Raw genomic sequence first — 288,358 nt, 5'->3', positions numbered from 1 at the left:
GAGTAAAGAACCTCCAACTCCAAGGCCAAATTCAATCCTCAGGCTGCTTATTTCCAGCTTGGCCTCCTGTTGCTCTGGTCATTGCTGTAGTAAGCCAGAAAATAACATTTTCCTAGGCAGATTGCCCTAGCTGACTCATTTAGAGGGAAGCAGTAGGCTGAAGGATAAAGAGCAGTTCAAGATTTGTGAAGGGTGACTGAGCTAATAACCCAATTAGAATTTCAAAGCCTGAAGCCTAAATTAATTTCGGAAGGCAGCTTATCTTGCTAACATTCACCTTCAGATTCTCAGAATTTATAGTGTCTCTTTGCTTCTGTCTCAATTACATGAGGGTACTTTAAATCAGGGAAGGATTCTGAATGATCTTTGCTAGGGTTGGTGATGCCAGATAACAAAAGCACTCCTCACCATCCAGTGAAGGCATTGATCACCTCATGGAATGTTCTTTATTCCGGATACCTTAACTGAACTCTGGTTTCCTGAGCAGGCCTCTTTAGTGGAGGTAGCTCATTCCCTCACAACCTACCAGCTTCCAAGTCATGGGGAGAGGTAAGTATCCTCCATGTTCCTGTGTTATTCTTCCAGACCTCTGTCCTTCCACTTTCACATTGAAAACCCCACTACTTTGAAATGCCTTCTGGCCAGAAATACTACATTTTCCCCTTGTGCATTCAGAGAATAGGCAGCTGCTTTTCTTCCTTCTACTGCATCCCAAATCCTGCCATCTTTTCTGGATTTCTACTCAGCACTTTGGAAATCCTACCTAAAATTTCCTTAAAGAAAGCAAAGTGATATCTTAAAAACATAAAAGATCATGTCACCCATCTCTTCAAAACTCTTCAATGGCTTCCCATCACTCTTGGGAAAAAGTCTATATTATCCACCATGTGTAGATAACAAGGCCTTGCATGATCTGGCTCCCACATACCTCTAGTCACTCCCCTAGTGTTCTTGGCTTCTCTAACTCTGCTTGGGCCAGGACAGCCTGTGAGTCCCTAAAGTCATCAAGCTCATTCCCTCCACTAGCAAATTTTTTTCTCCAACTTTTGCTTGGATAGCTACCTCTCTTCCTCCTAGTTCACAGCCAAGATGTCCCTTCAGAGGCATTTCTTGACTGCCCTACATAAAAGTAGCCTCCTACTTCTATGTCACCTGGCCACATTCCTTAACATTGTCCTATTTTATTATTCTCACAGCATTTATTATAATAAACAATACTTCTGTTTACTTGTTCATTGTCTCTTCAAACTTGAATGTGCTAAGAAAAAAAAAAGGCTTTTGTCTGTCTTGTTCACTGCTGTTTTCCTAGCACCTACAACAGTGTCCCCCACTTAGCAAGTATGGCAGTCAGTCTCTGGATGGTTCTCAATGATCTCTGCCTCCTTTTTTTCATGTCCTTGTATAATTCCCTTTCTTTGAGTGTGGGCTAGACTCCAGCTTGCTTTTAGCAAACAGAATGCAGCAAAAGTGATGGATGTCACTTTGGAGATTAAATTACAAAAAGACTGTGGCTTCCATCTTGAATATCCTCTTTAATATTTTTGCTCACTCACTCTGGAGGAAGCCGACTGCTTGTTGTGAGTTACCCCATGGAAAGGCCTACATAGCAAGGCACTGATATCCATGGTCAACTACCAAAGAAGCCCTGAGACTTGTCATCAGCTGTGTGTGTGCTTGCGTGGATTGGGAGTGGATCCTCTTTCAGTCAAGCTTTGAAATGTAGCCCTGGCCAATAACTTGACTGCTGCCTTGTGAGACATGCTGAGACAGAGGCAACCAACTGAGCCATACTCAGATTCCAGAACCATAGACACTGTGAGGTAACAAATATTCGTCATGTTAGGCCTCTGTATTTTATTGCACAGAAATAAAGTATTAATATAGCAGATCCTCAAAAATAACCTTTGAATTAAGGAATTATTGGCGACCTTGACATCCTTGTGATCTTCTCGTCATTGGTGACCCTGCTTTTCATCTCATTTCATCCACCTACTCTCTTGGCCACACCCTTATCCTTGTTGTTGGCCAGAATTGCTCCACCTTTAAGATCATACACTAGCACATTTCATCTGTTACCAAACCCTTTGGTCCTTCCAGTTCACTCAGTTATTAAAAAAGTACTCTTAGGATTAATAGCTGGGAAGGGAGAGGATGAAAACAATTGGGAAGAAGTTGGGCTGTAATGCAGGCCCAATGACAACTTTGGCTAAACCTGCAGGGATGCTCTAAAGCTGTAAAAGTCAATCTGAGCTGGGCCAAAATGGCTAGGCCTTTGTACTTCTGTTTCAGTCATTGGATGTGGGCCATTAGGAAAGGTATGTGATTAGGTAAGGCATCTGTCTGTATAAATAAGGCAATTCCTGAAGGGCATGGCAACACATCTGAAGGTAGACTCTGACAGTGTTTCTAGCAACCAGGGAAATGAGTTCTTCACTGCAAAGCAATCAGATGACACACCACAGTATTCACTATATCTTAGTCCATTATCCTCCTTCCTGTATTCATTTATTTCCTTATTCAGCACATATACCATTGTTTGTCACTCCAACTATGCTCAAGTACTCCCAGATCTTTGCTTCATTGCTTTACCTGCCCAGGCAAACCCTCCAACTTTAATTGACTTTAAGTAATCTTATCCATTTCTGCACCTGGGCTACTGAACAGAGAGAAAATCAAATAACTGCACATTGGTGTTTCCATAATTTGTGGCCTAACAACTCAACTGAAACCTCAATGCAGCCTATCAGTGCTAAAGTTTCATTTTCATCATTCACTCACTCAAAACTTCAGCTATATAAAACTTTTTCCACATTCTTCCAAGTGTTCAACTCCTTGTCTCTCCCTTCTATACCCCAAAACATGATCTCACTTCCTGTTCAAGAAGATGATCATTATCAGAGGAGATTTTCTATAACTTCTTTCCAACAAGTCTCTAGGAAGGAAAGATCTTTTAACTCCACTGCCAAATAACTTTCAAATCCATTCACCCCTTACTATTTTCCTTCTTTTTGGTAGTACTGGGGATTGAACCCAGGGGAGCTTTACAACTGAGCTACTCTTCCAACCCTTTTTATTTTTTATTTTGAGACAGGATCTCACTAAGTTGCTGAGGCTTGCCTTGAACTTGCAATCCTCCTGTCTCAGCCTCCTGAGTAGCTCTTATAGGCCTGCATCACCACGTTGGCTACTATTTCCCTATTTCAGTTCACTATGCTCCTATATTTGAATGGCTGAAACTGTCTTCTAACTGATCTCCCTGACTCTAGATTTTTTTCTTTGTTCCCATCATGCTTACTTTCTCTTCACTATCTTTACATGTAAGTTTTTCTTTGTCCAGAATACTTTTCCTTTTCTGCTAATTCCTTCATTGTGGATAATTCCCATCTTCCTGTTCAGCCCTTAGCTTAAAGCACTCCTCCATAAGAACTGATCTTATTCTCCAAATTAGATTATTATCCCATGTTATATGTTTACATAGCATACAATATTTCCTTTTTCATAGCACTCATATATCTTTTATTAATTATCTCTTGTTGCATAACAAATTATCTCCAAACTTAGTGGCTTAACAGAGCAGACATTTACTGTCTCAGTTTCTATGGAGAGAAATGGCTTACCTGGGTCATTCTGACCTAGGATCACTTCAGGTTGTAGACAAACTGTTGGCTGGGACTGTAGTTAACTGAAAACTTTACTGGAGCTGGACAATCTGTTTAGAATATGTCTCACTCACATAGATTTTTGGTAGGAGGTTTCAGTTCCTTGCTATATAGACCTGTCCAAAGGGCTTCTTTTTATATATTTTTAGGTGTTGATGGATTTTTATTTTATTCACTTATTTATATGAGGTGCTAAGGATCAAACCCAGTGCCTCACACATGCTAGGCAATCTCTCTACCTCTGAGCCACAACCCCAGCTCCTCCATAAGGCTTCTTTAGTGTCATAACATAGCAGCAGCTTTTCCCAGTACAAGTGATCCAAGAAAGAAAGCAAGAGGGAAACTGCTGTGTCTTTATGATCAAGTCTCACTAGTCATACATCATTACTTCTGCCACCTTCTTGTTAGAACTGAGTCAATATGTTCAGCCCACACTCAAGTGGGGGAGGATTGCATTCTATCTCTTGAAGGAAAAAGTATCAAATAATTTCTCTCCAACATCTACTACAGTACCTGGAGGTACAAGAAATGTTTCCCGAGTAAAGGAAAAGAATAAATAATGAATTAATAACTCTTATTAGGTTGGGGGAGGAGGAGACACTACATAGCAATGATTTATAAACCACAAATCTCTTAGATCATCCTAATTGACCAGTTTAGCTTTGGAGAGAATAAGGTCCAAGTGGAGAATTGTTATATGACAGGAGCCATCTGAATCTGCAACCAATGCTCAGAAGTTGTCTTATGAGAAACCTGCATGTTGGAAGTGATTCCTGAAGAGCCACAGGGGGTATTGGAATTTCTTTCTTTCTATTGGTCTTTCTTTCTCTTTGTTCCCTGTCTTTCTCTTTTTTCTCATTCTCTCTTTTCCTTCCTTCTTCTTCTTTTTTTTTTTTTTGAATTCCTTAAGGTACAAATAAATGGTAAAGCCAATACTTGTATTTTTATTCTAGAATCTCTCAAATTCTTCTTTCTGAAAGTGACCATACTCTAATTTATTTGATCAAAATGAGGTGGAATGATCAGGACACTAATAAAGAACATTCAGAGGGTTTCACATGCCCTTTATTCTATACCAAATACAGTGTCTACCAGTCACCAGATTTTGCCAACGCTGCCTCCACACCTCTGCCTGAAGGTGGGAATGACCAAGAATCCTAATGATGCCAACTGTACCCTCTAGTATTTCGAGTTGGTGATGGTGGTGGCAGTGATTTCTGCAACAGGCCAGTTCAGAGGTATGCTTTTGGATATCATTCTTGGCTTCTTTGCTTCCAGTGTTGTTCTTCATCCCTTCCAATTATTCTATAAGCTGTCTTAATACATCCATTTTCTTCTTAAATCAACTGGGATTGATTTGAAACTAAGAACCATGACTAATATGGAGAAATAGAAATATAATTACTAGCCCAAAGACACTTAGTCAGAATATTGTGAAATTTTGCCTCAAACATGTGTATGTCTATCTTTAGGGCCTCCTAAACCTTCTCACCTTCCTTCCTATATAAAGTTTTGTCTCCAAACAACAGGTCTGTAGCCCAGTTGCCTCCCTGACAGTAATGTACCCTTGATTCAATCTAATGGTCTAAAATAATTATGGAGTTCCTATCCTGAAGAAAGCAAGCGTAGTTTCATAGGGAGAGGGTGATAGCAGTGCTATACCTTCTTGCAGGAGAGTAAGTACACATCATTTAAAAACCAAGTAAGGGGCTGGGGTTGTGGCTCAGAGGTAGAGCACTTGCCTAGCATGTATGAGGCACTAGGTTTGATCCTCAGTACCACAAATAAATGAATAAATAAAATAAAGGTTCTGTTCTGGTTTGGATGTGAGGTGACCCCCCAAAACTCATGTATGAGACAATGCAAGAAGGTTTGGAGGAGAAACAATTGGATTATAGCCTTAACCTAATCAGTGAATTAATCCTTGATGAGATTAACTGAGTGGTGACTGGAGATAGATGGGGTGTTGTTGGAGGAAGTGGTTCACTGTGGCTATGGGGTATATGTTTGTATCTGGTGAGTAGCGTCTCTCTCTCTCTCTCTCCTTTCTGATCATCATGTGAGCTGCTTTCCTCTGCCACACTCTTCTGCCATGATGTTCTGTCTCACCTCAAGCCCCAAGGAATGGAGTCTATTGTCTATGGATTGAGACCTCTGAAACTGTAAGCCTCTAAATAACTTTCCCCCTCTAAAGTTGTTCTGGTCAGGTCCTTTCAGTCACAGCAATGAAAAAGCTGACTAAAACAGGTCCATTTACAACTAAAAAAAATTTAAATAAGCAAATAAAAACCAAGTAGGCAAAAATCAGTGTGGATATAAAGTTGTTTTATGAGAAACCTTGACATTACTGTGGGGAGCAAAGTTCTTAGAAGGGATCACACCCAATTAGAGAAACAGGAAAAAGCACAAGAAGGTGGTATTAATCCAGACCATGAGAAACTTTATAGGACAAACAGGATTTTTTAAATAAATACATTACAAAAAAAAAAAAAAAAGAAGAGGAAGGGGATTGTCTAGAGGTTAGTTGACAGTTTGGGGACTTATCAACCAATTGCAATATGTGGATCTTATTTTTTCCTGATTCAAACAAACTCCAAGGAATACACATTCCTCATATGGATGTTTAATGATACTAAGAGCTTTCTGTTTATGTCTTTTGTGAGAGGATGTCTTTTTTAAAACAAATTTTTATCTTACAAAGATACATACTGAAATAGTTACAGATAAATGGTTTCTTGATGAATTTGATTCAAAATAATGTCAGGGGTAGGGCTGGAGATGTGACTCAGGGATAGAGCATTTCCCTGGCTTGTGTAAGGCCCCGAGTTCAATCCCCAGTGCCAAAAGAAACTTCTCAAAATAATGCCAGGCAAGAGGGTGATTAGTGAGTGGGACTATAGATGAAATAAATTTGGCCATGAGTTGAAATAAGGTTGACCATGAGTTGATAAGGTTTTAAGCTGGATGATGTGTAAATGGAAGTTATTATTATATCATCATTTCAGCTTCTGGAAAGTGTTAAAAATATTTCATAGGAAAAGTCACCAAAGGAGGAGGAAGAGATGTTGTGGCCTAGATATTCAGAATGTGGACTTTGGAGCCTCATCCCCTGTCTTCATATTCTGTCTCTACCTCATGTAAGTGTATAGTCAGGGTAGGAAAAACCCTGGATTATGGAGGCTCTACCATCTTGTGATACCATCATATCAACATATAAACTCTGGGTACGATACAAAACGGAAAGAGAAGACAGGAGGAATGCATGGGGTGTTTTAAGGAGTAGGCCTAGGAATGGCTTTCAAAACTTCTGTTCATATCAGTTGGCTAGAATCCAGCCACATTGTCATGGTCAAATTACAAAGGAAGATGGAAAATGCTTGTCTAGGAAGAAGATAAATCAGACTTGACAAGCATATAGCAAAGTTTGTGCCACAGCAAGTTATTTAACTCCCCTGTGCTATAGTCTGCTCCTCTGTAGAATGGGGATGGTAATAATAGGTGTATTTCATAGGCCTATCAGAAATATTAAATGAGTTAATTTACCTATAAAGCTCTCAGAAAAGGCCTAACACATAGCAAGTGCTTAACTATATTTATTTATCTATTCACTCATTTATGTAAATTGAGCCTTGTCACATGGGGAAATAATTAACAACGAAGGGGGTTGGTGAGGTAGTGTATTTTACAAAAATAGAGGAGAGCCTGAGCAAAGGGCAAAAAGGACATGTGGAATGTGTGTAGGGAATCTGAGTGTGTGGTGTGCAGAGAGGCATGGGTGGAGACATATCTACAATGGTAAGTTGGTGATTGATCATGGAGGCTCTCTAATACCTAGATTTAATGAGCAATAGATCACCACTGAAAAACTGAATGACAGATTATAGACTCACAGAGAATATTAATGATGGAAGGAGTAATATGTAGCATATGGGTTAATCTCATCATTTTACAGAGAACATAATTGATACAAAGTATTAGGTGACTTGTCCAAGGGGACACAATTTGCTGATAGAATTACTAAGTTGAGTTCAGCCTTCATTTTTCTTTTCTCTTTTTCTTTATAGGTAGACATGACAGTAGAATGTATTTTTGACATATTATACATACATGGAGTATAAACCATTCTTGTGGTTGTACATGATGTGGAGTTTCACTGGTCTTGTATTCATATATGAACACAGGAAAGTTATGTCTGATTCATTCTACTGTCTTTCCCATTCTCATCCCCCTCACCTCCCTTTACTGCCCTTTGTCTAACCCAATGAACTTCAAGTTCAGCCTTCTTAACTACCCATTCTCTGTTTTTCTAACTATTCTTCACACCTCTGAATAATGACAACAGGCTTTAGGAAGATGAATTCATTTGGATGTAATTTCAAGTTTGCCACTAGCTTGATGAACAATTACTTAATCTCTGGATCATAGTTTCCTCTTTCGTGAAATGAAGGTTGGATCACATGATCTCTAAGTTCCTTCTTCTAGCTCTAAAATCAGAATTAAATTAAATTTGAGAAATGTTAGAACCAGTTCATTTTGATAGTCTAAGATGGAGACTGATAGTTGTACCTCAGAACCAGTTATTCTCCTTCCTTAGTTTAGAGCTCACAATTTTCAGCTGAGAATATAGCCACTAGAATAAATTTTACATTTCCAGCCTGTATTTGGAGCCATGAGTGGTCATACAAGTATATTCTGAACAATGGACTATAATTTATATTTATATGGTGAATTAAATATTCAGGAAGTAGCTTTCTTTCTTTTTCTATCATTTTTTTTTCTTGCTGGTAGGAATCCATACATGGTGGAGGTGTGTGTTTTGAAGAACAGAGAAAGAACACAGAAAAATTATAGATCCCATTGATTGTGGAGTTACCACACTAGCCCTAGACTGTGTTTACATTAGTGAGAAATAACATCTGTCTTGTTAAGCCACTGTCATTTTGAGTGTTCTGTCACTTGCAGTTGAACTTAGGTTATAACTGAAGCAGCAGATAACTAGTATACCTGACAGGATTGAAAGCCTGAATAGGTTGGTAGCAATCATTCTAAGAAAGCACAGTATATTGAAGATGGTTACAAGATTGCAAGTCTGAATGACAATTATCAGAAATAAGAAAGTCAGGCCGGAACACACCTGTAAAATCCCACTGGCTCGGGAGACTGAGGCAGGAGAATTACGAGTTCAAAGCCAGCCTCAGCAATGGCAAGGCACTAAGCAACTCTGTGAGACCCTGCCTCTAAATAAAATAAAAAAATAGGGCTGGGGAAGGGGCTCAGTGGTCGAGTGCCCCTGATTTCAATCCCCAGTACCAAAGAGAGAGAGAGAGAGAGAATATGACTGATTGAAAAATTATATTATAGCCAACTATACTAAAAGAAGTCAGTATATGAAAATAAACCATTCATCATAAAATGTAGTAATCTTGGGGAAGAATATAAGTCTGAGAAATACCTTCAGATTGGAAAAGTTAACTCAGAGTAAGAATGGAGACATAGATAATCTGAGAAACCTAGAGTGACTTCCTCTTTCTTGGAGGCTAGAAAGTCAAAACTAAGACCCCAAAAGTCCTATGAACTGAAGAGAATGGAATAAACCATTTGAGCTTTGATAGAGACACCTGTGAACAACTAGACATAATAACTGACCTTCCTTGGATCACAGGACAATTTTAGGAGAAAATTTATTTATCAAGATAAAATAAGGAAAGAAGCCAGAAGGTAAAAATCAAGCTTTAAATTAAGCTGTGATATTCAACTCATAAGTGAATGACAAAGATTTATAACTGATTATTTATTAGTCCAGGTTTTAGACCCAAGTAGTATGCCAAAACTATGATTGAAAACCTAGTGGGCTGATGATCCCTGAAGGCATATAGTTTACATAAATTGATAGGTATAATGGAGATTTGGGGTTGGAAAAGGCATATCTATTGCTGCATTACAAGTTATATAAACTTAGCAGCTAAAAGCAACAAATATTATCTCACCATTTCTGTAAGTCAAAAATCTGAATATGGCTTATTACTGGTCTCCTGTTTTAATGTTTCTCACAAGTCAAAGTAAAGATATCAGCCAGGACTGAGGTCTCATTGTAAAAACTAACTGGGAAAGGGTCTATTTCCAAAATGCTGTGGTTTTTGGTGCAACTGAGCTCCTCACTGTTTTTAGACAAAGAGCTTCAGTTCTCTCCTGACTGTTGAATAGTAACCTACCCTGATTCCTTGCCATGTGAGTCTTTCCAACAAAGCTGCTTGTTGCATCAAACCATGCAAGCCATGACATCTACAAGATAGATGTTATTTCTCAATAATGTAAACATAGTTAATTGAAAGAATCAGCTAGCAAAACAGAGTTAAAATTTTAGATAACAATCACAGAAATGGCTTCCCTGCCAAGTGCAGTGACACATGCCTGTAACCCAAGTGGCTTGGGAGACTGAGACAGGAAGATTGCAAGTTCAAGGCCAGCCTCAGCAACTTAGAGAAACTACCAGCAAGTTAGTGAGATCCTAAAGTACCCCTAGGTTTAACCTCAATACAAAAAAAAAAAAGAGAAAGAAATGGCTTTTCAACATCTTTGCCATATTCTATTGGTTAGAAGCAAATTTCTAAGTCAGCCCATACTCAAGAAGATGGCATTACACAAAGATGTACCAGGACATGGAAATTGTTATGGGTCATCTTAGAGTATTCACCTCAATTATGGGATCTGTATGTGTGTTTTATTGAATAGAGGATTTGTTTTGAGTCCAGTTAGAAATAGATGTGAAAAAGCTAAGTATGTTGTATGATTCTGAGCATAAGTTGTGCCACTTCATCACTTAGGTGACAAAGTAAGTCACAATGTTGGGGAAAAACCAACCTTCTTTCTCCCTTTCTCTGCAACAGACAACAATGTCATTCAGGATGGTCACAAGCAAAGGACAGCTGGGCACTGTCCAAAGTATTCTCATGGGGTGGTGGAAGGCAGAAGCAATGACAAGGGTCCTTTATGAGGAATCAGGACTAAAAGGACATGAGAGGACACAGTTCTAAGCTTAAAGTAAGATGCAGATGGAGACTTCACTGGAAGAACCTTTGAGGAAAGACTGAGTTTCTTCCTACGCAGGTGTCTCTGAAAGCAATTGTCATTGGGCATTAAATATTCCTGTGATCTCTTGATGAAGCCTCCAGTCATATCATTTCTTTCAAACCAGCCCTTCCTTTGACTTCCTTATTTCTTTTTTTGTGGCACTGGGGATTGAACTCAGGGGCACCCAATCACCAGCCCTTTTTTGTATTTTATTTAGAGACAGGGTCTCACTGAGTTGCTTAGCACCTTGCTTTTGTTGAGGATGGCTTTGAACTCGTGATCCTCCTGCCTCAGCCTCCTGAGCCGCTGAGATCACAGGCATGGGCCACTGCACCCAGCTCTCAATTAGTCATTCTCAAATGAAGGCATATGTACTTTTCCATACAAAATAAACATTTTATACTCTCTTGTCAATTTTCAAGATCTTTAAGATCTTTTTAAAATTTGTTTTAATTTTGAATAACATATACAATCATACATAGTAATGAGTTTCAGTGTAATATTTCAGCACATGCATACAGCATGCACTGATCAAATCCTGAAAATAATTTGTCAAAAATTTAACATTGGGGCTAGGGATATAGCTTAGTTGGTAGAAGTGCCTGCCTCAATGCACAGTGCCCTGGGTTCAATCCCCAGCACCACAAAAAAGAAAACAAAACTAATATTGTTTACAAAATACTCTACTTTGGAAATATGATTATTTATATGTTAACTTTTTCCATTTTTTCCGAATAATTATCCTATTTTCCTTTTAGTACATTTTCTGAGTGCAAAACACCCCATCGTTTTGTGATATAAGCCATTTGTTTTTCATGTCTAGATGACTCCAAATATTCCAATATTCATTGCTATTCAGTATTTGTTACTGATGTTCATCACCTCCATGGAAACATCTTTCTCAGAAATATTTTCTAGTCTAATTTAAAAATTTATTTAACATCAAATGCCCACAAATATAGCAAGCATTGGTTATGTATCTGCTGTGGACTAGATGCTGGGATACAAAGATGGTTAAGATATGAAGTTTTACCCAAGGAACTCATGGTTGAGTGAAGGAGACAGATAAGTAAACCAATATTTGTACTACCATGTGATAAATTCCATAATCAAATGATACAAAGAGAGCCATACACAGTAGTGCACACCTATAATCCTAGTGACTTTGGAGGCTGAAGTGGAAGAACTGTAAGTTTGACAGCCTGGCAACTTAGAGAGACCCGGTCTCAAAAAACGACTGGGGAAGTAGCTCAGTAATAGAATGCCTCTGGGATCAACCCCAAGTACCCACCAAATATGTATATGAAGGGGTATGGGAGCGTACTGGTGGAAGTGCACAAACTACCTGAATGGGTGGGAGAAATTTTATTTAGAAGGTAACTTTTGAGATGAACCTTGAAGCTTGAGGAGAATTTTTCAGCTAGAGAAGGCAGTAGAGCATTCTAAGTGGAAATAACGTAATATTATGCATGTCCAAGAATATATCTATTAAAAATCACTTTTAAGTAGAACTTAAAAAGATTTTAAAATTTATTTCAAGTGGTTTTATGCAGTCTTCTAATGTTTCAGAACTACTTCAAATGATTAAAGATATATTACAATTTGAAGTATATAGTGAGTGTATTTTTCTCCCTTCAGATTAGGACACGTGATATGAAAAGTACAGCTATAATTTTGGGAATAATAGAATGAAGTGGTTGAATTTAGATTTGTCTGAGAAAATCAGATATTAGTATGTAGGATCTATGTAGAGAAACTTGTGATTATAATCAAAGAACTAAATCAGACTGCCTGAAGACTGCTTCATGGAATTTGCTGGCACTTTTGAAGCAATCACACTGGGAGCTCATTTGGAGGTTCTATCATGGAAGTCCAGTTATTCAAGTATATTTTGGCTATAAGTAATGGAGACTGCACTTTAGGTAGTTAAGAAAAGTAAAAAGTTTGGAAGGGATTGCTTTGTAGAACCCTGTGTTATCTCATGGAGCCAAAGCAAGAGGGACACACTAAGGCCAGATTTCTTAGTCCATTTTTTTTTTGGCTATAACAAAATGCCTCATGCTAGGTACTTTATTCAAAACAGAGGTTTATTTAGTTGACTGTTGTGGAAGCTAAAAGTCCAAGATTGGATGGGTCCATCTTTTTTGCCTCCAATGAAGGCCTTCAACATGGCTGATGGCATGGAGGTGGAAGCTGGTGCAAGAAAGAGATCACATGACAATATAGGAAACAAGAAAGATTCAGAACCTAGGCTTGCTCTCTTTGTAACAACTAGCTCTCATGGGAACTAACCAAAGCCCTTCAAGGACTGTATTAATCCCTTCTGAGGGTGGTACCCCCAATGACCTAATCACATTCCATCAGGCTCCACCTCTCAAAGATTCTATCACCTTAACACCACCACAAAGGGAACAAGCTTACAGTATTTGAAACTTTCTGGGACAAACCCTATTCAAACCATAGCACTGGGGAACAGCAAAAGCCAAAGCATCTCAGTAGCATGCCCTTGGAGAGAAGGTATCACCAACTCTGAAGGTTAAGCAGGGGTGAGCCTACTTTCTTGTAGTCAATTGTTGCCATACAGAAATTTGGCCCAATGTTGCCAGATCCAGTAAAACCAGAATTGCAAATTATTATGTGATATTCCCTGGGATTTAAATATTGGGTACTAAATAATTTTTTTAAAAAAATACAAGACTCTAAAGAGCACTCCTGCCTGAAAAAAAAAAAAAAAAAAAAAACATGTCTGCTGCTTCTGCTTCAAAGTGGTGCCACTGAAGTGACTCAACTTCCACTGTTTTCTATGCTTTACTCTATTCAAAATTCACATTTCCTGGAGAGAGAATTTAATTGGCTTGATTTGAGACATGGATCAACTTCAGCCTTTTTAGCTATGATTGTTGGAGGTGGGAAGTGGGGGGCAGAGTTACTTAGACATGGCAATTAGGGGCATCCATATATACATATATATACATATATATAATATGTATATAAATATATACATATTTATATACATATGTATGAGTTACTCTCAGAGAAAAGCAATCACAGCTAGCACATACTGAGTGCTTTCCATATGCTAGGAGCTGATCTAAGGATTTAATGTACATTATTATTTTTTGGTTCTTTTTTATTTTTATTTTTATTTTATTTTATTTTTTTATTAGCTACACATGACATTACAATAATCTTGGCAATTCATACATTTGAATCATTGGGGTATAATTTCTCATTTTTCTGATTGTACAGATTGCAGAATCACACTGGTCATAGAGTCACCTATATACATAGAGCAATCATAATGTCTTAAAGTACATTATTTCATTTAAGTTTCACAACAATCTAATGAGGGAATACTCTCATTCTCATATTACAGATAAAGAATTTGAGGTTTGGAGAGTGCTATAGTTTGAATATCATTTGTCTCCTCAAAACTCATGTTGAAATTTAATCCTGATTTTGGGATATTAAGAGATGGGACCAGATAGAACATTTAAGAGGTGATTAGGGCTCTGCCCTCATGAATGGATTAATTCATTCATGTGATTGATTAATGAGGTAATGGGTTAACTTGAGAGTGAGTCTGCTCTAACTTCCAATTTGGATAAGTCTCTTACCATGTGCTGCCCTGAACTGCCTGAGGACTATGCCAACAAAGTTCATCTCCAGATACAGCCCCTTGACCTTGGATCACAACTGTAAGCCAAAATAAATCTCTTTTCTTTATAACTTTCCCAGGCTGTGTTATTATGCTATTAGTAATAAAACAGACTAAGAGAGGTCAAGGAATTTGCCTAAAGTCACATAGCTAGAGATGGGAAAGCTAGGCAGTGTGCTCTATGGTCTTATGCTCTTAACCACTTCACCATGGTATTCCTAAGGGAACGGGGGTTTTGAATAAGGCAGCCATCCTAACTTGCTTGATCGAATGGGAACTTTCAGGAAGCACATGCATAACATAATTAAGCATAAGGGGCCATCAGTCTTTCAGATTATGACATTTAGGAAACTGAGTCTCAGGCTTGGAGAATAGCTTGCTCAAGGTTACAGAGTTAATAATAGGAGGCTGAAATCCCTTTAAATCCCCCATCCTTTCCAACATAGCCTCCCATTTTCCACCAGTTGGCCTCAATATTCACACTCCCTAATGCCTCACTAAGATTTGTGGAATCACATAAAATTCCTCCTCTATTGTGTTCCTTCAGTCTAGCCTCTTGGCTATAATTCTGTATATCTCTCTTTTTATCCCAGAGTTGTCTATTTATGAAAATCAAAGGAAGTCTTACAATGCCTTCCAGAACAGGAAACACACCATTTCCAACCTGCATCATTTTTTTTTTTTTCATTTGTCAGAGATTGCCTGTCACAGAGAAATATCAGCAGCTTGCTAACACTAGTCCAGATGGACCCAATGTTGGACACAAAGAAGTATTCAGAGGTTAAACACCACAGGATGGTGTCCATTGTCATCTTTGCCACACCTCAGGCTAACCTTGGGTTGAAAGTACGTGCAGATCTCAGCAATAAAAAGAATGGCTTCAGGAAGTTCTGGTGCTTGGGCCAGTCTTGGGAACTGACCTGGAACTTCAAAACATGTAGGGAAATCTTGGGCCTGCTGGTTCATCTTGTGTGCTATGTAAAATACCCTTGGGCATCAGACCTTCTGAGAAAAGACCACAATAAAGAAAGAGCCTGAGCACAGGTCAGATTGGAGAAGGCAGAGTGGAAGAAGAGGCAAAATTGGAATTAGACAACCCTTCTTAAGGGTTGTCCAAGTTTGCCTCCCTCCTTTTTTTAAACCTTCTTTGTTAAAACCTCTGGAATTAATCTTTCCTACTCATCCCCACTAATGGATACTGACTCTTGGCCAGGTGTCTAATTTTCTCATCAGCTCAATTCAACAGAAACTCCTGTATCTCTAGAGAGGTGGTGTATGAATAGGTTTTAGGAAACCCAAGAATCTTATGAAAGTATTTAAAAAATGTTGGGAAGCACATTGTCCTAGGAAGGGTAGTCACAGATCTAATCAGATAGTTAATGGACTCATGATCTTTTTATTAAAAAATACATACCACTGGCCCAGAAGTTTTCAGGAACAATATGATAGAATGGAAGCCAGGGGATTTTTTTCCTGAGTCCTTAAAAATCACATGAGATTCATGAATAAAGTCACAGAGAATTGGCCTGGGAGGGGTAGGCTATATTGAAATGGACCAAAGGAAACAGGTGAGGAAGGCAGTGACAGAAGGAGCAGAGATGTCAGGAGATTTGAAAGAAGGCTGGAATCAAATCAAAGCAAGACATTTAAATAACTGGAGCAGAGGAGCCAATCTGATAGTTCTCAGCAGAGCTCAGCTGAGAGAGAGAAATGGAATCTGCATGGCTGAGAGCAGAAGCTGTCTTGAAGAAGATTTGTGTTTAAATGTGATATTTAATATTTTTTGCAAGGCAAAACAGTAGCAATCAATGTGAAAGTAAGGGAGCAGCTGCTGCTTCCCAAATACTGTCAACAAGACAGAAAATGTGTGAGGTGTTATGAATAATGGTTGTAATTAAAGCAGTGCAGAAATTCTGGTAGGATAAGCAGGGTTCCCAGGGTTATGATTATCAAGTTCAATCTCAGAAGTACTACTTTTCTGTGTGTATACATGTGTGCGAGTGCATGCCAATGTACTCATGTGTGCATATATCTATGTATGCAAATGTAGAGAACTGGGAGAAAAGGACAAAATCTAGAAAAGAAATCAGGGAGAAGAAAGGAGAAGGTAAGATAGAGACTTGATGGTGGGAGATGAGAAGAGGAAAATGGAGAAGAAAGAAGAATGAAAGTGTTAGCTTTGTTCTATGAGTCAAATCTCAGCAATCTACCTTACTCGACCACCTATATAAAATAGGTTAAATTTAAACAAAACATACTGTTAATCATTTTCACTACATACTATATTCTATAATTATTATCTCTTATTTTCTTATTTATTGCATCCTCCATTTAAGTATATGTTCTATGAAGGTATTGACCATATTTATCTCATTTATAATGTATAGCAGTCGGTTTAGGCTAGGTAACGCTGTGGTAACAAATGACCCTTCCTCCAAAACACACACACACACACACACACACAATTATTTCTTGTTCATGTTCCATGTTGGCTATGGGTTTGTTGTGGCTCTCATCTATGTGTCTTCATTGTGAGAGCCACGTTCACGGGGTAAAGTAATATCTGGGATATTGATGTTTTCATGGCAGTGAGAAGGCAGACCATAGCATTATGATTCTCTGGCTCTTAAAAAAAGCATTTGCTTGGAAGTGACATAGTCACATTTAATTGACCAAAGCAAGTCATATAGGCACTCTAAGTTTAACAGAGTGAAGATGTATAATGTGCTCTCAGGGATGGTTGATGAAAAATTTAAACAACAGTACAATCTGCTATACCACTGCATTCTCAGTACCTAGCACAGTTCCTGGAACAAAGTAGGTTGTCCTATCAATGGTGCCCTGTGGCCTTTGACTGTTAGGAAATTTTGTTCTAATGTGTGCTGTGAGTTTGCCTATAAGAACTTCTTCCTGGTTCATATTTATATAATATAAAATTGGATATTTTTTCCAGTCTTATTCAGTTTATAAACAAAAGCATCTTTAGAAAAAGTTTCTCTTTTTCTTGCTTTTTAACATGGAATTTAAGTGAAAATTATGCTCTTTTTATGCAAAGCCATCTTTAAGAAAGGTCCCTTAACCTCCTTCTAGACAAATTGTTTTCTTTAAGCCTCTTCAACATAAAAATCTCAAAGCTACCATTAGATGTAGAAGAGCAGGACTTGGTCAATCTGGGACAGGAGCTTTGGAGTTTTGCCAAATAATTCAGGCAGGTGGAGATTTCATCACTCTTTAGAAGTTTAAAATCTAAGATAGTCTGGGAGGAACACTGAAATATGAGACATTGAAGAAGCAGACCAAATAAAGTTGAATTTCTAATATTCCCCTACTCACAAGCCTGCTCCACCTTCAGCCTTTTCCATTTCATTAAATGGCAACTCCTTCCAGCTGCTCAATCCCATAATTTTCATTTTGTCCTTGAATGTTCCCTCTGCCTGTTTCTCTTTTGCTCTCAGATTCCACATCGGGTCTATCAGCAAATCCTGGCATTCTGCCTTCAAAATATATTCTGAATCTGATTATTTTTAATCATTTCCATTGCTATCACCTTGGTCTAAAACATCATCAACTCTTGGCTGGATTATTGCATGATCTGTTCTAGCTGTTAGCTATTACTCTGATGATATTGCCAAACAATCTCAAAATGTCAATTGCATACAATAAACATGTGTTTTGCTTGTTTAGTGGTCTGGGGTCAGTTGGGATGGCTCTGCTTCAGGCAGAGAGTCAGGTTATTATCCCTTCATTCTATCTCTTCAGTTTGGGATCAGCAGCTGGCTGGGACATATTCTTCTCCTGGCAGATGGCAGGTGCACAATAAGCTACACTAAATCATACAAACATATTTAAAAACCTCTGCTGGCATCTTATCAAATGGCATTCCATCGGACATAGCTAGTTGCATGGCCATGTTCAGCATCATTGTGATGGCAAAATATATTGTTGCTCTAGAAGGCATCACTGTAATGTCAACATGACAAGGAGATGTATATAATATTCTGTGACAGGAAGAGAGTGAAAACTTGAGAACAATAATCCAATCTATCATGGTCTCTAACCTTTCTCCTTGTTTTTCTCCTTTTCCTCCTACAGGCTATTCTCAGCCTAAGAGAATAGATTCAGCTTTTTCAGGTCTTGGCTCAGATGTCACTTTTTCAGAGAGGCTATCCCTTGTGCATATTATTTACAATTGTAATCCCCCAATTACTCTTGTTCCTCTACCCTCATTTTCTGTTTTCTTTATCTCCATGGCATTTATTAATGTACTGTGCATTTTGCCTATTTAACTGACCATTTCCTTTTAATAGAATATAAGCTCCCTGAGGGCAGGTATTTTGATTTGATTTGTTTACTGCTATATTCTGAGTGCCTAGAACAAACTGCACCTGGAACATAGTAGCCCTCAATAAATAGTGAATGAATGCATGAATGAGTGAATGAGCTCTGGGTGGCAGAACAGGGAGCTGAATAGACTGAGGTGGGAAGATTGCAAATGGCAGTGGTATATGGTCTTTATGCCATTGGTCCTGCCATTTGTGAAGAGGGGAAGAGAAGAGTCAACAAAAGTTATCTCCAGAGGAGGGAACATACTAAGTATTTCTTTTTACAGCCTTTTAGGTTCTGTAGGCAATTAAATGATATGATAACTCAGGATCAAATGTCTGCCATATCTCCTTCCCATCTGTCCCCTTTCACATGCAGAGAGGCAGAACCAGGACTCACATTCAGGTTTCCTGTGTTACTCTGGTCCTCTCTTGCTAAGAGATAGCTGCAACCTTCAATTGCTGATAGCAATAAGGTCTGCCAGGAAGGTTGGGTTGTCCCTGTGTGGGTCCCAGTGAGTCACTGCCTTCGTATAAAATCTTGGTTGAGAAGCTTCCCTAGTTCCTGTCTCAGAAGAAACAATTCCATGGGAATAAGGCCCAGGGTCTGTCCAACAATCATGTTTTTTTTTTTTTTTTTAATTATTGGGGTCTGAGAGATCTGACTGAGCTACTGGAGGGAGCACTGAAACATTAAGAGGATCCAGGCCTGAGAATGGGTTTCAATAGTTGTATAACATTTTGAAGTGGGGTGAACGGTTGCTGAGTCAACATAGCTGCAATTTTGGGCTTTATAAAAATCATTTCTTGGGCTGTGGTTGTGGCTCAGAGGTAGAGCGCTCGCTTAGCATGTGTGAGGCCCTGGGTTCGATCCTCAGCACCATACAAAAATAAATAAATAAAGGTATTGTGTCCAACTACTGCTAAAAAATAAATAATTTTTAAAAAATCACTTCTTTTGTTGATATGTAACTATGTCTGTGTGCATCTGTACATATATGGACACATACGCACTCCCCAACGTATGAGATAATATTTGAACACATATAATATAGTTGATGTGTATATTCTTTTTTTTCCATTTAAAACACTATTTATTGATTAAAAAAATCATGAAAAAGTAAACTTCAATTGCCATGCCAAGTGTGAAAATATTTTAGGTATTAATTTAATAGAGCTCCTTCTTCTAAAGTTATCCTGGGTATTATTATTGAACAGTATTTATTTATTTATTTATTTATTCATTCTTTTTAGATGTTCATTACAGTAGAGTGTGTTTTGACATACTATACATACATGGAGTATAACTTCTCATTCTTGTGGTTGTTCATGATGTGGAGTTACATTGGTCATTTATTCATATATGAACATAGGAAAGTTACATCCAATTCACTTGATTGTCTTTATGTCCAATTCACTTGGTTGTCTTTCCTACTCCCCTCCCCCTTCCTTTCCTTCATTCCCCTTTGTCTAATCCAATGAACTTCTTGAATAGTTATTTAAATTGAGGTAAATAATAAATCCATTAATAATGATTTTCTCAGTTGGGTTTATGGTAGAGCAAAAACAGTAGAACAATTATCCTAGTAAAATTTGGCTTTCACTCTGCTTAAGAGATACAAATTTTCTTTTGTGAAGATGGAGGGACTAAATATTAGCAGAAGATGTGATGTCTGAAAAATCATTACTGAAATATCTATAATTATTATTAAATATTCAAAATACATGGAAGTATTCTGGGCACTAGATTACCACATCACTTTCTTGTCCAAAATCCTGCAAGGATTCTTTCCAACTTGCCTGCAGAATGAAGTTCATTCTCCTCAGCTTTTTGGTTTAAGCATTCTGTGATCTAGGACTTATACATTTTTATTGGTTCCTTTTAGTTATATATAACATTAGGATTCATTTTGACATAATTATAAAAGCATGGGATATTACTTGCTCTATTTCAGTACTTCCTCTTTCCCTTTGTTCCTCCCTCCCTCTATTCCCTTACTTCTCCTCTAATGATCTTTCTGCTATTATAGTTTTTTAAAAATTAGTGTCTTGTGGATATACTAGATAGATTCACTGTGGTATATTCATGTATGTACACAAGAAAGTTAGGTCAGATTCATTCCACTGTCTCTCCCTATTCCATCCCTCCTCCCTTTCCTTCATTCCCTTTCACTATTCTAATAATCTTTCTTCTATATTTTAATCCACCTTATTTTGGATTAGCTTCCACATACCAGAGAAAACATTCAACCTTTAACTTTTGGGGATTGGGTTATTTCACTTGTCATGATAGTCTTCAGTTCCATACATTTACTGGTAAATACCATAATGTCATTCTTCTTTATGACTGAGTAGTTCTCCATTGTGTATATATACCACATTTTCTTTATTCATTCATCTGTTGAAGGGCACCTAGGTTAGCTCCATAGCTTGTCTATTGTGAATTATGCTGCTGTAAACATTGATGTGCTGCATCACTGTACTATGCTGATTTAAAATCTTTTGGACATATACCAAGGAGTGGGATAGCTGGGTCATATGGTGGTTCTATTCCTAGTTTTTTGGGAAATCTTCATACTGCTTTCCAGAGTGGTTGCATTCTCACTCCAATCAGAATGGTACATTCATTCTATATATAGCCAATGTGATAGTCTCTAAAGACAGCCTACATTAATTACTTCTTTCAGTATGTATGCATGCTTGCTACTCCATTCATCAAAGAGTTGGGTGCATTTTTTCCTCTTGAAACTGGTCTGGTTTCTACTTACTTTGACTAGTAGAATTTTATGGAATTAATGCCATGCCTAGTTTCAGATCTAGCTTTACAAAGCTTAAATGTTTCCTCTTTCTTTCATGGATAGCCAGCTCCCATGTAAGAAGCCTGACTACTTAGAGACTGCCATGCTGTAAGGAAGCTCAAGCTTATCAGACAGTGAGAATTGAGGTCCTAGACAGATACCTCCAGTCAAGCCATCCTGATCATGCAGCAACTGTTAATGCCATCAAGCCGAGGCTCATGGAGCAGAGACAAGCCACTGATATTGTGTTGGGATTCCCAGCCCACAGAATTATGAGCACGTAAAATGATTGTGACTTTAAGCAATTCAGCTGGTGGGTAGTTCTATAACAATGGGAAACTACAACAATAGAAAGTGGGTACTGAGAAGGAGTTTATTGTGTGTCAAGGCTGTGAATTCTGGATAAGGACTGCCTAGATAGCAACTGTGTGATATTAGGCATGTCAGTGAACCTCTCAGTACTTCATTTTCCTTGCCTTGAAAACAGGCTTAGTAATACCTCAAATCAGAGTTGTGATGGGTGAGTTCATGCATATAAAGCCCTTTGAACTCTTCCTGGCACATAATAAATGCTATGCAAGTGTTAGATATCATTGTGATGATGTGTCTTTTCCATTTTGGGTCAATAATATTCTCATTTCTATCCCTGGGACCCATGAGGAACACTATCATCAAAAATACCTGAGTAGGAAAAGATAAAATTATGACCTCCCCAGATGCTAGTCTATGGCCTTTGCACATAGTATGTACTCATAATTTTTGGATTTAACTAAAGGCCCCAAATCATTTCTGGTTGGCATAAGAAAGAACTAGAGGATTGCCCCCCTCTTCCATCCAATTTTCCTCTGTATTTCTATTTCGCGTAGGCAAGTATTCAAGTTTGGCTTCCTCAAGCATACAACCACAGGCTGTCATGGGAGCAAAGGAAAAGACAGCTCAGAAACTTGCTGGGAGGCAGGGGAGGCCAACTTAGAGAATCACAATGCTCTCAGATTATCCACAAAGTGGATAATTCATGGGAAGAATCAAGGACTGCCTTTTGTAAATTACTATTTCCCAAGCATTCTCAGTGGCCTGAAAAGTTCATGTGGCCTCTCCAAGTCCCTAACACTGATAGAGGGGAATAGTATAGGCTCTGGGAGAATTGGCTTCAATATAAAATAAAGTAGATAATAAGCATTTCCACCCTTCTTGTCACTCTCATGGAAATGCAAGCTGCCAAAGCTAAGGGGAGGTGGGTGTTGAGTGTTCATCTGACTAATTTGTAAATCAGCATGATGCAGCCTGTGCCCAGGTAGTAGGAGGAAATTGGAGGCAATATCTGGGCCTCTGAACAATGTTGTGAAAGTGGAATTTGGAGGGCTCTTGGAGAGGTACAGGGGCCATAGCCTGAGCTAGAGTCAGAGAGAGGTGGAAGGGGGTCAGAATGAAAGATGAAGGAGAGCAAAGTACTTCCCCCTGCCTTTTCTGGTCCCTCTGCCACCTGCATCTATTTCCCTTATTTTCTCCACTGCTTCACTCTTGACATGCCACATTTTTGCCCCTACTTCACATGGCTCCTCAAACACCAAAGCATACATATTTAATGTATGTGAAACTGCCATTTCCTTGGAGAGCTGAGCCCACTCTAATTGAAGTCCCTAAAGCAAGCTGTTATGGTTTATATTAGGTGTCTCTCAAAAGCTCATGTGTCAGACAATACAAGAAGGTTTAGAGTTGAAATGGTTGGATTATGATAACCTTAACCCAATCAGTGAATCAGTCCCCTGATGGGATTAACTGAGTGGTAACTGAAGGCAGGAGGGGTGTGGTTGGAGGAGGTGGGTCACTGGGGGCCTGACTTTTCGTGTGTATTTTGTATCTGGTGAGTAAAGTCATTCTCTCTGCTTTCTGATCATGTGAGCTGCTTTCCTCTGCCACACTCTTCTGCTATGATGTTCAGCCTCATCTCGAGCGCTTAAAGAATAGAGCCAGCTGACCATGGACTGAGACCTCTGAAACCATGAGCCCACAAATAAATTTTTTCTCCTCTAAAATTGATCTAGTCAGGTCTTTTAGTCATAGCAGCAAAAAAGTTGATTAAAACATAAGCCAAGGTGAAAGAAGCAAAAAAGAGCTCCCGCTGAGTGAGGTGTGTGAAGGCTGAGTGTGGAGGAACCAGGAAGAGTTCTAGAATTCAACTGGTATCTGGAGAAGCAGGACAGTTGCCTGGCTCCTGGGGGACCCTCACTTCCCTGGGGTTTACGTGGAACACTTAGGGCTCCAGAGTGCTTGGGAAGGTCTACAGCTAATAAATGTCTGGATTGTGGGGTGACAATAAAGAAGGGCCAGTGAGGAGTGTGCTCACAATGGAAAAAAAAAACACAAAAATCCCTCTCCCTAGGGAGCTACCAACTGCTGTGTCACTTGGCTCTTGCACACTCCAACAGGGCCACTGTCTGCCCGGCACATGATGTTGCAAAGAGCAAAAATAGCCTCTGGTAACTGCAAGAGGATCTGTTTATAGAGTTCCGGCCTTCACACCACCTGTGAGTTATACACAACCAAGCAATCCTTTCTAAAGAATGAATTTGCTTTTTCTCTGAAGGGCCCACTGGCCAGAAAAGGCTGGTGGCTATCTGTATTTCTCTCTCTTTGGAGCAATGCCTTTCATCTCTCTCCCCCATATACAGGACCCTCCCTTTGCTCACCAGGCCCTGTCCTTCGTGGGCATGCCCTCAAGCTCTTGAGTACTTCCCTTTGCCCTCCCCTCAACAAAGTGTACTTGTTCAGTGTCCCCATTCTCTGACCTTTTCTATTGCTAAAGACTAGCTAAATAACCTGAACCAGCTTCAGCAAGCCTTTTCCCTTCCCAAATGCTGCTCATACAGAATCTCAAGTTTATGGCAACTAGAATAACGAGATAACATGTTGCCCCTTCCAGGCAACATATTTTCTTTTTGATTCCAGAGTTCTGTACTTTTCAAAATAGAGATCACACATTGTTTAGAGACAATTTGCACACAAGTTACAGAAAAAATAGCTGCCCAGGTATAGGCATACACAGGTTTGTTAATTATATAGAACATATTTTCATTTTGAGAGGAGAAGACTAAGTTTCTTAACCTAAGAAATGAGTGATAGTGTGAATCTCAGGCAGGAAGGCCATGAGGAAGCTGTTTTTGAGGCAGAGGGGCAACTTGTTATGGCAACTTGTCTCGCCAATCTGTGCTGGCAGTGTCAAACTCTGCCTCAGGTTGAAGACTAACCTTGTGCTATTACAGTAGGGATTACAGACTCAAACACAGACCAAGGGACTAGCCTGCCAGATAGGCAACTGAAATAAATCTAGTGGGTGGAGTATACTGGTCTCTGTGACAAAATGGAGATCACATGTCCATCTGAAATATGAAATAGCAGTGAAAAGGGAGATAATAAACTGCAGTGGACAGCTTGCCTCAATGTTGGGCAAGTAAGATGAAGTAATGAGACAGAGGAAAACCAGGAGGTGAATGTATGCTTTGTCCAAATAGATCAGCTGCTACTCATTTCCAGCCCAGTATTGCCACATGTCAGACTGCATACCTACAGTTGTCAGAGCTTCCAAGTTTTGAAGAGAAACCAAAAGAGCTGATGTATTTTTAACACAAAATATCCAGCTTTTTAAAATGCTATCAATTAATTGAACAGTAATGTTCAAATATTAAGCATGCCAAGCAAAACACATCTTTAGGATTCATACACACTGCAGGCCGTGTCTGCTGGAGGGCTTTGGACTACACAACCCCAGGCATTCCATCAGCCCTTTTTTTTTTTCTTTTTTCAATTATGATGAATTGATTTTCTTGTTTTCACATTTAACACACACACACACACACATACACACAGTAATTGTGTACATATCTATGAGGTATAGTGTGGCATTTCAATAATTTCAAAACATGTATATAATGGGAATAGATTAGATTAGGGTGATTGGTATATATGTTTTGGGGGGAGGGTGCTGGGGCTTGAACCCAGGGGTGCTTAAGCACTGAGCCACATCCGCAGTCCTTTTTATTGTTTATTTTGAGACAGGGTCTTACTAAGTTGCTTAGGGCCGGCTTAGTTGCTAAGGCTGGCCTTGAACTTGCAATACACCTACCTCAGCCTCCAGAGTCTCTGGAATTACAGGCATGAATGTTACAATTAGGAACATTCAATATCTTCTCTACTAGCTATTTTTTTAAATATATGCATACAATTTTTTAAAACATTTTTTAAGAGAGAGAGAGAGACAGAGAGAGAGAGAAGTTTAATATTTATTTTTTAGTTTTCGGCGGACACAACATCTTTGTTTGTATGTGGTGCTGAGGATCGAACCCGGGCCGCATGCATGCCAGGCGAGCACGCTACCGCTTGAGCCACATCCCCAGCCCAGCTATTTTGAAATAATCAATTAATGGTTGTCAACCCTACTGTGCTACAGAACATTAAATGTTATTTTTCCTATCCAACTTCACCCCTGTCCCCATTAATCATCCTCTTTTCATCACCCCAAACCTCCATAACCACCATTATACTCTCCACTTCTGAGATTAACTTTTTAAAATTTCACATATGAATGAGATCATGCTGTACTTGTTTTTCTGGGCCTGGCTTACTTCACTTATCATCCTCCAGGTTCATCCATGTTATCTCTTTTTTTAAAAAAAAAGAGTGAGAGAGAGAGAGAGAATTTTTTTTTAATATTTATTTTTTAGTTTTCGGTGGGCACAACATCTTTGTATTTGGTGCGGAGGATTGAACCCGGGCCATACATATGCCAGGCAAGCACGCTACCGCTTGAGCCACATCCCCAGCCCAATGTTATCTCAATTGATAGGAGTTTTTCCTTTTTAGGAGTCTATAATAATTAACTTTGGGCAGTGTTTGGCCTGGCACTGATTATATGTTCATGAATAGAGTAATTGTCTGGGGACAACTTTCTATACCTCTTTTTAAAATCTCATGAAATATGTTCAGGTGAAGCTACCGATTTGAAGGGTTTTTTTTTTTTTTTGAAGCTACTGATTTGACTTAGCTAGTATTTAAATTCAATCAGTATTCCATTATCCACAGAAGAATTGCTACTCAATAGATTAGCCAAGGGGATTTTAAAATCTCAGCTCATTTCTTCTGATGCTCAATACATTCCTCAATGAGTTCACCCATACTGGAATGGGAAAAGAAAGTACAGAGCAATAGGATTTATAGTCAAAGTATACAACAGTTAGGAAAACAAATCTGTGGTGAAGGTAATCCCAAAATTTATCTCATGTTCCACATACTTTTGAATCTCTTGAAGAACACTAAAAAAGGATAAATTCATTTCTACATTTAACTCCATCTAGTAGAAGTTGTAAAGGGTGACTTTTCTATGCAATTTTTTTGTGTGTGTCTAAAGTCTTCTCAAGTGATCCATAAACACAAATCCCTATGGAATGATTTTTTTCCTTTTCCCCCACTTAGTTCCTTTCTTTTTTTTTTCTTATTCTTTTTGTATTTAGGGAATTGTTTATTGAATGCTTCTCTGGATCAGCCACTGTGCTAGCCACTGAGCATAAAGGAGTGAACAAGACAATGGAAAATTGGCTAGCTCCAAAGACCAATTCATGAACTGCAATCTGTGATATCTATTGAGGTCTATGGAAGCTTCTCAGTACATATCTATGGAAATTTCACCATATTCTAAGACCACAGCACTACATTATGCTATGTAAGGAAAAGTACATGGGCCTTGGAATCATACAAGTTTCTATTTGAATCCTGGATCTGTCACTGCTGTGTGTAAACTTGGGATAAACACACACACACACACACACACATACATATATATACACACATATACATATATATATATATGCTTTCATATATACATATATGTACTTATATGTATTTATGCTTTTTGTCTCCTCATCTGTTTAAAATGAGGATTATATTAGTCCTACTTTATGAAGCCATGTACTTTGCTGAGAAATTGTGACATAGTCCTCAAAAACACTAGATTTCCTCCTTTTATTCCTCTAATCTGAAAGTGATGCTACTTCTGAGCTAATTTTTATTGGTGGAGATAAGTAGTGTTAATCCATCCGTTGTTCTTAATTTCTCTTTGCAGATCTTTATGTTGGCCCTAGTTACATTAAGCACAAGCTCAAGAATCCTGTCCAGTAGTGTGTTGGAGCCAACTGTACCAGCTTACAAGAGCTCACTGATCACATCTATTCCCAATACTGTGTTCAGAGACATCTGTTGATAGCTTGAAATCGGCAATGGTGGGTATATTTATACTACAGAAATTGGCAAATATTACCAATCAAAGCTTTTTATCCCCAAAAGAACTGGTTTGTGAACATTTACCAGCACACTACTACCTAAGATTAGATGGAACCTCACTAGGTCATTTGGTCCGTTCTCTACTTCCGGGCTAGGACTAGGGTGAACCAGGAAGTGCCTGGGCTAAAAAATATGAAGATATTCTCTAAAGGTGACATAGAAGCAGGCTTGGCACGCTGTACTGAGAGCTTGCTTCATCCTAGTCCCTGCCCTGTTCTTATTTCATATGAGTATGTTTTCAATCAATATTTATTAATAATTTATTATTTGTTGGGTTCTTGTACAGAAACATGCAAAATCCTTGGCTTTATGTAGCTTACATTTTAATGGGGAAAGGTGCAAATATACATGATAAATAATTAAACAAATGTTAGATGATAGTGCTAAGTCAAAAAATCAAACAGGAAAAGGGATACGGAAAATATTTTCAGGTAGCAGGGTTAGGGAAAGCCTCACTGAAGTGTGACCTTTGATTAAGGACTTAAGGTGGTAAACAGATCAACGCTAATGGTTTTCTTCCATAGTGAAAGAGCTCTTCAGACAAAGAGAATCCATAAGCTTCTATCCTAGGTTCACATATTGATCCATTTATACATTCATTGAGAACCTATTGATTGAATGCCTAATGCCAGGCCTTGTATTTGCTAAGGATAAAATAATTGCTATTATTTACTGTGTGCTTACCATGCACTAGGCACCACTGCAGGCATTTGGCATGCATTCACTCACTTGCTCCTAACAGTCTCAGCAGGTCAGTTCCATTATGATCTCCATTTCACAGATAAGTAAATTGGGGCACAGGCATAGAGATGCTCAAGACATATTACCTGTCCTCCAAAACCTCTCTGAAATGCAGCCTGATAGAAGGAAGGACACAGAAGGGCCCTATTTGAGCCTCAGAGATTTGGAGTGGTAGCTAGGAAAGGTTTCTCAGAGGAATCCACTATTATCAAGTTTATTATAAGACAGTCCTGGAAAAAAAAATACAGTCCTGAAGGATGCCATCCACTAGCTTTTACAGTAACCTCTCTTTCTGAGAATCCTAAGAAGATGTTCTTTCAAATGCCAGGAAAACCCTCTGAGCTTCCCTTGAAAGGGAGGATTTTTTTTAAAACTTATGGACACTGTGAGTCCTGTAATGAAGCAAGGGTCTATCCTTGCTGTAGTTGCCAGAAAGCTTAGAAATAAATTTGTGGTCTACCACTCTAGGAATAGAAGATTCTTGCGGCATACATTCTTTTTCTAGGTTAAACTCTATGTGAGTTTGGGGATTTTTCCCCCTAACTTTGATTTTCTTTTACCCATGGCTTTATAACTTATTTGTTTTTTTCTAATTTTGTACATTTTGAAAAATCACCTCAAATATTTGTAAGAATAAAATATAATATAAAAAGCAAACTACTATATCCCCTTTATCTGTGGTTTTGCTTCCTGCAGTTCCAGTTGCCCAGAGTCAGCCATGGTCTGAAAATGAAGAAAATATTTTGAGAGAAAGACCACGATAACATAACTTTTATTATTAGTTATTGCTCTTAATCTCTTACTGTGCCTAACTGATAAATTAAACTCTATTATAGGTATGCATATATGAGAAAAAGTAGTATATATAGGGTTCTGTATTGTCCATGGTTTCAGGTAACCATTGAGGATCCCTAGATAAAGGGGGACTACTAGAATAAAGAGACACTAATACTTGAAGTGAGTCTTAAAGGATGAATTAATTAGAAGGACAGAGATAAAAGGACATTCTAGATGACAAGTGCAGAGGAATAAAGGCATGAGCAATCATTTTTATTAGAGGGAAAAAGTTGGGCAAGAGAGTGGTTATGAGAGCCTCTGGTGTTAGACATAATGGGTCTGAGTCTTAGTTTCACAGTTGGCCAATTTTATGACTTCTTTCATGTATCTAAGACATTGTTTCTTTTCTGAAAAGTGGGATGAATATTTTCCCTATGTTGTAGAATTATTGTAAGGATTAGATTCACTCATGTACCCAGAAACATGTATTGAGGACCCTCCAGGCACTTTTCTAGCCAGGGAGTAGAGTGAAAAATAGAGATGATGATCTTGCTCCTCGGGGAGCTTACATTCTGCTGAAAATAACACATATAAGGTGTTTAGCACATGACCAATGCTCAATAACTACAACATGTAATACTATAAATAATAATATTAGAATATTATAGATATTCCTCCATGTTCGAAAGTGCATGGAAATTCCTGTCTGAGCAATAGCATAGAGGAACAGAATGACAAAAGAGAGAATCACAGCCTTTCTGTATTTCTCCTTTGCTAGGAAAGAAATAAACCTTCTTTTTCCTTTTTCTAAAAAAAAAAAAAAAAGAAGAAGAAGAAAGAAAGAATGACAAGAGATGTTGCTGGGAAAATAAGTAGGAATGGGATAGATATCCTAAAAGGCTATGTGTGGAGTATGGAGTCATTGATTAACTAATTTATTTATTTATTGAGACAGGGTTTCACTAAGTTGCTTAGGCTCTTACTAAGTTACTGAGACTGGCTTTGAACTTGTAATCCTCCTGCCTCAGTCTTCTGAGCTTCTCTGATTAACAGTGTCCATGTGCTACTGCACCTTGCTGGAGTCATAGATTTTTGAGCAAGAGAGGTGGGGGCGGGGGTGAGAATGTGGATGTTTGGTCAGAGGACGAGGAAGGTTATCATTTTATTTTGAAAAAAAAATTTTGAGTTCCTGAGTTCTTTTCTCTTTTTGTCATTTTTATGTTCATTCCTCTTCCTGTGGTTTTAGTGCATATTTCTATCATTCTTCTCCTCCTCCTCTTCTATTACTGCTCCTGCTCCTACTGGCTTTCATTTCTTGAATGATTATATTGCAAGGTACTGTTTTAATTCTTGACCTGTGCTTTAGGGTATCTACCTCACAGGGCATTATCATCTCTGTTTTGTAGGTGTAAAAATGGAAGTTTAGAGAATTTAGGTAACTTGCCTAAAGTCACATGGTTAGTAAGTTGAGGCGTTAATTCTGAACACAGAATTATCTACAATAATGATGGCTATTTCATGAATGCCAGGCAATCTCTGTACCTAACTTTATTTCATTTTTTTCCTCACAACAAATTTTCTAGAGCTATATAGTATCCCCACTTCATAGATAAATTGAACCTCAGAAAGGTTAAGTAACTTTTCCAAAGTCACGTGGCTTATATGTAGTGTAACTCTACATTCAATTTTGGATAATATTACTATTTGAAGGGGAAGATTTAAAAAGTTTGTTCTTAAATTCTGGGTTCTTTAGATAAATAGATAGGCCAAGTGAACAGTAGTTCTTGTTTTAAGTAGGTCACCCTTTCCTAATTGCCTTGTGAAAGAACCACAAGCAATTACCTGAAGTTGACTTCCCATCAAAACGGTTTTCCAGCAGTTTCTGAGGCCTTGGTCTTTTAGCAGAAGGTTAGAAACTAGAGTTTATACACAAAGAGTCCTCTCACAATTCAGTCCTGCCCCTCACATACACACACCATCCACCCATAGATACTCTGATGTCACTAAAGAAGCTGAAAAAGGGAAATTGTGCATGGGGTCTTCATCCTGACTGTGGATGGAAGCAGCCATTGTGGGGTAGAAACTAATGAATCTGGGTTTGACAGATCTTTTCTCACACACACACACACACACACACACACACACACACACACACACATATCTTTTTAAAATGTCACTGTCTCTTGAAGCATCTCAGCCTGGCTCCTGATTCATGGTGCAGAAACTCAGCGTTGCAGGCCTGTCACCTTATTGCCACACAAAACATTAATCTTCTGGATTTTTCCACCCCCTGACAGCACAGTGTAATCAGACAGAATTACAGCTCTGAGACGTTCATGGTCATGGGATTTGCACCATATAAATGGCTCCAACTTTGGAGTTGATGACTGTAACCTTTTCTTTTCCTATCTTTGCTTTTTTTTTCTTTTCCCAGAAAGCCGAAGGCACATTTCTGCATTTTTATTCTACATATCTTTCTTCAAAAAGCTCTGATTCTCCATTAGCAAACGAAATTCATTTGCACTACCCATAACCAGCATTTGTAGATATTGGAACAGACAGGGGTCTGGTGTTAGCCCTGGGTTATAGGATCCTAGCTTGGCATTTCTATTTGCTGAATTCATTGGCAGGGTGGCAAAAGGGATCAGAGCAGAGGCTTTGCTTAGGAAATGCAAGGCCTGCATAAAGGCAGAATAGGAGATAAGACTTTAGAAAGACTGACAGGCTCCCTCCCTTGCTGTCACTGGGCTTAGTGTTGCGGCTAAAACATCACCACTCGTGTTTGATTTCTTTGGCCTTTAGTTGAAAGCAAATGTCCTTGGGAGAAACACATTAATGTGTTTTAGGGAGCAAGTTTGTCATTTCAAATATATAACCAGCTAAAACCAGGCTGTTCTCATAATTTAGTGTTTTAAAATAAGCAGTACATTCACATGATTCAAAATTCAAAAGTATTTGAAAGGGACACATAACAGAAAGAGTAGAGGGAAGGGAATAGGGAGAGGGAGGAGGGGAGGAAAACTGGAAGTACTGGGGACTCTATTGGAGCAAATTACATTCCATGATTCGATAATTATGTCAAAATGAACCCTAATATTATGTATAACTAAAAAGAACTAATAAAAAAGAGGGGCTGGGGTTGTGCCTCAGAGGTAGAGCATTCACCTAGCATGGGGGAGGCACTGGGTTCGATCCTCAGCACCACATAAAGATAAATAAATAAAGGTATTGTGTCCATCTACAACTAAAACATGTTTTTAAAAAAGATACAATAAGAAGTCTTCCTTCCACCCTGTCTTAATACACCCCATTCTTTGTTGTATCCCAATGTTTCTAATAGGCAACCAATTTTCTTAACTTCTTATGTAAACTTTCATTAATTGTGCATATATGTGCATGAGTTTTTCATATTTTCCTCCTTCCTTTCATCAAAGTAGCATATTGTAGGCTCCTTTCTGTACTTTGCTTTCCTCAATATAGTACATATCATGATATTTCAGTATCAGTACTGAGTTTCCTCAATCACTTATTAAAACAACTGCATGATGCTATATTATACCAATGTACCATAGATTATTTATGCAGTTCTCTGGAGATGGAGATGGGTTGTTTCCAACCTTTCACTATTATAAACAAAACTGAAATGAATAGCCCTGTTCATAAGTTATTTCTAAAGTATGAAGGTCTACCTGTAAGATAAAATTCCCCAAAACAGATATTGATGAATTACCGTCTGTGCTGGTCATGCCATTTTGCATCAACTCTTAGATTTTGGTAAATTGAGTATGAGGGAAATAATCTGTAAGTTTAGTTTTAATTTAGACATGGATGTGGCTGAGCACCTTTTCATATGTTTAAAGGCTATTTTCATTTCATTTTCTATGGATACTATGTTTATATCCTTTACTCAAGTTTCCATTGCATTGTGGGAATTTTTATGCATATTGATTATACAGAAAGGTGGGTTTCATAATCTTACATACATAACAACATAATCTGATAAATTTCACTCCCTAATATTTTTCCCACATCCCCTCCTTTCTCCCCCTGGTCATTTCCCGTATCTTAATGTGGTCTTTCTTCTTTCCTTTCTTTCTTTCTTTCCTTCTTTCTTTTTCTTTTGGGGCTCATTGTCATTGTACTTTCATGGTATCCTTTTTTTCCCCTGTTTTTCCCCTTCTAACTTCTGCATATGGGAGAAAACATGATACTTTTCTGGGTTTTATTTACTTTGCTCAAAGTTAGGCTCTCCAGTTCTATCTATTTTCTTGTGACTGACATAATTGCATTGTTGATCATTTCCTTATTGGTTTCTAGGATGTCTTTGCAAAATTAGTCCTTTGTAAAGAACATATTTTTAAAAGAGAGGAAGAATGGGTTAAGTAGCACTACAATATCAGGCACTGCTTAAAGAGATGTAGGCTTTGGTGAGGTAGGTGGAAGACAATGCAAGGTGACTTGTTTTCCATTTATTTGTTTCTTTATTAACCCTTCTACAATATTCAAAAGATACTTATTGCTGGCTGTGGTGTTGTATGCCTGTAATCCCAGAAACTCACGAGGCTGAGGCAGGAGGATCACAAGTTCAAAGCCAGCCTCAACAACTTAGTGAGGCCCTGTTTCTAAATAAAATATAAAATGGGCTGGGGATGTGGCTCTGTGGTTACATGCTCCCGAGTTCAATTCTTGATATATATATAAAAAAAACTTATTTATCATTTTCTATGTACCATACATTGTGCTAGCATTTGGGATTTATCATTGAACAAAGAAGACAAAAACATCTGCCCTCCCTAGAATTTACATTCATTCACTTATGGGTTCATTCCTAATATAAACCCTTAAGCAGGCACACTGGGTTTGGATAGATTTGTAAGACATAGATTTTCCTTAAGGTTCAGTTTGGCTGGACAAGGAAAGAATCTACTATACTACAGTGAGGTAAATGCTATAAATGAGATTTCTACAGAGTGCTAAAGGAGTACTAGAAGGTGCATGTAACTCAGACTGGACACAATACTGGAACCTGATTTGAGAAAGAGTAGAAGGCTGCCAGGCTGAGAAAAGGGCAAAGAATAGCTTTAGCAACTCAAAAGAAAGGAAATAGGAAAATTCTCATTATCTTTTTTGGAATGAGGGGTAGTTCCTACTACTGTCACGGGGAAGGACAAAGGTTAGAGAGGGTGGACAGAAAAAATAGTTTTCAGCACGTAACATAGTATCTGACACTTATTGGTGTTTATTAAATATTTATTGGTTGGTTGAATCAATGAATGAATAAAATGAAGTTTGAGGTGATATAGTAGTGATATATTAATTATCTTTTGCTGTATAACCAATTTCTTTTTTTTTTCTTTTCAATATTGGGGATGGAACCGAGGGAACGCTTTGCCAAAGTATTTTATTTTGAGACATGGTCTCTCTAAATTGCTAAGACTGGTCTTGAACTTGTGATCCTCCTACCTCACCCTCCCAAGTTTCTGTGATGACAGGTGAGTACTGCTGTGTGTAACAAATAACTCCAAGACTTGGCTCCTTAAAATAACAAACATTGAATATCTCACACAGTTTCTAAGGGTAAGCAATCTAGGAATGACTTATCTGTGGCTTGGGTAGTTATTCTTTTTTTTAAAAAAAATATTTGTTTAGCTGTCAATGAACCTTTATTTTATTTATTTATATATGGTGCTGAGAATCGAACCCAGTTCCTCACACATGCTAGGCAAGTGCTCTGCCACTGACCCACAAAACCAACCCTTTGGTAGTTATTTTAAGGTTCAACTGGGGCTGGATGATCCAGTTCTATGCTTCCACACATAGTTGTTTCTAAGCGTCATTTCTTCATTTGATGTTGTCAATGTAAAATCTGAAAAGAATGCCTGACACATACTAAGTAGTATGTAAATACAAGTTATAATTATTATTACCTAAACTGAGGCATAAGCAAAAGTTTTTTGTTGTTGTTGTTGTTGTTTTTGGGGGGTTTCTTTCTTCTTCTTCTTCTTCTTCTTCTTCTTCTTTTTTTTTTTTTGGTACTTGGGATTGAACCCAGGAGTGCTTAACCACTGAAACACATCCCCAAGCCCTTTTAAAATATTTTTAGTTTTATTTTGATCAGGGCCTCACTAAGTTCCTTGAAGACTACCTAAGTTGCTGAGGCTGGCTTTGAGCTCATGATCCTCTGGATTCAGCCTCCTGAGATGCTGGGATTATAGGTGTACAACTCCGTGCCCAGCTAGGCAAAAGATTTTATGTAAAAGGAGTGACATGACCGTGGTTTTTTTTTTTTTTTTTTTTTTTTTTGCTGTTTTAGAAAACTCCTTCCTGCTGTAGTGTGGAGTGCGAACTAGAGGGGGGAAAAGCTGTTTTACAGGTGAAAGATAATAGTGGCCTTGTCACCACTGGGTGGTAACAGTGGAAACAGAAAAAAAATGTGTGCATACAGGGTATATTGTAGAAGTAGAACTGACTACACATAAATTATGTAGGCCAAGTGGGAGAGGCAGATAGGGAACATGGGAGGAGGAGTGAGGTCCTTCATTTGTGGAAGAGAGGTTGGGAAGGTAAGTTGAATTAGGACCAAGTAGAAGCTAAGGTGCTTGTAAGACATCTATGTGGAAATGTCTGAATGGCAGCCAGTTCCACAGGTATGCAGCTCAAAAGAGAGATATGGGTTAGAGATATAGGAGTCATCAGCATATGTGTCAATGAAACCACTAATGTGGATTCGATTGCCCAGGGAACACATGCTCAGTGAGACTAAAAGTTCTTTTGGACACAATGCTGAAGATCCCCAGCAGTAAAGAGATGGATGAAGGAAATAGGATCTGTAAAATAGTGTCAAAAGGCATGGGCAGAGAGAAAGAGGAAAACCTGCAGTGTGGTACCATGTAAGCCAAGACATTGTCTCATGAAAGAGAGAAGGAAGGATTGACAGTGCCAATGTTGTCTGATAAAAAAGTTCACAAGAGATAGGGCTGAAAGTAGTCCATTGAATTTACCAACAAAGAGATCATTGATGTTCTTCATGAGAGTCATTCATTGAAATGGGTCAGGGCATCCCTGTCCCAGTCTCCTTCTCTAGTCTCTGAGGGCACCTTCGTGGGATTTATAATGTTGAGTACTAGCTCCTTCTCAAACAGATCCTTTGATTCCACTAGGTCATCTTTTTCAAGATATAGATTCATGCTTAGGATCCATTGAAACTGAAGTACATCTTGACTAGATGATAATCATAAATTATAACTGATAACATATATTGAATGCCACTTTGGTTTGGATGTGGCTTGTCCTGTCCAAAACTCATGTTGAAATTTGTTGCCAATGTAACAATGTTTAGAAGTGGTGGGACCTTTAAGAGGCATTTGTGCCTTGAGGTGCTCCACTCCAATAAAGGGATTAATGTCACTCTTGCAGGACTAGGTTATTATGTGCCAAGTAATGTGTCAACTACTTTAAACATGTCAAGTTATTTATTATTCCCATGTTATAGATGAAGAATTCAGTGGCCCACATCACAGTAGAGCCCCCCAGTCTGAGTCAAAATAGGCCAGATCAAGGAAGAGGTAAACCAAGACCCTCAGGAAGTGCAGCTGACTCTGGGCTCCAGGAAAAGCCTTTACTTTGAGGAAGTAGGTTATTGGGACAGGACTGTTTGGATAAGGGACTCTCAGGTCAGGTAATTTTTTAAATGTCATCCAGGTGACAATGATTCCTTGCTCCAGTGGGCCATCTAATATGATACTCATTAAGCACCAGAAGGCATCTAACACAGCCTTCCATTTTCCCCCTTTTGGGGTACAGATAAAGCTCTGGGTACCTCAGAAATCTAATTTAATGAAGCCCCAAGCCCCCATATGTTATGGAGCAGAGACAGTAGATTGCTAGTATTGATGGTATAAGTGTGGAGACTGCCATCATCCGAGCTCCTCTTTTAAGCCCTCTAGGCATGCACCATTTTCCATATATTGGGCAAAGAGCACATCTGCTTGGATTTCTCATTGCACTCAGTGGCCTTGCCATGGCACTCTGCCCATCCATTTGCAAAAAGGTGAGAGCAGCTTATCCTCTCCAACAGACTATAAACTACTAGCACAGAGATAGAATTGTGTTTATGTGGTGTCTCCCATGGCTTCCCAACTTTTAGCACAGTGCTAGTTTCAGAATCATCCTTAAAAAATATTTGTTGAATTAGTAAATAAAGGAATGAATGAATTTTTCCTAAGTACAACCCTTCTTCCAGCTTAATCCTCATTTATATTCATAACAAGATGAAATTCCCTAACCAGAAGAGCATCTGTTGCATTTTTGAAGGCAGGGATAGCAAATAATGAATGTTGGAATGCTAGATCTAAGTTGATTCAATTTAATAAGTTATTTAGTAAGCCTGCCATGAACCCAGTACTGTGTTGTATGTCCTCCTGGAAAGGATGTGAACCTGGATAATTCAAAGGTTTTGAGAATACATAATTCAGCTGGGTATGGTGGCTCATTCCTGTAATCCCAGCTGCTCAGGAGGCTGAGGCAGTTCAACACTAGTCTCAGCAACTTAGTGAGGCCCTGAGAAACTTAGTGAGATTCTGTCTCAAAATAAAAAAAAATTAAAAGGGCTGGGGATATGGCTCAGTGGTTAAATGCCCCTGGGTTTAATCCCTGGTTCCAAAAAAAAAAAGGCATAATTCAGACATACAAAAAAGTATCAACAGTAATATGACATATATCATGTGCCCATAACCTCACTTCAAAAATAAGACACAAGTGGCAGTATGCACAGTCCAAAAGGCTCTAGAACTCAAGAGACTTTGTGTGTGTATTATTTTTATTTGGCATCAAAAGTCTTTTGGAGACAAAACATTACCTAAAGTGACCTCTGAGGCTATCTCATAGTGCTCATCTATCCTGCCAAGTGTGACAAATCATACATTTCACTACAAAAGTATTAATGTTTGATAGTGGAGTGTTGTCCCAGACCTCACTGTCTGTCATATGCTTATAGTACCTTTCTCAAATCCAAACAATTCTGAATTCCAAGGTCACAAGGTCTGTAGGTAAGGCATTGTAAGTCTGTGGTCTATTGGGCCATGACTTGGAGCTTGGTTATTAAACAGTGTGTTTTCATGTGCTCCAAAGGCAGGAAGAAAGGGAGGGGGGATGGAAAACGGGTGAAGCAACCAAAGAGCATTTGGCATAGTTTTTATCCTTGTCATCCATCAGTGTCCTCCTCCATACCTCTTTCTTAGGCTTCACTTTCCTTTCAGCTCTTGGTTTGCTTGACTCTGTTGTAGATTCATACATTTCTTCCACCAATATTTTTCTGTTTGCCTATCCTTCAGGTTCCATGCCTGCTTCTTGCCATTTCTGGTCTAGCTTTTCCCCTCTAATTTTTTGATCCCTTCTCTCTCACCTGCCCAGTCCATCTTTCTGCCTACTCTTATCTTGGCCCCTGAGTCCTAGTTCCCCAGCTCTAGACCCACTATCCCTTCCCATATATCCTGGGGGCAGCTCATTCTCTCTAGTGCAATTGTCTTTTTCATCTATGTATAACTCTGTCTTTTTTTCCCTCACTCGTCTTCCAGTTTACTTCTGAAATAGGCATATTTAAGTCAAAAAGTAAACCACTTTAAAGAAAAATATTAAAAACAGTATACAGTGGTATGTTATCACATGGTTAAAAATTCTGATGACAGTACTCACATGATATAGAATATCTTATTCCATAAACTGTTTTTTTTAAAAATTGTTTCTTTTTAGTTATACATGATATTAGGGTTCATATTGACATAATTATATAAGCATGGAATATAATTTACTCTAATTCAGTTTCCAGTACTTCCCCTTTTCCTCCTCTCCTCTCTCCTCCTGTTCCCTTTCCTCTACTTATCTTTCTGCTATCAACCTATAGTTTTTTCTTACATTGATGTCGTGTGGATGTATGGAATAGTGAGATTCACTGTGGTATATTCATATATATACATAGGAAAGTTAGGACAGATTCATTCCACTGTTCTTCCCTTATCCTGTCTTTTCTCCCTCTCCCTCAGTCTCCTCATAATGTGTTTTGAATGAAGGTTTTTTAAATTAGATTTATTGAATGATGGGCCATCTAGTGGTGATTAGAGGATGAAAATCCTTCTAGCCTGAGAAAAACACAATGGATCCTTAAAAGAAAGGCAGATTAAACCCTCAACTCAGGCACCCTAATATGTCCAAAGCACTAATACACAAAAACACAAATATAGTAACAGCCAAGTCCTCTTAGAACACAACTAGGTTAGATTTTGAGTTTATCCTGGTGTTGTTCTGTTGTTGAAGGCTATATATGAATGTACGTGTACTTGTTAGAATATGTGCATCTCAGATGACTTCATGGTCAAATTCAGAAAACCCACAAACCCTCTTTACATGCATCCCAAGAGCCTTTTTACCAGGACAATATAAGTTACTGCCTTGTGTCATACCTTTATTCTGGGAAGCCACATTAAGAGACAATTAACACTGTGCAAGGGAGGAAATTGCTGTCTGAGAAGGGGATTTCTTTTAAATCGTATCTCCCAATTTCATAAATCAATTTTCCAAAACACCCAAGTCAATATATTTCAATTAGTAGACTTTTATTCATCCAGCTTACATTTACTGAGCCACCAAATGGCATCCTAAGATACTATGTTCTTACACACTCACATTTTACAAAAAGAAATCACCTAATTTCTTTACCTAATTAAGAAATATATACAGTAGAGCTGGGCACAATCCACAAATAGGGAATTTTGGAGTGCCTAAAAAATGTGCTTCTCTCCAAGTTGCCTCAGTTAAAAATTTTAGCTTTAATAGCTAATACATATGGAGCCCCTCAGATAATCTTCAGCAATCATTTTTTATTAAACTAGATAGAATAGCTAGTGCTTATACCTGCTGTTTGCCAGTAAAAATTAATGTATGTGAATAGTGTTTGAAGTGCTTCAGAGAGATCTGCCTTTAGAGTGACCAAATATCCCAGAGTGACTAGGTCTATCTTGGTTTTAGCACTGAAAGTTATCTATCCTGTGATGCTTCTCAATCCTGGGCAAACAGGTACATTCATTCACTATACCTTCCTTAGAGTCTTCTGAAGGATTCATCTGGAGCAAAGGATCTACCAGGCAATCAAACCCGGAGAAGAGAATAATAATAATCTAAGCTGTGAAACAGTTGCTGACTGCTTTTTGCAAACAACTCTTAAAACAATCCTATGAGGCAGATACTATCTTATTTCTTACAGATGAGGTTACTGAGGCACACAGAAGCAAAGAACCTGCTTAAGATGACTTTGGGAGTAAGTTTCCGAGGCAGGAATTGAACCCAGGCCTGTGTAGTAACAAAACTCATGTCCTTAAAGGGCATGCCATCCTTTCACTACTCAGGGCTCAGTCCCAGCTGTTTATAGGCTTTCAAACTTCACCCATGGACCCAAATCATTCAACAAGGAGAAATGGAGTTATAAAAGATCTTGATCATCCCTTCAAATATTTTGGCAGTGAACTTTCAGATCTTAGAAAATTAGCCAAGTGATTCAAATGTAAATTTCCATGTATCACATTCTGAATCACCTGCCTATGTAAAATAAACAAACAAACAAAAACCCAATTGTTTTAGGCAGTTTTTTTCACTGTTGTGACCAAAAGACCTGTCAAGAGCAATTTTAGAGGAGGAAAGTTTTAGTTGAGGCTCAAGGTTTCAGAGGTTTCACTCCATAGATGGCCAACTCCATTGCTCTGGGGCTGAAGTGAGGTAAAACATTATGGCAGAGGTGTACTGTAGGAGAAAGCAGCTCAGCACTTTGCACCAGGAAGAAGGGAGAGACTGCCCCACTCACAGAATATAAACCCCAAGGGCATGCCTCCAATGATTTATCTGTTCCAGCCACACCCTACCTGCTTATGGTTGCCACTCAGTTAATCCACTTAAATGGATTAATCCACTGATTAGGTTAAGATTCTCAGAACCCAATCATTTCACCTCTAAACTTTCTTGTATTGTCTCACACATGAGTGTTTGGGGAATATCTCATATTTAAACCATAGCACACAAGCACATACACACACACACACACACACACACACACACACACAAAACCATAAGATCCAACTCAGACCTATTAAATCAGAATGCCTGGTAATCTGCATTTTTAACAGATGCCTAAATCTACCAGGTACATAGTATTTTGAGAATGGCTGAGTTGGAAGATTCTGAAGAGATCATCCTAGGTCAACAACTTTCACTTCGTCCACTTTCTCTATTCTTCGTATCTTTTCTCCCTTCGCTACGCCCACCAAATGCAGACATACTATAAGTTATTCTGTCTTCTATATGGCCATTTCTCTCTATTTCTTTCTCTCTCTCTCTCTCTCTCTCCCTCTCTTTCCCTCAAGGCCTCCATTATCACCTTTCCAAGTGTACTGTATGAAGAGGTGTAAGACCTAGGTCCTACTTCCCATTTTACCATTAATTTAATGACATTGGGCATGTCAGTTCCCTTTTCTAGACTTCAGCTTTCTCACCTGTAGAATGAAACACAATTCCTGAATCTCATATTAAGACACTTCTTGATTTAAGGTCTGTGGTCTACCTAATTATTCTCAAAGTGTGCTATAAAGCCTAACAATAACATTCACCAGAGTATTTATTAGAAAAACACATCTTGGCTGGGAGTGTAACTCAGTGGTAGAGCACTTACCTAGCATGAGAAATACCCTGGGTTCCATCCCAGCACCACTGGAAAGCACATCTATTTGACAGGTGAATATATAAATAAAGTATGGTGTATATATATGGTGTATACAATGGAACTATATGCAGCCTTTAAAAAGAAGGCAATCCTGTCACATGCTACAACATGAATGAAACTCAAGGACATTATGTTAAGTGAAATGAACCAGTCACAAAAGGACAAATGCTGTATGATTCCATTCATATGAAGTACCTAGTCACAAACACAGAAACAGAAAGTAGAAAGGTCATTGCCAAGGGCTGACGGAGGGAGGGAGAAGGAGAAGGATCAATATAAAATGTCAGTTTTACAAGAGGAAAAAGTTCTGGAGATCTGTTTCATGACAATGTGAATATACTGAACACCACTGAGTGGTACACATAAAAATGGTTAGGATGGTCAATTAATGTTATGTGTTTTTTCTGTGTTGAAGATGGAACCCAGGGCCTCACACATGCTAAACACATACTCACTCTATCACTGAGCTATACCCAGCCTCTAATGTTGTGTGTGTTTATTTTTTACCACTGAGAGGTACAGTTCTGAAACCCACCTCAGAGCCATTGAATCAGAATTTTAATGAGGGCTGTGAACATGCGTTTTAATCAAGTTCCTGCACAGGATTTTTATCTCCTCTAAATTTTGAGAATCACTGACAAGAATTCATAGTAAATCTTCTGTTCATCACAACAAATTTGATATCATGATTTTTGCTTCTCCTTGCCCCCAGAATATTTCTGTGCACTTTCACTTGCTGCCAGCTAGTGTGCCTAGAGAATGTAAATTCATTTTATTATTAGCCAAAGCAGAAAGGAATCCAAAAGGCAAATGTGCTGCAATAGAAGGTTATCCAGTCAATTTCCAAGCCAAACAGATGATTTTGGATCCGGAACAGTTTTGGATTACCCATGACTCTGATCTCCTCCATTAGAGTGAGTAATTGGGAGCTGGCTATGTGTATGCTTACAGAAATTATATTAAATTGTTCACATTAGATAAATCTTAGCCTGTGGTGATGTCTGTAAGAAGCAATGGTAAGAATATTAATGAGCACTTTTCCAGGAATAAGAAATTGTAACTTCTAAACAACTGTGAAGTCTCCTGTTTACATTATCACAAATTAGGGAGTTTCTGGGAAGGGGCTTGCATTATTCCAGTTCATTGTCAGATGAGGGATAGGAATATTAACTTACATTTCCTGGGTACTTACCATGTGCCAGGCACAGTCCATAGAGAATCTCATTCAGTTCTTACCTAGGCTTATAGATAGGTGATATTATTACTCCTTTGCAAAAGGTAAATGAGGCTCAGAGAACTTCAGCAACTTACTGAAGAGCATGTAGCCTGTGAAACATGGGGCTAGTCCTGAAACCTAGGGCCTTAATTTTACATAGTACATATATTATATATAAAATAAAACATATATAATTGTATGTCTATTTTTTATGAATTTAAGTTTTTATTTATGTATTTTGTATGTCTATTTTTTAAATAGCTTTGTTTTATTTATTTATTTTTATGTGGTGCTGAGGACTGAACCCAGGGCCTTGCATGTGCTAGGCAGGCACTCTACCGCTGAGCCACAATCCCAGCCCTATATAATTGTATATATTTATGGGGTACAAAGTGATGATTTTTAAATACAAAGTGGGGTGATGAAATCAATCAAATTAACATGTTCATTACTGACACAGGGACTGCCATGAAAAACATGACTCCTCAGGATTAAGGGATGAATATCTATTAGGGAAATGAGGCTACCTCTCAGCCTTAGGGGGCATATTCACACCAGAAAATCAGGAGTTCGCTGGGCACAGTGGTGCACACGAGTAATCTCAGTAGCTCGGGAGGCTGAGGCAAGACGATGGCAAGTTCAAAACCAGCCTCCGCAACTTGGCAAGGCTCTAAGCAACTTAGCAAGACCCTGTATCTAAATAAAATATATCCTGTATCTAAAATAAAAAGGACTAGGAATGTGGCTCAGTGGTTAAGTGCCCCTGGTACAAAAAAGAAAAAAAAAAGAAAGAAAATCAGGAGTTAAAAGGTAAAGCAGTCTTCAAGGCTAGGGAAATGAGATACCGTCCCAGGAGATGGCAAGGTGAGAAAGTCAGCTCAGTCTTTTGACACAATGTGGTCAGCAGAAACATCTGCTCGAGCCAGATAAAGCAGAGTCTGCACATTTCTAAAAATAATAACATTAGAGACTTTCAATGAGGGCAACTCCAGGTGTGAGGAGCAACTGCATGTGTAGAAAAGTTACCAAAGCAATGCACAGCTACCTTCACCTTATTAGCGTAGCAAATTGCACATCCCTGGTTGGATTCTTAGGATTGTAATGAGGCATGTGATGCATGAAGAAGCATGATGAAGAAGAGCACAGGTACAACTAAAATTCCACTTGTACATGTGAGGTCATTAAGAGACCAAGTTCCTTCCTACCCTGTAGATGCCATAAGGTTTTACACTTTTGTTCTTTGCTTGAGCCAGCCTGACACCCTCCCCTATAAGTGTGTTAACTCCATTTTGTACAGTACTCAATTATTAGCCATATTCACCAGTTTGCAGCTTGGAATGTTCTTCATTCCCCAGGGTTTCCAAATCTATTCTGTCTTTCCAATCTCCATCCCTTCTTGGATGCTCCTACTCACCTGTGTGGACATTTCTAGATTCCTCACTGCTACTCTGCTCTTGGGTTGGTTAACTTGGTACCTCAGCTGAACCTCTGTGGTACTGATGACATTTTGGGATCATGGCTGGTGTGTCTACCTTCTGCACACCATGGTTTTTGTCTGGGTGTAGAATTCTCATTGCTTCTATCCCTGTTGCTACCTCATCCCAGGATGAAGTCTTAGGTTCAAGATCTGTCCTGTTGATTCCTAAACTCCCCCTCACCATGTAACTAAAGGTAACTTCTGTGTCCAAATGTTCTTGTGATATGCTGTGGGCAAAGTCCCTACCATTTTATACATAATTTTTCATGATGGCAGAAAGTGTTCCTTAATGGAAGCTTCTGACCCAAAGGCTCCTGTGATATACCTAAATATGTAATGTCAAAGCTGGTCCTTTTAGTCCAAGCCTTTTTTTTTTCTATATGGGAAAACTAAGTTACAGAATGGTCAAGAAACATGCCCAAAGAAGTCAAATGGAGATTAGTAGCAGAAATAAACTAGGTCCTAAACTTTCTAACCTCTAGCCCAATATTAAATATTTATACAACACTGGTTGTTATGTTGCATGTGATTGGAGAGGAAATGCCAGATGATGCATCTCTCTGAAAGAACATTCTGTGGTCTTTGAGAAGACTTCTGTGGTCTAATGAGAAGGCCATACATGATAGGATGTCATCATCAAAGAGCCCAGAATAGATTATCATAAGTCAAGGTAGTGTATGAAAGAAATGTAGAGATATAGCTCCCTGCAGAAGGCAATGTCATTTTATGTTATGATATGGCATGTTCTCTTATATTACAGGATACCACTGTATGATATAGCATGTTATGCAAAGTTATCAAATTCTATATTGTAGTATGTCACAACACATAATGGCATGTCAGCATATGGTATCATATGTTATGACACATTGTGTGTTACAACATGTTATCACAGTAACTATTATTATAGTTTTGACATGTAACATGGTATGTTGTGACATATGATGCCATGGTACACCACACATATTATGGTACATTATAATATGTTATCACATGATGTATCATGACATGCTGTTTTATGCTTCACGTTTTGGTGTGTTATAATGTTATGGTGTACTGTCACATATTATTATGTGTCATGTTGTGGTATGGCTTGCTATGGCATCATGTATTGTGCCATGTTAAGCATATTATAGCATGCTATGATGTGTTATTATATGACCTGGCATGTCATGGTATGATGTTATCATATGGTATGGTACAGTGTGGTTATGATCTGTTGTTTTTATGTTATGGTGTATTGTGTTATTTCCTGTTTTGGCATGTCTAGTATGTTAAGTGTGCCATTATATTGTATAGTGTATTATGGCATGTCATTGCATGTTGTGCCATGGTTGTTATGTGTTATGATATGGCATACCATGCCACATTGATGTGTGTCATGACACATCATTCCATGACAGGGCATGTTAAGGCATACTGTCATGTGACACAGCCTGTTATAGCATATATTGTTGAATGGCATATTATTGACATGGCTCCCCAGCTGCCAAGCCACACAGCCCAGCCCACTAATCCCCACTGAGAAGAGGCAGTGGAGCTGTGGAGCTGGAGCCATGAAAGTGCAGGTAATTGGCACTGGTCTTGGCAGCACAGAGCAAGCCCCCCTGCAGCTTATGTAGGCCCCACCTGACAGCAGAAGTGAAAAAACTCTGGTTTCATTATGGCATTTTATCATTTGGTATGGTGGGTCATCATGTGTTATTATATAATATGGTGTTTTATATGTTATGTGTGGCATATCATGGTATGTTATATCTTCTGTGGTGGTATGTTATGTCATGTTGTGACATGTTATCACATGGCATGGTATATTATTGTGTGGTATGTCTTATATGTTGTAACACATTATGAGGTGTTATGGTATGTTACCATATGTTGTGGAATGTTACCATATGATATGTATCACATGTAAAAAGCAAAAGGGGATAGGAAACAGAAGTAGGTAGAAAAATTCTTCATACTACCTACAAGTATGCCCCGTGAGAGGAGAGAGAGAAGACAAAAGAATTAGGCAGGAAGAAGCTGAAATGACAGAGTTCTGAGAAATCTCAGCTAGCCTGAGAAGAGATTCCAATACAAATCCAGAGGTCTACTGCACTGGCCAGAAATAGTGTGGGTCTTTTACCCCCAGTGTGCTCAGTCATTTTTTGTGCACTATCCAGGAAGCACATAGCTTCAGCTGTAAAAATGAGGCAGATCCTAAAGATCCTACCACTGGAGGGTATGAGCTAATTCAATTTCTTGTGACAGGTGTTCTCTTAAATGGAGAGCTGAACAGTCTCTTGCCATTGTTGCCACAAACAAGTTGCTAGGATGCATTTGGAGCAGCTTCAGTGTTTTAATGAGCTGGAATAAAACAGTACCATTACTCCTTGAGCTACCATCTCTAGTATTCAGGCCACTCTTTCCAGGGGAGGCAAAGTTTGGGTTTGATCCATGTCAGTATGGATGAGAAGGGAAAACATAGAATGAGTGGGACAACTTTTCCAACTGTCCATTTTCACTAGTGTGGCACTATGGCTAGAAAAGGAGGGGAAGCTGCTTTGTGATGAGCATCCTGAGCATTTATTGGAGATGTACTATATGTTGAAACCTGTACTAAATCCTGGGACTATAATAACAAATGATGCATGCCACTTAGACACATGGGAATGTTATCTTTGTAAATGCAGAGGTTAGGACTTCAGGATGTCTTGTCCTGGCCTTAGACAAGGCACAAGTATTTTAGAGAATGGCAATCATGGGCAAATGTGGGTCTTCCATATGTCCCCATAGATTGTATTTGGAACCAAATATTTGCTATAATAGAACAGGTCTCCTCTGTACTTGACTCCCTTAAAATTTGCTCTAGAAGAGTCAGGATATCAATCTGCTGGTAGTAGCCATGGGTATCTATCTGATACTAGTGCCAGATCACCTCGGTTAATTTAGATGGAGCTATGTGCATACATTCATCTAACAAGCATATATTGTGAGCCTTTTATCTCTCAGATACTGTTCTACACATTGAGAGACACACAAATGAACAAGACACACAAGATTTTTTTTTTTCTCTTTGAGCTTACTTCTGAGGTGGTGGAGATAGATAATAAACAAACTAACAAATAAGATAATTTCATGATGTATTAAGTGCTACAAAGAAAGTAAAACAGAAATCAAAAAGTGATTGAGTTGAGCTGAGGATGCCATTCAGTGGTAGAGTGCTTGCTTAGCATGTGCAAGATCCTGGGTTCCATCCCTAGCACCACACACATACAAACAAAAGTGATTGAGTAGAGAGGAAGTGGTGCTAGGAGACTATATCAGATAAGATGGTTAACAAAAATATCTCTCAGAATGCATTTGAACAGTGACTAAAAGCTAAACATTCAAAGGTTTTGTTTTGTTTTGTTGCTTTTTGCCATTAAGGGCATCTTTATTCATGTACATCAAGCCCAGAAGGGGGGTGTGGTCCTAGGAAGACTTCCAGGGGGGATTCTGCCTCCCCCTGTTTTTGTTTCCACTGTTGCTTTAAGGACATGGTTTCTGCAGGCTCAGTCTTGATCCCTTCTAGACCCTGGGGTCCTGGCACAGATGCTGTCCCCAGAAAGCTCCAAGTCTGGTGGGAGACACAGAGCCACCTGCCATTCTCCCAACTTGCTTTCTTAATTTTATTTTTCTGCAGGCTGGCATGGGACCCAGGGCTTCACGCCTGCTGGGTGAGCAATCTGGTCCTGAACCATACCCCAGCCCTCTTCCACTGTGAGTGAGTTCCGCCTCAATACCACCCAGGCCTGTTCCCTGTCCCCAGAGAGGTTCCATTCTAGTGTGTGAGAAATAACAGTGATAAAACAGCTGATCACCCCTTCACGTTCTAAGACCCACAGAGGATGACCTAAGAGCCCTGGGCTGAGCATGGTGCACACACCTGTCATCCCAGTTACTCAGGAGGTTGAAGCCAGAGGATCACAAGTCAAGTTCAACATCAGCCTGGGCAACTTAGCAAGACCCTGTCTCAAACTACAATTTAAAAAGACTTGGTGGCTTAAAATAAGAGGAACTTATTTTCTCACAGTTGTATAGCAGGAAGTCCCAAGTTAAGGTGTCGGCAGAGCTGGGCTCCCTCTGGAGGCCCCTGGGAGAATCCTTGTGGCCTCGTTGCTCCAAGTTCTGTCTGCAGTAGCACATGGACTGCTCTTCTTCTTCTATCTCCTAGAAAGACACCTGGTCATTGGACTTAGGTCCACCTGGATAATCTTAAGATTCACGACTTAATCACATGTACAAAGACCCCCCCACACACCCAAAGACATCCAAATGACTCAGACTTCTCTTGTTGAGGCCACCATTCAACCCACTGTGGATGGGTTGGGCAGGCACGGGATCTTCTTCTTTGTAGGTCTCTCTGCAGGGCCTGGTTCTGGAGAGGTCATAAGCTCTGACTGAAAAAGTTGGCAGCAACGTGTAAGGAAAAGAGGAACTTGCTGGACTGGTGCTGCCCCTTCAGGAGACCCAGAGGTAGGGAGGCACTTTCCCACCAGGTTCAAGCTTCCCCTGGAGAATCAGGAAGTTGGGACCATGGCTTCCAGGCAGTACCCTGAAACCTAAGCCTGAATATGCTCCAGACATAGGTTGGGTGACCTCTGGGTGTCCATGATGGGCACCCAGTAGGTCCAGCTATGCTCCTGGCCAGGCCCTGATTTCTGGCAGGACAGACAGAGGCTGACAAGAACCAGTGCTGTCCTCCTCCCCAATGCCACTGTCATGCAGCTGGGTTCTCTGTTATCTCTGAATCCAGGCTGAAGGCCACACCAATTCTCCCCTGGTCTGCTCCACTGGGCTGGTTTCCAGGAATCCTGTTCCCATGGAGAGGACAGAGCCGGGTCTGGCTCTTGGGCTCCCCAGCTAAGACCTAGAGTGAATTCGGAAGAAGGAGTATGGACCTCAAAGGTCTTAAGAGTATTTCTTAAGAAATACTGGATCCACCATTTGATCAAGTTATCCCATACCACCATCTATTCCCAAAGGACTTAAAATCAGCATACTACAGTGATGCAGCCACATCAATGTTTATAGCAGCTCAATTCATAATAGCTAAGCTATAGAACCAACCTAGATGCCATTCAACAGATGATGGATAAAGAAAATGTGGTTTATACACATGGGAATATTACTTGGCCATAAAGAAGAATGGAATTATGGCATTTGCCAGTAAATGGATGGACCTTGAGACTATCATGCTAAAAGAAACAAGGCGATCTCAATAAACCAAAGGCCAAATGTTCTTTCTGATATGTGGATGCTAAGCAAGGGAGGGTCAGGAGAGAAAGAAGATATGTTCATTGGATTACACAAAGGGGAATGAAGGGAAGGGAGGGGAGATGGGAACAGGAAAGACAGTAGAATGAATAGGAGATTACTATCCTATGCTCATATATGAATTCACAATCAGTGTAACTCCACATCATGTACAACCACAAGAATGGGATCCTAATTAGAATAAGTTATACTCCATGTATGTATAATGTACCAAAATACACTCTACTGTCATGTGTATCTAAAAAAGAAAAAAATAACAAAGAGCATTCCAGGCAAAGAAGAAAATATCCCTAGGACCAGTCCAAGATTTTCTTTCAACAGGAATAATCAAAAGAGGTTAGAGAAACTTCTGGTTTGGACAATATTGAGAAAGCCCAATTTTCCCTGCTGAAGATAAATATAAACTCTGAAACTGGCATAAGAGACAACCAAGGGGAATTGTAAATGATGAAGAACAACTATCAACCAAGGGAAATTGTAAATGATGAAGAAAAACTATCTTGGGATTCCTGGAGAAGCAGCACAATAGCAGAGAGAAGCATCTTGCTTCTCTATACCCAACAGAAAAAGATTGTTATGGTTTGGATGTGAGGTGTCCCCCAAAGGCTCAAGTGTAAAACAATACAAGAAGGTTCAGAGCAAAAATGATTGGGTTTTGAGAGTCTTAACCCAATCAGTGAATTAATTCCCTGATAGGGATTAACTGAGTGGTAACTGAAGTGGTAGGGTGTGGCTGGAGGAGGTGGGTCATTGGGGCATGGCTTTGGGGTATATATTTGTATCTGGAAGATGGAGTCTCTCTCTGCTTCTTGATCACCATGATGTGAGCTGCTTCCCTCCACCACCCTCTCCCGCCATGATGTTCAGCCTCACTTCAGGCCCTAAGGAATGGAGCTGGCTTTCTGTGGACAAGACCTCTGAAACTGTGAGCCCTCAAACTCTTCTTCCTCTATAGTTGTTCTGGTCAGATCCTTTTAGTCATAGAGAAAAATATGACTAAAACTAGGACCATCCAGACTTGGCACTTCATAAACCCAGTCTGACTTCCATAAAGTAGCCTAGTTAAGATAATTTCCCCCTCAGGTATTATGGGAGTCTCTGACAATACTGAACCAAATACCAGTGGCCAGTGGGATCAGTTAGGATCTCTGAAAAAAATAAATGAGAAAGCACTCCTCTTTCCTGCAGTTGGGCCCAAGACTCTCCTTTATTGCTGAGAGTTGCTGAATCAGGCAGGCAGAACAGACTCAAGAATACAATAGTAAGTGGCCTGTTCCATAAAGCTTCTTTGTTTCTATAGACCTGAGATTCTCCAGCCCCTCCCAGAGACAGCAGATAGCTGAGAATACTGGTAGTGGTATACTAAAATATCTCCTCTCTCACCAAAAGGCACCTTTCAGCCAACCTGGGGAAACCCTTTCTCCTTCTCAGGCAGCAAAATCAGAGATCAGTAGAAGCCCCAATGGCACAAGGTAAACCAAAGTGACTAACGTGACACCTCATAGGAAGAAAATGTAATTACCATTGAACTCACAGCCCTTAAAATTAAACCAGGACATGTGTGCTAAATCTAAGCAGGGTAACTGCCTGATAAATTAAAAAAATATATGCAATCGGGCCAGGTGCAGCGGTGCACGCATGTAATCCAGGGTCTCCGGAGGCTGAGGCAGGAGGCTCAAGAGTTCAAAGCCAGCCTCAGCAAGAGTGAGGCGCTAAGCAACTCAGTGAGACCCTGTCTCTAAATAAAATACAAAACAGGGCTGGCGATGTGGCTCAGTGGTTGAGTGCCCCTGAGTTCAGTACCTGGTATACCCCGCCAAAATATGCAACCAGACATTATTTCCTATGTTCATTTATGAATACACAACTAGTGTAATGCTACATCATATACAACTACAAGAATGAGAAGATATAGTCCTATATGTATAATGTGTTAATGTATATTCTACTGTTATGTATAATTAAAAAGAACAAATAAAAGTTTTTAAAGAATATAAATCAATAAAAGAAAAAATATTCATTGGATCCAGAGTCTCCTAACATTAATAATAAACAAAAAAAGCAAACTCATAAGATCAAGGTCATATATTTTCTCTTATATGTGGAAGCTAAAGAGGAAAAAGGAAAAGAAAGGTGGGGGAATCTCATGAATATTGAAGGGAGATCATTAGAGAAAAGGGACCAAAAGGTGGAAGGAGAGGAGGGAGGGGGAAGTGCTGGAGAATGATATTGGTCAAATTATATTGTTATATTGTATGCATATATGAATATGCAACAACAAATTCTATCATTATGTACAACTGTAATGTGCCAACAAAAATGTTGAAAATGAAACCAAATGCCGAATGTTTTCTTTGACATAAGGAGGCTGATTCATAGTGGGGTGGGATAAGGAGGGGGATCATGGGAGGAATAGACGAACTCTAGATAGGGCAGAGAGGTTGAAGGGGAAGGAAGGGGGCATGGGGTTAGAAATGATGGTGGAATGTGATAGTCATTATTATTTAAAGTACATGTGTGAAGACACGAATTGGTGTGAATATACTTGGTATACAACCAGAGATATGAAAAACTGTGCTCTATATGTGTAATAAGATTTGTAATGCATTCTGCTGTCATATATAAAAATTAATACAAAAAATTTAAAATAAATAAATAGATTTAGGAAATTGAAAAAAAATAACAAAAAGTGTGGAAAATAAGGGGAAAAATAGACAAAGTGTTTAGGATACAGTTTAAATTCACCTGTCATACTAATAACCAGTGAAACAACAACTTGAATTAGAAAAGCCAATCAACTGACACCAATGCTGACATGAATCAGGTGTTGCAATTATCTTAAGTGGATTTTAAAGCAGCCAGCATAAATATGCTCCAATAATGCACTTCTCCTGGAACAAATGAAAAAAAAAGAATATTACAGCAAATCAATAGAAGTTACAAAAAGAATAAAACAGAAATTATAGAACTTAAAAATACATAATTAAATGAAAAATTTTCTGGGTAGGATCAATAGTAGAGATGATGGCACAAAGCCTGACAACTAAAAAAATGAGTTCAGTAAGGTTGCAAGATACAAGATCAACACACAAAAGTCAACATTTCTGTATGCTAACAATGAAGAAACTGAAATAAAAAATACAATATCATTTATAATCACTCCAAAGAAAATGAAATATTTAGCAATATTTTTAACAAAACATGTATGTGATTCACATGTTGAAAATTACAAAATGCTGATAAGAGAAATTCAAGACCTAAATAAATGCACAGACATACCACGTTCGTGTATTGAAAGAATCAACACAGTATAGATATCAATTCTCCCCAAATTGATCTATAGGTTAAATGAGAGAAAACCCAGCCTATCAGAAAACCCAGCAAAGGTTATTTGTAGACATAGACAAGTTTATTCCAAAATTTATATTGAAAGGTACACACCCTAAAATAGCTAAAACAATCTTGACAAGAAAAAAGTGGGAGGATTTGACACTACTTGATCTTAAGGTTTACTACATAATTATGGTAATTAAGACAATATAGTATTGGTGGAGGGATGGATACATAGATCATGGGATTAGAATGGAAATCATTCTAATGGAACAGAATAGAGAATCAAGAAATAGACTTGCACAAATATGCCAAACTGATATTTACAAAGATGCAAAAGCAATCCAATGAAGGAAGATGATACTTTCAACAATGGTACTAGAGTAATTGGACATCCAATTACAGAACAACCATCCTCAATATGTCTCACACTGTATAAAAAAACTAACTCAGGGAGCTGGGTTGTAGCTCAGTGGTAGAGTGCTTGCCTAGCACAAATGAGGCACTGAGTTCGATCCTCAGCACCAAATAAAAATAAATAAATAAAATAAAGATATTGTATTCATGTATAACTAAAAGAATATGTTTTAAAAAACTCACTCAGGGGCTGGGGTTGTGGCTCAGTAGTAGAGCGCTCGCCTAGCACGTGCAAGGCCATGGGTTAAAACCTCAGCACCACATAAAAATAAATAAATAAAATAATGTTATTGTGTCCAACTAAAACTAAAAAATAAATTTAAAAAAACTAACTCAGGATGGAGCACAGACTTAAATGTAAAAGTATAAAAATTTAAAAAAAAACACATGGAGAAAATCTCTTAGACCTAGGGCCAAGCAAGATCCTAGCCTTAGCCCCTAAAGCATGGTCCATTAAAAAACAGTTAATTTAGATTTCATCAAAAATGTTAAACCATTTGGTCTATGAAAGCCTATGTGAAGAGATTGAAAAGTCAAGATACAGATCAGAAGAAAATATGCACAAACAACATATCCATCAAAGTGCTCATAGCTATAAAACATAAAGAATTCTCAAAACTCAAAATCAATTAAATCCAGTTGAAAAATGGGCAAGATATATACAAAAAATTCACTAGACAATATACAGATGGGGAATAAGCACATGAAAAGTTTTTCAACATTTTTGACTCTCAGATAAATGCAAATTATAACTACCATGAGTTAGCACTACATACGTATCAGAATGGCTAAAATGTAATAATAGTGATAGCATCAAATACTAATGAGGATGTGGAGAAACTGCCTCACTAATACGTTGTTCATGGGACTGTAAAATGCTACAGCTGCTGGGGAAAATGGTTTGCCAGATTTTTTTAAATTAAGCACATACTTATCATATGATGTAGCAATTGTACTTTTGTGCATTTATTCCAGAGAAATGAAATGGTCACATAAGACCTACAGGTGAATGAATATCACAAATGCCTATCAATAAGCAAATGTTTCAATGCAGGCACATCCATTCCATGGCCTGCAACTCAATAATAAGAAGGAATAAACTATGGATATGTGCAACAATCTGGATGAATTCCCAGAAAATTATGCTGAATGAAAAAAGTCAGTTCCCCAAAGTCACGCATACTATACAATTCCATCTATGTAATGTTTGTGAAATGTCAAAATTATGAAAATGGAATATGATTAGTGGTTGCCTGGAGTTAAAGAGGTGGTGGGGGAGGCAAGTGAATATGATTCTAAAAGGGTAGCAGGTTGGACTTTTGATATGATGGCACAGTTCAGTATCTGGACTGTGTGTACATGTGTACATGAACCTACATAGGTGATAAAGTTGTATAAAACCAAACGTGCACACACACAAGTATAATTAAAACTGAAGAACTCTGAATTATATTGGTGGATTATATCAGTGTTGATATTCTGGTTGAGATGTTGTAGTTTCCCAAAAATGTTACCAATGGAAAAAACTAGGCAAGGTATACAAGGCTTAATAAGTATTTTTTTCAACTTCATATAAATCTGCAATTATTTTAACAAAAGATTCAGTTGAAAAAGACCACTGTTGCTGGAGCTTAGTGGATGAGCAGGAGAGTGGTGAGAGACAGATGAGCTAAGCAGAGGCTTGATTGTTTGGGGCCTAGTAATCCACTCAAGGAGTTTAGATTTTATGATAAACCCATTGGGAAGCCATTGGAAGGGAGATAGATGAACTGGTTTATACTTTAACACATGATTCTGACTGATGTGTGGAGGGCCAAGAGTGGGAAGAAGAAGACCACTTAGAAGACTGTTACAGTAGACAAGTGTTTTCCCTTTGTTGTCACCATTATAACAAGAAATTCTGGTGGCTTGGATCAGAAGTGAGTGAAGACAGAGAAGCGAATGAATTGAGGATATATTTTAGGGGTACCAGCTAAGAAAAACTCACAGTTGGATGAATGGTTATGAAGTTCTCAATCCTGAGAATTTTCTAGAATGGGGCCAATTCTACATATACACCCTGAGCTATTCTGATAGGACAAGTGAATTTTCAGAAATAGAGATTGTGTTCCCACAAGTTGGGCACATGTCAACAACATGGCCTATCATTTAGGGCTGATAGTAGCCTATATATCACCTAAGAGATTAGAAACTTCACATCATATACAACCAGAACAATGAGAAGTTATACTCCATTTATGTATGATGTGTCAAAATGCATTCATTCTACTGTCATGAATAACTAATTAGAACAAATAAAACAGATAGATAGATAATTAGAAACCTCAAGCTACGTGGACATTTCCAAAATAGAATAAGAATTTATTTACTCCTTCTGGCAGATAAATTGGAAAAAAGAGGTCAACCTCCAAGTGGCTGAAGCTCTGTTTAGGGCACAAGTCTTAGTGATAAGAGTAGGAGCTGAATGTCAGTCCCAAATAAGCATCTTTGAGCTGCACAAGCCTTGCAGCCCTGCTGCTGTACCTAGTAGCTTAATTGTCCTATCTGCTGTTACTGCAGCTCTGTGTACACAAGGGGGCAGCCAACTACATAAATTCTGTCTTCCCTAGGGCCCTGTGGGAGGGGCTGATGTGGCCAGGAAATATGGGCCAGCTTTCAGCTTCAGTTGAAAACTATTAGATCCCGAGGGCTCCCAGGATTGGTGGACCTTGGAAATTAATTGTTCATTGATCCCATTGAGACTTTGAAGAATTCAGCTCCCAGTTCATTTCACTGGCAAAACTAACCCAGTTTTCTGCAAGTTTGGTTATACTGTGAGTAAGTGGAATCATGGAATGTTTCTTAAAAGGATTTAGATGGGAAGCTAAGACAGGAGGATCACAGGTTCAAAGCCAGCCTCAGCAACTTGGTGAGACACTATTCCCACCCCCCTCCTCACACACATACACAAAGAACTGGGGGTGTGGCTCAGTGGTTAAGGGACCCTGGGTTCAATCCCTGGTACTACTACTACTACTACTACTACTACTAATAATAATAATAATAATAATAAAACTCCATCAGAGTCCACATCATTCCAGTAAAGTGTCATCATATTTTTATTTGCAAAAGGGATCCCAGTGTATTACTGTTCTTCCAGCAAGGAGACAAAGAATGTGCTTTACACAATGTTCCCATGGAACCCTTGGGACCTGATGTTTCCAGTTTATAATTGTATCTGAACAACTTGAGCCTAGTGAGTTCTCTTATCAATGTCTTAGGTGCTGGCACAAGTGGAGGCCAGGTACAGGTCAAGGCAATTGATTATGCAAATACTTCGGTAGCTTCCTTGCCTGGCACTGATGCACAGGACACGGGAGTATACGGTAGTCTCTGGTATTCCCAGCCTTAGGGACCAGGTCAGCCCAGTCCAAAGGTATAAACAAAAAGGTGGATGTGTGAAGCTGCCAGGATACTAACAGATGGCATTTGAGGGAGTTTTCTGCAATCAAAATGAAGGGATATGGCTACAATAGGGAATGGCTGCAGGAGACAAGAGGGCAGCAAAAGCATCATGAACCAAGAGTGGAGTCACCTGGGACTCAAACAATCAAAGTGAATGGAAATAAGATCTTGAAGTTAAGCTGAAGCCAATCAAGAACACAGGCATCTAATGCCCCCAGCTGGAATGTTTCATGTTTGTTTTTCTCTTGGAGAGTCTTAGCCTTAGTTAATGAGGCAAGGGTGAGGGAAATAACAGTGAGGCATTTGATAGAACAAATCTAGTAACAGATTTAGGGAACTCGAGCAGGGAGGGTGTTGTGTTCTGGAAAATGGGAAGGAGTGGATTTCCTCATATTTCATCTTCTCTCACAGTGTCATTGCATATCTGGGGACTCAGTTATTGTTGAATACTTCTCTCTATGAGTATATTGAAAAGTCACAGAGGGACCAAGGAGGCTAGCAGGGACTTTCAGCATTTTTTCCCAAAAAAATTTGGGTAAAAGAGTGATCACTTATGCTACTACAATTGCTTATGGTGGGGGTTTCTTTTCTGTGGTGCATGCAAACATTGACTTTATCTAGTATTAACCCCCTGAAAATGGTTTATCTCAATATGAGCTCATCTTCCTTCCTCTTTCCAAGAATGTTCTCCTCAAGTTCCCCTATCAATAGCTGTTTCACTTCCTTTTAGAAGTCACTCCCAGTAGCTACCATAGTTCATTTTGGTAAAAGGAGTACCTAAGAATGCATAAACTGGCTCAGGGATTATTCATGCTTCTTATCAGGGGCTCAAAGACATCTGGGCTCCTCTCCCCAATGCCAGCCACAGTCAGCAATATAACAGGGCCTTTTGTGTCTGAAAATTGCTGCAGAAACCCTTGGAGAGGTTTGTGTGGGACTTGGTTCCCCTTTTACCCCAAGAAAACCAAGACAGCCCTCAACCACTGGCTGATAACACAATTAGTAAGAAGCAGATGTGGTATTTGAACAGAGGTCTTTTGACTACAAATCTAGTCCTTGTTCAGTGACATTGGAGGGCCTTATGAACAACAGACACTTGATTCATGTTCATGGAGAGGCTGCATATATAACAATGGTTAAGATCCCAGCGTCTGACAACTGGGTTAGTGTGTGTATGTGTATATGTGTGACAAAGTAATATAAATTCATCATTTAAATCATTTTCAGTGTATAATGCAGTGGCATCAAATATATTCACAATGTTGTATAATCATCACTATTGCTCATTTCCAGAACTTTGTCATCATCCTAAACAGATACTCTGCACTCAACTGGTTTTGAACTCAGATTCAGCTGCTTAATAGCTGTGTAAACTTGTCTAAATGCCTTAATTTCTTGGGGCCCCAATTTATTTGTTTGCAAGATGGGGATGATAATGATAGTATATTCTTCATAAGTTTTGTGTTTAGTGATGTTTATTAATATTAATCACTATATCAATGGATTGGTTAGTTGAATTATGTTTACTCCATATTTACTGAACTCTTACTCTGAGTTTGCCTCTGCACTGCTTGTACTGTGCAGATTCAATGAGATAAGCATCCTCAGTGCCTGCCATGGATCATCCCCTCAACAAATTCTGGCTATTGGATCCTTATCATTACTGCTCTCAAACTGAGTTTGAAACTCATGCCTCCTTAGCCCCTCTGGTGAAAGTAGTTTGTGTTCTCTCTCTCTCTCTCTCTCTCTCTCTCTCTCTCTCTCTCTCTCTCTCCCTCCCTCCCTCCCTCTCTCCCTCTCTCTCTCTCTCCCTCCCTCCCTCCCTCTCTCCCTCCCTACCATATCCTCCTACATAAAGAATGTCACAAATAGCAATAAATTTTCTTTCCACTTGTAGAAGAAAGAGGCAGGCACCTGCCCCTGGGAACTGCCACCCTAGCTTTATGGTTAGAGAATACCCAACTTCTTTCTCAATTTCTCTCCCATGGTAGGTCCAGGTCTGGTGGGGCCAGTTGTGACAAAGACCAACTTCCAAAAGTTCAGAAGAATGGCAGGGAAATTCCTTTCATCCACTCCCTGTCACCAACAAGATCACCCCAGCCCCTCCCAACAGCAGATGGCATGGGCAAGGGGGAAGAGAAGAGAAAAGAGCCCTATGCTATTCTGCCTATTGCTCTCCCACACAAATGTCCCCACCTCACTCTCTTGTTCCTTAATTGCCATGCTCTTGCTTGGGTTAGCCAGAGGTCCAGGAGAGGAGAAAGTGAAGCTGAACAGAAGGGGAGGAAGAGGATGATGATAATTCCTATCTCCTGATAATTTCCCAGCCCTCACAATGGATTCTCCTTCAAACCCACAAACTTATTCTAGATCCCAATAACCTTTCTCCAGAAACTCACAGACTTCAAGTCATTGGACTCCCTGTCTTTACACCATTCACACAGCTCCACGTGAACTAGGAGAGTCATTGTCCAGCTCCAAGCATTTCCAACAAGCTGTCCCTATTCCTGCTGTCCTGGATAGCCTGGCATCTTCTAGTTTCATATCTGAATTTTTTTTGAATGCTCTGGCCCAATAGGAGGGAATGATTGCCATTTCTAGATCACAACACAAGTTTTCTTACTTCCATGCCTTTACTTCTGTTGTTACTTCTCCTTCAAACACCCTACCCCATTACAACCACTGTCCATCTCATATCCTTCTGTTTTCTTAAAGATTTCTCCTCCCCAGATATGCCACCTTCTTCTTTTTGATCTTTGCTCTTTCCTGTATGTACCCCTCCAAATGACACTTTGAATATCCTCTTAGTCTAATGTGGATGTATCATCTCGCCATACAAGGTAATAACGTTCTTAGAGACAAATACTCTTTCTGAATCATATTTATAGCCCTTGCACTGCCTTGTACGTAGAAGACACTTGGTAAACCTTTGATCCAAATTGAAAACAGTATTTTCTAGAAACATGGGTACATTTGGGTGACTTTATTAATTTGGCAGGTGGGAACCCAACCACCATGTAACTCAGTGATTCTGTTTATGAGAAAATGCAAGCAAGCTTTAAATAATGAATTTCCATATGTTTATAAATTGTGCAACGCCTAGGTTTATAGCAAGAAAAGAATGCAACAGTTGGTCATCTGCAAGTTGAGTCTCCACCACCAGAGGGCAGCATTGGTAGCACTCAAACTGAAACAACCTTGAGTCCAGGTTCCTTTTCCCAGTCTGGTCATCCTATCAGTGAGAGGAGGAAGGGGATTCTCTAGTAACACAAAATAAAACTCCTTATCAGCTTTGTGGAAATTCAGTGTTGGGCTAGGAGGCGGTTGAGGAAGAAAAAGAGCAGAGTTGCCCCTGTACACATTAAATTTCCTTCCATTGGATTGAAGTCAATATAAATCTTCAAATTCTGATGTTATATTACACATTAAAATAACATAAAATGTCAAATTGCAATTCACATCAATTATGGTTTTTAACTTACTCTGCATCATGTAAATGGTGATTTGATTATATCCTTCTTCAACTTGTTTGTTTTGTTTCACATTGTGTTTTGTATTTATCTACGCTTGTACCTGTGATTATTTTTCCTTTGTGCTTTGAGACTATCTTTTTTGAAACTTTTTTTGGTATTGGAGATTTAAACCAGGGGTGCTTTACCATTGAGTCACATCCCCAGCATGCCCCCTCCTTTTTAAGACAGGGTTTCACTAAATTGCTTAGGGCCTTAATATGTTATTGAGGCTGGCCTTGAACTTGAGATTCCCTTGTCTTAGCCTCCCCAGCTGCTGGGATTACAGGCATGCACCACCACCCTTATCTATTTGAAACTTTTGAAGAGGTGATTAGGGTTGAGATAATCACCAATCTAAAGGAACCTCTAGAAAACAGCCCCTATTCTCCCTGCCAAGTTCCTACTCTGCACTCAAGTCCCCATCTTACACATGCTTTAATGTGTTCAATCAGTGATTTCAAATAGCAAACACTTTCTGAAAGGCATCCTTGAAATGTAAGGTTGTGAGGGAAGGTATTAAGCTGTATATGAAAATGTTACACAGGCAATTTTGATTTCTTTTGAAATGTTAATAAGCTATTATACCTATTCAATGCTGCATCTAGTTTGTAAGAACCTCCACTCTCAAAGAGAGGCATATGAAGATATGTGGAAAGAAGAAGTTAGGAAAATATTTTGCATACAAATTTTGATTTCATTTCTCTATTATTCAGAGTCAAAAACCCTCAGATCTCTTCCTCCTCTGCCCCTCAACACTTGTTTCATTTATTTTATACAAATGACTGTTTGTCAGGGTCAAAACTAGCTTATCATACAACTCTTCTGTCATTCTCTGATAAAGATGTAACAACGAATATCACATTTCTTAGAAAGATTTCTGGGTAACAAAAATGTGAATCTTGTCAGGAAATATGTTTTAGTTTTAATCTAAAAATTGGAAGTCCAACTATTTTGAAGAAGATCTTATTTTTCAAGGGAGAAACCCTCAATTTAAAGCTTTGCAAAGAGGAGCATTTCATGTCTCCTTTTCCTCACTAGAATTTTCTTTCCTTTAATATCCCATCATTGCACACTTAGGGAGTTGTTAATAAAGAGATGTGGCTTTGATTGCACTTTGCAACCCCTGGGATAAAGGAGTTGGGTGGGAAGTGCAAATTTAAGTCAAATAATCCATACATTTTAGCCAGGTGCAGTGGTACATGCTTATCATTCTGGCTACTCAGGAGACTGAGGGAGGAGGATTGCAAGTTTGAGTCAAGCCTGGGTAAATTAATGGGACTCTGTCTCAAAACAAAACTTTAAAAAAAGGGTCTGAGGATGTAGCTTAGTTGTTCAGCACTTGCCAAGCATGCAGAAGACCCTGGATTCAATGGCTAGTACTGCAAAATGATAGTAACCATAGGTAACAGACAGACATGAGCAGTGGGAACATGAAGTTAAGAGGGTAATTCTATAAACTGGTCCCACTGTTCTGATCCCCGAATGCTTTCTTTTAAAAAGCAATTTACCTACAGCCCTGCCTAGCTTAAGTCAATAAGATATGCTATATCCTTCTGCAAATACCCTATTATTTGCAGGAGAAATGCAGGCCCCAAATGCCAATAATAACAACACAAGTTACCCTGAAAGTTTTGTGACCCTTACTCAGGCTAGATTTCAGAACTCAGGGATATAAGGATAATTCATCCTAACCTTAATATCTCTAAAAACAAGTTCTAAATAGAACCAGTCAGTACAGGCCAAAGTGACCTGGTGTTGCCTTGGACCTTTACCATGTGCAGTGGGGACTTGAAAGTCTGATGCAATCCTGTTGTCAGTCAACAGTAAAGATGTAGACCTGGGCAGGATTCGGAAAATTTCCATGGGAACCTCAATACCTCCATGGGAAGTGGAGAGCAGGAGGGATATGCTGTCCCTCTCCTCTCTAAGAGGACCCATTGTCTTCCTTGAGAGTGTCCCCTTTTCCATTTTCCTATCCCTTTTAATACATTTATGCCTGCTACTCCAAGTGACACATTTGAAATCTTTATGGCATGATCTCAAAACCTGGTTGGTAACTATGAATATTTGTGATCACTTAAAATCTGCTGATGACCTTGCTCTGCAACAACAACAACAATAATAATAATATTCACACATTCTATGCTACGGTCACTTTCCTATAATTAAATGTGTGAGCTTTTACTTTTCCCAAAGATGAATTAAAGGAATAGAAAAGCACTAAAATAGTCATAAATAAATTTGGAGATAATCCTTGTGGTGGGAAAAAAGAACTGATATTTCTGCCATACAGTCATTCATGTAATCTACAAATATTTATTGAGACCCCACTGTGTGCTAATCAATCATTGTCTTAGGTGTTGAGGGTACAGCAGTGAAAAGTTTGACAGGGTCCCCGTCCTTGTGGAATTGATGTCCTAGTAGGGACAGATAGATAAGTAAACTAATGAAATCATCAAGATTATTTTAGACAGTGGTGATTGATATGTAGAAAACAAAAATGAGGGAAAGTGATAAAGATTGATGGTGGAGGTATATGATTATTAGGCATAGCTAGGGAAGGTTTTTGAGGGGAGGTAACCTTTGAGCAGAATAATATGTAAAAGTGAGTAATTAACAAAAACTTAACAAATTTATAATATGAGTCAGCACATAATTCCTACATTTATACTTATTATGGTTTAAATATGAGGTGCCTCCCCAAAAGTTCATGTATGACATAATGCAGGAAGGTTTTGAAGAGAAATCATTGGGTTATGAGAACCCTAACCTAACCAGTGTTTTGATCCACCTGAATGGATTAACTGGGTGATAACTGTAGGCAGGTGGGTGTGGCTGGAGGAGGAGGGTCATGGAGGGCATGCCTTTGGGTTTATATTTTGTCCATGGTGAGCAGAGCTGCCTTCCTCCCCCTTTCACCATGTTTTGCCTAACTACTGATCCAGAGAAGATCTCTGAAACCATGAGCCAAATAAATGTTTGTTTTTCTAGTTTTTCTTGTCATGTCTTTTGATCACAGTGGCTAAACAGTTGACTAGAACAATACTCAAGAGAAATAAAAATCTATGACCAAAATACCACAATTAATCCTATATATATCCTATATATATATATATATATATATATATATATATATATATATATATATATAATTCTAATGCCTCAATTAAAAAATATAGAAGGGAGAGCAGTAGAGTAGAGGAAAAGGATCAGGAGGAGGGAGGAGGGGAGGCACTGGGGAATAACATTGATGAAAGTATGATATGTGAATGTGCAAATATTTCACAATGAATTTTCATATTATATATAATTATAATGCACTAAAAAACATAAAAATTGTTCATGAATGTACATAGCAACATTATTTCTAATAGCCAAAAAGTGAAAACAACCCAAATATCCATCAACTGATGAATGGATAAACAATATGTGGTATATCCATACATGAAATATTATTTGACCACTAAAAAGAATGAAGCACTAATATAACATGGATAAATTTCACAACCATTAAATAATTGAAATAAGCCACTCACAAAGGCCACATATTCTATGATACTATTTATTTGAAATGTCTAGAATAGGAAAATCCACAGAGACAAAAAGTAGATCAGTGGTTATTTAGGGCTGGGAGTGGAGAGATGTGAGGCATGGGGCATAATAGCTAAAGGATTGTGGATCTTTTTTTGGAGTGATGAAAATGTGTGACATTAGATGCTAGTGATGTTTTCACAACTCTGAGTCTACCATAAACCATGGAATTGTACATTTTATAAAAGGTGAATTTCATTGTATGTGAATTTTAACTGAACAACAACAGATGAGAGTCAGATTGGGAACTCATGAGAAGCCCTTCACTATTCTTTTCACAGCGACAGTAAAATATTTAAAAAGAAAAAAACAGTGAGTGAGGCATATGGTGATGTGAGGAAAAAGTATTTCAGGCAGAAAGTATGTCAAGTGCAGAGATATGAGAGTGGGGGGAGCTGGGTTTATTTGAGGAACAGAAAGAAGCCTGATATGGCTGCCGTTAAGCAAATGAGGAAGAGTGGAATGAGAGATAATGTGGAAGAAGTAGGTAGAGATCAGATAGTTTGGTTTTTTTGTGTGCCATTTTAATTAATTTGGATTTTTTTTTCTTAAACACAGTGAGAAAGGATTGAAGGGATTTAGGCAAAGGAATGACATGAACTTGTAGAAATTTTTCAAGTATTCCTTTAGCTTCTAGGTAGAAAATGGTTTATGGAGTGGGGTAAGAGTAGAGGAAGGGAGTGGGGTGCAGTGGTGTATACCTGTAATCCCAGCAATTTGGGAGGCTGAGGCAGCAGGATTGCAAATTCATAGCCAGCCTCAGCAACTTGGCGAGGCAGTAAGCAACTTAGGGAGGTGCTGTCTCAAGATAAATAATGAAAAGGGCTAGGGATGTGGTTCAGTGGTAGAGCACAACTCCGGCAGCAGTCCAAACAAGAGGCAACCTTGACCTGTACTAAGGAGGTAACAAAGATAGAGAAGTGGGTGGATTCAGAACATATTTTAGAGACAGAATTATCAGTGTATGTTGATGTAGAGAGTGAGATGCAGGGGAAAAGGGAAATCAGGTTCAATTTCTAGATTTAAAAAAAAATTTTTTAGTTGTAGAATGACGCAATACCTTTATTTTATTTGTTTATTTTTATGTGGTACCGGGAATCAAACTCAGTGCCTCATGCATGCTAGGTAAGCCTTCTGCCACTGAGCTACAACTCTGGCCCTCAACTTCTAGATTTTTTATCTGAATTCTGAACAAATAATTGTCATTTCAGTTATTGTTAGAGATCTTCTGAGCAATGTGAAAAAAAAAACTCTAAGTGAAACTCAAAAAGGCAACATGTAGATCTGTCCTTGTTTATTTTAGTCACTCATTTAGTTTAAATATCAGCTTTCACCCTTTGTTCTCTCAAATAATCTGGCCCCCTCCAAAAGCTACTTGATAATAACAAATAACAGCCTCCTTTATCTTAGTTTTATGCTTCAATGTTATTATGTTATTATTTTCTCTTACTGTTCTTGCTTACCTCCTACTTATAAATGTAGACTTTCTAGAACTTAAACTTTTCATGAAGGTTACTGTCTGACCAGTCTTATCTGCCAGTGAGGTCAGATCAGGGTTCTAAAATTACATGAGAACATTTCCCCTCCCCCTGAGAGTTACCCATGGAGCTTTGACTTGACTGTGTTTTTTTAATTACTTGTCCTACTCTTCTTTGCATCACCATAGCCAATTGAGTTGGCTCTAAGTCTCTGAGGGAAAAAGAAGGTTTTAGAATGAAGAATGAAAAATTGGCCAACTTCATGCAATTCAGCTAAAAAGTTCTATATAAATAGCTTTTTTTTTTTTTTGGTACTGAGGTTTGAACCCAGGAGCACTTTACTGCTGAACTACATCCTCATACATCCTCAGCCCCTTTTATTTTTTATTTTGAGACAGGGTCTCACAGAGTTGCCAAGGCTAGCCTCAAACTTGTGATCCTCCTGTCTCAACCTCCCAAGGTGTTGGGATTACAGGTGTGTGCTACTGTGCTCAGCTACATGAGTGCCTTCATAAGGTCATGATAATGTATTTTTTTCTAAGCTATATGGAAGGTGTTCATCTTTCTTTCAAATGCTGTTTATGTAGCAGAATTTGAAAGAGACTCTTTTGCGCTCAACACATCCACAATGCACCCCATAACTTTGCACTCAAGCCTGATTTCCACTGTCTCCTGTTCTAGTAAACAGCACTCCTATCCAATAAGTCAACCAAGTCAGAGACCTTCTCCCTCATCTCCTTCATTGAATGACTTACTAAATGTTGTCACCTGCTTGCTAAACATGCCACTCATACTCAGCTGTTCATTTCTTTTCACCCTCATTTGCCACTGATTTGCCTCATGTCTCTCTTTCATCTGGAATATTGCAATAGTGTCCTGGCAAGTCCCCTACTTTTAGTCATCTTTCTCTCCAAGCTATCTTTTTCACTACAGATATGGTGATTTTTTCTAAATGCAAATCTGATTTTTAATCTCCTACTTAAAGCTTTCCATTACCCCTCCCTACAACCTGGAGGATAATCCAAACCTTCAGCACAGCATAGATACATCTCTGTTATTGTTATGGGCCAGGGTATATGGGCAATGAACAAACAGACTCCATTTTTCCCTGAGACTCCCCATCATATAAGAAATGCTTCTCCCATGGAAAGCCCCACCTCTGTACCCACCAATGGTTGCTTAGCATAGCATGTTTGGCAACACAAAATGGCAATTCTTGTACAATGTAGAAGAGTTCTCTCTTTGGTTCCCATTTTTCTTGGACAATGTACCCTGTCCGAGATTGATTGTCTAGATGTTAGTAATCATTCTTTAACTTGTACACAACTAAGGACATTTTGGCCCACCCCCTTTTCTGCTTATGATTTTAGATATTATGATTTTTTTATGGTTTTGAATCATAGCAATAGTCACTTATGCTTTTATATGGTTTTGGAGTATAAAAGATGTACTCAAACCCCAGAATGGGATCGAAGGATGTAGACTCGCAGCCTACCCCTTGACCCACTAGCTGGTGGATCCCGACAGCCAACTGGTGAATAAAGTTTCCATCTCCTGCTTTAAGATCTACTTGGTGATTTATTGCAATCTTGCCTTAACATTATTTGTTCACTACTCATTTTTCCAACATCACCTCTAACCCTTTCTCTATTCTGTAGGTATTATGAGTTACTTGCAGAGCCCTTAAATACATAAGGAGTTGTATGCCCCATTGATTTTGTAGATGCTGTGTCTCTGAACAATGCTTCCTTTTTTGTCCCACTCCACATCCCAGTAAACTCCTATCCTCTTTCAAATACCAGCTCCAATGCCTTGCCCCTGATAGAGTGTAGGTACTTGATGAATTCTGATGAATGGGTAAATACATGAATGGATAAAAGGTATCTCATGGGGTCAAGGACGGGCAATACAGCAGAGAGGGTCAGGAATGAGGACTCCAAAGCACAGGAGGATGTGAGAAATTGAGACAGAAAGGTTGCATTAGAGACAGGAAAGGAAGGCAAGTTGCAGAGAACAGAGTACTGTGGTTTCCCAGGTTCAGAATCACTTTCTTATACTTAGTTAACTCTTACAGAGTGTAACATGGTAACCACTGAGCAAAGCTGCTGATAGGGGAAAGGCTCAGAGAGAGACTTCTTAGTAAGAGAAAGGAAGGTAAAGGTCATGTGAGAAACACATTATTATACAAATAGAGTCATATGTTTTCACATAGCCCCAAAGAAATCCACACTACAAAGAACTCTACACACATTTATTGTTTTACTATCTCCTCTTTCTGCTAATATAATCTGGAAGGACTACTTTTCATCCCAGGAATTTTGCAATGAAAGCTGAAAGTCCCTGAGAGCCCAGAGAGTTTCCACTGTAACTTATTAGTATTGTTTTTAGTTTTTTAAAAATTGTCTAGTTATATATAATATTAGGATTCATCTAGACATAATTATAAAAGCATGGAGTATAATTTGCTCTAATTCAGTCCCCAGTACTTACACTTTCCCTTCCCTATTCTGTTTCCTCCCCTTTCCTTCCTTCTCTTCTACTGATCTTTCTACTATTTACTTTTAGTTTTAGTTTTTTTTCCATCTATACATGACAGTAGAGTGTATTTTGACATATTATTCATATATGGAGTATAACTTATTCTAATTAGGATCCCATTCTTGTGGTTGTATGTGATGTGTATTTTCATTGGTTGTGTATTCATGTATGAGCATAGGAAATTTATGTCCAATTCATTCTACTGTCTTTCCTATTCCCATCTTCCTTCCCTTCCCTTCATTCTCCTTTGTCTAATCCAGTGAACTTCTATACTTCAGTCCCTTACTTTTAGTTTTTTTTTTTTTTTTAAGTTAGTGCCTTGTAGATATACATGATGGTGAGATTCGCTGTGGTGTATTCATATATGAACATAGGAAAGTTTCCACCATGACTTTTAATCTACATTCAATGTGGGAACTTGATGCTAAAATAAGAAATAGCTGTAGAATGTTAGGTTAGCAATGCTCACAAAGGTCCTGTGGCTCAACCGTCATGAGGGTTCTGGTCAGTAGTAGACTGTGTGCTAGGGGAGAGAGAAAATAGAAAATTTAAGGCAGTATGGAACGTGAATGTGAATACTGTGCCTAGGGTATTATGTGAACACAGATGTAGCAGATCTTAGGAGTAGGATAGAAAGATGTGTCAAGTTAAGAAGTCTCCATAGAAAAGGTAAAACTTAAAGAAGAGGAAAAGTTACCTTGGAATAATTTTCTCTTCTCCTGACTTCTTATAGCCTTAGCTTTACTTGTTTGACAGATTTTTGTCACATATTCAAGAAGAATGTCTTAACTTCCCCAGGAGATTCTAAGTTTCTTGATGGAAGGACCTTGTCTTTACTCTTTTGTATTGCCCCATAAAGTTTCCCTCCTTCTTTTGTAACTGCATGGAAGATAGTAAACAAACACTTGTTAATTTTGTGGATAAATGAGTGAATGAATAATTACAATCACTGAGTGCTTATGTTTTGGTTTGCTGTTTTTTAGTTCCAGGGATTAAACTCAGGGACACTTAACCACTCAGCCACATCCCCAGCCCTTTTTGTTTGTATTTTATTTGGAGGCAGTGTCTCACCAAGTTACTTAGTGCCTCACTAAGTTGCTGAGGTTGGCTTTGAACGTGCTATCCTCCTGCCTCAGCCTCCTGAGCTGCTGGGATTACAGGCGTGCACCACTGTGCCTGACTACTTATATGTTTTAATTCATTAAAATATCATATAAATTCTACAAGAAAGGAACCACCATCACCTCTTCTAACCTCATCAAACACAAAGGAAACTAAGGTAGAGGGGGATTACTCATTATGTAAGTGAAAAGAACAAGGAAATCAAGACATTTGAGTTCTGGACCCCAATAGGATGAGACTAATAATCATTTGGGGTAAGTAGCTAAGCACGTTCAGCCTTTATTTCTCCCCAGTTAAGCATCATACTTAGACTGAACTAAATTAAATAGAATTTCAGTAGTAATTGTGGGAAATGAGTCATCTTAGCAAAAGTTTGGCTTCAGAATTGTAGACCAGGTTATTTGAACATAAAACTTTGAGTTGTTACTATATAATTTTCATGGTCCAACCAGTTCTGGAGTCAGCCTTCCTTATTCTTTCTCACCTGCAGTTAATGACTTTCAGCTGCTATTTAAAAAAAAATCTTACAACCTACTAGGGCATGGCAGCACAGGCCTGTAATCCCAGCTACTTGGAAGGCAGAGGCAGGAGGATCGAAAGTTTGAGGCCAACCTGGGCAATTTAGCAAGACTCTGTCTCAAAATAAAAAAAAAAAAATACAACAGGCTGGGGATGTAGCTCACTGGTAGAGTGCTTGCCTAGCATGTGTGGGGCCCTGGGTTCTATCCTTGGGACTGAAAAAGAAAAGAGTAAAGAAAGAAAAAGAAAAATGTAAGAACTTAATCATCCTCTAGATCTAATGTCATCAACCTAGGCTGGTTGGAGCCCACCTCACAGTCTTCCTCAAGGAGTACCCTAATGGGCAGATCTGCTTTCTAAACACAGGTTTTTGTTTTTAGAGAGAGAGAGAGACAGAGAGAATTTAATATTTATTTTTTAGTTTTCAGCGGACACAACATCTTTGTTTGTATGTGGTGCTGAGGATCGAACCCAGCGCCGCACACATGCCAAGCGAGCACGCTACCGCTTGAGCCACATCCCCAGCCCCACAGGTTTTGATTTCAGGTCAACATAGCAGCTGCATTTATTTAAGGTTAAATGTGTTATACCACAATGAGACAAAAAACTAAATTCTTGCAAATTCTTCATGAAAATATTTGTCCTAAGAAAAGATATAGAAACCTACATTTTAATAGGGCTCTTGTTTACATTTCTAACTATTTAATCATGGTTGGCTTTGATGGTTTCTTCATTTGCTTGTTCATTTGTTTGGAGTCAATATAAAAATCCAAATTCCTTTGCTAAACACATCTGGCATGCCACAGTCTGCCCACTCCTAATCTCTTAGACTTCCCAATATGGATCCTGGGCTCTAGCTACACTCATATTTACATGGAATTTTTACATTTTTACAGGATATGTTCAGTTCTGCTTTTCCTGAACCATGCCCCTGACAACTCAGAGCCCACCTGCCCACCATCCAGCAATCCCTACAAAGCAGCTCCTATTAAGAGCTTTACTTATTAATCCTCTCTGCATTTCTGTAGTACATTTGGTCTGCTCCTGACAATGTTCCCCTTGTTTGTGCAAGCATATGCCACTGATTCAACAAGCGCTGAAATTCTGGGCAAGTATTTGCAAAGTCCCCAAATATCCAAATGCTGAAGCATTGCACCCTGAAGAAGAGAGAACATGTACACATGGAGACAGGAGGTTGCCATAAATCTTATAAGCCTCTAAGCCAGTTAATAATTAGCCCTGACATTAATTTGCTGCTCAATCTTTTGTTGAGAACACATAGAACATCCACAATTGCTTTTTATTCTTTCTCCCGCCCCCCAGGGGTGCTTTATCACTGACCTACATCACAGACATTTTTTTTTATTTTGAGATGGGGTCTAAGTTGTCAAGGTTGGCCTCAAACTTGTGATCGTTCTACCTCAGCTGCCCAAATTGCAGGGATTATGGGCATGTACCAGTGCTCCTGACTCTGATTATGTTTCTAAGAAGCAATCTGCTAGAGCCAGGCATGGTGGTGCATGCCTGTAATCCCAGCATTTTGGGAGGCTGAGACAGGAGGATCTCAAGTCTAAAGTCAGCCTCAGCAATTAGCAAGCCCCTAACAATGTAGCAAAATCCTGTCTCAAAAAAAAAAAAATTAAAAAGGGCGGTGGATGTAGCTCAATGGTTAAGCACCTCTGAGCTAAATCCCCCATTCCAACAAACAATCACAAATCTGGTAGAGATATATACTTATCTATTTTATTTTTTAATTTTTATTTTTAGTACTGGAGATTTAACCCAGGGGCACTTTACCACTGAACTACATCACCATCCGTGCCCCTTTTTTTGAGACAGGATCTCACTAAATTGCAGAGGATGGTCCTTGAACTTGCAATCCCAGAGACTCAACCTCCCAAATCTCTGGAATTGCAGGCGTGTACCACCACACCTGGCTATACTGATCTATTTTATGAGTAAAATGATATGTCTACAATTTGCATTAAAATACACTTTTCCTCCCAATCCTCCATTTTTTTTTAATTAGGGAGAAAATTGGATGGATGAAAGAAAAATGGAAAACATTGTCCTCACGCAATATCTATGTTCAGATATTATTCATAAGGCTAATTTGATGGCTAAAATGAATGTAGGCAGGATACATATGCTATGCTAACTAACTTTATTTCCCTGGCCTTTCATACATTTTTGATGTTCTATCTCCTCTTCCTTTGAATTAAACAAGTTCTTCTATTTTTAATTTATCATTTCACTTTTATTACAAACATATATGAAAGTTCAAGAGAGTAATATAATGAATTTTTTTTACATGTAACATAGCTATGACCTCCTTTTGCCAGACACCAGCACTACTTTACATCCTGGCCAGGCCAGATCATGGAAATATCTGTTTTCCACTTATTGAATGACAGCATCCATTTTGGCAGTGTGATCCCATTGGAATGAAAACTATCAAGCCCCAGAAGTTGACTGAAAGTCCCCATAGGGACTGAAATGTGGAGTCATTATTGACTCATGGATAGAAATTAAACAAGGAAAAGACAAAATCTGTCTATGAGATTATTGATTACAGATCAATTCATATTCAATATATCACTCAGGTTTATTCAAAATGTTGCAAGTTTGAAAGATGAACCTTTGCAATGAAAACTGGCAGATTTCATGGTGAGTAAATATTGTATCTTTCCACTGGCACTTCTGGGAATGGCCTTTGCTAGAAACAGCTATGTTTGTTTCTGGACTCTGTGCTGGGGCTGGCTACCACCGGCTGCCTTGAGGCCGGGCTTACTTAAGATTGGATCTTAACCAAAGCCTGGAGGGAGCTGGGAGCAGTAGGGAGAAGAAGGAAGTTAGAAAACAGGGCCAGCAAACCGACTTAGTCACATGTTATCTTTCTTGCCATCATGCCCTGAAGAAATTCTTGTAGAGCACTTAGTGGTTGGCATTTGTAAAGGGCACAGGACCCTTTGACTTTATCTGGCATCTTAATCCTCTTGATCACTGTGGCCTGTCTTGGCTTATGGCACATCAGTTTCCCAAGTTTGATTCTATGAGTCCACAGCTTCCCATGACCAGTGGAATTTCTTATGACTTAGCACAATAAAATAAGGGAAAGATAGGGCTCTTACACCTGGGAGAGAAAGAGAGGGAAAAAATAATCGCAAGTATATAGAAACCACAGACTCTTCTAGCAATTGATTCCTGTAATCATACAATAAAGCTACAAAATAGGAACTATCATTAATTCCATTCTACAGATGATCAAACTGAGTCTCATGTTACATAATCTATAAGTTGTAGAACCAGGATTTGATACAGCTATGCATGATGACTGAGATCATACTTTTTTTAAAAAAATTTTTTTAGTTGTATATGGACTCAATGGCTTTATTTGTTTGTATGTGATGCTAGGATCAAACCCAGTGCCTCACACTTGTGAGGCAAGTGCTCTTCCACAGAGCTAAAACTCCAGCCCTGAGATGCTACTTTTAACCACCCTGTATATACTACCCCCTGAAAGAGTTCCCACTGAACACCCATTTATTGACGTATGCCAGAGTTGTTCCAGAGAAGGAAGTATCACCAGATTGAATGTGTAAGTCAACAACTGTGGTTATTCTTTTTGTATGCTGCTACCACCTTTAACCCAGTTCCTTGTGCAATACATATATTAATTAGTTCATTAGAAAAAGTTGAGAGGAACAGATTCCCCTCTAAGACCCAGTTGGGTAACTCTTCTTTGCCCAAGGACTAAACATTTCTGATGTAGAAGCCAATGATTTACATCACTGTGTGGGATCACTAGTCATGAGTCAGAGTTCAAGGTTACTCTTAATTAGGGGAAAATGTTTACAAACTGGAAAGAGCAATGTTGATGTAAGCTGAAATAGAACTGGAGATGAAATTCCTCTCCTGAAGACTCACCATTTGCATGGGAGGGGGATTTTTGGAAGAAAAATTTCCCCAGGGCTCTTGTAGACACAATTATGGTATCAGGTACTGCAATAGAAGCTACAATGTCTTCCATGATTGCTAGGGAAAGTCAACCAAAAGGAGCAGAGTTGGGTGAAATTCATGAGGAAACTTTTCTTAAATCAGGGACTTGAGCTGGATGTATCAAATACAAATAAAAATAAAAGCCAGGCACAGTGGCCATGACCGTAATCCCAGCAACTTGGGAAACAAGCAGGAGAATTGCAAGTTTGAGGTCAGCCTCAGCATCTTAGTGAGACCCTCAGCAACTTAATGAAACCCTGTCTCAAGATTAAAAAGGGGGGGCAGGGATATAACTCAGTAGAGTTACATCCAGGAGGAGGAGTGGAGTGAGGGACAGGCATTCCAAACAGAGGGTCAGTGTCTGTGTGAAAGTGCATGTTCCATGGACAGGACAATCAGTGGGGTGCAACTGGCAGCAGCAGAAGGGAGTAGATTGAGGTGGTTGGGGTAAGCTACTCAGGGCTTCTCTGGCTTAGAGTTCTGTTCTCTGGGCAACAGGAAGCTATTGGAAGTGTCTGTTAAGGCAGAGGAGTGACACTCCTGGAAGATGATTCTTACAGCTCCAGGACAGGGAAGGACTGGAAAAGAGAGAGGAGAAAGGCAGGTGGCCCGACTGGCAGGCCATGTCAACACTCCAGGCAAGAGTGGAAAGTGCTCTGAACCAGGACAGTGGCAACGAGAACTGAGAGGAAGGGATGGCTTTGGGGCACATGTCAACAATAGAAACTACAGGAGTGCCCACGGGAAAGGGGGAAATGACCCCAAAGTTCCAGCCTGAGTCCATGGTGCTGTTAACAGAGGTGGGGAATTAAAGACTATTGGGGGGGGGGCGGCTGGGGTTGTGGCTCAGTGGTAGAGCGCCTGCCTAGCATGTACGGGTGCTGGGTTCAAATCTCAGCACCACATAAAAATAAATGAATAAAGGTATTATGTCCAGCTACAACTAAAAAGAAATGTTTAAAAAAAAAAGACTATTTGCAGGGTGGGGAGTGATGGAGACAGGTGACGAGTTCAGTTTGCATTTGGTTTTGGCATGCCTAGGGGACTTCCAAGTGGACACGTCCAGCAGGAAACTGGGAATCTTGGCTTAGAGCCCAGGCCAGACATGGGAGCTAGAATCCACCAGGGTCCAAGTGGTATTAGTTGACCCCTTGTGACTGGATGGGGTTCTCTCTCCTCCCATTTTATTCCTCCAGGGCCAGGAGTTGGTGACAGAGCCAGGCGAGCCCTAGCATTGAAAGGGCAAGGTGGTGGTGACAGAGATCCAGAGCAAAAAGATACCCTTTCTCTTTTTGCTCTGAAACCTCACGCCCCTCCTCTCAGGATCAGGGTCCTCCTTCCAGGGCTGCACTCTGACCAGCAAAGGGAGGGAGACAGGGAGGGAAGAAGGGTGGATGGCAGGCAGGAAGGAAAGAGTTCCATGTATAGAACTCATGTTATACAGGGGCCATGAAAGATAGGACAGTAACTTCAGCTCTTGAGCTTTTAAAATCAGGAATGTGTTACAGTGAAATCTGCTACATTAGTGACAGGATTTGGGGCAGAAAGAACAAATACCACAGCTACATAATGGCCACTGAAGCATTTAGTGCTATGGAGCTGAGTCTGGGAGTACATTACTGCAAACATTTTCCAAGATCCAGTCTGTGAAAAGCATAGCCAGTCTCCTAGGAGTCCTAAAACTTTAATTAGACCTCCCAGGTCTCAGAACCAAATCACAAAATCCCGTAAATCTAATGCAACAAGTTAGTCATGCGAGTTTTAGTCACACTCTGAATGTAGGTAGCATTTATTCAGGATAGCCAGAAATGGTTCTTATCCACTATCAAACATACCACTTTAACTAAGATTTGTCACAAAGAGTCACCACTACCTCAGCTAGGGACATAGAAACTAGAAAGCATGTGTGCTCATGCCCATGTTCTCTCTCTCTCTCTCTCTCTCTCTCTCTCTCTCTCTCTCACACACACACACACACACACACACACACACATACACACACACACACACACACACACACCAGCTCAATTTAATGTCTGTCATATTTGGCTCTTACACAAGTCCTGGACTGAGAATAGATACGGGGATCAGATTTCCTAGGGTTTAGCACAGGATCCAGCCACACAGGCCTCTTCCCTAGCACCTCCTTCCCTCTCTTTAGGTGCAGTGCACTTAACTTGGAGCCCTCTTCTGAGATGCCATCTGAGGACAACCTAGATATTCTGGAAATACTGCTACTGGGAACAGTAGTTGCTCATCCCTCAGGGACCCAAGTTCCCACAGCCACTTCTTCCAATACAAATCTAGGCATTTTCCTCAGAAATACTCTCCTTGATGTGTTTCTGTCTCACTTTAGGACACAAATAACTGGGCATCAAGTGTGAGGAATGTGAAGGAACACAGAAGCAGCTCTTAAAATTTAGCTCCCAGGCTCAAGAGTGATAAACATTAGCCTTCAATGCCACTGAGAGTAACCATCAGAAAAGGAGCTATGTTCTCTCTGAGGTCCCCCAAATCTTGCAAGAAGTCCACAGAAAAATCTAGTTTAACCTTAGCTCCTGATCCTGAACTGGACCTATGACCATTGACCTAACTTATTTTTAGACCACTATATCAAGGATGGATTTGGTCATCCAGGGATTTTTTGGTTAAATCTCTGGAGTCCCAAAGTCAATTATTTAGAACTCCCTTGGGATGGTAGGATATAATCTATGAACTCCATGTCTCCAGAACCTCTTGCTTTGTATGAACTTTTTATGATACAGTTAGTCAGCCTTCCCAACCCATAGAACTTCATTCCGTTTTTCTTCTGAATACAAGAAGAGGGTGGTTCTGGGTAGATGCCATCTCAGATAAGCCCCAAGTCAAGACAAATCTGATCCTTTGGATCATCTAAGTCTGAAGGGCCTTGTTTCCTGTCCCTGCTGAAACCATCTTCAATGTCCTTGTGGTTTCCAGAGCTTAAGAAATGTACTATCATGAACACTTCTGCTCCTCAACTAGGAGGATCTTAGAATTACTACAATTTTCTTTCTTTTCTTTTCTCTTATTTCTTTCCTTCTTATAGCAATGGAGAATTCAGGCTAAAGGACACAACCAATATACCTTGATACTTTCACAATAAGTTTTAAAAGATTTTGATCAATGATTTTGGTGCTGTTTTCAATGCCAGTTTAACATAGATTTTGCTCCATGCTCTACCCAGAACCATATAAGCCCCTAAGCTAGCACACCAAAATGGTTTTCTCTGCCATCTGTCCCCTCCTGCATGGCAGGAGTTCTCTCTCTCTTCTCCCTTAAATAAATTCTACTGCATTTACTCTTCCTTTCTATGATCATCCATGAATTTTATTTTTCAAATTTGTGAGACAAGAATACAGAAGGAAATTGGTGAGGCAGGGAATCTAGTTTCATCTCAAAACTCTGGTTTCATTATTTTGTCCTTGGCACAAACTGTTAACAGCAGTGAGGACACGAGACTAGCTTCTGGTTATCCCAGAGCCAGTTGCCATTATGTCTGAATGGCTGGTGTCTAAGAGTACCAATATTCCTGGGCGATGGGAACACTTTATACTCCCTAGGAGAGCTTAGGAGTTATCCTGGGATCTTTTATTCTGTCCCCATAACCAGCCCAGGAGCCAGGGTTTTGGAGAAGGGAACTTTCCTGTCTGAAGAATTCTTCAGAGTTTGTAGTCAGGGCTTGGAGCCCACTGAGGTTAACTTGACACTTATCCTGAGGAAGCCCTGAAATTAGAATAGAAATGTTAGGTAGGAGTTTAGGGACATCAAGAGGGTGAAGGCAGGGTATAAGAAAATGACTCTGGTACAAGATGGGAGTTGAATCTGTCCCTGTTTACCATAAGTCGTATTACCATGACAACTATCTCCACTGGGGATTTATCACCCACGGCCACTCCCATCATATAATCTGTGAACTCCATGCCTCCAGAACATAGTTTGGTATTCTAATTAAGTATTATAAAGTAATCAATAGGGGCATAATGGGTAATATTCTAATTAGGTATCATAAAGTGACTAATGGAAAAAATGAGAGTATTCAATCAGGTCTGTAGGGGGAAGGGAACACCTCACAACTCAACATATAAGACAGGAATCCCCCAACATGGGGTCCTGGAGCCCTTTCTGTCTCTCTTTTGTATCTCTCCCATCTCCTTCTCTCCCTCATCCCTACTTCCCCTCTCGACTCACCCCTGCTTTACATTCTACTTTACAGACCATTATTTTGTCCTTCAATAAATCTAGGCTTTGACTGTTAAAACTGTGTGTCTTGCTCAGTTTTTTGTTCTGTATGTCAAGAACTTGGACTCCAACTGGACTTCCCATCAGTACAGAAGCAATCCCAGATCTGGGCACTGGGGAACAAACCTGTAATCCCAGAAATATAAGAGGCTAAGGCATGGGGATCCAGTTTGAAGCCAGCCTTGTCAATTTAGTGAAACCCTATCTCAAAAGAAAAAAAAAATTAAAAGGACTGGGATACAGCTCAATGGTAGAGGACCTCTGGGTTAAATCCCCAGTACCACCACCAAAGGAGGAGGAGGAGGAGGAGGAGGAGGAGGAGGAGGAATAAGGAGTCCCAGTTGCAACCATTGTTTACCTTGGTGGTAAATGCTCTAGCCAGAGGTAACAAGGCGTAGGACCCATCTTGTAAATACAAAGAATCTAGTGCTTAGGGTCTCAGCCTCTGGAGTCAGATTTGGGTATGAGTTCAAGCTCTGCCACTTTCTAGCTTTGTAACCTAGGACAAACCACTCAGCTTTCGTTTCCTTGTATATAAAATGGGGATTATGTAACTTCTTCACAAGGCTAATATAAGTATTCATTGCATGTATGCATGTAAAGTATTTTTAATTTAGAACTTGACTGAAACAAAATTCTAGAAATGATGCTTGTTATTGTTGCTATCACAGATCTCATTTGCCTTCTCACTGGGATATAATGGGGAAAAAAAGGTCAGGGGCCAACTACTGAACAGGCCAAACTGCTTGGCACTCATGCCTCATCAGGCAACCTTGAGAACATTGATTTCCAGTTACTGTTCATGATGTTTTCTTCCATAGTTCATGTGACCTAAGCTGTGGGTGTCTTCAGAACCGTATGATCTGTAGTATATTCATTTTACTTTACTCCCACCCTACCATCATTGAATTTTATCACTTGTAACCCAAGACCTTTTCCCCTAAGCCAGGCTCTTGTTCTTTCTTCTAGTGCATGTGATCTGATCCGTAGGTGGCTGCCTCTAAAACTGATAAGATCTGGGCTAATTAGTATAAGCATTACTTTTTTAGTGAGTATACTAGGACAGGACAGGTGGGTGGTACAAAGCAAGAATGAGTCAGTGACATTTACTGACCAAGCCTGGCTTGTCCTTAAGGAATTTCTTCAAAACTTACCAAGCAGCCTCAAAAACAGATTCTTTGACCTATCATCAGAGACTCTGATTCAATGTGTATAGAAAATTCAGGGTAGAATAAACTCCCAAGATGAATGTGATATAAAGCCAGGATCAAGAAGAACCAAATTACATAAATATCTATCTGAAAAACAGTAATTCTCACATTTAGTGAGCATCAAATTGACTTGGCAGGATGGTATTTTTAAAATACAGATTTCTAGGCTATCCCACTAGTTCTGATCTATCAGTTCTAGGGTAATGATCAGACATTTGAACAAGCAATGCCAGGTAACTCAGGCCTAGGGTAAATTAGTATTCCCTTTATAATCATTCCTGTCTGGCATCCCAAAGATTATCCAGAGAAGAAAAGCATTCTTGAAACTGTTACAAGTTTCTCTCTTTCTTATTAATATATAATCTCCTTAATTCCTCTTAGAAATTATTGAAACATTTTCTCATTTTTAAAAAATTATTTTTAGTTGTAGATGGACACAATACCTTTATTTATTTTTTAATGTGGTGCCTCAGTGCCTCACATGTGCTAGGCAAGCACTGAGCCACAACCCAGTCCCCATTTTCTCTTTCTTGTGCTGATATATAATAAAAAGTGATGTGAAGCAAAAAGATATTTTAATTTAGAACATTATTTTATTGAAGATTGTGTTAGCTATCTATTGCTAAAATACAAATTATTCCAAAATCATCAGCTTAAGGCAACATTTATTATCTCACAGGGTCTGTGGATCAGGGATTTAAGCATGATTTAGTTAGTTGTCTCTAGCTCAGGGTTTCTCGGAAGACATAGGCCATGGACTTTGGTCTCATCTGAAGCCTCAATTAGGGGAGAATTTGCATTCAAACCTCTTACATAGTTTCTAAAAGGACTCAGTTTCTTTTTGGCTGTTGACCAGAGACATCAGTTCCTTGCCATATGAGCTTCTCCATCAGGTAGCTCATAGCTCACAATATGGTGGTTAACTTCCTTCAGGGTGAGAAAGGGACAGTAAGAGACAAAGAGTAAGCAAGGCAGAAGTCATACTAGTCTTGGAATTGAAATCCCCTTACTTTTGCCATATTTAGTTGGTGTTTTAGTCAGCTTTTTCACTGCTGTGACTAAAGAACCTGACCAGTACAATGATAGAGCAAGAGGTTGTTTGAGGGCTCACGGTTTCAGAGGTCTTAGTCCATAGAAGGCTGGCTCCATTCCTCAGGGCTTGAGGTGAGGCTGAGCATCATGGTGGAAGAGGGTGGCAGAGGGAAGCAGGTCACATCGTGGTCATAAGGAAGCAGAGAGAGTCTCCACTTGCTAGATACAAATATATACTACAAAGTCATGCCCTAATTCCCACCTCCTCCAGCCACACCCCACCACTTCAGTTACCACTCAGTTACTCCATATTGGGGGATTAAATCACTGATTGGGTTAAGACTCTCACAACCCAATCATTTCTGCAATGGACCTTCTTGCATATTCTCACATGTGAGCTTTTGGGGGACACCTCACATCCAAACCATAACAGTTGTTCAGCAGCAAGTTGCTAGGTTCAGCCCACGCTAAAGTGTAGATGATTACACATGGGCCTGAGTATCAGCAGGCTGACCATTGACAGTGATCTCAGAGGCTTCCTACCACAAAGTTCATATTTTAAAATATATTTTAATGTAAAATTTAATATTATTTAGGGGCTGGGGATGTGGCTCAAGCGGTAGCACACTCCGCTGGCATGCTTGCGGCCCGAGTTCAATCCTCAGCACCACATACAAACAAAGATGTGTCCGCTGAAAACTAAAAAATAAATAAATAAATAAATGTTAAAACTCTCTCTCTTAAAAAATATTATTTAAAATATAAGTAAATTTTTTAATTTTATTTGAGTAAGCAAACATATTTTGACAAGTACATTTAAATATAATGCTATTGTGTGTTGTGTTAGAAAACCTGATGCTTATTAAAATGTCAAAAGCAATTTAAGTATGTGTCATGGCATGAAAAAAATAGACAAAAATTGCTTTCATGACATGATATCTGAGATTATTGCATTTTTATATCATAAAAATAAATTCACTTGTTTAAATAATTTTAGTATTTTGTTTCTAAATGATGTCATTCAAAGAGAATGCTGCCATTTTGGTATATCTTCTTCACTGTTTTAGTCAGTTTTTGTGTTGCTGTGACCAAAAGACCTGACAAGAATAACTTAAAGAAGGAAAAGCTTATTTTGGCTTACAGTTCCAGAGCTTCAGTTCAGGGTCAGCAGACTCCATACCTCTGGGCCTGAGTTGAGACAGAACATCATGGTGGAAGGGTATGATGGAGGAAAGCAGCTCAGGATGTGACAGTCAGGAAGAAGAGGGAGAGAGAGAGCTCTGCTCACCAGGGACAAAACATAGACCCAAAAGGCACACCCCAGTGACATACTTTTTCCAGCCACACCCTACCTGCCAACAGTTATCACCCATTTAATCCCTATCACCTGATTAATCCACTATTAGGTTAAAGCTCTCATAATCCAATCATTTCACCATTAAACCTTCTTGCATTGTGTCACATATGAGCTTTTCAGGGACACCTCATATCTAAAATATTCACAAATAACATAAACAAATATGTTTATTCCCTTTTCCAATATATTTAGAGACAAACTGGATATAACTCTCACTATACTTTCGGTTTTGCCATGAATACTAAAGTCTGAGAGATGGTTTCATGTACAATATAATTTTAAAAATCAGACTGTTGTCACTTGAGGGTTTGGGGAAAAGCAAATCCAGATTGTGTGGCTTAAACAACAAACAATTATTCTCACAATTCTGGAGGCTAAAAGTCCAAGATTATGATGTTTACCACTCTCCTTGGCTTGCAGATGGCCATTTTTATGCATATCTTCACACAATCTTCTCTTTGTATATATCTGTGTCCAAATTTCCTCTTTTTATAAAGATACCAGTCATAATGGATTAGGACCCACCCTAGAGGTCTTGGTTTAACTTAATTACCTCAAACTATCTCCTAATTTAGACACACTCTAAAGTATTAGGAATTAGGACTTTGACATAAGAATTCAGGGGCAGGAACTCAGGAGACTGAGGCAGGAGGATGGCAAGTTTAAGGACAACTCAGGCAATTTAGTGAGACCTGTCTCAAAATAATTTTTTTTTTTTTTTAAAAAAAGGACTAGGGATGTAGCTCAGTAGTAAAGCACTATGGATTCAATCTTCAGTATCAAAAAAAATGGAATCTAAAAATATAAATAAATAAACAGACAAACAGAATTTGGGGGTCAGGTGCATAGTTCAGCCTGTAAATAAGTTTTTGGAATTGCTGTCTTTCTAATCACCCTTATTCTCTTCTAGTATATTTCTTATCTTTAGCCAACAGTCTACTGTTGGGCATAAATGGAACAATACATGAATATTGTATGAATAAAGATAACTTGAAACTCTATGATCAAACCACCAGGTTAAGGGGGTGGGGTGTAATTTAGCAACCGAGTATGTACTTAGCATGTGCAAGGCTCTGGGTTCCATCTCTAGCACCAAAACAAAAACACCAGGCTAGTCTGCAGTGCATACCTAAATGATAAACTAGCTGAGTGATAAGAGTTTAAACATTGTAGTCCAAGATCCACTAACCTCTATGTGAGCTCTCTAGTTATTCCCTAGAGGCTATCAAACTTCTTTTAAAATGATTGCTTTTCAATAACTTTCAATAATTATTTTGTAAATAAAAATTGAAAACAGATGTCATTACTGCCTTTTACAATGTAAAATCCTGGGGTTCATGAACAACCTCTTGGGAAATGCTACCTAAATTCAGACTTCATATCTACTGTCATAGATAAGAGTCACTCAGTGTTCATTAAATGTTCTTCATGTACCCGAATCTGGATGTGAACCTGGGCAAGAGGTAAGTGGCGTTCAGTTATATTATTTCTTGTAACCACTCTACCAAGAAATCAGGCCAGTTCTTGAACATTGTGAACCTAACAATGAAATACTAGAGGAAAGTTAATAGTTAAACAGAGTAAGGCACCAGGATCAGCAAGTACCATAGTTTCTCAAGAAACCCAGAAGCTTCCACATTGGAATTGTGACAAAATTCTCCATCCATTTCCCCATCCTTCTGTGACTAAACCTGCTCATTGGGCTGGGTATATATCTCAGTGACAGAGTTGCCTAGCATTTGTGAGACTCTGAGTTCCATCCCCAACATGATAAAAAATCTTTCTTGGCTTCAAGCATTAGCATTTGAGAAAAAATTAAAAATAATTATTCAATTTTCTTTCTGTTTCATTTAATTATTGGTTTTGTTACAACAATTTTCTTTGGCCAAGATTCAGAATTTCATTGACACTGGAAGTTAAATAAGTTCTTGTGGGTTGGACTTAGAACCTACTCAAATTTATATCATTGATTTTTGGGAAAATGGGATCTTAATTTAAAAAAAATTTACAAACACATTTTTAGAACTGACTCTATGTAAGCTTGAAACTGCTTGTGTCCTATATAAAAATTACTCAAAGGATAAAAAGGATAGAAAAAGGAGAGAAAGGCAATAAGATATATCTGACATTGCAATTCTACCAAGTGTAGATGATTCTTTGAGTGTTCTGAAAGCCTTTTAGGATCTTGCTTTTGGGATAAACAGCAGTTAAAGCGGTGCTAAAGTCATAGCAAACTGCTAACCTCAGCACTTTCCTTGAAGTGGGTAACCCCTCTGCCTGAGATGGGCTGAACCTGGTCCTCTTTCTACAACCATTTCAGTAACTAATACTCCTACCTAAATGATGAGAGAGACAGTCAAGTTCACACGTCAATGCTCACTTGAATTCATGGAGAGCACTTTTCTGGCTTTGGGAGAAGATACCAAAGACTCCGAAGACACGAACGAGGAAGACATTTTCTGCTCAAGATATTATGTATCTGAGATAAGCTTAGATTTCACAACAGTCAATTTTTATACCTTTAAGCCCTCTAGCTTTTATCAGCTTTATTTTAGGAGATCTAGGATCTGTTTCTTGGTTGGCTTTTTCTTCTTAAATTGTGTTTGTTATCATTATAATCCACTGGAGGCAAAGTCACACTAGAATAAAGCTTTGGTAGGTTCATATTTGACATGGCAATATTAGTTCCAAAAATTGTCCTAGCTGAAGTTTCAAAGCTCATTAGCTGAATATTTTCTCAGATGATTCCCATTGCTAAAACATTTTCTCTGTGTCCCATTAAAACTCTCCAGTGTGGGCTAGGGGATGTAGCTCAGTAGTAGAGTGTTTTTCTACCATGCAAGAGACCCTGGGTTCAATCCTTACCACTGCAAAAAAAACAAAACAAAACAGTAGCTCTACAGTGTGTTCTGTGTTCAGCAGCAGAGTGTCTACAGGATAACACTGACTGGGTACAATTGGTTATAACATTCACTTGCCAAATATACAGAAATATATGCAATATCATGATAATGGAGTTCTTAGGCAATGTGGTAGAACTAGTGAGTATGGTGTAGGCCATGTTGTCCAAAAGACAAAGAAAAGCAAAATCAGACCTGCTCAGGAGCACACTTCAGAGCCAAGAAAGGCGACTCCCTTCCTAGAAGCTGTGCAATCATGGAAACTTTGGTTATTTAGTCATATTTTCTGGAATACACTATTTAATGATTGAGCAAATTAAATGGTTATGTGGGGGTGGTATCTCAGGAAACTTGCAATCTGACTCCTAACCTCATAAGATAAAGCTGGACTGGGTTGAAAGGTGTGGAAAAACAGTGACAAGAGATATAGTAAGAGACAAGGAAAATATTAAGAGGAAGAAATAGAGAAATACATGAAGCAAAAAGAGACACGAAGCAACAAAGAATTTAATCATACTTTGATTAAATATTTAATAGAACTTTTACATCAGCAGTGACTTAAGCCACTGGAATAGGAAATGGCTTTTTTTTTGTCCCTAGGCCAAATGTTGCACAGTGATACAAATTAGGTTTTATGATTGTCTTTTAATTAAAAAATGCAGCTGTCCTGAACTCTTTGAAAAATTTCTCAATTCAGGTTAGAATTAACCAATCTAAATGACTTAGTCCTGAAAATGCTGAACACCATGGCTCATGCCTATAATCCCAGCAACTTGGGAGGCTGAGGCAGGAGGATCTCAAGTTCAAGGCCCATTTCAGCAACTTAGCGAGATCCTTAACAACTTAGCAAGACCCTGTCTCAAAACTTTTTAAAAATAAAAAAGGCTGGGGGGATGTGGCTCAGTGGTACAGCACCATTAAGTTTAATCCCCAAATGCCAGTAACCAAACAAACATGAAGCTAATTTGTTGGATAATTAATATGACTTTAAATGGCTTTTCCCAGAGGTTTCTAAGTGCAGGCTATAAAACATTATGTTTGCATCAAAGTTATCCATGAGCTGGGTGCAGTGGTGCCTGTTTGTAATCCCAGGGTCTCTAGAGGCTGAGGCAGGAGGATTGCGAGTTCAAAGCCAGCCTCAGCATGAACAAAGTGCTAAGCAACTCAGTAAGACCCTGTATCTACACAAAATAGGGCTGGGGATGTGGCTCAGTGGTCGACTGCCCCTGCGTTTAATCTGCTCCCCACCAAAAAAAAAAAAAAAGTTATCCATGAACTACCAGTACCAATCTATAGTAGATATTTGCAGGTTTATGTGGTTCCTATTGATCTGAGGCTGTGTTTTCTGAGTTTGTAACTACTGATGCTTTGTCACCTGTATTTTCATCTCTGTCTAGGAAGAGAATCCCATATAAAACAGGAACTTTTTTTTCTCAGGAGTTTGACCTGAAATTGATCTGGGAAATTGTGTGTATGTGTGTTTGTCTGTCTTTGTGTCTGTGCTCTCTAACACTTTAAGGACAAATGCCTTCCTTATTTGAGTTGAGGTTTGAAAAACACAAACTCTACAACTGCAGTTCAAAGAATTGTCTTCCACTTCAAATTTAGAGCTCCCATATTGGGTTGTATTTTCAAAACACACCAAAAGAAATTTGGGGAAGTTTATATATTTTGCCACTAGTGGGCGCCAGAGGTACAGTGAGACACTAGATAAATTTAAGAAAGCAATTTTCCTTTTGTTGGATTGAAGAAATGAAAAGATTAATTTTTAATAATTTGAGGATTCCTTCAGATTTTTTATTTTTCAAGTTGGGATGATAAACAATAAGACTTCAGATTCTATTGGATGCTCTCTGATTCTCATATCAAATGAGTAAGAATGATTTAATTTTCCAGAGAAACAAAAGGAGTCAGAACAACAACTGCTTATCAGCTTCCTGGGGCTTACTATGCACCAGGCACTGTGCAAAAGGATTTACAGGACATATCTCATTTAATCCTCACAGGAATGTTAGAGAGTGGATGCTATCTGTATTTCCATTTACCAAATGTAAAACACTGGGGCATAGAGGTTAAGAAACTTGCTTAAGGTAAAAGAAAGTGGTAGAACTGAAATTCAGACCCTGGACTATGTGACCCTAGAACCTAAATTTAATTGTATACCACATCACTTACCTGTTTTCTCTATTCTACAAACTTTCTACTAGGTTGAGTAATAAGGAATGTCATACCAATTATGTGTGAGTAGGCCTTTGAGTAAACTCAGAATGTTTCAACTACATAACGATTAAATGGGACAAAGAAAAAACCCAAACAAATAAATAAAGCAGGACTGAAAACTCCTAGCTGGGGAAAATATCACCTAAAAAATAATCTCTCCAGGTATACTTCTGGATGTATTGAAGATCATAGGGGACCCTTAAACTGTCCATTCAGATTTGGTTTCCTTAGCCTGAGAGTCCAGAGTTTTGGTTACTCAGCTGTTGGGGAAAGCCAATGTCTTTAGCCCTGGAAATGGGAGTATTGCCAACTGGAGAAAATTCTATCTAGTCAGAGACATTTGTTTTGTACTCTACAAAACAAAGTCATGTTATTTATTTGTGCTATAGCCCATTTCACTTATAGGGCTGTCAGACGACAAAGGTACAGACCAATGTCTTTCTTGACTCCTAATGATAGAAGAAATGGACTTATAAGAATATACAAAGTAATATTAAAGCTCTCAACTATGTGTGAAAATAAAAGGTGAGAAGAGGCCTTAAAAATCTAAAATGGCTGAAAGACCAAGACTCATGTGATTGTGAATATACCATATTGTCAATTAACCTTCTTGATTATAGATTTATTTCTCTCTTTCTTTTCTTTTCTTTTTCTGTGGTGCTGGGGATGGAACCCAGAGCCTTGTGTATGGTAGGCAAGCACTCTACCACTAAGCTTCATTCTCAAACCCCTGATTATAACCTTCTATAGCTAATATTACAACTACTTTGCACTTTAAAATTTTTAGCATAAAGAATGTAATAGGGACTTTAAATTGTGACATTTATATGCTCTAAGTAGTTCGCTAAGAGCTTGATTTCAATTATATTATTTAATCCCCACAAAACCCCTTTTCAGCAGTTATCAAAGTACCAAATGAACATAGCTGAACAGATAGTACCCAGGAGTCCTATTTTGAAAGCACATCTACTTCCACTCCTCTCAATTCGTGTGTCTTTCTTCTAAGAGACAACCATTGTCATCTCTGTTTTTTTTTTTCTTTTTACGTTGCTATTTAGCTCTGTTTCCCAAATTACAGTTTATATTGCTATTTGTTGATGTTTCAATTTTAGGTGTTTTCTATTCACTTCCTATAGGGATATGATGATTTAGGTCCCTTACAATCCTTCCCCCTCCTTACATACACACACTTCTCCTGTTGTTCTGAGTTAATAATGATGTGCCTATCACTACTAACCCAACACCAGATTTTTCCAAAAGGACCCTAAAACTCTTCCCAATATGGTCAATATGCCAGGTAATTTAATGATTCCATCTATTTTCTGAAAATACCTTTCCAGAGCCTTTGATCTACCTGTTAACCCACAGCATAGTTGTTTTCTTGGGCTTTCCTTTCACCTTCATCCTGGGAATTGTCTTCATCAGTCTCATATGTTATGTCCTACACTTCCTGTGTTCCATGTTGTCCTCTGACCATTGCCTCATCTTGTGGAGTACATATTCTAGTGGATTCTTGAGAAAGGATTCATGAGAAGTAAATTTTTTCAAACCTTATCCCTGGCATTCTGGAATTTCATAATAATGTGCCTCAGTAGGTAACATACTATCATTGTACCAGATACTTAGTTGGCCCTTTAATCTGTAAGTTCATTTGTTCATGAGGGAAAACATTTTTAAAATTATGTTTTGATTATTTCTTCTCCTCTGTTTCTTTCAGTTCTCTCTAGGCACTTGTAAAGGATATTAGTTCTCTAATTCTCATTTTTTGTGTCTTTTTCCCTTTCTCATTGCCTTTGTGTTCTACATCTTCAGAGCTTAATGCAAATATATCCTCCATTGAATTAAAAAATAAATACTTCTGCTCTAATAGTTTGGATTGTCAAGAGCTCATCCTTGTGCTTAGAATGATTCATTTTGTTTCTAGCATCAGGCTTTATTTCATGATATAATGTTTCTATGTGTCTCCACAAGACTATGAATTATAGAGTTTACTTTATAGCTTCTTCCGCTCCCTGCATTATTTCTAATTCTTCCAAGTTCCTTTTATCAATATTTGATCAAGATTCTTTTTTTTAAGTATTCTCCAATGTTTTATTTATTTACTTATTAAATTTTTAAAATGTTGATGAACCTTTATTTTATTCATTTTTTAAATATGTGGTGCTAAGAATTGAACCCAGTGCCTCACATATGCTAGGCAAGTGCTCTGCCACTGAGCCACAACACCAACCCCAATGTTTTATTTATTTAACCATTCATTTGAATTTAGTATGGCAGAAACTTGAAAGACACTATCTCTCTCTCTCTCTCTCTCTGTGTGTGTGTGTGTGTGTGTGTGTGTGTGTGTGTGTTGGGGCAATTATTGACTGGTGGGTCTTATTATCTTCTTAGGTGTACCTGATCCTTTCGTTGACAACCCTACAAATTCAGTAACTGTGAGTCTTCTCTTTTAAACCAATCAAATTCCCTAAGGAGAAATTGTTACTGGAATCCTAGGCCAAAGGCTTGATTCTTGAGTTGCCAATGAATCAGGTCCAGCCACTCACCCCCCAAAAACAAACAGCAAAAACAATAGTAAAAACAGAAGAGAAACTTTAATCAGTATAGATATAGTGGGAAGACAAAGGAGACCAGTGTTTCCAGACCTCTTTGAGAGGTGCCTACATGAGCTTTCAGATTATATAAACAAGAGAAAGATCAGAAATATGCATACTCAAGCAATCTTGGTCAAATCTGTGGTCAGGTTGATTATTATCTAAGGATTGGTCAGGCTGGGTCTTGTCTTTGATAAGAAATTTACTGTTGCCTGGAGGGATAGTTTTGACTCATCACACAACGTTTAATAATCAGACTTGCTCTTGCTGGAATTGAAAGTGACTCAGAACAAAGGAGACACCTGCAAAATGGAGGCAGAGATGCCAAAATTTTATCTTGCATTCAGTAATCCTGCACTGGACATTTGCAAGTTCAATTGAAGAGTCTAAATCCTTGTTACAGAGTCTTTCAATATCCTTCCTGGTGGATATAAGTCTAATTGCTAGCCTTAAGGATATTGATGGGACAAGTGAAGGGAGAGGAGTTGTTTACTATTGCCCTTGTTGAAGCCAAGCATGGTACTCCCACTTAAAACAATCAGCAGCATCTTTGTAACAAGAACCAATATTTATTGAGGTCTTTCTTCATCAAACACAAATATGTATGTACAGCATGTTCTTTTCACCACTATTTAACATATAAAAATTGGAAATAATCTAAATGTCCAAAATAAGAGATTGAGTACAAGCATCATGGTGTATTGACAAACAGAAATGGCAGGTAGCTATTAAAAACAATCTAATAGCTCCAGTTATTGGGGCCACATACCTCCCACAGAGCTACTTACTTGAGGTTTCATTTCAGTGGAACTGGCCTTACCATCACCACTACCCCAGCTACCAAGAGTTGGATTGGAAGAGAGTCGAAGTTGCCCTTTGGGAATTGCCACAATGGTGAAGGGAGACTATCACATCTCCTCTTCTCTTTTTCTTAGAGAAGGGAGTTAATGATGTGCTGGTAAATATTTAATATTTAATATACTGTATAGAGGTATCTCCACAGTATACACACTCCTACCATGGGCAATTTTAAATTACCAATGTGACTAACTGGCTAATACATTTTCTGAAAGCTTAAGGATTGGCCTTCATGAGCTAGGTGAGTTGATTCCAGCACACCATTGGAGGGAGGCATCAGAGAACTACTGTGGTTAGACATGTGTTTAGCCACAATGTTTGCTTTGCAGACCAGACCTAGTAACACTGGAAAGAATTCAAGAATTCTAGAACTGAGAGAATGATGGGGTTACCAGGTAAAAAGGAAGAAAAACTCTTCTTGGGTTTCTGATTCCAGAGAGTATGGAAGCCAGGGCCTTGGAGGAGATTATGAACCACAGGTTTTCCAATCCCTTGGCTCCCCTCCTGAGAAAAACACATGGCATGGAGTCAAGAGGTATATGCATCTGGGGAATGTACAAAGATCACCAACTGGAAGATGCAAGGGACCGCCAGTGCCTAGGAGGTGCTGTTCATCACTGAGCTCCTCAGGAGAGGGCCCAATTGCAGATTCAATAAGAAAAGGTGGCAAGTAGTCAACTGTTTTTTGTTTTTCTTCTTTTGATCCAGTACCAGAAGGGTAATTATGTACCACAAAGTAGGCAGGACATGGAGCAAAGAGAGGGAATGAGGAGGAGGAGGAGGAGGAGGAGGAGGAGGAGAGCTTTGAATCAAATAGGAGATTAAAGTTGCAAAACAAACAGAACAAGCCTTAAGAACTAGAATGGGCTATTTTAACAACCAGAAGTTACTACAAACTAGACATTGTGACATATGCATATAATACGAGCTACTTGAGAGACTGAGTCCAGAGGATTATAAGTTTGAGGGAAGCCTTGGCAGCTTAGTGAGACCCTGTCTCAAAAGAAAATATAAAAGGCTAAGGATGTAGCTCAGTGGTAGAGTGCCTGCCTTGCATGTGTGAGGCCCTGGGTTTGATCCCCAGTACTGAGATAGAAGTTTATGGATGTCAAGATGGTGGAGGCAGGGTACAAGAAAAATGCCAGCTGGATTACAAGATGGAGAGATGACTCATTATGTCCCAGTTTATGATAAGTCCCATTACCTTGGCAACTCCTGCCACTGAGAGTTTATCACCATGGCAACTCCCGCCATAAGCTCTGAATTCTAATTAGGGAAAAATAAAGTAACCAGTGGAAACTGTATTCTAATTAGGTGAAAATAAAGTAACCAATGGGAACAAATAGGTGAAGATGAACATCAATCAGGTCTGTAGGATGGGGCAAGACAAGACCCACCCAGCTGTGGTGGTGCATACCTGCAATCCCAGCAACTCTGGAGACCGAGGCAGGAGGATCACAGATTCAACACCAGCTTCAGTAATTAGTGAAGCCCTAATCAATTTAGGGATACCCTGTCTCAGAGCAAAAAAAATAAAAAGGGCTAGGCATGAAGCTCAGTAGTAAAGCACTCCTGAGTTCAATCCCCAGTACCACAAAATGATTCACCCAGGTGTGGGCCCTTGAGCCATTCTTGCTTGGCCTGCTGCTCTACTGAGTGCACTTTCATGTTCAATAAATCTATACACTCTGCCTGTTTGTTCTGTATCTTACTCAATTCTTGCTTATTTTTTGTAAAATGTTTTTTTTTAGTTGTAGATGGACAGAATGCTTTTATTTCATTTGTTTATTTTTATGTGGTGCTGAGGATTGAACCCAGTGCCTCACACATGCTAGGCAAATGCTCTACCACTGAGCTATAAGTCCAGCCCTCAATTTTTTCTTTGGGAAGACAAGAACCTGGGCCCTAACTGGACACCTCACCAGTATCAGTAACATTGACACACATATACACACACACATACCACAGTTACTACAGTATTATGAATCCATTGGGATAGCATGAGGGGCCCCATGGAAGAAGGAAACATGAAAGGGAATAGTTGGTAATTTCAGAAAAATTAAAACTGCTGGGTAGTACATGGTCTTGGAGTGTAAATGTGTTACCAAAAGCTTGGTCCTTGTCTGCAATGCCAATTTAATAACAAAGATGTGGTTTTGAGAAAAGGGGGAAAGATGGTTTATTGCTTTGCTAGCAAAGGAGAAGCACAGAGGACTCCAGTCCCAGAGGCTGTTGTTCTGCCCATCAGGGAGTACATTGAGTTTTTAAAGAAGCTGTTCAAAGTCTGCATTCCAGGTGTGCCCTGACAGGGGGTCCCAGCTGCAACCTGATGCTGTGTTGACATTCACTTGTTAATTTGGGAGTCAATTCCTAGATCTTCTTGTGGCATCTCTTTCCTGTGGTTCCTGTGGGCTTATGGACAGATAAGTAGGCCTAGGATGGGAAAAAGTAATCTTGTTTTCCCATCCCCTGGTTAGGGATGGGGAGAGGAAAAAGAGGAAAAGTAAAATACATCCCTTTTAAAATAAGCCTGGCAGCCCAGGTGCAGTGGTGCACCTTGTCATTCCTGTGGCTTGGGAGACTGAGGCAGGATCGCAGGTTTGAAGCCAGCCTCAGGAATTTAGTGATGCCCTAAGCAACTCAATGAGACCCTGTCTTTAAATAAAATTTTTAAAAATGGGCAGGGGGTGTGACTCAGTAGTTAACTGCTCCTAGGTTCAATCTCCAGTACCAAAAAATAATAAAAAAAAGAAGCCTAAGTGTAGCAAGGGCTATACTCAAAAGGGGAAGTGGATTACTGTTCCAAATGTATGGCTACTTAGAATTTTCTTCTTTCTTTTTTGTTTATATATTAGTCTATTTTGGTATAACTAACTTCTATAATACATACCATTTTTTAAAAGAATTAAAGATCCATGGTGTATCTAGAGCTAGTAATGAAAGGTGATCAGAAGAAAGCTAGCTTCAAGATGTCCATGTATGAATACACCATAATGAATCTCGCTTTTATATATAGTTATAATGCACTAATGGAAATAATAATCAAAATAGAAGGGAGATTAGTAGAGAAGAGCAAGTGGGTGGGGGAGGGAAGAGGGGACAGGAAGGTACAGGAAAGTGAGATTGATCAAATTATGTTATGCACATGTACAAATACAGTATAATGAATCCCATTGTTCTATATCATTATAATGCACCAAAAAATAATATCTGTGTGTTTAAAAAAAGAAATATCATGGGGATTGCCCTCTGGGAAAGAGAAGGTACCAAGGTCACAAGGACACAGCTTCCTTAATAACTCTGATCCAGCAATGGAGGGTGACTTTCCTCCTGGTCATTCCTTGAGAGCTTCATAGAGGGTGCTTTTGCAAATACAGTATTAGATCTTTAAATGAAAATTTTAAAGCAGCTTGAAGTAAGATGACCAAGGTCAGATGTCCTATTGCTGTTATTACATCATTGAGAGGCAACATTTGGTCTGAAAAGAGAAAAAAAAATCCTGTGATTTATACATTACCCAGAAACAACTTGGCTTCCTGGAATTCTTAATATAAATTCTATTTTCCCAGCAACAATGTTCAGGAATTGCTGTGAACAGCTTGCTTAGCCTCAGTTACTGAAACTAACTGTTTTTGCTTCCAGCAAAGGTAATGTTATTGACTTTGGCAATGAATCTGAAGAGCAAAGTGAAGTTGTGCTTTCAACAGGCCCCCTGCCATTTCCTTAAAATTATCCAAAACTATGCATCCGTTTTAAATTTCTCATTTAGCAGCTACTTCAAGTGATTAAAAAATGTCTTGACCACTCTAAAAGCATCTCCCAGGAAAAGTTTCAAATTCTTTTGTTACATTTTAAAGTTTTTATAGTGCAATCAAGCCTAAAAGGGCATCATATATATCCTGCGTTTATGTGGGGCCATTCTGAATTTTGAGTGCCATCTGGTGATACTTGACTGTCGGACATGTTTCTTGGATTACCTGTGACAAGGTAGGATTCAACTACCTCTAAGTGTTACTGGAGTCCAAGTCCAAAGGCCTGACTAGGGATCCAATAAATCAAGTCGAGCCACTTGCCCCCCAAAACCAAGTAAATCAGGTCGAGCCACTTGCCCCCAAAAACCAAACAGAAAAGGTAATAGTGAAAAGCATGAAAAAACCATTTTTCAGTATAGCTATACTGGGAAGACAAGGGGAGTCATGTCCTTAGCCCTGTCTTTGAGGGGCTGAAAATGACCCCGAGGCTTTATAGAAAGGGTAATGAGGGCACAGGTTGGGGGAGTTGTACAGATGGAGGCTTTTCACAGCTACCAAAGCAGATAATCTTGATCAGATGTGATCTGTCCATCATTATCACAGGATTGGTCCAGATTGGTCTGGACTGGTCAACAGGAAGTTGACATTGCCTGGAGGATAGTTTTCACTCACTATGTTCATCAGGAATCTGATCCAATGTCTGATTCCTGGAATCCAACATGACTTGGAGCAAAGGAGATAAAGGCAAAATGGTGGCAGAGAGAGCTGGGGTTGTGGCTCAGCAATAGAGCACTTGCTTAGCACATGCAAGGCCCTGGGTTCGATCCTTAGCACCACATTAAAAAATATGAATAAAGGTATTTAAAAAATGGTGACAGAGATGTCAAGTGTTTAATCCTACTTTTAACTACCCATGGGACATTTGAAGGCAAAAATGAAGAGTCTATATCCTTGTTACATAAGTAGACCCAGTAGTCTCTCACTGGGTCTTTGCTCTGATAATTCCTACAGGCTACATATTTTGTGTGTGTGAGTGTGTGTGTGCACATACATGTTAGTTACAAGGTGAGGTAAATCCCTCCTTCTATCTTTCTGTTTGCTACTTACTTACTGCCCTGGGACCTGTAGAAGTGACCGTGAAGAGAGTAGTTCATCTTTTGAGTCAACTTTGTTCAAATTTGTCTCTGCAGTCTTGCAAAGAGCCAGGCAATTGCCTCAAGCCTTCTTCACTTTATCAGAAGAGAAGTGTGTCCTAGCTTTTCACTTTTACTCAAATTCTTGGGTCTTTGAAGCTGATTTCATTTTTGCCCAGCATGAATTACATTTACAACCTGGACAAGGATGTTTGTGTAATCTATGTTCATGGCTCTGGTTTCAACATTATTTAGAACATGATAGATGGTAGAAATTTGATTAGGAAAATCTTTAGATGATCCCCAGAAAATAATTGTTTTCAAAAGTTTGATCCTTATGTAGGCAAAATATTTAAAGACCAATGATTCTGGGAATGCAAATGTCTGTTCCATTGCATAAGAATGGAAAAGGCTGGATCTGTTCCCTTCTTCAGGGCCTCCAAGGGAAAGGCTAGGGTATAATTGAGATTGGCCTTTTGGTTGTCAGCCCCCTTTCCTTTAATAATTCATTGTGGATTTGTTAATGGTGAATATTTCTGTGCCTTTTGGGGACAGAAATATTATATTGCCAGCTTGTCAGGATAATGGATTCTCTAAGTTTCCTCCCCACTGTGTAAAATCAGACTCTGCTTGATTTGGTCTAAACTTACCTCATAAACTTAAAAGAGATTCTTCCCTTCTTTCTGTTTCAGAATTCACTGTTCACTGTATGATGCTCTTTGTGATTTGAAAGGCTCCTAATGCATCCTCCTCCCAGCCTTTCTGATTGAAGAGCAGCTAATCTTTTAAATCATGCCTCCTTTATGCCATATGGCAGTCCCTCCCCCTCCTGTGCCCTTAATCTCTTTCTATACCCTTCCTTAGCTCTTCCTCCAGCACCCCCCACAACTTAGACAAGTCTTTCTGAAAGGGCAGTGACCCAAAGTATCCCTGGGGTATGAATAATGGGATGACTGCCCTGACCCTGCATACTGGGAGTTCCCACCCAGCAGCAGAGACCAGGTGGTTGGTGGGTTGGAGGGGGTGGAAGAGGGCCTAGACGGACAAAGAAACCAGAAGCTTGACCCATTGGAGTGAAAAAAAAAGATCAATGTACTCATGAATTCATTAATATTAGTAACTAAATTGAGGCTGGCTGCTAGATATGGTACCCTTGCCTTCCTTTCAGTTCCATGAAACTTCTTCATTAGAGCCACCTTATTTGGCTTTCAAGACTATCCTCTATGTTTATTTACCACATTTGATTTGGGTAAACATACTTTGTTTTGGGAAGAGTTATGTGGGGCCTACAGTTCATTGAGACAGTATACCAGTGAAGAATTTATCCTAGTACAGGTGCTAATTACTTTGGTTTAAAAGGAAGAGAGGAGACTGGATCCTGGGCCTTGTAAGTAAGAAATATAATAATCCCTTGACTACCTTTGTGCCCAGAGAGCTCCATGGGCCTGAACGTCTTTGCCTCATGCCATAAGTATTACTATGTGCTCAAGAGCACTCTGAAAAATGTGAGTCAGAAAACCTATCAAAGTGTTCTCAATCCATGAACTAACTGATCTGAGCCACAGACTGCACTAAGGATCCCCTAAGGGACTGCTTTTCCAAAGTGACTCGTGGTTTGATTCACTAAAGGATTATCTGGATTAAGCTTAGAGGTGACTATGAGAGTGAGTAGAATAGGAGAAATTAAGGGGGAAAGTAAGGTGCTTCATACATGCACAAGGATCATATCTTTTTTGGGGGTGTAGCAGAAATTGAACCTGGGGTGCTTAACCACAGAACCACATCCCGGCCCTTTTTTATTTTATGACAGGGTCTTGATAAATTATTGAGGCTGTGATTTGAACTTGTGATCCTCCTGCCTCAGCCTCCTGAGTTTCTGGGATTACAGGCATGTACTACTCTGCCTGCCTATGGAATGCATATTTGAAGGACATTCCTTTCTCTCTTCTTCCCTGTCCTCATACCAAGGAGAAAACTTTGCCCTTAAGCTCTTTCTATACCCATTACAGTTTGTATTTTCTAGTGAAATGTCCCTTGGGTCTTTGGTAAGTATATATGAATGTTGGATTCATGTTGGATTTTTTCATTCTCTCTCTCTCTCTCTCTCTCTCTCTCACCCACACACACACACACACACACACACAAACAGTGCAAAGAAAAATGGTCATACATGATGCCCTTCAGTAGCATCTAGTCTAAGTCAAACCTGGAATCTAGGCTTACATTTTAGTGGATTTCCTTTGAGCAAAGCCATCTTTTCTTCCTGGAACTTGGGCTGAGTACACCAAGGAAAACTCCCACACATACTTAGTCAGGCCCTGGCCCCAGAATTTCTCCAATAGCTGCTTCTACTGAATTATGGGATTGCACAATAAGCTTGCGAAAGCAAAGAACATGGCCAAAGAATAAACTCCTAATGGAACCTTACCCAGATGCTATTTGAACTTTTCCCTGGTTTATCAATGTGGTCCTTGTCTTGGCAAAAATAGTACAATGTAGCAAGGTGGGTACCTTCCTATCCCATTAAGTTCTACTTAAAAGACACTTGATCTGTAGTATATTCAGAATTCCTACATTCCTTGCTTTCAAGTTCTGCCTACCAATTGAGTAAATGTGAATTAAAACTTTAAGGCTCATATTTTCTAGTGAAATTTCCTCAGGGTTTTTTGGTAAGTGCATACTAATGTTAAATTAATATTTAAAAATTATTACATACACCTGGTGTTCAGACATGCAATTATCTGAGGGAAAAAATCACTATCCTTGCAATTGTCAAGTAAAAGACAAAGTCTTAACAAAGCCATAGATAATAATACTCAGATATATCTCGGTTTGAAAAATCCTGCCTTTTCAAGCTAAAAATAGTTGTTTCACTTATGGTACAATCAGCTAAAAGGCTTCTGTGAACCAGACTCAGTACTACCTGTCCATAAAGCCTGGGTAAGTTCCATTGAATGTTCTCTGACTCACATGCTGACTAGAAAGCTGAGATGGATTTTCCCAGTGTATACTAGAAACCATCTTTTAATCTATTTTAGCCTGTTTGTATGGAAGAGAAATAGAGGAAGAGCCAATACTGAAAAAGTAAGTATGAATGTTTGTAAACCTATATCCAGCAGATGATGAGCCTTTGTATCTAGAAAACACACAATGAGTGTGTGTTGATTTGAAGACTGAAGTCCAGGCAATGGTGTTTGGCTCTATTTAGCATTCATTAGAATCTTCACATGGATATTGGCATGAAATGTAGCACTCTAGTTACCACTAAATCCAGTTCCTCAGAGAGTCTGGAGAAATTTCCAGAATATCCAAGATATTATATCTAAATTCCACTGCCACTCTACACTCAGCCATCTCTGTAGCAAACATAGCTTGGGAGTAGTAGAGGCTGAAAGACTGGTTGACTTTCTTCTCTCAAAAGTGAAAGCACTGGATTCCACATTTCTGTAAATTTATTCAAACACCTAATTTTAAAAGCCAAGGTCTGGTCAAATTTGTGTGTACTGGTTTGTCAACCAATTACTCTGACCATGATCATGACCATGAGGATTTGGGCCGAGAAAGTTGCAGTTATTACATTACAAGACCAAGAGTACTCACCATAACCAGAATGCAAACTTCTGATAGAATAGATTTCTAGAAATAGGTGACTTTGGATTTTTCAAGGTTATCAACTTAGTAGGGGATGCACTTGGATTGTTCAGGCATCCAAGGATTAATATAGTGGTGATTCTGAGAAATCTTTAAGTATATGGTAGAGTGCCAGGGTATTCTTATTGTGATGGCATTGAAATTGTAACTGGCCAACACTGCAAAGGGTCAAAGGGTGCCAACTGTATGTGCAGTCCAGGAAACTTCTGCCTATTTAGTTGTTTGCCATGTGGTTTAGAACCCTCCTGTAGCCTTTCTTTTGGTGGTAAAGGGCACTGGCAGATTACATGTAGGTCCCACTCAACGATACCCAAGATTTCCATGTTAACTCAGAGTAGAAAAGCAAGAGTTCTTGGGCTGGGGATGTGGCTCAAGCGGTAGCACACTTGCCTGGCATGCGTGCGGCCCGGGTTCGATCCTCAGCACCACATACAAACAAAGATGTGTGTCCACCAAGAACTAAAAAATAAATATTAAAAAATTCTCTCTCTCTTAAAAAAAAAAAACAAGAGTTCTTTCCTATTTTCTTCCTAAGTAGCTTTTGGGGAACAGAAGCAGGAGACTTCAGGGACCTGCACAGACAGAGGATTAACATTGGGCAAGTCAGGTCTGCCATTGTAATGTAAGGGATAGAAGAGCTTCAGGGATTCCACAGTCGTTGTGGGTATGGTAGAGGTCTAATGTGAATGTGGACTCATGACTGTGATCCTTAGAATATGTGCTACCATGTGAAATCTTTCAAAATTGTCATCTAGAACATGGAGGCTAACACCTCTCTCTGATCTCTAAAGAGCATAAAGTTTCTATATTCTCAGGAGCCTGAAGCATTTGCCCTTATTTCCTCTGCATGAGCAATCCTGAGTCATCATGATACTTATTAGTGCTTTGATCTCAAGGCCTATAACCTTTAACAGATCTGGTGTGAGGAGGAATGACTTGGATTAAAAACAGCCCTAATTTAAGAAACCAACATCAAACACTGTCTGATGTTTCCACTGGGCAGTTAAAGGGGAGAGAGTTATTAATGACAAACCAGGAATGGCTACCAAAAGCCAGCTTTCTCAGTCATGATGGGGTGCTAGGCTAAAATATGAAGACAAACAGTAGTGTTACAAACAGCTGGTTATTTTTGTGTTTGTTCTGGTAGGGAAATCTGTCTTGAAGGATTCAGTAAAGCAGCTGGCAGGTTGGATAAGCCATTTGTCACTTCACCAAGAGAAGCCTGTAATCTAATCATTTTGGATCTGCTGGAAACGAGAGCATAGGGGCATGTCTGCTCTGGAGATGGCAATCTAAGCAGCGCCAGAATGCTTGGAAGAACTCCAGATGCAGGCTGTGGGTGCTGGCTCCTCAGATGGCCTTAGCCAGAGAACAGAGGCCTGAGGCAGCCCTGGGTACTTCCCACACCTTGTTACTTGCAACCTGGAGTCAGCCATTTTGTCTCCCTAGACATCAAGCTTTTCATTTGTGAAATTGAATCAAAGATAGCAAATCATGCTTCTAGTCAGACAAGACCAGGATTTAAAACGCCATCCTAACATTTTCTGTTTGCCCTTGGGCAAAGTTATTAATCCCTCTGAATGTCTCCAAATGTTCATTTCTTCATAGATAAAATGTAGGAAATAATAATTCTTGTGTGGAGCTTAGGGAGTAAAACAATGTACACAAATATAGTAGGCACTCAATAAATGTTTGTCTAATAAATAAATAAATCATAGTGCCTGGCATATAGGAGATGATTTTTTGGGCGTAGGTTGGTTTTCTTTCTTTCTTTAAAAAATATTTTCTTTAGTTGTAGATGGACACAATACCTTTATTTTATTTATTTATATATTTTTATGTGGTACTGAGGATGGAACCTAGTGCCTCACATATGCTAAGCAAGTGCTGTACCATTAAGCTACAACCCCAGCCCTTGTTTTCCTTTCTTCCCCAACCAGACATGATAAGGAATCATATAGTGAGATAAATTATTTTTACTGAGCTGCAAGATCCAGACATCAGCATAATACACTAGCAACTATTAAATCTACATCTTCTATGCTTCTCCTCCGTGGATACTCTTCTGGCCAAAAGCACTGATAAGAAATATGTCATGGTTAAAGGCAAAAATACAAATTAATGTCAAGATTACCCAGCTAAATTATCAAAAATACAAGCAATAATAAATGTTGACAAGGATGTGTGGAAAAGGCACACTCATACACCACTGGTGGGATTGCAAATTGATACAACCACTATGGAAAGCACCATGGAGATTCTTTAGAAAACTTGGAATGGAACCACCATTTGACCCAGTTATCCCACTCCTTGGTTTTTACCCCAAGGACTTAAAATCAGTATACTACAGTGATGCAGTCACATCAATGTTTATGGCAGCTCAATTCACCATAGCTAAACTATGGAACCAAACTAGGCCCTTCAACAGATGAATGGATAAAGAAAATGTGGTATATATATATATATATATATATATATATATATATATATATATATATACACACACACACACACAATGGAATATTACTCAGCCATAAAGAAGAATAATTTTCTGACATTTGCCAATAAATGCATGAATCAAAAGTCTGTTATGCTAAGTGAAATAAACCCATTCTAAGAACCAAAGGGTGAATGTTTTCTCTGATATGTAGATGCTAATTCACAATGGTGGGGGACTAGGGAAGAATTGAGGTACTTTGGATTAGACAGAGGGGAGTGAAGGGAGGAGAAGGGGTATGGGGGTAGGAAGGATAATACAATGAATCTCGAACATTATGACCCTATGTGCATATATGATTACACAACCAGTGTAACTCTACATCATGTAAAACCAGAAGAATGAGAAGTTATACTCCATTTATATATGTTGTGTCAAAATGCATTCTGTTGTCACGTAACACTAATTAGAACAAATAAGAAAATGGGAAAAAAAGATTACCCAGCTAATATAAGAAAGGGACACAATCTCACTGTATGGAAAAAATATGCACATATAAACACAGAGAGTTCCGTATATAATCTCAAGGACTTTTAAGGCCATAGGTTGGTACACAGGACAGGTAGGACAGTGAGTCAGGTGATTAGCTTAATAATCTTATGAATTGTTTGCCAAAGATTGTAGGTAAATGGAAACCAAAAAGTAACATTAACTTTTCCCCTCAAGCCTTCATCTTAACAGACCATTGTTTTCCATTCTCAGTTCCCATCATTTCTATATCATTCCCTTTCACTTTAAAGATGGTTGCAAGTTTTTCTTGAAAAAATGAATACTGTCACTAGTTTATACCATTTCTGTCTGTCTTCACTTTCCTATGTTGAAGTTAGAAACGCTGATAGTTAGTGATCAATAAGCATTTTAATTTAATTGTGTTACTTCACATGTTAACCATTGATATTCTTTATGGCAATCACTGATTGGTCCCAAGTTGCCATGTATATCCATATATAATTAGACATGCATATCTAGATCCATGATGATTATTAGTTGCCCACCTTCCTTTGATGTATAGTTTTAGCTTAAAGCTTAAAGTTCTTTGTCCCTTGGCTCTCCCAATGCTCTTTTGTAGAAAGGGGAACCATGGCACTAACTGCAGCACACCTCATATTTTGTCTGTTACAATTTTCCCCAGCAACTGCAGCCTATATTTTGAAGTCATGACTGGATGCATAGAGAACATTTTTTTTCTATTCACCTAGTTTTTTTCTATTTCATAGTTTGCTGTTGTCCCAGTTTAATCTATTAAATTGCAGCTATTTGAATATAGGGCAGTTATACATTTTCCATTCCAAAGAGGCTATATTTCAATGTGTACTGTTTCTTTTCAAGTACAAAGGCTATGTTCCAGGAACTGTTCTATCATTGAATATTTAATACAGCTCCTGGATTGTTCTGTTAAAGCAAGGGACTTTCATTATGGCCCAAATCTATAATATGATTCTGGGTACACTGGCCTTAATTTTATCTAGGAGTCAATCCCAGAGGATTTTTGATGGTGAACTTTATTTTAGTGGAAAGCATAGTAGCTACCAGAGTCAGGTCCCGTCCCCCACCCCCTCTCTTTCAAGATGGGTATGATAGCAGACTCCTTCCTTACTCTATCAGTGGTCAAATGCATCAGACAGAATGTTCTGATCAGTTAAACGTTCATTTGTGAGTCACTTCCTCCTTCACTGTCTTTTACCAAAAGCCTCCTTCCTAAGCTCAACATTTGTATTCTGTCCTCTAAGAATAAGCAGCCCTAAAAAAGCTCTGTTATATGAGGGCGTATGGTGAATGGCAAGATGACTAGGAGCAATAAATCCAAGATACAGACACAAAGAAACACACAGGCAGCTTAAACTTTTCACTCAAAGACCTTTTGAAAGCCATAGTACCAGACTCCAACTTATTTACCATACTAGACTCTGCTAATCTTTGCCAAAGCTCAGCATATACATAAATTAAGGGATATGGCAAGGAACAAGTAGCACAAGATCTCATATTTTTCTTTTTTCTCTCTTTCCCTCCTTTTCCTGAGAACTACATGTCAGAATATCTGCCACTGGCTGGGTGTGCTGGTGCATGCTTGCAATCCCAACAACTCTGGAGGCTGAGGCAGGAGGATCGCAAGTTCAAGGCTATCCCAAGTAACTTAGCTAGACCCTGTCTCAAAATAAAAATAGAAAGGACTGAGGATGCAGCTCAGTGGTACAGCACCTCTGGGTTCAATCTTCTGTGCTGGAGAAAGAGAGAGAGAGAGAGAGAGAGAGAGAGAGAGAGAGAGAGAGAGAGAGAGAGAAAGGAAGAAAAGAAAAGAAAAGAAAAGAAAGAGAGGGAGGGATGGAGAGAAATGATTGATCCAAATGACTCTTCAGATGTAGGGTCACAATGATAATTTATATTTAAGCACTAAATATAAATTATATTATACTAAATATAAATTAAATTTATATTTAAGCACTGGTGGTTAAGGGCATGCCAGTTCCAGAACGCTCAAATTCTGATTCTGTGTCTTAGTATCCTAGAGACTTTGGGGCAACTGCTTAACATGAGAGCCCTTGGTTTTCTCATCTGAGATATGGCATTAATAATAGTGCCTACCTCCTTGTGTTGTTGTAAGGATTATACTAAAAACATAATATATGTCTATGTCTGTATGTGTGTCTTCAAATAGTGTTGTTATTATTATTATTACTACTACTACCAAGATTGAGGACTTTTTAAATCCTTCCCTGTCCTGGTAACTGTCATAAATTCTCTGCATTGCCCTTGGATGTCAATGCTCTGTTTATCATTCCAACAGTATCTTCAACTTCATAGGATTAGACCACACCTATTAAGGTCAGTGAGAATGTTCACAGGGCTTCCGTAAATTCCCTTTGTGGTGGATCTGGGGTCCACTTGGAACCCTAATCCCATAGCAGAACATAAACTCCTGAATCTCCAATGGAATAAGTAAACTATGAAGGCTGAGGGAAATAAAATTGGCAATCCGAAGGCTGCCTAACATACAAAAGACCCCTCCAGGACAGTAGGAAGTAAAAAAGCAGAAACACCTCTTTGGTTTGAGGTATATTCACTTTGCTCCATCTGCCACTCTTGCCCCCCCTCTTGTTTCCCCACCCTTTGTGAAAAACAGCATGTTGGGTCTGCTGACGCAGAAATCTGGCTTGTGGTAACTCTTACTGGGTGGTGACTCACCCGAAGAGCAAAAAATCATTTGCCTCATGGGGGAGGGAAAGGGATTTGTGTGTATGTGTGGGCACACTAGGAGATTGTTGTCCAGGTACACAGTGGCTGCAAAATCAGGACAGAAGATTAAGAGGACGCTCTCCCAAGAAAACTATTCCCTCAGCACTGCCTGGGTGTAAGAGAGGAACTGAGAGGAACAGAACGACCTGCCTTCAAGTTTTGAGTAGGGGGAGTCGCAGAAGGCTTCAGAGCACCAAGATTCAAAAGGTCTTGATTATATCAAACCTAAATCTAGAGGATTTCTACAAAGGAGAGCGAATTGATGAATGAAGCCTGGTGCTTGGTGCTGTCTCTTCCCCTAGCCTCCAGAGACTCTGGGATCTTGGGATGCTCAATACTTCTTCTGAACAACTCTCTACCTGGCTCTCCCTCAGTGTTGCCAAGAATCCCCAAAGTTTATCACAGGAGAATCCATAAATGGGAAGCCTGAGCCATTGCATGGCAGGACCTTAGCCTCTGCTGGGCTGATTACTCTGTGGCCCCCATGCGCTTTCAGTGTCAGGCTGTGAGGAGCTGTGGGCAGGAAGCTAGGCTTTTCCCTCTTTCCCACGAGGCTTGGGTAGGCGCTACTCTCCCCCATTCACCTAAAGTGTTCATTCACCAAGCTCCTTATAAGTACCACTGTGCCCTCTCCCCCATTGTCCCTACCCATAACTTTAATGTTTGGGCCAATTTCAATATAGTTTTTCTCCCTGGAGAAGGCCAGGGATACTTGCTTTGGATCTTCCCCTTATAAAATTTTTCTTGATTTATGCTCTTTCTTAGGCCCCTTCAAAGTGACATAAACTGGTCAAATATGCAAATCCAAGTTTGAGTGTTGCTGACAGATACAAGCTCAGTCTGCTACTTTTCTCAGGTGACTTATACATTTCATTAGGATCCTTCAATTCATAAGCATGAAGTAAAGGGCCAAATAGTAAATATTTTAGGCTTTGCAGGCTGTACAGTCTTTGTTGTTGCAATGATTTAACTCAGCTATTATGGCATGACACCTGCAACAGACAATTCACAAAAAAGTGTAGTGGTTTTGTTTCCATAAAGAAATCAGTATAGGACTGGGGATGTGGCTCAAGCAGTAACGTGCTTACCTGGCATGCACGGGGCACTGGGTTCGATCCTCAGCACCACATAAAAATAAAATAAAGATGTTGTGTCCACCGAAACTAAAAAATAAATATTAAAAACATTTCTCTCTCTCTCTTCTCTCTGTCTCTTAAAAAAATGAAATCAGTATATTATTATGTAACTTTCTGTCTTTTGTGTGTATTGTGTGTGTGTGTGTGTGTGTGTGTGTGGTACTGGGGTTGAACCCAGGGGTACTCTACCACTGAGCCCAATCCCCAATGGTCCTCTTTTATTTTTTATTTTTTTTAATTTTCAGACAGGGTATCACCAAATTGCTCAGACTGACCTACAATTTCTAATTCTCCCACCATACCTTCCCAAGTAACTGGCATTTCAGGCATGTGCCACCATGCTAAGCTTATCATGTAATTTTCACATTACAAAACATCATTATTTTAGCCATGTAAAATGTAGAATCTATTCTTACCTTGAATATGTAAAAACAAATGGCAGGTTGAATTGGCCAACTAATGCCTTATTAAAAGGATTGATTCAAATGGGGGTATCACATGATGTTATAAGTTGAATGAGATGGTGTGAAAGAACTTTTTAGAGTGGGACTGGGGGCAACCTCAGCACCCTCTTCAAATCACACTAGTTAGGTAAACTATTGCATGCTTGTTATTTCATTCAACATATATCATGTGATAACTACTACATGGCAGGCACTGAGTAATACATTCATTAAGAAAATAAAACAAGTATACTCTACACCCTTAGAGTTTAGAGTACAATAGGGGTGGAATAGACAATCAAGAAGTAAATAGCTAGTAAATAAATATATTATTTCAGATTGTGACAGGTGTATAACTTGCACTTGCAGAGACTGACAGGGGAACATAGTGTGATCAGAGAAGGAGGACTTATGTGTGGAGATGCTTTTGTTAAGGAGTCTGGTGAAAGTGTGTCAGGAATGGGGGCAAGTCGGAGGAAGGCATTCATAAGAGTTCTATTATGGACAGGTTATGTTCAAGAAGCTTCTGAAATTTCCAAGTAGATATGTAACCAAGTAGATGTCTAAATGCTAGATGTCATGTGAATCTAACATTTGGAAGGATGTTGGGGTTAGAACTATGAATACAGAAAAAAATCAACATATATATGACAGTTAATGTCATGAGAATAAAAGAGATCACTTAGGGAGAGAGAGAAGGTAGAGAAAAGAAGAAACCCCAGAAACTAGTGCAAGGGCATCCAGATTTTTATATATTGGATGGAAGATTAGCCTTGAAAATAAACCAAAGGGGGACAAAAATATTAGAGAATTAAGAAAAATGTGTCATGTTTCAGAAGCAGAGAGGGGAGACTGTTGGAAGAGAGAGTGATCAACTTGATCACTGCTGGAAGATAAAATTAGATGAGGAAAAAGAAGGACACTGTTGGGTTTGGTAACATGGAGGTATTCAGCGACTTTGGCAAGAGATTTTGGTAGGGTGGTAGGGCTAGACTGGCAATGATTGAGGGATGTAAGACCAATTCCAGAGCTGTCATCAAGATATCTCACTTAGTGGTTTGGTAGTTTCCAAGGCAGCTACTACATTAGGCAGCATGGAGTAGCATGGCCCCAATGGCATAGCATGGCTCCTTCCATTCTTTCAAGGTTAATTTGAAAAAGAATAAGATACTTATTCATTTATTTATTAAGCAGTTTATAAGTGCAAGGTACCCTAAATGCTGGAGATATAGGAGAGGGAAAACCCAACAAAACTCCCTGCTCTATTGGAGCTTACATTCTAGTGACTAGTAAAGTCAAGTAAATATGCAAATATAATCACTGATATAAGGTAACTTGACAAAAGGAAGACACATAAAGTAATTAATTCTAGTATCTGTGACAACAACAACAAACACCTCACATCTCTGTGGTTCACCACAAGAAATTGTGTTTTTTATTCATGTCATAGGCCAGTGCAGGTCAAGCAGCTCTCCTGAGCAGCTGTTGTCCAAGCAATGGCTCAGGATGCGGGCTCTTTCTACCATGTGGATTCACCACCCTATAGACCTCCAATGAATTATCTGTATTCTGTGGGCCAACAAGTAAAGTTGGTACATGGAGTATAACACAACCAGATTTATGGCCAGACTTGAAAGTGATCAGAAGCCAATTTAATGGCAGGAGACCCTGGGAAATGTTATCTTCCTCCTTGCCAGTCAGGAAATGGAGTTAGAGAGAAACTAACCAGTCTCTTCCACACAAGTGTGTGGCCCTATGAAAGTTCAGAGAAGGGTCCTCACTCTTAATGTTTAATGTTTATTTAAGGTGTCAGAAAAAGGTTAGTGGATATCCTGACATCTAAGTTAAGACAATAGGGGTGAGGAAGAATTAACCTGGTGAAGTGGAACTAAGAATATTCCAAGAAGTAGGAATAGCAGGTGCTAATGACCGGAGGTGAGAGACAACATGATATATTTGAGGAACTGAATGGAGTTCAGCATGGCTGGTGCCAAAGCTGAGCAGCCCTGCATGGTTATGCATTCAAATGGAAGAGTCAAGAGCTCCCCCAGGGCAGCCAGTCCCCGATGAAGGCCCTGGGTAGAGGACAGAGGTCTCAAACTCCAAGGTCTTCAGAGCTAAGCAGAGGAGTAGAGAATTGAAAACAGTAGGGAGCAGTGGTGCCTCTAGTGAGGTGGAATGTGTGTGCTGTGCCTAAATACAACACATTCAAATCGAAAACCAAAACCAAACCTAAAGACCACTGTGCAGGACAAGCAAACCACATCTACTGTGGATTCTTGCTGCAGGTCTTAGGTTTGTTTTGTGCTCCCTGTTGGAAGGCTTCAAGTGAGTTCTTATGATCGCCAAGTCTAGGTCAAGAACAGAGAACAGGAAGATTTCAGAAACAAGATTTTGCCTCTAAGTTTCTTGTTGTCAAGGTACTGGTTTGCAAAAGATTTCACACTTGCTTTCTACTTTTTTCAGTGAACTGACTGGTAAGATGTAAATTTTCTTGAACATAGAAATGGGATGGCTTGCTCCTTTCCTTCCTTTCCTCCTTCCCTCCCTTCTTTCTTTCTTTCTTTGGACCCAAGGATTGAACTCAGGGGCACTTAACTACTGAGCCACATCTGCAGCTCTTTTTTTACTTTGAAACAGAGTCTCACTAAGTTGTTTAGGGCCTCCTCGCTGAGTTGTTGAGGTTGGCCTTGAACTCCTGATCCTCTGCCTCAGCCTCCCATTCTGTTGGGATTTCAGGCATGCATGCACCACTGTGCCCAGTGGAATCGGCTTACTTCATTCTGATAACAACAGCAGCAACATTTAAAAAGTCAGGCACTGCTCTAAGTGCTTTATTAACTTATTAAGCCCCATTTTAGATGAAGAAATTGAGAAAATAACCACATAGGGACTTGCCTAAGGTCACCCAGAAAGTGACACAGCTGGGATTGAAACTAAAGCAAACTGCCCCTAGAGTCCATGCTCTTTTTTTTTTTTTTTTTGATTCCATGTTCTTGCAGAAGTCTTCCTCTCAACAAACATTATTCTACACTTCCTTGAAGCAAATATTTACTTGGCTCCAACTAAGGATTCTGGGCTTAATCCTAAAAAAAGTAAGAAAGTGATGAATAAGACAAACCTTTTATCCTCAAGGCACTGTCCATTTATGGCAGGGACATTGGTTGTATCTGGCCCACTGCACATGATACAAGAAAATCAGATTTCAGCATCTATTAATAAAGATTTATTGCAGTACTAACCCACTTATTTGTTTATGTTTGTCTATTGCTGCTTTCAGAATAAGCCAGAGTTGAATAATTTAAACAGGAATGTATGGTTCACAATGCCTGAAGTTTTTACAATTAAGCCCCTCACCAAAATAGTGTGCTGACCCCTTGGTCTACATGATTAGATGGATACGTAAACATAACTTCAATACAATGCGAAGGAAGGCAGTATTGTATTGTTTGAAAAGTATGGACTTTGGCTCAACGGAGGCTAATGGACTTGTTTTTAAATTCCAGCTCTATTTCTACCAGCTGTGTGAATGTTGGGCAAGTTATTTAACTTCTCTGAACCTATTTCCCAGATGACAAGGCTAATAATGCCTTTTTTACATTACCTTCGTAAAGACTAGAGATAATGGATACTTAGTGTTAGCACAAAATACTAAAAAATGATGATACTACCAAGAATAATAATGTTAACAATATGTTTTATTTATTTATTTGCAGTGCTGGGGATTGAACCCTGGGCCTTGCACATGCTAGGCAAGTGCTGTAACACTAAGCCCCAGCCCCAGCTAATGTTAATAATATGTTATGAGAGAAAAGAAAATGTGTAATGTAAATATGGTACATGGATACCTTAAGATATTTAGAGGGTTTATGAAAGCTTCCTGTAGGAGATGACCCTTTGACTTGGCCACAGGTGTCAGGTGGACTTATTTTGAATATATTTTTTTACCTCTAAGCTGTACAACCCTGGGCAAATTACTTTACCTTTTGGAGTTTCATTTTCTTCATATGTAAATAGTGCCAATAATAACAATAATGCTGAGATTTAGAATGTTCTGAAGATTAAATGAAGCAATAAGTATACAATACTAAGGACTTTGTTTGGCACTTGGTAAGTATCCAATGAAAGTCAGACATCATTATTGTGGTTTGTAGCAAGAGAGACCTGGGCTTCGATTTTGGCCCTGAGGAAGTTATTTAATGCCTTTAAGTCTCAGATTCTTTATCTGTAAAATAGGGATAGTAACACTGAGTAGGTTTGTTATCAGTTTTCAATGAAACAATCTACTTAGCCCAATATCTGACCAATAGGTAAGTTCTCAATAAATGGTAGCCATTGATATTTGGTACAATGATGTCAATATTTAGAGCCCAATAAACATTAAATGACCAACTAAATGGTGGGTCCAGAGTATTCATATTCAGTAGTTGAGAGAGGAAAACCCATCAACTTCACCTTTAACATTATAAAATGGGCATGAAGCCATCTTTACCTGAAAAGTTTGATAACATATACATACTGAAACCTTTTCAGAATTTCCTGTTATTTAGTAACTGCTAGCCCTAAGATGATATGTAAATGATGTATAAGTATGGGTAAAAATTACTAAGCAGTATTGGGTAATGGTTCTCCTCGTTACTTTTTCCATCAATAAATAACCCATCATTTGATGAAGCAAGAAGTTTGTTTCCCTAAGAAAATGCCAGAAAGGACATCACTCAGAACTTTAAAAAGCCCTGTTTGGAAAGGCTTTGGTAAATATATATTTAGATAATGATAAACCAAGACCTTAGGCTACACTTACAATCTCCTCCTCTGCTTCTGTGGCTGTAGTTATGCAAGGATATGGAAAAAATGTTCAAAGAGACCAGGGGCCCTGGTCCAACATTTGGACTAATTGAATTTCCTAACCTCACTTCCTTCTGTGGTTCTTTCCCAGCCAGGATAATGGCCTGTATGCAAGACTGACTCTCAGAAAAGTTATGTAGCAGGCTAACTTTGTTTTTGCTTCCTTATAGCCTTCTTTTCTACTCCTTTCTGTTCTGGGTTCCCAGTATTTTCATATGCTTTTCCATGACCCCCAAGTCCTTGCCTGCAGTATCCTGTACAAAGTAGCTTTTCAAGGAATAGAAAGCCCATGCCCTCCCTCTCATCAAAACTGACTTGTCCTGGGGCTGGTGTTGTGGTTCAGTGGTAGAGCACTCACCTAGCATATGTGAAGCACTGGGTTTATCCTCAGCACCACATAAAAAAAATAAATAAATTGGAGGCAGGGGTTGTGGCTCAGTGGTAGAGCGCTTGCCTAGCATGTGTGAGGCCCTGGGTTCAATTCTCAGCACTGCATATAAATAAATAAATAAAATAAAGGTCCATTGACAAGTAAAAAAATTAATAAAATAAATAAAATGAAGGTATTATTGTCCCATAGGTCACTCCTTCACGGCTCTGCTTCTTGGTTCTTAAGGTGGCAATTGATAAAACTAACAGTGTAGCTACTGCCCACTGTCCAAATGCTGGCAGATTAACATGCTCGATTCTTGCCCAAAAGAATAGTCTAGGAGTTCCTCTTTGACTCCTTGCTCAGAGTGCTAGGTTTCCTAGGGTGGGAGTGGACTTGCTGCATGAGACCCATGTACCTACCAACTGGGCATTCTGCCCACAGCAATGAGTTGGCTTGTGGGGTGTGTTGTCCAAAGAAAAGCTCTGCATCATGAATTCAAGTGGAGCAAGCTTGGGATGCCAGTGAAGTGAATAATAATAATATTATTGGAATAATAATAATAATAATAATAACAACCTCCAAGGGATATTGTGATCATTAACTGAAGTAATATAGTTGACTCTCCATAGCTACAAGTTCTGCATTCACAGATTCAACCAGCCATGAATTGAAAATGTAGCTAGGTGTTTGATGGTTGTGACTGTACTGAACATGCAGAGACATTTTTCTTGTTATTATTCCCTAAACAATACAGTATAACAACTCTTTACATTGATTTAGGTATTAAAAGTCATCTAGAAATTATTTAAAATGCATAGAACTGGGCTGGGGTGTAGCTCAGTGTTGGAGTTTAGTGGTAGAGATTGCTTACCCAGTATGTGCAAGGCCCAAGCACTTGAACATCCACAAAATTTAGTATCCACAGCAAGTTCCAAAACCAATCCTGATACTGATAAGAAGGGACAACTATATGTGAAACAATGCCTGGCACCATGTAAGTGTCAATTAAGCATTAGTTGTTAGCTGGGCACAGAGACACATACCCGTAATTCTAGCAACTTGAGAGGCTGAGGCCAGAGGATTGCAGATTCAAAGTCAGCCTCAGCAACTTAGTGAGGCCCTAAAGAACATAGGGAGACCCTGTCTCTAAATAAAGAAATAAAAAAGGGCTGGGGATGTGGCTCAGTGGTTGAGTAGGCCCTGGGTCAAATCCCTTGTACAAAATAAAACAAAACAACTAAAAACATTAGTTGTTGTTGTTATTCTCATCCACTGAAGACTGGTTGGCTAATCAACAAGGATTCTAATCCAATACATATGGTGAGTACAAATGGTTCCTGACATGTGATCCCCTTTTACAGTCCATTAGAGAGTCTCTAGAAAGTGGTGCTCACTAGAAAATTGGTTACTCACTCAAGGACCATATTTGGAGCTCCTCCTGTTTCTTTCTTTGTCCCACCTCCCAGCCTGCCCTGCCTGTCTCTGCTAACCCCCTGTACTATCAACACAAAAAGCCCCAGTGCCTTCTTTTCCCTCAGAAAACCCAGAGGTCATATACTGGCAGCAAATATGCACTGTGGACATGTTTTCTTTGGCTCTTTTGATATTTTTGAAAAATTTCAGTTGGTTGACAACATTTAAAAATCAGGAGATTTCCTGTAAAAATCTGGCAGTTTGGTTTCTTTCTTTTCATTATTTTTAAGTCTTAAGATCCAGAAACACAGGCCCTAATCCCAATTGGCAAAAATCTCTTGCCTCTGAATGGTGGCTGCCCCTTTAAGCCCTAAATTCTCTGGTTTGCCAGTGTCCCCATTAACCTCTCTCTCTCTCTCTCTCTCTCTCTCTCTCTCTCTCTCTCTCTGTCTTCCTCTGTCTCAGTACTAGACCATTTCTCTTTTTTACTGACACCAGAAACAGTCCTCTAGGTCCACCAGAAAGAATCTCAATGACTTATTAATATTGGAGCCCAATTCAGTGACAACAGAAAACAGGTTTGTCTTCCCTGGAGGTCAGACAAGGGGCTCAGTGGACAAACTCAACAGCCTATCTCTACTTTGTGGAGGAAGAAGAAAATGTTCCTTTTACCCTGGGGAAGGTCACTCTTTACAGGAGATGGGCCAAATGACACCTCATAATGCAGAGAGGAAGACATACAAAAAAGCTGAGTGTGTGTGTGTGTGTGTGTGTGTGTGATGCTGAATGTGCACATCCTGCTACAAATTCATCTCTCCTCAGATAAGGCAGTCAGTCTACATATCTCTCTTTATACTAAGCTATCTTTCTCCCCAACAACTAAGCCTTTGTCTATGGAGTTTATAGGGTCAATTATTCAAATACTTTGGGCTTTTTTTTTACACATACACTGATGTCTATTCTCCTGAAAAACAATCTGAATCCTAAAAGCTTGCAGAGTGGGATAGAGAGAATATTGAATGTTAACTTAGCCTGACTTCTCCAGAGGAATAGTTACCCTCTGGGGTGAACCAGTACTACTACAAACCCTTCCCAGTAGTCAGGCCTTGCTGGAATGCTTATTGGAGTGCATAAGCCCTGAAGTGTCTACAGCTTACTCCAAGTTTAAAGAAGAAAACAGTGGATCTGTTCTTCTGAACTTGAGGGTAATGATAATGAATGTGCAGTTTACTATGGGTCAAACTCTGTTAAATTACCTCTTGTTACTATCTCCATTTTTATCAAAGGGGGAAACCAAGACATAAGAGGTCAAGTCACTAGTTTTGAAGCCAAATACTACCCGAGAGGGGATTATAATCAGGCAGTCTGGATTCAGAGTCTGTGTTCCTGAGTACCACACAATGGTTCCCAGTTACAGTCACAAGACTAGCAGCATTGCTGGGCGTGGTGGTACATATCTGTAAACCTCAAGACTTTGCAGACTGATGCAGGAGAATTGCAAGTTTGAAGCCAACCTCAGCAACTTAGCAGAACCCTCAGCAACTTAGGGAGTCTTTGTCTCAAAATAAAAAAATAAATAAATAAACAGGGCTTGGGATGTAGTTCAGTGGCAAAGCACCCCTGGGTTCAATCCCTAAGGGAAAAAAAAACGTCAGCAGCATCAGTAGCACCTAAGAACTCATTAGAAATGCAAATTCTTGGGTTCTAGTCCAGACCACCTGAATTGGAAGCACTGGGAGTGGAGTGTATCAGTTTGTGATCCTGAGGTTAGCGCAAGTTGAGAGCTGGTGGACTAGGAGATAAGGAACCCCAGCATTTGTAATAGAGCCCTGCAGTTTGTCTGCTAGGAAGAGTTTGGTTGGTGGAATGACAATATAGAAGTGGGGGTGGGAATGGGATGCCCCACTTATGCATAAAATTTGTCCTAGTACCCAGAAATTCCATTATTAGTCATTCATTCCTTCGGTCAGTGAAGGCTTCATGATTTAGAAGACATCTTTATTAAAATACAAATGTACTTGGCAAAAGGAATGTCATAAACCACTTTTCAACCACTTTTCAGATATGTGAAAACTAACCAGCCATTTCTGTGTTCCACTTATCTCTTGTCCCAAGGGGATGCACACACCACTGATTCTCCCTAAGGATGGCTGTGTAGACTAGTGAAGTCACAGGGAAAAGAGCAAAGGTTGAGAGGAGGGCACAATCACATAGTTCAACTGTTAGGAGGTACTCAAGGAGTTCCCCTTCTTCATAAACCCCTTTGTCCCACCTGTACCCCCAGCATACAGTTTGAGAGTAAAAAGTGATTTTTTTTTTTGGTTTAATGCATAGTCTGGCCTTGGGGTATTTGTTCTGTTCTGCAAGAGCACTGTTGTATGTCAAGACCAAGGACCCTCATCCATCACTGGCTGGATGGGAACTGACTGCAAGGAAGGCATTCAAATTTTGAGTGTTCTTGGCAAATTCACTCTGTCCTCTCACAGAAGCAGTGGGGAAGATTGGAACCCAGCTAACTACCCAGGTGAATGCAAATGTCATTCTAAGGAAGCCATGCAAATACTTCCACAATCAGCCTTGCAGGAGGTAATCTGAAGGAATATGCAAAAATGAATACTATGCAGCTTGCTCTCAGGAAGTCCAAAACAGATCCCCTTGGTTTCCCTTCACTCTGCCATGCCCCTTACTTCTCAAATTGAACTTCCAACCCCAAAGGTCAGAAAGGCAAAACACAAGACATCCTTTCACAGAGGGGAACCTTAAAGGATACAACAGGAAGCAAACAGCCATCTTCTTGTTACATTTTTCACAGGATTAACAATCACTTGGCTGTTTTTCTCCTACTCCTTAATGACCCAAGCAAGTTCAGCTATTAAGTGATAAATCTTCTGTGTATTCATGACCGGCTGGTTTAATTCTGCAGCCCAAATGGCAACAATCGAGATAATTGAGCTATCTCGGAAGCATTAGGGATGCCAGCTGCTGTGTGAGGCAGAAAACAAACTCAATTGGCAGCAGGAGCCCTGTCCCCGAGAAAGAAATGCTGAAGAAAGAAACAGTGGGATGAAGGATATAAACGTTAGGAAGGGAAAGTGGAAGAAGAAAACAGGGAAAAAAATTTCTGGTTCCTTCTCGTCATTCTTCCACCTCATCTTTTGGCCTGTGTACTGGCAACCAGCTGGAGGCAGCTGGTGGGATTTACTTGAAGTAGCTCATCCAAGGAGATATGAATCAGAAGGATGTCCTTAAACTCCTGTTCATTCAATCACTGTTTACCTCAACCAACATTTGTTTCCTGAAAAGAAACACGAGAAAGGAAAGGAGGAGAAAATTTGCTTGTTGGTGTTTTTTCCCCCACTTCTGTGAATTTTGGGTACTGAATGGTGTTGGTTGGGCAAGCAGATGATATTTGGATAATGGGCTTCTGAGTCGTCATGACTTAGGATGGGCAAAATGTATTGCCTGAGCATCACTCACTTGCTGCAGAAGATTGCACCAAGCCTGGTATCCTGTTTGTAGGCTTTAGGCCTTTAGAGGTATTTCCACTGTATTTTCCTTGACAATAAGTTCCAGCTTACAGGTCCAACAGCTGAGCAAATGGAATCACTCATAATCTCTTCATAAACAGGTCAAGACTTGACTTACCTCTACATGACTGCCTTTAAAGTCACTCTTAACTCCAAACTCTTAAATTCAAACATCCTCTTCTAGCAATATAGCATTTGGCACATAAATTAAATAAACTCAAAATCTTCTCCTTGGCTGAACAGTGTGAATGAGAGTTTGTGTATCAGTGCCAATCTCTGTTCTGAATGAATCATGTTGAAGAGAGTAAGTGGGGAAATATCTACTTGGAACAACTTTTGCTCATCCTGCCTCAATGTCTTCTCTTTCCAAACTATTGTGTACACAGATAATCTTGACAGATTAATCCCTCTTCCATATTCTACCTTTTAAATTTTGAAATAATTTCAGATCCTCAAGAAGTCACAAAAATAGTGCAAAAAATTCTTTGTTCCCATCACCCAGATTCCCCCAATGGTGATATCTTTAGTGAATGATTAAAACCAGGCTTATTGGCTGATTGTAATACAGTGGAGCATAGATGTTGCTCAGATTTTAATAGCAAAAAATGAAATTTTAAAAGATGAGAATGAATTCCTAGTGCCTAAAGCTTCCATTTCAAATGTCAGCCTGCTGTTCAGGTTCCTCTTTGGTCTTGCCCCATGCCATTCAAGCAGCCATAGTTCCTACTGCCCTCTGAAGCACATACACCTCTTTCACTCAGGCTATTTGGCTCATTGTTCAGACTATATTCACCATTAGCTTTAGACCTCTGCCTCAGCTATAATCTCTTTACTCCCCTTTCTCCAAACTGTACACTTTCATCTCAGCTGGTTCATCTTTTTCCTTTTCTGTATAACTTTCCTCAAAGGCTGGGAAGGTGACTCAGTGGCAGAGCACATGCTTCAAATCTGCAAGGCCCTGGGTTCCATCCTCAGCACTGCAAACAAAACAAGTTTCCTCCAATTAGTCCAATCCTCCTTAAACTTTCCTCATTCTGAGGTCATTATGGATGGAAGTTATTTAAGCTAGGCAATATAATTTAGCATATGAGGCTTTTTAAAAACAGCTTATATTTTTTTTTTAAAATGTGTTAAAATACAAGTAAAATAAAATGTGTCATTTTAATCATTTTCAGTGTAAAAAAATCAGTGGCATTAAGTACATTCATATTGTTTCACAATCATATATCTGTAAATTTCTAGATCTTTTTCATCACTATAAGCAGAAACTATGTTCATGAAAGAATGGACTCTCAGTTCCCTCTGTCCAACCCCTGCTAACCACTATTCTATTTTTTATCTGTATGAATTTGGCTATTATAATCCAATATCAGTACCTCATATAACTGAATCATATATGTGTACACTTATTATTATATTTAAAAATTATTTAAAGACTTCTGCTAGATTGAAAACTCTGCAAAGATGCAGTAACCTGCGTAAGTAATAAATATATATTTATTGTAAAACATATAACATATTTACATTTATTACATAAAATACACATATCGTATAATTATATATTGTATTCTATATATAAATATTAAATAATGTATGTAATATATATCATATATTATATGTGGTATATTTTTATATTTATGAATATTTATAATGATGTACTTAATACTTTTGATAGTTGCATATAATGCAATAACATGATTATAATAATTACAGGTATAACAATATAAACATATGATAATATATAAATATATACTAACATTATATATTACATATGCCATGTATAATGTATAACACACATTATACACAATTATGTATGTTATATAATTATATTATATTTTTATATAATATCTATATATTATAAATAAATATATATTTTTCCTTTCTCACACTACCCAGCACAATTCTGGGTGATTAATAGAGTGGATTCTTTTCACTTTGTCAGGAAACCAGCACCCCCCCACACAGCATTTTGTTTTAAAAACCAGGAATGTCTTATAAGACACTTCCCAGACCTTTTGTTGTAGATTTCTCAGCTTTGAGTTTAAAGCACATTCTGGGTGCTGGGCCTGCATCTGCTTGGATCCAGTGAGTTTGCCCTGTGTACACTGTGATATGTATGCTGCTGAAGTTGCCTTGCTTTGGTCCATCTCACCAGGTAGGCTACTTTTTTGATGTTTCCTCATAACCCAAGGCAGTGTCTGCTCCATTAAAAAAAAAAAAAAAGTACTTGAGCAACATTGTCAAGATGTGCTGGGGGTGGGTGCTACATTGTTGTCAAGGAATTTAGTCTGATAACCAGATGAAGCTAGTTAAGAATTGAGCTCCTGCTTTTAGGTAAAACCATAGCCTGCACAGCTACATACCTCAGCTCTTTGATGTTCTCATTGAGAAAAGAAGGAATGATAGTAAGAACCAATATTCATTGTATACTGACATACATGCCATCTATTGCTTCAAGCCCTTGACATATATGACCTATTTTAATCCTCACAGCAATTACATGAGGTAGGTATAATTATTCCCAATTTACAGATGAAGAAATTGAAGCATAGAAGGGGTAAGTAATTTACTCAATTTAGTAAAGAAGGGTTAGGATTTGAATTTGGATAGATTCAGAGTTCTGCACTCTTGGAGTTGTGTGAGGAATAAGAATGCATTAAGTCCTTCAGAGACAGGGCCAGGGGAATGGACCTCATGGATCAATGAACTTTGCTCCTTTCCAAGGCCTAACCCTGGCTGGAAAATTGTTGCTTTAGTCATAGGAGCTGGAGTTACAGACCAAAGGATTTGAGTGCTCCTCTCAGCTGCTGGCAAAACAAAAGCCAAGGCTACTGCCTACTCCAACTCCTATTGCTAATGGGTCATTAAGATTGTGTTCATATGCTAAGGACAGCATGTTTTGGTATAAAAGAGCCCCTGTGAGCTCCTTAGAAGCTAGACTATATAAACTGAGCGTACTGCAAGATTATTACTTAAGGCAGGTCCCTTGAAAGGGCCATTGTGTTTCACATGGCCCCCTACCAACACCCCAGAGGGCCTGTTTATTTTACTGTAGGAAATGCATAATTTTTAGCAATTTCTTTACCTAGCTGTGAGATTAAAGTATGGTCCCTTGGGCACCTGGCCTACTTCATGTATACAGGAAGAGGCCCCCAAGAGGCTGACTCAGTTTTAGAACAATATCTATTCTGCAAGAATACTTCCTGTCACAGAACTTCACTGAGCCCTTGAAGTAATAAACAGCTTTGATTCAGGTGAAAAAGAAAGATCCAGATGAAGTAATGAAAATGAATCACTGGGCTAACAGGAAAGCCTGGTGAGGTTTTATGTCCAGGAATGGAGGATCAGACCAAGAGTAAAGGACATAGGGGAGAATTTCAGAAAAGCAGTGGGAATGTTCTAGGTATCTTTGGGGGACACTAAGGTGAGTGACTTTGTTGAAGTGGTTGATACCTGTTAGGGTGCAGGGCTATATAGGGTTGAAAGTGTAAAGTATTCTTAAGGAAATAAGGCAGTCAGAAGGATGTACATTTGGAATAGTGAAGAAATAGGGTGTCATGACTAGAAATCTTGGCTTAAAGGCTGACTCCAAGACCAGTTTCTATGTGTTGCCTTTGTAAATGGAGGACAATTCACTGGGTGCTGCTCAGGTATCCCTTCCCTCTCCTAGCCTCTACCTCTTTTAAGTGCAAGCTATGAAAGTCATAGGATAAAGAAAAAGAAACTGATAAGAGTAGTTGCACTTCTCAGATATGAGTTCCCTCCACACTATAACAAGGGTCCTGTCAGTTACCCACAATTGGACTTGAAGGTTCCCAAGACTAATGTGACACAGAAAATCTGTTAAATAAATTCAGTCTTTATTAACAAATACAAGCTTCTGCTTCAATTTCATTTCTATCTCTCTTACTTTGGTAAGCTGAATTAGACAACGAAGTGAAAAGAATCCACTCTATTAATCACCCAGAATTGTGGTGGGTAGTGTGAGAAAGGAAAAAAAATATATATATATATAAATAGATATTATATAAAAATATAATTATATAACATACATAATTGTATATAATGTGTGTTATGCATTATTCTTTGTCTTCTCTCTTAGCCTTAAACTCGGATTAGACCAAGAACTGGTCAATCAATGTCTCTTTGTTTCCTTTCCCCTAATCCTGCCCTTGCTCTGCTTAGCTCCCCTGTGCTAAATTTACCACTCATAATGGTGGAAAGAATTCACCAGAGAGAAAGAAAACATCAGCCCTGTTGGTTGTTCTTGTCCTGCCAAAGCCCCACTGACCAGAGATTTTTGTTCTTCATATTATAAACTTGATGCATGTCAGAATGTCCCTCACTACATATAGAGTGTAGTGAGGCTATATGGCCACTCTCTATTACCTATGTATACCCAATTCCTCTCTGGTTAAGGTTCTGGGTTGAACAGAAAGGAGTGTGGCCAAGTGGGAGAACTATTATTCTTTTTGAGGAAGATCAGATTATAAATTGGACTCCTTGTGGCAGGAGATGAGTGGGCATCAGAAAAGTCCTGCCTACACCTTTGTGTAAGTTTTTCTCCAAAATTCCCCAAAATCTCAGCTAGGAGTATCTAATGGGACACACATGAGGGTGCTTGAGCCCTCTTAGAGCTTCCATGAATATCTACCCCTTCTATGTTGCCAATGAATACATGAAGGCAATATTTTATTGATCTCAATGTCAGGCTATATAAAATACCAAAACAAAATTAATTTCTTTCTTTTTTTTTTCTTTTTGCTTTCTTTCTTTCTTTCTTTTTTTGTACTGGGGATTGAACCCAGGGGCACTTAGCCACTGAGCTACATCCCCAGCCTTATTTTGTATTTTATTTAGAGACAGGGTCTCACTCAGTTGCTTAGCACCTCTCTAAATTGCTGAGGCTGGCTTTGAACTTGTGATCCTCCTGTCTTGGCCTCCTGAGTTGCTGGGATTACAGGTGTGCATCATCACATCCACCTCAAAATTAATTTTTTAATCTCAAGCTATGCTCAACTACATTGCCCAGCCAAGCTCCTTGAATAAACTTTCAACAAATAGAGAAAATAGCAATACAGTCAGAGCAGCATTGTCTCTACAAAAGCAGACAATATTGGTTTGGGCAGAAGCATAGTCATTTTCTCTCACTTATTTCCAATGTTGTTTGAGCAAACTGAAGTCTCTCTCCTCCTTCCCAGGGTGATTGTCTGGTTCTGTCGTGTCCCAGCCAAAGGTACCTGGATCTTTTATCCAGAAGCAGTCAGCTGGTGTGTCTTTGCTTAGAAAGGCCTGGTCCATTCAACCCTCCAGCCTTGGGTGATTCTCCTCTGATATGTCTCCTATTGAGAAGTCTTCTCTTGTCCCTCATTAATTCTAGATGATTTGCTGATCCTAAAGTGTTATGTACTCATGTAGACATGTGGAAGTTACACAAAAGGATTAAGAGGCAGAACCAACCATCACCCAGGCATGATCTCCCCACCCAGCAGTGACCGATATAAACACAAGAGTGCATTTCTCTCTAAGTTTTTATTGCTGAAGAATTTCTTGACATGCTTAATATACACTACCTCAGAAATTACCTGCTTTCCCCCCATAAGTAGCATTTTTCTATGCCCTTAAGCATTTTTGTTACCATAACTTAAATAGAAGCTTCATATTCCATATTATGTATGCAATGACATTTATGTAACTTTTAGGACACATAGTACCACAAAACCAGCCCTTTTACAGAACTTAAGTGCTTTATGTTAAAGTAATGACATTTGACATTGTGTGAGGGCTTCTGGTATGCCAAATACTCTACTAAGTGCTGCTAATTTGTTAATTCATTTAATCTCACACAACTCTAAGAGGTGTTATTATTATTATTATTTCCCTCTCTATGTGGGAGAGGGAAATTGGGACCCAGGGGAGATTAGTGATTTACTCAGAGGAACACAGCTTTGAATCTTGCCATTGTAGCTATAGAGCCCATGCTCTTAACAACTATTAAGTGGTCAGTACCAGAATTAAATGTAATGAAGTCAGTTTGCAATGTTACATACAATATGCAATAACATTTTATAGTCAAGGGCAGTATCCTCAGGATCCAATATACATTGTATCATTCGTTTGTAATCTAGACTCATAATACTGTTTATCAGTCATAACAACACAACTTTTCCAATCCTTTCAGAGAATTTATGAGGAAGAGGATAGACAGAAGAAAGGAGGTTCTCTTTATCTGCTAATAAACTGAAAACTTAATTAGGAGAGAAATCTCCCATGATTAGAGTAATTATGATATTACCATAAAATCTGGAGAAATTTACCATTTGTATAGTTAACCTCTCTTTCCTCAGAGTAGCATTTTAAACATTCCTCTCTCCCAATCAAATGCAGACAATTGCACTTCCAGGACCCAGAAGGCTCCTTAGCTCCCTTTCTTTTATCTTCTTTATCTTAAAAGCTTTCCCATTTCCCCATGCAGATTGTCTGCGGTTCAGCCCCTTCCTTCTCTGGTCCTTGCATTCCCATCACTGAAGTACTGATGTGGGTATGGGCTTTGGTCAAAGTCAAAGCCTCCATTCTCTCTTGTGAGCAGAGCTCCCCACAATAACAACAATCAACTTGCCTAGCAAAATTCATGCCGGTGCATTCCCAGAAGTTCTGATCCCTTGGGTATCTCTCTCCATTTCTCCAACCCTGACAGGATTCCAGGGTGAGCTCTATGCTATTCTGCAGTTGCCTCTTCACAGGCCTCCTCCTAAGTTCTTTCAGCTTTGTCTGGATATCTTCTAAAAGAGAAGCCCCCTCAAATGAAGTCTGCAAAGAAGCCATTACTGAGCAGGGCGGCCCAGTCTGTGTCCCCTCAGACCAAGGGATAACAGACTTTGTTTCTTCCTCACACTTCTCCAGTTGAGGCCAGCTTTCCCTCCCTGGAGGTTTTCCCTGTAAAAGGGTCTGGGCTGGATTTGCTTCTGTAAATGATGCCCAGGCTTGCACTGTCAGAGGCCAGAGATGAGCCAGGGCATTTTTGCGCTTTCTATGCCTCCTTTTACGTTTTCTTTTCTTTCCTACATTTGCCTCACTGTTAGGAGCAGAGGACAACTCCTCCAGGGAAGCCCGTCCTAGAGCTACAAATGAGCTTGAATCACCGCCATCTGTGTCTTGAGACAAAGTAAGAATTGACATGCTATCCTCACATCTTTGACCTCTACTTTTTGGCCCTATGCTGATTGCATCATTCACAATTGGTGAAGGCCTTGTAATACTGGTCTGTGCTGGATTTGGGCCTGTGAAAGATACCCAAGCCTGTACTGTCAGAGGCCAAGGACCACCTGCAATCTTTTCATTCTTTTTATTTTTCCCTTTACTTTTGCTTTTCTGCTGTACTTTATTCTCCTCATTGGCTGTCACAGAGGCCTCCTCAAGAGAGGACTGAACTGGATTTGTTTCTGGCAGCAGAGCACCATCCAGTGCCTCCCAAGGCTGAGCAAGAACTGATGTCTCATCCCACCTTTGCTCATTGCTTGCTTGCCCCACATTAGCAATTGAGAAAGACTCCATGGCACAAGATTGACTTAGAAATTGGGCTGCAGATGATGCCCGAGTCTGCAGTGTCAGAGGCAAAGGAAGATACACAATCTTACTTTCCTTTTTATTCCTCCTTTTACGGCTGTTTTTCTTCCCTACATTATCCCCACCATCAGCAGCACAGGAATCTTCTTCCAATGCAGCATGAACCAAAGCCAAATCTGGGCATGGCCCATCAGCCTCTGCACTCAGATACAAACTAAAATCACACACTTTTTTCATCTCATCATTGTCTTTTTGACCTACACTTTTCTGACCCACATTTACTTCATGACTTGCAGTGGGTGGAGCATCTTCAAGTAGAGTCTTAACTGGGGGTACCGCCCCTGTGAGTGCTCCTGCTGCTATGGTGGCTGGGTCTATGTCACTTGCCTGGGTGATCAGAGCCTCCATGCGAGCTGAAAAGTCTTTGTTCATGTTTCTCCTCATTCTCACTTTGCTTTGTTTTTGTTCCTGGATCAAGTGGAATGTTTACCTAGAGCAGGAAGAGCAGAAATTATTCCAAGTGGTAAATGTGAGCTGTCCAAAAAAAAAAAAAAAAAAAGTCCCTTTTAGAAGAAAGTGTCAAACCTCAGATCTGAGTCCTAAAATCAAGATTAGGCCCCAAATGCTATATAAAATGAGTTAGAACTGGGAACACAGAACAGGTTGAGGAGGCTATAATCAAGGTAAGGGTGTTAGACATTTATTATCATTGGCAGCTGGCTCTTTCATGCAGAGCTCAATCCTCCAGAACTTTGTTCAAAATGGACCTCTCCCAATACAGTGTGTCAACTAGGGATCTTGGATACCCTCAACAATCTAATGGGTGGCACTATTTTAATTTTTATCAGCTTTTTATATCAACACTATCTTCTTTGCTTGCAGACAATACTGAAACAAAAACATATCACAAAACATTTGGATAAACATTTCCACTTTCACCTAAGGGAGAAAGAGCCATTGCTTAATGGTCAAATAAAAGCTTTAATATCGTCGTTACCTTTTGATGCTTCAGATTTCAGCCTCAGGAGACCAACTAATAGGTGAGAAAGCTGCAGTTGAATCTACAAAATCAGAGGGAAAAAAATCATCCAAATGAACCTCTGCAGGTATCCCTGGATGTCAGTCTGAGCAAACACTTACCGACTATCCCAGTTCTTCTTAAGCTCTCTGTCTTTGATCCCATGCAAAGGAATTGGTATCCAGGCTGATGACTCAGGGCCTCTACAGAATTCTGTAAAACAATAGATTCATAAATTGATGAAGAGTCCATTTGGTTCAATATGGTGTTAGCATTTTGGTTGCTTTCACTGATATCTGGCTCTTTGCGAATTGAGAATCCAGGTCTAGACTGGGGGTCCTCATTCTATTAGCCAGCACCATCCATCTACCCATGTTCTAGAAAAGCTGATCTAGCTCTCTATGTCCAGTTCATAAACTGATCCTGCTGCGTAATCCAGCCCTTTTATAAGCTTTCTGCTGTGCCATATATGCACAACATAATCTTGGAATGGGCTAATTGTTTACATAATATCATTTCTCTTTAAGCAAACATTTTTTGTTGACCTTTTCAACAAAAAAAGAATAAAAATAAATCAAGATGATCCAACTCCCTTTTCTCCAGTTATGACTGACAGAGAACTCAATGAGGCCCTGTGTTTTCCTTTGATAAGAAAGGGTAACCACAGTGTAGCTAGCATAAGGCGAGGCGTGACATTGACCTGGTAAGTTTAGAAATAGAAAACTTGTGTTTGTTTTTTTATCTGGAATGCGTTTTTTATCTAGAGCAAGAGGTGCAGCCATTCCTCTGTGAATATGGTGCTTTCAATGGAAATGGGAAGCACCCTCTGCCCCTTCTTTGGGCTCCACAAATGACAACTCTTGCACAGTCAATATTCTTACCCAACCCTCTTTCATGTACTTCCAATATAGATTATAGAAGGGGGAATCATACTGATTATCCAGTATGGTTTGTATTTTTTATACATCTTCCCTGATGTTATAGTTGTGATTTTTATGTCTCTGTAAATAGTTGGCAGTGCCAAGGCTAGCTCAGCTCATGACAAAGGCAGAGGTTATCACTAGATGAAAGCCAGCTGGCTGGCTGCCAAGGGGCCACAGAAGATGAAATTTACCTTATTCAATGCAGTAGGGTCCAAGGTCTGACCCCCATACTGAGAGTGGGTCTGTAGTCCAGTGGTAGGTGTATATTAACCAAGCACACAGATTCAGGTGTCTGTCTATGTTTATCTCTATTATATTTATCCATCTCCACATCCAGGTTCCTATCTATATCTATATACATGAAATTTCCTGTCTCCTGGACTACGTATGAAGGATAACTGCCTGCTTCTGGCTTCTTAGATTTCCTCTGACATGTTGACACTTTTGTTCATGCTGATTCATTCATTCAACAAATATTTACTGATGGTGCTACGTGCCAAACATGAGGCTAGGTGAGGAAGAGCATAGAATTAGTTTTCAGATTGCTTAATTGCAATCACATTTCATTTTGGTTTCTCTGAGGTGACGACCTTGACTGGAGTTTTGTAGTTTTCAAACAGGCACGCTCTTGGTTGGCTGTCATGGATGTCAGATGACATTCCTTGTGTAGGGATTCTACTAGTTTAATTCTCAAAGACCAACCTTAGTTACACTTTCTCGAGGTTATTGAGGCTACACACTTTTGGCCTCCCTGTACTGCCAACAATTCTCTTTTGGGTGGGAAGAGGAGAGCTCCTGATTACAACAATTCCCTTCCAACTTTTCAGTAAAGAGGTAAGGGCTGTTTGCTGGTCATTTATTTATATATTATATGTGAGTTAAATTAATGCCTTCTGAGACACGAGGGTGGTCTGATGTCCCCCCTTTGATAGGCAATAACAAGTGAGTGCATAGGCCTGATGAACAGGGTCTTAAGGGCAGAGATTGGAAATCATGCCCCAATGTAGTTTAGGATCCAGGGGAAAAAAAGCCATATCATGTGGAATTCTTTCATTTCAAGTGACAAATAAAAGATTCAAACTGAATTGAGCAAAACAGGCAATTTATAGTTCACTATAAGTTAAATATTCAGGGGCAGAACCAACTTCATGTATGGCTTAATCCAGAGTGCAAATAATTTCACCAGAAATCATCAGAGATACTTCTGGGTTGGTTTCCTTTTGTAGGCTCTAACTGGAGACCTCTGATATCTTCAATCTCACAATGCCTAATCCACCAATGAAATCTGCTTCCCTAGTGGAGCAACTGAAGTCCCTAAATTGAATCATGTTGGTATTAATTGACCTGACACGGGTCATTCCATCACTGAAATGATCCATGTTAGGTCAATTAATTATAGTATTGTGGACAGATGGATGGAATATTCAAACACTGGTTCTCTTCAAATCCAAGAGGTAATCTGGAAAATAAGAATGAAAGTACATGATCAGACATGGTTAGGACAACAGGGAAGGTGGAGGAAAGAGGCATGTAGAAGTAAAAAAAGGCTTAGAGTAATTTCTGAATAGCAATGTAGACATCAACATTGACTTTAAAAATTATAGCTTTACTGGGCACAGTTGCACACATGTATTATGGGAAGTTGACAGGAGGATCACAAGATCAAGACCAGCCTCAGCAACTTATCAAGGCTCTAAGCAATTTAGGGAGACCCTGTCTCCAAATTTAAAAAATTAATAAAAACTTCTGGGGACGTGGCTCTGTGGTTAAGCCCCACCTGTGTTCAATGCCTGGTACCAAAATAAATAAATAAATAAATCATGGCTTTATGGAGACAATTTACATACAATAATATATATATATATATATATATATATATATATATATATTTTTTTTTTTTTTTTTTTTTTTTTTTGCAGCAGTGCTGAGTTGGTAGCGTGCTCACTTAGTAGAGTGTTTACCTTCCATGCATAAGGCCCTGGGTTCAATCCCTAGCATCACAAAAAAATAAATAAATAAAGTGATTTTTAAACACTATTCAGAGTTGTGCATAAATCACCACTACCCAATTTCAGAACATTTTCATCACCCAAAAAAGAAACCACATATCTAATAACATTCATTCCCATCCCTCAAGCCCTCAATAATCACTAATCTAATTTCTGTTTATACAGATTTACTTATTCTTGACATTTCATACTGGAATCATATAATATGTGACAGGAGGATTACGTTTCTGGCTTCTTCGCTTCTTCACTTAGCATACTGTTTTCAAGTCTCATCCATGCCGTTAATATGCATTAATCCTCCATTCCTTTTTATGGCCAATAAATATTCTACTATATGGATATAGCACATCAATTTTATCCATTTGTCAGTTGAAGAACATTTGGATTGTTCCACCTTTTGCTATTTTGAATGGTGCTGCTACAAACATTTGTGCACAGGTTTTTGTTTGGCATGTTTTTAATTCTCTTGAGTATATGCCTATGAATAGAATTACTGAATTATATGATAACTTTATGTTTAACTGAGTAATTGCCAGACTGCAATTGCCACAACTTTTTACATTATTACCAACAATGCATAAAGATTTCAGTTTCTCCAGATCCTTGCCAATACTTGTTACTATCAGTCTTCTTGAGTATTGTCATTTTAGTGGGTTGGAAGTGGTATCTCATTGTAGTTTTAATTTGCATTTCCCTGATGGCATGATATTGAACATATTTTCATGTGCTTATTAGCCACTTCTATATCTTCTAAGGAAAAAAAGTCTACTCAAATTCTTTGGTCATATTTAATTGGGTTATTTATATTTTTATTATTGAGTTTTAGAAGTTCATAATATATTTTTAAATCTGTCATTCATGATATGTGACTTGCAAATATTTTCTCCCATTCAGTGGGTCAACTTTTCAGTGTTTTGATTGTGTCCTTTAAAGTACAAATATTTACTTTGATGAAATTCTATTCATCCATTTTTCTTTTGTTTGTGCTTTGGTTGTCTTATCAAAAGAATGATAGTCTAATTCAGGGTTGCAAAGATTTATGCCTATATTTTCTTCTAAGAATTTTATACTTTTAGCTTTTATATTTAGGTCTTTGATTCATTTGAGGTGTGAGATAGGGAGCACACCCTCATTCTTTTACATTGTCCCAGCCCTATTTGTTGAAATGACTAGCTGGGCACAGTAGTGAATGCCTGTAATCCTAGCTACTTGAAGAGACTGAGGCAGGCAGATCAAAAGTTCCCCTAGTCTGGGCAATTTAGTAAGACCCTGTCTCAAAATTAAAAAATAAAATATAGGGGCTGTGGCTATAGCTCAGTGGCAGAGTGCTTGCCTAGCATGTGTGAGGCACTGGGTTCTATCCTCAGCACCACATAAAAATAAACATATAAAATAAAGGCATGCTGTCCATCTACAACTACAAAAATTATTAAAAAATAAATATTTTATTTAAAAATATATATATATATATAGCTGGGAGTGGAGCTCAGTGCTAAAGCACCAAGGGTTCAATCTCCAGTACTGTAAATAAAACAAAACAAAAACAAACAAAAAACAAGAAGGAAAAAAAGGCAGGGGGCGGAATACTATTCTTTCTCCATTGAATATTCTTGACGCTGCACAGTAACTATTTTTTGCCATGTTGGGGATCAACTCCAGGGCCAGTCACATGCTAGACAGTTGTCTTTTATCTCTTTAATTTCCTCTTACTATGGTTTGCATCAAGCATGTCCCCCAAAAGCTCATGTGTTCTCTACCACTGAGCTATATCCCCTGCTCTGACCTTTGGATCCCAACCCTTTTTATTTTATTTTAAGACAGTTAAGTTTAAACTGTCTTAAAATAAAATAAAAAGGTTTTTTACTTTATTTTAAGTTATTCTAAGTTTCTCAGGCTGGCCTGGAACTCATGATTTTCTTGTCTTAGCCCCTGGAGTCATTGGAATTACGGGGATACACCATGGTATTGAGCTGCAAATTGTGGTGTATTTTGGTTTTGTTTTGTTTTGTTTTGGTACTGGGGATTTAACCCAGAGATACTTTACCACTGAGCCACATCCCCAGATCATTTTATTTTTCATTTTGAGATAGAGTCTTGCTAAGTTGCTCAGGGCCTTAGTAAATTGCTGAGGCTGGTTTTGAACTTGCAATCCTGCAGCCTCAGTCTCCTGAGCTGCTGGAATTACAGGCATGCACCACTACACGTGGCTCATATGACAGCTTTTAAAGCAGACTTAATGTACTTCATGCATTCCCTTCTTTGGGGAGTAACATAGAGATATGGGAAATTTTTTTGAAATCCAGGCAAATTTGAATATGTGAATATTCTTAATAGTATGCAAACTATTCTTAAACTATATTTCCAAAAGAAAAGTATAGGCAGCAAGAGCATCAATTGATGAAAACATGAAATTTTCTCAAGATTACTTTTGATGAAAGCACTGATTTAGAAGCAAATGTTTCATTCTAAACAAAGTCATGGAAATTTGAGGCAATAGATCCTGATAATTAAGAGTGTAGACTTTGGAATCGGATAGTCCTGGGTTGAATCCCAGGCTCCTCTACTTACTAATCATATAAAGTACTTACCATTTTGATCCTCACTCTTCTCATCTGTAGTAAAGGATAATAGCGCCTATCTATCTCATTTTTTAAAAAAAATTGTTTTGATGATTTCAAATTAAAATTTTTATACTTTACCCCACCTACTTTATTTCCTCTTTTTCTCTCTGTATTTATGTGTATATATTCACACACACATACATTCAAATATTATTTTTCTCAAGCATTTTGAAGTAAATGGCTCTTTATTCCAAACTATTTCAGTGTATATTTTCTAAGAACAAAGACATTCTGTTATACCATTGTACATTTATCTAAGTCTGGAAAGTTAAAATTGATACAATAATTTGTAGAACATTCGAAGTTTTCATTTTTATGAATATTGCCCTTTTTAGTTACTTTTTCCAATTCAGGATCCAAAATGGGATCATGAATTCAGTTGTCATATCTCTTGACTTTTCTCTTGTTATGGTTTGCATGTTGCATATTCCCCAAAGGCTCACATGTTGAAAGCTTGGTCCTCAAAGTAGCAATGTTCAAAACGTGGGGCTTTGGGAAGTTATTTGATCATGAAATGATTGCTGAATAGGCTATTAGGTGTTAGGGCCTAGTTGGAGGAAGTAGGTCACTGGGGCAATGCCTGTAAAGGGTATATCTTGTCCCTGACCCCTTCCTCACTCTCTACCTTGCTCTTCCTGCCATAATGTTCTGCCTCACAAGTCCACAGCAATGGGATCAAGTGCCTATGGACTAAAACCTCTGAAAACATGAGCCAAATAAATATTTTCTCCTTTAAGTTGCTTTTCTCAAGTATTTTGTCAGCAATGAAAAGCTAACTAATACACTACTAATCTCTAGTAACTCATCATTTTTGTGTTTTATGATATTGACATGTTTTAAAAGTACAGGTCAGTTATTTTGCAGAATGTCCTTTCATTTTGGTTTGTCTGATATTTTATTGAATTGAGTTTTTATATTTTGGCAAAAATACCACAGGAGTTATATTGTGTCCTCAGGGCATCATCAAAAGGCACATGTCAGATGGTACCGATATTGGCAATGTTAACTTTAATCACTTCATTAAGGCCTTCTTTTATAAAATCATTACTTTCCCTTTGTAACTAATAATTCATTTGTAAGGAATTATCAATTGGTTTCCTAACATCAAAAATATGATACACATGAAATATTTATCACAGTGCTGGTACATTATAAACGTGCAAAAAAGTCAAGCATCATCTTTGTTACTATTCTTACTGCTAATAATCATTATTGCTAATTTACAATACTTTTGAACCTTATGTGACATAAAAAAATGAGTCCAGAACATAGAACAATGTAACTTAAGGAAATACTGAGTTCAAGTACTCAGTGCTTTGTTAGACAAGAATACTTCCATCCCCTTCCAGCCTTCAGATCCTAGCTTCTTTGTTTCATGAACTACTTGCTGATTACAAGACCCTTAAGAAACTGTGGATGCACACCTCACTTCAGGCCATCTGTGTTGTACTCCTAGAATTCACATCAAAGAAGGATCATTATAAAGTAGGTTAATGGGTTTCTGGAAGAACAACATTAAAATTACATGGTATGTTTTGATTAAGCTTTAACTAAATCATAACTATGTTGAGTAAAGCAAATATTAAACAGCTATAAATTCAATCATAATTGTTTTATATAAAAAATTAAAAATCAAACTAATACACAAACAGTACAGAAGATCTTATGATGAGAAGTGACTCCTCCTCTCCCCATCTCAGGGACAGCAGGTGTCCTTGTTTTGTTTTATTTTAACGAGAAGTTCTCTAAAACTTTCACTATTAAGTATGATGTTTCCTTTAAGTTTTGGATTGATATTCTAGATTAAGTTAAATAAAGATTCACTTCCATTCCTAATTTTTTTCTTTAGGAAATCAGATAAGTATTGAATTTTATTAATTGGGGGGGGGGGGTTTCTGGCGATTGAACCCAGGAGTGCCTTTCCACCTAGTCACATCCCCAGCCCTTTCTATTTTTTTTTTTTAATTTTGAGACAGGATCTTAACTAAGTTGTGTATGGCCTCACTAAAGTTGCTGAGGCTGGCCTTAAACTACTTGTATGCTTCAGCCACTGTATCTGACTAAATATTATTTTTTCTTCATTTATTGAAATGGCTATATTCTTTCTCCTTTGATCTGTTAATGTGGTAATTCAGTTGATAGACTTTTTTTTTAATGCTGCAATATCCTTACATTATTTGAATTAATTCTACTTGCTCATGATGTACTTTTACTTTACCGAGTATACTTGCCAAAATTTTATTTTGCTTTTTTACATTTACATTTGGGCATTTGGTCTTTAATTTTTCATGTAGTGTTTTTATCTAGTTGTGGTATTCATTTTATGGATCCATTGTAATCTCATAAAATGTATTTTTGAAGCTATCTGTCTTAAGCAGTTATGACAAAATCTATCCTCCCAAAATTTGAGACCTGCAATATATGTGATGAAGAGGCTTTTTACTGTGCTTCAAAATATTTTTTGGTTATTTATTTATTCAAAATTTAATGATTTATCCTCACATCAATTTTGGTAACTTATATATTTCCACAAAAAAACCCTATTCATCCGTATTCATATTTATCCACACAAAATTGATTACTTTATCCTTTCATGCTTTTAAAATTGCTTCAGTTTGTGAATATGTCTATGTCCCTTTTTTTGTTCACACAAAGAACAGAACTTACAAAAACACTGAACTTTGTAGCACCAATATTGGAAGCCTAGAGATAGTGTAGCAATAAACAAAGGTATTGTCTCTGAGAGAAATTATTTTCATTCTATAATTCTACCCAGTAAGGTTAGACTAAAGTTATTTCCTCATGCAATTTAGGAGGGAGGACATAAACATTTTGACTCCTGTTTGTCCTTATTTGAGACTATTGAAGTATTTTCTCCAGCAAAATGAGTAGTAAATCAAGAGAAAAAACATGAGGTCCAATAATGATTTGAAGGCATTAACCTGCGAGGTAGTGAAAGGAAGTTCCAGGGTGACTATGTAGCAGGCCTACAGAACAATTAGTTCAATAAACAGACAAATAAAGACACAGGCATCCTTGAGAAAGGAGGTTCCAATATGTAAAATGAATTGTTATATTATCTGATACATTTAGAAGGTTAAAAAATATTAGTAGGCGTTTTACTGATCTGGTAAAATACTTTGATAGACATATAGAACTTAAGGAAATGAAATTCCCCACAAAATTCTAGGAACTGTAAGAAATGCACAAGTGTACATGAGAAAGGAAACAACCATGGAATGGGTTCAATGATGAAATATATTTTTACAAATGCTGAACAGTTATTTAACACAATGAGTTGGAAAGTTGGAAGAAATACTCAAGTACCAAAATAGGAAGTCAACTGATATTGAAAAACAGATACAAGTAGCAATATAAGCTTACAGGTTATGCATAGAAATAGGTAGATAATCAAAAGAAGAGCCCAGTTAAAAGTGTTAAATGTGGTTGTCCCTGAGAAATGTGACTGGCAGGTGAAGAGGGAGAAAAAACTACCATTTTTTCATTATGACTTTGAGTACTGTTTTATTTTTTAGGTTTATTTATTGATTTATGTCAGTATAGACTTGTGCACCTCTATTTTTTTCCCCTATGAGTGCTGAGGATGGAACCCAGGGCCTCACTCATGTTAGGCAAGTGCTCCACCCCTGAGCAACACCCCCCCTACCCCTATATGTTCCTATTTTATTCATGGGTTCTAGTCTTTTACTACCATTATTTATTTTTAAATATGCAATTTAATTTTGGCATAATTGGAGGTTCACATGTAACTGTAACAACTAACACAGAGAGATTATCTGCAGTGGTACCCCAGATTTCCCTAATGGTAACATCTTGCAAAACTATAGAGCACTGTTTCAACTGGGAAGTTGATACTGATACAGTTAAGACACAGAATGTTTCCATCAACACAAATATTCTTTGTGTTGTCATTTTACAGTCATACCCACTTCCCTTTCTCCTCCATCCCTCTTCCTTACCACTGGAGACCACAAAACGTCTCTATTTCACATGTTTTTCATTTTGAGAATGTTATATAAACGAAATCATATAGTTTGTAATGTTGGGGGACTACCTTTTTTCTTTCGGGGCAATTCTCTGAAGATCCACTCAGTTTGTTGTATGTATTCATATCTTGTTCCTGAGTTGTATTTCATGGTATAGATCTGCCACAGAATGTTTAAACCTTCACCCATTGAGTGGTCTCCAGTATGAGGTTATTATGAATAAAGCTGCTATAAACATTCATCTGTGTGGTTTTCTGTGACCTAAGTCTTCATTTATCTGGGATAAATGACCAGGAGTAAAATTTGCTGGCTCATAAGGTAGTTGCAATTTTTTTTTAATTTTTTATTGTTGGTTGTTCAAAACATTACAAATTTCTTGACATATCATATAAGAAGCTGACAGACTATTTTCCAGAGTGACTGTACCACTTTACATTCCCATCAGCAGTGTACAAGTGATCTATATCAGATGAGTGACAGTAGGTCATGTTTCTCAAGGAATTGTTCCATTTCATCTAATCTGTCGAGTATATGTGTATAGAATTGTCTATAGTATTCCCTCATTACCACCTCACGTCTGTAAGTTCTGTAATGATACCCTCTGTTTCATTTTTGATGTTAATAATCTGTGTCTCCCGCCCTTCTTTTCTGATGAGTCTTGCTCAACATTTGTCAATTGTATCAATATTTTCAAAGAACCAGTCTGTATTTTATTGATTTTCTTGTTTTTTATTTCATTGATTTTCACTCATAATTTTATTATTTCCTTCCTTCAGATTACTTAGTATTTATTTTGGTCTTCTTTTTTCTATGTACTTGAGGTAGAAACTCAGATTATTGTCTTGAGCCATTTTTTTCTTTAAATGTAAACACTTAGTGTTATAAATACTACTCTGGGGACTTCTTAAATTATAGCCCATAGATTTTCTTTGATTTTTTTTTTTTGTCATCCTGGGGTTTGAATCCAGGGCTTTGTGCATTCAAGGCAAGCACTCTTCCAACTGAGCTATATCCCCAGCCCCATAATCCATAGATTTTCAAGTATTTCCATTTTTTAGTTCTCTCTCTATATTATTTCCTTTAAGACTTTCATTTCAACACCTGAATTGTTGTTTAGTTTCCAAGTGTTTTGAGATTTTCATTATTGATCTCTATTTTGTTTTATTGTGATTGTAGAATACTTTCTGTATAATTTCAATTATTTTAAAGTTTGTTTGTGCTTGCATTATGGCTCAAGGCATTGTATATCTTGTTATGTGTTCTGTGAAAGAATATTTGTTCTACTTTCATTGTGTGGAGTGTTCTATAAATGCCAAATAGATCCTGTTTGTTCATGGTATTGAATTCTTCTATATACTTGCTGATTTTTCATCCATTATTTTTTTGTCTTACTTATTAATTTTTTAGTTGTTCTTTATTTATATGTGGTGATGAGAATTGAACCCAGTGCCTCATGCATGCTAGACAAGTGCTCTACCACTGAACTACAACCTCAGCCCCTCCATCTATTTTTTTTATCAATTAAGAGAGTGATGTTGAAGTCTCCAATTAAAACTGTGTTTTAGTTTCTCTCTCTCTCTCTCTCTCTCTCTCTCTCTCTCTCTCTCTATATATATATATATATATATATATATATATATATATACACCTTAATCCTTTTTTTCCCAGTGCTGGGGATTGAACTCAGGGTCTTACGCATGCTAGGCAAGCACTCTACCACTGAGCTACACTTTTACCTTATTTGTGTACTAAATTTTATCAGTTTTTGCTTGGTTCTCTCTTTTGTTCATGCAAATTAGGATTGTTATTATTCTTAGTGAGACTGACTCTATTATCATTATAAAATATGCCTCTGTATATCTGATCGTTTTCTTTCCTTAAAATCTATTTTATCTAATATTAATATAGCAAATCCTAATTTTCTTTTATTAATGTTTACTTGATATAACTTTTACCATCTTTTCACTTTCAATTTACCCACATAGCTATATTCAAAGTGAGTTTTTTTTAGACAGCCTATCGTTGGGTCATATTTTTTCCAATTTGTCTTTTAATTGGTATAGACTCTTTAAATTGAATGTAATTATCAGTATGTTAGAGCTTTAAGTATGCCATTTTATTTTGTTTATTTGTTCTGTTTATTTATTTTTCTAATTGTCAAAAGGATCTTATATGCTAGTATTAGAAGAAATATAAAATAAGACATATTAACATCAAAAGGAAAAATATGATGAAGCCATAATAATAAGCATCTGTCTTTGCTTCTTTACTAAGTATAACTGGGAAAGTGCTGATTTTTCATCTATTATTTTTTGTCTTACTTGTTAATTTTTTTGGTTGTTATTTTATTTATTTATTTGTGGTGCTGAGAATGGAACCCAGGACTTACAAAGTCCTGTAGAACTCTGTGACCCCCCGCCCATACCAATCATGGAACTGTATGTATAACAAGATGGAGATCTTGGGCTGGGGTTGTGGCTCAGTGGTAGTGCACTTGCCCAGCATGTGTGAGGCACTGGGTTTGGTCCTCAGCACCACATAAATAAATAAAATAAAGGCATTGTGTCCATCTACAACTAAAAATATGTATTTAAAAAGATGAAGATCTTTACGTTTGGTATTTATTTGGACTTTAGAATGTGACAAAGTTCATAAAATGAATTAGGGAGTTGTATATAGCTGGACTTTTGTGGGAATAAAAGCTGTTTACTTCATTCAAAAGTTCTTGAAATACAATACTTTTGTCTTCTTGTGCTTTCCTGAGTTGCTTCATTGTTTATTCATCCAATAAGTGTTTCCTCTTTTTGCCCTTTTCTTCAAGTGGCCAGCACTCAGCACTTCTCTCACTTCTCTCAGCACTTTTTTTCTGTTAACCTATTTTGCATCTGATTGATTTGCTTTGTTATGACCTTTCATGAATCAACTTTTTGACTAAAGCATGTACATTTATTCCCTGTCCTTTTAGTGGAAAATTCCAGTGGCCCTAAAATCATCCTTTCTGTGTTCACAATTATCATGAGTGTTTGATAATTTGGCTTTTCATCATAGGCTAAACAATGAGTATACTTGCCAAAGATTGGGCTTCTTCACTTTCTCACTTACTTGTTTTTATTCCATGGTAGGGAAATCTGGGAAGCTTCAGGTATAAATGATTTCTAATCTTTCACTTCCTTTCCATCTAACTCCATTCAAGTGGAAAATTGGAAAGGCATTGGGTTTCACTCTAGCATCTGCTTCCAAAATGAGCCCATGTAAGCACTTACTTGGGGAGATGATGCAACAGATTTTATTTTGGTATTCTGGATAGAAACAGGGTCCTTCAGCTTCTGTTTCCAGGGAAATTTCCAGCATGACAACCATAGAAGTCCCTTAGGATTTCAACTTTGTCTAGACAACATACTCCCTTATGGACATCCAATTTGGTATAATCTCTCTTATTCCATTATGTCTTCTCTAGAATTTTCTTTAAACTGTTTATGATTTCCATTGGGAAATTTTCTGTAGGTAAGTCAGTAATCAGTAAGATAAACCCCCTGTACTATTCATCCATATTATTTTTACTGTGCAAAAATTGCTGCTGTGCTTTTTCTTCTTTCCTGATATTCCAGGCTTCTTTTTTGTATTATTTCCTTTCTGTTTAGAGAACATCTACTTAGCCATTTTTTAGGGTGTGTCTATTAGTAACAAATCCATCTCGATTTTTGTAACCTAGAAGTAAATTAGCTGCTTTTATATTACCAAAATCATATGCATTTCCACATATATATTCCAGTACATACAGCATTCAGATACCTAGCTGTAGGACAGTTGGCTTTTTTAAAGTACTATTGTGTCTGAGATCAGTTTATTCCTTGCCATCCTATTACCATAAATCTGTAATCTAACCTTGAATTCAGTTAGACCATATCCATTAAAGAGAATTCCTAAATAATCAAGTTGTCTGTTATATCTACTTTTAAAATATTTTTTTAGTTGTCAGTAGACCTTTATTTGTTTGTTTGTTTATTTATATGTGGTGCTGAGATTCAAACCCAGTGCTTCACATATGCTAGGCAAGCACTCTACCACTGAGCTACAATCCCAGCCCATATCTACTTTTATATAGAGTCTTTTTTTTGTAGTTCTCAGATAAACTTTAAATTTCAAAAATAATGGGCCATTTACTTGGGCTATTGCACTCTTATTACATGCCTTGAATCTTTGTTAGTCTCATTTATTTATGGGGAAAGCTAAATATATCAATTCAAATCCTCCATTGCTAATCATTTTGCCCCACAACCGTTGTTTTCCCTTCAAACTAGCCAGAACATTGCCATCTGGAAGTGTAACATGAAGTTTATATTTCTCATTTCTTCTTGGTGGCATCACTTTGGGCCTCAATATCTTCTGCTACTGGGGCTCTGTTATGTTTGTTTATCATCTCTTCATTCTTGTTGGTTACTTGAATATTTATTAGAATTCTACTTTGATTATTTATGGTGTCTTGCAATGTAATTCTTTGTATGTATAGCTTAGTGGTCAGTTGATGTCTTACATTATATGCATGTAACCTATCACAGTGTATTGGTGTCACTATTTTACCAGTCTGAGTAAAGTGTGAAAACATTACCTCCTTTAATGTCCCTTTATACTTTCCTGTTTATAATTGTCTTAAATATTTTATTCATACACATTTAAAACAACACATCAGTCAGTGTAGTAATTTTATTTCAATTGTTAAATATAATTCAGAAAAATCAAGAGAAAAAAACTGTACTATTCATCCATATTATCTTTACTGTGCAAAAATTGTTGCTGTGCTTTTTTCTTCTTTTCTGATATTCCAGGCTTCTTTTTTTGTATTATTTCCTTTCTGTTTAGAGAACATCTACTTAGCCATTCTTTTAGGGTGTGTCTATTAGCAACAAATCCACTGAGTTTGCCCATGTCTGAAAATGTCTTGATTCCCTTCATTTGTGGAGGATATTTTCTGTGCATGTGAAAAAGCTTTTTATTTTAAATCAAACTGGTTCACCAATCTAATCATAAAAATGCTTACCATTTCACATTTTTGGCAATTTCTATCTCTCTCAACTTTTGGTAAATCTGCCCTATGTTCTCAGCATCACAGCACCTATGGCCCTCAGCAACCATACAGAAAACAGAGATGAACTAATAATATTACCTGTTCCTAATTTCATTTAATAAGTTTAAAATTCTTTCTCTACTATGAATCATTAATAAAATTTTCATGCTTCTTATGAAATGCTTGACATCTCATACAATGGTCCTCTGTTTGAAAGCAAGGACAGGTTTCCACTATAGTCTGTTCATCATATAACTGTTAAAGGAGGAAAAAGGAAGAGTCATACTTCTCAGGATTTTTTTTCAAACCCTGAATTTCTTCTCAATCTATAATGAGCCAAACCCAAGATCCACACTTCTTATTTAAACTATTTTTCTTATTTGAAGTTGTTTTCCAGATCCTGTCATTCTAGACACAACTACAGGATTGGGAACACAGCTTCTGAGAAAGACCCATTTGCTGATGAGAATGTCCAATTCCAACTGGGGAAATGTACCCAACCTTTTTCAGTTTAACATTATACCTGTCACCTAGAAAAATAAATCCAAGTACCCATCTGGATTTAAGGAAAAGAGTTACTTATGATTTTATAAAAAATGGAACTATGTAATATAAAATTCCCCCCAAAAAGTCAGATGATGCTACATATTTTTGTTTCATTTTCTTGGGAGAAAGGGACTATATAGAAACATCTCATTTTTTCTTTTACTACCTTAGTCCAAAGTTAAAGGCAGATCATACTATAGGGTCCATCACACCCTCTTAACTAAAAAGTCACTCATGCTACTTTTCTGCTAGCTTTAGCCACATGGAAAACTAAGTCTGATTGGTATATGACTCCACAAAACAAGATGCATAAAATTGTCATCTTAAGGAGGTGAATAGTGTTTCATCACTGGGCTCAAACTGGGTTGTTTGCTTTTATAATTCCTTCAACTAAACATAAGCATGCACTCCTAGGATTACCTGCTGCACAGTCTGGTCCTTCTGGAAAAGAATGAAAAAAATTTAAAATAGCAAATGTCCCAAGACTTTTGAAAAAGTCAACAACAGTTTCTTTCTCCAGGAGAAAAATTTCTCCTTTCATCCAAAAATGTGGATTTACACATGTAAAATTATGTATTTGTATAAAATCTCTTTAGGTTTATTCAGATATGAAATCAATCTTGATATCTTGTCTTTATGCTTCTTCATCTCATCAAAGGGTTAATTGCAAAACTGCACCTCTTTTTGTCCACAAGATTAGCCAGGATTTAGACATATATGAAACTTTTTAATGTCTCTTTCTTTTCAAATTGCAACAGATATTTTTAACTTATTGCTGCAGTCTCAAATGTGCTCATCATAATAGTGACCAAACTAGAAGACATTAAAAAAAAAAACAACAAAAAAACAAACCTGAAGTCATCCGTACTTTCCATTTATTTACTCTTCTGGTTTGGAGAAAAAGGTGAAAAATTCACAAATACCACAACCTAAGCAACTGTTTCAAAGTAAACATCAGCCTTCAGCTTGCAAAATAATTTCTTGATAATTGAGCCAATTGCAGCAGAAGACCCATCTCAGTTGTTTTTTTCTTCTTGGAGAAGTCAGCAGGATAACCAAGGGCTTTTATCTGTGTTGAATCTGAAAGGTGGAACAAAAGAAAAGCAGTCTTTTCCATTTCAAACCATGAAGGTAATGTGTAGAAAGGTAGGCACATTTCAATAGGGAAATGGCTGGATAAAAGAAGCAGGACTACACACTCTAGAAGACAACAGAAATACCTGCCACATTCTGATTTCAGAATTTTGTTTTGAGATGAATACAAAAGCGTCTAAATGTCAGGCAAGTGTTCTTTGTGTGTGATAATGATTCTCACATGGTCCAGCAAACACAAACAGCTATCCCAGGGCTAGTCTGCCCAGGGCCCAGAGGCCAGACATCAGGTGCCAGACTGCCTAAGCATAACTCATTCTGCCATCTTCCCTTCCCTGGAGGATATTTTTTTTTTCTGGGTGTAGGATTCTGGGTTGACAATTCTTTCAAAACTTGAAAAATATTGTGCCACTTCCTTCAGGCCTTCATGTTTTCTGATTTGAAATTTGCTATCATAAGAATTGTTCTTACTCCACGTGTAATATGTTGTTTTTCTCTGGCAGATTTCAAATTTTTCCTTTGATTTTAATTTTTGGAAGTTTAAATATGATGTAACTTTGTGTGGATTTCATTTCAGCTTATCTTGTTTGGGCTTTGTTCATTTTCTTGAATTTCATCTGCAGATTTATGTCCCTTGACAAACTGGGGAAGGTTTATCCTTTGTTTTTGTTTGTCTTTAGCCTTGCTCACTTTCTCCTCTTTTATAAAACTGTGATGACATGAATGTTTGGCCTTTTGTTATAGATTCATTGGTCCTTGCATGTATGTTCCTTTTCTTTTCAGTCTATTCATTCTTTTTTGTTCATACTGGGTAATATTTTTTGTTCTATGTTATAGTTAATTTATCCATTCTATCCTGTTTTGAACTCATCTGTGAAGTCCTTTTTTAATCCTGTTATTATGTTTTTAAGCTCTAAAATATATATTTGGTTTACTTTACCTCTCCTAGTTTTTTTCTGAGATTTTTCAATTTTTCACTTGTTGCAAGTGTGTTTATGATTGAACATAGAAAGCATTATAACCATGACTACTTTAAAAGCTTTGCCAGATCATTCTAATGTCTTTTTCATCTCAGTATTGGTGGCTGTTGAATTTTCTCATTCAGTTTGAAATTGTCTTGGTTCTTGATATGAATGATTTATTATTAAAATCTGAAAAGTTTAATATTATACCAAGAGACATAGAATCTCACTTTAGACTTCTATTTTAGATGGCTTTCTTAGGCATTGCTTTAGAAGGGGAAGGGGTGGAGCTTCACTATATCTTTCAGGTGAAAGTACAAGTCCAGGTTTCTCATTTGGCTTTGGTTCACACTTGAAATCGAGGGCTTCTTCTTATTGAGGAAAGTTTGGCTCTTTCTAGTGGTCTCCACAAACACCAAGGGAAAGGAGGAGGAATCATTATTGGTTAGCTGACATGAAAGTCTGGTTTCTCTACTTGGCTTGCTGTAGGTGGGGGTGTAGGACATAAGTCTAGAATTGTCAGTTGACCTTTGCTGGCATTGGTGCAGGAGAGATATTTATTCTGTGGTGTTTTGCTGGAGCAAAGAAGTTACTGTCTAAAAGTTTTCTGTCTTACTAAAACTTCCCTTTCCTGGAAAGTCCTAAGAGATGACTTAAATGATTAGATTTTTTTTCTGTATTGTTGGTGCTTCTGGGTTGCCTGCTTTGTCAGTTCCAAGTCTGAGAAATGTGAAGTAAAAAGAAAATCCAAGTAAATCATCCAACCTATGGCTCCCTGTAGGGAGGGGCAATTCCTGGGACAGGTTATCCTGGCAATAGACTAGAGCAGGGGCAGGTTCTTGATAAGGGTGAAGGAAGGGCTGTGAAGGAATTAACATTTCAGTCCTTCAGGGGACAGTCTCCAACTTATTGGACTCACTCAAAATTGGCCTCCTTGATCTGATTTTACTTGATTTTCCTATCTATACCAACTGCTTGTCTAATTTTGGCTTCTAATTTTGCCCCCTCTAAGTTTAGGAACTCCTTACTGCTGTAAGGACAAAGGGTCGGGGACTGCTCTGGCTGCTTCAAAGGTGAGAGGGGGCAACATGAGTTTGGGCGAGCAGCTTTGGAGTTCCCTTTTAAATTGAAGTCTGGTTCAATTTACAACCTGAAGAACAGGTTGTAAAGTCATTTGGGGATGGGTGCTTCCATAAGAGAGAAAGAAAAAGACATGAGTACTGAGTAAATGTTGCAGCATCTGGGAATGTATACCATGAAGATAATAGAAGTTCTCTCACCAGGAGATGTGAGGGCTGAGAACTTGTCCCCATAACATAGTGTCATTCCTTGAGTTCCAGAGTCTCCAGTTGGTTTTCTTTCATCTCTCTACCTTCCAGAGTCCTCTTATATTTGTTTTATCCAGTGTTTTTAGTTGTACTTAGTGGGAGAAATTGAGAAAAGTATACCTACTACATCAACTGAGAAGCAAAAGTATCCTATTTTCATAACCATGCCCATGCCTATTTTTGCATATAATCTCTCTTATATCAGATATCAAAAAGTTAAATTCAATAAGCATTTATTGTGCAAAGAGAGGCCATCTGGACCATTGTGTAGCACATTGGTAAGGTCTAACAGTAGGCAATAAATAAGCAGATAAGGGGCATCAGCTGGATCTCATTAAGGACTGTAGTTGGGTTCCCCAGACACTTGGAAGGACTTACTTAGAAGCATTTGGCTATTCCCAAAGCATTTGGATGTATATCAGGAAACAAACAGAGACTGAAGTTCAAAGAGAGACAATGTAGTGAGGGGGTGGCAGGGTACCAGGTCTAGAGATATTAGGATTTTGAGATTATCAAATCAGGTATGCAGGTATAAGAAAGAAAGGTGAGCACCAAGCTAGAAGAAATAAGGCAAGAGTCCAATATGAGTACAGATAAGCCGAACTCTTTCTTCTAGTCAAGTCACTTTTGTATGATCTCTGGATACCAACTCATTTAAGCTTGTGCTATGATTGAGTGTAAAAATTTGAGAGACTTTTGCACTCACTTTGTCTCTAGAATTTCTTAATGTTTAATTTAATTCACTCAAGTATTCTTTGCTTCTTAGATTGTTGTGGACATCATTGGTGTTGTGTTTATTTTGTTTTGTTTTGCTCTTACTCTGATTCTAGATTTTAGCTTTCCTATTTAGCTCTGACATGTTGCCCTTGTAACTGTACATGCTGTCATGACTTTGGTCCATGGCATCTTCCAGGACACCTGGAAAGCCTGACTATTCTTTTTTGGCTTTTCACATTATAGCCACAGGAAAATGGTGCTCTGTTATGTTTCTATTACAGTCATCCAGTTGTTGTTTCTACACTTTGTCCAGCTCCCATCTGACAGAAGGAGGGATCCAATACAGACTAACACTATAGATAGCATTTGCTGAGACATCAGAGCTACTGGTTCCTTAAGTTTTCTTGACTAGGCATACTGTGACTTGGATGGGGCTGTGTCTGCACTTTGGGTCCAAATGATCCAGTCAGGCAAGTCCTTTCACTTACCTCTTACTATCTTTAAAGTCATTAACAAATCTAAATAAATATCACTTGGAAGTAATCATTGTTGCTGAATTACTCTGGCACAGACAACATTTTATATTTCATAGAAAACTATATATGATAATTATCAGGTATTTAATGCAGAGTTATAAAATATTCCTCATACAGTGTCCACGATACATTTAATACTATATATGGGCTCTTGTCCTGGTATGTCCAGACACTGGTAGGAAATGGGTCAGTGTACCCTTATACACCAAAGTACCACATTCTCTTGTGTGTGTGTGTGTGTGTGTGTAGTATTTGTGGTGCTGGGGTTTGAACCCAGGAGCCCTGTACTACTGAACTACAACCCCAGACCTTTTTACTTTACTTTGAGACAGGGTCTCCCTAAATTGTCCAGGTTGGCCTTGAACTTACAATCCTCCTGCCTCAGTCTCCTGAGTAGCTTTTTGCTTTTGAGATAAGGTCTTAACGTGTTGCCTAGGCTGGTCATGAACTCTTAGACTCAATTGATCCTCCTGCCTCAGCCTCCTAAGCAGCTGGGACTATTGGTACACACCACTACACCCAAATTTCTAATTTTCTTTTTAATCTAAAATGATAGATGAGGATTATGGTACAAGTTGAAGAACCAACTCTACCAATTCTATTCTAACAGCCAAGAATGACTTAAGAAACCATGCCAGTTGACTAGTTTTGAAAATTGATGGCACAAATATAAATGCTATGGAAGACTTTTCCTTTTATAGGTTCTTTAGGGGCTTTGAAAGTGTCTTGATTTTTTTCTACATTGTGGGAATTCAACTAATTATCAGTCTTAGATCTTTTCTCCTCCCTTTATATAGTTGACATTTTCTAAACATAAATGCAACAAGAGGTTTTAGGTGCTGAGCATTTTTAATAATATAAAATAACACTGTTAAGTGCACTCAGTGATAGATATGAACTTGATATAGCCTTTATGTAAGTATTGTGCAGTTGAATGCACACCAGAAGATAAGAATTTCCCAATTAGTACATGAAATGCCTTCAGCAATTAAGAAAAAATAAGTTCCAAGGAGAATGAGGGAAAGTTTGCTTGCCCAGAGGCTTTGGCTTTTGAAACACTAATCCACTAAAAGAAGCTCTGAATCACCTGCGGTTTTATAATGGCAGAGGAACGTGAGCAAATCCCTTGAGCCAGAAAAGCCTTTAAGCTGAAAGGTCTCACTAGCTCATACTTGCCCTGTGATACTCTGAAAAAGTGCTCTGTCAGGTATGTTAGTTTTGTTTTGTATCAGTTAAAATAATATTATGATGACTTTCTTGCTGTTCTAAGAAGATTTCCGCAGTAAACTCTTTTATATATGAATACTGTCTATGTTAATTTTCTACTGGCCTACATGTTCTCTGGGAGGCTCATTCTGAGTTAATTTTGAAGCAAAAACACAAGTGTGCTCCAATGTCTACCATGTCTTCACCTTGGAGTATTCAGAGACATGGGGAATGCCTCCCATCGCCCATAGGCATGGATCAACCAGCAGAACAGGACACAGGAAGGTGTGTGATCTGATACTAAGTCAACATAGAGGATGGGTCAGAAGTTCAAGTAGTTAGACAAGGGGAAGCCTGCAGAAGTTCTTAAAGATGGAAGAGCTGGGTGCAGTGATGCATGCCTATAATCCCAGAGGCTCGGGAGTATCACAAGTTCAAAGCCAACCTCAGAAATTTAGTGAAGCTCTAAGAAACTTAGTGAGATTTTGTCTCTAATAAAAAAATATTTTAAAAAGGGATGGGGATATTGCTCAATGGTTAAGCACCACTGGGTTCAATCCCTGGTAAAATAAATAAATAGAAAAATGGGGAAGGGTCCAAATTCAGAATGGCATAGAATTTAGAGCAGTGACCATGGGTGATTTTTAATGTTCTCGTGCCTCGACTTTATTTTCTGTAAAACAGTTAATCAATGTTATGACTTGAATTATTTTCTCAAAAAGACATATTGAAGTCCTAGAAGTCTTAACTGCCAGCACCTTGAAATGTAAACTCATATGCAAATGAGGTCATTGAAGATGTGATTAGTTAAGATATGATTATACCAGAGTAGATAGACTATGGGATATGTGTGTAGATATAAACATGGGGAAAAGTCATCCTATTTTATTCCTGGTCATAATAGTAATGAATAAAAATATAATGATGATGATGATAATGGTTGTTGTGAGGGGCAATCTGCCATGGTTCCTGAGCATCCTTGCATGCTTTTGCTAGGTATGCCAAGAATGCAAAGCCCTGACTGATCTTCACCTGGGCCATTTCTCAGACATGTATTTCCAGAATATAACCTTGACAGAGGAGGTAACATCTCTTTCTTGATAAAGAACAGATTTGCTTACTACCTTCAATAAAGCTACAAATGTCTAATGCTGTTTCTTGACTCTGATTCAAACCCACTGTATGCTCAGCATCCACGTGGGTTCCCATGTGTCATCCATTGAGAAAAAGGTGAACTGATACAAATCTGCTGAAGCTTGTGTTTTAACTGTGTTCTAAGTAAAATCCTTTATTCTTAAACCAGTAGTCTCATGTCTTCTGCCACCATCCATGAAACCGTGGTAAGATAATTTGTGAGTTTCCAAGTAGACACAATAATAACATCTTCATCTGCTCTAACAATACTAACAGAAAATAAGAATTTTAAAATTAAAAAAAAACAATATTAGTTATTGAGGGCTTACTATGAGCCAGGTACTAATTTATGCATTTTATTTTTTAAAGTATTTTTAGCTGTAGATGGACACAATATCTATTTCATTTATTTTTTATGTGGTGCTGAGATTGAACCCAGTGCCTCCCTTAACATGCTAGGCAAGCACTCTACCACTGAACTACAACTCTAGCTCTAATTTATGTACTTTACATAAATTATTTCATACCCACAATAATTTTACTAAGGAGTTAAATGATTTTCCCAAGGTACTCTGATCATTAACATTACTGTTCTTTCTTCCTTAAAAAAATCCTTATTATTCCTTATTTCTACCTTCTTATTATAATTCCTTAGTCTCACATTAAAAAGATAATCAAAAAGTAATATGAAACTTCTTGTTCCCGCAGAAAACTCTTATTTATTTTTTTTTAATTCTCAGTGCAATAGCTAAAAGCTCAGACCCTAGAGCTAACCTTCACTCACTAGCTGGGTGACCTTGGGGGAGTTGTCTAATCTCTATGTCTCAATTTCCTCATTTGTAATACAGGGAATAATAACAGCACCTATCTCAGACAGTTGTTGTGAGTTTCAAGTGGGTTAATATAAAGTACAATTTACAACAGTACCAAACACACAGTAATAGTTAAATAACAATCAGCTATTCTTCTCACTTTTCTGAAGGCAGAATAATCCTGAATCATCTTTTCTATTATGTAAATTCCCAATCCATGGTGATTGTACTAATCGCCTTCAGCCTCCTCCTCCTCAGCTTCACTTGAGTGCATAGCACTACAAAGTAAGTATACTGCATTTACATCACAATAATATTCCCTTTCAAAGGTTTATCTTGCCAGGGACTTAGCACTACTAGGTAGAATAGGAAATACAAAACAATTTGAAGGCATTGTCCTGGCCACAAAGGACCCTGCAATCAATCCTAGGATATAAAATTAACACACATGAAATCATTTAATTAATTTTTTGGTATGACATTGCTCATATAAACTCATATGCATACAATATGAGCTCAGGGAAGGGTAACTACTATGTGGCTTAAGTAGGCAAACAAGTATTCATATGGTAGAAGTAAGAATCATGCTGTCTTAAAGCATAGGCAACATTTTGAGTAGGAAGGGAAAGGTTGAAGACTCTATATTTGTTTAACACTTTCTAGTTTGTACAATTCTTTTTCATATATGGATTCATTTTATCTCATGGCAAATTTTTAGGGTAGATTAAAGAGGAATTCTTACTATGTTGGCCCATAGTTGGATCCTGATGCACAGAACAGTTAAATCATTTGCCCAAGGTGTAGAACCAATCAGTGGAAGGCACTAACCACTCCAGTTCCTACAAAGCCTCTGCCTGCAATGAGCTTACACTTGTTAATTATAATGTTCATGCAGATATAACATGAACACACTTTAAAGATCTTATTAAACTCATTATTAACAAATGAACAGATAAGAGGCTACAACCAGTTCAAATGAGTAAAGATGCACATATTTATACGAAGTAGAGGAAAATTGCAAATAATTTTTAAAAACTGTCATTTTCCATAGGAGGGGAGAGAAAAGTCAATTGAACCCAACAACAACAACATATATATTTTTCTACAACTTATACAGGTTTTTTTTTGTGTGTGTGTATGGTGCTGGGGATTGAACCCAGGCCCTGTGCATGTGAGACAAGCACTATACCAACTGAGCTATATACCCAGCCCCAACTTATAGAGTTTTGAAGTAGCTCAAATAAAATGAAAGGCTGGAGTTGAGTAGCCCAGAAGAATGTTTCCCCCAAAATGCATAATTTCCATTGGAGATATACAGTCAACTTTTGTTTATTCCAGATTTTCCTAGTGTTATGGTTTATTTGTGCCCCCCCAAAATTCAGATGTTGGAAATTTAATCCCCAATGCAACATTGTTGAAAGGTGGAACCTTTAAGACGTGGTTAGGGGCTGGGCACAGTGGCTCATGCCAATAAACTCAGCAGCTGGGAGGCTGAGGCAGGAGGATCGCAAGTCCAAAGCCAGCCTCAGCAACTTAATGAGGCACTAAGCAACTCAGTGAAACCCTGTCTCTAAATAAAATACAAAACAGGGCTAGGGATATGGCTCAGGGGTCAAGTGCCCCTGAGTTCAATCCCTGGTACTACCCCCTGCAAAAAAAGAAGTAGTTAGATCACAGGGGCTGCACCCTTCTGAATGGATTAAGGCCATTGCTGCCAGAATGGATTGGTTATTAAAGGGTAAAATTCATCCCCCATTCCTCTCTCTCACATACTCTTTCACTATAGGATGCCTTCTGCCATGTTATAATGTACAAAAAGGCCCTCACCAGGTATGGTCTCTTGATCTTGGACTTCCAGCTTCCACACCCATTTACCAAATAAATGGCCATTATTTATAATTTACCCAGTCTGTGGTGTTCTGTTTTTTTTTCAATCTTCTTTTTTAAATTTTAAAATTATTTTATTATTTTTTATTCTTTTTAGATATGCATGACAGTAGAGTGTATTTTGACATATTATACATACAAGGAGTATAACTTATTCTAATTAGGATCCCATTCTTGTGATTGTAAATGATGTGAAGTTACACTGTTGTTTATTCATATATGACCATAGGAAAGTTATGTCTGATTCATTTTACTGCCTTTTCTGTTCCCATCTCTGCTCCATTCCCTTCATTCCCTATTGTGTAATACAATGAACTTCTATTCTCTTCCCCTGCATTGTGTTCTGTTATAGCATTGGAATACAGACTAAGACAGCTACACATTGAGTTATAGACATAAACATTATACAAGTGGCACAACAGCAAATGATACAAGGCTGTGGGGTTGAAGGTGGGGTTTACAGATACTTAGCACCATACCTTGGGCTCCCAAGCTAGTCTTGAGCTTCTTAGGATCAAGAAACTAATCAAAGGTGAAGGAAGTAGGTTTGTTATAAGGAGTCATTCCAAGGGTCTGCTCTAAACCAGGCCAGTTTTGAGTTCAAGGGAGGCTCAAAGGTGATGTTTTGAAGTTACCAAGTGAAAGATGGCAGTGGGTACAACCCAGCCCGAACAACTTAATAGGATCCAAATTCAGAGGTTCAGATCATCATTTACTTAAGCTTATATCTAGCTTAGCTTTTATAAAATCAGAAAATAGTAATTAATTTTATGAGATCCACATGGATACACTTTCCTTACTTTCAGAGACTAGGGGTACTAATTGAGCTGAGAAACATTTATTGAGGTCCTAATGAAGGGTTTGTACAGATATGCCCTTATGAAAATTAAATTTATATTCAAATATGTGAATATGTAGCTCATCCTTTAAAATATAATTATGCACTTATACAAGTTGATGCAACTATTAATACATAGACTTGGTCTTCCATGTAGGCATCCACCCACATGGTGTGATCTGAAGGGTGATCAAAAGCCTCCCTGCTCCCAGATGACTCCTAGTGATCTGCCATTTTTTAATGACATTCCTACCATTAATGATATTTCTTTGGGAAAAAGAGCTACAGAAGATGATTGTCAAAATGCAATGGAAACTTTTAAAGAGGACTAAGAAAATAATAGGATGAAAAGGTCTAGAATGCAGGCAGAAATGACAGGCCTGAGAAAGATAGCATGTGGGCATCTCTAAAAATTCTGGAGGTGACATGTGAGCCCTAAGCACCTGAAAGGAGGATCAGTGACAAGGAGGGCTTGAAAGGAAATCTAGAAACATGAGGAGACAATTTTTAGTGTACTACAAAGTTGTGATGGCCCTTGATAGTATGCGATGTTACAAATACATTAAGAATTACCATGAGGTGGTTGTGGTGGCATGCACCTGAAACTCCAGTTATTTAGGAGGCTGATGTAGGAGGTTCACTTGACCCCAGGAATTCAAGGCCAGCCTGGGCAACATAGTGAGATTCCATCTCAAAAATATATACCCATGTTTATCAGGGCACTGTTCACAATAACCAAGTTATAGAAGCAGCCTAGATGCCCGTCAGTAGATGAATGGATAAAGAAAATCTTGTATGTATACATATTATGGAGTATTATTCTGCCATAAAGAAAAATGAAATCATGTTATTTTCAGGATGGAAACTGTAGATCGTCATGTTAAAATAAGTAAGCCAGATTTAGAAAGACAAGTATTGCAGGTTTTCTCTCATATGTGGAATGTAGGGGAAGAAGATGACATGAAAGTATAAGGGGGCTGAGGCAGGAGGATCACAAGTTTCAGGCTAACCTGGGCAATTTAGCAAAACCCTGTCTCAAAATTTAAAAAAAAAGAAAAAGAAAAAGAAATAGAGACATATCTGTAATCCCAGCAACTCTGGTGACTGAGGCAGGAGGATTTCAAGTTCAAAGCCAGCCTCAGCAATTTAGTGAAGCCCTAAGCAACTCAGCAAGACCCTGTCTCTAAATAAAATACAAAACAGGGATGGATATGGATTAATGGGTAAGTGCCCCTGGGTTCAATCCCTGGTACAAAAAAAGAAAGGAAGGAAGGAAGGAGCTTAAAAATAATAAAAAAATTAAAAGGGGACTATTAGGAAAGGGGAATGGGACCAGAAAAAGCAGAAATGGGTGTTAAGTGAGAGTGGTAGGGAAGGTGGATATGATGAAAGCATGTTATATGCACATATGAAAATATCAGAATGAAACTCATCCTTTGGTACAACAATTATTTTGGGCTAATAACTATAAAAATATTATTATACAGCATTATTGGAAAAAGAATTGAGTTTCAAAGAGCCAAATCCCATGTTATATAAGAAGCATCTAATTTTCCTAATGTTACTATGCCATTGAAAAATATTTGGCTAAGAATTGACACTCTAGAACCAAAGTTGTGAATCTGGCATTACCTGAAAACAAGAGTCCAAGTGGGAAAACTGGTTTATTATCCAAGGTTAAGGACCTAAATGCAAATAGCCAAGAGAGACATCTTTACATGTTCATCATCCTTGGGATCAAAGCAGTCATTAAAGACCTGTTGGTATGTTGAGCTGTAGCAAGTGAATAAGCACAAGCACACATGGTATTTGTAATGGTGCAAATAATTCCATGGGAGGACTATTAGAAAATATATACAGAACTTGTAAATATATACAGAACTTGAAAAAATGATAACTTACATTAATTTAGCAAATCACATTTTTAAAAGATATTTTTAGTTGTACATGGACATAATATCTTTGTTTATTAATTGATTTGTATGTGATGCTGAGGATCAAACACAGTGTTTCACATATGCAAGGCAAGTATTCTACCACTGAGCTACAGACCCAGCCCAGCAAATCACATTTTCATTGAGTGCAAATATGAAGGTAAATGCATTTACCAGAGAGTGGAGGAAATAGAATGTGAAATTACTGCCACTTTCTTAAGACTTGTCTGCTAGCAATAGACTTTCAAACACTTTCTAAATGATGGAGTGAAAGAGCTTATAGAATTAAATGGAGTACGTTTTAATAGAATATTCAGGGATGAGAATGGAAAAATGATGCATGTCAGGGAAACCTCCATTTCATTCACAGAACCCAGGTTCAGAGATTCAGATCAGCAATTAAGGTTGTGAGAATCAGCATCCTTAAATCAGAGAAAATATTCGACATTTTTTGGGGGGACTGGTTAACTTTACTTACCATTATCTTCTCCAACTCCATCCATTTACCTGCAAATGCCATGATTTTATTCTCTTTTAATGCTGAATAATATTCCATTGTGTATATACACCACATTTTCTTTATCCATTCATTTACTGAAGGTTGGTTCCACAGTTTAGCTATTGTGAATTGTGCTGCTATAAACATTGATGTGACTGTGTTTCTGTAGTATGCTGTCTTTAAGTCTTTTGGGTATAGACCGAGGAGAAGGATAGCTGGGTCAAATGGTGGTTCCATTCCCAGTTTTCCAAGGATTCTCTATACTGCTTTCCATATTTGGTGCACCAATTTGCAGTCCCACCAGCAGTGTATGAGTGTGCCTTTTCCCCCACATCCTTGCCAACACTTATTGTTGTTTGTCTTCATAATAGCTGCCATTCTGATTGGAGTGAGATGATATCTTAGAGTAGTTTTGATTTGTAATTCTCTAATTGCTAAAGATGTTGAACATTTTTTCAAATATTTGTTGGCTGATTGTATATCATCTTCTGAGAAGTGTCTGTTCAGTTCCTTGGCCCATTTATTGATTGGGTTATTTGTGTTTTTGGTGTTAAGATTTTTTGAGTTCTTTATATATCCTAGAGATTAGTGCTCTATCTGACATGTGTATGGTAAAAACTTGTTCCCAAATTGTAGGCTTTTTATTCACCTCACTGATCATTTCTTTTGCTGAGAAGAAGCTTTTTAGTTTGAATCCATCTCATGTATTGATTCTTGATATTAATTCTTGCACTATAAGAGTCTTATTAAAGAATTTGGGGCCTAATCCGACATGATGTGGATTTGGGCCTACTTTTTTTTCTAATAGATGCAGTGTTTCTGCTTTAATTCCTAGGACCTTGACCCACTTTGAGTTGAGTTTTGTGTATGGTGAGAAATAGGGGTTTAATTTCATTTTGTTACATGTAGATTTCCAGTTTTCCCAGAACCATTTGTTGAAGAAGATATCTTTTCTCCAATATACGTTTTTGGTGCCTTTGTCTAATATAAGATAACGGTAAGTAGGTAGGTTAGTCTCTGTGTCCTCTATTCTGTACCATTGGTCTACAAGTCTATATTGGTGCCAATACCATGCTGGTTTTGTTACTATTGTTGTGTAGTATAGTTTAAGGTCTGGTATAGTAATGCCACCTGCTTCACTCTTCTTGCTAAGAATTGATTTAGCTATTCTGGGTCTCTTATTTTTCCAGATGAATTTCATGACTGCTTTTTCTATTTCTATGAGGAATGTCATTGGGATTTTGATTGGAATTGCATTAAATATGCATAGTGTTTTTGGTAGTATGGTCATTTTGACAATATTAATTCTGCCTATCCAAGAACAAGGTAGATCTTTCCATCTTTTAAGGTCTTCTTTAATTTCTTTCTTTAGTGTTCTGTAGCTTCCATTTTAGAGATCTTTCACCTCTTTTGTTAAGTTGATTCCCAAGTATTTTGTTTTATTTTATTTTATTTTTGAGTCTATTGTAAATGGGGTAATTTTCCCTTTTAGAGGATTTGTCACTGATATACAGAAATGCCTTTGATTTATAGTGTTGATTTTGTATACTGCTACCTTGCTGAATTCGTTTACTAGTTCTAGAAGTTTTCTGGTGAAATATTTTGGGTCTTCTAAGTATAGAAACATATTATCAGTAAATAATGCTAATTTGATTTCTTCTTTACCTATCCATATCACTTTAATATCTTTTGTCTCTAATTGCTCTGGCCAGTGTCTCAAGAACTATGTTAAATAGAAGTGGTGAAAGAGGCTGTCTTGTTCTAGTTTTTAGAGGGAATGCTTTCAATTTTTCTCCATTTAGAATGATGTTGGCCTGGGGCTTACCATAGATAGCTTTTACAATATTGAGATATGTTCCTGTTATCCCTAGTTTTTCTAGTGTTTTAAACAAGAAGGGGTGCTGTATTTTGTTGAATACTTTTTCTGCATCTATTGAGATGATTATATGGTTCTTATCTTTAAGTCTACTGATGTGATGAATTACATTTATTGATTTCTGTATGTTGAACCAAACTTGCATCCCTGGGATGAGCCCCACTTCCTCGTGGTGCACTATCTTCTTGATATGTTTTTGTATTCAATTTGCTAAAATTTTATTGAGGATTTTTGCATCTATGTTCATTGGAGATATTGGTCTAAAGTTTTCTTTCTTTGATGTGTCTTTGCCTGGTTTTGGAATCAGGGTGATATTGGCCTCATAAAATGAGTTTGGAAGTGCTCCCTCTTTTTCTATTTCCTGAAATAAATTGAAGAGTATTGGTATTACTTCTTCTTTAAAGGTTTTGTAGAACTTGGCTGTGTATCCATCTCAGTCCTGGGGTTTTCTTGATTGGTAGGCTTTTGATGGTGTCCTCGATTTCATCAATTGAAACTGATCTGTTTAAATTGTGAATATCATTCTGATTCAATTTTGGCAAATCATATTACTCTAGAAATTTGTTGATGCTTTTGATATTTTCTATTTTATTGGAGTACAAGTTTTCAAAATAACTTCTAATTAACTTCTGTATTTCTGTAGTGTCTGTTGTGATATTTACTTTTTCATCATGTATGTTACTAATTTTAGTTTTCTCCTTCCTTCTCTTTGTTAGCATGGCTAAGGGTCTGTCAATTTTATTTATTTTTTCAAAGAAACAACTTTTTGTTTTATCGATTTTTCCAATTGTTTCTTTTGTTTCAAGGTCATTGATTTTAATTGTTTTCTCTCTTCTACTGCTTTTGTTGTTGATTTGTTCTTCTTTTTCTAGGGCTTTGAGATGTAATGTTAAGTCATTTATCTGTTGACTTCTTCTTTTAAGGAATGAACTCCATGCATGAACTTTCCTCTTAGTACTGCCTTCATAGTGTCCCAGAGATTTTGATATGTTGTATCTGTGCTCTTATTCACCTCTAAGAGTTTTTTAATCTCTTCCTTGATGTCTTTTACAATCCATTGTTCATCAGTAGAATATTATTTAGTCTTCGGGTGTTAGAGTAGCTTTTATTTTTTTATTTTATCATTGATTTCTAATTTCATTCCATTATGATCTGATAGAATGCAAGGTAATATCTCTACTTTTTAAAATATTTGCTAAGAGTTGCTTTGCAGCATAATATATGGTATATTTTAGAGTGAACTTTTTTTAGTTGTAGATAGACAGTACCTTTATTTTATTTGTTTATTAATTTTTTTTATGTAATGCTGAGGATTGAACCCAATGCCTCGCACGTGCTAGGCACTCTATCGCTGAGCCACAACTCCACCTCACAAATTTTTTAAAAGTAGTAATTAGTTTTATGACATCGACATGGATATACTTTTCTTTCTGCCAGAAACTAGGGGTACCCAGTGAGCAGAGAAGACATTTTATTGAGGTCTTAATGAAAGGTTTGTACAGACAGGCACTTATGAAAGTTATATTTATATTCCAATATGTGGATATGTGGATCATCCTTTAAAATATAATTATGCACTTATAAAAGGAGATACACGTTTTAATACATAGACTTTGCTGTCTGTGTATATAGCCACCCACATAGTATCCCTCACTTTTTCTTGAACACTTGTATAGGAACACTTGAGGTCTTTCTCTTTGCCCCTCTTTTATGTTCTATCAATAGGAAAGACTCATCCAAGCAATGGGTTTTTGAAAAAGAAACTGAGAATGCTCTGCTTTGCCATATTTAGTTAGTTTCTTAGGTTTTTATTGTGGTCTGATCTTAGTTTGTGGGGCAGGCTTGAGCCTGTCCCTCTATGCAAGTGACTAGATGGGTGAGGCTCCCTAATTTAAGGGTAAGGGATGGTATCAGAAAGAAAGCTGAGGATGTACATTTCAGCTATGTCCTCAAGTCAGTTGTATTACTGATGTTTTTATCTGCTATGTGTTTTTGTCTCACTTGCTATCAAATTAGGAAGATAGATATTGCTGATTGTTTTCCTAAAACCCAATAGAGCAATGGGTAGATTTATCAAACAGAGGTGGAGACAGCTGATAAGGAAGGCAGATAATTCCCACAAACTGCATGAAGAAACTCAAACTTCACTGTCTTCCATTTTCCTTTTCATAATAGTTATATTTTCTGTCACACAGAGACTGAACAAATCTATGCAAGTGAACCAAGGGGTCTGCAGAATTTGGCAATAAATGCTACATTGATTCATTTCCTAGGTCTAGACTCGGGGCTGGGGGTGTGGCTCAAGTGGTATGCTCGCCTGGCATGCGTGCGGCCCGGGTTAGATCCTCAGCACCACATACCAACAAAGATGTTGTGTCTGCCGAAAACTAAAAATAAATAAATAAATATTTTTAAAAAAAGGTCTAGACTCAGTGGATTACCAAGTCTGTCTCTATGAACAATTGCAATGTTTTTCAGTGGTACTAAATATTGTTTCCCAAAATATCAGTTGTATTTACTATAAGAGAAGGCCTAGAAGGCATTCAAACTACTAGAATAAGTTGGAGTTGGGAGGGGAGGGGAAGGTTGGCAGTGCCCTGGAGACTAGAAAGTACCTGCTAAGTTAGATCAGGAAGCAAAGTGTGCCAAATGGCCTTGTAACAGGGTTAAGCAGAGATTTATTCTTGTCAGAGAAGTGGCTAACTGTTCCAACCTTCATCCCCCTTGGCATTTCCTATTCTGCAGTTTTCCAGTTCCAGCTAAATCCACTTATTTTAATTATTAAAAATGTACTTATAAAAACTCATCTGAATGGCATAAAACATTAACTGAGTGTTTCCCTATATCAAACAAACACTCTTTTCAATAAGGCAGAGCTAATAAAAAGTCTGATTTGTTCTCACCATTATGGTCTTTTGTCTATAGGGCCAAAACGGAGGCAGTTTGGGTCACAGGGACTGTTTAGAGTGTGCCTCTGGCCTCACTGGGGTGCAGAGTTTCCTTTTCTGTGGTAAACTGAACCAACTTCATTTTTTCCAGTTTGTTCTGGTAAAGCTACAGGTTTCATGTTCCAAATTTACTTAAAGGCACTTCAAAGTCTGTTCCTATATGGGTTTATAAAGGAAACGCTGTCTATTGAAACAGGTGAACCACAAGATTTCAGAGATTATTTTTTTTTAATAGAGGATATAAGTTCGATGACACATTGGGGAGAGGGTATCAATAGGTATTATATTACGTTCATCTTTGATTTTAATGATTTTGAATCTCGATGATTTCTCACCAGTGATGGGAGGATGGGAGGTAGGGAAGAGAATATAAGGGCTACCACAATGGAATATTTATTACATCATTATATTAAGAAGAAAGCTGAATGATGAGTAAAACAACCTGTCCTAGAAACAAAGCCATCTGGCAGGTCTGGCTGAATTTAACATGAAACAAAGAATGTTAATTATCAAATCCTCATTCAGAATTAAAAGCCATTCTTGATCCTCACACAATGAGTAAAAATGGTGCATGTTTACCTGGAATGTAAATTGCAAGTGCTTCTCTCACCTGTCTTTGAGTTTTTATTTATATGAGGGGGCAGGATTACTATTTTAACAATTCAAATGAAATGACTCTCCTGCTGCTGCCACTCTCTTGCTGTGAATGTGAAATAATCCACTTCCTCGTGGGAAGCCTCACCTGGAGAAAGCAAGCTTTCTCTGCAGTCACACATTCAAATGTAGTTACAGATACAATGAGAAATGTTAGAGAGTCATTTAAGGGGAAGTCAACCTTTTAATAAGTCAAAGAGTGTCTCCTAGGAAGCATCACATTTTTCCTTGTGTCATGCAGCCACCAGTAAGCAAGAATACCTGACTCTGAGTCAATAGAGTACTGACTAACTTAGGCCACAGTGAGAAAATACTTGACTAAATTACCTTTGGAACCTGGAGCCAGGGAGCAACTGTAGAAGCTGCTAATGCTCCTGTGGCATTTAGCCCCCACCTAGACCCCTAATTCCATATGCCATTGATAATTCACCTAACCTTGTTCTTGTACTATTTGAGCTTTGTTTTTGGGGGGAGGGGGAAATTTGGGGTGGAGAGGTTCATTCATTTATGCTTCCTAGTAAGGGACATTTAATTGTGTGGGGGTCCTCTTTGGATAACGTGATAATGCTTTGAAAACTTTCTGAGCTTGACTTCTTTATTTTCTTTTGAGTGAACCTCAAGGAAGAGTTAATTATTTAAGATCTCTCCATCTCTCTGTCTCTCTTTCCCTCACCTCTTTTCACTTGGGAAATTCTGAAGTCCTCTGAGAGCTAATTCTAGGTCCTTGAATAGTCACTGCTTTCCCAGGAGCTCATGATTCTTAACTGGCCTCATTGCAGGGTGAACCTTCTAGATAAGGTAACTCTGGTAGAAAAGGTTTCTAAACTTCATTTGACATCCAGAGTAAATTCAAAGGCCTTTTAAGCCATTCTTGGACCCCAAGGATTTGAGATGAATATACTTAGTCGTCTAAAAATAATTGCTAGGCAGCAAAGGCTAGCCAGCTTGTTACTTGGGTATAAAAAGAAAACAATTATTTTACTCCATACTTATACAATGCTCTATAGTTTTTAATGTGTTTTAACATTGTCTCATTAAATCTTCCCATCCTATGAAGTGAGGAGTTAATAATATTCCCATAAGGAAGCTGAAGTCAAAACATGAACTTCCTGAAATATATTATTCCAAACTCAATTGGAAGGGTAACTTTAGTACCAAAGAGAATTTATTTGTTCACATACCTGCATGGTACCTGGCAGAGTTGAAGGGAAAAAAGAGTTGCCAGGAACCAAGGCCTCAGAGATGAGAATAATGACTCCATTTGCCAGAACTTTCCTTCAACATTTCTTGTCTTTCTTTGGATTCACTGTGTAGACAAGCTTTCTCTATATATTCAGCTACATTTATTTCAGACACTTTTAGCTAAGGATTCCAATTCACTTAGATAAGGTTATATAACCTCTCCTTTGGACCAATCTCTTTTTCCTAGGAAATGCAGTGCTGTAGTTGTGCCAGGCATGGATTGTGTTTCCACCCTTGTGGTCAGGTGAGGTGAGGGCTCCCTGATTGCCAGCTTCACCAGGAAGAAAAGGAATAAAGAGCAAGGTCTCCAAAAGGAAAGGAAAAATGTTATGAGGCAAAAAACAAAGGGAAAGTGTGTGGGGAGACAGAATTAAAAGTCCACTATACCAAAATTCTGGAAAGTTCAGTTTGCTCTTCTGAAAACACCAAACTAAGAAAGAGTGAAGAGAAACAAACTGGAGAGTGTTTAAGGAATTTTAGAAAGTTATTTTAGAGAACTTAAGCAATTATTTTTGAGAAGCCATAAAGGAGATCTAGACCTAGAGAAATGAAAACTTTGTGTACAACCCATAGTTTAAAAAGGATTGTCTTGGTAAGAGTGATGTTTAGAAAGCTTAGAGCACAATAGTTCTCAAACATTGTGGACTAAGGAGCCCTTTATACTCTTAAAAAGTACTGTAGACCCCAAAGGTCTTTTGTTTATGTGAGTTATAACTATCTAGATTATCAAGGCAGGCGTTAAAGCAAATATTTGTTAGTTTATCAAAAAATTAAAATAACCCATTGAGTGTTAAAAAATGGCATCTTAATGAAACACAATTATGTCTATTGCTTTGTCAAGAAGATTTTTAAGTGAAAGCCAGAAATTTATTTTTCTGGTAATCCATGGTAATAAAGAACATAATGACTGCTGTGCAGTGGTGGCACATGCCTGTAATCCCATCAGTGTGGTAGGCTGAGGCAGGAGGATTGTGAGTTCAAAGCCAGCCTCAGCAAATTAGCAAGGCCCTAAGCAACCCAGAAATACCCTGTCTCTAAATAAAATATTTTTTTTAAAGAGAATGAGGATATGGTTCAGTGGTTAAGCACCCCTGGGTTCAATCCCCGATACCAAAAGAAAAAAAAAATCACTATGACTAGTAATAGAGTTTGGGAGAGTTTGGTGCTCTGCCCTGATCTATGCTATAGTACCACCAATTTAGCCACTATTGTTCACCATTGATACATGTATCAACACTCTGGAAGAAAAATGATATTTCACTATCACTATGAAAACAAATTTGACCTCTCCAACTCCCTAAAAGAGTTATGGAAATCCCCAGACATCTCTGGGACTACATGTTGAGGATGTAAACTGTTCCAGTAGAGATCACCAAATAATTCATTTGCCTATTGAGATTATCATCAAGTAGTGAATAGTTACCACCCCAGCTATGTATAAAGCAAATCCTTCCATAACATTTTTTTTTACCTGTAAGCACAATTTTTTCCATAACATTTTAATCACCTTCTTTCATAGAAAAAATTAGGCCTAAGAGTTAAGAGTGAAATAATATCATTGCAGTGAAATAATTTTGAAGTTGTTTAAAAGTTGTTAGTTTTCATAGTCATCAATACCAAAAAGTATTTATTAACCTTGTAATTATCATACTTCTGAGGGTTTATAATGTGAGCTGGAATATGTCAACAGAGTTCACCACAAGAATCCATATGTATGAAAAGCAGGTAGCAAGCTTTAAAAAAAAAGCAAGCTCATATTTAAACAATTCAATTAGTATGTCAAATACTCAGATCTCATTTAATGTCACAGTATTGTCCACAATGCTATAGTTAGTGATAAGTTGTAAAGACTTGTCAGTATGGACAGCATTAGAGATGACATCTGTCTGAAATCCCACACCCAATAAGAGACTATTGGTGGCTCATTACTAAACTGAAAGTGATATCCGTTGTAGTGCTTCACAGACTGAGTCCTGGTGGTGGTGTGTCAAATCCACCCATGGGTCCAACAAAGATTAATTAATACATTTGTGTATTAATTAATCATTGTATAAGTATGGAGTAAAAATAAAAAGTGGAAACACATTTCATTAGACACTGGATTAAATTGGAACCACATCTTAGGAGGAGGCCAGGCAATATTTATTAATATATCAGGTCACAAGACAAAGTTTTGGGGCATAGAACTTCTAGTGGCAGAGCTCTGTAATTATAAATTTTAATGTTTATTTGTTTAGTATCTGCCATTCTCATTCACCAGTGTCCACAGAGCCTGACATAGATTACTGTTCAGTAAATATTTGCTGAATAAATAAATAATTGATTGCTTCTACCTGGTCCTTCCCTACCTATCTTTCCAGTTCCATCCTCCAAGATGCTCCATCTGGCTCTTTGAACTCCAGTCATAGTGACCTTATTTCCATCTTTTGAATACACCATTCTTTCAAAGAGCCTGTGTTCTTCCTTCTCCTTAAACTGATCCCTACCCTATTGCATAATAGAGTAACTTATCAGATTTCATCTCCAGTTTTAGATTCAGTTGCCTACCATGAGCTGCAATGACCTCTGTGATGAACAAGCCTCCTTCTACATGCTTTTGTAGGACATAGCATAGGCACAGGTTTACATTTATTTGTGAGATTATTTGACCTATGTTTGTCCCTGTCCTCACCTGACAGGATTTTAAGTGATGTGAAGGCAGAGCCTAGGTTGTCATCACTGAGCATTATAGATCCCAGCACAAATATATGCTAAATGAAGGAGAGAATAGATGGAGTGTAATGCTCCTTTGTCATCTAAAGTCTCTAAGACAATTTGGGATTGTGGGGAGGGCATGGAGGAGCTGTCACATATCTTTCCATTTCTTAAATTCTTTTCATTCCCTTCATCTCCTCTGCAGTTCATTTGCTTTCTGTGGCAACTTATCCGAAGTGGCCTTATTACTCTGATAGGCTGAGATAATTATTTAGAGCAGAGGTTGACAAACTATGACCCATGAGCTAGCCTATACCTAGTTTTTATAAATAAAATTTTATTGGAACAAACTGTATGCATTCCCTTACATATTGTCGATGACTACTTTTGCCCCACAGCAATATCCTTGAGTAGTTGCAATGCAGACTGTCTCGACTGGAAAGATTGAAATAGCTCCATCAGGCTCTTCACTGAAAAAGTTTGCCTAGCCAATTGACAGAAATGTATGGATTTTTTTTTAAGTCTTCTATCTGTGTTTAACTTCCAATGTATCACTGGACCTCCTAGTTACACATCTATTATGATCATTGTGGATGAGGAATGGACACAAAATTATATTGGGTAACTGACACTCTGTCCACACCATCTTCACAAAAGATGTCCTTTGATTTGTGGCCAGGGTTCCCTTTAAGAGCCCGACAATTTTGAGTCCCTTGCACAATAATAGCTTCCATTTACTTAGCATTTCTTTTTTTTTCTGGTGGTGGAATTGAACCCAGGGCCTCACTCATTCTAGGCAAGTGCTCTATCACTGAGTAATGACTCGGGCTTCTGTTCAGCCTTTCTAACATACTAGGCTCAGTTGTAAGCACCTTACACAAGTTGTCTCATTCATTCTTCACAACAACTCTATAGTGTATAGAATATTATTATTATCACTGCTTTACAGATGAAGGCATACAAAGGCTATGCAACATACCAATGTTATACAGCTTGTGGAATTACCTCAGCAGAAATTTAATATGAGAACTCTGATAAGACCCCATGCTCTTAACCACTCTGCAATTCTGTTTCAAGACTTTTCTCCACAAAAGCCACCTATTTCCAATTTTTAAATTGGAAGAGAGTTTATGTGCTGTCATTTCCAAGTGGGACCATTAAGAGTTTTGAGGTTTGTGGGTAAAATGTAAAAATGTTTTAAAAAGCCTAATGCTCAGCAGGGTGCCAGACACATAAAATTCATTCAATAGATGTCTTTATTGTTGTTGAAAATGAGATGGCATTGAGGGGAAGAGGAGAAAGACAAAGAGATCTCTACTAGAGGTGTTACTTCCACATAGGACATTGCCAATGAGTGAGGAAATAGTTCCAGGTATTGGTTTCACTGCCAAGGGATCTGGCTACCTCTGAGTATTTAAGAGGAAGTATAAATATCTCAGTACTTTGATTACTTCTTCCATGTAAACAAAATAGAACATAGAAGCATATAGTACTTGATTAACTGTGTAACTAAATCAACAAGCCATATTCTATAAAGTTTATAAACAATGGAAACAAGGCAGACATGGTGGCATATGCCTGTTATCCTAGTGGCTTGGGAGGCTGAGGCATGAGGATCACAATTTCAAGGCCAGCCTCAGCAACTTAGCAAGACCTTATCTCAAAATCAAAAATGAAAGGACTGGTGATATAGCTCAGTAGTAGAGTCCCCTGAGTTCAATCCCCAGTACTGGGAAAAAAAGTGGAAACACATTTCATTGAACAAAATGTGACTGTAAAATCTAAACTATTTTATCAAGTTTTCTTGATATGACTTAACAGACTACGTCAGAACAGTCTGTCATGATTTCATCCACAACCAGTGATTAGCTTTATTTTTTCATTCCATATTTTACTTATTATTCTCCTAGGCACAGGCTAGTTCAGTGGCATACTCTGACAGACCTCTTTTTCCCCTAGTCATGTGATCTCAGATACAGTCTCAGAGAGAATGTCCAAATTCTAACAAAATTAAGACTCTCTCCACCAACAGACAAATCATATTGTTTTTCAATTTGTACACAATGTTTTGCTTCTGCCTTCTGTGATAATAAATGCACCATTTGGGGTCAGCATTGGTAACAATGAAGTTTTTTTTAAATATTTTTTAGTTGTAAATGGACACAATACCTTTATCTATCTATCTATCTATATCTATATCTATCTATATCTATATCTATATCTATCTATCTATCTATCTATATAGATAGATAGATATTTATTTTTATGTGGTGCTGAGAATCAAACCCAGTGCCTCACATATGCCAGGCAAGTGCTCTACCACTGAGCTACAACCCCAGCCTGAATGTCCTCTATTCTCTGGTTTGTGATACAATGAACTAACATTATTTCAGTACTAGTAGTTTTATTATATTCCAGAAATTGATTATTAGTTAATCTATCCTGAAAATTAATTCTAGTAGCTGCTCCCAACACACTTGATTCTGTAAGGTAACAAATTTAAGAGGCATGTAGTTTTCAGGCGTGGTGGTGCACGCCTATAATCCCAATGGCTTGGGAGACTGAGGCAGTGCTATCACAAGTTCAAGCCAGCCTCTGCAACTTAGTGAGGTGCTAAGAAACTCAGTGAGACTCTGTCTCTAAAAAAACATACAAAAAAGGGCTGGGGATGTGGCTCAGTGGTTGAGTGCCCCTGAGTTCAATCCCTGGTAGTAAAAAAATAAAAATAAAAATGAGGAATGTAGGTTATTTTTGTCAGTTCGTGACAATAGGCCCATACTCTTTTACTGATAGAGGAACTTGTGAAGCTGCAGGAGTATTAAAAACAGCCAGATTTATTCAAAAGTAGTTATAGCCCACTTGGATTGACGGCATTCATGGATTTTGCTAGGTGAAAATACCATGTAAAATCCTGTTATTATTTTACATACATTTTTCGGAAAATCTGCCAAATGATCACACACAGAAAAGCATCTTGCTGCTTTAGTGTCTTATTCTAATTCCTTAGGTTCATTGTTGAAAGGTGCTGTGTGAAGAAGGATTTTGCCAGCCAGAAAAATAATAAGAATATATTCTTTCATTCAACTGCTATCTATTGTGCCTATTATGTGTCAGCCTGTATTCTAAGAGCTAAGTATATTGTAATGGAACAAACTGGAAAAAATCTTCTACTTAAACCAGGCAAAGTAGTATGTGAAAAGGCTGGGGATGTGGCTCAGTGGTTAAGTGTCCCTGGGTTCAATTCCTGGTACCAAAAATAAATAAATAAATAAATAAATAAATAAAACAAAACAAATCTAAGGAGGAAGGAGACAGATGTGGATGGCAAAGTTGCATGCTACTTTAGATGGGATATTTAGAGTAGTTAAACAAGGCAATTAAGGAAAGCCTTGGTATAGTGTATAGCATATACCATTAACTGAGAACTGAATGAAGTGGGGGATGTCAGGGGAAATGGCATTCTGAGTGAATAAAAGCAATACAAAGGCCTAGAGCTAATATAGCACTTGGGTTATTGAACGAACAAAAGGAAGCCAAAAGGGGTCAATCACCGCAAGAAGGGCAGGAACAGTACAAGATGAGGTCAGAGGGATAGTTGGCAACTAGATACTATATGAGCCAGTGGGCTAAGTCAAGGCTTTTGCAATTGTGTTATGATAAAAACTAATCTTAGTTTTATAGTTTTTGTTTTAGAATTGCCTTTTGTGAACTGGACCATTGATTAATAAAACATCGTTTTAATTTGATATTTAATTGCAGTGATAGAAGCAGCTAGCACATATCTTAGTAGCTTAGAAGTCTTTATTTTTAACATGTTGGGAAAACAAGAACAGGAATTGATACATGTACGATGTAACAAAGTAATACTCAAGATAGACTAGTCCTTGGTAGATGACTTATTTGGGGCATGATTATGTCTCACATTTAAGAAAATGCTTTTAAAGTTGTGATCTCATCAGACTCTCATTAGCAACCCCAAGAGATAAAGAGGACAGGTGGTATTACTGATATGAAAACAGAGTTTGTATGGTTTACCCTGAGATTACTCAGTTCTATGACTCATTATCAAAAGCACAGACTCCTGACTCTGAATACATTATCTCCTCATTGCCCACTAAAAGGATTGTTGAGTAACTTTTTGACTCAGAGTTCAGAATGTTAAATAAACCAAATTATTAACTTGTTTCTCTTAGCTCCCAAGGGTATGAAAATATGAAGTACAGAATTGAGCTAACAAAGGAGTAGGGAAAGTTGCTTCTTTTTTATTTCCCTTCTTCCATCTTCTTCCCACCAACCTGCCCTTTCCTCCCCCTTACCCTCCATCTCTTCCCCCTTTGTCTTTCTTCTTTTCTCCTTTTCTCCCACAGCAGGGTTATTGGCCAGAAGCCTATATACTTTGAAAGCATAGTTCTGTTCTCTGGCTGGGCACATAGGAACCTGACCACCTTATAGATCACAATAGTCAAGGAGTCATCTCTACCCACTATGGTGAGAACTTTCTCTGGAAGACCACAGCAGCTCTCGAGTCCTACTTATTTTGCTCAATATTTTAACAAATTAAACATTGAAAGTATATTCTTAATATACAGTATATTTGCTAGCAGTTCCCTATTGGTATTTGGTAAAATGTGAAAATACTCCTCCTCCAAAATGGCACAGACCCCTTTAACACAGGAAGTACTCATTTAAATAGGGAAGAATTATTTATTGGGCAGCATCTAGTAATTGGGTGGCCAGGCAAAAAAAGAATTCAGGATTTCAGAATTTCAGAAGTGAGAAAATCATCCAAGCCTGGTGTGGTGGTGCATGTCTGTAATCCCAGCAGCTTAGGAGGCTGAGGCAGGAGGATCACAAATTCAAAGCTAGCTCCAGAAACTTGGTGAGGCCCTAAGCAATTCAGTGAGACTCTGTCTCTAAATAAAAAATTAAATGGGCTGGGGATGTGGCTCAGTGGTTAAGTACCCCAGGATTTAATCTCCAGTACCTGCTTCCCCCCAAAAAAATCATCCATGTATCATTATGACTTCTTTTTCATTACAAATGCTGGCATTTTCTAAGGCCCAGTCCTCAATTCCCCTTTCCATCTTTACTGTATACTTTATCCCTAGGCAAGCTTATCTATATCTACAGCTTAATTACCACTCGCATGCGGATGAACTTACCAATTCATATTCCCAGCTCAAACCTCTCATCTGACCTACAGAACAATATATCCAACTACCTACTTGACTTCTTCTATGTTATGTCAGAAAGCCATCTTCAACAAAACTTGCTTCTCAAGCCTGGTTCTTGTCTAAGCTTCCCTGTCTCAGTGGCTTGCCCTATCATTCTACATAGTTGAACTTAGGGATCTTTTGATACCTCCTTACTTTTTCTTCTACCCCAAAACATATCTTTTTACTTCCTGAAAAAATATTCAGATTACACCCACTTCTTTCCATCTCCATTTCCATCATTGATTGTATTATCACATCTTTCCTAGACTCCTGCAGTATCTCTTAATCTACCCACATCTACTATGGCTTCCTTCCAATTTGTTCTCACTGCAGCCAGAATGATCTTTAAATAAGGAATGCCATATAATTCTCATGTTAAAATCTTCATAGTTTCCTGTTACTTTCTGTGATAAACACAAAGTTCCTTAATGTGGCCTATAAGTCCCTGCATCATGTGGCACATACTTATTTTCCAGCCTCATCTTCAGCTCCCTTACTTTCCACACTACAGTTACATTTGCCTTTAAGTTTTTCACGTCACCATGCTCCTACCTCACAAAGGGCCTTTGCATATTTTGATTTCTCTGTTTTGATGGAATACTTGTTCTTGTCTTTCTCACCTAATTCTTTTTTATACCTTTATTTCGTTTATTTAGTTTTTATGTGGTGCTGAGGATTGAACCCAGTGCCACACACATGCTAGATGAGCACTCTACCGCTGAGCTACAACCCCAGCCCTCTCACCTGACTCTTATTTAGTGTTCAGATTGATTTTTGAGTAATTCTTTCAGGGTAGCTTTCCTTGATCTCCATGTGTATGTCAATCTAGCTGCTATAAGGTGTCAGATAACTGTACACTATAGCTTTGTAGTACTTGTTACCATTCCTTTTCTAATTATGGCAGGGTTACTTGATTATTTTTTTTTAGTTGAAAATATCAATCAATACCTGGGAGTGGCAGCTACCATGGAAGAGCTCTAGCCCTCTCATTCCTTGGCAGGGACCACATCTCTGACCCTTAGAAAAGCCCTTCTTTCCATAAGGCCTTATGATTCCAATCTGGAGACAGCCAGGCCAGTTTCCTATTCTGTCAAGGAGCACAGCAAAGGAGTTCCTCTGTTTTGTTTGTTTGTTTGTTTGTTTTTTGGTTGTTGTTGTTGATACACCTTTATTTATTTATTTATATGTGGTACTGAGAATCAAACCCAGTGCCTCACACATGCCAGGCAAGTGCTATACCACTGAGCCACAACCCCAGCCCAAGTTCTTCTGTTTTGAGGACTCTTTCCAGCTGCTCCAGGGGCTTGCTCTTCCAAAGAAAGAATAAAGGGCATCTGACCTCAGAAACTGGTGACCTGGGTCCTGATTACTTGATTATTATCTGTGTCTGCTCACTTGATTGTTAGTTCTTTGAGAATAAGGACTCACCATGGGATTCCTAGTGTCAACCACAGTGCCTAGCACATAGTATGCTCTTAATAAATACTTGAGTGAATGACTGAATATGGTTATGTATACCGGGTCAGTACTTTCTCCTCTGAAGTCAAAGTAATAAACATTTTCAGTTTTTTAGCCTTCCTTAAACTCTCACTGGATTCCATATCCATGCCCAAGTTCAAATAACTACCTATGTGTTGTAAAAGCATGGTTTATGGTGGCAAAAAAAAAAAAAAGACCTAGTTATGGCTCCTCTAAAACTAAATGCCAGTGTTATGAGAGTAGTACACACAGCTTTGCTATGGGAATTTCTCATGTAAATCATTTAAATGAATATCATCTAATTGTGCCATTAAAATAATTTTCATTGCTTTTCCCTTTTCACATAGATTTTATTTTATAGTCCAGTTTTATGTTCACAGCAAAATTACACAGAAAGTAGAGTTTCCATGTACATCTGACCCTACATATAAACACCCTCCCCACTATCAACATTCTGCACCAAAGTGATGCATTTTTCACAATTGATCACTATACTTTGACACATCATTATCACCCAGAGTTTATAGTTACATTAGTGTTCTTTTTCTTTATTCTATGTTGGAACCCAGGGATGTTCTATTACTGAACTATATCCCTGGCCCTTTTTTCTTTTCTTTTTTTGAATTTGAGTTAATGTTTCACTAAGTTGCCTAGGCTGTCCTCAAACTTGCCATCTTCCTGTCTTGTCTCCCAAGTTACTGGAATTACAGGTGTGTGCCACCATGATGAACAACTTTTCTTATCTTACTTCATTATCTAGGACTTCCAGTATAGTGTTGGAAAGGAGTGATGAGATGGAATATATTTGCCTTGTTTCTGATATTAATAGGAAAGCTTCTAGATTCTCACCATTAAGTTGTGATGTTAGCTATAGGATTTCTTAAAATTGATTAATCAAGTAGAGGAAGTTTTCCTCTAGTTGTTGTTTGCTGAGAATTTTTGTCATAAATGGGATTGGTTTTTATTCATTGCTTTCTCTGCATCTATTGATATGGTCATGTGATTTTTTCTTAAGCTTATTGAGGTAATGGATTATATTTTTAAAAATATTTTTTAGTTGTTGATGGACCTTTTATTTTTATTTATTTATATGTGGTGCTGAGAATTCAACAGAGTGCCTCACACATGCTAGGCAAGTGCTGTACCACTAGGCTACAACCCCAGCCCAATAGATTATATTAATTGATTTTCAAATGTTGCACCAGGCTTATATATCTAGTATATGGTGTTTGGTCATGGTGTATTTTTTGTATGTCATGCCTGTAATCCCAGCTACTCTGGAGGATGAGGCAGGAGGATCTCAAGTTTAAGGCTAGCTTGAGCAAACTGGTGAGAACTTGTATCAAAATAAAATAAAATGGGGATGGGGTTATGGCTCAGTAATTGCCTAGCATGTGTGAGGCACTGGGTTTGATCCCCAGCACCACATAAAAAAATAAAATGGCTAAAGATGTAGCTCAATGGTAGACCATTTGCTTAGGATGCTCAAGGTCCTAGGTTCAATCCCTAGCACTGTGAAATATAACAAAAAGTAACTCTGTCCTTCCTCTTACTAGATGCCTAAGGGGACTTTACTCTGATCTTCACCATGAGAAAATGGTAGAATTCCAGGAGGTAAAACTCATAAAGGAATTATTAGATCATTGCCATGTTCATATTGAGAATACAGCAATTCATCAGTTACAGGTTTAGCTTTTCCTGCCCTGAACCAGTTCCTGTGGAGGCCTCTGCTCATGGTTTTCTGCACAGGAGGTTGTGATTCTCTAGATCCACCTGTCTCTCCAGTTTGGATGCCAGTAGTTTTCCCTATGATATTATTTCTCTGACATATCTAAAAAGAGTCATTGATTTTTCAATTAGTTCTTTTACTTGTTATTAGGAGAGAGTGGCAACTTCCAAATTCCTTATATGCTGAATATGCTGGTCAGGAAATCAGAAATGTCTGTTGTGTTTTGTGATAACACAAATGTAGATGCTATCTCTGCAACTCTTTAGATACAAAATAGAAAAAAATAATCTAATCTATGTTAAAGAGTGGGTTGCTTACTGAAATATTAGCAGGCTAGAAAGGTAGGCACTTCATTGTACAGTAACTCTGCAATTGATCAAAGAGTTACTCTTCCTGGGTAAAGTTTAGTGTTTTGTTTTGGTAATAAAAGAACTTTAATTTTAATGAGGAAAGCAATAATGTTTTGCTTTAAGAAGACTGAGACTACATCTCAAGCCATTCTTTTTAAAATTTTATTTCACTTAATTTCTACAAGATCATCTTCTCCCCTTGTATTATTAAAAGAAAACACTGTTGGCAGAGTCATCCACATGTGAAAGAGTAACCGGAAATTTCATTAGTGATGCAATATTCTGTATACTAGTGTGTATAAGAAAATCTATTTCTGTGGTCTTTCATGGTTTACAGCTCTAAAGTTCTAACCACGTTGCAACCTGTTATCTCCCACACAGCCTTCTCACTCTTCCTCACATGCATATTCTGTCTTTATTCTTTCTTATTCTCTGCCTTTGACCATATTGTCTCTTTTTCCAGAGAAGCACTGTCATCCTTTCTGCTATCTCTCTGAAACCCTCTATTACTTTAGAGTTTTTTGGACTTCTGATGCTTCTAGGCTGCTCCACAGCCTTTGCCTCTTTGTTTTATAACTTCCTCTGTTTTATGTATTCAAGTCTTGTCTCTTCAATAAGAGATTATATGTGGCTTTCATATGCCCCACAGCAGAAGGCACATAGCAGCTTCTGCATGTTAATGACTTCTTTGACTATTGTCTGCCACATTGAAGCATTTACTGCTATGAATGTCTGAACTTCTATAGTTTAAGGGGAAATCCGCCTTTCTTTACTCTGATTTTACAACATTTCCTTGGGAAAAGAGGCTACCTGTTTAGTTATCCAACTTCTGCTTGCTATGTGGAAAGTATTGTAATACATGTCAGATCTAGTATGATTCTACTTAACTTCATTCAAAGCTTTCCTTTTTGGTGATCTTGGTTTGTCATTTTATTTTAAGGATTTCTTCAAGGCAGTTGTGACATAGTTATTAAAGAAACCCAAGACCCAACTCTGATGATTAATTAATGTTGCTTTAACACTATTTCTACTTGCTTAAATTTTCTAAGATATCAATTTTCTGACTGTGGTTTTCTGCTTTATCTCAATAGGATTTGACTCTAGTGTTCAGTTGCCTATCTTCATGAATATCTTAGGATGCTATATTAAATTTCCATGACATATGCTGGCATATGATCTCAGCAGTATTGATATTCACTTTCTTGATGCTTTTCACATCATCTTGTAAATATTTTCCATGGCATACACTCAGATGACAGAAACACTTGGATCTTATATGAATTACACTTTCATTGTAAAGCAAATTGGAAGTTTAGTACAAAGACCAATTTCCAGGTTCCTTGTTGGGTTATGAGCCCTAGCTGCCATTGATTAAAATGAACCTAATTCACAACCTTTTTTTCAATTTCTTAGTGATAGAGGGGAATGGTCAGGATCCCAGCATCCATATTATAACTGACTATATTATTATGGAATGTTAAGTGGGTCTTATATGGATCATTAAGTTCTCAGGCAATAGAACATGTGGTTAGAGTTCAGAATATTTGTGTTTCTAAATCATTTAGTAGTTGATAATATATTGTGGAAATATTGGTAGTCACTGATTTTTTTCTCTACTTGCCTCAGTGCAAAAATTGTGAATGCTTGTTTTCCACATTGACCAAACAGTTCCAAAAGATTGAGACAGGGGAAAAAAATAATAGTAGTTTTCCCTAAGTTGCAAAAGTCAGGATTTTCAGCAAAGTAACAGGTGGAAGAGATCGACTTTCATAAGAAGAAATGCAAGTCATTCAAAGATGCAAGTGATTCCCTGTGGAAAGTGTTTATAAAAGGATATTTACAGCTTATGGAGGGGGATAAAGTTAGATGACTTTTCTGAGAAAGGAGTGTCCTCATTGACTTAGAAGGCTATCTGAGGAAGACTAATTCTAGAGAATTTATAGAGCATCAGAGCTATAGCCAGTTACTATGATGTTAGACATGATAACTTGAATGAATCTTAATGAAAACAATAGGGTTCCTTAAGACCTTGAAAGAAAGCGATGACTCTTATATGGAGCAGTATTCTTCTAGGATCAAGCCAGATTTAAGAAGACTAAGTTTTTCATCAAATTGAGCCCTAGAAAAGAAAAAAAATAGGGATGGAGCTTATGGTAGAGAATGCATGTGTGAGGTGTGAGGACTTGGTCTCCAGGAGAGAGAGAGAGAGAGAGAGAGAGAGAGAGAGAGAGAAAGAGAGAGAGAGAGAGAGAGAGAGAGAGAGAGAGAGAAGGATTGTATTCAGGCTTCCCAGTTTTTAGCCCCTGAGCTATCAGGCTCTGGGCCTCTCATCCAACTCTCTGATAATTTTGTCATCTTAACCATAAACAGCATTATTTGAGCACAGAACACACATAATCTTTCATGAAAATGGTTCTCTCAGTTTTGGCTACCTATTCTTCCCCACAAATCCAAAGCGTCAGCCAAAGTACCAATGCTCTACCTTTGTCTGTGTTCTTTCTAACTTTCTTTTCCTTGTTCTGGGTGCCCCCAGGGTTGGATTTGGGGGCATTTATGTCTTCTGCTCAGACCTCAAAGTCTTCATATATACAGATTTATGCAGATGAGTAAAAGAAGGAATAGAGGAAAGTGTCACCTTATTCCTCTCAGGTTCTAGTACTAGCTTCAGTCCAGCCAAGACATCCTGGCACACATGTAATAAAACATAGGCTATGTTGCTATTAGAGCTGGGTGGAAACAGGAAGAGCATATAAAAGAAACCTCCACTTCAGAAAGAAGAAACTGTGAAATAGATAGCAACTCTACTTGTTTTTCTTTCTTAATGCTATATTTCACTCTTTCAGGTTTAATTCAATATCAGGTCACACTATTTTCTTCCTTCATACTTAACCCTAGGAAAGAAATTAGCATACTCACGACTACTAGTGAAGATGGTTTTTTTAGGACAAAATGCTATAGAAACTGAAGAATGATTTGGCAGACCTCTTTACCTTAAATAATTCTATTTCATATCTGCATTTGAAGTCTTATGTTCCATAAATCAGTGGAATATCTTTCCAGGGCAAAGCAGCCTTAATATAAAGACGGTATCACATAGGAACTACAGCTATTCCAACAGTGATGAAGTCCAAGTAATCCTTTTTACTCATCATCTCAGTGTGCAGATTTTCAAATTGAAAAAAAAAATAGTGAACTGTTACCTCAATACTGAACTGTTGCTGGGAAGTAGAAAAATTTACAGACTTAATTTCTTACATAGTGTTACACATGAGGGAAGTGATTTTGGACCCCTACTCCCATTGGTATGTTGTAAATTGCTAGACAAGAGTGAAGAGGAGGAAAGCTCTGGAATGTATGGGTAGAGACACAGGAGATTTTACACTTGTAAGAATTCTTAAATATCAAGAGTTTCTGACAACATAGAGAACCTGGATTTAGTAAAATTATTGGAAAGGGTGGAGAGTGCTACAGCAAAATGGCAAATGGCTAGATCCACATAGAACAGTGATGCATAATTGAAGGAGACTTTTGCCCTCTAGGGGCTATTTGGAAATATTTTTTGAAGATATTTTTTTATATAAACAATTTGTTAGAATAGTTTTAGAGTCACAAAAATGTTGCAAATTGACTACAAACACTTCAGTATGCCTCCATTGTTTTCCCCATATTGATAAGTATATTAAGGTGATACATTGTTTCAACAGGAATGGATACTGACACATTGTTATTAACTGAAGTTTAAACTTTATTCAGATATAGTTGGTACCACATGTTCTTTTTCAATTTCAGGACTCCATCCAGGGAACCAAATTAAATGTAATTCTCACATCTCTGTAGACTTCCCTTGGCTGTAACAATTTCTCAGACTTTCCTTGTTTTTGATGATATTGACAGTTTTGAGAAGTACTGATTAGGTATTTTGTAGAATGTTCCTCAATTGGAATTTATCTAGTGTCATTCTCATGATTAGACTGGGACTGTGGGATTTTAGGGAAAAGGCCATAGAAGTGAGTTGCCATTTTTATATCTAGGGCAATCCACATGACATTCCTGATTATGTTAACCTTGGCCATCTGCCCAAGATAGTGTTTGTGAGATTTCTCTATTTGAAGTTATTTCCCCCCTATTCCATACTGTACTATTTGGAAGCACATCACTTTGTGGAGCCCTCACTTAAAGGGGGGAGGAGTTATTCTCTATTCCTTCAAGGAAAGTGTATCAGGGCTGGGGATGTAGCTTAAGCGGTAGTGTGCTCGCCTGGCATGCGTGCAGCCCGGGTTCGATCCTCAGCACCACATACAAACAAAGATGTTGTGTCTGCTGAAAACTAAAAAATAAATATTAAAAAATTCTCTTTCTATCTCTCTCTCTCTTAAAAAAATGTTAAAAAAAGGAAAGTGTATCAACATAAATCATTTAGAGTTTTTGTAAGTGGGAAATATGTCTCCTCTCTCATTTATTTATCCATCATTTATTAATATTAGTATGGACTCCTGGCTATTTATTATAATATTTGTTGAGGGGCCTAGCACTTTTGACATTCCATAGGCAGAGAATAGGGATGCTGCTAAATATCTTATAATATACTGGATAGATCCCCCAAACAAAGAGTTCTCTGGCCTAAAATGTCAATGGTTCCCTAATTGAGAAACCCTACTCTAGAGTTTCTGATGTTCTACTCTGCTAAGAGATGTTGGATATGGAAGTAAAACTTTACCTTTAATAATGCAGTCAGTAAATCAAAGATATATTTTCAAAAAACTTTGTCAGGATATTTAAAATAAATAATTCTTTTGATGTTCTGGGGATATATAGAGGGTTTAGTCTCTCCAAGGTTCTGTATAAACAAAATGAACTGCAAAGTTAAGGCAGCTGCCCAGACTATTCTAATCCAGAGATATCTTCCACCCACCCTGTTATTGAGGAAAAATTTTGGCTCATGTGTATAATTTGGCAGTCTGCACTGGATGAATTTACTGAATATTTACTTGGCATCAGTATATGTGTTCCAGAGGCAGGAGAATCAAGAGATGCTTTGGAATGAGCCTGGAAGTGGGAAATGTGAAATTAAAAAGAAAATGCCATTTTTGTCAAATTCTACCTTCTCTATAGCACATTTTTTACTTCCTTGTCTCTCACTAGAACAGTGTTATCAACCAGGATCAATTTTGTCCTCCAGAAGAGATTTGGCAACATCTGGACATTTGGCAACATCTTTGCAACCTGGAGAGAGGGATGGTACTAGAATCTGCTATGCTGTAAAACATGCTACAAGGTACAGGGCAAGTCCACAAATATTTATCTAGCCTGAATGTCAATAGTGCCAAGGTTGAATAACCCCGTATTAAAGTAAAGGAAAACAGTATTTCAGGTTGATAAAATTAATATCTCATAACCAGAGGGATATCTCTATCTTAGCATATCCCTCTTTTTCATGGGACTGAGAATTGAACTCAGGGGCATTCTACCACTAAGCTACACTCCCAGCTCTTTCTTATTCTTATTTTGAGACAGGGTCTTGTTAAGTTGCCCAGATTGGCCTCCAACTTGTGATTCTTCTGCCTCAGAATCCTGAGTTGCTGAAATTATAGGTGTAAACCACTGTGTCTGGTGGCATATCACCTTTTAATGGTGGTGGTGGTGGTGGTGTGTGTGTGTGTGTGTGTGTGTGTGTGTTTCACCAACCTTCTTCTAGCTACTGCTATTCCAGATTATTATGCTTACTTATGAGCATAGATGTACTTAAGTAAAATCAGATCTCTTACCTTGAATAATACTAATACTAATACTACTAATAATAATACTCTGAAAAAACCAGTTCATTTTCACTTCCCAAACTTTTTCCATTCCGATCCTTGGTTCGCCATGATCCATTGAGATAAACAAAGTCCAAGTCCATGCTACCCTTATGGCTTTTACACTAGATTACCATTCTGCCTGGACCACTTTTCCCTATGACCTTGGCATGACTGGATCCCTTTAATCATGTGTATATATCAACTGACATAACCTTCCTAGCAAGGGTTTTCCAAATCACTCTATAGTACACCTCTACACAAATCACACTTTTGATATCATGTTCGCATTTTATTTTGTCCATGACACATCACATTCTGGAATTAACTTATTTTTTGTCTTCTACTTCAATATATAAGTTTCCTAAGTGCAGTGACTAGGTCTCTTTATTTTAGCACTGTATCTGTGTGCCCCATTCCCTGCTATGGGCTCACAGTTAAATAAATATTTGCCAAATGATTGAATAAGATAGTGAATAAATTTGGAGTAAAGATTTTAAATTTCTGGAAATTCAGCAGGAAAAAAAATGGGCGGGGGGGGGGGGCTGTGGATTGAACCCAGGGCCTTTAGCATGCTAAGTACATGCTGTACCACTGATCTACACCCCCAGCCTACAGAAAACATTTTCCTGCTTTAGCCTTTTCAAAATGGAAATTTGAGAGCAAAATTTTAAAATATGAATTATTTTAAAACAATCATTTATGTTTTTATGCTACATCATTTAGGAACATACTAGAAAATGTGCAATTCTGGTTAGATTATAAAATGATTATACTTGTTATATCACATTATGTAGCACTGAATTTTTTAAAAACAATTAAAATTTCAACCAGTATGGGTAGTGGCTTGGGAGACTGAGGCAGGAGGATCCACAGCAGCAACTTAGCAAGGCACTAAACAACTTAGCAAGATTGTCTCAAAATAAAACATAAAAAGGGCTGGGGGATGTGGCTCAGTGGTTAAGCACTCCTGGGTTCAATCCCAGGTACACAAAATTTTTAAATTTCATGCTTAGTTCTTGCCTATTTAAGAGATGCAGAAAAACACACAATGCTAGATAAAAACAAAAATACTACTTTAGTAAATTGTAGAAGTTACTGTCCAAAGCAAATACAGAAGACATTCATTCTTAGAAAACAAGCCAAGGCATTTGCTGCTAAATGGATGGAATTAGAGATGATAGTGCTAAGTGAAATAAGCCAATCTAAAAACACCAAACGCTGAATGTTCTCTTTAATGTGCAGATGCTAACACACAATAAGAAGGAAGGGAATAATAGAAGTTCATTGGATTAGACAAAGGGGAGTGAAGGGAGGTGAGGGGGATGGGAATGAGAAAGACAGTAGAATGAATTGGACATAACTTTCCTATGTTTATATATGAATACATGACCAATGAAACTCCACATCATGTACAACCACAAGAATGGGAAGCTATACTCCATGTATGTATAATGTCAAAATGCATTCTACTTTCATGTATATCTAAAAAGAGCAAATAAAAAAAGAAAATAAACCGAGGTAAATGAGCAAGATAATTACCCCATAACTCATTCAACACAAATTTTACCAAGAGAACTTAACTAACTGATTCCATTTTGTTTTCTGAGATATTACTATCAGCAGTGTCTTCTTTGATGTTTCATTTCATGAACTTTTGAAAAAATAAGGTTTACAATCTTTTGCTTTGTGCTTTCAATGCAGATTTTTTTTAAAATTTTTTTTAGTTGTAGAATGAAACAATACCTTTATTTTAATTATTTATTTTTATGTAGTGATGAGGATAGAGCCCAGTGCCTCACACATGCTAGGCAAGTGCTCTACCACTGAGCTACAACCCCAACTCCTATTTTTTTAAAATAATAATTTATTTAGGTAAAATTTAAAGAATATAAACAATTTAGTGAAATTTAGTACACATAATGTTGTAAAACCACCATCCCTATCTAGTCCAAAAATCTTCCTTTGGTTCCAAAGTAAAACTTCTTACACCTTAAACAATGTCTCCCTTCCTCTTAGCTCCTGGTATCTACTATTTTACTTTCCTGTCACTATAAATGTATTTTGGATAGTTCATCTAAATGGAATCACAAAATGTGTCATTTTCTGTGTCTTCCTTCTTTCTCTTAGCATTCTACTTTCAAGATTCATCCATGTTGTAGCACCTATCAGTACTTCATTCCTTTTTATTTTTTATTTTTTTGAACCAGGGATTGAACTCCGGGGCACTTAACCCTGGAGCCACATCTCCAGCCATTTCTTTTGTATTTTATTTAGAGACTGAGTCTCACTGAGTTGCTTAGGTCCTTGCTAAGTTGCTGAGGCTGGCTTTGAACTCATGATCCTCCTGCCTTCTGAGTTGCCAGGTTTACAGTTTTGCACCACCATGCCTGGCTAGATAATTTCTTTTAATGAATGAAAAAAAATTCCTTTGTATGAATATAACAATTTGCCCAATTATTTGTTGAGAGACATTTGGTGCTATTTCTACCTTTTGGCTCTTGTGGATAGTACTGCTGTGAAAATGTGTGTATATGTTTTTGAGTACCAGTTTTCAGCTACTTTGGGTAAATATTTAGGAGTCTAATTGTATCTCTGTGTTTAACTTTTTAAGGAGCTGCTGAACTGTTTTCCAAAGCAACCGCACAATTTTGAATTCCTAGGAGCAATACAGGAAGATTACGATTTTTCCATATCTTTGCCAACACTTTTATTTAGTGATGGGTTTTCTTATATCATTATAGCCACCCTAGTGTATATAAACTGGTATCTCACTGTGCTTTTGATTTGTATTTCCTTGATGATTAGTGATGCTGAGCATCTTTTTATATGTTTGTTGGTCATTTTCATTATTGATTATTTTTCACTTTAGAGTATTTCTGAACTTTCTGTTTTTTTAATATGTAGTGTAGAAAATGGAAGTTCAGAAGCAAAGAATGAGAAAGCTAGTATTACAAAATTATATTTGGCAGAAGCCCCAAATGTCTTTGAGTACCGGTTTTTAGTTATTTTGGATAAATATTTGGGAGTGGAATTGTTGGGTTATGTGGTAACTCTGTTTAACTTTTTGAGATATCTCACATTTTCTGCAACAGTGGAAACTTCCTTTCTGATGTCAAGATTACAGGCCTGAAATATTTGCTAATACAATTAAATGAAATATTAAGAATGACATAAAAGTGGAAGAAGGGAAATAAGAAAAGTAATGGCTGATGGGGAAAACTCAATATTAACCTCTTGACTCAATTCATTGGGTATGAAGGAGGTACCACCTGTAGTAAACTTTTACCAATGATTAGATTAAGCACATTAAGGTCAACAGACAAAGAAACTTGAAAAGTTTGGGTTTTTTCCTTAACAAATTGTGCAAAGGATAAGAAATCATCATTCCCTTCAAAAATTCCACTTGTTTCCTCAAACACATTCCACATAAATTGAACAGATCATATTTTCCTGCTTTCCTTAGATATTCCTGAAGATATTTTATCCAAACAAACCAGGGTATGTTAACAAATGTGGTTATAGTAATTCGGCTTACAGTTAAATTGTAAACCCTCTGGGAAATTGTTATGAGGTAAGCAATGTGGATAAAGTGGGATGAACATTCAACCAAAAGTCAGGAGATCTATGTTCTTCTAGTCCTCAGTACCAAGATAACTAGGTTTATAGCCATGCATGAATTTACTTAACCTCTTGCAGCCCCAGTTTCCTCATTTGTAAATAAAGAAATAACTGAACTCTTACATAATCTGTAAAGTCTTTTACAGCTCTAAAATTGTATTTGAGAAATGTATGTGTTAGGTACTTTAACTTTCAAAGGCAAATGCAATTTTTGTTTTTGTTGTTGTTTGCATGTATAGAAAGTAAAACATTTGCTTTTATGTATAGAAAGTAAAACAATTGCTTGCTTCTGTCAAATCTGAATTAACAGAATACTGGGCCCAGGGACACGAAGTTTCAAGTGTGAAGTCATGCTCTGCTTGTCCTGACCAACACTTGTACATGTGATGATCTTCCCTCTGCCTCAAGGTTTCTTAATCTATGTTTTGCAATGTGTGTCATAGATATTTGTTTATAAAACACAGCATGACTGGCTCAGACAGGATATAGCTCTATTCCCCAGTCAGTGGCTAAAGTATTTCTCATCTTCTGAACTTTTCCAGTCTTTCATTCCATAAATTCTGTGACCTCAAGTGAAGACACCTTGACATTTTTGTTTTCCATAGAAAAACACTGTGTTTAAAAAAAAATAGTTGTAGATGGACAGTACTTTATTTTACTTATTTATTTTTTATATGATGCTGAGGATCAAACCCAGTGCCTCACACTGTTAGACAAGCACTCTACCACTGAGCTACAGCCCCAGCCCAGCACTGGGTTTTGAGATGCCTCTTTTCCTCCCTTTCACTTGTTGGAAAATCATAATACACACTGAGGTGGTTCTACCCTGCCACTATAGTGGTTTTCCTACAGGCCTTCTAAGATAGGATCCAGTGAGCTCCAGGTCAACTAATTCCCATTGGCTTTTTATTTTAATCCCAAGATTATACCCAGCCCATTCTATGTACCTAAATGTAACATAATCCTTCTCAGGTAGGTCATTTCTCCTGACTCCTCATCAGAAACCACAGTTGCCAATAACAAGGGCAAGAATTGTCATCTCAGATGAGTGTAGTTGACATGATCAATGCATTAGTACTGCTCATTTCCAATTTTAGTGGTTTACTCATTTGAACACTTCAGCAGATAAAGGCTCTATCAAAATTCACTATTAGAGAACTTTTATCAGGAGATAATTATTATCTGCATTTCCTACATTCCTGTTCCTGATATTTTTATTACTTCTCATTTATTTATTTATTTATTTTTGTTACTTTACAGGTATATTTTGCCTCAATGCTTTTCTTGTGTTTCTGTGTTTGAGTCTTTCTTTGAACCTTAGGTCAGTTTGTTTATTTCTGAAAAAAAGCAGCAGCTTCTACACAATGCTGTGATATATAGTATGGATATATGTAAATGTGTATAGTATGGAGTAGGGATAAGGGGGTATAATTAAAGTTGAAGAATCTTTTAAGGTTAGTGTGTTCTGTTTAATTCTGCTCTCTAATCCTCCCGCTTTCCCCGCCCCCAGTAAAATGTTTTTTGTTTGTTTTTGGGTACCAGTGAAGCCAGATTTAAAGATAGGTAGTTAGTGTAGTTAGGTAAATCGGGTCTAAGGTCGAGTAAGATAAAGAAAACAGAGACCATTATAGAGAATGGAGTCCAGGAAACCAGAGCAGCACTTGGGGAAATTGAAATGCTAATGTCCCCAAGGCTCGGAACCCATCCCAAAGTACTGTTAATGAAACAGCTCCCAGCAAACAGTGAAGTGCTAATCCAAAACCGCCCCAGGCCCTTCCTGCCCAGATTACAGCTCCAGTCCACCTATTTCCCACCTTTTGGCCTTCCCACCTGCTTTTTATTGCTGCAGGATAGAGTGAAACAAAGGACGTGAATGTGGGAAGACTAAAAGAAGACCTTAGATATAAAAAGGGAAGACCTCCCCCTTCCAAGGATTCCGCCTTTTGGGTCCCCTTCTTCCTCCAGGGAGAAGACTTTCTGCTGTCCTTTAATAAAGCTTCTACTTTCTACTCTAAACTTACCTCGGCTGCTTCTTTGGTGTTATACTTCAGCATTTGCGGAAGCAAGGACTTGTCACCGGTAAACAGCGGTAACACCAGGGATTGAACCCAGGAGTGATTAACTGCTGAGACATATCCCCAGTCTTCCCTTATATATATGTATGTATATGTATATGTATATAATTTATTTGGAGACAGTGACTCTCTGAGTTGCTTAGGACCTTGCTAAACTGCTGAGGCTGGCTTTGAGCTTGATTTTCCTGCCTCTGCCTCCAGAGTTACTGGGATTACAAGCATGTGTCCCTGCACCTGACCCCAGTAGAATGTTAAAATATTGTAACCCTATAAAAATCTCCCCAACTCAAATCCTGAACGAAAGAAATGACCTCTTACTTGACCTGAAACATGATTTATTTTAGGTTGATTGCTTTTTTAAAGATTTTTTTTTATTTTAAGAAATGCAAATCAAAACCACTCTAAGATTTCGTCTCACTCCAATCAGAATGGCAGCTATTAAGTAAAAAATTAGATTTAAAGAAATAAAAAAGAATACAAACAACAATAAGCGAGGATATGGGGGAAAAGGTACACTCATACACTGCTGGTGGGTCTGTGAATTGGTGCAGCCAATATGGAAAGCAGTATGGAGATTTCTTGGAAAATTGGGAATGGAACCACCATTTGACCCAGCTATCCATCTGCTTGGTCTATACCCAAAGGCCTTAAAAACAGCATACTACAGGGACACAGCCACATCAATGTTTATAGCAGCACAATTCACAATTGCTAAACTGTGGAACCAATCTAGATGCCCTTCAGTAGATAAATGGATTTTAAAAATGTGGCATAAATACACAATGGGATATTACTCAGCAATAAAAGAGAATAAAATCATGGTATTTGCAGGAAAATGGATGGAGTTAGGGAAGATAATGCTAAATGAAGTTAGCCAATCCCAGAAAAACCAAAAGCCGAATGTTTTCTCTAATATAAGGAGGCAGATTCATAGAGGGGTAGGGAGAGGGAGTATGGGAGGAATAGAGAAAATCTAGATAGGGCAGAGGAGTGGGAGGGGAAGGGAGGGTGCAGGGAGTTAGAAATGATGGTGGAATGTGATGGACATCATTATCCAAAGTACAGGTATGAAGACATGAATTGGTGTCAACATAGTTTATATACAAACAGAGATATGAAAAATTGTGCTCTATATGTGTAATAAGAATTGTAATGCATTCCGCTGTCATATATAAATAAAAATTAATTTAAAAAGAATCATTACTTTTTATTTGAAATCATTTTTGTGATTATGATATTATATAAATAAAGTAGGTAAATAGAAGAGTATAGAGAATACATAGATAATTATTTATACAAATTTAATCATAGTAATATTATATCAAATCATTGGGATAAATTATGATTTAAAAATAATGTACTTCTGCACCCTTACATATCCATATCCATAGAAGAAAAAATATTGGATCCTGCCTCATCATATTCAAAAGTAATTTCTAAATGGATGTAGTCCTAAGATGTACTTTAAAAAATTAAACATTAAAAATTTTCAAGACAATTTAAGAAAAAAATTGTATAACATTGGCATTGAGAGAAATTGTTCAACTAACACTGGAAATTCAGGAGATGTAAAGAAAAAAGAATGACATATCCAATAACACTAAAGTTTTCCAGTTCTTCTACAAAAGATAAAACTGCCTTTGTGATTTTTATACATATTTTTTAGTTGTAGTTGGACACAATACCTTTATTTCATTTATTTATTTTTATATGGTGCTGAGGATCAAACCCAGAGCTTCACAGGTTCAAGGTAAGTGCTCTACCGCTAAGCTACAACCCCAGCCCCACCTTTGTTATTTTATAGCACTAGTGCATCAGTTTGTTTTCTTACTGGTGATCTTCTTATCAACAGAATTATAACTATAAATTATTTTCAATTTCCTTGAAAATCAGAGGAAGAATATTTGATGATGAGTCAATTACCTAAAATATATAATTTAATTTAGTAAATTTATATCTAGGGGTTCTAATAAATTAGAAAGAGATACAAATTTATTTTAAAGCATGTTTGTATGTATTTTACCATTAATACAGAAATATTGGGGGACCAACCTAAATGTTCCACAAACAATGAAGTATTAATGATTAAATATGTTACGTGACACTCAAATGCTAGAGTGTTACACATTCTTGAATTTTATGTCTTTAAAGAACTTTAAGAAACTTTCAGGAGAACTCATGTTTAACGTTAAGTAAAAAAAAGTACTATCTTTATAAAATAGTTCCAATTTTAAGGAAAAAAAAAACATGCTTAAGAAGAAACGGGTGGGCTGGAGTTGTGGCTGAGCCGTAGAGCATGTGCCTAGCACGTGTGAGGCCCTGGGTTTGATCCTCAGCACCACATAAAAATAAACATAATAAAGGTATTGTGTCCAACTACAACTAAAAAATTACTTTTAAAAAAGAAGAAACTGGTAAATGGAATTTCAGAATATTAACAGTTTAGTTCAGCATGGTGGCACAGGCCTGTAATCACAGTGGCTTGGCTTGGGAGGCTGAGGCAGGAGGATCTTGGGTTCAAAGCCACCTTCAGCAATTTAGTGAGGTGCTAAGCAACTCGGTGAGACCTTGTCTCTAATAGAATACAAAATAGGGCTAGGTGCTGAGAGCCACAGCGGAGTCTGTATGGCCCCTGGCATTTTGCCAACAGTATTGATTGACAGGCGAGGCATTACTATCCGCCTCTGCCGCAACTTTTGAGTTCTTGCACTATTTTGGAGTTCTCGTGGGGATTTCCGGGGATTCCCCGAGAGTTCCCATTGGTTGGGGAAGTGCAGGAGGAGGTATTTCCAGGAGAGATATTTGCGGCTGGGGGTTCCTGGATGAGCCGCGTGGCGTTTGGGAGGATTCCCTGGGAGCTGTGTGAAGTGTTTTCCTGCAGTTCAAAAATAAAGTTTGTTCCTGCTTCAGTGGCTCGTGATTTGTGCCCAGCCAGACTACGGCAGCTAGGGATGTGGCTCAGTGGTCAAATGCTCCTGAGCTTAATCCCTGGTTCCCCCCCCCCTCCAAAAAAGAATATTAACAGCTGTTCTCAGGGTGCTAGAAGTGTAAATTTAAAAATCATTCTTTACATATTTTTGTGTTTTCCATATTTGCAACAATGAGTAATTATTACTTTTATAAACAGATATAGAATGTTCTTAAACATTTTTTAATGAAAGCAAATTATGCAACAATGAGGTAGCATTTTTTTTTTGCCTATCAGATTGGCAAGATTTTTAAATTGTTAATATTCCAATTTGGCATTTGGCAAGGATATGAAGAAACTGGCACTCATACATTCTGAGTTGGAGGCTCTTGAAAGTTTACTTTATAAATATCATTTGAGGAATGTATTAAGTCCATATACAGTGATAATACAGCTACAAAGAGCTGGACTACATTTTATTTACATAGGGGCTAATTTTCACCATAACTCAATATAGCTAAAGAGAGAAACTGAGTCATAAACTGATCTAGATCACTTGCTTAAATCTTTGCCCTGTGATGACAAACTCAGATTTGCTTAACTATTTCATAAATACTGAAAGTTGTTTTTATAGGTGGTCTGGATTAGTGTACATAATAGCTAAAAATGACTCCCTTAAAATATATGGGTTCACCTTCAAAGTATTTGCTATAAATGTCATCTCATGAGAGGGTTTCACACTTGATCTAATATAGAAGTAAGATGTTACAAAATGAAATTTTGCTTCTCTTTTAGGTGTATTTATGTGATATTGAGATGGATGTGTAAAATATTACTTATTCATTTATATGCATGTTTTCCTGTGAAATAATAATGGTATTGACCTCAGGATTTTCTGAGGGTTAAATAAACTAATGCATGCAATGTGCTTGGTGTATAAGCTAGCATATAATAAATGCTCAATGAATGTTGGCTTGTATTATTTGAACATGTTGCTTAAGATTTCTATTTGAATAACAATAACTTGGCTTATGCCAGGCAACATGTAGAATCCAAATGAATCAGACAGTTTTATTACAATATTTAAGTTTGAAGAAGGATTGCTTTAAATATATTTCTGAAGGCTCAAGTAGAGTGAATATTTGGATATAAATATGGGATTTGTCCATTTCATAGAATGCATAAGGGAATATTGAAGGATTGAAGGGAATGAGGATTGGCTTGGAAATTAGACAGTGATTTAGTGAATGAAGTGGCTATAGACCACTTCTCAAGAACTTTAGCCCTTAGCTTTAATGAGAGTTACATGGTAATAAGAGAATATGTGGAAAGACTGTTCTGGTTGTAATTTACTCCCCCCCACCCCCCCAATCTGTAAAGCAAGGAGGTTGAACTTGGTAATAAATAGCCAACATTTTCTATACACTTGCCATAAATCAGGTGTTTTATAAGCACAATTTCATTTAATTTTCCCTCAGATAAGCCTTATGAGTAAGGTACCATTATTCTTTCCAGTTTACAAATGAAAAGGCTGAGGTTAAGAAAGAAGTCATGTAATGTGTTCTAGGGTGGCTGGCCTAAGACCAAAACTCATATGGTTTCTCCTCTGCTACTCTGCTCCTCAGGCCCCCAGCTCTAGTAGTTGATGATTTTGGGTAAGGAACATTTAAAATTTTTGTTATTTTACTGGTCTTTTAAAAATGGCACATACTGGCGGGGGGGGGGGGGGGGCTGGGGTTGTGACTCAGCAGTAGAGCACTTGCCTAGTGTGTGCAAGGCCCTGGGTTCAATCGTCAGCACCACATAAAAATAAGTAAATAAAATAAAATAAAGGTATTGTGTCCAACTACAACTAAAAAATTAAATATTTAAAAAATGGCACATATTGGAATATTCTTATATATGAAAGAAAGAAAAATTTGGATGAGTTATGAGGCTGATGCTCTATTATTTCTCCTAACATTGCTAGGCCACAACTATTACAAAGAGTGGGCAAACATATAAGGTAACATTCTTGCAGGTTTTAATGCCAATCACAGCATATTTCACTCCATCTTGGCTTGTGGACAATAGAATTTTTTTTTCTTTTTGGGAAGGTTGCTAAGGCAATTTTCAAGGATAATTGCAGAGAATTTTATTTAGGGGGGGTAGGAATTAGCTTTAAAAAGACAATGAATGAGTTTCATGAGAGAAACTGAAATTAAGTCCCATTAAAACCATGCTAGGATCTTGATTTAAACTTCACTGACTGGGGCTGGGGATGTGGCTCAAGTGGTACCACGCTCGCCTGGCATGCGTGCGCCCCAGGTTCGATCCTCAGCACCACATACAAACAAAACAAAGATGTTGTGTCCACCGATAACTAATAAAAAATAAATAAATAAACTTCATTGACTTTATAGATTAATTTGAGAAGACCTGACTCTTTATAATATTGCATCTTCCCATTCAGGGTCATTAGTGTCTTTCCATTAGTTTTTGTCTTTCAAATTAGTTTTAAAACTGGTAAAATGAACTGGAATGTAGGGAAATGCTTGTTTGAAAAAAATTAATCATTTCTCCAAACTGATATTTAGGACTACCTACTACACCTTTGACCATTTTATATTTTTTCCTTTGTGGTGATGAAGATTGATTTTAGGGTTTCAAGTGTGGTTGGGCAAGTGCTCTACCACTGAGCTACAACCAGCCCTTCCTTCGTCCATTTTTGAAAGGAGTAGCTTAAGTTATTTATATTCACAGTAAGATCTGCCTAGGTTTCTGATTTCACTAGTTGTTTCAGACACACCACTAAAGACAGTATTGGTACTGGTTATTAGTGCTGCAAAAAACAAGCTTTGATAATGGCAGACCCTAACAATAACTTGTCTATGCAAATATTATAAAGTCCTACTGCTTATAGTTGAATTATTATTCTACAAGCCTGTGAATAAGGATTAGCACGCAAAGGTTTATTATACAGTTAATGAAGAACAGTTGTTTTCTGTTCTTCCATAAATAACTAATGCCAAGAGCAGTCTGGCTATCTGTTTCAGCTTCTTGTTACAGAACAGCAAAATAGGCAAGGCCTAGATATCAGTGCCTGCCAATGGAGTGGTCCTGTTAAATTCTATGTAGCTTTGGAAAGTTTAATTTTCATGTTTTCAGTGTTTTTTATGTTGTATTTTTCAATAGCACTGTATATTTCCCTAACTCTTCCATTTCCATATATTTATCTATTCAGTTTCTAACTGAATTGATAGTTCTGGGCGGATGCATTACTTAGTGAGGCTGATGTAACAGCAAGCCTCCTGGTGTGGTAGGAAATCCAGGCTCTGTTACTAGTTATTTTATTTGCATCTGTTTCTTCATCTTTTAAAAAGGGGTAATCTCTGTCTTCCTAACTAGTAAACAATGGTACAAGTGTTTTCTCTGAAATGTTTGTCAGCTGCCTGGGGAATATTTTGCTCTTGTGTGGTAGTTCTTGGAGGGTTTTGTTTTTGGTACTGGGATTGAACTCAGAGGCACTAGACTACTGAGCCACACCTCCACCCTATTTTGTATTTTATTTAGAGACAGGGTCTCACTGAGTTGCTTAGTGCCTCACTGATGCTGTAGCTGGCTTTGAACTCACGATCCTCCTGCATCAACCTCCCAAGCCACTGGAATGACAGGCGTGCACCACCATACTTGGCTTCTTGGAGGATTTTTTAAAAATATATTTTTAGTTGTAGATGGACATACAATATCTTTGTTTATTAATTTATTTTTTAATGTGGTGCTGAAGATCAAACCAGTGCTTCACACATGCTAGGCAAGCACTGTGCCACTGAGCTACAGCCCTAGGCCTGTCAGAGATTTTTTGATGACAAGAAATAAAAGGTTTGTTTTGACTTCCAAAATGTGAAAAAGGAAGAGCTGGAAATAGGGCGGATATATTTGGTTTCCTTTTTAAAGATTTTCTTCTTCATTCTGGTTAAATGTGAAGGAAAAGGTGAGATATGGTAGGTAATAAAGATGCCCAAACTGTGGGCATTAATAATAGTTTAAATAATAAAGATCTTGAAAGTACAAACAGTGTTGTTGGTCTGATAAATATATTTATATCATGCACATATGCATATACATATATTGTAGACACATAGACAAACAACCAACTACAACAACAAAGGATCATCAGGCTCTGGTTACTTCTTTCCCCTGTATCTTGTAAAGTTGGAGGAAACTCAGAAAACTGAGGACTCAATGTTTAGATGAATTACCTAAATGAAAATTTCTGGGCCAAGAGAATAATAATAAAGGAAACTGGCAAAAGTACCCTTTAATTACAAGTTCTTTTTCATCTCAGTCTAACATATTGATTTTTGTGTTATACTGGGTCTATGTTGTGTTTGTTTTATTTCTACTAAGTGTATTGAGGGCAGGGATGATCATTCTTCCAACTTTTGTGTTAACCCACTACAGATGTCAGTTCTCTGTACACTCTATGTAACCAGTGAATTTTATCCCTGAGAAACGATTACCTATTTCTGGGATTAATAACAAGATCTTATAAAATTAAAGATGACAATTAAACCTGTTGTTTGAAGTCCTGAACTTTCTAGGTCAATCTTGAAAAAGGAAACTGCATGACTGCCTCAGCAATATTTATAGGCAAATTATGTTTAAGTGACTGGGTCAGTTGGAAATTAAATGCGTACTATGGCTTTAGAGCAGTAACACACAAAAACTGTAGCTCTGTACTCTCAGCTAGCCCCCGATTTGTCACCTGGGATGCTTATTAAAAACTCAAAATGTTCAGTCTTACTCAAATCCTGATCAAAACATATGGGGGTTATATAGGTACCCATATTTGAACAAGAGCTCCAGATGGTTTTGATGCGCACTTTTAAGAAGTACTGTAGTTTGTAATTTGAGAGGGTGAGGCATATCTGGTAATTCTATGGGGAAATGGAAAATAGCAAGCAAAGTGAAAAGCCCATTATCAGCAGGAAGAGGAAGCTAGTCCACCATTATGCACCAGGGAACTGGAAGAATACTTGACATTTATTTCGTTTGGTGATATATTCTTGGCAGTTTGTCCTGGCTCATTTGTAGTTTCGTCTGTCCCTTTTGAAGTCCTGAGACAGTTCGCTGGAATTTTATTTTTACCAGTATAATTTCTTGAATCTCTTGGGAAAGGCGTTTGTAGGATTGGCTTATTCACAACGATCAGGGCCATTAAGATGTCACAGTGCTGCAGTGACTTTTTCTTATCAGTTCTGAGTTCTTTTGCCATTACATGGTCGTGGAAATGGAAGGCGTAACGTGAAAACCCTGCATCCTTCTGATTATTTCATTAGCGGGCAGGAGTGGGGATCTTGACGCAATGAGAGGCAAGATAAACGGATGAGAAACATTAGCTCAGGCTTCCAGAAGAAGGAATGCCTTCAGTCAGAGTGTTAAGGTCTCTCTGTAAAGGAAGAGCAATGAAGTCCAAAGATAAGTCTCTTTATAGGGAATCTGGCAAACGACCTCAAGGGAACTGTCAACCTGGGGTGGAGTCCGCCGAAGCAGGTGTGGGCGTGGGCCGGTTCTGCATCTCTCCGCAATTACGCACAAGGCTCATTGGAAACACACTCGACAGCACTGCCAGCAAGTCGGAGAGCATCGGCAACCCGCAAGGAGCCGTTAGCCGCCTCTGCGCCCCCTCAGCACCCTTCCTTTACAGCTGGAGCCTGCTCTGCTCCGCCTTTTCGGCTGACGTCCCGGGCGAGCGGGGGCGGGCATGTGGGTGGGCCGAGCCGTCTGCCGCCTGCGATTCGGCCGGCTCAGCCACACCACCGCGTGCCCCCTCTCCTCCCGCCCCTCCAGGCGCGTCTTTTCCGGGCTCGAGCCGCGCCCCGCCCCCGCCGGCTGTCCGGGTGCGCGCGCCGCTGCTGCGGCTTTTTCTCTGGCCTCCGCGGCGCGCCCCTCCTTGCCTTAGTGCTCGCGGGCACGCGGTTCCCTTTCGTGAGCTTCCCGAGGGCTAGGCGCCGGCCGGCTGCGAAGACGTGGAAGGCAGCGCCTTGGGTGAGTAACCCCTGATAACAAGGCTGCGGCCCCGGCACTCCTGCCTTTTGGTGTCTGGGCTCCAGCTGCCTGGGGGTTAGCATAGCTCACCTGAGCCAGGAGGAGGCTAGGTGGATATTCCTTTTCCCCCGAATCCGCTCGCTTTCTTCCCGAGCCCGGCCAATCTACCCTCCCGCCTCTCCTGAGGCCAGGAAAATTCCTGAGGTCACTATCTTCCCCTTTGGTAGAGGCTGGGGTCCTCGAGAATTGGCTTGCCTCTTTTTGCCTCTCATCGTGACCCAAGGCCAGAAGTCATCGTCCTGATAGGAGTATGAGTCTTTGCCATGACCCTTTTGAGAGGAGCACATCAACTGCTTGCTAGACCTCCAAACGACCTTTAGGGCGCCCCTAGACCTCAGCTCCATTTTGTCCCCTCCCAGTCACTCTCTAACTGAGAGCCAGGGGTCCTTCTGGCTACAGAAGTATCCGCCCTCTCGAATTTGAGAGATGCCGATATCCTGTTAACATCTATACCTTTAAAAGGTGATGCTAGAAAACAGATGGATTCCAGCAAAAGCATGCTTTCCCCCCCCCCCAACCCCGTCCTTTATATCTACATCCCTGCCTTCACTTGCTGCTGTGTATTTAGTATTAGCTTTATTCACTTCCTCTTCCTCTCATTTGAGTACCCAAAAGAACTGTGGCTGAAGTCTATAGACACAGAAAAACCTAGGAGAATATGATTCATTGCGTAAGCCCATTAAGCCGTTACATATTTGAAATAAGACGTCATTTCTCTTTTTACTCCAGCATCTCCTCCTTCAATGGCATTTTTTTCACCCTCTTGAAATTAACTTGTTTTATTCGCTATTTTCACCTTTAAAAAAAGTCCATCCTCACTCTGAGAAATGATGGTGAAATTCAGAATAAGTGTAAAATAACACTGAAATGAACCCCATTGAAAAACTAAGCAGTTTGATTTGTTGGTTAATTGTTTAATCAACTGCTCAGTTTCCTCTTCTGCAAAAATAAGGATGTTGGTGTAGAGCATAACTAAGTTTCCTTCTAGTGTTTTTATTCTTGTACCTCTAAATTAGTGCTTATTAACATGTTGCTGCATAAGGGAGATTTAACCCGAGAAAACTTTTCCATCATTGTTTGTAACTTGAGTTTTTCTTTTATTTTGCTTCTAACAACAGTATTAAATGTTCTTGAGATATAATGCAGCAAATGTACTGCCAATAAGCAAGATTTTAATGGTGTAAGGTCTGTTCCTTAAATTGTAAAATAACTCATCTTTTCAGTTGAGTTAAAAGCTTAGACATGTGAGATTCCTGTTACAATTAACACTCTCTGCCATTTAGGTGGCAGATGAAACATTGAAATGTCAGTACACTTCCATCTTAGACTAGAGTGCCTTATCAGACCATAAGTAATTTGACACCCAAAAAAATCCATGGAAAGTGTAATGCAACAATTAACTTTGAGTACATTCAGTTTTGTGTATGTGTGTGTGTCTCTGTGTGTTTTGGAAAACCCCTATTTGAAAAAAAAAAAAAAACCCACAAATGATTCAGATTAAGTTTTTGTTTGAGTGTTTGGGTCAGAGAATGAGATGGGTGGACAAAGAAGAGTCTTGTCCAATTCAGTGAGAAGAAAATGAGTTGGGACTCTGGAGAGGCTCAGGTACTAGTTCCAGCTCTACTTATATTTGTAACCTTGAACAAGTCATTTTACCTTTCCTGGTTTTCACATTTTAAAGTGTCTTCAGACAGTTGGTAGAATAATCTGGAAGTTCCTCAATTTGAATTCTGTACTCATACTCAACAGATATGATGAATATGTGTGTGTGTGATGCACTTTACATGAGGCTTTGTCATAAATCCCGATATATCATTTGCTATTTAGAGTGTTTTCCTCAAAGGTCTGCATATGCTAGCTTCAATTTAAATATACTTAATTCCTAATTCATTGTAACTTAGTGACTTCCTTACTATATGTGGAAGTCTATAAATTGGGAAGCATTTTACAAAAGTCAGACATATTGTTAACTTCTGTTTGTAAATGAAAGGTACACACACACACACACACACACACACACACCACTGTTTTTGAAACTTCCATTGCTTTTAGAAATTTGTAAGGAAATGTGTACATACTGCCTTATAATTGTTATTGGCTAAGAACTTTAAAAGAATATGCAAACATCTCATTCATTGTGTTTATTCACTCAATTATCTTGTTCCCTCATCTGTCACTTATTTTGTGCCAGGCCCTCAAAATATTATGGTTATGAAGACAGCCTCTACTTTTTAGTATGTAGTCTGGGATGGTGGTGTGGTTGTGAAGAGACAGATGTATGTGCATTTACTTGTTATTGAAAGTGGCAGTGAGGGCTAAGGATATAGCTCAGTGGTAGAGCACTTGCCTAGCATGTGTGAGGCCCTGGGTTTGATCTCCAGTACCACAAACAACAACAACAAAACGCAAGAACCAAACCAGAGACGTAAACAAAATCCTGGGGGAAGTTAAGGTTCCATAAGGAAGGAGATGATTGTATTAACTATAGCCTATAGACTATTCAGAATTACTTTTGTTTCCTTCATTGACTTTCAATTGCTGAGCCCTTAGCAAAAAAGACTTGTCTTACATATTCTTTTTTTCTTGACTTTGAATTTTGACGTAGTTGTAAATTGTCTCATATATATAATATAGTTATACATGATGTTACCATTGGGGATACATATAATATATATAATGGTAACATCATGCATAACTATATTATAACATCACAACCAAGAAATTGAAATAGATACAATCTGTCCATTTTATTCAGATTTCACCAGTGGGTTTTTTTTTTTTTTTTGGTGGTGGTACTGGGGATTGAACCCAGGGATGCTATACCATTGAGTTCACAGCCCTCTTTATTTTATTTATTTATTTTGAGACAAGGTCTCACTGAGTTGCCCAGGTTGGCCTGGAACTTGCAATCCTCCAGTCTCAGCCTCTGGGATTACAGGTGTGTGTCACCAAGCCCAGCTGATTTCACCAGTTTTAATGTGAACTCTTTTGTAGATTGGTATGATCACCAGAGGCAAACTACAGACATCTCCCTACCTCCCTGGCCACTTGGGAATCATTGATCTGTTTTCCACATCTGTTGTCTTGTCATTTTAAGAATGCTAAATAAATGGAATCACACAGTATGTAACCATTTGAAACAAACTTTTTTTTTTCTACTTGGCATAATTTCCTGGAGATTCATGTAGAGAATGTATCCTTTATCAATATTTTGTTCCTTTCATTGCTGAGTAGTATTTCCTAGTACTGATGTGTGTTTATAATCATTCTCTTCTCAAAAGATATCTGCTGTTTCTGGGATCTTATTTTTTGGGGGGTGTGGCTATGAAATACTACATACAGATTTTTCTGTGACCATTAATTTCCCTTTCTTTGGTTTAATTGCCCAAAAGAACAATTTCTGGGTTGTTTGATAGTTGCATATTTAGTTTTCTAAGGAACTGTCAAACTGTTTTCTACAGTGGCTGTATGATTTTTTTACATCCTCATTAACAATGTATGAGTGTTCTTCATCCTTGCCAGCATTTGGCATTGTCACTGTTTTTTAAGTTAGCCATTCCAATGGGTTTATAAAATATCTTCCCATAATTTTAGTTTGTGATTTTTGAATAGCTAATCATGTTGAATGTCTTTTCACTTGCTCATTTGCCATCTCTAGGTCCCCTTTAGTGAAATGTCCGTTCATGCCTTTTGTTCATTTTCTATTTGCATTTTTTAACTGTTGAGTTTTGAGAGTTCTTTATATATTTTAAATACTAATCCTTTAGATATGTGGTTTGAAAGTATATTCTTTTAATTTGTAGCTTGTCTTTCCAACCTCTTCACAGAGATGTTTCCAGAACAAAGGCTTAAGTTTGGATGAGGTCCAGTTTATTAATTTTTCCTTTTATGGACTAAGCTTTTGGTGTCAAGGGATCTTACATACTTTTCTTATTTAATTTTATTTCCCTCTGTATAATATCAATTATTCTGTAAGCAATGTGAGCATTTTCTCTTTCAGTAATCTTAGAGCTCAAATATATTTTGTTTAAAAGTGGCCTTGAATTTAGTATGTGAATAGTCACAAATGCTTTTACTTTATTAAAATGGCTCCCATCCTTTTGTACCTTAAACATATGACATCTACTTCACCAGGCTGTCACAACATAAAAAATGTGTATTTTAAAATAAACAGACACATGATGTGTCAAGAAGGTTTTTGGTTTCACTTTCTAAATTAAAAGTATTTTGGCAAAACTGTAAGTTTTCTCATCAAAGATTTTGATAAGTAACCCAAGGAACAAATTTTTGTGTTCTCAGTTAAACATACTTTGAAAGTCTACTTCTGCATTTTGAGTAATCATGAATCATAACCATATATTGGTGAGCTTTTCTCATTGTTATTAGAATAATGAATAAAAGATTATTGAATCTGGCTGGTCAAATTCTATATTTTCCTTTTACAGTTGCACTTAGCATTCATTTTAATTGTTTTTAAAATAAATTTTAGGGCTGGGGTTGTAGCTCAGTGGTAGAGTGCTTGCCTAGAACATGTGTGGTACCGGGTTTGATCCTCAGCACTACATAAAAGTAAAAAAATAAAATAAAGATATTGTGTCCAACTATAACTAAAAAAATAAATATATAAAAAAATTTAAAAAACCCCAAAAGGTCTGGGGATGTGGCTCAGTGGGAAATCACCTCTGGATTCAGTCCTTAGTATAAAAACATAAAGATATGTACTCATAAGAGCTTATATAAAGAGTTAGTGATTAATTATGAGAATATTGATTTCTGCAAAGTGGTATGAAATTATCACTTGTCCCTTCACTGTTATCATATTTGCTCAATTATGTTTGCAGCTAGTGTAATATATTCCTGTTTGAAGAAGATCAACATTGGTTTAAAGTAGATACCAGGAAAATGCTCCCTGTGGCGCCAATCCTACCCATTACCTGTTTTAGTAAATAAACTCTGCTGGAATGCAGCCACATCCATTCATTTAAGTATTGTCAGGCTGTATTCACAATATAACATCAGAGTTAAAACAGGACCTATGGCCTGATAAACTTATTTACTCTCTGGACCTTTGTAGAAAAAGTTTGATCCCAGAGATAAATCAACCTTATAAATTATCATTTTCCTATGTTATCAAGGAAATTTAACAGACTTTGCCTTGAATTTTTGAACTCTTTGTTTACATTGTCAGGGGCTGTTGTGATTCAGAAAACTGTATTTGTTTTCTTGACAAAGTTAGCGGTCTTAGGAAAGCATGCATAGAGAGTTGGAAAGGTTAATTTTGTTGTTATTGTTGAAGTGTTAGTTATTTTAATGTGAATGTAAATTTACAGGTATGGCAACTAGAGGTCTATGCAATCATAATGTGAGTAATCTTAATTGTGAGTAATCTTAATTGTGAGTCACAGTGATTGGTAATTAGTAAGCCAGGCAGGGCAGCACGTTTGCTCCTGAAATGGCTATGTGATCTTTAAAGATATAGTAGTATGAAGCTATCAAACTGAACTTTGTCTATTGTCTACTATTTTGTTTACCTGGCTTCCTTCTTTTGTAAGTTAAGTTGACACTTTAGTTCTTTTAAATGCCCAGTGTTGTTGAAAATGGAAATGGATTTAAGACCCTTGCTTATACATTCAGAAGGAAATGGATACCCACCTCTTATCATACAAAGAAATTAAGATATATTTAAAAATATAAGTACATATTTTTAGTACTTTTGGAAAGTATGACATCTTAGAAAGTTGAAAAAGTAAATGTGAGACTAGAGAGAAATAGCTTCCACATATGCAATAGAAACTTTAATTGACTTCCACTTACCTGAATCACCACATTAAATGAGGATGTTCAATTTCCTATCACTGAAACTTTGCTATTAGTAGGTTAATTTGTAGCATTCCAGTGTTCTTGTACACCAAGCTGTTTTTATTATTTAACCTGTATAGTGTGGTTGTACATGTTTTTTTTTAAAACATGTAATTTGTTTAATATTTTGTAACCTGGTCAAACACAAGTTGGGAGATTTGGAGCTCTTACTGAAAATTTGCAGATGAAGTAGTACAATGTTTGGATCTTATATTGGGGTGGGGGTAGTGTTGGGGAGTGGGTATATATTGAAGAAAACACAATTCTGTTATGTAAGCTTCATTATATTGAAACAATTGAGTGTTTTAGGAAGAGTTGGAAACAAGTTGCTAAGGGAAATACTAACTAGGTATGGCTAGGACAACTATAATATATTTGTGTAAAATTAATGTAGAAATCAAAACAGTTTTACACTCACATTGCTTTGTAAGTGTCTTTTAAATTATTTGAAGTTTTGTCCTAAGAATTCAGTTTAAAGTTCTATACAATCAGTGGGCCTGGAGTTAAAGACAAAAGTCTTGGCCTCTTGGCCCTATATCAAAATGTTGGTGAATGATTGTACATTTACCACTGATAAAATAAAATGTGTGTCATGCATATTTAAAAATAATTTTCACCCAAATTTAACTTTTTAATTAATTATCAACTGTTCTAAATCACATTGGATAAAGGGCTTCTGTTATATAATATGCATGATATATAAGGAGCTCCTATGGATAAGTAAGACAGGTACTCATTAAAAAAGTTGCAGAGTAATATAAGTTGGAATTTCTCAGAAAGAAATAAATAAAATGATGAATAAAAAAGAAATGATGCTCAAATTCACTCTGATAATTAGGGAAATGTGGGTTGGGGTTGTAGCTCGATGGTAGAGTGCTTGCCTTGAATATGGAAGGCACTGAGTTCGATCCTTAGCACCACATAAAAATAAAATAAAGGTATTGTGTCTATCTACAACTAAAAATATTTTTTAAAATATGGAAATGTAAACCATTTTTCACCAACTACATTAGAAAAAACTGAACATAACTACTTTTAGCAAATGAGCACACTCGTACACTGTACAGGTCTTTGAGAAATAATAATCTAATCCTCTCATTTAAAAATGTACATATATTTTGATCCAGCAATTCTAGGGAATATCTCCACATGTATATAAAGCTATATAAGGTTTCACTACAGTGAAAACTTGGCAGAAACTTACATATCCATCAGTAGGGGAATGATTTAAATAATAGGTTGTACTGTAGAATACCATAGAGCAATTAAAGGAAAAAAATAAAGAGACCTATTCGAACTGACATAGGAGTTCTAGAGAATGTTGTTAAGTAGGAGATGAGGTGTACAGTTGTATACCGTAATTCCACTTATCTAAAAACAAATAAACCCTTATCATTGGTACAGATAACAAAAAAGGTCTAATTGGTAACACACCAGGAGTAGCTACCCCTAGAGGAAAAAGGAGTGCTGTTAGAGGAAGGCCACATTTTACCCTATAAAATTGTATAGTGTTTTTTTTTGTGTGTGTGTGTGTGGTGCTTGTGATTTTACTCACAGTGCTTGCATGCAAAGCAAGCACTCTACCAACCGATCTATATCCCCAACCCCTCTATAGTGTTTTTAAAACAATTTATAATTTATTTTTATTAGTAATTTTGAAGATTAATATATGAAACATTGGCACACTGAAGGGTAATTACAATATGATTTCTTTATTATGTAACAGTACCATGCTAGAAATGTAATGGCTTGTAGATAAGTGAGCACTCAGGTTTTTTTTTTTTTTTTTATAACTTTAACTTTTTACCCTATACAATTCTATTGTGGGTGTGTTTTTTTTTTTTTTTGTTGTTTGTTTGTTTGTTTTGTGGTGCTGGGGACTGAACTCAGGGCCTTGTGCATGCGAGGCAAGCACTCTACCAACTGAGCTATATATCCCCAGCTCCTCTATAGTGTTTTTAAAACACATGTATACATGCTTGTAATCACAGGTGCACACACATGTATATCATCTTTCTACAAAAATGGATTTTCACTATACATACTGATTCATAAACTTGCTTCCTTTAACTTAAAACTATACTGGGAACATTGTTCAGGATCAGTAACTGAATGAATGAAAAAGATGTCTGGTGAGACTATAACAACATTGTACCATGTAAATGTAATGTTTTAGTTAAAATAACCAGTTTCTAGGACAAACTATAATCTTGAAAAAAGTTATGGTCACCAGAAACAAATGGTCAAGGAAGCTTTATGTTCTTGGTGTTGACCAGTTCAAAACAGAACATTTTAAATGTAACTGTGAACATGTTACAGTCATATGTCTCTTAGTGATGGGGATGTTCTGAGAAATGTGTCGTTAGTAGATTTTTTTTGGTCTGATTTTTGTCATTGTGTGAACCTAGGTGGAATAACCCACTGCACACCTACTGAATATAATTATATATGCTATGATTTTATATGACTGGTAGCACAGTAATTTTGTTTACACTAGCATCACCACAAATATGAGTAATGTATTGCACTACAACTTTCATAGGTGATAGGAATTTGTGAACTCCACTTTAATCTTATGGGACTACCATCATATATATCGTGCATCTTTGATGGAAACAACATTATACAGTGCTTGCCTGCAATTAAGTTGTAGTTGCTAGTGATGATATATAAGTGAATTACATTAAAATGTCATTAGGAAGCTTGTATATTTTCATGAACATTTTAAAAACTTAACCCAAATGATTATTTTTGGTAAAAGAAAACCAACAGCTGTGTCTAGTTTTTGGTTAAAGTTACGCATGGCAAAGTTATATTATTTTACAATTTACAAGAGTAAAGAAAATCTAGATATCTGTAGCAATGTCAGTCATCTTCTGTATATACCTCTAGAAAATGAAGAGCAGAGCTGTGATGGAGAACCAGGATAGATTTGGGCAATTATGTCTGTATACCGCTTTCTCCTATCATTTATAGGCATTTATTAAACATATCCACTGAAGGCCCATAATATCCTCTGGGTTTATGCTGTGGGGTTTAAAGGCAAAAATACATTGTTTTGTGATGAAGACTTTTTGTTCCTTTAATCATTTTTTTTCCACAAATTCAATTGTGCATTTTATAAAAGGTGTTAATATGATTAAGGATCTGCCTCGCCACTCATATTTTTGTTATGATGATGGAAACAGCCTCTATTTTGCAAGACTATATGCATCTTGGCCTTTTCAGAATTGATTTTATAGCAGGAGTTTTCTCTCAGAGGTGCTACCAAGTTAGCCGACTTTACAGGGGAGTCAGGGTAGAGGTTCCCTATTTCTCAGCTGATTAATGGGAAGGGGATGTGTGATTAGATTATTAAAGAGGTGTTGAAAATGTTAATAGTGGATTCTAGTGGTTGTTAGATGTTAATACAATGGAAAGGCATGATGAAATACTTGTTTTCTCTTAGGTATTTTGTTTATTACCTTTAATGTGTGCTTAAACTATTAATACTGTAAGAAAGTAATGATAGGTTTTGAAGGACCACTCCCCTGAGGGTACCTGACTGAGGTGTCTTCAAAGAAAACCTAAAGAAGTGGGCAGAGCTGCTACTGCTAGGAAGATGGTGATCCTTCACTGTGCTCAGAATATGTTTCTATTTCTCATATGAACTGAAAGCTAAAAAGTTCCCTCAGACAGGAAACAGGAACTTGGTGAATGAGCTTAAAATTTTGTCATGACTTTGAGAAGAGAGCTCACACTAATATTGCATGGAATGAATCCAAGCAAAAGATGCTGTGTTCCACATAACCACTGAAGATACCCAGTTGAGAAGTAGCCTAAAAGAATAATTGAAAAAGGATAACTTTACTGAAGGATAGAACAGAAGTATTCATAACAATTGTCAGATGAATGTGTTTTAGACAAATAGGGCAGAAAAGAGAAAAGCAAGTATTCCAACAATTTGGAATCACCACTTTCTGAAATTGGTCAAAGGTCAATTACAATGTTATAGGATGTTTTAAAGTCTTTGGTGGAATATTTGGGGTGCAGAAAGTGTCAGGTAGCAAGGCAAGCCCAAAATGGTTTTAGAAGGCATTGGGATCCTCTGCACCTAAACAATTCCTTACTGAGTAAGTTAAGAGTTTCCAAGATGCAAGTTGTTTCCATAACCTGGGAGCTAGAAAAGTCAGGGCTCAGGTGCAACTTTGATGAATTATGCAACCTTTAATTGGGAATCCATGTAGTGCTTATTTCCCCAAATAGTCAGCATTCTCATTCTCATTCAAACACAGGTACATGTTATACATTTTTAAGCAAAATGACTGACCTCTTAAGGATGTTATGCAACTCAAAAATTTCCCTAGAAATTTGTAACCACTTTACTTAGATTTTGGTTTTAGGTCAGAATTTTTATGTGGAAGCAGGTTCTTTTCATTTATTAACATAATTACATTGGTTTTTAACATTATCTTGATTTCCAAAAAAAAATAAATCTTAAAATATTTGTAGGAGAGAAGCTTTCTTTAGGAAATAGCCCTCAGAGAATTCAGGAGGTTCCTTTTACCCAAGGTTTTCACTTTCCACAGTTTCAGTTACCCACAGTCTTAGTTGTCCACAATCAACCAGTCTAAAAATATCAAATAGAAAGTTCCAGCAATAATCAGTTTATAAGTTTTAAATTCTTTGTATTGTAGTATGCTGTGATAATTATCCTATTTTTATCACAATCTCTTCTTGTGCCTAATTTATAATTAAACATTATCAAAGATATGTATGTTTAGGAAAAAATAATGTATATGGAGTTTAGTGCTAGCCACAATTTCAGGCATGTGAAGAATGTCTTGGAATGTATCTCCCATGGATTTGGTGGGTACCATACTTCATTACAAGTGGTATTAAAGTACAGGCTATTTTATAAGAGACAACTAATTGTAAAATGAAAATCTTCATGGTGAATGCCCCTGCCTTATTTTGTATTCCTTTTTTTGAAATGGAGTTCACCAACATTACTATTAACAGGTCAGCCATATCATTGCATTTATTTTGGGGACTTGCTTGGCTAAAAACTGAATGATTGGTAATTCTTAGTCCCAGGATTACAAAATAGTTAGTAGAGTTAAAAAGACACTTACACCAGCCCAGCCAGCTGTCTTGAATCCTAGCTCAGTAGGGGTGTAATAATAAAGTATAAATAAACATAAGTGCTCTATAAAGGTGACAGCTCTGGCACTTGGGAGGAAGAAGTTCCAGTGGTGGGGTAGCTCCCCAATCCCTGTCTTATCCCTGTGGTACTCTGCATTTTTAACCATTGTTGTTTGTTTACCTGAAATATTTCTATGGAGTGACTGACCTATATAATTACAATGCTAATAGAAAACTGGGGATTTTTTTCCTAACACAGTTTTCAAATACTGATGTTTTTTTCTCCAAAACAAAAACAAAAACAAAAGCCCTAACACTAAGGACTATACTTTGTATAATATGGACAATGTATTTGTCTGCTCACATCTTGTTTCCAATTGTCCTCAACTTGGGAAGGCTGTTGACCACTTTCCTCCCCCACCTTTGTTTGAAGGGTCATCTTTCTCAGGACACTGCCAGCAGGAAACAGGAGGTGGATGCTATATTAGGGCATTACTGAAGATGTAGAGGAAGTAGCATTGAATTTACCGTCTATAGCCAGGGAGCTCCTTGAGTTTTGAAAACCAGGAATCTCAAATCCAGCTCGTACTTAAAAGACATATTTAAAAACCAAGGTGTACCTATGGGATCCTTAAGCTAAGTAATATATTGAGAAGCTCTGCAGTTTTTAATTTGATGATCAGTTGTCAGTGAACATTAGCAAAATTGATTTAGAATTCTATCATTCTTTATCAAAAGTGGGATTATTGTTATTCAATACGTACATGCTGCTTTAGTGACTTTAATAAGATGGAAGCAATCATTTTGGAGTAACTGACTTTGGTTACACACATTGTTTTTCAACTTACAGTGATTTCTCTAAATTTTGACATCATTCCTAGCTAAGGTAATAAGCACTTAAGGTCTTATTATTTGTCTAGTCTTTTCTAGATATAACATTTTGTCATAAAATCATGGGAAAACATTTCTTTTTCATTGGGAGAAGTGACGAGGAATTTAAGATGGAAGATTAATTCTTAAACTGTAAACTATGCTGTTGACATCTACCTCCAAAGTTAAAGAAAAATCAATGATATTTGAAAGTTGTAGGGTTACCTATTTGGGTTGGATAAAACTGTCCCGTCGAATGATCTAAATTTTAGGAGTTTGAGTTTTGGCCAAGTTTTTTGGCCACGTCCTGCTACTTACTGCTACATCATTTTCCCCCTGCTTTTATTGGCACTGCCACATTGCTGCTGAAAGATTACCATGTTGACTGGACTTGGCACCAGGCTCTGAACTTCAGTATTGTTCTTTTTTTATTTTCAGGCATAGCAGTCCTAGAAACCATAAGATGAGGGTGTTAAAAGCATTTCGATGATACCTTTTCTTATTCTTTTTTAAAAAGTCTGTCCTGTAAGATATTCTCACATAACCAACAGAGCTCAAGATGATTTATGGTAGGAGGAAACATTTCAAAACCATCCTCTGTGTTGACCTTGGTTTTGCCTTTGAAGAAGAGTGAACAGCAGATTGCTTCATATAGATGAAAAAGCAAACTATGTTCTTATCTTTTATTGCTGTTGACATTGGTTACACATGCTTCAAGAAGTATTGAATTACTGCCTAGTTTAAAGATGATATATTTTAGATTAAATAATCATAGAAATAACTGCAAATGGATATCTTAAAGGCATTATACATTGCCTATTCAGCAAAAGCTAAATGCATTAGGGATTTATGGGCAATATCTACCAGCAGGAAATATCAACACTTGAAATTGCAGCAGGTTCCTTTACTGACCTTTGTTTGGAGACATGTAACTCCCTTTTCCTTAAATGGTATTTCATTAGATGGGGGAAAAAACACTTCTGATCTGCTTGGGGTTTTAGTACTCCAGTACTTCTCTTTTAATCTTTTCTTAGAGTTCTTATTTTAGCAGTGCTAGGGCTGGATCCCAGGGCCTTGCACATGCTAGGCAGGTGCTCTACCACTGAGCTATAATCCTAGCACTGAGTTCTTATTTTGGCACTGTGCTGAACTGTGCATATATTGAGGTATTTTACGTACTTAGGTACTGAAACCTCCATTGGGTGTGTTCTATAGTGGAACTGACCTATTCCAAATTTCACATTTGCTGGAATAAAATAATCAGACAAGAGTGTAATAGCTGGCTAGTCTGTAGATAAGATTGATCAGGATCTTTTAGTTTTTCTGTTTGTGCTTTTTGACACTGCGTTTTTCTTTCGTCTATTCTTTTAGAATAGAAGGTCCCTTTTAGGTCTCTTTTAGAACCTCACTTTCATCCTTTACTCTGCATACTTTTTCATGCCCAAATATCTGAAGAAACTTAGAAAAGAAAATCCACTTTTAGGCAAGCCAGCAAATACCTAAGCAGTAACAGGTATAACTGGATAATTGTGGAGGGTAGCTGTTATTACTAAATTTTTAAAAAGCCTATAATTGTCTAGATTGTTAGAAGGTTGAGGATTGCTTCCTGGGTGACCTTCATTTCCTATTCTACATATATATTTAGCTTTCTATTCTGTCCATTTTAAATATTGCCTATCAAATAGTAAACTTCATGAGTGTAAACATTATAATACTCACTGAATATTTCTTGAACAAATGCATGCATATGCACTTATAACTACCCAGAATTTGGAAAAATAGATTTTTAAGAATACTGTGAACCAAATGGATTGTCATTGGTATATTTTGTCCTCTATTCTGTGTGTTATTATGATGGGTAGTCTTCAGCTATGATGTTTATGAAACTTAACCATTTTTTTTCCTGTTTCAATGACTCTACTATGCCCAGTAGGGTAACATCACTTTTGTATTTAGGAAAAGACATATGATGTAATTGTCTTTACAATTTTCTGTTGTAATGATAGGAGGAGTAGTGACTTACTGTCAAAGATTTATTCCACTATATGCCTTTTTTTAAAATATAGGGATGGCTTAATCAAATTGATTCTTCTAAGCTGGATGTGGTGGTGCACACCTGTAATCCCAGCTACTCAGGATCCTCCAGCTGAGGTAGGAGGATCACAAGTTCAAGACCAACCTCAGCAACTTAGTGAGGCTCTAAGCAACTTAATGAGACCCTGCATCAAAATGAAAAATAAAAAATGCTAGGGAATGGGGCTGGGGTTGTGGCTCAGCAGTAGAGCACTCATTTAGCATGCGTGAGGCACTGGATTTGACATTGTGTCCACCTATAACTAAAAAATAAATATTAAAAAAATGCTAGGGGTTGGGGATGTGGCTCAAGCAGTATCGCACTCACCTGGCATGCACGCAGCACTGGGTTCGATCCTTAGCACCACATAAAAAATAAAAAATAAAGATGTTGTGTCCACCAAAAAAACTAAAAATAAATATTAAAAAAAATTCTCTCTCTCTAAAAAAATAAAAAAAATGCTAGAGATATAGCCCATTGACAAAGCACCTTGAATTAAATCCTCAGTATAAAAATATGGATTTTTCAAGTTTCTAAAAAAGTTTTTAGTTTGTACTTCCATATTTAAAAAATGTGATATTACTAAATGGCTTGTTTTTAAATTAACATTTTATTTTAGATTTTTTTCTTTTTTCTTTTTGGTACTAGGGATTTAACACAGGGGTGCTTAACTACTGAGCCACATTCACAGCCCTTTTTATTATTTTTTATTTTGAGACAGGGTCTTCTGAGTTGCTTAGGTCCTTGCTAAGTTGCTCAGACTGGTCCCCAATTTGCAATCCTTCTGCCTCAGCCTCCTGAGTTGTTGGGATTACAGGCATGTGCCACCATGCCCATCGTATTTTGTAATAATTTTAGATATACAGAAATGTGTTAAAGATAGTCCAGAGTTCTGATATATAATTTTTACCTATATTCCCTTAATGTTAACATATTGCATAATGTAACTCTGGGACAATACTATTAACTCTAGAATTCTCTTGAATTTTCATATTTTTCTACCAATTTTTTCTTATTCCAGGATTCCAAACTTTTGTATGTATTAATCTTAGAAAACATATATAGATAAAATGATAAAAAGCAAACAGTATTATAATCCTTGTATCAAGACAACTGATATTTTAGTATATATCCTTCTATATTTTTTTTCTTGTGGAGAATATAAATCCATTCCCCTGTAAACTATTTGAACTTCTGTAAAAGTTAGTTTACAAAATGTATTTTGCATACCATTTTTAATTTGCTTTTTTTTAACACAGTATAACAGTTTCTTGAGGATCCTATTCTCTTTCCACATCCACTGTTTTTATTACGGTTCATTCTCTACCCTTAGATATCGTTTTATGTCAATTTTTTTTTTGCTTAGTTAATTCTTGATATCTTTAAGTAAAAGACCAACCATGCATGTAGGTGTTCTCAACCTTTTCCTTCTTAATAAACTAGAGAAATATGACATGTGCCCCTCAGTAAGTGACTTCTCAAAAGGCCAGTGATTTTGAATATGTGTGGTTTTGTGTGTTAGGTTGACCATTTGAAACTGCCTTTTTTTTTTTTGTATGTAACAGATTTTTTGCTGTTGGCAGTTTCATGTGGTTCATCCTAAAGGTTGAAAAAATTTTCTAGGTTATCCCCTTCTCTCTTTTATTGGTTCATTGAGAATCATAGTGAGCTACCTTCCAGGAGGCTCTGATAAGTACAACATTCTACCCTATGTTGGTGGTAGACTGAGGGAACTTGAATTCCTGTGAATTATTTCTGCCAATCAATGTAATGGCGACAGACTTGTGAGCTTTCAACCTAAGCTCTGGGGCACTACTGCCACCTAGTGGCACCTTCTAGACAAGCTGTTGAATGTTTTACTCCACCATATCAGGCCCCCCCCCCCCCCCTTTTTACATGCTTTTCTGTGATCATGGTCACACTTTCCTTTTCTTCTCACCACCTGTGACACTGGTGCTCAAGGATTTCATTTGGCCTAGCTGATAATATTCAGGGAGATATACTAGCCTTATAATTTTGCTGTGATATCCTTATTTTAATAGATGCTTTGGAATATGGGGCATGAAATAATAAGTGTAAACACACTGAAGAGATTGTTATTTGCTCTGCTTGTGAAGTCATAGTTCTTCATAAGCAGAATGGGCATAAAGTTTGTACTTGGTCAGAGTATGGACACTTGTCATGTTTAATGGCAAGCCTCTTGCTGTATGAGAGGAAGCAGTCCTATATATCTCAAATGTGAAGAAGCATAAACTTTCACTTAGAGTGAAAGATTTAGCTTAAAATCCTTCTTTGGTTTCTTTTCTCCATTGTATAATTTATTATTTCATTCCATATTTATTCAAGGAATATTTATTAAGCACCTACTCTGAACCTGTACTGTGTTGGGTACTTTAGTGGTCAAGACACACATGATTTTTCTCTTTGAGAAGTAAAGCCTAGCATGGGAACAGAAATTTAGAAAAGTTTAAGTGTGGTGCTATAGGGTGCTTTGATCATAAATAGCAGATGTAGCCAACATAAATAAATAGGAGGTCAAGGAAGGCTTAGTACAAATTTCATTTAAACTAAGACCTAAAGGAAGCAAGAAAAAAGGAGTAGAGAATGTTCTTGACAGAGTTAAAGGTATGTGCTAGAAGGAGAGGTGAGAGATTAAGGGTGGTGCTTTTGAGAAACTGAAACAAGTTCATAATGGCTAGGGCTATGAGTTTAACTCTTTTAAACCTTACAAGAGTCCCAGTACATAGTAGTAGTCCCTCCATGTTATAGTTGTGGCAATTTAGGCTAAGAGGTTAACTTGCCCTAGGTCATTCATCTCTAGTAAATGGCACAGCCTGGAATTGAACCCAGGCTGCCATATGGACTGCCTCTCAGCTAAGACATGGTGTTGTATTTGAAACCTGAATGGTCACCTCCTTACCATTTGAAGCATAGCTCCTGCTGATCTGTAGTATTCCCCACCACCACCACCGCCCCCCGCCCCCCCCCCCCCCCCCCCGAGCCATTTTAAATACAATCTTTCTTAGTATTCTGATTGGTAGGCTGTACTAAAGAAAGACTATTCCAGGAGTTGGAGCTTGCAGTTTCTGGATTAATTTAGAAATAGTTCAGATTTGCTTTGATCTTTTATGTATCTGATTGAGAATCAGATACTTCATTTGATATGCAACTCTAAGATTGCTCACCCATATTTTCCAGAAAGTCATAATGGGAAATTATAACTGGTTATATATTTACATATTTTAATTAGCAAAAATATGTATTCCTTGCAAGTGTAGATTTTTTTGCATGCTAAAGTTAATATGGCAGTATCTTTTTCTCTGATTTCTAAAATGAAAGGGTGAACACAACTTTTTAAATAGAATTATACTCTTTTTAAAAAGTCATATAAACCAAAAACCTGTAAATGAAGATATTTTCTTACAGTGAATCTGATTTATTCTGTACTAAATTATACTTTTTTTTCTTTTTGATACTAGGAATTGAACCCAGGAGCACTTAACCACTGAGCCACATCTCCAGCTCTTTTTATATTTTATTTTGAGACAGAGTCTTACTAAGTTGCTTAGGGCCTCACTAAGTTGCTGAGACTGGCTTGAACTTTTGATCCTCCTGCCTCAGCCTCCCAAGCCACTTAGATTACAGGTGTGTGCCACTGTGCCCAATATAATGTATTATATATTTTCAAGATTAGGAATTGACTTCAGAAAGTCAATAGTTAAGGTGTTAATCTAGATTTTAGTTGGATTCTAACTGTTCAGTTGTAAATAAACTGTTTAAAATTAATAGTAATTTGATATTGTTGACACATTTGGAGTCATGTTTTGGTTGTCTGTGTTTAATGTCATATACCTAGTGCTTTCATTTATTTGTCTATCATGTGACTTAGGATTCAAAGAGGAGTTTGTACTTGGAAGTCATACTTTTTTGTCTTGTTCTCTGTGGGAAGAGTTGGGGTACAACTACAATCACTACTAGGATATTTCTGCAAAAGAGAGGGTCTTTGATAATTCTTTTGGACAACAGGTGTAAACCAGCATTTGGCAAGCTGGGAAATGTGATCACTTTCATTTAAACCAGTTCATCCAGAGGTTAAGTTTGTTTTACTTCAGAAGCACTGGCTCAATGCAGTTGAGTTAACCATCATCCACAGAGCAATTTCCCTTTACTTTGGAGTAAAAGCATTAATTTTTTTGACTCTAATTTTTATTTTTTTTTAAATTTAAAAGCAGTAAGTTTTAAATAAAGATATTATTGTATAATTCTGTTTTTTAAAGAGGGAGGGGGGAGGGAGGGAGAGAGAGAGAGAGAGAATATTTTTTAATATTTATTTTTCAGTTTTTGGTGGACACAACATCTTTATTTTATTTGTATGTGGTGCTGAGGATCGAACCCAGCGCCCTGTGCATGCCAGGCGAGCGCCGTTACTGCTTGAGCCACATCTCCAGCCCTGTATTCTTTTTAATGATACTTAGTGTTGTGAAATCCATGTTGCTAGGCCCTGTTGAAGCTATTGCAGGACACATTCATAAATGTGTAGGCCTTACAAGAAATAAGATTACTTAATGATAACTTTACTGTTTCCCAAAACATTTTGAAATGAAAATGTTGAGGAAAAGAAATGATTCAGCCTTTTCTCCATTCCCCTTCATTATGAAGTCAGCTGGTACACATTTGTAATGTGATATCATAGTTGATTAGAATTTCTGAAGCAGGACCATCTTAGATGATATCCTCTGAAGTTTTGAGTTTTTGTTCCCAGAGACCATGTTGTAAACAAGAAAGGAGTGACAGAGTTCACTTCTAAATCTCCTCCTTTCATAGATCCTCTGATCATCAATGTGGAAAGCAACAGTCTGGGTATAACTATGACAGGCGTTTAAGGAGTTATACTTATTTGGTCCTTTTTGCTTGAGATACCTTCTCTAGGGTTAGGCTTCATACCCTGTAGGAGACTAATTCTGGTCAGCTGAAAACTTTTTCATTATGAGATAAAAGCATGTGAGTATAATGGGGCAGTATCTATTTAATCTTATACCAATATCATCCTCCATTTGAGTTCCTGTTTGTTTGAATAGGATAAGTGAAATTTTTGTCTTTCAGAAATTATAATTTTATCTACATGTGGAACCCTTCATGATTCATGATTGTCTGGCTTTTTGATATTGCCCATCTCTTACTAATATTTATTAATATTTGTTAGTCACATTTTGTTATAGGAGACAGCAAGGGTGCTTAGCCTTCAGAATCATTTAACTTTGTAGTTATATAAGAAAAAATAAACATCATTTTATTTAGCTGCACACATTGTTTTACTTTGAGTCTAGTTTAAAAACTAAGTAATCTACTTTCCTCAGTACAGTTTAAGTCAACTTTTGGTGTCACTTTACCTCCAGAGTAGGGCCAAACATCTTTTGAGCCATATTCATGATCACTTATCAACACACACATACATATACTAGAAGAGATTGAAAACCTGATGCTATATTTTTTACTTTGTTATTAATTGATGAAACTAACATTTTTGTAGAAGTTTTTAAAAATGTAGAACAAATATAAACTAAAAGTCACCTATAATTCTACAACTCATAGACATTTTGAATTATAGCCCATATAAATCTGAGAAAATTGATATTGTATCTTCAGTTTCATCTTAAATAAATTTCACTTCATGTATCTTCCATGTTTTCTCATATCCTTAAATAATCTTTGATAATGGTGCATCATTATCTTGCCAATCTCCTTTTGGGGATTTGAGATTGCTCCTAATTTTCCTGTTATCTATACCACAGTGATGATTATTCCCTATGTTTTTTGTGTATGTGTCTCGTTATTTCCTGAGGATATTCCTAGAAGTAGGAAGTGAAATTAGCAGGTTATGACTTAAAAAGCTCTTAACACATATTGCTTTCTATAAAACACGTACCAATTCCCACTCTGTCAACACTTTATTATATAAAGTTCCTTTTTATGTACTTTTGACAGGATCGAGTTAATTATTTATTTATTTTTAAAGAGAGAGAGAGAAAGAGAGAGAATTTTTAATAGTTATTTTTCAGTTTTTGGTGGATACAACATCTTTATTTTTATGTGGTGCTGAGAATTGAACCCAGTGCCCTGCACATGCCAGGCGAGCGTACTACTGCTTGAGCCACATCCCCAGCCTGAGTAATTTATTTTTAATTGGCAATAGTTCTGATGGAACCTCAGTGCATTGCTTTTTTTTTTGGTGTATGTGTGTGTGTGCTGGCTATCGAACCCACGGCCTTGTGCATACAAGGCAAGCACTCTACCAACTGAACTATATTCCCAGCCCATGCTATTTTAGTAAATAAAATTGTTCATGGCAGAAATAAAAAGTAGAGATGTGATATTTCACATAATAGAACTGTAAGGAACTTTCAGCCCTAGGTAATAGTTTGAGAATCATTGAATCAGGTTATGTTTTAATTCTAGGAGTCTATGTTTTTAAAAATGTATATCTTTCCTTTTTTTTGTATAATTTATAGGGGAAAATGTGATTTTTTCCCCCAAAAGTTATTATGCCATAAATATTTGCCGCTCATTATATTCATCATTTCTGTATATATACTTATTAATATTCATGTTTTATGACTTTTAAAAACAAAGCATAACTTCTGGCCAAAATTATACAAATTATGTGGGAAGTCATGATTGTTATAGGAATTCTTCCTGGTCAAGATCACTAAAGTGGCAAGCATTTCCTTAAAGTATTATTCAGGTCTCTAATATTTTAATGAAAGCCTTGGAAATTCAGATTTACTCGTATCAACACACTTCCTGAATAAACTTGAAAGGGAGAGATTTGGTAAGTTTAGTGTTTACCATTATGCATTTTATTTGTCAAGAATATTTAAAAATCACTATTATAAGTTTCTTGATCCCCTGAGTCAAGAATTATCACTGTGGAAGCAATTTTCGTCTATTGAAAATTTTCTCCTAGTTGTTGTTTCAGAATAGTCAAATTATGTCTTAGATGGACCTTAAAAGCATGACTTATTGATGTTAATGACATCATTACTTCACTTTTATGCTTATTTTGGCTCTGAAACTCTGTTAGTTTGTTAGTTAAACTTTGTTAGGAAGTAGTGGAATTTGACTGCATGCTGTTTATTTTCCCATCCCAGGTGAAGTTTGGCACTCATAGTAGGCACTTGATAGGTCTATGTCTATCTCTATACTAATTAATGGAGAAGTTATGTAACAAAATGAGTGCTAATGGAATTATTTGCTAGGGTTGAATGTTTTGGCATTCAAATTAGACTGTCATTGAGCTTAGATGAAAACATGGGTCTAATATATAAACAAGCATTGCTTCAAAACTGGCAAAGTGAAACTATCAGTACTGCAGATTTAACTATGCAAAGAAATATTGCCTTTTTTATAGACTTATACTTACCTACATGTACTCACATTACTGTCCTTCTAGTGCTCAAAAGATTAATATGTAGATTTTTGAGCAGAACTAAGAATTTTGCTTGTCTACAATAGATTATCATTATTCTAAAATATAACAGTGGTAGCTTTTTGTCTACAATATAACTGTACTTACAAGAGGTTTCCAAAAATATCTATTGATTTGAAAACCTGAAAAATATTCTAGCTTAAAAAGTTACAAATGAAGTGAAAGGTAGATATGAACTGTGATAAAACAAATGATAAACCAGCTGTATATTCTGACCAGTGTTATTTGTTCCATGAAATATTTGATACTATTTACAAGAAAAAATGGGTATAGAGATAATAAGACACAGTCATCCCCCAAATGAACTTACAGTTTTAGATAAGCGATTAAGAGAAAGTCATAATACAAGGTAATATAATACAATTTAAGAACTAATTAGAATCATTAGGAGTTCAAAGAAGGTCAGAAATTTTAGCTTAAGGTATTAGTGAAGGTGTCCCAGAAAAGATGGATTTTAAGCAGAATTCTGGATTTAAAAAAGGGCATGAAGAAAGAGAACTTCAGAGAATGTGAATATGACATAGTTTTAAAGGCAATAAATGGTTTCTTTGGGGTAGAGTATAGGCAAAGTAGATATTTTTGTCTATTAAAATAATAAAAATATTTCATAGTAAAATAGTCAGTGGTACTGATGGGAGTATAAATAGGTACAACCTTTCTGCAAAGTAATTTCTGGTATATATCAATAGACTTTCCTCCTACCTTCACCTTACCACCCACATCCCATAAAAAATCTTTGACCTGGTAATCATATATTCAGAAAATACGAGAGAATAGTTTTATAACTTGAAGTTAGTATATGACCCAGAAGCTAGAAAGGAGTTACGTTTTACTACTTAAAACTTACTAAGCTTTATTTGTCCCAAAGAAACATGCAAAATGAAGAGAAAAGCTATGCTGGGAAAATATTTGCAGTATTTAAAAGGGCTTATTTCCTTTATATACAAAGTGCTCTTAATGAATCAACAAAACAACGAATAATTAAATGGAAAAATTGGCAAAGGTCTTGAGCAAGATCCTAATATGAGAAATTTAGATATAGTGAAATATTTTTGGATAGTCATTGAATAAAAGTGAAAAATTTTAAATAAAAATGTATTAGGCATCGAACATGCTGTTTAATCCAGTGTTGGAGCAGATGTGAGGAAATATGCACATTAATATGCTGCTGGCAGTAATGTAAAATAGTGTGTTCTTTTTCTGAGAACAGTTTTTCATTTTTGAAATAAAGTTTAGATTTTTACTAGAGTTTTTAAAATAGCACACCATTTCTCTGACCCTTCACTTACCTTCCTCTAATCTTTACATTTTATGTAATGATACTGTTAATGTTGTACAATACTATTAATTTAACTACAGATTTTGTTCAAGTCCCACCAGTGTTTACATTCATGTCCCTTTTCAGTTCCAGTATCTAGTCCAGGGTCCCACCTTGCATTATTTGTCTCCCTAGTCTCTTTAGTCCATGATAGTTCCTCAGTCTCTGTCTTTCATAACCTTGACAATTTTGAAGAGTATTTGTAGAATGTCCCCAACTTGGGTTTTTCTTGGTATTTTTCATAACTTGGCTGAGATTATGAATTTTTTTTAATATTTATTTTTAGTTGTAGTTGGACAGAATACCTTTATTTCACTTATTTATTTTTTTATGTAGTGCTGAGGATTGAACCCAGGGTTTCATGCATGCCAGGTGAGGGTTCTACCGCAGAGCCACAACCCCAGGCCTGAGATTATGAAATTTGAGCAAGAATACAACCAAAATATTATTGTGCTCTTCTTAGTGCATCCTGCCAAAGTTTGCATAATGTTGATGTCCCTTATAACTAACTGGTGATGGTAGCTTTGATTTCCTGCTTAAGATGGTGTCAATGTGTTTTTCCAAAAAAAAAAAAGTTACTATTTTTCCCTTTGCAACAAAGTGATACTAATATTTATATTATATTTTATTAAAACAATAATAAAATACTTGGGGGAGATACTTTGAAACTATGCAGTATCCAATTTCAACTATTAACTTTTGCTCACCATTGTTATCATTCACTGTTTTTAATTTTTTCTTGTAGCAATTATTCCTGTGATGTTCTGATGGAGATTTTCTATTTCTTTTATTTCTTCTACATTTATTAATTAGAATTCTTATGTAAGGAAGATTTGTCCCTTTTGCCTCATTTGTTTATTTAGCCAATCATTTATTTATAGGACTAGGAATTATGAATATTATCTTATTCTTTGGGATATAATCTAATATTATCATTATTTTGTTGCCCAAATTGTATCAGTTTTTACCATTAGGTTTGGCCCCTGTGACTTTTTGACATGTTTCTTTTTTTTTTTAAGCACTTTTTTTTCTGGCACCAGACTATACCAGGCTCATATTGCATTTTCCCCCTCCCTGTCTCTGGAATTGACTACTCCAAAGAGCTCTTGCTCCTTTTTTTTTGGTGCTGGGGATTGAACTCAGGGCCTTGTGCATATGAGGCAAGCATTCTACCAACTGAGCTATATCCCCAGCCTTCTTATTCCTTTTACTGGGAAATATTATTTGGAAAATCAAGATCCAGTTGCTGGATATGCTCATTGCCACTGGGGTATCACTATTTCTAGGCCTGGAAGGAAGTTTTTTAACAGAATAAACATTTAAAGATCATATCCTTTTGACTGAGTAGTTCTGCTAGAAATATATACTATAGTGGCACTGGCATAAATGTGTTGATAAATATGCTCATTGTTATATTTCTGACAATGTGAAATCAGACAAACCCAAAATGTCCACCAATAGAAAATATTGGTTAGACTTAATGGAGATATGGTCATACAGTAGAATACCACAGAACTGATAAATGGTGTATCTGTGTTCTCTGAAATGGAAAGACATGTAAGAGAGTTGTATTTTTTTAAAGCAAGTTTCAAATGTGTATGATTTGATTATATGATAATATGACTTAATTTTTGCTTTGAAATTGTGTATGTGTAATTAAGATGCTTAGAAAAAAGGATTCAAGTTTACTTGACAAATTTATTTCTAATCAAATAAAACAGGTACTTTCCCTTTATTTAATATATTTTGTAATGTTTGGATAAATATTAAAACTCTACTTGTTTGTCTGTTTGTTTATTTATTTTTGCAGTACTGGGATTGAACCTACAGTGCTTTATCCTTGAGCTACTTCCCCAGACCTTTTTATTTTGTATTTTGAGACAAGGGCTCACTAAGTTGCTTTGTCCTCCAAAGCCTCCTGGATTACAGATATGCACCACTGTACCTGGCTTTAAAACTCTTTTTTAAAAAAAAGTTTCTAGCTTTTCCATGAAACAGCATTCTAGTCTATTACAGTCTAGAATTATTTCTATAGTTTTTATACTGTACACAATAATTTTTTGGTAGTTATACTTCAGTTTTAATATTTTATTAATATATTTTAATATTTATGAATCAAGCGAACCACAATCTTATGATCATTTCAGTTTCCAGGAACACTTATACACATAAATGTTCTCAAGGGGAAAGAAAAGATTCTTTCATAGCTTAAAGTCTGAGCAGTACCCTCTAAGAGTTTGCATAGGATAATTATGAAGTCATGTTTTAAGTGAGACATTTTTTGTTCCTTTGTAATTTAATATTTAATTGTAAGTACACACTTTTTATTTCTGAAAATTTTGGAATATATAAATGTGTAAAAATATTAAAGTATATAAAATTAACTTGTAATCACCACACAGCAGTAACTTGCCTAAATATTTGGTGTTCATGCTGCTAATTTTTCTGAATTCATAACACTCAAACATAGGTATGGTATAATGGAATCATATTTACTGTTATATTATTTCTTGATAGTTCTATTAAACTTTGAATTTCATTCCACTATGACAGTTTTTACCCATAAGTATTTGCCAGTTTATATATTATAGATACTTCTCTAAAATAAAACCTATATAAGATCATTGCTTAGGAAATTGCTTTAAAGAGGACTTGCCAAAATCTATTTTCAGATTTGAATATTATGTGAAAGTTTCTTAATATTTTTCCACTCTTTTCTGAAATGTTTCATTTTAAACTAAGATTTGCCCTGAGACATTAACTACCAGAGGACAATTCATCATGCTTGAAGTATTTCCAACAGATGCTATCACAAGTTTAGTATTTACTTTACTTTTGGAAGAAGGTTTTCAAAATATTGGCTAACAGACTAACTTATTTACAGAAAGGGCATAACCAAACACATTAGTGGTTTGTTTTTAAGTCTGTCCCAAAATATGAGGGTTGTCTGAAATTAAACAACACTGCCTTGTATATGTATTACTGTTTGCTTTTTTAAAATCATTTTTTACTCTCATTAGTTGCATGAATATTGTTTTGGTCCCTGGTGACTTGGCCTTTCTCAGTGTTGCCTTCTTCCCTAATTTTGTAAGATGATAAAATTTCAATGCTCTATTATCTTTTTTCATGCTACCAGGTTATTATTAAATAGAAATAAACTTTATCCAACACTTTAGTTTGTTAAAAATTCTCTTAGCTCAGTCTTTCCACCTTCCATATATCACCAAAAAAAGTAAAAAAAAAAGTGAAAAGTCTGAATAAAGTTTGTATTATAATTTTAGCCAAATTATCACTGTCCCTGATCATGTATAACTAGAACTTGCATGGTGGTAATATGCTTAGTTCTTTTATATTAAATTATTTCTTCAATTTATTTTAATAGAAAGACTGTAAATGACAGTGTGGTTTTGTAGGAGGGAGGCTGGAAGAGAGGAGAGTGCAGGGCCAATTTCTCTGTAGTATAGAAAAACTCCTTTAGGCTAGCTTAGAAAGATTACTTTCAGGGCTGGGGATATAGCTCAGTTGGTAGAGGGCCTGCCTCCCATGCACAAGGCCCTGGGTTCAATCCCCAGCACCACACACACACAAAAAAAAGTATTAAAAAAAAGAAAGATTACTTTCATTCCTTTTTCTTCTTCTTTTTCCCTTCCCTTCCCTTCCCTTCCATTCCTCCCTCCCTCCCTTCCTTCCTTCCTTCCTTCCTTCCGGCAGCAGGTGGTAGAGTGAGAATTTTGGAGATGGAACTCAGGAGGGCTCACATGCTAAGTGCATGCTCTTCCACGAGTTACACCCTCAAACCCTCTATCTTTTTTTTTTTTTCTCCATACTGGAGATTGAACCCAGAGGCACTTAACTACTGAGCCATATCCCCAGACCTTTTTATTTTTTATTTAGAGACAGGGTCTCACTGAGTTGCTTAGGGTCTTGCTAAATTGTCGAGGCTAGCTTTGAACTTGTGATCTTCCTGCCTCAGCCTCCTGAGATGTTGGGATTATAGGCATGGGCTACTGTACCCCAAACCCCTCTTTCTTTTTAAAAAGGAAATGACCTTTAAGGTTATAGGCATCAAGAAACATTTTACCATCTTTTGGTACTGGGGATTGAACCCAGAGACGTGTTCATGAATGTTCTACCACTGGGCTACAGTCCTGGCCCTTTTTAAGATTTTTATTTTGAGATAGGGTCTTGCTAAATTGCTAAGGCTGGCCTTGAACTTGGAATCCTCCTGCCTCAGCCTCTGGAGTCCTTGGGATTATAGGCATGTGTCACTATGCTGGGCTTTATCATTGTTTGCATTAAACAACCTCTTAGAGTTGCTTCTTGTTGCCCAGCTGATTTGGGCCCATGAAATTGTATGTGACTAGGTTGAAACTGGTCCTCTCATGCAGTTGGAAGAGTTTTCTGACACTTGAGCATCCTCCACAACTTCTCTAGTGTCAAGGGTCAAGTTTTGACTATCCTCTGCAAATTTTTATTGATGGAATTATTTTCCAAATGTAATAAACTAGTAGATAGTTGTAGGTATTTCCCTCCCTCCTCCCTGCCCCCAGCCTCCCATCACTTACAGATCTTTAAATGCTTTACAGAAGAGTGGGTTTTTTTTGGTCATTTTTCAATTATCAGGATTATCTGTGGAAGTAATATATAATTTGCATATACAACTATGAAGTTTTTTCTCTTACAACTGTTACCTCATGAGCTCTTTGGACTTTAATATATATATTCAGGATTCCCCATCCTTCATATTAGAGTAAATGGGAGAAAAATAAGAAAATCTTAAATAGCCTACCTTCTGTTTATCAGTAGTCTTAACCATTTGTGTTCAGACTTATACTTTTTAAAATATGAGATAGCATTTATTCTAGTAAATATATGAAAGCAAAAGCAAATGTGCTGATACTATTTCCCAAAATGTAGATGGTGGATATTAACTTGAGGTTGAAAGTAATTCTGTTAAACAGAACAAAAGGCATCACCTGTTATTTTAGTGATAGATCTGGACACAAATCATTCTTTCCATTATCTTTCTAATGGTACCAAAGGAGAAAATTCCAGTTAATACTAGTTGGTTAGTATGATGATTACAGATATGTGGATATTTGTTGTTATGACTTCCATTGGGATATCTAGATTAAAAATACTTGAAGGATTATTCTCACAACATAATTATATGCAAGTAGTAGTGAGTGATAATGGATGGAATAAAATCTTCAGTTTTTTAGAATCATGGCATCATATGCCCAGACACTCCTGTGGTGTTGAAATGTAAGTTAGCAATATGAAATTAATGAAGGGTCTTATTTTACTAAATTACTGAATGATTAGTGTTTAGATGGTAACTAATATTCTACTGCATTGTCTAAAAAAGATTAATCCTCAACCACAAAACTGATCTTCAGACTTTTCATCACAAAAGGTTGGGGTTGTGGCTCAGTGGTAGAGCACTTGCCTAGCATGTGTGAGGCACTGGGTCTGATTCTCAGCACGGCATATAAATAAATGAATAAAATAAAAGGTCCCTCAACAACTAAAACAATTTTTTTTTAAAAAAATCATCTATTTATAAATTGAGGAAAGATGAAAATATCTTTAGTTTTCTATTTAGACCAGGGCTGTGTTTATATTTGCATTGTTTAAAGGAAAATATTTACTCAAGTTTTGATGGAAACAGCTAGACATCTCCAGGTATTTAGGAGGAGGGATAGTCTGTCTTGGTAGATTGAATAACTTGCTATGGTCACATGTTGTCTTTCATCTCTGAACTTGGTATTGTCTGACAGTGGGGAATCAAAGATACAAAGAAAGATATTAAGAACAGTTTCTTATTTTTCCTTTGGTACCTGGCTTACATAGGTTACAGTGCATAGGTAATGTGAAATAGCACTTGACTTTTACAGGATTCATTTCTCATGTCACTATACTCATAAATGTTGTCTCTTACTGCAGATTGAAATCACAGAAGACATACGTGTTCCTAAAAGGAAAAGAGGAAATCTGTAAGTATGTGTTGTTCAGAAGTTCCAGATGTGTAATTGTATCAACTTTTTGAGAAAATTAAGGGACAATACTAACTGACATCTTGATACTTTTTACCTATGATGGTGTTTAAAATGCAATACTTGGGAAAATAAAATAGGAAAATATTTTACCCTGTGCAACTTCTAAGATTTAAACCATTTGCCACTCACTTATAAAAGAGCAAGTAGTAACTAAATTCCAAATAAATTCTTTTTCTTTGAGTCATACCTAGAAAGAAGTCTCAGATTGGAATTTCAATTTTGACTGCTGAGGTGTACAAGCTATGTGTCTTTGGCAAGTTGCTTGCCTTCCCATTGCTTCAGTTTTCTCATCTGTAAAATTGGCTTGAGAGTAAACACACAATCAGTGGTTCATTATTATTGGTGAAGTCAAATCTGTAGCAATTTATACTTGCCCCAATAAATTAAAGCTTATTTCTAATTACTGGATATTTTTCAAACTAATTTAAGTTTATTTCTGATCTTCATAAATTTAAGTATTGGCAATGTCCTTCACTGAGGTCTCTACTCTAGCCCATGATATGAGTAAAATAAATATAACAGAACACCTAAACTTAAAATCATAGTATTGGAGCCTTGGACTTTGAAAATTGCCTAGTCCAGTGGTTCCCAAATACTGATTTTTAGACAAGTGGCTATCTAATGAAAAAGTTTTTACTTATTTGAGGTGAAATGAGGAAAAGGACAGCAGATCATTAGTTTTTTAAAAAATCAAAACATTTTTCATTTAAAGGATTGCTGCTTCTTATAGGATATGTATTTCTAATTTTTGAGAGTAAACGTTCTTTTTTATTTAATGAAATGATGGTGATAGTAAATGGTAGGAGTCTTTTTTAAATGTCCATATCTGGCAAAAAATTGACAGCTCTGTATCTTTTCTTTTCACTATTTTATTTTTAAAAATTTAAATTGTCTTTGATATCTTAAAATTTGAAGCCAACTTTCTCATTTTACAGATGAAGAAGTAGGCATTGAGAGGTTATTTACTTTGTTACAGGCCTTATAGCTCAATAGTTCCTGAACCAAAACCAAAACCCTATATCTGATGCTGCCTCTCTAGTATTTCTGGTCTTTTGGGAATTGCTTTCATTTTAATAGCTTATGAACGTCAAATAGAAGATATAGTAGCTTTTATGGACCAATAACATTTTTTTTTATTTCTGAGCACAAACAAATTAAAAAGATTTAATGTTCTTATATATCTAAGCATTGGCAAAATATCTGATCAATTGTGTTTAAGAATTTACAGATAGTATCCTGCAGCACTTTGAAGAATTCTCTTCAATTATCATAGCTTTGTCTCAGCTCCCCCCAAATATGTTTCAAAATAGAAATCAATAATTCCCTTATCAGGTAAACAAATGAATATAAAGAGAGAGAACAGCATGGAATGCATTCTTGCCCCTAACATGGAGACATTAACTTTAGAAGTAATTTTCCATGGCTTCTTGTATTTGGTTTTGTATGGCTTCTTATTTGAGAATTCTTTAATTTCTGCAATGTCAGACGTACCCTTAATGAAATGTTAAGAATAAACATGGCTTTTTAAAATTATCTATTGTCTTTTGTATATGAGCCCTTCTTTTCTTTATCAGCTTCTGATATGTGAATGTTGATGTTGATGGAATGGCCATACAATTTCAATCTTCAATAGACTTATCAGTTTGAGTTCTTTCATTAGTTTCACTTATAAGATATTTAATACTGTTGAGAAGAGAGAGATCTCCTTCAAAAACATGCTACAGTTTCATATTAGGATGGTTATGCAGCTGAATTGTAGTGACGGACTTGGCCATTTTGTAAGAAATGGCTTACGATTACATTGTTGTGTAACTTTTAGCAGTATAAATTACTGACTGGGAAATAACATTGGCAAATAGCCTACATATTAAACTGCCCTCTTCTCTAGAAAATGGGGAGGGCAGGTCATGGGGCCAAAAAAAAAATCTAGTTGCAAAATTATCCTTGTGACACAAAGATATTCCTGTGGGAAATACTGCTAGTTACCAGATTATTTTTGAATGTACACTTATATTTGACAGCCCTCAATTTACTTTGTTAAGAATAAAAATGGCTTTTTAAAATTATCTGTTGCCTTTGTATATGTGCATATACAATGTACAAATTGTATATTTCAGATGATAGGAGATGGATATATAACCTGCAGATATACGCTGTGTATCTGTTACTTAAACAAAACACATTTATTATAAGTTAACTCAAAAGTTAAGTTCTGTAACCTATTTCTGATTATCTTATGTTAAAATCATAAATGTGTCTGACAGAGAAAAACACCCAGGAAATTAAAAATTTTACAGATGAAATCAAAGTCACACCATGGAGTTGATGGGCAGTTTCATTTAGCAGCAAGGTGTAAAATCTTGAAATTGTCATTGTGTTATCTGGTTCCCTTATGTAGCATTGAGCTATTTATGTTTCTCTCCAAATACCTAAGTCCCAGAACTTGTTTTTTCTCCCTTTTTCATGATGTTTAATAAAGTTAAATTATAACATTATACTTTGTCAATAGGTGCCACTTTTCAGCAAATTTTACATTCAATGTTACTTAGAGCTTGGGGGTAAATTATATACAAGTAATTCCCAATGTAAGAAATCTACATATTTAAAAAATCAATTGTATCTCGATTGCTTAAGATGAGCAGTAGATTCATAATCATATACAGTGTATGTATAGTGTGTAGGCAGCAACATTGGCTCCTAGATCTCCTCATTTCAACATGTATAGATAGGATCCAAAGTATGACAATTTATGACCTAGAAAAAACATCTGATGCATGGTAGAGATACTCTTAAGGCATTATGGGAGGGAATTCATGCTAGAGCCTGAAAGAGTATCTTCAACATGGCTGCCGAGGTGCTTTCTTTACTGGGAAAAGCTGGGAAGAAACTGGCAGGATGGAGACTGCAGGAGTTAATATCACTCCAGGTGATGAAGTAAACAGGTTTGGTTAATCTTGTGAGAGACGCACCCAAAGATCAGTCAGAGTCGTCATATGCTTTGAGTCAAAATAACTAGGCATGAGTGCTATGTGTTTCTAAAGGGCATCTATATATTCATCTCAGGTTTTTGTTTTGCTTTTTATCAATTTTAAAATGTATTTATTATAATTACTATATAGTAATTATAATAAAAGGTTAAAGTTTGATTGTACAAATTATTTCATATTGATTAGACTTATTTATAAAAATTTTAACTTAGACTAAAGAGGGGCATCTAATATATATATATTTCATGTGCTAATTCATCTTGCAGACTGGCTGATAGAGATCCTGCTAGCTACTCTTAATGCCTTTAATGTCTTAAAATATTAACATTTTCTAAGTTTAAAGTATAAAGTCAATTACATTGCAATATATCTCCTTAAGGTTTGATTTCATTTAACAAATATAACCATTCTTTTTAAACCATTCTTTTTAAACATAGTATTTGAGCTTTCTCTTGTGTATTTTAAAATCATTTGAAAGTTTTTAGTAGTGTGTGTGTGAAACAAGATTTTTATAAAAGCACTCCACCCCTTTACAAAAGCCTTGGTGATGCAACATCTATTTAGAAATATGACTTTTAAAAGCATAACAGGTATTCTTATTTTTTAAAATCTTTTGGAACTTTTGTAATTATTTTCTGGTTTAATGCTTAGTTGATACAGCTAATTCTTTTTAGAAGGGAAAATATCTCTCTTTGGTATTTAAATTAGTCTTAAAATAATGTGGGGCTTGAAAAATGTGATTTCTTAAGTGAAATAATTGATTTTCATATTGATATTTTTTAACATTTTCATAAGAGGTTAATGTCAAAGCCAGGTGTATTTGTCATTGCTGTGTTTCAACTTGACAATTGCACTGATCTTTGCTTGGTTTAGTTCATTTTCTAAATCTTTTGGAAAAGTATCTTGGCATTAATTGACTTCAATATATTAGTTTTTTCACTATTAAATTGGTGTTGTGCCACATGCTTCTGGGGGAAATGATTTCTTCTTTTAAATTCAGATTTAATTACTATGTAGTATTTGTTTACTTTGTGTACTGGAGCTTAATGTATCACTAATGCTTTTTGTGTTTAACTTTTCTCGGAGTGTTTGAATTAACTGGAATGAAATACTTATCATTAAACTTGACCATAGAACAAAAAAATTATATCTGGTTTTTCGCTAAAACTTCTAGGATTCACCAAACATCTTGAGAACTTTTTTTTTTTTTTTTCAACCTTAACCTCTGTTATTGCCATAGGATGTAGAACAGATCAGTGTTCAATATTCAAAATTGTTGCTAGGATTTCTTCATACATAAAGTTCATTCTTATCTATTTAAATTATTCTAGTATGACCAGGATCACAGGTAGTAGAATCAGAGCCCAAATCCCTACTCACTGTACTTACTTTGGGAAATTACTTAATCTCTATGAATCTGTTATAAAGTGAGGGTATTTCTTTGAAGGATTAAATGAGATAATATATCTAAAATATGTATTAGATATATCTAATATATCTAAAGGAAAGCACGCTACCTCACCCATAGTAAACACTCAACAGTAGTTAAGATTATGGTTCTCATATGGCATTAAGAACTTCAACAGGAGCACTTAACTATCCCATGACTGAAGATGATGCCTTTTCCAGACAAATACATTACCGGATCTTAAGGAAGCACAACTCAGACTTCATGTTCTAACATTGGGACAGCAGTATCACTTTTTTTGTGTATGGAAGGACAGCATACCTTTGTAAAAGGCATTAATAAAAAGCACAGAGTGAAAATTGTGTAACCCTTGTGCTTTTCAATCCCGTCTTTTACCCTGTGCAATAGGTGGTTTTTCCAGCCTAGTATTTTCTGTTAAGCAACCAATAACATATTCAAATTTATTCTAACTGGTAGGATTATAAGAGCATAGTATTTCCTAGAGTGTTGGCACATAAAAATGATCTTTTTTATTTTTTAGTACCTTGCTTGGAATCCAGGAGCACTTAACCACTGAGCCTCATCCCCGACCCATGTTTTAAAAATCATTTTTAAAATTTTGAGCCAGGGTTTCGCTGAGTTGTTTAGGGCCTTGCTAAAAACTGCTGAGACTGGCTTTGAACTTGAAATCCTCTTGCCTCAGTCTCTGGAGAGGCTGGGATTATAGGCATGTACTATACTACTGTACCTGGCCACAAATGATATTTTAAAATAAGGTTAAGTGCATACAGATTATTGTACTTATATATGCTTTTACTTTTAGTTTCAGAAAATTCTACGTACCTTCTTATTCAACAAATCTATTGAACAGCTAACGCAATAGAGTTACTGTTTTGGTCACTGAGGATTCAGCAGCAAACTATAAACTCTCTACCTCATGGGGATTATGTTCTAATGGGGGCATAGACATTATTCATGAAAAATAAAACCTATTATATATTAGTGAAAAGTGCTAAGGAGAAAAATAAAGCAAGAAAGGAAGTGTCAGAGGTTTGGTTTTCAAAGAGGGTGACTGAAGAAGTCCCCTCTGAGAAGTTACTTGATTAAAGACAAAAAAGAAGCAAGGGAATAACTTACACAGATATCTTGGAAGAACATTTCAGGCAGAGAGAATAGAAAGTACAAAGGCAAGATCATTTTTGATATGTTCCAGGAACATCAAGGGACAAGTAGAACTGCTGTAGAATGAGCCAGGGGAAAGAGTAGTAGGAGGTGAGGTAAGAAACTTGATGCGTAGCAGAAAGATAATGTATTTTTGTAGATCACAGTAAGAACTTTAGCTTTTGAATGAATCATTTGGCAATTCTTTGAAGATTTTTTTTAATTTTTTTTTAAAGAGAGATGGGAGAGAGAGAGAGAGAGAGAGAGAGAGAGAGAATTTTTTAATATTTATTTTTTAGTTTTCGGCGGACACAACATCTTTGTTTGTATGTGGTGCTGAGGATCGAACCCCAGGCAGCACGCATGCCAGGCGAGCGCGCTACCGCTTGAGCCACATCCCCAGCCCCTCTTTGAAGATTTTTGAGCAGAGGAATGATATGATCTAATTTACATTTTAAGAAGAGCACTCGAGCTGCTGGGTTTCGAATTTATTGTAGGGGCAGAAGGTAAAAATAGGTAGATTAAATAAGTTATTGAATTTATCCACATGAGCGATGATAATGGCTTGAACCAGGATGGCAATAGTGAAAATGGTGAAAAATAGTTGAGTTAGATATTTATTAAGTAGAGCCATTAAGTTTTACTGATGTCTAGGAAGTGGTGAAATGTGTGAGAAAGAGAAGGCTAAGTATGAATCCAAGATTTTTGGTCAAAGCTACTGAAATATACTGAGACAGACAAGACTGGGAGAAATAGAATTGTGGAAGGACAATCAGTGGCTTAGTTTTGAACATGCTAAGTTTGAGGTATTTAACTGACATCTAAATGGATTCAGTAAGGAAACTTTTGGATATACAAATTTGTATTTAAGGCAGACTTCCAGGCTGGAGGGGGGGAGAAATTTGGGAATCATCACCATATATATGATATTTAAAGCTACAGGACTAAATGAGATCACTGTAGGATTGAGTGGAGATAAATGAGAGAGATTCAGGGAATGAGCAGGATAGCATTTAGATGTCAGGGAGATGATGAAGAAGCAAGAAAGAAAACTGAAAAGGAACAGCCAGAGAAATAAGAAAACCTGAAGAATGCAGTGTCCTGGAAGCCAAACAAAAATTTCAAGTAGAAGGGTCAACTGTGTTAAAGGCTACCAGTGGGTGAAGGAAGATGAGGGCTGAACTTTAATTGACCATTGAATCTAATAATACGCAAGTCATTGGCAACGTTGATCAGAAAAATTTTATGTAGTGGTAGGCGACAAAAGCCTGCATGTACTGGATTCCAGAGAAAATCGAAGGTAACTGTAAGACACTGCATAGACTGTTGCAAGGAGTCCTAAAGAGAAGAAGAACTGGTATAACCGAGAGCTAGGTACAAGAGAGGGAATGGTTTTTAAGATGAAAGATAGTAGTTTGTTACAACACTGATGGGAACAATACAGTATAGCAGGAAATATTAATGGTGCAGGAGGGAGAAGGACAAAGGGGTAGAACAGCACCACCATGACCATGTATATACAAAGGTGTTGTGCACAAGTGAAGGGGTTGCCCTCAGCTGTGAGCATACACAGTTCCTCCACAGTCACAGAAGAGTGAAGCACATGGGGCCACAGATGCGAGTAGGCTGATAGTCAGGGGAGTCTGTGAAGCTTTTTAGGTTATTTCCATTTTCTCTGAAAAATAGTAAGCCAGGTCAGAAACTGAGAATGAGGTTGGAAGTGGAACATTGGGGGTCTGAAGAGAGAGAATAAGGTGTGAAACCTAGAAGTGTGAGCCGGTGAGTAGACTCCTGCAAGTGTGGCTTCTGTGCAGCATCGAGAGCCCACTTGAAGTTGCAACCATGAACCTAAAGTGAGACATTCAGGACAGTAATGTGTTTCTTCCAATTCAGCTATGTGAGTACATTGTGTGGAGAATTGAATTGAACCAGGTTGTGGTTTAGTTGAGTTCAGCAAAGTGAGAGAGTGACAAGAGTTGAGAGTATGTGCCGGGGACTGATTTTTATTGCCCATGCAATTTTTATGGGAGAAAACAAAGGATTCTCCCAGGAATACTACAAAGTAGATAATATAAACAGTATTCCTACTTTACAGATGAAGCTGCTGATAAAGTTTTTAAGTGACAGGTCATATCTCATAACTTGTTCAAAGCCACACTTGAAAGCAGACATTGAGGTTAGAACTGATAACTGCCTGGCATATCAAACTTTCTCCAGAATACAATTCATCTTCCCTTAGGACATACCAGAGCATTCAATCTTGAGTTGCAAAATCATCATACACACATGTCTTTAATGTCTAGCTGCTGTGTAGTAAAGTTGATTAGGAAATCATTGTTTTCTCACAGACTTATACCATAAAAATGGATCAGCAGTTTACATGAAAAACATTAAACATTTGCCATATTACTTTCTGTTTTTCAAAAACATCCTATGCTGTTCTTTCCCCTTTCATTTGCTCAGCTATTTATTTTCACTGGTAGAACTGTCCTTGTGTCCCAGTCATTGTCCCTTGCTTTTGAAAACGTAGCCATCCTTCACAATTATTACGAAAACTGTGTGTGTGTATGTATGAGAGAGAGAGAGAGAGAGAGAGAGAGAGAGAGAGAGAGAGAGAGAGAGAGAGAAAGAACAGATAGACACAGACCTTTCTTGATGGCTGAAATTTCTCATCCACCCCAACGTGGATGCAATTTTCCTGCTCTTTTGAATTCCTTTAGCATTTTGTTTCTTCTGCTTTTATGGGGCTTTTCATATTCTGCTCTATGGTTATTCATGAGTTAATCTCTCTGTTCCTACCATGCATTTGAACACGTATTATTTGAACATAAACAGGCTTTAAAGTTTGAGGGTGTATTTTACTCATGTTGTATCAACTGCTCAACACAATTCTCTTACATGCAAACTTTTTTTAAGTGAAATGAAATGTCCAAATCTTTTTTTGAAATGAATTTATCAGTAAACCAAGTGTGACTCCAGAAAACCTTTGGAAAAGAATGATTTTAAGATGATAAGCAAAACAGGGTAGAGGCCAACTGGTGTGCCTGAAAGAGCACTGGGTGTTCAGTTTATGCTGTACAATTCATTTGCTTCTCTTTAAGATTAGAGATCAGAAAATATCAGTGGTTTGAATACTCAGCTGAACAGGACGTTCTAAGGAGTCCCATCAGGGGCTATTACAGCCTCCTCTACTTGAGCAGCTCTGCTTTTTGTTTTATCTATATTTGTATTTTCTCATCCATGTAAATTTTATTCAAATGGATGATCCATGACTCCCTCACCATGACCAGAAAAAAAATTAAAAACTTTGAAACTAAATGATCTCTCTGGTCTCCCCTCACTTGAATGTCGTTTGAGCATTGCCTAGTGTGTGCATTTAGTATGTCTCTGTACTAAGCACTGAAAGTATGTAGAAGGTATTTCCCTTCCTCCAAGACTTAACAATGAATACGTATAATAGATTAAATGTATGCAACATCATGAATGACTAAAAAACATACAATGAAATTTACATCCAAATAATTGATGAGCTTTTTAAAAAAATTTTTTAGTTGTAGTTGGACACAATACCTTTATTTATTTATTTATTTTTATGTGGTGCTGAGGACTGAACCCAGGGCCTCACACGCACTAGGCAAACACTCTACCACTGAGCCACAACCCCAGCCTCCCTGAACAATGAGCTTTTTTTTTAAAAAAAATTTTTAGTTGTAACTGGACACAATAACTATTTCACTTATTTATTTTTATGTGGTGCTGAGGATCGAACCCAGGGCCTTGCACATGCTAGGTGAATGCTCTACCACTGAGCCACAACCCCAGCCCAAATGATGAGCTTTTCAGAAATTGATTTCTACTTCTTTGTATGTCTTTGGCCCCAAGTATGACAATTTTTCATTTGAGGGTGGGTTAGTATTTAAGGAAATTTTAGATATTTGAAGACATATTTTTTGTCTTCTAATATCGTCCCTGAGAATTTATATATCCAAACAAGTATTTTTAATTTTGCTATCTTTTATATTTCCAATAAGAAGTTATGTTTTAAAAATTAAGTATGTAAGTTAGCTCATTGTCTTATCTTTCAAGTTTTATTAAGGGGAATTACCAAATCTTTGTTATAAAAAAGAGGTATTTGGGTTTCACAGAGTTGAGGACTGCTAGTCTGTGCTGCATACTTAGGTGCCCTGTTTTATGGAAATGATAGTAATACAATGAAGTATCAGATTGAATGGTTGATAATATAGGAACCTAGAAAAGGGCAAGATTATTTATTGTAGACTTGAGTAGTCACGGAATTTCCAGTGAAAGAGAGGACTGTATCAGGGGATCTTGTGTATATGAAGGCCAGAGGCACTATGATAGACACTTGACATATCCTATCTTGAAGAAATGAATGACCAGACTTGTCAGATTGAGAAAGCAATTTCTAGGTGTTAAGTGTGTAATTGAATTTAAAGTTGGAAGGTGTTTTAGTCAGCTTTTTCACTGCTGTGACTAAGTGACCCAACCAGAATAATTGTAAAGGAGGATAAGTTTATTTGAGGGCTCATGGTTTCAGAGGTCCTAATCCATACAAGGCAGGCTCCAATATTTGGGGCTTGAGGTGAGGCTGAACATCATAGAGGAAGAGAGTGGCTGAGGAAAGTGGTTTATATGATGATGGGGGTGGGGGTGGGGGTGGGGCGGAGAGAGAGAGAGAGAAAGAAAGAGAGATTCCACTCTCCTGATTCCTGTTACAAAGTATGTACCCCATAGCCACACCCCCAATGAACCACTTCCTCCAGCCACACCCCACCTACCTTCAGTTACCATTCAGTTAATCCCATCAGGGATTCTACTCTCCTCCAACCTTAAATTGTCTCACACATGAGCTTTTGGGGTACACCTCACATGCAAACCATAACAGAAGGACTTTTCTGTCTAAGTCAGAAATTCTTAATTCAGGGTTGTTGTCACACATTCAGGTTCATGAATTGAAATCAGGGAACTTATCCGCTGGAATTGTCTATATAATTTGCAGATCCTTCTGTGGGGAACAGGATTCATAATTCTCACTGAATTCTCAAAGGGCCCATCTACTAAGAGGTTAAGGCTTACTGATCTAATTTGATCCTGAATCAAGATGATTTGCTCAAGTTTACACAGCCACTTGGTGTCAGAGATGAGGTCTGAAACCCAGTGACTTCTAGTTTCATGTTCACTTCACTACACTCAGCTGAAGGACATGAACAAAGGCATAGGCAGGATTAGGTTACCATTTTGTACTAATCAATGTAAAAACAACTAGCATGCAGTCAATTGAATTAAGACTAGTAGTCTGTTTGCATAAGTTGCAGAAGGATGTGCTTCAATTTGTCTTTGAAGTGAACTAATATTTTAATTTTCATAGTTGAACAATACCTTGCCACTCACCAAAATAGCTTTTTTACCGAAAGTCTGACTCCCTACAGGATAATATTATCCCTGAGAATGTTTTTGTCCTTCCTTTACAAAGGCATGGTTTTTCTTAACCTGCATTGGTCCCCGGTTTTTTGCCTAGTCAAATAAAAACTACTTTGCTTAATCTGTCATATCCTGTACTACCATAGTCTATTTAACCAACCTATACCCCATCCCCTAAAGTCTTCTTATTCCCACTTCATTTTTCGTCATGGGATTTCCTTATCTCAACCGCCCTCCATTCTTCCTCCATCTACAGATGCCTAACATAAGGTCTAGCTTAAATAAATATAATCCCTACAAAGACCCTTGTAGTTACTGTTGCCCATTTTGCATTTTTTTCAACTCCTTTTACTTTTACTGCACACCACAGCACTCTGTTACATATTACCTCAGTGCTCTTCAGTGGAAATGCTTCAGTGGTCACCTTGGGAGTTAGATTCCAGGAGGTCTGGAGGGAGACTCCCAGACATCTCTAATTCCTACTTTAGCCAAAGCAAATCCAGTTCATTATTAAATATGGGCAGTTTGTATATAAGTTTTCATTTGAACAAATGGTTTAGCTGTCCCTCTTCCCCCATCCTCCAGATTTTGAATAACACTGGATCTTAGGTGCTAATTGCCTCAAGTGTTAAAACACAATAGGTGAGGGACAGGATTTAATGCTGTTTCAGACTTGTACTACTACTCCCAAGCAACTGATGCAATTTTGATTACAACGTGGGTACTTGGGAAATAATTTTACAATTGCTCCCATTTTGGGAATAGGACATAGTGTTCAACATTACTTCAGAAATTTACCTTAATGAAGAACTCAGAATAATATTTCTGGGTTGTTCCTTAAGAAATTAACCTAAATTGTGCTCATCCTCTCTTTGGGACACAAAACCTAATCTAATCTAATTTAAAGCTGTCTTGTTCATATACACATATTTAGAGAAACCTCATTATTGGCATACTCTGCCCTCCCAAATTTTGGTCAAACTTAAATATTGTACTCATGTATTTGCACCAGCTTTAGTGTTACCCACCTGTTTTCGTTGACTTTTTCATTGCTGTGACCAAAAGACCTGCCAAGAACTATTTTGGAGGAAGAAACATTTATTTAGTGCTCATGGTTTCAGAGGCCTCAGTCCATACATGTCCTACTTTCATCCTCAGGGCCCAGAGAGAGGCAGAACATCATGGCAGAAGAGTGTGGTGGAGGAAAGTGGCTCAGGGCATTGTAACAAGAAGCAGAGAGAGAGAGCTCTACTCGACAAGGACAAAATATAAATCCCAAAGTCATGCCCCTAGGGACGCACCTCCTCCAGCCACAGCCTACCTGCTTACAGTTACCACTAACTTAATCAACATCAGGAAATTAATGTGCTAATTAGGTTAAGGCTCTCATAACCTACTCATTTCACCTCTAAACATTCTTGCATTTTCTTACTCATGATTTTTAGGAAATACCTCAAATCTAAACCAGAATGCAATCTGACTTATAGAATGATGTGCAGAGTACCAGTACACCTAAAAACTCAGAAAACATTAAATTAAAGGGCTGGGGTTGTGGCTCAGTGGTAGAGTCCTTGCCTCGCATGCATGAGGCACTGGGTTCAATCCTCAGCACCACATAAAAAATAAATAAAATAAAGTTATAAAACTACATATTTAAAAAACATTAAATTAAGAATTTGGTGCACTGAAAAACATTTATTGTCTTTAATGACTGAAAAATGAAAAATGCCAATCTTTCAGACCAGTTATTTCAGCTCTCTGTATTAAGTCAATTATATAAACTAATAAAGACCTGAGTATTTAAATCAATTGTGCTATCAACTTGTTAATACTTTTATTTTTTTTTCCTGCTTTCTGCCTGGTTCATTATCTTCACCTACAGGTGTACTTTTTTGTCGGCTTCCAAAGATTACTAACTTTTATCTGTATCACTAAAACTGAACTGCCTTGGCTCTACTGCTACTTTTACTGCTGCTTCCATTATTGCCTTCTTCAGCAAACTAAGGCTTTCAGAAGCCAAAGAATAACAAGAAATAAGCATCATTTTAGAAGCCTTTCCACTATGAAACTTAAACTAAATGTGCTCACCATTATTTTGCTGCCTGTCCACTTGTTAATAACAATATACAGTGCCCTTATATTTATTCCATGGTATTTTCTTACCAATGCCAAGAAGAAAAACGCTATGGCAAAGAGAATAAAAGCTAAACCTACTTCAGACAAACCTGGAAGTCCATATCGCTCTGTCACACACTTCGACTCACTAGCTGTCATAGACATCCCTGGAGCAGACACTCTGGATAAATTATTTGACCATGCTGTATCTAAGTTTGGGAAGAAGGATAGCCTTGGGACCAGGGAAATCCTAAGTGAAGAAAATGAAATGCAGCCAAATGGAAAAGTCTTCAAGAAGGTAAAGCATTTTTATTCTTTTAATTTTTTTAAGGAACTTCATTTTTCTTTATCATAAATTGAGGGAATTTTAAATATGCTGCCATTCTGTTACAGTACTGTATAAATATCAAAAGGCACTTTTCATGGCTTCTGGATATTTGCTTAAGGGCATTGTGCACTTTGAATGCTATTGTAATTACTTATTTGAATAAATATACTAATATTAGAGAATGTCTCACTTTAACAGTTAATTCTCGGGAATTATAAATGGATGAACTATATCGAAGTGAACCGTAGAGTGAATAACTTTGGTAGTGGACTTACTGCATTGGGACTGAAACCAAAGAACACCATTGCCATTTTCTGTGAGACCAGAGCTGAATGGATGATTGCAGCACAGACCTGCTTTAAGTACAACTTTCCTCGTAAGTGCCCTATGTTTTTTTTTTTTTTGGTGTGGGGTGGGTGCTTTGCTTAAATGTGAAAATTGGTCCATAGGCTGGATATATAGCTAGCTCAGTGTTAGAGCACTTGCTTAGAATGTCTGAAGCCCTAAGTTCAATCCCAGCACAACACACACACACACACACACACACAAAAAAAAAAAAAAAAAAACAATTGCTCTGAGATGCTCCTGTTTTCAAAGTAGGTCATCTGAACTGGTAGTGTAGCTCAGTGGTAAAGTGCTTAAAATCATGCTTAAGGCCCTGGGTTCAGTCCTCCAGCACTACAAAACAAATAAAAGTAAAAACAACCCGCCAAAAAACTTTGAAACAAAATAAATGCTCTTTAGCCTTTCTTTTGCATGAATTATGTCTATAAAATGGTATGTACTATTGTGACTAAAAGATGTCCAATAACTCCTGTCAAAGATAGTACCTTGTACAAGCTAGTATGAGAATTGGCATCTTAATGGGTATAATGTGGAATTTTACTTTTCAATTGGAAATGAATTATGCCTGAAAGGTTTAGGATTTGGGGGTTTTGGTTTTGTATATACAAAATGATTAAGGCAACAAAAAAAAAAAACATTGCTTAGGATAATTCTAGTTCATTGGTTGACTTAGATGCCTCTTATTTGACTTATTCCATTTTGCACATGAAATTGGTTTGTAACATCTTGAAAACTGGTATTAGAGATGTTAGATGGAAAGTAAAATTGGGTATGTTTCTGATATGTAAGCATTTGTTTTTGCCATTGTGCAAGAAATTTTTAATATTTGAGTCCAGAACAATGTCTTGCCACAAACTAAGCACTCCATTGTTTCTTGAGTGAAATAGAATATCCTAGGTTTAATGTAAGAATCAGAGTTTGTATATCAAACAAAAATAGATAATATGAAAATAATTCCATATGGTACCCATAACCCAACTTCAATCATCAACAGTGAAAAGTGGCTATAATTAACTATGTTGATGTTTCTGTTACCAAGAGCTGAATTTCCATGTCAACTTTAGGATTAAGTTTAGCAGATGTCCTTTGATTCCACCTAAACTTGTTTTAAGTTTATATTATCTTTGTGTAGTGGCTGCTAAGGAGTAGAACTCCTTTGCCCCTTTAGGTAAGACATAGAAGTCACTAATCAGATTAGAAATTGGACCCACTGAAAAAGCTTCTTGGAAAGAGTGAGAACATTATTAGTGGCTAATCTTCTGACGTGAGATTCTCAAGCTTTATCAAGAATGGATCTGTTTGGGGGAACCATGACCAATAAAAGTATGTGGCATAAGGGAGCTCTTGCTGGGATAGCCCTGACCTGAGTTAAGAGTTTGGCTAGGACCTGATGGCCTTGAACATTATAGTTGACTGATTTTTGATGAGTTATGATACTTCTAGTATTTCTGGGTTTGTTCGGGTTTAGAAAGTTAGAGTGGGTTGGGGGTAGAGTGCTTGCCTAGTATGCATGAGGCCCTGGGTTTTATCCTCAGCACTGCAAAAAAAATTTATATATATATGTGTGTGTATATATATATATATATGTAATTCCTGGGAATTTGTAAGGATAACTTTGGGGTATTTGGGAGACTTTGAAATAAAATTAAACTACGAAATGCATTTATGTCTTTTAGTGTTCATATCATTAAGGACTGACTTAAATATTATCTTTTAGTAAGTGTTTATTATTTAATATTTGTTTTTTTTAATTACATAGTTGTGACTTTATATGCCACACTTGGCAAAGAAGCAGTAGTTCATGGACTAAATGAATCCGAGGCTTCTTATCTGATTACTAGTGTTGAACTTCTGGAAAGCAAACTTAAGGTAAGTATGAAAGTTTCCTTTTGTAAACTTTATTTTTAATACATAAAAATATCAAAATTATTTATATTCATGGGGTATCATGTGATGGTTCAAAACACATATACATTATGCAATGTTTAAATCAGTTTAAATTTACTGTTTCCTCAAACATTTCTTTATGGTGAAAACTTTCAATATACTTTTTTTTTCTAATATACTTTGTTCTAGCTTTTTGAGACACATAATGCATTATTGTTCTCTGTTGTCACCCTGCTATGGAATAACACACCAGAACTTCATGCTCCTATCCAACTGTAACTTAGTGTCTATTGTTAAACCTCTTCCCATCCCCCCCCCACTTTTCCCTTTTATTATCCCCAGCCTCTGGCAATTACCATTATATTCTACTCCAAGATCAACTTTTTTGGAATCCACATGTGAGTGGGTTCATGCATTATTTGTCTTTTTGTACCTGGCTCATTTCATTTGACATAACAATCTCCATTCTATCTATCTTATTGTGAAGAATAGAGTTTTCATTTTTATGGTTGCATAGCATTCCATTGTGTATGTGTATCACATTTTCTGTATTCATTCATCCACTGATGGACACTTAGGTTGTTCTATTTCTTGGCTATTATAAATAATGCTGCTATGACCATGGGAGTGCAGGTGTCTCTTTACCATAATGATTTCACTTTATGTGGACATATACTCAGTAGTAGATTGCCGAATAATACGGTAGTTCTGTTTGAGGAACCTCCATACTGTTTTCCATAATGGCTATACTAATTTATATTTCTATCAACAATGTACAAAGGCTCCCTTTTCTTCACATCCTTGCTAGCATGTGTCTTTAGTTTTTTCTGATAATAACCATTCTAACTGATATCTCATTATGACTTTGATTTTCATTTCCCTAATTATTAGTGACGTTGAACATTTTTCATACACTTGTTGGCCATTGTATATCATCTGTTGAGAAGTGTCAATTTAGGTGTTTTGCTCGTTTTAAAATTTGGTGTTATTTGTTTTTATTCTCTTGAGTTTTTGGAATTCCTTGTGCATTCTGGATATTAAGCCCTTGTCACATAGTTTACATATATTTTCTTCTATCTTATAGATTGTTGTTTCACTCTGATGATTGTTTTCCTGCATGTAGATACCCATTTTCCCCAGCACCATCTCTTTTCTTTTTTTATTAGAGCACTATAATTATACATTAGTACTTGGGTTCACTTTGACAAAATCATACATGTAAAGAATTTGTTTTTAATCCCCGTCCCTCCTTTTTCTTCCTTCCTCCCTCCCCTATTCTCCTTCCTCAACTATACTAATCTTGTTTTTACTTCTTTATTTGTTGAGAGCCACAGCCGAAGGGGCCCCAGCAAACTTCCAGCTGCCAGCAAACTTCCAGCTGCCAGATATGGTTAGGTATCAATCCTCTAGGATTGACTCCAAAATTAACTTGTGGTAAAAAGGTCACACAATTTTGACATTGTTTTATTATTTGTCTAGCTTGTTCCTTAGTTATTTTAAAATGCTTTTGTAAAGTATTAGCATTGACATGGAACTTTTTATGAAAATTTATAGCTTCTTCTAGTGTAGAGAAAATATGTATGTCATGTGTAGTTTTATCTGCTAAATCATTGCCCAAACTAAGGGCTCCAGGCAATCCTGTATGTGCCCTGATATGTCCTATAAAGAATGGATTTTTTCTGTCCCAGATTAGACTTTGTATAGTGGAAAGCAAAGAGAAAACAGTAGAGGAAGGGGAAATCCTACCAGCATCTTCAAGGGATACTATAGCATTAACTATATACTGACTATCGGAAAATAAATTAAATACAGAATCTTTAAACATCACAAAAGCTTGTAATACTGCATTAAGCTCTACCTTTTGAGCTGATTTTTTGGGTACTAAAAATGTAAAAGTTTGATCAGGTGTAACTATTGCTGCTGTACCATTATTTGATCCATCAGTGAATATATTTGGAGCATTTATGATAGGGGTTTTTCTTGTCATCTTTGGAAAAACTACAGGATGCAATGACCAAAAAGACAATAAAGGATTAGATGGTAAGTGGTTATCAAATGAAACATTAGATTTGCACATGATTATTGCCCAAGTATTTAACTCATTAGCTAACTCATCAATTTGATTCATAGTATATGGAGTAATAATTTTATTGGGAGAAATTCCAAACACTCCCTTTGCTGCTTTTATTCCTTTGAGTATTAATTGTCCTACAGCCTCAGGATACCTAGTAAGAATAGTGTTAGGAGAATAAGATAAATGTATCCATAATAATGGACCTTCTTGCCAAAATACTCCTGTAGGAATATTTTTTGTTGGTAGTACAATAAATAATAAAGGCAAACTTATATCAATTCTATCCAAATGCATATTTTCCGTATATGTTTCAATGATTTTTAATGCCTTTCTTGCTTCAGGCATTAACATTCGGGGTGAATTTGGATCTGATGGACCTTTTAGGATATCAAATAAAGGTCCCAACTCTCCTGTTGGTATACCTAGATAAGGCCTTATCCAATTTATGTCTCCCAATAACTTTTGAAAGTCATTAAGTGATTTGAGTTGATCTACTTGTATTTGAATTTTTGGTGGACGGACCATGGTTGAGGATAATAGAACTCCTAAATAATTAATTGGAAAATTTAATTGTACTTTATCTAATGTTGTCTCTAGATTATAATTTTTTAATAAGTTTGTAAGTGTGGCATAACATTCTAGCAATGTGTTTTTATCTTTGTGTGCTAATAATACATCATCCATATAGTGAAATATTTGTAGTTCAGGATTTTGATTTCTAAGTGGCTGGATTACTTTGTTAATATAAATTTGACACATAGTTGGGCTGTTAGCCATCCCTTGAGGGAGTACTTTCCATTCATATCTCTGATCAGGACCTTCATGATTCAGTGCAGGGATAGTAAATGCAAAACGTGGACTATCCTCAGGATGAATTGGAATTGAAAAAACACAATCTTTAATATCTATAACTAAAACATACCAGGTTTTTGGCAAAGCAGACAATTGAGGAATCCCTGATTGAGCAGATCCCATAATAACCATCTCATTGTTAATGGCTCTTAAATCTTGCAATAATCTCCATTTACCAGATTTCTTTTTGATGACAAAAGTGGGAGTATTATGGGGAGATACAGAAGGTTGTATATGTCCTTCTGCTAATTGTTGTTTGACCAGGTCATGGGCTGCTTGTATCTTTTCTTTAGTCAGGGGCCACTGAGGAACCCATACTGGTCTTTCTGATTTCCAAGTAATTTTTATTGTCTCAGTGGCCCTTTCTGAAAATCCCACCCATGTCTGTCTGTTCCTTGATCTATTTGTATTGGTGCTGCTATACCTTGTTCTTGTTTTTCTAATCTTTTTCCTTTCCTAAAACCTTGTCTAGTCATAATAGCGGGTGCATTTTGGTTGATGTTATTTGTTAATGTCAAACCTAATTGATCTAGGACATCTCGTCCCCATAAATTTACGGGAAGATGATCCAATACATATGGCTGTATAGTTCCTTCACATCCTTCAGGATCCTTCCAATCTAATACCATTGCACTTCTATGGGGATTAGTCGCCACTCCTAGGCCTCGAAGCATTTGAGTGGCTTGTTGTAATGGCCAATGTTTTGGCCATTCTTGACGAGAGATGATGCTAAGGTCTGCGCTTGTATCCAGTAGCCCATTAAATTCATGTCCTTGAATATTTAGTTTTAGCATGGGGCGAGAATCTAAATTTAAAGAAAGCATAGCCCAATCTACACCTGTGGAGCCTAATCCCTTGGAACCTCTTTCTACAGCACGACTGGAAAATTTATCATGTAGGCTGGGTATTATTAGTAACTGTGCTATTCTATCTCCTGGTGAAATTGCTGATATACCCTTTGGAGAACTGGCTATAATTTTTATTTCACCTTCATAATTGGGATCAATGACCCCAGGACTTATCATAAGTCCTTTTAGAGTAGAAGAGCTGCGTCCCAATAATAAGCCTACTGTTCCTTTGGGAAGAGGTCCTTTTACCCCTGTGGGAATGATTTGAACTCCCATCTCTGGAGTTAGTACTGCTCTGGCGGAGGCGCAGATGTCCAACCCTGCGCTCCCTCTGGTTTGTCTGATGAGGGATCTGATGGACAATGTGTCCTGGGCACTACCCTGATGGGGTTGCTGGGTTCCTCCAGTGCTCCGTATATTTGTGGTTTTGGGCCCCGGAGCATTGGGCCCCCCTGTCCATTTTTTGGCAACGGAGCCCGATGCCTTTCTCCACGATATCGTGGATAAACACCTGGTCCTTGTTCGTTTTTTGATAATGGAGTACCCTCTATGGTGGTTTGAGAATGGCATTCATTAGCCCAATGTCTCCCTCTACGGCAGACCACGGAGCTGCTCATTGGGGGACTCTTTTTGGCTCCGCCCACGTGACCCAGCCAATCGGCCTCAAGAGCAGGAGGAGTCGGGGAGGTGGAGAGGCTTGTGGGAAGCTGGTGGTGGCAGTTGGGCTCTGAAGGTTTTCCTGAGGAGCTTTTTTGTTTGGCGTGTGTGGTTCTAAAAATAAAGTTCGTTTCTTTTGACAAGTGGCTCCTGAATCGTGCCCAGCCAGACTGCGGCATTTATTAACTTATTTTTGATTGGTACTTTTTACATATACATAAAGGTAAAATTCTCTTTAGTGTGTGTGTGTGTGTGTGTGTGTGTGTGTGTGTGTATATATATATATATATATATATATATATATATATATATATATATATATATATATATAACATGATTCTGTTAGATTCCATTCCATATTTCTTCCCCTTTCCCTTCCTTCCTCTCTCCCTCTCATTCTCCTAATTCACCTATCTTCCCTATATCCTTGCAATATCCCATCCCCTCTCCCACTGCCATCTTTCCCTTATTTTGCTCTATCTTCCACATATGAGAGAAAACATTTGACCCTTAGATTTTTCTGAGTTTGGCTTATTTCACTTAGCATGATGTTTTCCAGTTCTAGCATTTATTGCAAATGCCATTTTTTCATTCTTCTTTATGCTTGAGTAGAACTCTATTTTATATATATACACACACACATATACACACACACACATCCTATATCCTTGCCAGTATTTGTTATTATTTGTTTTCTTGATAAAATTGACATTCTAACTTGAGTGAGAAGAAATCTTAGTGTAGTTTTGATCTTCATATCCCTTATTGATAGAGATGTCAAATGCTATTTCATATATTTGGTGGTTATTTATGTTTCCTCTTTTGATTTCTGTTTAGTTCTTTTACACATTTATTGATTTTTTTTTCTTTTTGGTATTGAGTTTTTTGGGTTCTTTATATATTCTGGATATTAATCTGCTATCAGAGAAGTAGTTCCAGCACTGTTTCTTGAAAAGACTGTCCTATGTGCTCTTAGCACCTTTGTTGACAGTTGGCTATAGGTGCTTGAGTTTACTTCTAGGCTCTCTATTTTATTCCATTGGTCTATGTGTCTGTTTTTATGTCAGTGTCATGCTGTTTGGATTACTATAGCTTTATAGGATACTTGAAAGTAGATAGTATGATGCTTCCGGCCTTTTTCTTTTTGCTCAAGATTGCTTTGGTTATTCAGAGTTTTTTCATTTTTCCATACAACATTTTCATAGGGATTGCATTGAATCTCTAGATCACTTTGGGTTGTGGACATTTTAAAAAAATTTTTTAGTTGTAGATAGACACAGTACCTTTTTAAAATTTTTATTTTTATGTGGTGATTAGGATCAAACCTACTGCTTCACACGTGTGAGGCAAGTGTTCTACCTCTGAGCTACAACCCCCAGCCCCAGTATGGACATTTTAACATTATTGATTCTTTCAATCCATGAACAAGGGATGTCTTACCATTTATTTGTGTCCTCTTCAATTTCTTTCACTAGTGTTTTATAATTTTTATTGTGGAGGTCTCTTACCTCCTTATTTAATTTTTGTATGTATTTAGTTTATTTGGTAGCTATTTTAAATTAAATTGCCTTCTTGATTTCATTTTGAGATAATTCACTACTGGTGCATAGAAATTCTGCTGATTTTTGTATGTTGATTTTGTTTCCTGCAATATTGCTGATTTCATTTATTAGCTCTATTTTTTTTTTTTTTTTTTTTTTTTTGCTGATTGTGGAGTTTTGGGGGTTTCCTGTATATAAGGTCATGACAGTGACAATTTCACTTCTACTTTTCCAATTTGGATGCCCTTTATTTTTTTCTTTTCTCTAGTTGCTCAGGATAGGGCTTCTAGCACTGTGTTGAGTAAAAATGATGAAAATGGGCATCCTTGTCTTGTTCCAGATTTTAGAAACCTTTCAGTTTTTCACTGTTCAGTATAATTTTAGCTGTTGGCTTATCATAAATGTTCTTTATTATATTGTTGTGTGTATATTATATGCCTAATTTGTGAAGCAGTTTTATTATGAAGGGATTTTGCATTTTATTGAATGCCTTTTCTGCATCTGTTGAGATGACATGTAGATTTTGTCTCATTTTTGGTGAAATGGGTGCACTATGTTTTGGTTTCCATATGTTGAAACACCTTTGCATCCCTGGGTTGAATCTCAGTTGATTATAAAAATCTCTAATGATCCTTCATATTTCTGTGGTGTCAGTTGTAGTATTTCCCTTTTCATTTTTGATTTTATTCATTTGAGTCTCCTTTTTTTCTTAGTCTATCTATGAGTTTGTCTATTTTTCTTATATTTTTGGAACAAACATCTCTTGGTTTTCTTGATATTTTATATTGTTTATTTAATGTCTATTTCATTTTATTTATGCTCTTACTTTTTAATTTCTTTCCTTGTACTAATTTAGGAATTGTTCTTATTTTTCTAGTTCTTTGAGATACAGTTATCACTTGATTATTTGAGCTCTTTCTGTTTTTTTAATATAGATATTAATTGCTATAAATTTCCCTCTTATTACTGCTTTTGCAATATCCCATAGATTTTAGTATACTATGTGTTAATTTTCATTTGTTTAAAGACATTTTCAGGGGCTGGGGATGTGGCTCAAGCGGTAGCGCGCTCGCCTGGCATGTGTGCGGCCTGGGTTCGATCCTCAGCACCACATACAAACAAAGATGTTGTGTCCACCGAAAACTAAAAAATAAATATTAAAAAATTCTCTCTTTCTCTCTCTCTCTAAAAAAAGACATTTTCAATTTCCTTTTTGATCTCTTCCTTGATCAATTTTTGTTTAAAAAGAAGTTGCTTACTTTTCATGTATTTTTAGATTTTTTTTCATGTATAGATTTTTCATACATTTATAGATTTTTGCTTTGTGGTTATGATGAAGCTTACAAAATTTCTTTTCTTTTCCACCAAATTATTTTAAAATGATATCAACTTAGCATTATTATAAAAAAGAAAAAGAGAATATATACTATAAGAAAACTCTACACTGCTACTTCTTTCTTTCCCACATTTTGAATTTTTGATATCTAATATTACATCTTTTTATATTGTCCATCTCTTAAGACATTAGTGTAATTATTTTTATATTAATTGTTTTGTTTTGTAGTTTCATCCTGAAGATAAAAGGGCTATGTACCATATTTAAAATATAAAAGCATTCTACTTTCTGTGTATATTTGCTCTCAATAGTGAAATTTTCTTTTAATTCACCACAGTCTTTATGGGTTGGACTGGAAAATGTTCGATTATTGAGTTTTTGTTGCAGGCCCAAATTCAATATCTGGGTTTTCTTTCTATTCAACAGACTGCACTGTTAGATATCAGTTCTGTTAAACACATAATTTATGTGGATAATAAGACTATCAATAAAGCAGAATACCCTGAAGGATTTGAGATTCACAGCATGCAGTCAGTAGAAGAGTTGGGATCCAAGCCAGAAAACTGTAAGTAAAGCAGTTAAAATAAATTCATTTTCTATTCAAGGTTTGTCATTTCATAGGTTAGGAAAAAAGTGACATGAGGGAAAACACTAAAGATTTTTTATTAAAAAATCTTTTTAATTATTTAAAAACTGTCAAAATATATATGATTAAGATTTTTTTCTCCCTTTTTCCTCAAGAGGGAACCATTGTTTAAAATTTGCTAAATAGTTGAGTTGTAATAAATGGTTAGACTTTTGGCAGTTTTTGCCAAACTTTTTTTTTTTTTTTTGGTACCAGAGATTGAACCTAAGGGTACTTAATCACTGAACTACATCCCCATTTCTTTTATTTATTTTTATATATATATTTGAGACAGAGTCTCGCTAAGTTGCTTAGGGCCTTACTAAGTTGCTGAGATTGCCTTTGAACTTGCAATCCTACTGCCTCAGCCTCTTGAGCTGCTGGGATTATAGGTTAATAATCCAGTAATTATAGGATCATGCCACAGCATCTGGAAAAACTTTCCTTTGTTTAAAAAAATAGCTTACAAAACTCTTCCATTTTGAACTCACAATAAGAAAAGATCTTGGGCTTTTCATTCAATAGTTTTTAAAGAAATTCTTAATACTAGCTATCTTAATGGTGTCTCAGAGGATCAAAGATGTTCACCAAGATTAATGCTTTGATTTATTCTACCACTGAGGTGGTAGTTGGTATATCATTTAAAACTAGTAAATGTACCTTGTAGCAAATTGTCAGTCATTAGGAAAGAGAAAATTAATGCCCCATGAGAATAGTTTTCTTCTTGTGTTACATGTGAAGGTCATAATACTGAACTAGATGAGGACAGAATACATTTGGGAAGGAGAAAATATTGTTTGAACCTCTACTCTGTCTCAGAATAATTTACCATTAGAGAATTAACATATATTTACAATTACAGGTATAGATCATAGCTTACTTCCTTGTGTGGAAAATGACAGAATCTGTCTGAAATTTTATCCTACTTGCAAGTGAGCCTACCAAATTTCTTATAGACAGAAGACTTTTAGGTCAAGGATGAAGTTTTTTTCACCAACAACACTAGCAGTAGCTAGAGTATTATATTAGCTTTTGTATCATGGGAGAGGAACTCAGAGCTTAGGGAATCAAATGTTTTATTATCTTTATTGTACTGGACAGTAAGCACATGAGCTGTTTGCTCTCTTTAGAGAGACTATCTCTGTGCAAACATCCTTGAAAAAGTAGTTTGGAATAAAGTCTGTTCACAAATGTGCAGGAAACATGAGACCCATAACCATTATTTCTGAATATCAGGATGATCCTTCAAGATTGGGGTGCACTTGATTACGACAACCTGATTGGTAGTAATTAATCAGCAGATTACCAATTCCACTGATTAATTAAAGGATGTTGATAAAAAATTTAAGGGGATATTAGTCCTCATAGTTTTATTTGAGCAATAATGTGACAGGCCATCTATCTTACCTAGTTCTACTCTTCTCTAGGATACATATATTTTTGTGGTACTTTACCTGAGTAGACAGTTACTATTATGATGACACTTTTTTGAATGCTTATTCAAATTGGACATGCAGAAAGTGTCATGTTGTATGCTAAGATTGAGAGCTTAACATGTCTATTGCTGCTGCTTTAATTATTCATCAGAGGATATATACATTCTCTAATTTGCTTGGTTTATAAACAATGACAGTGGATATGTGTTTTGGTCAACTTTTTCATTGCTGTGACCAAAAGACCTTACAAGAACAATTTAAGAGGAAGTAGTTTATTTGGGATCATGATTTCAGAGGTCTCAGTTCATAGATGGCCCATAGTAAGGCAGGACATCAAGGTGGAAGAGTGTGGTAGAAGGAAGTGGCTCAGAACATCATACTAGTAAGCAGAGAGAGACTTCTCCTCTCACCAAGGACAAAATATATACCCCAAATACAACCCCTCACAGACTCAGCTCCTTGAGCCACACACTACCTGCTTATAGTTACCATCCAGTTAATCTATTCAAATGGATTTATACACCAATTTTAAGGTTCTCATAACCTAATCATTCTACCTTTAAACTTTCTTACATTGTCTTACATGTGAGCATTTGGGGGATACCTAATATCTAAACCATAACAATATCTTTAAGAACATTAGATTGAGCCATTTTAAGTTAAACTGAGTGTTTCAATGGTATATCTTGCTTTTTAAAATTTTTATTTTAACACGCATAAAATATTAATCATTTTTACAAAGATATTTCTTTATTCTAATAATATTCATAAGCTCTTAATTCTAATGATGTATCTGCCATTCTTGGCCATTTTGATGTATCCTGGGGAAGGACAGGTAGCTACTGGGTTAACGTGATAGATTGTCTTAAAAATGGAAGCTCTAATGTGCTGTTTAAGTCTTTCATTAGAATTTTAAAATCATTTTTAAAATCACCTTAAAGATCTAATCTAGTAATTTTCAACCACAGGGATCTATAAGAATCACCTATAGAGTGATGTAATCACCTATAGAGTGAATCACCTATAGAATGATATAGTGAATATAAATTCAGAAATGGGGTTTAGAAATAGAATTTTGTTAAAGCTCTTCAGGTGATTCCAATGCCTACCAGTAGTTAAAATCATGAGCTAGTCAACTGACTCATTTTTAGAGGTGGGAAAACTGAGGCTTGAAGAGTTTACACACAATAGTGTATACTGATTCTCCAAAGTCCTGGAAATCTTCTCACAACACTGCTCAGTATACAACACTGGGAAGAGGCATGAATAGATAGGCACGAACACACATATGCATCCAGAAAATGAACCAAACTGAGTTTGAAATTGTAATTGTAATTAACCAGAATTTTTGCTTTTGATGATCAATATACAGTATTATCATTATGCAGCATTGAATATATTATTGTTTAGTAATTTAACTTTTGAACTAAAAAAAACATGGTGCTTTTTCATTTATTTAGCAACCATTCCACCAAACAGACCAATTCCTTCAGACATGGCCATTGTCATGTATACCAGTGGTTCAACTGGCCGCCCTAAGGGAGTGATGATGCATCATAGCAATTTGATAGCTGGAATGACAGGCCAATGTGAAAGGATACCTGGACTAGGGTAAGAGAGAATTATTCAACTTTATTTTTTGAAATACAGAGCTTGTGTTCAGCATTCTCTAAACTATATTAAAATAATAAAGTTATTGATGTATCTGATTTTAAAATTCCTTTTCAAACTTGGAGTGGAACCAGCATTTGACTCAGTTATCCCACTCCTTGGCATATACCCAAAGGACTTACTTTCAGCATATTATAGTGACATGGCTACATCAGTGTTCATAGCAGCTAAATTTGCAATTCCCTAAGCTATGGAACCAACCTAGGTGCCCTTCAATAGATGAATGGATAAAGAAAATGTTGTACATATACACAATGGAATATTACTCAATCATAAATAAGAATGAAATTATGGCATTTGCCAGTAAACAGATGGAACTGGAAACTATCAAGCTGAGTGAAATAAGCCAATCCTAAAAAATCCAAATTCCAAATGTTCTCTTTGATATGCAGATGCAGACTCACAATAGGTGGGGGGTGAAGGTTCACTGGATTGGAGGGAGGGGTGTTGATGCGGGGAAGAAAGAGGGGATAGGAATAGGACAGTCAGTAGAATGAATTGGACATAACTTTCCTGTGTTCATATATGAATACACAACCAGTTAACTCCACATCATGTACAACCACAAGAACGGAAAGTTATATTCCATGTATGTATAATATGTCAAAATACATTCTACTGTCATATATAACTAAAAGAACAAATAAGAAAATGCCTTTTCAAAAGTGGTTAAAATGTTTCTTCTATTTTATTTTAGACCAAAGGACACATATATTGGCTACTTACCTTTGGCTCATGTGCTAGAATTGACAGCAGAGATATCTTGCTTTACCTATGGCTGTAGGATTGGATATTCTTCTCCACTTACACTGTCTGACCAGGTGACAAACTTTTTAGTATATTGGTGTTACAATATTAAGTTATATTGGGTGGCATACTACTTAAACATGAGATATTTTAATTCAGTTAAAACTTTCTCTGTAACTTAAAAAATACTTGTTATGAGCAATATGTAACTACTGTAAATAACCCTGTGGTTTTGTTAGCATTGCTTCAGATACCTGTTTTTAAATTATTTTGAAATGAATAAATATTTTCATCTTTTCTTTTCCTATCAATTATTTTTTACTCTGGAGAGCTAATGTAAAAAATATAAATATACTGAGCCTTTTTGACATATTAACCCAGGACCACTGATGTGTTCTTCTAGAGGAGATGTGGAGTTTTGACCCAGTATTCATCTGAATTTTCTCTATACTTGTGCTGTCCTAAACAGTAGTCACTAGCTGCATCTTTAAATAGAAATTAATTAAAATTTAAAAATTTACTTTTTTATTTTCAATAGCCACATTTCAAGTTCTCAATAGCTATGTGTGATCAGTGGCTGCCATATTGGACAGAATAGATACACATTATTTTCATCCATGCAGAAACTTCTTATTGGACAGTACTGCAGCATCTCCAAGGACAGCCCTTGGCTTAGTATACTGAGTCAGGGTTCTCCTTCTTTGTTATTCATAGCAACAAACCCAACAATGGGTATGGCTCACTCATGTCTTTTAAGCACATCTATTGTCCACAGTTCTGTTATATGCCTTCTTTGGAATAGTTGTGATAGAAAAGACTCAACCAGGTATAGGAAAAATAGCTACTAAGAACATTGTGAATTTCAGGGTGCTGAAAGATAAAGTAAGTGTAGGAATGACTTGACTCTGTGTGTAACTTTGACACTCCTGAGGACCCAGCAGTTATTTTTAGATCTCTGGCCAACAGTGCCTATTATTTGGGGTCTGATGGTGCTAATAGTTTGAGATTGTATTACTTTTAACTTTTTATAGAAATTCCTGTTTAGGGAGATTAGTAGGTTTGTATAGTAGTAAGGTAAAAAAAATTAAATAGATTTTTTTTCAGATTTATTCGGGATTCTAACCACCTTTATCTGTGTTTTGTTTTTTACTTTTGATGTATAACTTAAGGTGCACAAATATTAAATGTATTACTTGATTAAATTTAATGTACACAATATGTAGATTTCTCATCATTACCATCCAGAGCAAGAAAAAAAAGTGTTCTCAACATTGTAGGATTTCCCTGTTTCCTCTTAGTCATTACCACCCCACAAAGATAATTCAGTTTCCTTTTAAAGTGGTTTTTGCTATGAAGAAGAGTTCTGTTCCAACTAACTACCAACTTTGTACTTTAGAGGATACAACCTGTTTGTAAGAGGGGGTGCTGCTGTATTTAATTTAACTCTAATACTCAGCCCCAAATTAACCTTTAAAATTTGCCAAAATAGTAATAGGATAAGTAAACTATCAAATAAACTAATAAAACTTGATTTAGTAAAGTCAGAGTAGGCCTATGTATATACAGGGCTTAAATTATGGGAAACATTTTAGAAACATTTGTGATGATTTTGTTTTGAGATTCTAGTGGGAATTTCTTATGTTAAGAGACCTTATTAAAATGTGAAAACATGGTTCTGGGGTTGTGGCTCAGTGGTAGAGTGTTTGCCTAGCATGTGTGAGGCACTGGGTTCAATCCTCAACAACACATTAAAAAAATGAATAAAATAAAGTTATAAAAAATGTGAAAACATTTCCATAAGCTTTGGGTATGTTTTTTCCCCTTTGGGGAAGTTCAGAAGCCTAGACTAGCACCATTCCCCACCCCCCTTTTTTACTGCCTTTCTAAGAACAATAGCCTCATTGTGGGGAAGGAAAAATAGTTGGATCTATTGCTGGTCTGACTTAGTTCTTGCTGTCTATTAGGCAAAGCTCTAGTACATTAGAAGCCTTTTAGATAAATTCACTCCTACTTTGTAAATGAACTTTACTCAAAGATAATGAATCTTTATTTTAGTTGTAGATGAACACAATACCTTTATTTTATTGATTTATTTTTATGTGGTGCTAAGGATTGAACCCAGTGCCTGAAATGTGGAAGGCAAACGCTCCAGCACTGAGCTGTAACCCTAGCCCCAAAGATTCTGAATCTTACTAGAAATCTAAATTTTAGGAATCATCCTCAAGTAGAGATTAGAGGCACCACATTTGAAGCTAGCAGATGATAGTGGTGTTGTCATAACTGGGGTTACTGTGATCGTAATAAGACAAATGAACTGATAATACAGGTTGGGCACCCCAACCCGAAAATCTGGAATCCAGAATGCTCCAAAATGCAAAACTTTTTGAGAGTTGACATGATACCACAAGTGGAATATTCCACACCTGATCTCATATAACAAGTCACTATCAAAACACAGGAGCACTGAAACTATTGTATAAAATTCCCTTCAGACAATATGTAGTAAGGTGTGTATGAGATGCAAATAAATTTTGTGTTTAGACTGGGGTCACATCCTAGGGTATTTCATATATATATATATATATATATATATATATATATATATATATATATATATTATAATGTGTGAGGATGTGCATGCATATGCATGTGTACACACATTCCAAAACTTGAAAATTTTATATCAGACATTTTTTGTCCTGAGGATTTCCTTCTTTCTTTCTTTCATTTCTAATAAGGGCTACTCAACCTGTATTACTATGAATAATAAAGAAAACATGAGGGGGCTAGGGTTGTGGCTCAGTGGTAGAGCACTTGCCTGGCATGCATGGACACTGGGTTCCATCCTCAGCACATAAAATAATAAAATGATGTGTCAAAAAAAAAAGAAAGAAAGAAAAAGAAAACAAGGAATGGTTCCCTGTGATTCCTGCTTCTCTGGAACATCTTTCTATGGTAACAACTGGTCAGTAACACATGAGGGGCAGTTTCTACTTGAAGGACTGAAGAGCTAATTTTCTCTCTACAAAGTGGTTTTCCCATGCATGGTGTGCATGTGTGTCTACAAATTTCCACTAACAAGTGTGCACACACTTGCACATACATATGACATAGGAGTTGTTTTTTTTTTAATCTCCTTTATCTGTATTAAAGAAAAGCAGGAGAAAAATCAATTTAGTTTTACCAGCAGAACCTTATGTATGGTCAAGCAGGTGGTTCTTGTGGGTCACATGGCTTCTTCAGCGTTGGTTATCTTCTTCCCTGTATTAGCCATCTAAACTTACATAATAAACTGCATTTCAGGAGCTTCTTATTTTTAATGTATTTTGGTGGGTAATTTTATCAATTTTTCTAACTATTGATCTGATGTTACTAATCCCAAATAGTATGTATGGATAAAAGAAGAAAGGAGGGGAGGGAGGCAGGGAGAGAAATACACATTTATATATATTTATATACACACACATCTCTCCAACTTGGCCACTGGCATTGTCTTCCTATTTTACTGAGCAGAATATTATCCAATTAGGATTTCTGAATGTTAGTTGATACTCATACTGATGACTTTGAAATGTGTCCTTGCTTATTCATTAATCAAAGAAAGTTGCCTTTGATTTTGTTTTATTGTTAAATTTACTTTAATTGACTTTTTTTGGAAAATGTACAAAAAATGTAGTTTGTGCTATATTTTGATGGTACATTATTAATAAGAATCTTTGATTCCCCAAAACTTCTCATTCTTCCTTCCGAATCAGAGTTTCTCCTCTGTAGAAGGCTGAGACATGCTAGCAGCCATAATCTTCAGGATGAAGCACTAGATTGCTTACACTTTGGCTTTTTATAGCAGTAGAAGAACAAATTCCTTGTGTAGCTCTGTCTTTGTTATTAATACTTGAGTTAGAACATTTTTTGCTAAGGTCGGTTTCCCTGATCATGATTATATTTTCTTTATTGTAGTCCAGCAAAATCAAAAAGGGAAGCAAAGGGGACTGTACTGTACTGAAGCCTACACTTATGGCTGCTGTTCCAGTAAGTACCATATATGAATATTAATAGAAGAGGATCCCTTGTATAATTTCTTGCTTACACTTTGTCTTTGTAAAATGTAATACTCTTAGATGTATGCGTACATTTCAAAATAATTTTACTTTATTTAAATGCATTCCTTAAAAATCTTAGATATATTGGCAAGATGAAATGGCAAGCTTTTGAAATCTATGTCTGTTAGTGTTTGCAGATCCTTGAAATTTGAATGATGAAAATGACTTTGTTTCAACTACCTAGTTTGATAATTGGTCATAATATCTTAAGATAGGATAAACTCTAAAGATAATCCTGTTTAATCTTTTAATTTAAGAAATGGAACAAGGAGGTCTGGGGCTGTAGCTCAGTGGTAGAGTGCTTGCCTAGCACATGTGAGGCACTGGGTTCGACTCTCAGCACCACATAAGAATAAATAAATAAAACAAAGATATTGTGTCCATCTACAACTTAAAAAAAAAATGAAAAAAGAAAGGAACAAGGAAACACTGGGCTGCCCTAGAGAACTGAGGCAGCATTTCCAATTTTATGGGGCTGATTAGTGACAGAGCTGAGTCAAAGATGCAAGCCTCCTGAGCTTTTTATGTGATAAAGGACAACTGTTACTTTGAGATAGCTCCCATAGGAAAAAAAATGAATTATTCAAAATCCTTATGTGAAATATTACCTTTAAAAAAGCAAGATCTTGCTTTTTATAACCTTGGAATGATAAGTTTTGCAACATCTAATACATTCTTTCCAATTTGTGTACAAATATCTTCTAGCACTTTTGTACTTTGGAAACCCCAGGGAGACAGTATATTGCTACAGCTTATATTATGATTGGATTTTAAATCTTACTCTAATATCTTTCACAGCATTACTTTTTTACATAAGAAGTCTGACATTAGATAATGAAATGTTCAAGTTTTTCTAAGTATCACAGATGGAAGATATATGGTCTTTTTAGCTTCTAATTCAAAATTACAAAATAACCAAAGATTCAAATCTGTCAGAGAAGCCTTTGTCTTTTTACTTAGAAGAACTGTAGAATTCGGTGTTCTCAAAATATGAGAGATTTCTGACTAAAGACATCATGAAATGATGCTAAGAACAGCAAGTAAAGTACTTACTCTGTTCCGGGTTAATCCTCCTTAAGACTCTGCTGGGTGGGCCCTATTATCACTACTTTTTCTTATAAAGAATGAAATTTAATATTTGGTAGAATCAAAACTTGAACTCTACCAGTCTGATTAAAAAATCTTCTAACCATTATGACTGTCTATTTAGGATAGTTTTGTATTTTGTTTTGGGAAACAATATATTGGCTTGACTACCTAAAGTACAGGACTCCCTCATGAATCTCAACGTAGGGAGGGGAAAGGGCCAAGGTATCAAGCCAGGCCTGATTTTAGGCCTGAAGGATAAGCAGGAGTTAGCAGATAGGCTATTTATCCTCTAATTTCACATTGCCTTTTCTTCCCTGCCTTACTTTATATGTTGGAGGGCTAACTTCTATGGATGACCAACCAGGGCTTCATTGCCTTATAATTTCTTATGGGGTTCAGCTAATTAGAAGTACTCATGAAATGAGAGTAGGAAGAGAGCAACAAATCTGTACATTTCTTATCTCAGTTTCTTCCCCGTTGGTTTGAGAGTTTGTCAGTTGTCAAGCACCTGTTGGGTAGTCCCTTTCCGAATAGCTGTAACCAGCTCTTTTCCATGGCTACAGTCTTATCCAGGTTCCAGTGATAACTGTCCTTCTCTTACTTCTTCAAACCTAAGATATAGAATAGTCTTCCGTGTTGCTAGTCCATTGACACTTCAAAACTTGCACATTCTCTTAGTTTTTTTCCACTCCTCTACAAATAGGCTCATTTTTTAAAAAAGAATTTCCTTCTTGAGAACTATTTTGTTGTCACTATTATTATTCTTTTGTAGTACTGGAGATCGAATCCAGAACCTCACGCATACAAGGCAAGCTCTACCACTAAGCTACATCCCCAGCCCAAGAACAGTTTTTGATAGATGTTGTTTTTTGAGTTTGTTTCATTCCTGGGTGAGAATAAAAGATTTATTTAGTACTGTTAACATTCACAATGTGATAATTCAGAATAAATCACTACTTCTTCTAAGCAGTGACTCAATGGAACATCATGTAATGTTAGTTTGAGATAAAGGGTGATTTGATGAGCTAACAGTAAATCCTGCCAACTTGTTGCAACTCTATAGTGTTACTTACTCACTGAGGCCTTTCCACACCCATGATTAGTATCTAGTACTGAAAAAAAAAAAAAAAAAAAAACAATGGAAGTGGTTCTCATACATCTGTCTTACTCCCAGGCATTTGCTTTTGTGTGTGCGCATTTTAGGAACCCATATGTTTTTTAATAGGGATAGTTATAGGATTTTAAACTTATTTAAATATTGGGATTTCTCAGTTACAGACCTAGAGAAATATTTCAATTATACAATCATTGATTCCTTTTGTAGAAATGGAGAAAACAACCTTTTAAGGAATGGTTCTGCTGACTTCATTTGTGATTGACTCTATTCAAATATTGAAATAACCATCCATAAAATTATTCCTTGTAGGAGAACTTAATTTATACTGATGATTGACACTTGAAATATTTAGAACCAAGTATTTATAAGCAGGTGTGCTTTGTACAATGATTTTTATTAATTTGTACAATAATTTTTATTAATTTGTGCTAAGTAATTTCAAGAAGACATCATTTAATGATTAGGATTTTTTCTTTGTGTTATACCTGTTAACCTGGGAATTTTATATTCTAAATCTTGTCCTACCTCTAATTTTCCACATAGCTGTAAGAATATTACTCTTTTTTTGTTATATTTGCTTTATTAAAATGGAATAGGAATGCCTAAATTACAGAGACATAAGATTTTTAAGAAACTGTAACACCAACTATCATGCTGCAAGTCATAAGGTCATAGTTAAAAGATAAAAATCTTAGGATTAGTTTCAACATAGTTGGGTATTTCAATGCTGTTGGTTAATAAGTAAATATTTCTGTGAGAGCTGAGTGAATTCTCTGTACTTTAGTTAACATTTCTTAAAATGTTAGATGAACTTAGGGTATAGAACTGAGGAAACCCCTATACTTGTTCTTTATGGTATTTTAAATTAAATTTTTATTTTTGATTGTCAATTATATGTATGTATGGAGTCCAACGTGTTATTTTGATATATGTATTATCATTAGTCTTTTTGAACGAGTGAACAAGTAAGTAAAATTAATTCTATAATGAAACAAATAAATATGTCCATTATCCTAGAGATATACCTAAGATTTCACAAATAAATTTATAGACTGTACCACTGTTAGTGTAATTCTTTTGAGATTATTAAATGTTTTGTTTATTTTTTAGGAAATCATGGATAGAATTTATAAGAATGTTATGAGTAAAGTTCAAGAAATGAATTATATTCAGAAAACGCTATTCAAGATAGGGTATGACTATAAATTGGAGCAGATCAAAAAGGGATATGATGCACCTCTTTGTAATCTGTAAGTACATTTCATAGTCCCTATGGTTGGAGCCTTTATTTATTTATTTTTTTTGAGATAGAGTCCTTCCTTGTTTCCCACATGCTGGCCTCAAACTCCTGGGCTCAGGCAATCTTTCTGCCTCAGCCTCTTAAGTAGCTGGGAATATGAGTCCATGCCATTGCACCTGCAATATATGTGTTTGGATGTGTGAGTGTGTGTTTAAATCTGGAATATGAAAAAGTAAATGGCAAGTTAATTTAGTATCACTATTACCACCATAATCTTAAGGCTGAATTTCTCTTTTATCCACAGTATTTATACAGCAAGCATAGGAGTCTGAACTCTGAACTTGGCAATTTAATAAATTTTAATAATCAAGTAAATACTTAAGATTTAATTATAAAATTGGGTCTTGTGAAGAAAAATAAATAGATATTTAAGTCAAAACACTTGAATTTATAAAAAGTGTCAGTTCTGGCTTAAAAAGTGATCTTCAATATTTATTTTTCATAGAGTTTTCTGTTTTATTATATTCATAATATAGTATAGCAAGTAGATGAATATAACAGTTATTTTAATTGTGGTAATGGGTGTAGGGATGGGGAAGCATATTTCGTTTGAAGGAAGATAAAATAGGTGACTAATTGCTTCCAAGATAACTATATTTTTTCCTGTGACATCATTTTCTTTTATTCACTGTATGTCAGAGCAGTTTCCTGATACTGTATGTTCTCAGGGTGGGTGTTTAGGAGCTTTTCTGGAATTTTTTAAAGGTGTAATAGTTGTTTCTTTATTAACATCTTATTACCATCATGCTTCTAAAATTTGCATGTTCAACCATGGTTGAGAAATCTTTTCCAGAATTTACAAATTAGTGTGTCACCAAGAATAATGTATTCATGTATTAAAATCATTTATCTCTTCAGGTTACTCTTTAAAAAAGTAAAGGCTCTGCTGGGAGGGAATGTCCGTATGATGCTGTCAGGTGGGGCACCATTGTCTCCTCAGACACACCGATTCATGAATGTCTGCTTCTGCTGCCCCATTGGTCAGGGTTATGGACTGACAGAATCATGTGGTGCTGGGACAGTTACTGAAGGTAAGCATTGTTAATGTGGCAAATCATTCTAGATTAGTCACTACTAATAAAATTCATTTGAATTACCTTTGGAAACCATGATTTCTTTATAATATCTCTTAAATAATATCAGATTCACTGGATGCCTACAATGTTTTAGTTTTGTGAATGTTTGTTTAAGAATACTATGTGTACCCTTGTTCCCTTTAATTTTAAGCCAGGTAAATATTTATGCCACATTTTCAGTCTTCAAAATTTTATCACCCTGGTCGTTTAATCTTCTTTTTGTAAATTACCACTCCTTTGGAGAACTGTACTCATAGAATGAAGTATCACTAGTATGTTCCCCTTAAATAAACATTCCTGTCTTAAATTCTGTATTTTCACATCTTATTTTCAATACCCCAAGGCAGGATTTCTCAACCTTTGAAACAGACAATTATTGTTGAGTGCTCTCCTGTATATTGAAGGATGTTTAGCAGTCAGATACTAGTAGAAACTTGCTTAGCCCAGCTGTAACAATGAAACGTATCTCCAAACCTTGGCACATATCCCTTGTGGGACAAAATTACCCCAGGTTGAGAAACAGTGGGTTATAGGAAATTTTTAAATGATCTCACTATCACTTTAAACTCATTGTGTCCAAAATCAGTTTCCTTATTGCAAGCTGTCTCCCCATTACCACATTATTTGTTTTTGTCAATGGTATCATACCCTTAAAGTCATTCAGGGTATCAGCTTTGAAATCCTCTGAATGTTTACTTTGCAATATTATTAACTTTCATCAGATCTTCCCATTCCTTAATTAGATTACTCCTTGCCTTTCATGCCAACGATGTCATTCTACCTTTCATGACTTTAGCTGCTCTGAGGTGACAGTCTCACTGAAAGCAGTGACTGTATCTGTCTGTATTCTATCATATCAAATCCATCCTTTATTCTTTTATTAGGCTCATCTACCTCACTCACTTATAGATGATGTAACAAATCTAAATACACTTTTATCTGACCTTTAAGACGTCATTAATCTGGCACTATTGCACCTATCCATCATCATTGTCCATGAATGTTCATACCTGGCTTTTCTTTCAAAGTAAGCCAATCATGGCCTCTTTCCTATACATGGAGTTTTGGTCTCACCTCTCTATAGTTTCTCTTCCTTTCTGTTGAGTGCCCTTTTGTTAGCTGCTCATAGCTGCCCAACTCTTTAATAAAAGTCTTCCCAAACTACTTCATCTTATGTTGATATTTCAAGTCTCTAAGGGACTATATTGTATTTACCATTAGTACCATGCAGTTTAGTATTTAAATGTTCTCTCAATTGTTTCATGTGTATTTCTTCCTTCCTTTATAAGGTTTCTGAGGGTAGGATTTCCTTACCCTTTATGTGTTTCCTTCAAAAATTTAATATAGTGGTGGATGCATAATAAGCTGTCTATAAATATATACGTGATTATTGCTAACAGTAATCACAAATTACAAAGGATATTATCGGCATGATCATTATGTTTAACAGAGACTAACATTTATTGAACACTTAGTTTGTGCCAAGAAGGGTTAAACACTTATCCACATACTATCTCATTTAATCTTCACAATTTATCCCTTTATGAGGTAGGCCCAATTACTATCTCTGTTTAATATATGAAGAAATGGAAGCATAAACAGGTTAAGCAACTTATCCAAGTTACATGGCTGATGAGTGAGAGAGCAGGAATCCTCATCAAAGAGATTTGTATATGTAATTATCTAAAATATAATCTTGAAAGGCAAAATTACACTGTTGAAATAGAGTTGAAACACTGAAAAATGACCACCCTTTGCATTCCTGTCACTACAGCCTCTCCTTTGTCATCTTTCAGACGCTGGGTTTCTGAGTTCTCAATACATACATCTGAAATCTAGTATGCTAATATTCATTGCTTTTCTTTCATAGTTACTGACTATACTACTGGCAGAGTTGGGGCTCCACTCATTTGCTGTGAAATTAAGCTAAAAGACTGGCAGGAAGGTAAGAATTTCATGACAAGCTCTAGTGATTCTAGATACACCAAAAACATTGCAAGCCTCAAGACATTTCTTTAAAGTGTTAGGTTGTCTAAGGGGACACATAGTGATTTTTCATGGATGCCTATGTCCTGTGTTTTCTTTTTACTCAGTAATACTTTTAGATTCACAAGAAGAAAAGAAAATCTCTATATTCAAGGCCTGGTGATTCTCATCTTCGGCATACTTGATGGGAAAGTGGGAAAAATTCTTAGTGAGGTTTTCCCTGGGTTTGAAGAAAGTGAGGATCATTTGAAGTTCAATTTTGCAGGCAAGGATGTTGGGGCTGAGAAAGAAAACCCAGATTTTCAGGGGATGGAGTGACTAATTTCACACATACATAAACTAACATTTTAGATCTTGACCCTAGCAAAGATTTTCATATTTCAAACTCACTCTTCCAGTCATCTTTATAGTAAAATTTTTACATGTACCTATAGAGACAAGCCAGTTAGAGGAAACTTGCACTGTACAGAAATTGGTCAGAATCCTTTTTATAAATAAGTTAGAAGGCAGGTACAGTGGTGCATGCCTGTAAATCTCAGTTACTTGGGAAGCTGAGGGAGGAGGATCTCAAGTTCAAGGCTAGCCTCAGCAATTTGACAAGACCGTGTCTCAAAAAAATTTTTTAAAATACTTTTATTTGACCTAAAAAGAGCATGCTACAGGGACACTGCTACATCGATGTTCATAGCAGCACAATTCACAATAGCAAGACTGTGGAACCAACCTAGATGCCCTTCAATAGATGAATGGATAAAAAAAAAATGTGGCATTTATACACAATGGATACTCTGCATTAAAAAAATGACAAAATCATAGAATTTACAGGGAAATGGATGGCATTAGAGCAGATTATGCTAAGTGAAGCTAGCCAATCCCTAAAAAACAAATGCCAAATGTCTTCTTTGATATAAGGAGAGTAACTAAGAACAGAGTAGGGTCGAAGAGCATGAGAAGAAGATTAACATTAAACAGGGATGAGAGGTGGGAGGGAAAGGGAGAGAGAAGGGAAATTGCATGGAAATGGAAGGAGACCTTCAGAGTTATACAAAAGTACATACAAGAGGAAGTGAGGGGAAAGGGAAAAATAATACAAGGGGGACAAATGAATGTCAGTAGAGGGGGCAGAGAGAGAAGAGGGGAGGGGAGGGGAGGGGAGGGGGGATAGTAGAGGATAGGAAAGGCAGCAGAACACAACAGACACTAGTATGGCAATATGTAAATCAATGGATGTGTAACTGATGTGATTCTGCAATCTGTATATGGGGTAAAAATGGGAGCTCATAACCCACTTGAATCAAAGTGTGAAGTATGATATATCAAGAACTATGTAATGTTTTGAACAGCCAACAATAAAAAATTAAAAAAAATAAAAAATAAAATACTTTTATTTATTTAGAGATGGGGTCTTGCTCTGTTGCCCAAGCTGGCCTCAAATTAAAAATCATATTTAAATGTCAGTGCATTCCCAAGAGTTTTATACTTTAGACTGAATCTTCCTTTCATGTTGAGGCCATTCCAATTTTACAATGAAAATCTGAAGAAAATATAGGTAGTGTGTGTATACATGTATTGGACATCAGCATCAAAATTGTTTTATTAGATGGGTTATTTGGTAGGCACTTGATTCAGAGAAATGACTATAGTAAAACTTGTTAAGGATATTTTTGCCTTTAACTTTTATTTTCTAATTTCCTGGTGGTATATTTTGATGTCAGTTTGAGGGGGGTTCTATATTGAAAATATATTTGGAGTTTTCCTTGCTGTGAAGGATTTTTGGCATTATATAATAGGAATGATCTTAAAGTTGTACATATAGTAGGTTTTATCATATTGACATAATGAATACTTTTAAATTTATAAGAATAGCTAATAATGGAACTCTATGAACACCCTAAGCTTCAGTGGTGAAGGTTTTTGTCATGGGAAGGTAGTTGTTGATGGTGATTACTGTTTGGCCTTTCCTGGTGCTCCTGACGTTATAGACACCCACAGTCTTCATATAAAATGGATTAGTTTACATTTAAATGTAAACTAATACTCTTCCAACTAATAATGAAGAGTTTAATTTTTTTTAGTTATAGATGGACAAAATATCTTTATTTATTCATTTTTATGTGGTGCTAAGAATCAAACCCAGTGACTCACACATGCTAGGCAAATACTCTACCACTGAGCCACAACTCCAGCTCCATAATGAAGAATTTGATCAGCAGAAAAACATTAACAAAAGAACTTTAAGAATTAATGAAGTTATGAGGAAGTGCTGGCAAATGAAATCTACTAAATCATACACTATTCATGTACAAATATGCCTCAATGAATCCAGCTTATACATATAATGCACTAAATAATAATGAGATCAGCAGAGTAGAACAAGTGGGTCAGGAGGAAGGAGTAGAGGAGGGAAAGGAAAGCTACTGAGGAATGAGATTGATTAAATAATAATGTGCATATATGAATAAGGCATAATGAATCCTACTAATATGTATAATTATAATGCATCAATAAAAAAGTTAATGAAGGTAAATTTTGTTTTAGAATAATAACTGATTTGCTTTTATTATCTGCAGGTGGTTATACAGTTCATGACAAACCAAACCCCAGAGGTGAAATTGTCATTGGTGGACAAAATATTTCCATGGGATACTTTAAAAATGAAGAGAAAACAGCAGAGGATTATTCTGTGGATGAAAATGGACAAAGATGGTTCTGTACTGGTGATATTGGAGAATTCCATCCTGATGGATGTTTACAGATTATAGGTCAGTGTATGCTCTTCTCGTGTATTTTTCTTTAGTTTTTGTGATTTCAACATATCAATAGGGTTGATGTTATATGGTTTCAATCTTTGGGCAAGTTATTTAATTTATGCCTGAGCTTCTCCATTTATAAAATAGGGACAACAATACCAATCTCATATAATATCTGTTAGGACTAAATGAGTTGATATATATAAAATTCTTAGAGAAGTACCTTGACCTTGGTATGCAGTAACAAAAGTATCAGCTACAGAAGCATTTGAGTGTAATAAAAATGGGCAGGAAAATAAAAGATTGGCTAATGAGAAAACAAAAATAGTTCAAGAGAAGTATTTTTGGTTAACTACATGTTGTTCTGCAGAACTAGTTACTATAACATACTCTATTCTAGGCCTTACACTTGACCATCCCACCCATGGGACAACATCTTAGTGAGTGTGTGTGTGTGTGTGTGTATGTGTGTGTGTGTGTGTGTGTGTGTGTGTTTTCCTGGTGCCCATTTATATGGCTCTAACCAGCCCTTAAACTTATAAAATGATAATATCAATCCTAAACACCAGTCTGTCTATTCTTCTGAGAATGTCAGTTGCTTTGACCCTACCCTTACTGAGCTTACAGAAGTAGACCTTTATGTTCAAAAACCAATTCCAAAAGTGGCTTAAATTGAAATATTCTGTTCATTTTAATCAGGCAAAAGATGACTTCCTAATAAGGACGACTCTGCAGAGTCCCAGTTAGGCCCTTTTTAAGCCACATAGTTCCTTAAATCATAGCTCTAGGGACCCATTTCAATCTGTTGCTGGACTTTACAGTTTCTGACCCAAATATGGAGATTACCTGGGAAAATTGGTTTTTCATTTAGAACTTTGATGTACTGGGGAAATTCCCAGGAAACATGGTTCAGTTGAGAACCAAGTCTTTTTCCCCTTGTGTCTTAATTGCACTGGAAACGAAAGTTATTTCTGTAGAGTGTTCTCCCAGGCTATAGGTAGGCAAATCAGTGCTCACACAAAGGTTGTCAGGCAAGTTGATGATTATTTAAGCTGGGTCATCCTGTGCCAGTACTTTCTTAGAGCACAATTATTTAAAGAAAATTTTAAATATAGAAAATTGGGGATTAACATATATTGAATTTGCTCTATATGGCAGATATAGTGTGACATCCTGTATGAGTTAGGCATCAATATTCCTGATAAAAGAAATATTCCTGAGAAAGGCTGGAGCTCTGGCTCAGTGGTAGAGCACTTGCCTAGCATGTGTGAGGCACTGGGTTCGATTCTCAGCACCACATATAATCAAAAAATAAATAAAGGTCTATTGACAACTAAATTTTTTTTAAAAGTAAGAGTGAGAAATGTTAAATAACATGCCAAGAATCTCATAGCTAGTACTGGGCAGAGCTACCATTCAAATCTAATGCTTCACCAGGGCACAGTGGTCCATGGCCTATGATCCCAGCAATTTGGGGGCTGAGACAGGAGGATGGCAAGTTTGAGGCCAGTCTGGGCAACTTAGTGAGATCCTGTCTCAAAGTAAAATTTAAAAAGGACCAAAAGTGGTAGAGCACCCTGGTTCAATCTCCAGTATCCCCCCACACCAAAAAAAAAAAAAAAAAACCCTCAATAACCAAAAAACTAATGCTTAAAAATTCTGTTCTTTCTATTAACTTCATTTTAATATTTAAGATTATGATAAGATGTTCAAGCTTTGAGTATAGGGTATAGCTTTTAGCCAATACTTCTTTAATTAGGCATTTTCTTTTTTACTGATATGTATAGACAGGCAGTATATCTATATGTAACAAGATTTTAAAAGAAGTACCTTGTAAGTAAAGATTAAGGCAATGAAATTCAAAGAAAATCAGAATTGTTTATATCTGTTGAGTGTGGTGGTGCACACCTATAATCCCATTGGCTTAAGAGGCTAGGAAAGAGGATCACAAATTCAAAGCTAGCCACAGCCGCTTAGGAAGGCCCTAAGCAACTTAGCAAAATATGAAACCCTGTCTTTAAATAAAATATAAGAAAGGCTGGAGATGTGACTCAGTGGTTAAGTGCCCCTGGATTCAATCTTTTGTAAACCCCCCCCCAATAGAATTGTTCATATCTTAATGAAACAGACCATGAATAACTTAACATTCTTCATGTCTTATAGATCGTAAGAAAGATCTGGTAAAATTACAAGCTGGAGAATATGTGTCTCTTGGGAAAGTAGAAGCAGCACTGAAGAACTGTCCTCTTATTGACAACATCTGTGCTTTTGCCAAAAGGTAACTTTCAAAAATGACATTTTATGTTTCATATACTTATAGTAAAAGGAAAATAAGAAAGGAATTTGATTATTTATGATCATTAGTATAACATCAAACTCCTCTTAGAACTTTCATCAGAGTTTAAAAATTACACCTATGAAAGTTCTTGAATTCAGTAAAGGATCATCAACAACTAAGAAAAAGCCTAAGGTATTCAAATATTTTTTATGTGTTATAATGTTTTATTTTTATGGGCTTTGTTCTTTTTTTGAAATCATAATTGTGGTTATAAACTGACAAAATTCACCTCTTCATTTCTAAGTGTACAGTCCACTAGTGTTAATTATATGTATCTTGTTAGACAGTCAATCTCTAGAAATTTTTCATCTTGCAAAACTAAAACTCTATACCCATTAAACAACTCTCCATTTCCCCCTTCCCTCAGCCCTTGACAACCACCATTCTACTTTCTGTTTCTATGAATTTGACTATTCTAGATACCTCATATAAGAAGCATTATGCAATATTTGTCTTTTTTATGTTTGGATTATTTCACTTAGCATGATGTCCTTAACATCCATCCCTGTTGTAGAATGTGTCAGAATTGCTTTTCTTTTTAAGGCCAATATTATTCTATTGTACATACATAGAATGTACAATTATATATATATATTCTTCTGTCAATGAACACTTGGGTTCCTTCCACCTCTTGACTGTTGTGAATAATATGGCTATGAATCTCTTCAGTATTCAATTCTTTTGGATACATACCCAGATGTGGAATGGCTGGATCATATGATAATTACATTTTTAATTTTTTTTGAGGAACTGCCTTACTGTTTTCCATAGTGGCAGCACCATTTTTACATTTCTACCAACAGGGCACAAGTATTCCAATTACTCCATCTTCTTAACAACATTTGCTTCTGCCTTTTTGTTGTTTTATAATAATCATCCTAATGAGTGTGCAGGGATATCTCATTTTTGTCTCGATTTGCATTTTCCTAATGATTATTACTGTTTGAGCTTCTTTTTTTTATTGGTTGTTCAAAACATTACAATGCTCTTAAGCTTCTTTTCATATGATTGCTGGCCATTTGTATATCATCTCTGGAGAAATTTTTATTTAAATTGTTTGCCTGATTTTAATTTGAACTATTTGTTTTTTATCGCTATTATTAGTTGTAGGAGTTCTTTATATATTCTATAGAATAAGCCTTTATCAGACACATGATTTTTCAAAAATTTGTTTTAGTTGTGTATGGACTCAATTCCTTCATTTGTTTTTATATGGTGCTAGGATCGAACCCAGTGCCTCACATTTGTGAGGCAAGTGTTCTACCACTGAACTACAACTCCAGCCCCCAGATGAAAGATTTTAAGATATTTTTTCATCTCAATGGATTGCCTTTTTCTCTATTTTTTTGTGTGTTTTTGGAGGCACAGAAGTTTTTAAATTTAATATAGTCCCATTTTTCGATTTTTGCTTTTGGTTTCAAAATACCAAATACATTGCCCTAAAGCTTTATCCCCATTTTTTTCTTATAGGGGTTTTATAGTTTTAGCTTTTAAATATTTAGGTATTTGTTCCATTTTTATTTAATTTTGTATATTTTGGAAGGTAAAGGTTCACCTTTATCTGTTGCATGTGAGTATCTAGTTTTCACAGCACCATTTGTTGAAGAAATTTCCCTTTTGTCATTGAATTGTCTTAACACCCCAGTTGAAGATTGACCATAGATGCAAAGTTTTACTTCTGGACTCTCTTTTCTAGTCCATTGGTCTATTTTTCTGTGTTTATTTCATTGTTATGTGTTTTATTACTTCTTAATGAATATTAACAAATAAGAGAAATATATAGTTGGGATTATCTGTATTGTATTATATCATTGAATAATTTATGAATATTTTTGCTATTCTTTTAATTTCTATTTTATTTTCTAATTTTTAGTGACCAGTCCTATGTGATCAGTTTTGTGGTTCCTAATCAGAAAAAGTTAACACTTTTGGCACAACAGAAGGGGGTAGAAGGAACTTGGGTTGATATCTGCAATAACCCTGCCATGGAAGCTGAAATACTGAAAGAAATTCGAGAAGCCGCAAATGCCAGTAAGAAATTGCTAGTTTGTTGAAGCTCATAAAAATCATCTAATAATGTCATATGCATTAGACTCTTGTTTAGTAATGAAATACATAACTCTTAAATATTTATCTACCTCTTAAGTATATGTAATGAATTCCCATGTTGGAAAGATTCTTAAAAGTCATGTAGTAGAATAACCTATCTAGTTGTTTATTGCATATTGTAACATCCCTATAAAGTAGTTATCTAGCCTGTGTTTGGAATAGTCCATCTTTGAAGAGATGTGTTATATAGGTGTATCTTATATCTGCAAGCTAGAAGCTAATAACTCTTTAGTAGATAATGTAGCTATGACTATGATTTGTGTATGTTCTTTGGCTCTGTAAATGGACTGTGTTAGATGGTATATTGGTAACCAATTGGAGAACATCTGAATGGGTACTTTGTGCCAGGTGTGTATTAGGTACTAGGAATATAAAAGTTAATAAGATACATTTCTTTCTTTCTTTCTTTTTTTTTTTTTTGCGGGGGTGGGAGGGAGTGGTTACCATGGATTGAACTCAGGAGCACTCAACCACTGAGCCACATCCCCAGCCTTATTTTGTATTTCATTTAGAGACAGGGTCTCAATGAGCTGTTTAGCACCTTGCAGTTGCTGAGGCTGGCTTTGAACTCGTGGTCCTCCTGGCTCAGCCTCCCAAGCCACTGGGATTACAGGCATGCAGCACGACATCTGGCAAGATACATTTCTTACTCTTCTGGAGCTCATTATCCAGTGAGAGGACACAAGAGAGATAGCCATCTTAATAACAATAGAGATAGGAACAGAGAATCATGGTACCAGAGATGAGGGTACTTAATCTTACCTGGGAGTTCATGGAAGGTTTTCTTATAGAAATGTCACTAAAGTTCATTCTTAAGGATTAATTAGAATTAACTAGGGCAGGAATTCTAAGCCAAAGAGAATTAGGAATAAAAGCACAGAGGTAGAAAAAAGGAGATGTGGGCAGGGAACAACAAGGTCTTTGGTGTTACTGGAAAAGTACAAGATGAGGTTGTAAAGATAAGCAGAGGCCAAGACCTGTAGTGCTTTGTATGCCATTTTCTGATATTTGTGTTTAATACTGTAAGCAGTGGGGAGCCATTGTGAGGTTTAATCAGACTAGTGATTTGGTCAGATTTGCATTTCTGACAGATGCATTCAGTGTGGAGGCCAGCCTGAAGATATTATTTGAGGGGGATCCAGACTGAGACAGAGACTAATTTAACTAAGAAAGCTGTAGTAAATATTTAAATGAGAGTGGGAATGATAATGCCCTGAACCAGGAAATCAGGAAAGGTTTAGAAAGCAAAATTGACAAGCATTGATGATTGCTTGAATAAAAAAGGCAAGTGAGAAGGGGTCTAGAATGGCCCCTAGATATGTAGCTCAAATGACAAGGTTGATATAATTATTGATTGAATTAAAAAATACAGGAGGGAAAGCCAGCTTATAAGAGAAGATTCTGAGGTCATATTGGGACATACATAATTGGAAATGCCTGTTGGATAATCAGAGTTAACATTCCCAACAGAAGATTGTGTATGTTCATCCAAACCTTATGAGAGAGGCCTTTGTTGTACTATCAACTTGAGAATAATTGAAATCATGAAGGTAGATGCACTAACCTTGGAAGAGACTTTAAAATGAAAACAGGAGGCTGAGGACAGGTCCCTGGACAACACCAGCATTTAAGGAATGGATGGAAGAAGAGCTTGTATAGATGGTGTGCTGGACAAGATACCAGGAGAACAGAAGGTACAGAGCCACTGCTGACAGAACTTCAGGAAAGAGATTGGTCTCCAGTTTCAAATCAGCAGCATAGTCTGCTTACTAGAACTTACTAGAACATTAACTGGGAAATTAAATAGATTAAAAATTAATTGTCAGGCTGGGGATGTGGCTCAAGTGGTAGCACGCTCACCTGGCATGCGTGAGGCACTGGATTCGATCCTCAGCACCACATACAAATAAAATAAAGATGTTGTGTCTATCGAAAACTAAAAAATAAATATTAAAAATTTATCTCTCTCTCTTTAAAAAATTAATTAATTGTCCAAATAGTAGACCAGTTTTATGACCTATTTAAAGTTTTGCTCTTAATTCTTTTCAGTGTAATAATAAGCACACACAGTTTTTAAAATAGTAAATAGTATCCCAAGAATTGTGTCACATAGCAGCCCTCCATGTTATATCCCAAGTGTTTTAATCTATGGCATTTGTCTCCATTTTTTCTTTCTCTGTCTTGCATTTTTTTATTTGGTTCTGTGGACTTCCTACCACAAAAGATGACGTAGCTTTCTTCTCTCTACCTCATCTACATACTCCCTTTTCAATACATAGTACAATTTCATGTTTTGCATTGTGATTGTATTATCATAACTAAAAAATTCAGTTGGACAACTTTTTGTTTTTGTTTTTCTTGACTTTAATACTACATCTCTCTCTACTTAGTTTTCTGTGTACCTATTATTATTTCTTCCCCTGAATTCTGATAAAGTTATAAAAATATTAAGTACAGGAAAGCAGAGCACATCTGTATATTCCTTTTCCTGACAACATCCTTCTTGGAACCCTTCATCCTCCCACTGAAATTTGGACTGTTTGTCCCCCAGAACTTCCCTTTATTATCATCCCAGGAATTTCCTTTGCCTTTCTCCTGTGTTAGATCCTGTTTCCTGGATCCTATGCCTTTCTTTTCCCTGGTTTGCTCACTCATTTGGATAAAGCATATCCTCTAGCAGTTTCCTGGGAGAGGTGCACAGTAGGTAAATTTTTCAGATACATGTACACATCTGAATACATTCTTCTTATATCATCACCATTGAGCTAAAGCCTCATATATTTTAGAATTCTAGATTATAGATCATTTCTCCTTAATAATTTGTCTTGGAGTCTTGGTTCCATTGTCTTCTAACTTTAGTGTTGCTTACTGAAAAGTCCAGTTCTGTCCATGTTCCTGTTCCTGTTCCTTTTTGTATTCTATCTCTAAGCTTGCAAATTTATTATATTAATTTCTGGTATTCTAATAGTTACATAATGATAAACGATTAAAGACTTGATGTAGGTCTTTAATCGTTTATCATTATGTAGACATGGCATGGTCTTTTTCAATCTGGAGTTCTATGTCCTTCAGTTCTGGGAAATACTTATCTTTTTGTTTGTTTGCTTTTTTTTACTCCCATGGTCCTCCTTCAGCACATGGTGTGTGTGTGTGTGTGTGTGTGTGTGTGTGTGTGTGTGTGAGAGAGAGAGAGAGCGGGGGGCTGCTTTTATATGACTTTGGATTACATCTTTTCATTGTCTAGTTTTATCATCTTCTTTTTATCTCCTTGTCTTTTCATATTCTGGCAGGGTCTCTCAATTTTATCATCTCATATATCTATTGAATGCTCAGTTCCCAGTCTCAGACTGTTAATTTTCAAAAGATTGTTCATGTTTTCCCAGTGTTCCTTTTAATAATACTCTGTTGTTCTTTTTTGGATACAATCAATGTGTTGCCTGTTATTCTTCTAAGGATATTAAAGGGATTCCTTTGATGTGGTTCCTTCTCCTATCAGTGTCTCCTTTTCCTCCAAGTTCTACTTTATGCTTGAATTGATTGTGGCTTCTCAAGTGTCTACTGATCCTTGTCTGTCCATTCATTTTTAAGAATGAAGTACTTTAAAAAAAAATGTTTGGAAAGCTTCTTGGGCTTCACTGAAAACTTAATCAGATGTTAGTGTCTTTTTCTCTTGGTTCACTCCATTTCTCTGAAGAAGACATTGCCCATCTCTTGACTGAGAAATATTAGCCTGACTGCTAACAGTTTATAGCCAGAGGGAGCAAGGGGCTGTGGGAGAGAGGAGGTTGGGCACAGCACATCCTACCTTCACTGAATCCTTACTCTCTCCCTTCTTGTATTGTGCCCAATGTTCTTGAGTCCAGAATCTCTCTACTGCAAATTTTCCAAAAAATAAATCTGTCCACAGGCTGGTTTGGGAAGAGCAGCACAGGGTGAGAGAGGACTATTCTCTAAACAGGCTGGGGCAAGCCCTCCTATTTTAAGTGTCACCCATTCTTTGGTTCAGTGGGCACTTGCCTTGAATTGACCATGAGGTCATTTTGCTTCTCTTTAATGCTCTTCTCTGTTGGCACTTGTTTTATCCCTCTCAACTCTAAGTTCGTTACCACTAATACTTAAGCTATTTGTCTTCTAAATTTTTTGGGGTGGGTGAGTACTGGGGATTGAACCCAGGGTGCTTAACCACTGAGCCACATCCCCAGCCCTATTTTTGCATTTTATTTAGAGACAGGGTCTCACTGAGTTGCTTAGTGCCTCACCATTGCTGAGGCTGGCTTGAACTCATGATCCTCTTGGCTCAGCCTCCCAAGCCGCTGGGATTACAGGCATGTGCCAGCGCACCTGACTTATCTTCTAAATTTTTATTGAATTCTTCTATCCAGTGCAGAATTTAAAATAATTTAAATTATTTTCCAGAGAGGGCAGAGAATACCTATATACACTTCATGTTTAAGTGGAAGCTGTTAATCTAATTTTAATCCATTGTTTTACTCTTAAAATAAAAGTAATCATTTTTTAGATTATAGATTTCCTGTACTCATTATAAAATATTGGACAATGTAGAAAATTATAAAGAAGGAAATAAAAATCACTTGATAATAGTTTCCTTTGGGTAATGAGATTATTTTCTAGCGTTATGTACTTAACTGTCAACATCATTAACATTTTCTGAGTCAGTAGCTATAGAATTACAATATCATTTTTAATTTCTAAATATTATTCCAGTATAGGAATATCTATTTAAGTCCTTGTTTTAGGTGAGTTACCCATTTCCCCCCACTTTAAGCAAATGTAATATGTATCTATTATACTCAATGATTTTCTTGTGTGATAATTTTGTTTGTAAGAATTCCTAGAAATTGAGTTTCTGAGTCAAAGAGACTATACAATTTAAAGGCTTTTTTTCTGCATTGCCAAGTTACTCCCTTTTTCCCCAGAAAAACTTACTGGTTTATATTTCCATCAGAGATACTTGTTACCCTAACTGGGCTATTGTTATTTCTATTCATTTAAAAAGTAAACTGCTTAGGTTCCATTTTGGCTTAAAAACATAGTTAGTAGTAATAGATTTTCAATTGATTACTGTTTCCTCAATAGCTTTGAGAACTCTAAACACTATAAAGTTTTAAATAACAATTATTAACACAATCAGATTTGAAAAGTTATTTATAACTATAAGAAGTGTGGCTTAATGTTTTCTTCTTCAATATAGTGTTAATTACAGATGTAATACACTTTCATAATAATGTCACCAAGCCTCCAGAACATTCTTTTATATAAATCCTGAAGTTTTAAAAAATGTGATATTTCAAAAAAGTATTTTAACTGATAAATTACTCACCAGAGGTATGCTGCAGTTATTTTTAGTTACTCTCTGAATGCAGTGACAGAATATATATTACTTGAATAATTATCATTGCATATTTAACTGTAAAAGCAATAATAGAGAAACTCAAGCTGCCTCTTAATCAGGCAGAAAACAGAATAAATACCCTAGGACCCAATATGCCCTCATAAATTTCCTGTTCTTGGAGTGAAGCATGTAATGGAACAATTTATTATTTGAATAATGAATGCTAATCATGATTTGAATGTATAAATCATAAGCTTTTCTGTTTCACAAAAGATTGATCTTGCTATCCCTTTGCTTCACATTGTCATTTTGGAGAATTATGCAAAATGGTGTAAAATAGTCTGGATTGTATTCAGCATGTCTTTCTGAGATATTACATCTTTCCTAGTAGTCCTCTTCATGTTTAAATATAAGTGTGAGGTAGAGGTTGTATCATAAGACTGCAAGGTAATTGTTTTTAGGTAATTTGAACAAGTTCCAAAGGCTATAAAAATTGATAGTTGCTGCCACCTGCAGGCCACACTTTATAACATTCAAGTTAATTCAGATGAAAATTTCACATGCAAACTATATTTGTTCCTCCTTCCCATAATCTTTCATTTTTCTCACTTTTAACAATTACTTTGTTCTGTTTACTGGATACTGTATTGTCTATTATTCTCTGTAGCTTATGGTACTAACTAATGTTTAGGAGTTTCCAAAATGAAATCCTAAAGCAGCACACTTTTTCCTCTTTAAACAAGAATTTAGCTAATGAAGATTAAATACAGGAACACTTATAAATGTGCTTTCATTAGCATGTTTGCAACTGAAATAATGTGCTTGCCTTGCCTAATTTTGTCAGCATCTTTAGAATAGGACCTATGTAAGTAGGGAAACTAAAATGAAAGGAAAGATTTTGGAGCCTCATCTGAAGTTAAGAATTCAATTGTCTTGAGATCCAAATGTGACCTTGCAATCATATTTCAGACACCTCTATGTAACTGTATGTATGAATAGAGCAGACATGGTTAATTCAAGCAAGGTTTATGTTCCTTTACTAACTGTTCAGACATTAATTTAGGAAGTTGGTTCTAAGTAATATTTAAAGGATTATTTCTCATACTTGACTTTATATTCGCATTTTAATGAGAAATTCATTAATTTACCAAAGTTTTCATAAAACTCAGTCATGACATGAACAGGAACTTCCTTGAATTTGAATTCTTTGTACTTTCCACAGAAATGAAATTGTTTCTAAAGTTGTCTAGGCTGTTCAGTAGTTTTTTAAACATGCAAATATTTGCCTCTGTACAATTGCTATTTTAAACAATTGCATACAAAATAATGTTTATTTGTAGGTTAACATTGTTAATGGGCATTCAGAATTTTAAGGAGGGCTTGTATTAATTATAAATAACTTGGTGGCTTGGCTGGGCACAGTGGCACATGCCTGTAATCCCATTGGCTCAGGAGATTGAGGCAGGAAGATCACAAGTTCAAAGCCAGCCTCAGCAACTTAGCAAGGCCCTAAGCAACACAGTGAGACTCTTTCTCTAAATAAAATATGAAAAAAGGGCTGGGGATGTGGCTCAGTGGTTAACTTCCTCTGGGTTCAATCCCCTAAATAAATAAATAAATAATTTACTTGGTGGAATAAGAACTCAAGAATTTAGTCACAAAACTTAAGCTAAAATTTTTGGATACTGTATTCATTACCTCTGTATCCTATTTTCTTGCATTTCTGACGTATGTTGAGTTGACTAATTTAAGTACATGTGCTGCATCAGTTTAAAGGAAATTGATATTTACAATTCCCTTTTTGGTCTGTGTTTTAATATTATAACAGAGCTTATAAAGAATATTTGTCTAAAGGATTAATTTTTTGTAGAATAAATTAATAAACTTATATGTATTTATTAAGGATGTAGCCCTGTAGATGGCTATGAATAAACAAAAACCCTGCTTTCATGGAACTTGAATTCTAGTGGGTGACATATAATGTGTTGGGTGGGGGTTAGTACTTTGATCAAAGCATAGCATAAGAAGATATAGAGACAAGAGGGCTTCTCTTTTGTTATAAGTGGTCATGAAATCCTCTCTGAGGAGGTGGCTTTTGAACAGCCACCTGGAAGTAAGGAATTGAGCCATACAACTATATTGGAAAAGACCATCCCAGGTCAAGGGAACAACAAATATATCCTCTGAAGAGGAAGGTGTGGTATGCATGTGTATATTTATATAAATAATAACCACAGACTAAAACTATCTAACTGAAACAATTCATGAGTACTTTGGGAAATATAAAATAAATGATAAGATAGTGGTATCATTACTAACCATCTGACACCGTTAAATAGATTACCTCATAATGTGTGTCATCTAGGTAAATTTTACAAAATTCGTGTTTTATTAATTGTTTGTCTCTTCTCCTCTCCTCTTTATTCCCCTACTTCCCTGCCTTCCCATCTTTCTCCCTTTTTTCCCTCCCTTCGCTTCTCATTTCAGTGAAGTTGGAGCGATTTGAAATTCCAATCAAGGTTCGCTTAAGCCCAGAACCATGGACCCCTGAAACTGGTTTGGTAACTGATGCTTTCAAACTGAAAAGGAAGGAACTGAAGAACCATTACCTCAAAGACATTGAGCGAATGTATGGGGGCAAATAAAACATTGCTCTTCTACTCATAGGAGAGGTTGCACAGAGGGTGACCTGGTTCTTCTTCTGTTCTAGAGTTTAAGCCTTTGTTGAACTGTCTGTTAGAATGTAGGTATATCATTCTAAAGATCTAGTAAAAAAATATTCCTGATTACAATAGTTGTTGAGTCTACTTTAACTTAGTTTTGCATAGTTCTAGTGAAGCTGAAATTGAAAAGTTATTTCCCTTTAGATGTATTATTAATTTTAGAGCAGAAATTCTGTTTGAAAAAAAAGCTTGATACACTTTTCTCCATAAATCAAAGTATTTGATGTTGAACGAAGTAAATTGGAGTTGGAGTAGAATGTAGTTTGAGGAAATTTGCAGCTTCCAATGTTTATTGTCTTCCTAGTTCTGAAGTTTAAATATTAAGCATGACAAAATATGTATTAACACTACTCAAAGCAGAAGTGCTGCAGGGCTTTAAAATTCTCTTCTAACTAAAATTTATCTTGAAGGGAAAATTCAGTCATGATATAGTAGGGTAAAATAATACCTTAGGAGGTATTATTTTAAGACCACAATTGTTACATAGGTTAGATGTAGAGTCATTGTAATATTGTGAATAATTACAGTGCCTAAAGTAAGAATAAAACAACATATACATACCAAAAATATCTAGTGACACATTTGAAGGGGAATTGAGTAGCTATTTAAATCTTTGAGATCAGTAACTATAATTATTTGAATGACTAAAGAGGAAAGTACAATTTTTAAAATGCTGAAAATTGCCTTTCTGTGTTTGTACAAAATGAAAAGACTGAGACCAAGAATAAAATGATGGAAAGTTAATCAAAATTTAACAGGAAGCATTTTCTCTGTTAGAAAAGGTGATGAAAACTTAAGTATTTAGAATTATGAACCTTGCACAGCACTGAACCTGGAAAAGAGATTTAGATTCTGAATTTATCTTTGATAACAGGGATTGATTTGAAAATGTACTCATATTAAATTACATTTGTAATTTATGATCTGTTTGCTGTTGCTGATTTGATTCTTGATCAGTAGTTTGCATTTCAGAGAGCCTTTCATTTTGCTTTAATTTTAGGAAAGCGGGTTATGATGAATGACTTCCCCAATATCTTGTTCAAACCTACGGGTGATTAATTGTCTTGGATGAGTTTTGGGAAGTTAAAGGGAAGAAAACACTGTTACCATATTTTTCCTGTTAGTGAGGAATTTAGAAACTGGAAATGCTACATTTGGGAGAAGGGCAGAGTTACTTGATAAGGGACTGATGTTTGTGCAGTAACATGGAGTGTGGATTTCTTTTTAAATCTTTAATTAAAATCTGGGATTAGATATTAACACTTGAACCATAGTTACTGTAAAAAGCAAAAATTCTTAATACTGTTATTCTTTGCACTTTTCTTAATCAATATATATATATATATATATATATATATATATATATATATATTGCTTACATTGCTTTGTACAGATGTGGGCCACCACTGCAACAAAGAGAATTCTTTTTGCTCTGAAATATTTATAAAGAAAATATTTAAATGTTATGTATATGGTGGTAATAAGGAAAAAATCATCTGGTATTATAAGCAAGAATGAAGGTTTTTGTAAAGATTTCTGTTCAGTGTTCTGCAAAGTAAAATTCTAGGTAAGTTTTCTTAAAGTTATGTATGAGTATTCTCATTCTTCCCAACTTGCCTTTGAAGAGTGAAACACCATTATTATCAAGTAGATTACTAATCAACTTTTACTACTCTCGGCCCACAGTTAATCCTTTAAGGATGATTTTATTAAACTTTTCCAGTATGTGATCCCCAAGCCCATTTAGATTGGTGATTTTAAATGTGTGAGTGCATGCATACTATCTTATCTCAGATGTTTGCATCCCTACTCAACCCCATCTCCCTAAAGCTGGAACACTGCCAACTAATCTGTTGAATAGGTCCTTTAGAAACAGTAATTAACACTTAAGGTTGGGTGCTGCTAATTCTTTGCGAAATCCAAATATTGTTAAGGGACCAGGGAGATGCCACTACCCCCTGATTTTTCATCTAAAACTATACATGTTTATGTAAATGGAAATCTTTCCATATTCATAGTGACTTTTTAAGTATTGGAGCCTACAGATTTTGATCTCACATTTTTATACCTGTTTAAATTGTTCATAGTTATGTGTAAGTCATCAAATACAGTTGTACTTAATAAATTTATTACAAGTGTGTGCATTTCTAAGTCAAACACTTGTGACTTTTGCTTTAATCAAATGAAAATATCTTGCCTACTTGATACTTGTATTCATGTTGTTTTCCTCCTAGAATGGAGGTATCATTGTATGGCTTTTCAGAACCGAAAAACAGATGAATGATTCAAAAAGTCAGAAGTTAAGGAGAATAATGTTTCTTTGATCACAAAGAATGATTTAGTAATCCTGCCTATGTTTTCCTAATAGCATATGACAAATGTTTCTAAGGTAACAAGATGAGAACAGGTTAAAGATTGCACGGTGTTTTGGATTTAGAGAGAAATGTTTTAATTTTTGAATGTAGTTCCAAATTATAATGTATTCATATTTGTACTTTCTGTTAAAATGCATGATTGCAGGATTGTTAGATTTTGTGTTTATTCTTGATGAAAAGCTTTGTTTGTCATTTTTAAGTTTGCACTCAAATCTTGTGAAATAAATCCACCCATGTTATCAAGCCTATTTGTACTTATTTATGCATTGAGATGAAATCTATAAGTTTGAAAATGACCCAAACTTTTAGGCATGTAATCTTTAAAATTCTCTTGGTTTATGGAATTACATGAAGCAGTTAACCCAGCTTTCATAAGTCCTATCCATTAGTATGGACTATTTGAACTGAAAACTCCTGCTTTAATACAGTAAATAGAATAGAATCCCTTTGTAACAATAATATTGTAGAACAAATCGTAATCACATTTCATGGATTATTGGTAGGTGCTAATAAATGAGAACTATTACTTTTAGGCTGGTTATTATTTAGGAAGATATTAATTTGGGGGGTTAAATGGGAGTATATATAAAATATTGCCGCAGTCTGGCTGGGCACAAAATCACGAGCCACTCAAGCAGGAACAAACTTTATTTTTTGAAACTGCCGCCAATGTTCTATACGCCCCCGGGAAGATCGCCGATCCACACACGCCAAGTTCTCCCAGTACCCCCAGAGGAAGTTCCTTCCCTGGAACTCCCTCCTACTGTACTTCCCCAACCAATGGGAACTCTCCAGGAGTCCCGTAGCAGGCCGAGGTGAACAGCAGGAGTCCAATATCCATATGAATGCAAATCTTAACATAATCATATCATCTCAATGGCTAGCTGGCGTCACCTTTCAACCAAAAATGCCAGGCATCATATACTTGGCTCTTAGCAAAATGGTATTTAGAACTCTGGAACCAGACTGCCTCAGTGTATTTCCTGCTTTTGCCACTCACTAGTTTTGTGACTTTGGGCAAGTTAATTAACATGCCAGAGCCTCATTTCTCCATCTGGAAAAATGGTATTGATTGATAAAGGGATCTATCATTGGGTTATTGTGAGAGTTAAAATGAGATAATCCATGTAAAGTATTGAGAACAATAGCTTAATTAGCTATTATCATAATCATTATTGTATGCAGTCAGAACTCATCAGTCAGGTTGTCTAAAGTATTGACTAGCATCTGAAGACCTTATAGAATTTCCTGACCCTGAAGATTTTTTACTTTTTCAGGAAACCTAGGCTCATTGTATCACTAGCTTTATAACCATGAGCTAATCTTCCAACAGCCTTCTTATCTTAATTTCTTCTTACCAATGGAAAACAATTGGACTAAAAATGGCCTTTGCCAAAAAAGAAAGACAAATGACAGGAGAAATAGGAAATGTGATAGCCCCTAAGATCTATTGTACTGTGCTTTTTGCATTGTGATACTGCTGTCCCAAAATAGTTTTATTTATTTTTAAAATGATCCCTAGGTCCCAAGATTCCCATTGGGATGTAAAGCTGTGGAGGATGCTATCAGAAGAAGTGAGGATTCTGCTAGGTACAAGGAGTCTTTCACTGTTATTTATTTGTGTATTTATTTATTTAGGTGCCAGGGATTGAACCCAGGAGTACTTAACAACTGAATCACACCTCCAGCCCTTTTTGCATTTTATTTTGAGACAGGGTCTCACTGAGTTGCTTAGGGCCTCACTAAGTTGATGAGGCTAGCTTTGAACTTGGGATCCTCCTGCCTCAGTCTCCCGAGTCCCTGAGATTATAGGCATGTTCCACCATGCTGGGCTCTGTCACTGTTATTTTTTGTTATTTATTTTTTCCCTAAGAATTGATATATTTAAATATAACATACCAGGTGTCAGTTCAAAGGTCTGCTCAATCATTGATCCAATGTGTTTCAGCATTAAAATACATAATTATACATAATTTATAGCTGCTTAGTATAGCAATAATTGCATAAATAAGTAGAGGAAGAGACAGAAAAGGCCAATATAAAAATAAAAACTAAGTTTCATGTACACACAACATACTCCCTAAAAAATGTCAATATAGCCTTGAAAAATTTACCAGATGAAATCAGGCTGTTTTTTTCATTTTCACTAAGATAATTGGATATCAGTAATCGGCATGAAATTCTTTTCTAAACAAGGCCTTTTGTCGGTAAAAGAAAGAATAATGGTGTACAAGCAGGAAATCTTCCTGTGTATAGTCCTAAATAATTGACTGCCGGTGTCACTGTTATTTAATCAGGGCTGTGCATACATATTTTTTTTCTTCTTCCTCTGTTTTACTTTTCTTCCTTGTGTACATGTATTTTTTTTTTAAATTGGTGCTTTATAGATATACATAAGTGTGGAATTTGCTGTGGTATATTCCTGCATGTACATAGCATAATTTATCAGTTTCATTCCACTGTTCTTCCCTTCCCTATCCCCTCTCCTTCCCCCATATTTCCTTCTTCTACCCCACTGAACAGCCTTCTGTTTGCATGGGATCCTCCACTTTTTTCCTCTTGTTTGCTCTAGCCTTCTCATGAGAGAAAACATTTGACCCTTGGCTTTCTGAGTTCAGGTTTTTGTTTTTAAATATTTTTTTAGTTGTTGATGGACTTTATTTTATTCATTTATTTATATGTGGTGCTGAGGATCCAACCCAGTGCCTCACACATGCTAGGCAAGTGCTCTACCACTGGGCTACAACCCCAGCCCTAGGGTTAAGGTTTTTAAAGCAGTTCTTCCAAATTTTGTTTTTTACTGTGATCCTCAATGCTGTGCACACACACTTGTGTGTATGCAAAACAATATTTTACAATGCTAATATATATATTAGCATTGTAATTTATTTATTTTTTATGTGGTGCTCAGGATCAAACCCAGGCCTCATACATGCTAGACAAGTGCTCCACCACTGAACCACAACCCCAGCCCCTACAATGCTATTTTCATGAATAAAAAAAAAACATTAATGAGATGCACATGGATTTCTTATTTATTCTGGCTGTGGCCCACTAAATTGATTTAATGACCTGTAAAATACCGCTGTCCTGAACTTTCCTTGAAATTGAAAATGTTCTATATCTGTGCTGTCTGTAATAATAGTGAACAAACGTGGCTGATGAACATTTGAAATGTGGCTAGTGTGATTAAGGAACTGAATTTGTAATTTTCATATTGGATAGCATACCTGTAGAGAGATTACAAGGCACAATATACAGAGCACAGATTTAAAGTCAGCTATTTTGCTGCCTATGAAAGACAGCTGTCTCCAGTCTTATTTTTTTCCATTTCCCCTGTCCCAGAGTCAACCACTTTCAATTCTTGTTGGCTATTTTGGTACTGACAATGTTGTATCTAAATAGCATGATTGTACCCTGCTTCTTAATGTTGTCACTATTTCTTGACCTCTCACTACATATAGGCACACCTCTCATCCTCCAAGTGTAGACATGTAGTAAGATCAGTCCATCTTTACATTATTATAACTATATCGTTCAAAGCTGCAAGATATAGTAAGAAAAAATGATTAATTTTCCTTTCCTGCACTTTAACCCTGTGTAATTTCTTTATTTCTTCAATATGCTTCATTTTCTATGTATTTATTACTGATTTAACACCTTCCTCTCCACCAATAATCTTAATGCTTTTCTCAACATACCCAAGGCTAGAGGTATAGCTTAGTGGTAGAATGCTTGCCTAGCATGCACCAAGCTATGGGTTTTGATCTCCAGGCACTTCAAATAACAATACTTCCAGGTAACAAGAATTCTAACAATTTCACCTGGAATAAATCCAGAACTTTCTGTTTTACTCCAGTGCAGGTCATTTGCCCTCTTTTCCCTGGTACACAGTCATTAGAATGTGACTGTCATGACCATCTTCCTGAGATGAACTTTTCCCTTTAGCATGTGTTGAATTTTCTGTCTCTTATATCCTATGTCTTTTTCTTACTTGGATTATTGCCTCTTTTTGATGGAACATATCCTATAATAGAGGGAATTTTGAGACCTTAATTGATAATTCGGTTGGGGATAGAATTCAAAATTCCTTTTCCATGTTGAGAGCATTATTTCAGGGGCTGGGGTTGTGGCTCAGCAGTAGAGCATTTGCCTTGCAAGTGTGAGACCCTGGGTTCCATCCTCAGCACCACACAAAAATAAAGGTATTGTGTTCAACTGCAACGAAAAAAAATATTTTAAAAAAGAAAGCATTATTTCATTGTCATTAGGCTTCCTACCCTCTCTACAGAAGGCACCTATTTCACTTCTACGTTCAGTATGACAATCATCCCTCTGCATGGTTCTTCACCCTACGCATACTTGGGAATCACATGGATATGTTAATAATAACAAAAACAGTGCCCATGCCCCATCCTCTCTCATTGGACAATGGGGACCTTCCTGCTAGATCTTTCAATTTTCTTTAGTAGCACTTATCTTTAGGATTAAACCACAGAACAATTCATAGAAGAGGGTATTGTCTTCACAGGTTGCCAGAGGCAGAGTCTGTTGATTAATTGTTGACTCCCCAACCCTCCCCTGTTTGTGTAGGGTTCATTTTTTTCTTCCACTAGCTAGCTGTTTCAAGCTACCTATTTCTTTTGACACTAAAAAGAAGAGATTCTGAGAGGATGAGATATAGAACCAGGGCATTTCTTGGAAGATACTCCTAAGGGTATCAAGAATTAGAAATGGGCTCTAGTAAAGGATGAGACACTTGGGAATGCCAAACACCAACTTATCCCAATTTGTATTTTTGCCTTGGGGTTTAAGAAATCTGTCAAAAGACATCAAAAGACTCATAGGGGAAAAGGTAAGAGGGAAAAAAAGAGTGTTGAAATCTACTTATCCATGTGTCTCTCCAGAGTGACTTTCACAGTGGAAATCTGAAAATCATTCTTTTGAAGTCAGATATTTATTCTTTTGCTCAGCTCTTTGCTAGTCCATGGAGTTACAAGAAGCTCAGAATCAGATATGCATATACATACACATATGCTAAAGACATATCCACATAAATTTTCTTCCTCATGTCTAATAGCTCTTCTTAAAAATGCCTTTCTCTTCTTAGCTGTGTCTGCAGTGTTCCTTAGGATAGGGCTCTACAATCAGTTTGGGATGGTAAATTGCACACATCAACATAGGAAAATAGCAATGTGGCTCCCCAAGAGCAGGTAAGGAACAAATAAAGAAATCAGAAGCCTTCCTGTTCAGACAGTAACTGTTTGAAGGATGAAATAACTATAGGAAACAAATCTGTAAAACATGATCCCCATTCTTCCTCTAGGTGGCATCATTTTTCATCCAGAATTAATCTTTTCAGGGAATCCAAGGGAAGGATACAGAACTGCAGAGGTCTTTTTTTCTTTGCAAGAGGCATTCCCCCACCCACGACGGAATCTCTGCTTATGTACTCTTCCCTTTTGCTTATGGTATAAAAAATAGCTTTCTTGACTCCCATCTTCTAGGGTTGTGGACTATCTTAATTGACCTTTAGGTTTGCTCAGAGAAGAAAAGCTCCAAAACTGACCTGAAACTGCAGGGATTTAGGATCCAGAAGTAAGGCTGTAAAAATATGTTAGCTTGAGCTATTGATTTTCTTCTCTCTTAACACCTGGGAACTTTCTTAAAAGTTTGTAAAGACAGGACAGGTGCTGACCTTTTCTTAGATAACAAAGCCACTTTTGTTTCAAAGCCCGGTTAAGTTCCAGTACTATTAGATTTGCTTTGACTTAAAACATGACATTTAAGAAGTGCTTCTGGGCTGTCTCTTGTTTAGTCCTGTCAGATGCTATGGGGACACCAAAGAAGGTCATGGTGATGAATTAGAAGCTGAACTTTGAGGTAATGACTCTACATATGTAGGAATTTGGAAAAGTCAGAGAACCCTTGAGGTTTCAGTTGTCTGGGAATGCTTTCTTGAAAGCCGCTAGTCTGAGCCTACTGCTGAAGAGGCCACAGTTACCAAATTCCGGCTAGTAATGAGTGTGCATCCATCCCCAGCAATATCACCTCAGTGTCCCATCAGCCTTCAAGGACTAAGTGGTATGACAGCAAGAGGAAACTCATGGGCCTAGCTTGAGGTTCAGAACAGAGACCTCCAAGAGATTCTGTGTGTGCATGAGATATTGATGCTTTCATCTCTTGGAGTGGCCAGAGGTCCCTGGCAGGTTGCCTTCTTATCTCAGCGCATCAATATATGTTATCTATGTGTGTGACAGTTGGAAAACACTATTCTAGATGCACCTATCTTCTTGGAGAGCATTGATAATACATGGTCCGAATGATTGGTTTTCTTGTCTGTAGTCTCAGGCAGACTTTCCTCAGCTTTGTGAAGGTAGACACTATATCATTCATTCTTACATCTCCAGTCTCCTTCACTGTCCCTAACATCTAATGAATGAGTGGCTGAATGAATTGGGAAGTCCAGGATTTGCAGGACAAGTAAAATTTAGATAAGGAAATGTTGAAAGTGTGCTGAGGAGTTGAATAATAGTAATAGACTGTGATATTGACTGGTAAGTGCCAGGCTGTTTGCAGAGCAGCTGAGGGTTCAGAGTTGTTGGTGTGTTGAGGCAGTGGGCAATTATCAGGCCCCATCATGCCTATGTAACAGAACGTTGGATGAATAATGAGCCAGTGTAGCATTACTGCACAAGAACAAAATCAAAATTCAAACAAACAGATGGGAGTTGATACAAATGGTCTTGATTTTTCTGTGAGCATCTAATTTCAAGTCAGGCTCTGCCTAACACCATGGGAACAATTTTTCTGATGGTCTGGGGCCTGATTGCAATAATTCTTCAATGATCCCATATCATTCCAGCTCAGAAGCCCTCATGAAAACTCCTGGCATACCCAAGGTCAAGGATGCTATGCCATCCGTCCTGATGTGGAGTGAAGGGAGATGAACCCTGTTGTTTTCTTCCCCCTGATGTTACATGTCTTGCTTTCCACATGGAAAAAGGACTGAATGGTTAGTCCCTGTTCCATATTCATCTCAGTTGGCATATCTTCAGGGAAGTCTACTCTGAGTTCTCTGAGACCATTAAATGCTTCTCTGGTTCTACGGTGCCATATGCTTGTTGTTGATAATGAAATAACAACCGAAGCCTCCATTATTGAGCATTTAATATGTTCCAGGTGCTATGCTAAGTATTTCATAAGCAGAACCTTATTCAATCCTTGCCACAAAATCCTGTGGTAAGCACTGTAGTATTACTTCCATTTTTCAGATAAGGAAAGTGAAACACAGAGCAGTTGAGTGATTTGCTCAAGGTAACATGCTGGTAGATGGACAAGGCAGAAAGGAAGGTTTGTTTGAGGCTGGAGCTGCTGTTATTCTTCAGCACTGTGCTCTGCTATTGACCTCTAACAGCACTTCCACCACACCTTGTTGTAATGATCTGGCCTGATGTCTCCCTTTCCCTTGACCCCTTGAGAATGTTAGCTCTATCCCAGCAAGTCACCAAGTTTTATGTAGAGCCCCAGCGCCTAACCCAGAAACAGTAAACATTAGAGTTGTAGAACATTCTCAAATGAACAGAAAAAAATACCCCAGTCTTCCACCAGATGGTGCTGTGGCAATCCAAGAGAGAAGTGCCTTAGGGGACTTTACCTTTCCCACAGAATACTCCATAATGTTTTCTGCCCTTGTTTTTAGAGAAGACTGAGTGAGTGGGAGAAACATTTCAAGATAATGTTCATACAGGAATTGACACAAGTTCGACAAATTCATTTATGACCTTATGTCTTGACCCAAAAGGGAAGATTGACCTTACTTTACCCTTTTACATTCATGCACTTCTTTCAAAGAACTTTAAGTGCTTGTCAGATCCTTTTCACAACTAAAAAGCTAGAAATAAAATCGGAATTGCCGAAAGCATTGAAGGCGGACATGCACCAGAATGGGAGGTTTCCTGAATGGGAGGGAGGCAGGAGATTTGGATTCTGCCATTAACTAATGGAGGACTTCATCCTCAATTGTAAAATGAAAGATTGAATTAAACATCTATTGGGAACTTTCCCCCAGCTACTCTCTATAAAAAGAGCATTATAATTATAATGCCATGGAAATAAAGATTATAGACTCTGGTTCAACTCTGAGATTGGCCATCTATGATCTATGTGACTTTGGCCAAATTACTTAACCTCTCTGGGCCTGTTTCTTCGCCCATATAATGGGAACAGTACTGTACCTATTTCCCAGAATTGTCATTAAGGATTGAGATAATGAATGAAAAGAGCTTAACACAGGTGCCTGTCGTATATAAACTTTCAATAAAAGCAATTATCATATAGAGCTAGCACTCATATTTTAGCAACTTTTTAGAGTTTGGATGAATATTTAGTAGTTATCAAATTTGTGGGAAATTAAGTAATAAAGCACAGTTAGGCTTTGCCCTTCTATAAATATAAGGGTAAATGCATTCAATGGATACAAGACAACATTAATATGTGATTGAAGCAGAGGTCCGCAAAAGTAATCACAAACAATTGGAATCCTCATACATTATTTGTGGCAGTGTAAAAGACAACTACTTTGGAAAAAGGTGTGGCAGCTTCTTATAAAACTAAACTACATCTTTCCAACAATCTAGAATTTCCATTCCAGGTATTAACTTAAGAACAAGTAAAATATGTCTACAAAATGATTTGTATAAGCATTCACAGTAGCTTTCTTTTTAATAGCTAGAAACTAGAAGCACCCCCAAGTGTGCACCAGTAGAAGAATGAATAGATAAACTGTGATCTAGTGACTACTCAGTAATAAAAAAAAAGTTACTGATACAGCATCATGGATGATCCTCAAAAATATAAGGCCAAGTAAAAGCAGTCTTCTTTGAAAATGGATCTCCTCCCAATGACATTCCTCATAGAAATAGAAAAAGCAATCATGAAATTCATCTGGAAAAATAAGAAACCCAGAATAGCTAAAGCAATCCTTTAGAAGAAGAGTGAAGCTGGTGGCATCACTATACCAGACCTTAAACTATACCACAGAGCAATAGTAACAAAAACAGCATGGTATTGGCACCAAAACAGGCTGGTAGACCAATGGTACAGAATAGAGGACACAGAGACTAACCCACAGAATTACAAATTATTAGACAAAGGTGCCAAAACCATGCACTGGAGAAAGGATAGCATCTTCAACAAATCCATATGCAACAAAATGAAATTGAATCTCTATCTCTCACCATGCACAAAAGTTAACTCAAAATGGATCAAGGACCTAGGAATTAAATCAGAGACTCTGCATCTAATAGAAGAAAAAGTAGGCCCTAATCTCCATCACATGGGGCTTGGCCCCAACTTCCTTAATAAGATGCCTATAGCAGAAGAATTAAAATCAAGAATCAATACATGGGACAGATTTAAACTGAAAAGTTTTTTCTCTGCAAAAGAAATAATATGTGAGGTGAATAGGGAGCCTACATCCTGGGAACAAATTTTTACCACTCACACATCAGATGGAGCTCTAATCTCTAGGGTATATAAAGAGCTGAACAAAATAAGCACCAAAAAAACAAATAATCCAATCAACAAATGGGCCAAGGACCTGAACAGACACTTCTCAGAAGAGGACATACAATCAATCAACAAATATACGAAAAAATGCTCACCATCCCTAGCAATTAGAGAAATGCAAATTAAAACTACTCTAAGATACTATCTCACTCCAGTAAGAGTGGCAGCCATTATGAAGACAAACAACAACAAGTGCTGGCGAGGATGGGGGGGGGGGAGTTACACTCCATACACTGCTGGTGGGACTGCAAATTGGTGCAACCAATTTGGAAAGCAGTATGGAGATTCCTTGGAAAACTGGGAATGGAATCACCATTTGACCCAGTATTCCTCTTCTCAGACTATACCCAAAGGACCTAAAAACAGCGTATTATAGGGACACAGCCACATTAATGTTTATAGCAGCACAATTCACAATAGCTAAACTGTGGAGCCAACCTAGATGTCCTTCAGTAGATGAATGGATAAAAAAAAATGTGGCATTTATACACAATGGAATATTACTCAGCAATAAAAAAGAATAAGATCATGGCATTTTCAGGGAAATGGATGGCATTAGAGAAGATTATGCTAAGTGAAGTTAGCCAATCCCCAAAAAACAAATGCCGAATGTCTTCTCTGATATAAGGGGGGTGACTCAAAATGAGGTTGGGAGGGAAAGCAAGGGAGGAAGATTACCTCTAGGGAATAGTGGTGGGAGGGAAAGAGAAGGAGAAGGGAAATAGCTGGTGAAAGGAGACCCTCATCATTATACAAAATACATGTATGAAGATGTGAAAAAAATTAAAAAATTAAACAATAAAAAATAAATAAATAGATGGATAGATAGATAAATAAATAAATAAGAAAATGGAACTCCTATACACTGTTGGTGAGAATTTAAATTAGTATAGACACTATGAAAAACAGTACAGAGGTTCCTTAAAAAAACTAAAAATAGAAATATTACGTGTTCCATCTCTCACTCCTGGGTATATACCCAAAGAAAAGGTAGTATACAAAAAGATATCTGCAAACCCATGTTTATTGCAGCATTATTCACAATAGGCAAGCTATAGAATCAGCATAGGTGCCTGACAAAAGATGAATGGATAAAGAAAATATGGTATTTATATACAATGGAGGATCATTCATCCCTAATGAAGAATGAAATCCTGTCATTTGCAGGAAAATCAATGAAATGAAGGACATCATATTAACTGAAATAATCCAGACACAGAAAGATGAGTATCACATGTTCTCTCTCATATGTGGAAACTAAAAAAGGGTCAATCTGAAAGTAGAAGAGGAATTACTAGGGACTTGCATGGTGCTGGGGAAAGGAGAGGGTGGAGGAAGGGTGGATGAATACGATCAGTGCACACTATATGTATATATGGAAATATCACAGTGAATCTAATTAACATGTACAATTAATAGGTGTTAATAAAAATAAATCTAATTTAAAGAAGTTAATATTATATGATCCCATTTATTATGAAGTTCTATGACAGTCAAAACTAATCAATATCAGAAAAATTGAAACAGTGATTGCCTCTGGGGATGGAAGGAGGGGATTCCCCAGGAAGGGACAAGGAGAAATTTCTTGAGTGATGGTAGGGGGTCTGTATTTAGTAGGGGTAACATTTGTCAAAACTCAGAAAATGTACAATCAGTGTTTATGTATTTCATTGTATATATATATATATATATATATATCAGTATTTATGTATTTCATTGTATATATATTTTTGCTTCAAAAGGAAAAAAGAATAATAAGCACATATAAAGCTCTACTTAATCACAGAAATGAGGAAAGGGCTAGGGAGTGAACTGTATCAACATCAGATAATGGGTAGGTGGATGGAAGGAAGGGTGGCTGGGGAAGGAATAGATAAGGCCGGTATAGGTAAATATCAGTGGAGGAAATTAGGTGGTAACAAGGTATGCATATAAAATTCTTTCCATTTTGCTGTATCTTTGAAATTTTTAATACCTTTGTTTTATTCATTTATTTTTATGTGGTGCTGTTTCTTGAACTCAGTGTGAGGCAAGCACTCTACCACTGAGCTACAACCTCAGCCCTAAAATTTTATATAATATATTTGCCTGAAAAAACATGTAACCACCAAGTTTCACACACTCCATAGAGCAACTCCTTTTCAAACTTGGAAGGCTTCTTGGAAGAAGGCATAACCCAGACCTATGCAAATATTTCCTGAGCACTTATTGTGCATCAGGCACTGTGGTAGGCAAGGTGAATACAACAACTGCCCTTCAAAGGGCGGTAGGGGCCATCTGATGAGCATGCTAGGTGCAATACATACCATTGCTTTAGGGGGATTGGCAGGCAAGGGGGTT

The 288,358-nt window shown here is 37.1% G+C and overlaps 1 protein-coding gene and 1 pseudogene across 4 annotated transcripts; one reads left to right on the top strand and one right to left on the bottom strand.

Annotated features, from left to right (window-relative positions):
• Positions 1 to 124,915: 124,915 nt before the first annotated feature.
• LOC114091808 (serine/threonine-protein kinase VRK2-like) lies at positions 124,916 to 191,049 on the bottom strand (annotated as a pseudogene).
• A 620-nt stretch (positions 191,050 to 191,669) lies between these two features.
• Positions 191,670 to 276,691, top strand: Acsl4 (acyl-CoA synthetase long chain family member 4). Of its 4 annotated transcripts, none has more exons than XM_027930756.3 (16): positions 191,670 to 191,822; positions 220,560 to 220,609; positions 233,847 to 234,083; positions 234,312 to 234,489; positions 236,218 to 236,327; positions 244,080 to 244,218; positions 247,175 to 247,325; positions 248,083 to 248,206; positions 252,090 to 252,161; positions 255,549 to 255,688; positions 256,597 to 256,769; positions 258,685 to 258,759; positions 261,371 to 261,562; positions 263,714 to 263,828; positions 265,762 to 265,919; positions 273,838 to 276,691. In XM_027930756.3, the coding sequence occupies exons 3-16, from the start codon at positions 233,856 to 233,858 to the stop codon at positions 273,993 to 273,995; spliced, it is 2,013 nt and encodes a 670-aa protein (XP_027786557.1). In that variant the 5' UTR covers positions 191,670 to 191,822; positions 220,560 to 220,609; positions 233,847 to 233,855; the 3' UTR covers positions 273,996 to 276,691. The 4 variants fall into 4 exon arrangements, with proteins under 4 accessions (XP_027786557.1, XP_027786553.1, XP_071462994.1 ...); XM_027930752.3 differs by having other exon boundaries at positions 233,844 to 234,083; XM_071606893.1 differs by lacking the exon at positions 191,670 to 191,822 and adding an exon at positions 209,437 to 209,454 and having other exon boundaries at positions 233,844 to 234,083.
• The last annotated feature ends 11,667 nt before the right edge of the window (positions 276,692 to 288,358 follow it).

Source organism: Marmota flaviventris, chromosome X, assembly GCF_047511675.1.
Source record: "Marmota flaviventris isolate mMarFla1 chromosome X, mMarFla1.hap1, whole genome shotgun sequence".
Classification (NCBI taxonomy): Eukaryota; Metazoa; Chordata; class Mammalia; order Rodentia; family Sciuridae; genus Marmota; species Marmota flaviventris.
The sequence above is the reverse complement of the archived record's forward strand: the minus strand, read 5'-3'. Positions and strand labels throughout refer to the sequence as shown.

Bases quoted from the DNA above. Each gene is read 5' to 3' on its own strand.
- Acsl4 (XM_027930745.3), top strand. From the start codon at position 233,733: ATGAAACTTAAACTAAATGTGCTCACCATTATTTTGCTGCCTGTCCAC. The intron at 252,162-255,548 runs GTAAGTACCATA...TTTATTTTTTAG, and splicing joins CACTTATGGCTGCTGTTCCA to GAAATCATGGATAGAATTTA. The intron at 265,920-273,837 runs GTAAGAAATTGC...TTCTCATTTCAG, and splicing joins TCGAGAAGCCGCAAATGCCA to TGAAGTTGGAGCGATTTGAA.